The 288,358-nt window shown below is 38.8% G+C and overlaps 1 protein-coding gene across 5 annotated transcripts; it reads right to left on the reverse strand.

Annotated features, from left to right (window-relative positions):
- Window positions 1-22,996: 22,996 nt before the first annotated feature.
- Window positions 22,997-242,120, reverse strand: ARHGAP20 (Rho GTPase activating protein 20). 5 transcript variants are annotated; one of them, XM_070803387.1, is made up of 15 exons: window positions 242,003-242,120; window positions 218,621-218,703; window positions 121,723-121,887; window positions 96,161-96,310; window positions 82,416-82,457; window positions 81,397-81,481; window positions 78,809-78,886; window positions 73,563-73,629; window positions 71,018-71,206; window positions 42,534-42,712; window positions 40,603-40,764; window positions 35,042-35,151; window positions 32,266-32,455; window positions 29,291-29,405; window positions 22,997-28,212 (listed from the first exon to the last, which is right to left on the reverse strand). In XM_070803387.1, exons 2-15 carry the CDS (start codon window positions 218,698-218,700, stop codon window positions 26,375-26,377), a joined length of 3,450 nt encoding a protein of 1,149 aa, XP_070659488.1. In that variant the 5' UTR covers window positions 218,701-218,703; window positions 242,003-242,120; the 3' UTR covers window positions 22,997-26,374. The 5 variants fall into 5 exon arrangements, with proteins under 5 accessions (XP_070659488.1, XP_070659485.1, XP_070659489.1 ...); XM_070803384.1 differs by lacking the exon at window positions 242,003-242,120 and adding an exon at window positions 241,537-241,805; XM_070803388.1 differs by lacking the exon at window positions 242,003-242,120 and adding an exon at window positions 241,120-241,436.
- Window positions 242,121-288,358: the final 46,238 nt, after the last annotated feature.

Raw genomic sequence — 288,358 nt, forward strand, 5'->3', positions numbered from 1 at the left:
TGGCATCTGGTCCCAGCACTTATGGGAAATAGATGGGGAAACAGTGGAAACAGTGACAGACTTTATTTTCGGGGGCTCAAAAATCACTGCAGATGGTGACTGCAGTCATGAAATTAAAAGACACTTACTCCTTGGAAGGAAAATTATGACCAACCTAGACAGCATATTCAAAAGCAGAGACATTACTTTGCCAACAAAGGTCCATCTAGTCGAGGCTATGGTTTTTCCAGTAGTCATGTATGGATGTGAGAGTTGGACTGTGAAGAAAGCTGAGCACTGAAGAATTTATGCTTTTGAACTGTGGTGTTGGAGAAGACCCTTGAGAGTGCCTTGGATTGCAAGAAGGTCAAACCAGTCCATCCTAAAGGAGATCATTCCTGGGTGTTCATTGGAAGGACTGATGTTGAAGCTGAAACTCCAATATTTTGGCCACCTCATGTTAAGGGTTGACTCATTGGAAAAGACTCTGATGCTGGGAGGGATTGAGGGCAGGAGGAGAAGGGGACGACAGAGGATGAGATGGCTGGATGGCATCACCGACTCGATGGACGTGAGTTTCGGTAAACTCTGGGAGTTGGTGATGGACAGGGAGGCATGGCATGCTGCGATTGATGGGGTCGCAAAGAGACAGCCATGACTGAGCGACTGAACTGAAATGAACTGAATGGTTCATGAATCTGGCATAGGAGATAGAAAGAAGCTCCAAGGAACTGTGCAAAATGGAAGGTCCTTGTAGGTAGAAAGGGGTGGAAAAAAGAAGTTTCTAGCAAAGACTGATTGTTTCAGACAAAGGCAACTTGAGTTTTGGGAAAGTGTCTATCTATATGATTCACTAGACTCAGTTATGGGACAGAAATTAAAATGTAATGTTTATTCAGCACACATTACAGATCAGGCACTGTGCTAAACAACTTCAGTTCAGTTCAATTCAGTCGCTCAGTCGTGTCCGACTCTTCGCGACCCCAATAATTGCAGCACGCCAGGCCTCCCTGTCCATCACCAACTCCCGGAGTTCACCCAGACTCACATCCATCGAGTCAGTGATGCCATCCAACCATCTCATCCTCTGTCGTCCCCTTCTCCTCCTGCCCCCAATCCCTCCTAGCATCAGAGTCTTTTCCAATGAGTTAACTCTTCCCATGAGGTGGCCAAAGTACTGGAGTTTCAGCTTTAGCATCATTCCTTCCAAAGAAATCCCAGGGCTGATCTCCTTCAGAATGGATTGGTTGGATCTCCTTGCAGTCCAAGGGACTCTCAAGAGTCTTCTCCAACACCACAGTTCAAAAGCATCAATTCTTCGGTGCTCAGCCTTCTTCACAGTCCAACTCTCACATCCATACATGACCACAGGAAAAACTGTAGCCTTGAGTAGACGGACCTTTGTTGGCAAAGTAACATCTCTGCTTTTCAATATGCTATCTAGGTTGGTCATAACTTTCCTTCCAAGGAGTAAGCGTCTTTTAATTTCGTGGCTGCAGTGATTTTGGAGCCCAAGAAATAAAGTCTGACACTGTTTCCACTGTTTCCCCATCTATTTCCCATGAAGTGATGGGACTGGATGCCATGATCTTTGTTTTCTGAATGTTGAGCTTTAAGCCAACTTTTTCACTCTCCACTTTCACTTTCATCAAGAGGCTTTTTAGTTCCTCTTCACTTTCTGCCATAAGGGTGGTGTCATCTGCATATCTGAGGTTATTTACATACATACTATATAATTCAATTCTCACAGCAAATCTGTAAAATAGGTATTATATTGTTCCCATTTATAGGGATAGGTAGGGACTATCAAGCAGATAACATTACCAGGTGATTCCAGATTGATTTGGCTAAATGTCACATTCCTCAGAAAGGCTAGACCTGAAGTAGGTTAAATATTAAGTCTTGGTGTGCTGATGCAGGACTTAGCACAAGTAACTACATTTTCAGCCCTGCTGTTATTATTTAACACCTAGAGCTGAGAGCTCTCATTTCTGGGTATGTAGCTGAAATAATGTCTCTCATGAGCATATAGACCTATTATACACATTATAAGTATTATAATGTATACTGTAGCAACTACAAATTGGAAGTAACTTAAACATCCATCAATGTAGTATATCCCCAAAATGAAATACTGCTATTAAAATAAGTAGGTAAATTTTATTCAAATAGAAAAATCTCAAGTATATAATGTTGAAAAAGGCAAGTTGTAATATCACATGCCCTGATAGGAAATTATTTGGGTGAGTTAAAGAAAAAAGAAAAGCGACTACAGCTGTTAAAGTACTAGATCCTGCAGGTGGAAGTCCCTGAAGATCAGTTTCCTCGTTTAGTGAATGGGAACAATAACAGTGCCTATTTCACAGACTGGCTGTGTGGATTGAGTCACAGCATATATGGAAACTGTTTAGCACAATGCCTGATCTGTAAAATGTGCTCAATATTGAGACTAGTGGAACATAAATAGAAATGGGTAGCATAGAAGATGGTAGGTGGGGAGGTGGGGAGGAAGCCAAATCAGTGTTGTCTTCACAACTGGTGCTGGGAAAGCATCACGGGAGCGATGGACCCCACGAGTGAGGAAGCGCATACGAGCAGAAGGCAGGGAGTGAAACAGCTGAAAATATTCAGGGAAAAGCAACCCAACACAGCAGGTAACCCAGTCCAGTGGAGTGAGCTGGGAGGCAGGCAAACTGGAGACCAAGAGAAGAAAACACATTTGTGCTCTTGGAAGTAGCTGCAAGTGAAAAATAAATCCTCAGACCAGGACTGAGCAGGCTCGCCCTGCATCCCTGCCTTATCTTCAGGGGCTTCCCAGGCTTTGGGTCTACCTTTTGTAAACAACATCTTCCTTAACCATCTTTAATTTTACTTAGATTTCTATCTGGAAACCCATGGAGTATAATGACTCTTACTTCTCTGGAAATGTTACCAAACCAAACTTGAGGCTGCTCGCCCTAAAGCTACTCTACTGACACTGCGTTGTGGGGCAGGAAAGTGCAGCTTTTCTTTCCAGGGCATCAAGCAAGGAGTCCAAGACAGCTACTGCTCAAAACACCCCAACTCCCTGTTGGGTTTTGTGAAAGCATTTTCAAAGGCAAGGCGAGGGAGGAGAGTCCCAGCGTATTGATCAGATTGTGCACAATCCTCTGGTTGATGATGAGGTAACAGGTCTATGTCACAGGGGTTTACACTATCAATCCTTTAGGATCCAGTAGGCCTGGGAGCTGTATGCTCACAGTCGTTAAGTAGTTAAAGTCTTCCGTTTGGTGGAAGTTTCAGCATCTGTTAAAAAAACTCAGGAAATGTGCCTTCAATACTAAAGCAGAGGATATAAGGAAGGGGTGTGTCCCAGGAAGGTCCCATAGGGTCCTGCTCAGTTACAGAAGCATGTGTCCTACCTGTGCTTGTAATGAATGCATAAAATGTGACGACCTTACAAAATCTTATACTGATAAAAACCATGAAATGATGGTCTGGGGGCTTTCAGAGAGAACTTACTGTTTCAGGTGGAAAACAAATGCTGGTTGAGGTAACAACTCTCATAACCTTTTACCTTGAAAATGGTTTTCTATTCTCCAAAGCACTTTTCTCATCTGCTCTCCCTTCATTAAGCAGTGTGATACACCACATCACCAAATTGAAGAATGAAAACAATATGATCATCTCAGTAGATGAAGAAAAGCTTACGGAATTTAGAAAGATGGTACCGATGAACCTATTTGCAGGGCAGCGATGGGCACGCAGACATAGAGAACAGACCTCTGGACACGGGGATGGGGTAAGAAGGAGAGGGTGGGGCGAATGGAGAGAGTAGCATGGAAACATGTACACTGATGTATGCAAAATAGATAGCCAGTGGGAATTTACTGTATGACTCAGGGAACTCAAACCGGGGCTCTGTGACAACTTAGGAGGGCAGGATGGGGTGGGAGGTGAGAGGGAGGCTCAAGAGGGAAGGGAACTATGTATACCTATGGCTGATCCATGTTGATAAATGGCAGAAACCAACACAATATTATAATTATCTTTCAATTAAAAATAAATTAGAAAAAAAACTTTTGACAAAATTCAGCACCCATTTATGATTAAAAACTCTCCAGAAAGTGGGCATAGAGGGAACATACCTCAACATAATAAAGCCCGTATACAACAAACCTACAGCTAACATCATCCTCAATGGTGAAAAACTGAAAGCATTTCACCTAAGATCAAGAACAAAACAAGGATGGCCACTCTTGCCACTATTATTCAACATGGTTTTGACAACCAGAAAAAAGAGAAATAAAAGATATCCAAATTGGAAAGGATATCTGTAAAACTGTAAAGTAAAACTGTCAGTGTTTGCAGATGACATGATACTATACTAGAAAAATCCTAAAGACACCACTGGAAAACAGCTAGAGCTCATCATTTAATTTAGTAAAGTTGAAAGATACAAAATTAATATACTGAAATCTGTTGCATTTCTATACCCTAACAATGAAATGTCAGAAATAAGAAATTAAGAAATTTCTTAATTAAGAAAATAGTCCCATTTGCATCACATTAAAAAGAATATAATATCTAGGATTAAACCTACATAAGGAAACTATAAGACGATGATGAAAGAAATTGAAGATGACACAAACAGATGAAAAGTTATAAACATGTTCTTGAATTGGAAGAATCAGTATTGTTAAAATGACCACACTACCCAAGGCAGTCTATAGATTTAATGCAATCCCTAGCAAAATACCAAGAGCATTTTTCACAGAACTTGAACAAACAGTTAAAAAAATTTGCATGGAAATACAAAAGAGCTCGTATAGCCATAACAACCTTGAGAAAAACAGCTGGAGGAATCATGCTCCCTGACTTCAAACTATCCTATAACGCTACAGTAATCAGAACATGACACTGGCCCAAAACCAGACTTTGATCAATGGAACAGGAGAGCCTAGGATCAACTAATTAATAAATAATTTATTGGTCAATGATAATTTATTTGGTCAATTAATCCATGACAAAGAAGGCAGGAATACACAATGGAGAAAAGATAGTCTCAGCTGAGAAAAGGTAACTATTGTACACTGTTGGTGGGAATGTATATTAATACAGTCACTGTGGAAAACAGTATGGAGGTTTCCCAAAAAACTAAAAATAGAACTACCATATGATTCTGGTTGATATAACTAAATCAACCAGGATTATATAACTACCAGATGATCCTGGTTGATATAACTAGCTGAACCTGGTTATGTAACAGCAACAACAAAAAACCTTAAAACACTAACTCAAAAAAGACACACGCACTCAATGTTCATAGCACCATTATTTACCATTATTTACAATTTATGGAAGCAACTTAAGTGTCCATCAACAGATGGATAAAGAAGATATGTATACACACAGATATACATATGAAAGGGCGCCACTTGCAGTGATGGATGGATTTGGAGGGCATTATGCTAAGTGAAATAAGTCAGAGAAAGGCACTTATATCATATATAAGTGTATGATATCACTTATATATGGAATCTAAAAAGCAAAAAAAAAACCAGTGAATATAACAAGAAGCAGAGTCTCAGATACAAAGAACAAAGTGGTGGTTAACAGTGGGAGAGGTGGGGTGGCATTAGGGGTGGGGCAGTGGGAATTATAAACTGTTGGGTATAAAATAGGCTGCAAGGAAGTGTTGTATGACAGAATATAGCCAATATTTATAACAACTGTACATGGGTTATAACTTTAAAAAGTTATATACATTTTTCAAGTTCATTTCTTTTCACTGGTGAGTAGTGTTCCACTCACCAGTAGTATGTTTGTTTGACCAGTCAGCGTTCATAGGACATTTGCAGTTTTCAGTGGGTTTTTAACTGAAGGAATAGCATGCTGATATTTGTTATATAAGGAAAGAATTCTAGTGGCAAGAGGAGGAAGAATTGGACTGAAATGGGAGTTAGCATAAAAAAGAGAAAAGGGGACACACAGGAAGTCATTTTAATAATAGAAGAGAGAGATAAGGGCTGGAATTAAGGAAGTGGCAGTGAGAATGGAGAGCAGGTAATGGATTCAAATATTGCTGAGGTGGACTTGACAAGATCGGGGTATATGTGATGTAGAAGGTAAGGGAGAGGAAGATTCATCAACAACTTCAACCATCTGGCTTGAGTGCTTGCATGATCAGCAATACTACAAACTATAACATGGTATTTAGGAGAAAGATTTAGGGGCAAGGACATTGAGTCCTATTTTGGACACCAAGAGTTTGAGAAACTTAGCAATAGATCCAAGTGGATGTGAGCAGTGACTCAGGAGTGTTCTGGGCAGGAGATCAGATGGAGAAGCTACCAGAATTACATCTGGTTATCTGTATTATACAGAATTACATCTGTATCTATGGGATGGATGAGATTGTCCAAGGAGTGACAGAAAATTGAGAAGAAGGCTCAGGGTGTAACCTCAGGAACATTAACCTTTAATACTGCCAAGACCCCAAACACCATGAGAGGGAAACTTACTGTTTGGTAGTTAGGTATTAAATGCGTGATCTTTGCGGAACAGATCAGCAGACAGAAGCTTGGTGATTTAGGTAAGGTAATGAAGGAGAAAAGAAGCAATGGAGGAAAGAAGTATAGCATGAGTCTTTAAGAAGTTTGGCAATAAAGGTTGGGAGAGGGGCAAGATGAAATACCATCTGCAGTGCTCAAGAGCTCCAGGACACCAGGTTCTTCCTGTGACTATGGGCACACGTGTCACCCTTCAGGTGTATCTTTTCTCAGAAAAGATGTCTCAGAATATTTGGGCATTCCCCTTGCCTCTGTGCTCAACAGGTTGCTACCAATCTAAATAGCTCTTGACTAACATCTACTTGCCTTTTGGGGGTTGCCAAGGAATGTTGCCTTAGGACTCTGAGCAGTCAGTGAGTTAAGGACAAGCTAATGAAAGAGAAAAGTGAGGAGCATGAGGTTGGCATAGTTGATGGAGCAAGGACCCTGAGGCGGGGGTTGGAGGAGGGGGGAGGTGGTGATGGTGGCATTAAATGGAGAGTTCAGTGTTGGAGGAGGAATCTTTCTGTCCTCTGAGTCAGAAAGTAATCGGATAAGGATGGGAGAGATGATAGAGGCTGGGATGCGCAGGGAGTGGGGCTGAGTCCACAATTTTCTTAGTGAGGTAGGAGGTCATTGCAGTTGGAAGCAAGAGAAGAGGGCCTGCTTGATTGCTTGAAGAGAGTGATAAAGATCCAGAGCACTCCTCTTTCTCTATAGCAGTGGCCCCAACATTTAGGGCCACATGGACTGTTGGGGGTGGTTTAGGGATGATTCAAGAGCGTCACTTTTACAGTAACTTTATTTCTATTATTATTACATTGTGACATATGTGAAAGTGAAAGTCACCCAGTCATGTCTGACTCTTTGCGACCCCCTGGACTATACAGTCCAAGGAATTCTCCAGGCCAGAATACTGGAGTGGGTTCGCCTTTCCCTTCTCCAGGAGTTGTGACATATAATGAAATAATTAGGCAACTCACTACAATGCAGAATCTGACAGAGGCGGAGTTAAGGCAGCAGGGCAAGTGATGGGGAGTGGCTGTAAATACAGATGAAACTGCACTTGCTCGCCTGCTGTCCACCTCCTGCTGTGAGGCCCAGTTCCTAACAGGCCATGGACCAGTACTGGTCTGTGGCCTGGGAGCTGGAGATCCCTGCTCTATGGTACCAGCCACCAACTGACTTACTAAAATATCTGTCTGCTTTTTCACTCTCTTTCCTCCATGGGCTAGAAACTCCATGCAGACAAGGGCTTGCTCTTATTCACTTGATATCTCCAGAAGTTGGAACAGTGTCTGACATACAGTAGGGTTCAATGACTATTTATTGAATGGATGAAAGAGGAGGAGCAGAATGACTGGTGAGTGTCATGCAGGACCCAGCTGAGGTTGGAAATAACCCCTCCCTCTCCTGAGTGGCCCTCTCACCAGCGCTTGTCTCTGGCTGCCTTGTGTCTGAGTTATTTACAGACATGTTTTGTCTCTGTCCTGCAGTAAACATTCTTCAGGACCAAGTCTGCATCCATCCTGGTGTGTGCACAGCACAGTAGGTGTTCGAATATTATTGGCTGAATGAATGGACATGTGAATGGAATGCTAAACAGCTTTGGCTGTTGCAAAAGTCCTTTTCACAGTGCATTAAAATTCAGCCTCTTGTGACTTCTATATTTTGGTTAGTTTTGCAAGTTGAAATAAATAAAGCCTATTTCTTATTTCTTTGGACAGCACTTCAAGTATTCAAATGATTATGGTGTCTTCCATATTCTTTCCCAGTAAAGACACATGATGATGCTTGTAACTGTCCCTCACATGACTGGTTTCCAAACCCTCTGACACCCTGATCTCCCTAGGATGGGAACTCTTTGGCCCCAGGGGCTGTTTGGACAGCACCAGCTATGGTTCTACAGGAATCCAGGCATCCAAGTATATAGGTATGGCCCGAGGGCCATTATTTTTATCATTCCTTCCCAAAGTTTTAAAGCCAAGCTCTGTGAGGTCCAGTGAATCCTAAAATTAGGAGTGAGTCTGTCATTGGAGCTGACTTCTATGCCAAAAATGAGGCACTTCCCTGCCCAGCATGATGGTGACCCTGGGTCTGTTAAACCAGCTGCACTCTGCAGAGAGTTGTGCTTTATTCCTTTTTGGACAAGAGAGGGAGATGACTGGCAGGCGCCTCTGGTATTCCCCTTCTGCATTTTAACAGATGAAGATAATAAATTTGGGGTCAGTATACTCCAGGGTTTGGGTCAGAGAAGTAGCCTTCTCAGCACCACTATGCAGAATGGTTGACATTGTTTTGCTTAAATTCTCCTTTGTCTTCCCTGATCAGGACCAAGATTCTTGGGGAGTTCATCACACAGATCTCAGATTTCAGTCAGAGGGAAAAGAGACTGGCCTCCAAAAAAGCAAGGCCATAACCCTTGCAGCTAACCCAACTGGATCTATTAAAAAAATTACTGAGATAAAATTAACATACAATAAAATGCATTGGTCTTAGGTATTCAATTAGAAGGGTTTTGCTAGTTTTAGACACCTGTGTAACCACTACTTAAAATAAGACATAGAACATTTCCATCAGCTCCAAAATGTCTCTTGTGCCACTTCCCAATCAACTCTGTCACCTTCCTGCTCACTTTCTGACTTTTATCACCATCAGCTCCTATCTTCTGCTCTTGGACTTCATCCAACTGGAATAAGACTAGGTACGGTTGCGTGTGTCTTCTGTTCAGTGTAATGTGTTTGAAAGTTTACTGTATTTTTTTACACATCAGTATGTTATTCCTTTTTTAGTGCCGAATAATATTCCATTCATGAATAGAGCATAATTTATTTATCCACTCTCTCATTAATGGGTTGTTTAAAGTTTTTGGCTATTGTAAATAAAATTTGCAATGAATATTTGTGTGCAAGATTTTGTATGGACATGTTCTCTTTCACTCCTGTTAGGTAAGTACCTATAGTGAATGTATTTTAACCTTATGAGAGACTGGTAAATGATTTCAATGTGAATGAGCCATTTCCACATGCCCCGTGTTCACTTGTTCCACGGCCTTTAGGGATGCCAGTCATTTAAATCTTAGCCATTCTAATGGGTCTGTAGTATTATCTGACTGTAGTTTTCATTAGCATTTTCTTATGGCTAGTGAGGACGAATGCTTTCTAACATAAAACCTGCCACTTTTATATCTCTTTTGGCAACAGATCTTTTCAGATTTTTGCCCATTTTATGAATTGAATTGCTTGCCTTTTTATTCTTCATTTGTAGATTTCTTTATATATCTACAGATTTGTCAGATATGTGCCTTACATATTTTCCCAGTCTATGGACTATTTATTCATTTCCTTAATAGTGTCTTTTGCTGAGAAGAACTAGTTAATTTTGATGATATCAATTTTTTTGTCAGTGCAGGGTGGTTTAGTTTTCATGTGAGAAGCTGTTTTTAGCCATGAGACAGTGAATATTTAGGAGTCCAAAAAGAGTCTGGGATAATTGTGAGGGGGAGGGAAAGATAGACCCTTCACCTATTAAATGTACAACAGCCTCAGAGCTTGCTGTTTTGAAAAGGTACCATGTTAGTGAATGATAAGGAGATCTGGGTTCAAGCCCTGGCTCAGCCATTTACTAATTGAGTCACCAATTTATCCATCTGCAAAATGGTGGTAATCATGCTCATGACATCATAATGGGCTTTGACTAGCAGGGTTTGAATAAATTCTGAAAGCCACAAGGTTCTCAACAGGTGTTGTATTATAATATTGACTCCACTATTATCAGCCCTCCAGGGGTCCATTACCCTCTGTTGTTATCTTATCCCTTCTCCTAGCTCAGTCCTCACTTGTGAGCACCTCACTGCTCAAGAGCATCTTTCTTAGGGGACAGGCAGAAAGGAAAGATTGCAAAATTCAAAGTCATCTTACCTCTTGTTTGTATTTCCAGGAAAAGTCCTTGAGGTGTGTTAGTCCCATGGGGCTCTGCTGGGCTCTGTGCAGCGGGAGAGCCATGCAAGGGCATGCGAGGCTGACAGATGATAGAGATTTCCATGGAGCAAACCCCAAGTGGCTGCCAAGCTGTCTTGCTTTGTCACCTCTAATGGCTCCTCTCATTGTTTTCTGCCTGCACAAATCAATTTTTAATGTATCTTTTTTGTTCATGTGATTGTAGGTAATTTATTTTGTCAGGAGACAGACTTTATTTCCCCACAAATTATACTAAGTTCATGAATTACAACCAGAAGTAAAGAATGCTGCTGCTGAGGTTGCCATTAGCCTGTGCAGTTTTATAACTGGCTTTTTAAATGTTGAAATTATGTGAGTGTCTCCATTCCTGCCGCAGAGCGGTCCAGGCATTGGCGACCCAACAGGGAGTTCCTGATCATTGCAGTTCATGTGTTTGAGAAAAGATACAATGAGGACATTTTTTTTCCCCTCCACTCCAAGACACAGTTTTCTTTCTAAGAAAGAGCAAAGGAAACAGGCAAGGCATTTCTTTATGAAGTAATCTGTCCGTTTATGATGGGAATGATCCAAGTTTGATCTATTTTCTCATGACACCCCTGCTGAGCTGGTGGCTCAGGGCTCCTTAGACCCAGAAGTGCTGGGCTAGGACATACACCACAGTTCATCACACAGCCACTCACTGGCCGGGGTCCACCAGACTGTGGTAACCCTGGAAGCTTCTCCACAGATGGAAGATGCTGTCTCTTCTGGGTTGGGTGTGATGGCAAAGGGGTCTTTGTTATCTTCCTCCAGAAGATGCTTACAAAGCATAAAGCTGTTTAAGAAAGTCAGCAGTCTTGTTTTTCATCTCTTGAGTTTATGGAGGAATGGAAAACCTCCAGACTAAATATTCAAATCTAGGCACTATCCCTCCCCTGAGATGGGGCCTCCAGGGCTTACCAAGGCATTGACCTGCCTGAATAAGTCACCTTAGACTAAACTGGGAAAGGGAAGCAACGAAGGCAGGATGAATGATCCTCATCTGGCCACAGCATCACGAAACAGTGTGTCCAGCAAACAGAGGGTGTTAAGGGAAGTGGCCTGGTCAAGTTTTCAGACAGGAGCGGTCTCTCTTTTCTGTGCCCATCTGAGAGAGGAGATTTGGGAGGCTGGGCGCGGGGCGGGGTGGGGGGTGGGGGTGGTGACGGTGGTGAGGAGGCAGCAAAGATAAGCCAGCGGCTGGGTGTCACATTACAAAGCTGAAAGGAAGAAATGGAGAAACCAAGAACAGGCAAAAGAAAGATCAGAGAGAGCTATTATTATGTAATATGCCCACTGCAGACAGACAGGCGGCACTGGTCCTTCATCTTCCTTAACCTCAGATTCCATGAAAGCCTCTGTTGTAGCCTGGTCAGTCACACACAAGCACGGGCTGAGGTGAATGTCAAAGTCCAGTGATCCTGCTCTGGACAAGAGGGTAAACTTGGGAAACATTGAGACTTTTTCAGGTTAGGGAACTGACACACTCAGCCCCATCCCAGTGATCAGCTTTCCAAACTTAGCTCCCTTCTGCTGCCCCAACCCCAAACCAAGCACCTCTGGGGCCAGTGGGAACGTGGGGCTGCTGCCAACACCACAACAGCAACGCGTGCAGGGCCCCAACCTGCCCACATTCTTGGCAGGCGCCACCCTGGACTCATGCCAACTCGAGCTGGCTGGAAAGAGAAAAGCCAATCCATCAAAGAGCTGTTTTGTCTATGCGACATCAACATAACCAGTTGTTTACACTGATGCCACAAGCGGCTGAGAGCTGTTTTGACTGAAAGCAGCTCCTCTGACTCCGTGCGTTGCCCATAGCCTGCATCTGACACCACATGGAGGGAAGACTACAGGACCGGGTGTTTCTCTGTCCGCTGCCGCAGCTCTGAGTGTACGTGTGGCCTCAGTAGGTGTCCTTGAATGGAACGCATCGTGGAGGCAAGAGAGGTGAAGGGACAAGGTGCTGTGCTTGCAACGCAAAGGACGGGAACCAGAGCTGACCAGGCCAGATGCTTGGCTGAGAGTCTAGCACTTGAGAAATGTCTTAGGGAAGCGAGTCTCAGTGTCACAACCCGGACTTGGAGTAGCCCATTTGTGGGTTCTAAGCCAAGTCTCAAATGAGCAGCTTCTCAAATGCCAGAGATGAAGGCAGACTGTGGGAGAGACAGAGAAACACCAGCCATTGCCTGCTACAGAACCTCGGCCAGGTGTGGCCTCTCTGGGGGTTATTTGAGTTTGGCCTGTTGATTTCTTAGGTCCCATCAAACGGCTCTGATTTTAGATAATATTCTTAATATTTTTGACTAGTCTAGAGAAAAGTCTAGAGAAAACAAGAAAAGAAGATCACAGCATACTTAAAATACCAGATTAATTTTCCCTTGCCTGCACGCACACGTGGTGCTTTTAAGTTGCCGACAGTTTTCCTAGACGTCACACTGCCAGGAATGCTTCTGCGCTAGATATCCGCAGACGCACTGAGTCCTGCTGATTCACTGTTGTAGGCGGCTAGGACAGCGCCTGGTGCACAGTGAGTGATCAATTCATGTCTGTCGAATGAGTGAGTAACTGCTTTCTGTCCTTTAAGTAGAGCAGATATCTCCATTTTACAATTGAAGACATGGAGGCAGAGTGCCTCCATTCTCCTGATCCCCAGTGTTGTGAAAAAGAAACATTTCTTAGAAATGCTCCCCTCCTCCCCCCGCCCCATTCCCTGATGCTGAAACTGGGCATGTCTGTTCTAATTGGAAGGCTGGGGTTGGCTGGGGTTGACTATTACCTTTCCTCTCTGTTGGTTCAGTTCAGTTCAGTCACTCAGTCATGTCTGACTCTTTGCGACCCCATGAATCGCAGCATGCCAGGCCTCCCTGTCCATCACCAACTCCCAGAGTTCACTCAAACTCATGTGCATCGAGTCAGTGATGCCATCCAGCCATCTCATCCTCTGTTGTCCCCTTCTCCTTCTGCCCCCAATCCCTCCCAGCATCAGGGTCTTTTCCAATGAGTCAAGTCTTCGCATGAGGTGGCCAAAGTATTGGAGTTTCAGCTTTAGCATCAGTCCTTCCAAAGAACACCCAGGCTCTGATAAAACCTTGGTAGATTGGGCCTTGGTAAAGTAGTTTTCCTTGAGGGTGTGTGTAACTTACTGTGTCATTTCAGTCATGTCCAACTCTTTGCAACCCTATGGACTGTAGCCCACCAGGCTCCTCTGTCCATGGGAGTCTCCAGGAAAGAATACTAGAGTGGGTTGCCATGCCCTCCTCCAGGGGATTTTCCTGATCCAGGGATGGAACCTGCATCTCATCTCCTGCATTGGCAGGTGGGTTCTTTACCACTAGCGCCACCTGGGAAGCCCTCCCTGAGGGCAGCCTGGTTAAAAAAAAACCAAACAACAAACAATGCTCTGGGCATATGTCAGAATGGCTACCTTCCTCCTCTCCTTCCTTCCTCTACCTTCCTCTCTCCTCTCCTTGCTGAAAGCTTGAGGAGCTCTCTTCTGATCTTCACCTGGTAGGGCTCCTAGAAGTAAAACTGGCAGAAGTGTGATGTCTCCCAAGTCTGGGCACCCTGGAACTTTTAACTCTCATTTTGCCTGCTCTGAGCTCTCAGCAGTCCATCAACTATAGTTTAAACTTTCCTGTTTCAGATCGACTGCAGCAGAGGCTTCTGCTTTGGTAAGCTGTGATTCTCTGTATCCACCTGTCTGTCCCTCTGATTTTGGGGACAGCTGTTTGCCCTGTAACCATTCTGTTTCACAGAATTTGCCTGTGAAGCATCAATTCCTAGACTTTTGTTTGTTGGGCGTATTTTTTTTTAATTAATTAATTTTTTATTGAAGGATAATTGCTTTAGAGAATTTTGCTGTTTTCTGTTAAACCTCAACATGAATCAGCCATAGGTATACATTAACCACAGTTTCAGTTTTAGTGCTTTTGACTGGTGTGTTCATACTTTCTATTTCCTTATGGTTCAGTCTTGAGAGACTGTACCTTTCTAAGAATTTGTCCATTTCTTCCAGGTTGTCCATGTTATTGGCATACAGCTGCTCATAGTAGTCCCTTACGATCCTTGGTATTTATGTGGAGTCAGTTGTAACTTTTCCTTTCTCATTTCTAATTTTACTGATTTGAGTCCTCTTTTTTTTTTTCTTGATGAGTCTGGCTAAAGGTTTATCAATTTTGTTTATCTTTTCAAAGAACCTAGCTTTCAGTTTCATATATTTTTCTCTCTGTTTTATTCATTTCTGCTCTGACTTTATGATTACTTTCCTTCCACTAACTTTAGGTTTTGTTTGTTCTTCTGTAGTTTTAGGTGTATGGTTAGGTTGTTTGACTTTTTTTTTTTCTTGCGGTGAGATTATATTGCTATAAACTTACCTCTTTGAATGGGTTTTGCTGCATCCCATAGACTTTCTATGGACTTCCCTATAGTTCAAATGGTAAAGAGTCTGCCTGCAATGCAGGAGACTCAGGTTTAATCCCTGGGTCGGGAAGATCCTCTGGAGAAGGGAATGGCAATCCACTCTAGTAGTCTTGCCTGGAGAATCCCATGGACAGAGAAGCCTGGTGGGGTCGCAAAGAGTTGGATACGACTCAGTGTTATGTGACAGATGCCATAGGTTTTCTAACATTGTGCTTTCATTTTTATTTGTCTCTAGGTATTTTCTGATTTCTTCAGTGACCCATTGGTTATTTAGTAACATGCTGTTTAACTGTCATGTATTTGTGTTTTTAAGTTTTTGTTTTCCTTGTACTTTATTTCTAACCTTATAGCATTGTGATCAGAAAGATGCTTGAAATGATTTCAACTTTTTAAAATTTACTGAGGTTTGCCTTATGGTCAAGTCTGAAGAATCTTCCATATGCTCTTGAGAAGAATGTGATGTCTTCTGCTTTTTTATATATATATATATTTTAAATTTTATTTTATTTTTAACTTTACAATATTGTATTGGTTTTGCCATATTATCGAAATGAATCCGCCACAGGTATACATGTGTTTCCCATCCTGAACCCTCCTCCCTTCTCCCTCCCCATACCATCCCTCTGGGTCATCCCAGTGCACCAGCCCCAAGCATCCAGTATCGTGCATTGAACCTGGACTGGCGACTTGTTTCATATATGATATTATACATATTTCAATGCCATTCTCCCAAATCATCCCACCCTCTCCCTCTCCCACAGAGTCCAAAAGACTGTTCTATACATCAGTGTCTCTTTTGCTGTCTCATACACAGGGTTATTGTTACCATCTTTCTAAATTCCATATATATGCGTTAGTACACTGTATTGGTGTTTTTCTTTCTGGCTTACTTCACTCTGTATAATAGGCTCCAGTTTCATCCACCTCATTAGAACTGATTCAAATGTATTCTTTTTAATGGCTGAGTAATACTCCATTGTGTATATGTACCACTGCTTTCTTATCCATTAATCTGCTGATGGACATCTAGGTTGTTTTCATGTCCTGGCTATTATAAACAGTGCTGTGATGAACATTGGGGTACACGTGTCTCTTTCAATTCTGGTTTCCTCAGTGTGTATGCCCAACAGTGGGATTGCTGGATCATAAGGAAGTTCTATTTCCAGTTTTTTAAGGAATCAGTTTGCATTCCCACCAACAGTGTAAGAGGGTTCCCTTTTCTCCACACCCTCTCCAGCATTTATTGCTTGTAGACTTTTGGATAGCAGCCATTCTGACTGGCGTGAAATGGTACCTCTTAGTGGTTTTGATTTGCATTTCTCTGATAATGAGTGATGTTGAGCATCTTTTCATGTGTTTGTTAGCCACCTGTATATCTTGTTTGGAGAAATGTCTATTTAGTTCTTTGGCCCATTTTTTGATTGGGTCATTTTGTCTGCTGCTTTTGGATGAAATATTCTATAATATCAATTAAGTCCATCTTGCCTAATGTGTCATTGAAGGCCTGTGCTTCCTTATTCTTCTGAATGATCTGACCACTGATGAAGGTGGGGTGTTAGAGTCCTCCCACTATTTTGTGTTACTGTCTATTTCTTACTTTATGGTTGTTAGTATCTGTCTTGCATATTGAGTTGCTCCTATGTTGGGTGCATATATATATTTATAATTATTATACATTCCTTTGGATTTATTCTTTGATTATTATGTAGTGTCCTTTGTCCTTGTTTCTCAGTTTTTGTTTTAAAGTCTATTTTGTCTGATAGGAATATTGCTACTCTGGTTTTCTTTTGAATTTCAGTTTGCATGGAATACCTTCTCCCATTCCCTTACTTTCTGTCTATAAGTGTCCCTAGGTCTGAGGTGGGTCTCTTGTAGCACATATATAGATTGTTTTTGTTATCTACCCAGCCAGTTTATGTCTTTTGGTTGGTGCATTTAATTGATTTACATTTAAGGTAATTATTGATATATAGGATACTATCACCATTTTCTGAATTGAGTTTTTTATTTTTGTAAGTCTACTCCTTCTCTTGTGTTTCCTGCCTAGAGAAGTTCCTTTAGCATTTGCTGTTAGACTGGTTTGGTGATGCTGAATTCTCTTAACTTTTGCTTGTCTGTAAAATTTGATTTTTCCATCAAATATGAATGAAAGCCTTGTTGGGAAGAGTATTCTTGGTTGTAGATTCTTCCCTTTAATCACTTCAGATATATTGTACCACTCCCTTCTGGCTTGTAGAGTTTCTGTTGAGAAATGAACTGATAACCTTACAGAAGTTCCCTCCCCTTTTTGATTTTAATAGTTTATCTTTGTCTTTAACTTTTGTCAGTTTGATTACTATGTGTCTTCCTCCTTGGGTTTATCCTGCCTGGAGCTCTCTGTGCTTCCTGGACTTGGTCGATTATTTCCTTTCCCACGTTATGGAAAATTTCAGCCATTTTCTCTTCAAACATTTCCTCAGGTCCTCTCTCTCTTCTCCTTCTGGGACCCCCGTATTGTGAATGTTGGTGCATTTAATGTTGTCCCAGAGGTCTCTTAGGCTGTCTCCATTTCTTTTCATTCTTTTTTTCTATTTTCTGTTTTGCATCAGTGATTTCCACTATCCTGTCTTCCAGGTCACTTATCCATTCTTCTGCCTCAATTCTTCTGTGACTGATTGCTTCTAGCATACTGTTCATCTGTATTTGTTCTTTAGTTCCTCTAGGCCTTTGTTAAACATTTCTTGCATCTTCTCATTTTTTTCTGAGATTCTGGATCATCTTCATTATCATTGTTTTTAATTCTTTTTCTGGAAGCTGGCCTATCTCCACTTCACTTAGTTGTTTTTCTGGGGTTTTAGCTTTTTCCTTCATCTGGGGCATAATCCTCAGCCTTTTCAATTTGTTCAAGTTTTAGTGACTGTGGTTTTCATTCTGGAGGCTGGTACTGTAGTTCTTCTAGCTTTTCCTCTGTCTGCCCTCTGGTGGATGAGGCTAAGAGGCTCATGCAAGCTTCCTGATGGGAGGGACTGGTGGTGGGAAAAACTGGGTTGTGCCCAGGTGGGCAGGGCCATGCTCAGTAAAACTTTAATCCAATTGTCTGCAGATGACTAGGGCTATACTCCTTCTCTGTCAGTTTTTTGGCCAGATGTGACCTAGCCCTGGAATCTACAGTCTCTAAGGTAGGGCTAATGGTGCCCTCTAGGAGGGTTCATGCCATTGGGCACTTCCCACAACTGCTACTGTCAACACTCCCATCCCAAAGGTGAGCCACTTCTCACCCACGCCTTCGCAGAAGACCCTCCAGCACTAGTAGATAGGTCTGGTTCAGTCTCCTCTGTGGTCACTGTCTTTTCCTCTGGGTCCTAGTGAGCACAAGATTTTGTATGTGCCCTCCAAGACTGGAGTCACTGTTTCCCCCAGTCCTGTAGAAGTCCTGCAATCAAATCCCATTGGCCGTCAAAGTCAACTTCCTTGGGGATTCCTAGTCCCTTTTCTGGATCCCCAGGCTGAGAAGCCTGAGAAGGGGCCCATAACCTTTAAAATAGTGGGAGAACTACTTTGGTATTATGTTCTCCAGTTTGTGGGTCCCTCATCTGGCAAGTATAAGACTTGCTTTTACCATGATTGTGCCCCTCCTACCATCTGATTGTGGCTTCTTCTTTGTCTTTGGACCTGGATATCCCTTTCTGGTGGGTTCCAGCATCTTCCTGTTGATGGTTGTTCAACAGTTAGTTGCAATTTCAGTGCTCTCGCAGGAGGAGATTAGAGCACATCCTTCTACTCAGCCATCTTGAACCAATCGGAAGTGAGTTTCTTATACATAAGATATAGTTAGGTAGTTTTTGTTTTGTTTTTTAATCCACAATGTCAATCTTTGTCTTTTCATTGATATATACAGATCACTTATATTTAAGGTAATACATATTGGAGCTTAAGCATGCCATTTTATTTGTTTTCTGTTTTTTCCTCTACTTTTTGTTCCTCTGTCTACTTTGGCTTCCTGTGTCTTAAACATTTTTTTTTTTTTTTTTTTTAGGATTCCATCCAGCTTTACTCACAGTGTTTTGGAAAGAAATGTTCTCCAAAGACATAGTTTCTGTAGTTGGTTAATTATTACAACATATGGTAAAGAAGCTGCCTGCCAGTTCAGGTGACATAAGCAACATGGGTTCAATCCCTGGGTTAGGAAGAACCCATTGAAGAGGAAATGGCAACCCTCTTCAGGTATTGTTGCCTGGAGAATCCCATGGACAAAGGAGCCTGGTGGGCTATGGTCCATAGGGTTGCAGAGTCAGACATGACTGAAGGGACTTAGCATGTAAATATATTTGTAGCATATTACATTCTGCTGGTATCAACATTTTACCCCTTTGAGTGAAGTATGGAAAACTCATTTCTATTCAGTTCAGTTCAGTTCAGTCACTCAGTCACGTCCGACTCTTTGTGACCCCATGGACTGCAGCACAACAGGCCTCCCTGTCCATCACCAACTCCTGGAGTTTACTCAAACTCATGTCCATTGAGTCGGTGATGCCATCCAACCATCTTGTCCTCTGTCGTCCCCTTCTCCTCCTGCCCCAAATCCCTCCCAGCATCAGGGTCTGTTCAAATGTCAGTTCTTCACATCAGGTGGCCAAAGTATTAGAGTTTCAACTTCAGCATCAGTCCTTCCAATGAATATTTAGGACTGATTTCCTTTATGATGGACTAGCTGGATTTCCTTGAAGTCCAAGGGACTCTCAAGAGTCTTCTCCAACACCACAGTCCAAAAGCATCAATTCTTCGGCATTTAGCTTTCTTTATATCCCAACTCTCATATCCATACGTGACTACTGGAAAAACCATAGCTTTGACTAGATGAACCTTTGTTGGCAAAGTATTGTCTCTGCTTTTTTATATGCCGTCAAGATCAGTCGTAACTTTTATTCCAAGGAGCAAGCGTCTTTAAATTTCATGGCTGCAGTCACCACCTACAGTGATTCTGGAGCCCCCCAAAATAAACTCTGTCACTGTTTCCATTGTTTCCCCATCTATTTGCCATGAAGTGATGGGACCGGATGCCATTATCTTAGTTTTCTGAATGTTGAGTTTTAAGTCAACTTTTTCACTATCCTCTTTCACGTTCATCAAGAGGCTCTTTCATTCTTCTTTGCTTTCTGCCATTTCTATTAGGTCTCTTTTATTTTTCCCACTTTTAAATATCATTTTCTTGAGTATCACACAGTGTTATAATTTTAGTTTCAAGTGCCACATAAAACTTAAAACTCATGAAGATAGTCAATCATTATATACTATTATTTCTGCTTTCTATTGTCCTACCTTCCTGATGTTCCAAATTTCCTTCTTCTACCATTTACTTTGTTTTAAAAAATTCCTTTGGCCAGTCTTTAAGAATGTATCTGTTAGTGACAAATTCTTTACCTTTTCCTCCATCTGAGAAGGTCCTTATTTCTCCTTCATTCACAAAGGACAGTTTCACTGGATATGGGATTCTGGGTTGACAGTTTTCTTTTGGCACTTTCAAAATGTGCCATTTTCTTCTGGCCTCTATGGTTTCAGATGATAATTTCTGTCATTTAAATTGGTGTTCCCCTAAAGGTAAGTGTTACTACTTTCAACACTTTTTCCATAGTCAGTCTTCATTTAATTGTGATATGTCTTCCTTCGCATTTATCCAGTTTGGGTGTCACTTAGTTTCCTGAACGTGTGTATTTGTATATTTTATCAAATTTGGGGAGTTTTTAGGTATCATTTCTCTGAATACTGTCTCAGCCCTACCCTGCTTCTGAAACTCTGATGGTACAAATGTTGGATCTTTTGTTACTGTTCCACAGATGTCTAAGCCTCTGATTACTTTTCCCCCCTTAAGTCTATTTTCTTTGTTTGGATTGTGTAATTCTGTCCTCATGTTAACTGATTCTATCCTGTCATCTTCACTCTGTTACTAGATTTACACTGTGAATTTTTAAATGTTATTGTATTTTTTAGATCTACAATTTTCATTTGGCTGTTTTGCACTTCTGTTTCTTTGGTAAGATTTTCTATTTGTTTCCCTTTGTTTCAAGATAATTTGTACTTAGTTGTCCACAGACATTTTTAAGATGCTAGCTTGCTTTTATATTTTCATGTTGGCGTCAACATCTTCTCACTGAACTTGTGATTTTCCTGGTTCTTGGTATGACAGGTGATTTCCAATTGTATGCTGGACACTTCGTCTGTTGTGTTAGGAGACGGCCCTATTTACTTTCATAGCAGTCACCTTGTTTAGCCTTAACACATAGGCCCTTGGCCTACTGGAAATTGTAGGTTCAGTGAGTTTTTCAGTCTTTTTGGTGCTCTTTTGACCTGTTCTCAGTCAGAGAAGCCTATTTGTTCTTTGGCCCTGAGACTCCCCAGGCTGAGTGCTTTCTGGGGTAGAATCCCTCCTGTCCATGGCATCTGATCATAGTGTCTTTGGATGGGTGGGGGAGTCAGGCCTGCTGGAACAGAGATACTTCCCAGGATGAACTGCTTATTGTGACTCTAGTATCTCCAGTGGGGGTGGGAAGTGTCAGTCAGGCCTGGCCGCTCAGTGTGGCTCAATTATCCCTCTTGCTGGTGGTGCTTGGTGTACCCCTGGTGTCAGAAGGATGCCATCTGATTCTGGGGAGCAATGCACGGATCTGTGCTGCCTTCTGTTGCTAGGCTGGAAAAGACCAGATCTGGTTCTTCTTCTGTTGGCCGAGGGGATGTAAGATGCCCCGCTACTGTGTTTCCTTTCAGTCCCAGCACTCTGAACCAGTCCACCCGTCTTTGATTGGTCTCTGTGTTGTTTCCAGGATTTATAGATGTACTTAGAAGCAGCAGGGAGGCAGGTCTACACTGTTTGGACCAACTTTCAGCCCAATTATTTCTACATTTATCATCGGTTTCTGAATTATTTCTGATACTGAGTGATTTTCTTAGAGATATCTAGCTTATAACTTAGCAAAGTTTGGATGGTCCTCAAGTACCTAACTTTGTGTCTGCTTTACTATGGAAGAGGTATTATCATCATCATCATTTTAAGATGAAAGGATGAAAAGAAGAGCCTGGGGTCAGAATGAGGTTCTAGCTGAATGTACCTACCACAAAGGGCTACAGTGAGCACTAAATGAAATAAAACCAACAATGTACTGGTCACCAGTGCACACAGGCAACAGTGAGCGCCCAATGTTATTGTTCCCCTTCTTCTACACAACCCAATTTCCCTTAGTTGTTTGAAGTCCCTGAGGACACAATATTTTTTCACCTTTATCCTAGGGTCTAGAACAGTACCTACAATAAAACTTAGATAGCCTGACTAGCATTTACATCACTTGTTAACCTCTCTGTCTCCTTAGACAAACTCTTTTTCCCTTTTCTTAACTAAGCTCTTGAGCTCTTTGTGATTCAGTGTCTTGAATTACTTTCCTCCTCTCTAATCATTCACTATATCTTCAAGCAGTGTTTCTCTGTGTTCATGTATTTTGATGATTCTCTGCTTCTCAGTCATCTCATTCTTGGGCAAAGATATAAAATGATTCTTTCTTCTGAAAATTTTAGACAGTAACAATTAATTCCTGTGATCTGGCAGAGACTGGGTATTTCTTTAAGCATCCATTTTACTTGCTCAGAGTAATAGGCCTATGCCACAAGTACATGTTTTTAGCTAGTTTATTCACTCCTCGTGGCAGATCAAGAGGCTGTAAGAAGTTCTAAATTTAATTTCAAATTACTGTAATCTAAAAATTAAACCTAGAGAAAAATACTAGCATTTAAATCTTAAATGTCTCCCAAATCAGCATCTTCTATTGTCACATAAAATCAAACTCCAGAGAACATATTTACTTTGCCTTAACAAATTAAATAGGTAGAAAAACACTTTGATCTACAAATGCATGTGCACTCTGACAATGCACAACGAGAAAGCATTCCACAAATTAAGAAACAACATGCATCTTCTACCACCCTGTGCATATTTCTTTGGGACTTGGAAACAAAATTTTCCAAATTACACCCTAGAGCCTTCTGCCAATTCTATCACACACCCAGTACTATGTAGAACTGAAGTTTATGAAATTCCACCCCTCCCTTTTAAAAACAAACAAACAATACAAATGAAGGATTTATATTTACAAGTGGCTTAGGAACAGAGTAGACTCACACTTAGGGTAGAAAGCACAGAATTCAAGAGTACTCTTCCTTTCAGCAGGAAACTTAGCTTATGCGATATCCTTGTAACCAGAATAGATATTAAAGAAATTAACATTTTACCCAGCTTTATTGTTAAATTTTTTTCTTTGTATTGAAATAAACAGTTTGCAGATACTTCCTCTCAAGTCATTAAAACATGACCAGGTAAAAAAGATTAAAAACTACCATAATTTGGATTAAGATACATAATATTTTTAGTTTCAACAGACAAAATATGCCACTGGTTCGAGGATACATGAGATCCTTTCGATTCAATGCCATTCCATGAAAAGCCGAAAAGCCACAAAACTAAGATAATTTATTGAACTCAATGTTTTTAGTAGATTAAGCTGCTTCTTTAGAAGCAAAAATCATCTTTGCATTTCTTTAACATTTAGGTCTTTACTGCTCAGAATGAATCATTTTTTTTCTGGATTAAGGTCAGGTGTATATTTTTAACCTTTCTGAAATGGTGCATAAACTTACATACAGCGAACTTCCATGAACTTTGAGGAGGCAAAGATACTCATGGGAAATGAGAGAAATGAGAATATTTACTGACTTTATATGACTTTATAAGTACTGATGTTTTGTAGTATCTGGATCTAGACATCCTGGGATGTTTGGACATGTCTGGAATCAATTAGATACTCTGGTCAGAAGGGCTCAAATTTAGACAAGAAGATCTCATACATCAATTGAACTGAGTTGATGGTTCTTTGCCATGAGAACACAGACAATATGTATCTGACTCTAGGAGCACAGTGTACATGTAATATCTAAGAAAAACAAAGACTTTATGTCTAAAATGTATTGTTTGGTAAACAGTAAGATCAGAAAAATATAAAAGAAATAAAGCCCTCCTTTTCTAGAGAGACTGACCACACGGCCTATGACTAAAAGCTCAAAGTTCCAATCAACATTAATTACATTTTATGCAATTTCCAATATTAAGCAGAAATTGGGCTCGTTAGCTAAAACAAGTCTACAAAGGGCAATATTGCCCTGGTGGGACTGTTAACTCTGAAGGATGATGTTTTATTTAACAGACAGCATGGACTTCATACATATCCATAATCAGTGCCTTTAAAACCAAACAACTTTAAAAGTTAGCAGCAGTTTCTGCAAGTACAAAAATACACATTTATTACATAACATATGGTAGTAAAATTTGTCAAGATATATTATACAAACTCAAAGCATTTTAGATAAAGCATTGGTCTAATATATTATAGATTGATGGAGTATAATAAAATGACATGTAGTCTGTCTTCAAATCATACAATATAATACTTTACAGCAATATTAATTATTCACATTAAATGTTGCAGGAGTATCTAAGGGAACACAGAGAACAGGAATGGTTATGGAAGAACCTCAGCATCTTCTATGCTTCAAACTGAGTAGATGGTTTCCTAACCACCAATGTGAAAGAAAAAAGGATACAACTATTATTTTGTTAAGCAGAGAAGCAATTTCTTCTGGAAAGACACTCCAAGCCATAAGAGCTTCATTCACATCTTGCGGTTCTGCAGTAGTATGCCCTAAGGGTGAGGGGAATCCCTGTTGCCTTTATATATCATACCACAAAAGATGCATATGGACACTGAGGAGTCTAAATATACGAGTGGTTAGTTAAAAGGTAAAATCTACTTCACATCTGTGACTGAGATGGCCAGTGTCATAAAGGAGCTCTTTTGAGAGAGTTCTAAAAGTTAATTACAATGCTTAGGACAAACAGGGCCATGTCCCCTAGAGGTAGGTAGCACCTATAGCTAATACTGAAAGGACTTCTCTCTTACAGAACACGTTATTTTTTTATATAAGTGAAAAATGCAACCTTTAGAACAACATTGAGAAAATATTTGACATCAAAGTTTCTGGGTGGCTGAGGAAAATAATTTGAAATAAGTATTGTGGGGGGGAGGTCCATCTGATATTGAACTCAATGGGCTCTAAGCAACTTCTTTTAAGTATTTAAAATGAAGGAAGATGCACATCCATTTCTGATTCTTTTGCATCACTCTGGCTGGCAAGGCCTAATAACCCAAGGAAATAATCCAGGAGATGTACTGGTATAATCTTTAAGGCAAGAGGAGAAATGTCCATCAATATGGAATAAATCAATGGGGGTATAAACTGAACTATTGGAACAAAAAAGATGTAAAAACTTCTGGAGGTAAGATAATCCCAAGCCAATGACTGTCAAAAAGAAGGCCTGAGAGCCACTCTGACGGCTCCTCCACTCTGTGACTATTTATAACCTGCCAACCTCAAAACTGTTCTCTCAACTGACAAATGACCATCAGTAAAGAGATGACTTAGGAATTTTTTCTGGCTGACTAAGAGGTAAGGAACAGAAAAACATTTCAGCAAAGAGGAGTCATGCTTTGATCACATGTTTGCAACAGCAACTGGTTAAGAGAAAGGGCTGCTCTGGCAGTCTTTCCCTCCACACTAAGACAGTGGATACAGTGGGAAGGTCGTCTTATAACAGGACAAGGTTCTGAGCTCAGGCACCTTGAAAGGACACAGAGATGAGCAGTCGTCTCCTTCTTCCTCCTCACTGCAGTGTGCAGTGGAGCCTCTGTGGAGCACGAAACACTGATGGAAAAACTCAACCAATACAAAAAACAAAACAAACAAAACCACCTACAATATCATGGTACTCATGGCTTTCAAATCACTTCAGTTTTTTTCCTCTCTGGCTGCCACCAATGGGCTGATACCTGAAATGATGCTGTGAGGGTATGTGACTGAATATAAAATGTCACAGAAATGGCCACTGGTTTGGATTTGGGGAAAAATTTCACATAATTTTCTTTATTATCAGATGTGTTACCTCTTTAGCTTTGACTAGCGGCATTATTTTGGCCTACTTATTAAAAACATTCCATGGAATAATGGTTTCTCTGCAGCCCTCCCTCTCTCTCCACACTTCCTGTTTTTCGCTTCTTATCTCCTGGCTTCCTCAGGAACTAATCTCATCATAAACAGCATGTTTCCTCTACAGAAGATGCTTTCTCTAGCTGTCTGCTCATAGCTCTTAAAATGCACGACAGGATCCATCCATGCTTTAATATGGAAAAGGCTCCCAAACACTGAGGTCACAGAATTTTTCAGTCTAAACTTTTGGCCAAATAGTCTCAAGAAAGAGAATTCGTTTGTTGTCCTAAGTATTAGCAATGATTATCTTTATGCTACCCATCCCAGGTATTTTATACAAAGGGGTCATAGTAATTGTTGTCTCATTATCAGCCTGTTTCTGTTCTTGTAGATGTCAGGTTCTCATGGTGGTTACATGTCTTTGGCCAAATGTCTATCCTCAGCATCACACACCACGGGCGGCCCTGAGTCTGGGCTGGACGCATCATCCACAGTCAAAGAGCCGGGGGAGGATCTTCTCTGGGGCAGCATACCAGGAGAGCACTGCCCGCTATCCTTTCCTTCCTCGGGTGACTTCATATGAAGCCCAAGTCTGTCTTCCACGAGGCTGAACAGAGAGCTACAGTATTTCTCTGAGTCCTGGCTGGGGTAGGAACTATACCAGCGGGCCGTCTGAACAGCTCCCAGTCCTTCAGCTGCCCTTTGGGGCACGTCTTTCTGCCTTTCTTGTAGTATGATGGCTTCCGGAACACCAGAAGCATGTGCAGGAGGATCCGTGGGTCCTTTTAGAGAACCCACTTTATTTTCCTCTGGTCTGGGTGCCCTTGCCTTCTTTTTGAGAGACCAGTTTTTCAAACTGGCTACACCACTCTTCAACCATGTGCTGGGGTGAAGAGTTACAGAATGCATGTGTGAATGCCACTCTACGCTGTCCTTTTTTGTATAGGCCAGGCGGCCGCTGGCCTGCCCTGATGAGGGACCAGGAATTCCAGAAATGAGGCCAGAACTGCTAAAGTCAGAAGAAAGCTCTGCCTGTTTTCTTTGAAAAGTACAATCTATTGGAGAGGATGTTTCAGTGGGTGTAAACACAGAGTGTTCAGAAATCTGAGAAAAAGCACTATCTTGGGAGCTCACTGATGAACCAGATGGGGAAGTGCCTGGGGAGGACAAGCTGGAATAGCTAGTCCTTGAGCAAAGGTTTAAACTTGGGGGTAAAACCTTCTCCACGTTTTGGTTTGTGGCACTACTCTTGCCCACCTCAATCCCCATGACCAAACTCTGATTAATAAGCTTTTGGCCCTCCATTTGTAAAGACTTGTGCCGCTTGAGATAATCTTCCTCTCCATGCAAGAGACTGGCTTCGTAGCTGGCTTTCTGCTGCTTCTTTGGATAAATCCCCCTGAGATAGGTCAGTCTGCAGTGCTGGTCATCAATGCTGGGCTCTGAGCAGCGCCGTTGCCTCCTTGAACTCTTGAGGGTGTCTGCAGTGTGTGGCGGGGAGTATTCGGATGCATCCATGTCAAAGGGCTGGCTCCTGGGATGATCACAGGAGGACATGTGACTGTACGATGCCACGGAAATGGCTACTGGCTTGGATTTAGGAAAAAGTTTTACATGACTTCCTTCATTATCAGACAAACTTTTCTTCTTAACATTTTTACTAGCGGCATTTTTCTTGCTATCAATGCCTGTGACTAAACTCTTTTTAAAACATGTCTTACCCACTTCCTGAAGGGGTTGATTCTGATTCAGATGGCTCTCATCTTTTTTTGAGAGAATGGCATCACAGCTGGACTTGCGTAGCTTTTTCTGATAAAACTCCCTGAGATAGGAAAGCTTTGAATCGAGATAGTCGATGCTGGGCTCCGAGCAGCGGCGGTGTCGCCTCAGGCCTTTTGGAGCATCTGCGGCAGCTGTGGACAGGCGGCTGGGTGTGCTCGCGCCAGAGGCGGCCTGGGCGCGTGGGACCTTGGTGTACACTGCAGTGTCCACTGGCTTGGACTCAAGGGGCTGTCCCATTTGAATGTCTTCATCTTTAGAATGGCCTAAGTCAAAGTCACTCAGGGTTAAAAGGCCTTCCACCTCAGGCTGGTCAAGGTCATAGTCACTGAGGGTTAACACGGAGTCCATGCTTCTGCTACCCTGACCAAGTTTCTTTACCAAGTCACGACATGGGGCGTCAACATCGTCATTCAGCTCATTTTCCAAGCTGTCATAGGAGGAGTCATTCAGCTGGAAGCAAGAGATATCTGTAGAAAAAGCGAACCATGATTAACATTTTTAATGAACACAAATGCATGCTGCCTTAAAAATAAGAAAAAAAACCTAACTATGATGATATTTGGTGTAATTCTGTTTTTAAATATAGATTGTTCAAATTTTCACTCTAAGGAAAGAAAGAATCTTTCATAATCTCCCCAGATGTAAGTGCAAAATTAAAAATAAACTGTTGAGGTATACGAGATTTACCTCAGTTCCTGAAGAAATAGGCTTTCTTTAAGATTTCCTCAATGAGAAGATGGTCATAATACCAAGAAACAGTTAAAAATATAAAGAAATTAATGCCAGATATATCCAGGTTTGGATTAAGATTCTGTCTTTTAAATGGATCTGCTGGTGTATACACATAATTAACTCTAATCTCAAGAGAAACCATTTACCAGCCCTATCAATTTCTCTTTGACAAAGTTCTTTACTATATATTACTTTATCTTTACTACAATCACAACAGTTAGATATGATGGTTATCCATATTTGTAGATGAAAATATTGATGTTCAGTGGCATCGAAGAATTGGCCAAAGACAACATAACTAGTAATTGGTGTTATAAGAATTCATAATTTGGAATATTGAGCGTCTTTACTCCCCACACACCCCAGCCTGCCCCGTGATGTTACTTGTTTTTAATGTGTTTAGCAGTTCGCGAGAATTCTGAGAAGCCTCAGGGACCTCTAAGAGGGAGGCGAGGAGAAAAAACAGGGCTGTCTCTATTGCCTCTGGGCCTTCTCCTCCAGTTTCAACCAGAGCAGTTGTGTTATACATATTGGGGCTCCCTGTAAAGTTTATTTTTAAAAAGGTTAAAAACATCATACTATATAATGCTGCCACTAACAATCTGGGACCTTGTCTTATACACTTCTTAACCCTACCACAGTGTTAACATACCCTGACCTTCTAAGGAAGGAGCAGAATCCTAGACCTATTGACCGAGGTGAGAGGCCTTCTTCACCTGAGCTGCTGTGGGCTCCAGGATAACCACTGTCCCAGCTGATTTTCACAGACGTGTGTCTGTTTCCCACAAAAAACAATCCAGTTATTCACAATACCTGAGGCATTCTCTCTGGTATCACATCTCACTGAAACCTCTCCCAAGAGGGAAGTGATTTCTTCTCCAAATATCCGACAGCAGTTTTCAATAAGAAACTGTATAAGCAGAGAAACCTGTACAAAAAACGGACAAAAATGAGCTGCAAACTTCTCATACAGCCTGTCTGTAAATCACATTTCATATATGAATCCTAATTCTAACAAAAAATGCCAAAGAATCCCGAGAAAAATTCAGGTTTGCTTTACAATACAGTTTCCCCTACAAAACTATGATACTTTCAAGAGTAGTTTGAGTATAGACATTAATTTTAATCAGTAGACTAGTTATTACTTGTGGCCTTGGCTTAATACTAACATTTTTATACCAACTGTCTTGTCTTTAAAATTGGAGTAATTTTCAGTATTCTCTATAGGGCACTTGGGGTGAGGAAACACACTTTCTCATTAAAATTCATGAAGTGTCATTAAATGAAGACTTATAAAATGTATTTCTTATGCAAAAGGCAGGTGTCATGAGTTGGGAAGTTGGTACGTATCTACCTCTGTGGTTCTCTGTGAGGAGGACAGACAGCTGGAGAAAAAACTTGCACTTTGCTGACTAGTCTCTTCCTATGCATTTCTTTCTCTTAGCCCTGCCAACTGGAGGTGCTTCGGGAAGAGGTAAGATTTTACTAGGGAGCTTTGTGTCTCCATGAGATATACAGAAACCTTTACATAGCTTTTTTTTGCCCCAATAGCTGAAGCAAAGCCCCAACTCCTGTACTTATAATCAGGCAATACAGGAGTGTGTGATTTCAAGTAACTATTAGGTTGGGCCAAAAGTAATTGTGGTTTTGCACTGTTGAACTCTGCTGTTTGATGTTGGAATACATTCTTAAATAAATGTGGTTGTGGTATACATCATTTTAATGTGAAATTTTTGCTTTATGTTTTTGGCAAATGACACTACTTTCTGTGTATTTTATATCTATTTTAGACTATGGAAATGAAGTTAGACAAAAAGCAACTTTGAGCAATTTTCTTATTTGAGTTCAAAATGGGTCATAAAGCAGGAGAGACAACTTACAACATCAACAGTGTATTTGGCCCAGAAACTGCTAATAAATAGTGCAGTGCTATTTGTTTTTGCAAAGGAGACAAGAGCCTTGCAGATGAGGGGCTTACTGGCCAGCCACCAGAAGTTGACAGTGACCAACTGAGAGTAAACAGCGAAGCTGATCCCCTTACAACTAAATGAGGAGTTGCCGAAGAACTTATCTGAAGCAAACTGGAAAGGTGAAAAAACTCGCTAAGTGGGTGCCTCATGAACTGACTGAAAATTTAAAAAACTGTCATTTAGAAGTGTCATCTTCTCTTATTCTATGCGACAACAATGAACTATTTCTTGATCGGATTGTGACGTGTGACCAAAAGTGGATTTTATACGACAATTGGTTATGACCAGCTCAGTAGCTGGACCAAGAAGAAGCTCCAAAGCACTTCCCAAAGCCAAACTTGCAGCAAAAAAAGGTCATGGTCACCGTTTGGTGGTCTGCTGCCTGTCTGAATCCCGGTGAAACCATTACATCTGAGACAAACGCTCAGCAAATTGATGAGATGCACCGAAAAGTGCAACGTCTGCAGCTGGCACCGGTCAAAAGAAAGGGCCCATTCTTCTCCACAACAACGCCTGACCACACGTTGCACAAGCAAGGCTTCAGAAGTTGACTGAACTGGGCTGCGAAGTTTTGCCTCATCTACCATATTCACCTGACTTCTTGAAAACCAACTACCTCTTCTTCAAGCATCTTGACAACTTTCTGCAGGAAAAATGCTTCCACAACCAGGAGGAGGCAGAAAATGCTTCCCAAGAGTTTGTCGAATCCCAAAGCATAGATTTTTATGCTACAGGAATCAACAAACTTATTTCTCATTGGCAAAAATGTGTTGATTGTAATGGTTCCTATTTTGATTAATAAAGATTGTGTTTGAGCCTAGTTATAATGATTTAACATTCGCAGTCCAAAACTGCATTTGCACCAACTTAAATAATGTATGAACTGGGTATTAGCAACATCTCCATTCATTAGATGAGGAAACTGTGGATTAATGTAATTTTGCCCAAGATTGTAAATCTAGCAAGTGTTAGGGCTGAAAATTGAACCTTGACCTGTCTAATTCCAAAGCCCTTATTTATTTATTTTTTAATTAGAGGATAAAAACTTTACAATACAGTGATGGTTTTTGCCATACGTCAACATGAATTGGCCATAGGTATACATACGGCCCCTCCCTTTTGAACCCCACTCCCACCTCCCTCCCCATCCCACTCCTCTAGGTTGTCAGAGGGCACTGGCTCTGGCTTCCCTGCGTCATAGAGCAAACCCCCTAAATAGATAGATGGCTATCTATTTCATACACGGTACTGTATATGTTCCAGTGCTACTCTCTCCAACCATCCTACCCTCTCCTTCCCTGGCTGTGTCCAAAAGTCTGTTCTTTACATGCGTCTCCTTTGCTGTCCTGCAAGTAAGATCAGCAGTACTATCTTTCTAGATTCCATATATATGCATTAATATATGACATTTGTCTTTCTCTTTCTGACTTACTTCACTCTGTATAATAGGCTCGAGGTTCATACACCTCATTAGAACTGAAAGTCCTTATTTATTTTTAAAATCACATCCACTGTTTTTGTATCACTCTAAGGTTTAAGTCAGTCATAGTTGTTTTTCCTCCTTAAAGAGAAAAGGGAAGCAATCCAACATCTATCACTCTTTTGCTCAAGAAATTACCTTTTTTGTCGTCTACTAGGATAGGATAAAACACTCAATGAATTCAGATTTACAATGATATGTACTTAGTACATATAGTACTTATTTTCTTAAGTATTTTCACTTAAGAAAATATGTATCTTTCAGAATTCATACCCCGAATTTTAGGTTCAAAATGGGGAATTGGTTCCCCAGAGCAGAAAAAGGAAAAACTTCATTACCTTTTTTGTAAATTCGTTTTCTAGTTCTGGGCTAGAGGAAGTAGGAGGCCAAAGAATGCTTGGGGCGATGCACACTGCTAAATTAAATGCGGTCATCTGGTTGGATGAAGAATGTTGCTCAATGTTGTGTAATAACCCAAAAAGATACCTTAGGAGAAGAACATTGGCTCTCGGAAGCTGGTCTAACAGCCTAAAGACAGAAAATGCACTCTGTAAGCAAACATTTCATAGAAAACCTGCACTGACAGGCAGTCCTCACTTTCACAGTTCAGACGTGCAGGACTGTTAACACGGCACATGCGAAGGGAGGACTGCCTGTGAAGAGGAGAGAGGGAGCACTGGAGATTTATTATTTATTTTGCAATCCAATGAAAATGTAAAAGAATGCAAAAAAGTAATTCATAAAAAGATGCTGTCTGAAATATTTACCTGAAACTGTTACAAAGTATCTTAAGCAAACCCTATAACATTCCAGAATATTCTCAACCAAAACCCCCAAAAAGCTTTCTAATGAAATTAAACAGTTGCATTTAATATGTAACTCCTTTACTTACTAATATGTAGCTCCTTTACTTCCAAGAAGCAACACAGGATTCTGTCTCTTGGTAAAAACCTAAACTTCAGCCATGAGACTCCCAGGTCCATTCTGCTCCGGCAGCTCTCAAGGTCAATTTTGCCCTGCATCTTTCTATCTCACTGACATTACTCGCACATATAATACAAGCTTATAATATTTTTTTCTAATGTTCCTATTTTGTAATTGATAAAGGATTTTAAATGATCATTCACTTGAAATGATTTTTATTGTCAGACAGAAAACAGATACAAATGTTGATAGTCATGGTGGTTGCTTTTTTCCAACAAGAATCTGTAACCTGGGGGAGAAAACTGGGTACTTGGACTCCTGTTGTATAACAATAGAAAGGCGTTTCTTCAGCACTATGGACTGACAATGAGAACAGTTTTGAAGGGACAAATTATGAAAGATATGGAAATGAATCAAAGGATTCCTGGATGTATTCAATGGAAAGTAAGGTACTGTTATCACACTCTGGGGTATCTGGGTCATAGGGGTTGAGTTATTTGACTCTGTAAACTGTAGATTACTGATAGCAGTGCACTTAACACTTGCCTGTAGACTCAAAAATCTTATCTGGTAGAGAGATAAATGGTTTATTTGCACATACAGTGCCCCACTCACCGCGTCCCATGCCCTAGCAGTAAAAGCCAGTTTTGCATCTATTTATAAATTCATTTCAGCATTTCTGATTTAATTATGTAAGTTGTGATAGTTTGAAATCTCTTTTGACTTTGCAGTAATATCTTACTAGTTCTCTAATGTTTTAAATAAAACCTCTCACATGTGCTTATTTTGTATTTGTATGAGAGATATAAGTCTAACCCTCTGTAAAATATCTTTTTTTTTTTTTTTTTTTTACTTTACAATATTGTATTGGTTTTGCCATACATTGACATGAATCTGCCACAGGTGTACATATGTTCCCCATCCTGAACCCCCCTCCCACCGCCCTCCCCATCCCATCCCTCTGGGTCATTCCAGTGCACCAGCCCGGAGCACCCTATATCATGCATAGAACCTGGACTGGCGATTCATTTCACATATAATATACAAAAACATCATCTTTTTAACCATTTGTAGAATATAAAGTTTTAGACAATGAGCAACAAAAAACAGGATCTGACATTCACTGCCCCTGAATGATTTCTGCCAAAACAGACACAATTCTGTTACGTGGCTTTGATTCTGGTGTCTTCAACAGTTATATTATGTTTTTCTATTGATAATAGGTATCTATCAATAGTAGTGTGTAGATAATGACTTGTATTTTAGAGCTGCTCAAGAAAAACTGCACTAAACAAGCATATGCAAATAAATGATTTTAGGATTCATGGGTTTTCACAGGACTGGAAGTATGCTTTTTGTTAACGGACTCTTCTTTCCTATAAGGGATTAGGGTGGCGAGACCTGCCAGCCACTTCTCTTTGCATTGAATACAAACGATGCATTCTTTGTGATTAGACTGAGATTTTGCAACTCCCTTCTTCCTCGACACTTTTCAACAAGTTGACTGTCCCTCTGAAGCATTCCCACATATTCTGCAGGTATCTCACTAGCATCGATTATACTACTTTGTAATTCTTGGTTTTATCTATCTGTTTTACTAGACTGTGAGACCCTTGAGGGGGAAGGAAGTTTCTCTTTATGGATTCAGTTGTTAAATGAAGTACATAAGGAATAGTCTGGTTAAACTAAGATGTAAATTATAGATTGAGTCTACTGTGTTAACTCTTGGTCTAATGGGTTTCAGCTCCTATCAGATTCAGATGTACAGAATGTGTAAAATGGTCAAGTATTCCATGTTAATAGGATTAGGGAAAAGCAATAAGAAAAGTGACAGTAGCTAGCATAAATCTATATTTAAACTGGTCCCCATGGATATGATTTTGATAGTGATTATGGCTCAGTGGGTGAAGAATCCACCTTCAGTGAAAGAGACACAGAAGATGTGGGTTCAATCTCTGGGTTGGGAATATCCCCTGGAGGAGGAAAGGGCAACCCACTCCAGTATTCTTGCTTGAGAAATCCCATGGACAGAGGTTCCTGGCAGGCTACAGCCCAAAGGGTTGCAAAGAATCAGACACAGTTGAGTGACTAAACACAGCAAGCACAAGCATACTACCTTCCTAGACAAGCTTACAAAATATAAGCTTTTTGAAAACCATTTTTGAAAAATGACCAAGTCAGAATAATTACCTTTGAACTGCATTTATTTTCTCTTCATCATTTCCTTGATCCATTACACAGACCCAGTGATCATAGAGATCTGATGAAAAAATACTTCCTGGAATATTTCGTAGAAAATCCTTATATAGAGGGGAAAAATAAATATTTTAAATTGTTATTCTCAGGTTAAATATTTTTAGAGACATTAGAAAGAAGACACTTTATTGAAAAGTACAGTTACGTTCTCTCTTCTTTGGACTACATGGAGCTCAGTGCCAACCCCTCAATGATGTGCACCCATAGAAACATTTGCTTTGATATTTTTCTAACAAAAACCAGAGGGAAACTGGAGTCTGGACTATAGTGGTAAAGATAAAGGACAACCTGCTTAGGCTGAAATCTCCTGTTTGTGCACATTTTAGCAAACTAGTATAACATGGCGGGGTCTGGCAAACCTAAATCCTTTTTATTTCATTAGTTAAAAGAAATGTATGAAGACATTTGTGAGATTCATAATATAGTAATCAGTCATCCAACCACTCAACAAATATTTATGCATATGTGCCAGGTACTGTTTGAGGTGGTAGGGATAGAGTAGCAAATTAAACCAAGTCCCTGTTATATTAGAACTTTATATTCCAGTGGCTTTGGTGAATAATTTCATGTAGAGATGCTTAGAGCTTCTCCTAGTGTTCCCCCTAGAAGGGCTCTCATATATTAGGAGAAGGAAGCATTCCAGCCTATGGCTGGGCTCTGGAAGCATGGGGCAGCACCCCACACGTAATGTACATTAAATAACATGTCTCTGGTACATTATCCTTTCTGGTCTTTGAGACTCTTATACTGAGACACTGGCGGGGCTGGGTGTGATGAAACCAGACTATGACACAAGCAGGATACATCCAACAGTTTCCGGTTTGACATATGTTAATAAAAACTTTAAAAATAAAGAATTCTGGTCCTGGTCCTGTGTTTCCTATTTTGTTCTAGGCCAAAATGGCAACCCACTCCAGTGTTCTTGCCTGGAGAGTCCCAGGGACGGGGGAGCCTGGTGGGCTGCCGCCTATGGGGTCGCACAGAGTCAGACACGACTGAAGCGACTTAGCAGCAGCAATCTCTTTGTTGCTTTTGGCACCGGTTGACTATCTGCTTATAAGTTCCTGCCTACAATGTGGAGACAGGTGAAAATCTGCAACTGAATAATTTTAATTCTTGTTGGAAAATCAAATCAGCAGCTTTACCTTTGTGCCTTAAAAAGGGAATGTACAACTTGTTACTTATATGTCATGTTTATACTGCTAATATGGAAGCTGTGACTCCTAAGTGTTGCAGTTAACTAACTAGGTGAGCATGTTTCCTACTAGCTAATCAGCTTCTTCATGGCAGAATCAGACCCTCACCTTCTACTTCATACACCTTAATGCCAAGCACATTCCCAGACAGGCGTGCGTGCGTGCTCATGCTCAGTCGCTCAGTGATGTCTGACTCTCTGCGACTCCATGGACTACAGCCTGCCAGGCTCCTCTGTCCTTGGGATTTCCCAGGCAAGAATACTGGAGTGGGTTGTCATTTCCTTCTCCAAGGGATCTTTCCAACCCAGAGATTGAACCTGCATCTCCTGCGTTGGCAGACCACTGAGCCACCTGGGAAGCCCCAGTCCCAAACACAGTAGAGGTCATTAGTGAACTGTGGCTATTTGTCATCTGGTCAAATATTAGTGAAGGACAAGGAAAGGTCAATTAACTATATCTACAGTAATTTTGAAAACCTCTTGGTAGTCATGTCACCTATTATCATACTTTTTTTTTTAGAGTAGTTAACAAGTAGGACGATGATTGATACAAAGTCTTTTTTCTGTTCTATTTTCCAGTAGTAATATCCATGGATATATGTGATTCAGATGTGTCATCATAAAAATTACCTCTTTTCTGGGTCAATCTATCAAATTTTCATAATTTCAGACTAATTTTAGTGGCTGCACCTACATTAAAAGTCAGATTCAGAAGAGCAAAAATCTGGTATTTCAAAATGGGGCAGTGACAATACCTCTCTTTTAAAATCTCAGTGGAAAACACAGTTATGATCTGTCTTGAAGAAAAACATCATTAAATCTTAAAACCTACACTTGAAAGATAATAACTTGTAACATCTCAATGAACTCTCCACAGCTGGAATAACAAGTTACGAAATAACAACCACCATTGGATCTGAGAAGGGACGTGAAAGCTGGTTCTGAATTACAATCACCAGCTCTTAGCACTCAACCAAAAGTCTTCTCCCTTCCAAAAACAGAAACCAGGCCATCAGCAGAACTCCCAAATTAATTTGAGATGAGATTCCTACAGGATTAAAAAAGTGCTTTTCCTCAGAGGTCTGATGAATCAAAAATACAGTATCACAGGTAATTTTCTTCCAATTAGAGTTACATTTAAACAAAACCAGTGTAAGTAAAAAATTAAAGGAAAATTTAAGTACTGCTTCCAAATAGTCTTAAAAATAAGAAACAAACAAAAGCTCAAAAACTTTTGGCAAAAAGTATCCCTTTCTTTCAACTGCTTGGAAGAAATGAGAGTAAAACACAGCTACATGATTATCACACTTTAGTTAGAACTCATATAACCAGATTTTTCATTTGGATTAATTTTCGTCTTTTGCCTATTCCTCTATAAGTACTATTTCTTCACTGTGAAATATGTTAAACTGTTCTAGAACCATACTTCTTTGTAGCAGCCTCAACAATTTAGAACAAAATTTTAAGAAGTGTAGTGCTGTGATGAATAGCATACTAAGGAAAAATTTCTAAAACATAGGCTTATTAAAAAATGGGAGAAAGCCTAATTTTATGACAAAAATCAAAGAAAAATTTATCATGCATATACTTGCATGCCTGCTATGTATCTGGCTAAGCACACTATACATATCTTTTTTGTACTCCAGGACTGAAAGGTAATCACAAACCCTGTGTAAAATAAATTAGATGACCCTAGCTCCAATTTTCCAGTTCTTTTTTAAAAAAATTATTGATTTATTTAGGCTGTGCTGGGTCTCCCTTGCTGCACAGGCTCTTCTCTAGTTGTGACAAGTAGGGGCTTCTCATTGCAGTGGCTTCTCTTGCTGTGGAACACAGGCTCTTAGGTACACAGGCTTCAGTGGTCGCAGCTCCCACGCTTTAGAGCACGGGCTCAATAGTTTTGCATGGGCTTAGTTGCTCCTCGGCATATGGGATCCTCCTGGAGCAGGGATCAAACCTGTGTCTCCGGCACTGGCAGGCGGATTCTTTACCACTGAGCGACCAGGGAAGCCCCTCTCCAGTTCTTTAGAGTGACACTTTATTGTGAAACTCTATGGTGGGGTTGTTTAAGAGCAGACGAGGCTCTTTTATCAAGAGGCATCTGATTATTCACTAAGTCATAAAATATGATTGTGTAAGGAACTGACCAGGAGGAGGCACATGCAGGAGTCTTCTTCATCATGCTTTCCTTAATTTGGTTTTTACGCTCCAGGCCTGGGGATGCGGGCTGGGGCACTGTCTCTACCCCTGGCTCTGGGACATTCCAACCCTGTCCAGAGAGGGAGCCTCCAGCTCCCCCAGAATCCCTTCCAACCCTGATTCTGATCTGCAGAAGCTATTGCTCAGGTCAAAAGCTCTGCAAAAAGCTAGTTTTGACTCTAGATTTTCAAACAATGTGAGGTATTTTCATGAATGTGAGGAGGAAAACATTTCATAAGATCAACTCAACTATGGATGTGAGTTAAGTAACCATAGGTGGGGGGGTGGTGTCATGATGGGGGGAAGGGGGAGGATCTGGCTTTTTTGCCATAAGTAAGCTTATTTGCCACAGACATTTTTGCCACAAGCATTTCTCCAGCAAATACTTTAATCAAATAATGAACTGGCTATAAGGCAGTTCTGCCATAAAAGATAAAATAACAAAAAATAAATGAGGGATACTAAGAAGGACATAATAAAACAATTAGAATAACAGAATTAAAGACTTTATTGTGAAATACAAAACACTTGAACACATTTAAAATGTGTGTAACTGCTGTATTTAAAATGGATAACCAACAAGGACCAACTGTATAACACAGGGAACTCTGCTCAATGTTATGTGGCAGCCTGGATGGGAGGGGAGTTTGGGGGAGAATGGACACATGTGTATGAATGGCTGAGTCCCCTTGCTGTTCACCTGAAACTATCACAACATTGCTAGTCTCCCATATTCCAATACAAAATAAAAAGTTAAAAAATAAAATGTGTATAGATTCATGGCAATACTGCACAATTCATATTATTAATTCGATATTTTTTCATGGGTTATACTAAAGCATTTGTCTTCCAAGTCTTTCATTCACAATACACACACACACACGTATATGCGTATATATACAGACTGTTGGTTTGTCTCTTGTTCAGCATTGCACTTTTTGATTTTTTGCTCAGATTTCTTAGGAGAGGCATCAAGCTTCAAATACTAGGTACTAGGATACATATTTGTGCCTGAGTTTCTGTGAAAGCCTTGCACATTATTTTTTGTTCTTGGCATATTGCCATTTGTTCTTGATAAACATTTCAGAGTTCTAAGGGAAATGTGGGTTCATGCTATGTCTTCAAGGCCCTTGGTCTCTTTCAACTCCAATGTAGTATATTTCAAAATGTGAAACCAATTCTTGGGACAAATCACTGTCATCTGTCATGCTTTTTATATTGTATAGGTCAAAACAAACTGTCAACCACTTATTTTATTTTTTTAGCAAAATTACCATAAGGTTAATTATATGGTTATATGTCCAAAATGTCTGTAGCAAAAATGCTTGCAGCAAAGAAGCTTATTGTGAAATATCAGATATACATGGGATCAAGGATACCAAATGTGGTAAGGGGTTCATAAAAGAAGGACTAGATGTTGCAATCATTCTTGCTCCACCTTTACTTTTTAAAAAGCATTGAGGGGGGATACTGTATAACTGAAGAGAATTTTCACTACTCTCAGTGAGCAATATTTTAATTATTAGGCAAATGTTTGTTTATTATGGTAAAACTCTGCTTCGAAGTTTAATAAAAGTTTATTTTTGAAAATTTTGTCTTAGGAAGATAGACTGTGACAAAGTCATCTAATCGGGATGTTTATTTTGGTAAATATACTGTGTGTTATAATTGTTTTTAATTTTCATTTCATCTTTTTTTCTTTTTTGCATGGGGTAGCAGAAGTGAAGATGGGGACAGTGACGTGGGATGAAAAATTTTAAAATGACTATCTGACATGCCACATCATTAGAAGTGGCTTTTAAATGCCAGTGTGATTCTGTGACCACTGGAGGAGGAAATGGCAACCCACTTCAGTATTCTTGCCTGGAGAATCCTGTGGACAAAGAGGAGTCTAGTGGGCTACAGTTCATCAGGTAACAAAGAGTCAGACACAACTGAGCACACACATGACTGTATGAAGTTTTTTTTTGTTTTTAAACACTTTTCAGATTCTATTTTTATCATGGTCTTCTTCAGATGGGAGTAATGTTACAATGAGATAAATCAGTTGTCTTTCTCCAGAGCTATGCTGTGGGGTGGATGAAGGGAGAAACCTTCCTACCTTTAAGACAGATGCTATTACGAAAATAGATTCACAGTCTAGTTGTACTTCAGCTCCGGAATTCAGTTTTTCTTTCAGCTCTCTGCAGGATTTCACATTGGCCGACTGTCTGAAGATGCCTTTTGTGAGAGGTCCTTTCTGATTAAGAAATAAAAGCATATCCTATGGGGAAGCAAAAGAAAAAGAAAATCAAGATGGCACTTCATGCAGAACAAGCAAGGGAACATATATTTGCCCTTTCCAGCTGCTAGAGGCTGGGGTGTACCAGGGGAAAGTCCTGAAGGCCTGGGGCTAGAAGGCCTGCTAGAGGATTAAACTCTACTTGCTTTTTGGCATCTCTAAATTTCTTTCTCCTATTTACGCTTGCTATATTTAACATCTAAAACATTTTAAACACTTGCTTTAATGAGACTTTTTTCAGTGAACCAGCAGTCACTTCAAGGTACCTGTTAACTTGTCTCTCTCCTCCCTAAGTATTCTCCCATTACTCTCCAATATGGATTCTTTTCCCCAAGTATGAAAATGCTCTTCCCAAAGTCATTCTCCACTTGCTTATCTTGTTCTTTCTTTTTTGGGGTGTTTGTTTCTGGCTGTGTTAGGTCTTAGTTGCTGCATGCAGGCTCTTCATTGGGGTACACGGGCTTAGCTGCCCCATAGCATGTGGGATCTTTGGTCGGTTCCCTGCCCAGGGACAGAACCCATGGTACTGAAAGGCAGATTCTTAACTACTGGTCCACCAGGGAAGTCCCCTTGCTTGTGTTTCTTTTCATGTGGCTTTACACTTTACTTCCTTCTTCTTCTTCTTTTTTTTTTTTTTTTTAACAAATATTATGTTTTTGTTGTTTTTTGGTTGTGCTGAGTCTTCATTGTGGTACGCAGGCTTAGCTGCCCTGTGGCATGTGGGATCTTAGTTCCTGACCAGGGATTGAATCCTTGTCCCCTGCATTGAAAGGTGGATTCTTAACCGCTGAACTATCAGGGAAATCACTATTTCCTTCTTTTAAAATCAGCCTCCAAAATCATCTCCTTTAGGAAGCTTTCTCCATTCCATCCATTCAATTCAGTCTTTTATTTCACTTTCTTTATAGTTGTGTGCCCTCTGCTTGCCGTACAGGAAGAGAATGGGTGTTGGAGACAAGCAACCCATGGGATCTGGAACCTAGCTATGACACATATTTATGGCGTGACCTTTGGTAAACTTGGGCGGGGGTTTCCCTTTAATTTGTAGAGTAGGGATGTTGGTAATGATGATGATAACTACCTTCTAAATCTGTTGTGAAGGATAAGCAATAAAGTGGCTAGATTAGTACCTGGAGCTTATAGATAGATGCACAACATAGAATAAAGGGCCAGGCACCTAGCATATTGCTTGGGGATACTGGACACTCAATAAATATTCTTTAACACGACCCATTTACTATATTAACTGGAAAAAATATATACTCAGTGGCTTTCATTTGATCTCTTATACATACAAAAGATAACTAAATACCAGAAGATGTATCTTTATACTTAAAAGACTTGGAATACAAATAAAATACAAATTAAAAAATGTTAAGATTTAGTCTGTGTTGCTAAAGTGATTAAATGAGACTTTCCGAACAATGCAGGGTTCAAGAAAGGCTGTGAGAAAAATGTCAGGGCTAATGTGGATTCTCTGTCTGCAGTGTAGGTTCTAATTTATCTGAGCAGGTTAATGGGGCTCTTGCCTGAAATCAGTAGGCTAGATTATCCCTCCCTATTATGTCTGCCTTATGACTCTGCAGTAGCTTAATCAGATTTTTTTTTCTTTGGAGGAATAATAAAGATTCCCAGCCAAAGCAATGGGTATCTATAAATTTCCCATTTTTTTAGGGAAATATTTACCTCCCAGAGCATTCCTTTCCCAAACTTCCTTTTCTATTAGTGCTATAGGCCAAAATGAGACTTACCAAGACAGCTTTGGGCAGATTGTCATTCTCACAAATGTCTGGCAGAGAAACCCCGAAGAGCTGTCCTGGGATAGGAGACGTTGGTGACACAGGCAAGTTATCCAGGTGAATGCTAGAACCCCGCCAAAAGGCCCAGTTTATGATAGATCTTCTCCTTTTAAATGTCTTCTGACCTGAATCTAAGGAAGAAGTGAGATTATTAGGAAAAATAATTCAATTCACTTCATCTTATTTCTACAGTTTTCCTTTTATAGTATGTCCATTATGGCTCAATATTCTATAAGTTAAGGAAGAATCAAACATTTGGATTATTCTCCCACCTATTCTTGGGAACATCACTGGCCTACTTAGTTGAGTTCTGGCACTAAGTCTTCAAAGGTGAAAGAAGGGATCCCTTACTGAACTGTAACAACTTAAAGTAAAACATTTTCATACCAGCACATATCCCATTTTAAAGCTGAGACAAAGCATACAAAAAGTTGAAGATTAAACTAGGCCACAATTAAATAATGAAAGTAAGAAAGGAAGAAGGAAAAAAGGTGAGAGGAGAGGAGAAGGGGAAGGAGGAGGAGGAAAAGGGAGGCAAAGGGGAAGAAGAACTAGGGGAAGAAGAGTTGTCTCTATTAAAATGTGCTCTAGAAACAATAGAGCATCATTACCTGATGCTCTACTCTACTGAGAACAGAGACAGGAAGCTAATGTTCCACATTTCCCCACATTTTTCCAGCTGCAAAGACTTTCCTGTATCTTTTTAGTCCCGACTTTCAAAAGCATGTTTAAGGCAGCATGGATGGATATAAACATGAGTGAAACTTGCCCTTGCCACAGTAAAATTTACAACCTAATGGGTAGAACAAGACTGGCGATAGGTGGGTGTAGGGAAAGCAAGTATATTAATAAATAAAATGTCATAAGGGGAGAAGGAAGCACAAAAAACATTCAGAAAACCAATAAATCACATCTATCTACCCAGGTGGTGCTAGTGAAAAAGAACCTGCCTGCTAATGCAGGAGACAAAAGAGATGCAGGTTCAATCCCCAGGTCAGGAAGATCCCCTGGAGCAGGAAATGGCAACCCACTGCAGTATTCTTGCCTGGAAAAGTCTATGGACAGAGGAGCCTGGCAGGCTACAGTCTTTAGGGTTGCACAGAGTCAGACATGGACTGAAGCAACTTAGCACGCACACATCTACACATTACGAGCGCAAGACTGATCTTGGAGGCTTCCGCATTTGATGTGAATTTTGAGTGAACATGATCTCAGTAGGTAGAGGATCTAATTTCATGACTTGTATCTGGTAAGTACTCAATAAGTCATTCTTGGACAGTAACTGAACTGAGCAGACATTCAGGTGATAAAAGACAATGTGAACAAAACAGGCAAAAGTAAGAAAGGTCAACACTGAAACACGATTTTGTGAGATCATAGTTCTAAAGCATTGCTGATGTCATCTGTATCTAACTTTAACATGAAAATTGATGGATTTACACAGAATTTGATACTTAAATGGCTCTTTGAGGTTCCTTTAGGATCTTTCTGCTGCATGCACCTCTGGCCCTCAAAACAAACACACAAGTAACAACTATAAAGGAGAAGAGAGACAGAAAGGACCTGAGAAAATATCTGAAGAGATAATAGCTGAAAAAAATTAAAGACAAAGATAAAATATTAAAAGCAACAAGCAAAAAATGGCAAGTAACATAAAGGGAACTCCCTTAAGAAGGAAATCCCAGAAAGGAAAAAACTGAATAGTGGGAGCTCTAAACATCTTGTATTTTCTGCCTAGAGAATTTCCTTTAGCATTTGTTGTAAAACTGGTTTGGTGGTGCTGAGTTCTCTTAACTTTTGATTGCTGGAAAGCTTTTGATTTCTCCATCAAATCTGAAGGACAGTTTCGCTGGGCAGAGTATTCTTGGTTATAGGTTCTTCCTTTCACCACTTTAGACATATCCTGCCATTTCCTCCTGGCTTGTAGACTTTCTGTTGAGAAATCAGCTAACAGCCTGATGGGAGTTCCCTTGTATGTTATTTGTCATTTTTCCCTTGTTGCTTTTAATATTTTATCTTTGTCTTTAATTTTTGTTTGTTTGATTACTATGTGTCTTGGTGTGCTCCTCCTTGGGTTTATCCTGTCTGGGATTTTCTGTGCTTCCTGGACTTGGTTGACTATTTCCTTTCCCATGCTAGGGAAGTTTTTCTGGGGTTCTATCTTGTCCTTTCATCTGGGACATAACTTTCTGCTTTCTCATTGTGATGAACTCTCTGTAATATGGTTTTGTTTTAGCCACTGTGAGACTATGGTTCTTCTTCAAGAACTGTCTGCCCTCTGATGGATGAGGCTAAGAGGCTTGTGTAAGCTTCCTGGTGGGAAGAACTGGCAATGGGAAAAACTGGATCTTGCTCTGGTGGGCAGGGACTTGCTCAGTATAGCTTTAATCCAATTATCTGCTGATGGGTGGGGCTGCACTCCCTCATAGGTAGTTGGTAGCTGTTTGACCTGAGGTGACTCAGCCCTGGGGTCTCCTGGCTCTATGGCCGGGTTAATGGTGAACTCCAAGAGGGTTTACGCCAAGAGGGACCTTCCTGGCTTGCTTCTGCCAGAGCCCCCGTGCCTGTGGTGAGTTTCTGCGGACCCACGTCTCCACAGGAGGCCCTCCACCACTAGTAGGTACTTTTGGTTTACTTCCCTGTGGGCTCACGGCTCCTTTCCTCTGGGTCTCGGTGCACACAAGATTTTGTTTGTACCCTCCAAGACTGGAGTCTGTTTTCCTCAGTCCCGTGGAAGTCCTATAATCAAATCCTGCCGGACTTCAAGGTCAGATTCCCTGGTGATTCCCAGTCCCTTTGTCAGATACCTAGGTTGGGAAGCCTGACGTGGGGTTCAGAACCTTCACAACAGTGGGAGAACTTCTTTGGTATTACTGTTCTCTGGTTTGTGAGTCACCCACCCAGTGGGAACGGGATTTGATTTTATCATGATTGTGCTCCTCCTACCATCTCACTGTGGCTTCTTCTTTGGCTTGGGACATGGGGTATCTTTCTTGGAGTGGGTTTCAGTGTCCTCCTGTTGATGGTTGTCCAATAGCTAGTTGCAATTTTGGTCATCTTGCAGGAGGAGATGAGCACATGTCCTTTTACTCCATCATCTTGAACTGGAAGCCCTTTATTTGTTTATTTTTAATTTCTATTGCCATATAGTTACTTTACAATGTTGTGTTAGTTTCTGGGTTTCCCTGGTGGCTCAGATGGTAAAGAATCTGCCTGAAATGCAGGAGACCTGGGTTTGATCCCGGGGTTAGGAAGATCCCCTGAAGAAGGGAATGGCTACTCACTCCAGTATTCTTGCCTGTCAGATTCTGAGGCTGCTGCTAAGTCGCTTCAGTCGTGTCTGACTCTGTGCGACCCCACAGATGGCATCTCACCAGGCTCCCCCATCCCTGGATTCTCCAGGCAAGAACACTGGAGTGGGTTGCCATTTCCTTCTCCAATGCATGCAAGTGAAAAGTGAAAGTGAAGTCGCTCAGTCATGTCCGACTCTTAGCGACCCCATGGACTGCAGCCTACCAGGCTCCTCTGTCCATGGGATTTTCCAGGCAAGATTACTGGAGTGGGGTGCCATTGCCTTCTCTGTGTCAGTTTCTACCATACAGCAAAGAGAATCAGTCATGCATATACATCCTCTCCCTTCTGGACTTCCTTCCATTTGGGTCACCACAGTGCATTAAGTACAGTTCCCTGTGCGATACAGTATGTTCTCATTAGTTATCTATTTTATACATAATACCAGTAGTTTCCTCTGTGTTTTCTAAATCCTGCTTGAACATCTGGAATTTCATGGTTCACGTACAGTTGAAGCCTGGCTTGGAGAATTTTGAACATTACTTTGCTAGCATGTGAGATGAGTGCAATTGTGTACTAGTTTGAACATTCTTTGGCACTGCCCTTCTTTGGGATTGGAATGAAAAGGCAGAAGAACCAGAGATCAAATTGCCAATATCTGTTGGACCATAGAAAAAGCAAGAGTACTCCAGAAAAACAACTACTTCTGCTTTACTGACTAGGCCAAAGCCTTTGACTGTGGTGGATCACAACAAACTGTGGAAAATTCTTCAAGGGATGGGAATACTAGACAACCTGACCTGCCTCCTGAGAAATCTGTATGCAGGTCAAGAGGCAAAAGTTAGAACTGGATATGGAACAGTGGACTGGTTCCAAATTGGGAAAGGAGTACGTTAAAGCTGTATATTGTCACTCTGCTTATTTAACTTATATGCAGAGTACATCATGCAAAATGCCAGGCAGGATGAAGTACAAGCTGGAATTAAGATTGCCAGGAGAAATATCAAAAACCTCAGATATGCAGATAACACCACCCTTATGGCAGAAAATGAAGAGGAACTAAAGAGCCTCTTGATGAAAGTGAAAGAGGAGAGTGAAAAAGCTGGCTTAAAACTCAGCATTCAAAAAACTAAGATTATGGAATCTGGTCCCATCACTTCATGGCAAACAGATGGGGAAACAATGGAAACAGTGACATACTTTATTTTCTTTGGCTCCAAAATCACTGCAGATGATGAAGGCAGCCATGAAATTAAAAGACGTTTGCTCCTTGGAAGAAAAGCTATGACCAACCTAAACAGCATATTCAAAAGCAGAGACATTAATTTGCTGACAAAGGTCCATCTAGTCAAAGCTATGGTTTTTCCTGTCGTCATGTATGGTCGTGAGTGTTGGCCTATAAAGAAAGTTGAGTGTCAAAGAATTGATGCTTTTGAACTGTGGTGTTGGAGAAACTCTTGAGAGTCCCTTGGACTGCAAGGAGATCAAACCAGTCAATCGGAAAGGAAATCGGTCCTGAATATTCATTGGAAGGACTCATGCTGCAACTGAAGCTCCAGTACTTTGGCTACCTGATGCAAAGAGCCAACTCACTGGAAAAGACCCTGATGCTGGGGAAGACTGAAGGCAGGAGGAGAAGGATGACAGAGAATGAGATGGTTGGAGGCATCACCGACTCGATGGACATGAGTTTGAGCAAACTCTGGGAATTGGTGATGGATAGGGAAGCCTGGTGTGCTGCAGTCCATGGGGTTGCAAAGAGTCGGACATGACTGAGTGACTGAACTGACTGATCAGTAGTTTAGGAAACTGAACCCATTCTTAAATTCAGAAAGGGGTTCCTTTGTGGCAGCAATGTCAATCTGTGCAAATGTTTGTTTAATATGTATGTTTATATATGTTGAGTGGAGAAGGCAATGGCACCCCACTCCAGTACTCTTGCCTGGAAAATTCCATGGATGGAGGAGCTTGGTAGGCTTCAGTCCATGGGGTGCTAAGAGTTGGACACAACTAAGCGACTTAACTTTCACTTTTCACTTTCATGCATTGGAGGAGGAAATGGCAACCCCCTCCAGTGTTCTTGCCTGGAGAATCCCAGGGACAGAGGAGCTTGGTGGGCTGCCGTCTATGGGGTCGCACAAAGTCGGACACGACTGAAGTGACTTAGCAGTAGCAGCAGTTATACTCAGTCTAGTTTCCTCACATTTAATATGGTTTCACTATTTTGAAAACTATTAGATTTATTTTATCTTTTCGGTTTCACACACTTCTTAGGAAGAATGTTCTATCATAAAGTTATAAACTCAGCTATCCAATGAGTATAGACAGAGGACAAAGTAGAAATTGAGTCTTGTACTTTATTATAAATGCTTTCAGCTGCAGTCATGGCTTTTATTATATACCACAGTCAATTTTAGAGTTCATGTTCCCTTTGGGACTGAGCGGAAAAAAATTTCATTAAAGTTTACTTTCTTGCAGAGGTTTTAATGCATAGCTCTTACTTTCTAAATGTCAAAGGCTGATGAAAAAACATGCAATTGTTATAAAAAATATTACGATGATGTAAATATAGAGCAAATAAAATTCATGAACATACAACTTTCCTCAACAATCCCAGCAAGAGTCAAGTTAAGAGTCTTTTCATGCTTAAATGAACAAACTGAATATTAAAAATTGTAATTCTTAAAAGTTTGTGCTTATTGATTATTAAATAATGACCACAACAAAAAACTTTTAATAAGAAATTTTAGCAAGATGAATATGTAGGAAGCTCTTGCACTCACCCTCTCCCATGGATACAGTTTTTCTAAAACTATACATGGAACAACTTCTTCTGAAAATAATCTGCATATTGGTAAAGAGACCCTGTTACATTGGGCAAATGAGAGGGAAACCACATCCTAGTGGGTCGAAAAGGCTGAAACACAATCTCATTACAAACTCCACCCCCAATACAACAACCTCCAGTCTGGAGGGAACTCAAAACCCAGAGCTTCTCCAGAAGGAGTGAAGGGTTCATACCTCACCCTAACTTTTAAGATCCATTGTCTGAGAGATAAACCCCCAAAGCATCTCACTTTGAAGACCAACAAGGCTCATGTCCATGAGACATATGGGGCTTTGTGGAACCAAGGAAGGGTTCTTAAAGGGTTTATGCCTAGGCTCACCAAACCCAGAGCTCAGTGCAGAAGCAGCCATTTGCAAAGCATCCAGATGTCATATGAAAGAGATTCATTTACTAATTTAAAGCACTGGTACCTGCTTGGTTACTCCCTTGGACAGAGGCTGGTGGACAATATCTTCCTATTCTCTCTCTGTCTTGCTAAAGTCAGCAGCACCATCTTCCTTCCCCAACCCCCTGCACTTCTGTTGGGTATCATCTTTTTATTTTTCCTCTCCCCCTATTTTCTCTTTTTCTTTCCCTTCTTTTCCTTTTCCTTTTTTTTTTTCAGTGAATGCCATCTTTTGTACTCCCCATCTGTCCCATGTCAGCCAGTAGCTACCATTTTTGAGCTCTGCTGTACTCCAGAGTGCTTTTATCTTCTGGAGAGGAGGTTCTACACACAACTCTGGTGCTCTGGTTTTTACATTTGGTGACATGGTTCTTACAGCTGCCACCTGGGAAAGACCTGGTCACGGGGGCTTGCATTCCTGGGTCCCACAGGACTGTAACAATTATAGAGACAGTTCTTGGAAGACTACCATTTCCAGGGCATCACACAGTGTGTGAAACACATGCCCACTTTTTTTGTAAAAGAGGCTATCTGCTTGTCTAGGAACTTCAGTCCTGGGGATAAGCAACAGGTCTGGCACACACCTAGATGGTAAGCAGGTGCTCTCAAAGATGCAGCCAGGGGACACCATCTTTGCACTTCCTCCTGTGTGACTACAGTTCACTAGTGACTCCCAAGAAGGAGCTTATAAACCCACCTGGAGATGCAATTTCTGTGACTGCTGCCAGGGGCCACCTCCAGATAGCCTGGCTCTGGGGGCCAGCAGGGCTGGCCTTGCAGTCCTATAGAACTGCATAATTTGCATTCTTGAAAAGCTGCTGCCTGAGGACTTGGTTTCCAATCAGCCTGAATCAAGGTGCTGACTGAGCTCTCCCCTTTGGGACACTGACTGATCTTGGCACTTCCTTAAGTACCGAGAGCTATTAAATGTAAGATAGGCTTCTTGGATAATTACAAACAGTTGAGAGAAAACCAAGAGCCAGGACAGGGTTGAATGAAAAAGGTTCATCTCTTACACAAAGCCAGCAGTTCAAGCGGAAGAGGTGGCTCTGTCACCCAGTGCATAGAAACCAGGACGGAATCAAGCAAAACAAAGAAACAGAAATATGTTCTAAAAGAAAGGACAAGATAAAACATCAGAAAAAAAGTTAATGAACTGGAGATAAATAATGTACCTGGTAAAAGGTTCAATAAATGATCATAAAGATGCTCACTAAACTTCGGAGAAGAATGGATAAACACAGTGAGAACTTAAAGATAGAAAATACAAGAAAGTTCCAAACAGAAGTCACAGAGCTGAAGAATACAATAACTGAACTGAAAAATAACCAGTGGGTGTCAAAAGCAGATTTGATGAAGTAGAAGAAAGGATCAGAGAACTTGAGACATGGCAGAGAAACTCACCCAATCAGAGCAGCAAAAAGAAAAAAAGAATGCAAAATGGTGAAGACAGATTAAAGGACTTATGGGACAACATCAAGTGCATTAACCATCACATTATAGAGGTCTCAGAAAAAAATAAAAAGGGAAAGAAAACTTATTTGAAAAAATAATGGCTGAAAACTGTCCTAAGCTGGGGAAAGAAACAGACATTCAAATCTAGGAAGCCCAGACAGTTCCAAATAAGATGAACCCAGAGATCTATACCAAGACACATTATATTAAAATGTCAAAAGGTAAAGACAAGGAGAGATCTTAAAACTGCAAGAGAAAAACAACTTTTTATGTACAAAGAAATCCTGTAAGACTATCAGTAGATTTTTTAGCAGAAATTTTAAAGATCAGAAGGAAATAGCACAATATATTCCAAGTGCTAAAAGATAAGAATTTCCAACCAAGAATACTTCACCTACCAAAGTTATCATTCAGAATTGAAGGAGATAGAGGTTTCTAGCAAGCAAAAGATAAAAGAGTTCCTCACCACTAAACCTAAACCATTCTCAGAAGAGATGTCGAAGGTATCTTTTTAAGCTGAACAGAAAGGGTGCTACTGCTGCTGCTGCTAAGTCGCTTCAGTCGTGTCCGACTTTGTGCGACCCCATAGATGGCAGCCCACCAGGCTCCGCCATCCCTGGGATTCTCCAGGCAAGAACACTGGAGTGGGTTGCCATTTCTTTCTCCAATGCATGAAAATGAAACGTGAAAGTGAAGTCGCTCAGTCGTGTCCGACTCTTAGCGACCCCATGGACTGCAGCCTACCAGGCTCCAGTAACAAAATATATAAAAGCATAAATCTCACTGGTAAAGGCAAATATATGGTAATGGTGAAAGTGAAAGTGAAGTTGCTCAGTCGTGTCCGACTCTTTGTGACCCCATGGACTGCAGCCTACCAGGCTCCTCCCTCCATGGGATTCTCCAGGCAAGAATACTGGAGTGGGTTGCCATTTCCTTCTCCAGGGGATCTTCCCGACTCAGGGATTGAACCCTGATCTCCTGCATTCCAGGCAGATGCTTTAACCTCTGAGCCACCAGGGAAGCCTGATGGTAATGGTAGTGAATGAATTATTAATGAAAAGGTCAAAAGACAAAAATAGTAAAAATAACTTTAGCTATAATATTTAAGCAAGGGATTCACAAGATAAAAAAAGACACAAAATATGATATCAAAAAACAAAATGTTGGGTGAGTAGAGAATAAATAAGTAGAGCTTTCCTAAGTGTTCAAACACTGGTATCAACATAAACACTGTTATAAATACAAGTTGTTATGTGTAAGCCTTGTGGTAACCAACAAGCAAAAACCTAAAGTAGATACACAAAAGATAATGACAGAGAAAGGAACCTGAAAGTCATCAAACCACAAAGGAAGACAGCAGGAGAAGAAATGAACAGAGGAACCACAAAGCAGCCAGAAACAATAGAAATGGCAATAAGATACCTATTAACAATTACTTTAAAGATAAGTGGACTAAATTCTTCCATCAAAAGACAGAGAGGGATTGATGGAATAAAAAACAAGACCCACCTACATGCCGCCTACAAGAGACTCACTTCAGAGCTAAGAGGAGCAGTAAATGAAATGGAGACTAAAAGACACTAGAAGAGATCAAGGAAAATAAGAGCTGGTTCTTTGAAAAAATAAACAAAGTTGATAAACCTTTAGCCAGACTCAACAAGAGAGAGAGAACTAAAGTAAAAAAAAAAAAAAATCAGAAATGAAAGAGATGCAACTGACATCACAGAAATATACAGGATCATTAAGAGACTATTATGAACAATTACATGCCAACAAATTGGAAAACCTAGGACAAATGGATAAATTCTTAGAAACATGCAAACTTCCAAGGCTGAATATGAACAGAAAATCTGAATACACTGATTATTGGTAGGGATACTGAATAAGTAATTTAATAACTCCCTACAAATAAAAGTCCAGGACCTGACAGCTTCATTGGTGAATTCTATCAAAACTTTAAATAAGAATTAATACCAATACTCTCAAAGTCTTCCAAAAGGTAGGAAATGAGGGAACACTTCTAAACTCATTTGCCAAAGCCATAATTACTCTGATACCGAAACCAGTCAAGGAAACCACAAGCAAAGAAAATTACAGGCCAACATCTCTGATGAACATATAGGTAAAAATTCTCAAAGAAATCATCAAATTCAATTCAAAAATATATTAAAAAAATCAGTGCCATAATCAAGTTGGACTTATTAAAGGTATACAAGGATGATTCATATTCCACTAATCAATCAATGTGATACACCGTATTAACAAAACAGAAGAAAAAAATCATATGATTTTTCTTTGATCATATCAATAGATTTAAAAAAGCACTTGAAAAAATCCATCCATTTATTAATATGATTAAAATCCTCAACAGAGTGGGAATAGAGGAAATGTACCCCAACATAACAAAGGTCATATATTAATATGACAGATATCATACTCAATGGTCAAAAGCCAAAAAGATTTTCCTCTAAGATTAGAAACAAGGATGCCCACTCTCATCATTATTCTTCAACATGATATTGGAAGGCCTAGCCAAACCAAGTAGGCAGGAAAAAAATGAAAGATGTCCAAACTGGAAAAGAAAAAGTAAAAATGCCACTATTTGTAGATTACATAATAATAATATATACAGAAAACTTTAAAGACTCCATCAAAAAACCTTTAGAAATAACAAATGAATTCAGTCAATTTGCAGGATATAAAACCAATATACATCTGCTGTGTTTCTATACACTAATAACAAGCTATCAGAAAGTTAAATTAAGAAAATAATCCCATTTATAACTGCACCAAGAAGAATAAAATACCTAAAAACAAATTTCATCAAGAAAGTGAAAGACCAGTACACTGAAAACTAAAAAAGCACTGATGAAAAAAAAATTGAAGAAGACACAAATAAATGGAAAGATAGTCCATGCTCATGGATTGGCAGAGTTACTATTGCTAAAATCTCCATACTATTCAAAACAGTCTATAGACTCAATGCAGTCCCTATCAAAATTCCAATTGTGGTTTTCACAGTAATAGATCAATTCTAAAATTTGTATAGAATGACAAAAGACCCTAAAATAGACAAATCAATCTTGAGAAGGAACAACAAAGCAGGGGGCTTCATGCTTCCTAATTTCAAACTACATTATCAGTTCAGTTCAGTTCATTCGCTCAGTCATGTCCGACTCTTTGCGATGCCATCAACTGCCACACTCCAGGCCTCCCTGTCTATCACCAACTCCCAGAGTCCACCCAAACCCATGTCCATTGAGTCGGTGATGCCATCCAGCCATCTCATTCTCTGTCATCCCCTTCTCCTCCTGCCCTCAATCTTTCCCAGCATTAGGGGCTTTTCAAATGAGTCAGCTCTTTGCATCAGGTGGCCAAAGTACTGGAGTTTCAGCTTCAGCATCAGTCCTTCCAATGAACACCCAGGACTGATTTCCTTTAGGATGGACTGGTTGGATCTCCTTGCAGTCCAAGGGACTCTCAAGAGTCTTCTCCAACACCACAGTTCAAAAGCATCAATTATTCGGTGCTCAGCTTTCTTCACAGTCCAACTCTCACATCCATACATGACCACTGGAAAAATCATAGTCTTGACTAGATGGACCTTTGCTGACAAAGTAATGTCTGTGCTTTTTAATATGCTGTCTAGGTTGGTCATAACTTTCCTTCCAAGGAGTAAGTGTCTTTTAATTCCATGGCTGCAATCACCATCTGCAGTGATTTTGGAGCCCCCCAAAATAAAGTCAGCCACTGTTTCCACTGTTTCTCCATCTATTTGCCATGAAGTGATGGGACCGAATGCCATGATCTTAGTTTTCTGAATGTTGAGCTTTAAGTCAACTTTTTCACTCTCCTCTTTCACTTTCATCAAGAGACTCTTTCGTTCTTCTTCACTTTCTGCCATAAGGGTGGTGTCATCTGTGTATCTGAGGTTATTGATATTTCTCCCAGAAATCTTGATTCCAGCTTGTGCTTCCTCCAGCCCAGCGTTTCTCATGATGTACTCTGCATATAAGTTAAATAAGCAGGGTGACAATATATAGCCTCGACGTACTCCTTTTCCTATTTGGAACTGGTCTGTTGTTCCATGTCCAGTTCTAACTGTTGCTTCCTGACCTGCATGTAGGTTTCTCAAGAGGCAGGTCAGGTTGTCTGGTATTCCCTTCTCTTTCAGAATTTTCCACAGTTTATTGTGATCCACACTACATTATAGAGCTATAGTAATCAAAATAAAATGATACTGGCATAAAAACAGATATACAGATCAATGGAACAGAATAGACAGTCCAGAAATAGACGTGTATACTTATGCTCAATTAATTTAGGACAAAGGAGCCGAGAACATACAATGAGGAAAGGACAGTTTCTTTAGTAAGTCATGTTGGGAAAACTGGACAGCAACATGCAAAAATGCAACTGGACCATACCATATACAGAAATTAACTCAAAATAGATTAAGACAGCATTTGCTCCAGGAGCTGGCAACTGGCTAGGTCAGTGTTGCATCCTGGGAATGCAGCTTACCTGATACCATCCATCAGCAACGTGGTGTCTTGGAAAGAATATGGTTTCTATAGTCAGAGGTGATTTCAGATTCTGGCGCTGCTACTTAGCTGAATAACCTTGGATAAACTATCTTTCTTGATACCATGACCTAGCTCCACCCAACTGCATACATGCTCCAGTGCTGGACACTTAGTACCAAACAAGCAGCAAGAAAGGAACACAGCCCCACCCATCAGCAGACAGGCTGCCTAAAGTTGTACTAAGCTCACAGAAATCCCCAAACACACCACCCGATGTGACTCTGCCCATCAGAGGGAAAAGACTCAGCACTACCCACCAGAGCACAGGCACCAGTCCCTCCCAGCAGGAAGCCTACACAAACCCTTGGAACAACCAACCTCTCCCACTAGGGAGGACATCAGAAGCAAGAGGAACTATGACCCTGTAGCCTGTAAAAAGGAAATCTCAAACACTGTAAGTTAAACAACGAGAAGACAGAGAAATATGTTACAGAGGAAGGAGCATGGTAAAAACCCACAAGTGAAAAGGAAATAGGCAATCAACCTGAAAAATAATTCAGAGTAATGATAGTAAAGATGATTCAAAATCTGGGAAATAGAATGGAGAAAATACAAGAAATGTTTAACAAGGACCTAGAAACACTAAAGAACAAACAAGCAACGATGAACATCACAATAACTGAAATTAAAAACACACTAGGGGGAATCAATAGCAGAATAACTGAGAGAAGAATGGATAAGTGAGCTAGAAATAAAATGGTGGAAATAACTGCTGTGAAGTAGAATAAAGAAAAAAGAATGAAAAGAATTGAGCACAATATCAGAGACCTCTGGGACAACATTAAACACACCAACATTTGAATTATATGGGTCCCAGAAGAAGAGAAAGAGAAAGGGTCTGAGAAAATATTTGAAGAGATTATAGTAAAAAACTTCCCTAACATGAGAAAGGAAATAGTCAAGTCCAAGAAGCAGAGAGTTCCATATAAGATAAACACAGGGAGAAATAAGCTGAAACACATATTAATCAAACTGAAAAATTTAAATACAAAAAATTATTAAAAGCAGCAAGGCGAGGGTGGAATAATTTGAGAGAATAGCATTGAAACATGTATATGATCACATGTGAAACAGATCGCCAGTCCAGATTCAATGTATGAGACAGGGTGCTCAGGGCCAGTGCACTTGGATGACCCTGAGAGATGAGATGGGAGGGAGGTGGGAGGGGGGTTCAGGATGGGGGACACATGTACACCCACGGCTGATTCATGTCAATGTATGGCAAAAACCACTATAATATTGTAAAGTAATTAGCTTCCAATTAAAATAAATTAATTAAAAAAGCATATAGGGGAATGTCCATAAGATTATCAGCTGATTTTCTAACAGAAACTCTGCCGGCCAGATAGGATATATTTAAAGTGATAGAAGGGAAAACCTATAAGATTACTCTACCCAGGAAGGCTCAGATTTGATGGAGAAATCAAAAGATTTACAGACAAGTAAAAGCTAAGAGAATTCATTGTCACCAGACCAGCTTCGTTATAAATGTTAAAAGAACTTCTCTAGGCAGGAAGCACAGAGAAGGAAAAAACCTACAAAAACAAATTCAAAACAACTAAGAAAGTGGTAATAGGAATATACATATAAATACTTTAAATGTAAATGGATTAAATGCTCTGATGAAAAGATAAAGACAGGCTGAATGGATACAAAACAAGATCCATATATATGCTGCCCACAAGAGACACACTTCAGATATAGGGAGAAATATAGCCTGAAAAGTTAGGGGATAGAAAAAGATATTCCATGCAAATGGAAATCAAAACAAAGGTGAAGTAGCAATACTCATGTCACATAAAATAGACTAAAATAAAGACTGTCACAAGAGACAAGGAAGGGACACTACATAATGATAGGGATTAATCCAAGAAGAAAATATAATAATTATAAATATTTAATGCACCTACCATAGGAGCCCTTCAATACATAAGGCAAATGCTAACATCCATAAAAGAGGGAAATCAACAGTAACACACTAATAGTGGGGGACTTAACACTCCCCAGACACCAATGGATAGATCATTCAGACAGGAAATTATTAAGGAAACACAAGCCTTAAAGGACACATTAGACTAGATAGACTTAAATGATGGTTACAGGACATTCTGGCTAAAAGCAGCAGAATATATTTTGTTCTCAAGTGAACATGAAATATTCTCCAGGACAGATCAATCTTGGGTCACAAATCAAGCCTCAATAAATTAAAAAAAACCAAAGCATATCTGAAATTGTAATTGAAACTTCATAGCATATCCAAGCATGATGCTATAACATTAGAAATCATACACACACAAAAAAACTTCAAAAAACACAAACATGTGGAGGCTAGACAATATGCAACTGAAGAGATCACTGAAGAAATCAAAGAGGAAGTTAAAAAATCAGTTCAGTTCAGTCACTCAGTCGTGTCCAACTCTTTGCGACTCCATGGACTGCAGCATGCCAGGTTTCCCTCTCCTTCTCCATTTCCCAGAGCTTGCTCAAACTCATGTCCATTGAGTTGGTGATACCATCCAACCATCTCGTCTTCTGTCGTCCCCTACTCCTCCTGCCTTCAGTTTTGCCCAAGATCAGGGTCTTTTCCAATGAGTCAGTTCTTCACATCAGGCAGCCAAATATTGGAGTTTCAGCTTCAGCAACAGTCCTTCCAATGAATACTCAGGGTTGATTTCCTTTAGGATTGACTGGCTTGATCTCCTTGCTATCCAAGGGACTCTCAAAGTCTTCTCCAGCACCACAGTTCAGAAGCATCAGTTCTTTGGTGCTCAGCTTTCTTTATAGTCCATCTCTCATATCCATACACGACTACTGGAAAAACCATAGCTTTGACTAGACAGACCTTTGTTGGCAAAGTAATGTCTTTGCTTTTTAATATGCTGTCTAGGTCTGTCATAGCTTTTCATCCAAGGAGCAAGTGTCTTTTAATTTCATGGCTGCAGTCACCATCTGCAGTGATTTTGGAGCCCCCCAAAATAAAGTCTGACACTGTTTCCATTATTTCCCCATATATTTGCCATGAAGTGATGGATGCCACAAACTGGAGAACATTTATACCAAAAAAGTTCTTGTACTATTGCATAAGTTCTAGGGCCCACAACAGACTTCCAAACCTGGGGATCTGGTAAAGGGACTGAGAACCCCAGGGAATTTGACTTTGAAGGCCAGTGGGATTTGATTACAGAACTTCCACAGGACTGGGGAAATAGACCCTTGGAGGGCACAAACAAAACCTTGTACACACCAGGATCCAAGTTGAAAGGAGGAGTGACCCCACAAGAGACTGAGCCAGACATGCTTGTGAGTGTCCAGGAGTCTCTGGCAGAGGTGTGGTTTGACAATGGCCTGCCATGGGTCAGCGGCACTGAATACAACAGTTATGGGAGCGGTGTGCTGGCATAAGCCCTTTTGAAGGAGGTTACCATTACCAACATTACCCCTACCAAACACAGGCCAACAGGGAGGGAACACAGCTCCACCCATCAGCAGGAAATTGGATTAAAGATTTACTGAGCATGGCCTTGCCCATCCAAGTCAGACCCAAATTCCCCCACAGCCAGTCCCTCCCATCAGGAAGCTTCCACAAGTCTCTTATTCTTACCCTTCAGAGGGAAGACAGAATGAAAACCACAATCACAGAAAACTAACCAAACTGACCACATGGATCACAGCCTTGTCTAACCCAATGAAACTATAGCCATGCCATTTAGGGCCACACAAGATGGACGGGTCATGGTGGAGAGTTCTGACAAAACGTGGTCCATTAGAGAAGGGAATGGTAAACCACTCCAGTATTCTTGCCTTGAGAACCTCATGAACAGTATGAAAAGGCAAAAAGATATGACACTGAAAGATGAACTCCCCAGGTGAGTATGTGCCGAATATGCTACTAGAGAAGAGTGGAGAAATAGTTCAGGAAAGAATGAAGAGGCTGAGCCAAAGCGAAAACAACGCCCAGTTGTGGATGTGACTGGTGACGGAAGTGAAGTCCAATGATGAAAGAACAATATTGCATAGGAACCTGGAATGTTAGGTCCACGAATCAAGGTAAATAGGGAAGGGTCAAACAGGAGATGGGGAGAATGAACTTCGGCATTTTTGGAATCAATGAACTAGACTGGACTGGAATGGGCAAATTTAATTCAGATGTCCATTATATCTACTACTGTTGGCAAGAATTCCTTAGCAGAAATACAGCAGCCCTCATAGTCACAAAAGAGTCTGAAATGCAGTGAAAGTGAAACTTGCTCAGTCGTGTCTAACTCTTTGTGATCCTATGGACTATACCGTCGATGGAATTCTCCACCAAAATACTGGAGTGGGTAGCCATTCCATTCTCCAGGGGATCTCCCAACCAAGGGATTGAACCCAGGTTTTCCTCATTGCAGGCAGATTCTTTACCAGCTGAGCCACAAGGGAAACTCAAAAATACTGAAGTGGGTAGCCCATCCCTTCTCCAGGGAATCTTCCCAACCTAGGAATTGAACCAGGGTCTCCTGCATTGTAGTGAATTCTTTACCACCTGAGCTATCAGGGAAGCCCTACGAAATGCAGTACTTGGGTGCAGTCTCAATAATGACAGAATGATCTTTGTTCATTTCCAAGGCAAACAATTCAGTATCACAGTAATCCAAGTCTATGCTCCAACCACTAATGCTGAAGAAGCTGAAGCATTTGAATGGTTCTATGAGGACCTACAAGACCTTCTAGAATGAACACCAAAAAATGATTTACTTTTCATCATAGGTGACTGGAATGCAAAAGTAGGAAGTCAAGAGATACTTATATACTAACAGGCAGGTTTGGCCTTGGAGTACAAAATGAAGCACGGCAAACGCTAACAGAGTTTTGCCAAGAGAATGAACAGGTCATAGCTAACACTCTCTTCCACCAACATAAGAGACAACTCTACACATAGACATCAATGTCAAATGACATTGATGGTCAATGTTAAAATCAGACTGATTATATTCTTTGCAGTTGAAGACAGAGAAGCTCTATACAGTCAGCAAAAATGAGACCAGGAGCTGACTATGCTTCAAATCATGAACTTATTGCCAAATTCTGATTTAAGTTGAAGAAAGTAGGGAAAACCACTAACCATTCAGGTATGACCTAAATCAAATACTTTACAATTATACAGTGGAAGTGACAAATAGATTTAAAGGATTAGATCTGATAGACAGAGTGCCTGAAGAATTATGGACAGAGGTTCATAACATTGTACAGGAGGTGGTGTGATCAAAACCATCCCCAAGAATAAAAAATTACCTACTAACAAATGACAACAAAAACATGATGACCCAACACCTATGGGATTCAGCAAAAGCAGTTCTAAGAAGAAACTTATATATATATATATATTTTTTTTTTTAATTGGAGGGAAATTGCTTTCAAAGTTGTGTTGGTTTCTACTGTACAACAACAGAATTAGCTATAATTATACATTTTCCCCCCTCCCTGTTGAGCCTTCCTCTTCTCCCCCCATCCCACCCCTTTGGCTCATCACAGAGTGCCAGGCTGGGTTCCCTGTGCTATATAGTAACTTACTTTCTAAGAAGGAAGTTTATAGCAATACAATCCTATTGCAAGAAACTAGAAAAATCTCAAATAAACAACCTAACCTTACACCTAAAGCAACTAGAAAAAGAACAACAAAAAAAAAAACAACCCAAAGTTAGAAGGAAAGAAATCATAAAGATCAGAGTAGAAATAAATGACATAAAGAAAACAATAGCACAGATCAATGAAACTAAAAGTTGTTTATTTGAGAAGATACAATACAAAAACCTTTAACCAGACTCATCAAGGGAAAAAGGAAGAGTTCTCAAAAGGCTAATAGAGTTTTGCCAAGAGAACGCACTGGTCATAGCAAACACCCTCTTCCAACAACACAAGAGAAGACTCTACACATGGACAACATCAGATGGTCAACACCGAAATCAGATTGATTATATCCTTTGCAGCCAAAGATGGAGAAGCTCTATACAGTCAGCAAAAACAAGACCAGGAGCTGACTGTGGCTCAGATCATGAACTCCTTATTGCCAAATTCAGACTTAAATTGAAGAAAGTAGGGAAAACCACTAGACCATTCAGGTATGACCTAAATCAAACCCCTTATGATTATACACTGGAAGCGAGAAATAGATTTAAGGGCCTAGATCTGATAGATAGAGTGCCTGATAAACTATGGACGGAGGTTCGTAACACTGTACAGGAGACAGGGATTAAGACCATCCCCAAGGAAAAAAATGCGAAAAAGCAAAATGGCTGTCTGGGGAGGCCTTACAAATAGCTGTGAAAAGAAGAGAAGCAAAAAGCAAAGGAGAAAATGAAAGATATAAGCATCGGGATGCAGAGTTCCAAAGAATAGCAAGAAGAGATAAGAAAGCCTTCTTCAGCGATCAATGCAAAGAAATAGAGGAAAACAACAGAATGGGAAAGACTAGAGATCTCTTCAAGAAAGTCAGAGATACCAAAGGAACATTTCATGCAAAGATGGGCTCAATAAAGGACAGAAATGGTAGGGACCTAACAGAAGCAGAAGATATTAAGAAGAGGTGGCAAGAATACACAGAAGAACTGTACAAAAAAGATCTTCATGACCAAGATAATCACGATGGTGTGATCACTCATCTAGAGCCAGACATCCTGGAATGTGAAGTCAAGTGGGCCTTAGAAAGCATCACTACGAACAAAGCTAGTGGAGGTGATGGAATTCCAGTTGAGCTATTTCAAATCCTGAAAGATGATGCTGTGAAAGTGCTGCACTCAATATGCCGGCAAATTTGGAAAACTCAGCAGTGGCCACAGGAGTGGAAAAGGTCAGTTTTCATTCCAATTCCAAAGAAAGGCAATGCCAAAGAATGTTCAAAGTACCACACAATTGCACTCATCTCACACGCTAGTAAAGTAATGCTCAAAATTCTCCAAGCCAGGCTTCAGCAATACATGAACTGTGAACTTCCAGATGTTCAAGCTGGTTTTAGAAAAGGCAGAGGAACCAGAGATCAAATTGCCAATATCTGCTGGATCATCAAAAAGGCAAGAGAGTTCCAGAAAAACATCTATTTCTGTTTTATTGACTATGCCAAAGCCTTTGACTGTGTGGATCACAATAAACTGTGGAAAATTCTGAAAGAGATGGGAATACCAGACCACCTGACCTGCCTCTTGAGAAATTTGTATGCAGGTCAGGAAGCAGCAGTTAGAACTGGACATGGAACAACAGACTGGTTCCAATAGGAAATTCATGGGGCCACAAAGAGTCAGACACGACTGAGCAACTAAACTGAACTAAGACATGAATAAGGAGACGGTACAACTGACAATGCAAAAATGTAAAGGATCCTGAGACTTCTTCAAGCAACTATATGTCAATGAAAAGCACAAACTGGAAGAAATGGACAAATTCTTAGAAAGGTACAGTCTCCAAACACTGAACCAGGAAGAAACAGAATATATGAACAGACCAATCCAAGTAAAGAAATTGAATCTGTGATTAAAAATCTTCAAACAAATGAAAGTTTAGGATGAGATAGCTTCATGGGCGAATATTCTACCATTTAGAGAAGAGCTAACACGTATTTTTCTCAAACTCTTTTAAAACATTGCAGAGGGTGGAATATTCCCAAACTCATTGGACAAGGTCACCATCACCATAATATTAAAATCATGCAAAGATATCACAGAAAAAGGAAATTATAGAGCAGTATCACTGATGAACACAGATGTAAAATCTTCAACAGAATACTAGTAAATCGAATCCAACAACACATTAAGAGGATCATCAATCATGATCAAGGGTATGATTTATCCCAGGGATATAAGGATTCTTCAATGTATACAAATCAATGTGATACACATCACCATCAACAAATTGAAGAATGAAAACCATATGATCATCTCAACAGATGCAAAAAAAGCTTTTGGGAAAATTCAACACCCATTTATGATAAAAACTCTCCATAAAGTGAAAAGGAACCTATTTCAACATAATAAAGGCCATATATGACAAACCTACAGCAAACATTATTCTCAATGGTGAAAAATTGAAAGCATTTTCTCTAAGATCTGGAACAAGACAAGGATCTCTACTCACCACTATTATTCAACACATTCTTGGAAGACATAGCCATGGCAATCACAGAAGAAAAAGAAAGAGAAGGAATCAAAATTGGAAAAGAAGAAGTAAAACTACCACTGTTTGTAGATGACATGATAAATGACTATAAATGACTATAAATAGAAAATCCTAAAGATAACACCAGAGAACTACGAGAGTGATTAAAGTTACAGGATACAAAACTAATACACAGAAATATCTTGCATTTCTATACACTAGCAACAAAAGATCAGAAAGACAAATTAAGGAAACAATCCCACTTATCACTGCAACCAATGAATAAAATACCTAGGAATAAACCTACCTAAGGAAGCAAAAGTCTTCTATGTAGAAAACTATAAGATACTGATGAAAGATATCAACCATGACACTAACAGATGTAGAGATATACCATGTTCTTGGGTTTGAAGAATCAGTGTTGTGAAAATGACTATATTATGCAAAGGAATATACAAATTCAACGCAATCCCTATCAAATTACCAATGGCATTTTTCACAGAACTAGAACAGAAAATTTTACAGTTTGTATGGAAACATAACCCTCAAAAGCTAAAGCAGTCTTGAGAAAGAAAAATGGAGCTGGAGAAATCAGGCGTGCTGACTTCAGACTATACTACATGGCTGCAGTCATCAAGACAATATGGTACTGGCAGAAAACAGAAATATAGACCAGCGGAACAAGATAGAAAGCCCAGAGATAAACCCACACAGCTACGGTCCCCTAATCTATGACAAAGGAGGATAGAACATACAAGGGATAAAAGACAGCTTCTTCAATAAGTGGTGCTGGGGAAATGGGAGAGTTACATGTACAAGAATGAAATTAGAACACTCCTTAACACCATACACAAAAATAAAATGGATTAAAGACCTGATGTAGGGCCAGACACTATAAAACTCTTAGAGGAAAACAGGCAGAACACCCTTTGACATAAATTACAGCAAAACCTTTTTTGACCCACCTCCTACAGTAATGAAAATAAAAACAAAAATAAACAAATGTGACCTAGGTATACTGAAAAGAGTTTGCACCGCAAAAGGAACCATAAACAAGACAAAAAGACAACCCTTAGAATGGGAGAGAACATTTGCAAATGAAGAAACTGACAAGGGATTAATCTCCAAAATACACAAGCAACTCATTCAGCTCAATATAAAAAAACAAACAACCTAGTCAAAACATGGGTACAAGGTCTAAATAGACATTTCTCCAAAGAAGACATACAGATAGCTAACAAACACATGAAAAGATGCTCAACATCACTAATTATTAGAGAAATGCAAATCAAAACTACAAAGAGTCGTCAACTCACACTGGTTAGAATGGCTATCATCACAAAATCTATAAACAGTACATGCTGGAGAGGGTATGGAGAAAAGGGAAGCCTCCTGCAATGTTGGTGGAAATGTAAATTGACACAGCCACTATGGAGACTAGTATGGAAGTTCCTTAAAACACCAAAAACAGAACTACCATGTGACCTAGCAATTCCACTACTGTGCATATATTTGGAGAAAACCATAATTCAAAAAGACCCATGCACCCCAATGTTCATTGCAGCACTATTTACAATAGCCAGGACATGGAAGAAACCTAAATGTCCACCAAGAGAGGAATGGATAAAGAAGATATGGCACATATGTACAAAGGGATATTGCTTAGTGCTTAGTCGCTCGGTGTCCGACTCTTTGTGACCCCCAAGACTGCAGCCCACCAGGCTCTTCTGTCCATGGAGATTCTCCAGGCAAGAATATTGGAGTGGGTTGCCATGCCCTTCTCCAGGGGACCTTCCCAACCCAGGGATCAAGCCCAGGTCTCCCACAGTGCAGCCGGATTCTTTACTGTCTTGAGTCACCAGGGAAGCCCATGAATACTGGAATGGGTAGCCTATTCCTTTTCCAGGGGATCTTTCCAATCCAGAGATCGAACGGAGGGTCTCCTGCACTGCAGGTGGATTCTTTACCAGCTGAGGTACCAGGGAATGTACTAGCTGAGCTACCAATGGACTCTTTCCAGCTGAGCTACCATTGGAATATTCAGTTCAGTTCAGTTCAGTTCTCAGTCGTGTCTGACTCTTTGTGATCCTATGAATTGCAGCATGCCAGGCCTCCCTGTCCATCACCAACTCCCGGAGTCCACCCAAACCCATGTCCATTGAGTCAGTGATGCCATCCAACCATCTCATCCTCTGTTGTCCCCTTTTCCTCCTGCCCTCAATCCTTCCCAGCATCACGGTCTTTTCAAATGAGTCAGCTCTTTGCATCATGTGGCCAAAGTATTGGAGTTTCAGCTTTAACATCAGTCCTTTCAATGAACACCCAGGACTGATTTCCTTTAGGATGGACTGGTTGGATCTCCTTGCAGTCCAAGGGACTCTCAAGAGTCTTCCTCAACACCACAGTTAAAAAGCATCAATTCTCTGGCACTCAGCTTTCTTTATAGTCCAACTCTCACATCCATACATGACTACTGGAAAAACCATAGCCTTGATTAGATGGACCTTTGTTGACAAAGTAATGTCTGTGCTTTTTAATACGCTGTCTAGGTTGGTCATAACTTTCCTTCCAAGGAGTAAGCATCTTTTAATTTCATGGCTGCAATTACCATCTGCAGTGATTTTGGAGTCCAGAAAACTGTTACTCAGGCATAAAATAGGAACACAACTGGGTCATTTGTAGAGATGTGGATAAATCAGAGACTGTCATACAAGATGAGGTATGTCAGAAAGTGTAAAACAAATATTGTATATTAATACATGTAAGTGAGATCTGAAGAAATTGGTATAGATGATCTTATTTAAGCAGAAATAAAAACATAGATGTAGGGCATAAACATATGGATATCAAAGGGGAAGGTTGGTGTGATGAACTGGGAGATTGGGATTGACATATATAAACTATTGATACTGTGTGTAAAATAGGTAACTAATGAGAATCTATAACTCTACTCAATGCTCTGTGGTGATGTAAATGGGAAAGAAAAAAGAGAGGGGATATATGTATATGTATATTCATATACATACTTTGTTGTACAGTAATATACAATGGATTAAAGACAATCTCTTTAACAAGTGGTGCTGGGAAAACTGGTCAACCACTTGTAAAAGAATGAAACTAGAACACTTCCTAACACCATACACAAAAATAAACTCAAAATGGATTAAGGATCTCAACGTAAGACCAGAAACTATAAAACTCCTAGAGGAGAACATAGGCAAAACACTCTCTGACATACATCACAGCAGGATCCTCTATGACCCACCTCCCAGAATATTGGAAATAAAAGCAAAAATAAACAAATGGGACCTAATTAAACTTAAAAGCTTCTGCACAACAAAGGAAACTATTAGCAAGGTGAAAAGACAGCCTTCAGAATGGGAGAAAATAATAGCAAATGAAGCAACTGACAAAAAACTAATCTCAAAAATATACAAGCAACTCCTACAGCTCAACTCCAGAAAAATAAATGATGCAATCAAAAAATGGGCCAAAGAACTAAATAGACATTTCTCCAAAGAAGACATACAGATGGCTAACAAACACATGAAAAGATGCTCAACATCACTCATTATCAGAGAAATGCAAATCAAAACCACTATGAGGTACCATTTCACACCAGTCAGAATGGCTGAAATCCAAAAGTCTACAAGCAATAAATGCTGGAGAGGGTGTGGAGAAAAGGGAACCCTCTTACACTGTTGGTGGGAATGCAAACTAGTACAGCCACTATGGAGAACAGTGTGGAGATTCCTTAAAAAACTGGAAATAGAACTGCCTTATGATCCAGCAATCCCACTGCTGGGCATACACACTGAGGAAACCAGAAGGGAAAGAGACACGTGTACCCCAATGTTCATCGCAACACTGTTTGTAATAGCCAGGACATGGAAGCAACCTAGATGCCCATCAGCAGATGAATGGATAAGCAAGCTGTGGTACATATACACAATGGAGTATTACTCAGCCATTAAAAAGAATACATTTGAATCAGTTCTAATGAGGTGGATGAAACTGGAGCCTATTATACAGAGTGAAGTAAGCCAGAAGGAAAAACACCAATACAGTATACTAATGCATATATATGGAATTTAGAAAGATGGTAACAATAACCCTGTGTACGAGACAGCAAAAGGGACACTGATGTATAGATCAGTCTTATGGACTCTGTGGGAGAGGGAAGGGTGGGGAGATTTGGGAGAATGGCATTGAAACATGTATAATATCATGTATGAAACGAGTCACCAGTCCAGGTTCTATGCACGATACTGGATGCTTGGGGCTAGTGCACTGGGACGACCCAAAGGGAGGGTATGGGGAGGGAGGAGGGTTCAGGATGGGGAGCACGGGTATACCTGTGGCGGATTCATTTCGATGTTTGGCAAAACTAATACAATATTGTAAAGTTTAAAAATAAAATAAAATTAAAAAAAACAATGCAAAGCAACTATCCTCCAATAAAAATTTAAAAAATTATATATGAAATGAGTTGCCAGTCCAGGTTCGATGCACGATACTGGATGCTTGGGGCTGGTGCACTGGGATGACCCAGAGGGATGGTACAGGGAGGGAAGAGGGAGGAGGGTTCAGGATGGGGAACACATGTATACCTGTGGCGGATTCATGTTGATATGTGGCAAAACCAATACAATATTGTACAGTTAAAATATAAAATAAAAAATAAAATTAAAAAAAATTAAAAAAATAAATTAACAGTGTAATTAAAAAAAAAAATTATATGCTTGTAGAATGATACGTTAGTATTTGGCAATGCAAAGAGCTGACTCATTGGAAAAGACCCTGATGCTGGGAGGGATTGGAGGCAGGAGGAGAAGGGGACGACAGAGGATGAGATGGCTGGATGGCATCACTGACTCGATGGACGTGAGTCTCAGTGAACTCTAGGAGTTGGTGATGGACAGGGAGGCCTGGCGTGCTGCAATTCATGGGGTAGCAAAGAGTCGGACACGACTGAGTGACTGATCTGATCTGATGTGTGTGAAAAGCTATTTTCAAAGATCATTAAATGTATAAAATATCATTACAGATCAGAATATTTTACATTTAATTATGATGTGTGCTGTGCTGTGCTTAGTCACTCAGTCTTGTCTGACTCTTTGTGACCACATGGACTGTAGCCTGCCATGTAAGAATACTGTCTAGACAAGAATACTGGAGTGGGTTGCCATGCCCTTCTCCAGGGGATCTTCCCAACCTGGAATACTAATTTTGAACCCCAATTAAGTGAAATGTTATTTACCCAAAAGAATTATTTTCATTAGTATATCTGTATATTATAAAATTGTACTCAATTATGGGCTTCCTAGGTGGGACAGTGGTAAAGAATGCAGAAAACATGGGTTCAGTTCCTGGGTCGGGAAGATTCCCCTGGAGAAGGAAAATGGCAACCTGCTCCAGTATTCTTGCCTGGAAAATCTCTGGACAGAGGAGAATGGCAGGCTATAGTACATGGGGTTGCAAAGATTGGATATAACTGAGGGAGTGAGCATGCACGTACTCAATTATTACTACATATTGAATATCATCCATAACAATTTTGTGGAAATTTGTTTTCTCTCTTGTTATGTAAGTATCTACATGATATTCTCAGTTTTGTCTGCTGACTTGCAGATCTTAATACCTGGTCCTTTACAGAGAAAGTCTGTTGATCCCTGATCTAAGTTAGTGGTTTCCAAAGTAGTTGTTCTCAAAATCCTCTGTATTAAGAAAACATACAAACTGGTTCACATATTAATTGTTTAACTACACAGGTAGTTGCCACCATTGGTCTACAGTTACTCCATTTATTATGAATCATTTTATAGCTGCAACCATTATTATCTTAACCTTTAACAGGGAGAAACAGAGGATTAATAAGTAAAGGCTGCTTACAATTAATTAATCAAATAGTTGGCAAAAATGAGTAAAACCTTGAGGGTTCTTGACTCCTGATTATTTTGGTCCAATTAGTTAAAATACACTTATTTTATTTTATTAACAAGGTACCCACAGAAACAGTTTTGAAAAACATGGGTAGATAGGAGAGTAAAATAATATTCTCATCTTCGATATAAAGGCAACATTCCTTTTGTAACTTTAATAAGCACTGCTGAAGCTGAAACTACAGTACTTTGGCCACCTCATGCAAAGAGTTGACTCATTGGAAAAGACTCTGATGCTGGGAGAGATTGGGGGCAGGAGGAAAAGGGGATGACAGAGGATGAGATGGCTGGATGGCATCACTGACTCGATGGACGTGAGTCTCAGTGAACTCCGGGAGTTGGTGATGGACAGGGAGTCCTGGCGTGCTGTGATTCATGGGGTCGCGAAGAGTCGGACACGACTGAGAGACTGAACTGAACAACAGACTTATTAATAAATTCATTCAACAAATATTTATTGGACATTTTTTTATGTATGTAGAAACTGTTCCAGGTGCTGGGAATATAGCAATAAACAAAACAGACCAAACTCTCCACCTTCAAGGAGCTCATATTTTAGAGGTTAGGAAACTGTAATATGTCTATAATACCCCTTCAAAATGGCCCAAAGATGTGAGTAAATAGCCTTAGAGTTCAAAACCTCAATTTACCACTGCTGGAGGGAGGAGGACTGGGGCAAATGCAAGATCAGTTTTTATAGCTGCTATCAGCAAGATCAGGGCTTCCCAGGTGGTGCAGTGGTAAACAATCTGCTGCCAGTGCAGGAGACACAGGAGACGCAGGCTGGATCGTTGGGTTGGGAAGATCCCCTGGAGTAGGAAATGGCAACCCACCTCCAATATTCTTACCTAGAAAATTCTATGGACAGAGTAGCCTGGTGGGCTACAGTCCATGGGGTCACAAAGCGATGGACACGACTGAGCCTGCCTGCATGCAATGTCAGCAATATTAAGGAGTTCTGGACCAATGACTTCAATGAAGTATAAAATCTAAGGCTAGGTCATCAACCGAAAGGGACAGGGTTGGACATGCATGTGTTGGGGGATGAGTATAAAACAATGGCCACTGTTCACTGGTTTCTCCAGTTTTTTCAAACTGACAAAAGCAGGTACAAAAGTCAGCACCAATTTTCCACTACCCCACTCAACACTTTTTGGCATGATATGTTTTCTTCTTTTTTTTTTCACAATCTTACTTTCAGATTGAGGTGGAAAGCTCAAACTTGAGTTAGAGTAAACTAATGATGGTCCTCCTATGTGGAATATCATTTTTACCATTCTGGAGTCTTTATTATGGGGTGGATAAGGGATGGCTATGTTCAGAGGGATTAGAAGAATACCAAGAGATTTCTGTGGAAATCATTGTAATCTTTACATACCTATCAGTAGCAGGATCCAGGTCCGGCATTAGAGTCTCCTGACACGCATCACTGACAGCCTCCTTTTTACAATGTGACCATTTGGGGAACACACTGTGCAATGTATTACAGTACAAAGAAAGCATTGAAGCACCTGCAGCATTGCCCGGTGCCTTTGACTCTGCAGTGGACATAAGGTTAAAGGGGAAAGAATAGCGAAGAAAGAAGGAACAGCCTCTACTGCAGTTATTAGCTGCTGATTACAAGTCAGTCAGTCCTACCTCTAATTTCTAAAACTATCTTCTAAAACTCCATCTTTCCTTCAAAACACTTTGCAAATTTAAAAGAAAAAAATATTTCATCTGGCTGAAAGGCAAAGAACTTTTTTTTGCTTTCAGGAATGAAACGTTTTGCTAAAAAAGGCTCTATGAGGGAGGAGAAAACTCACCACTCAGCTGCTGGGTCACAGCCAGGCGGCTGGGCTTCAGGATGAACTGACACTGCATCTCTCGGGGCAGCTGCTCCATGAGGAAGGGCTCTTGGAAGTTGGAAGGTGTGGGGGAGTCCTTTGATCCCTGTGTCAGGAGTGCAGTGTCTCGAAGATGGCTCATTTTAATTCCATAGGGATATTCATGCCCTACACAGAGAAAAAAAAAATCTAAATGTAGACTTTAGGCAGACTAACACTGTGACTGTGTGTGCTACATACTGGAATGTACTGCAATTTGCTCCTGGGACTTTTGGTATAAAGAATCCTTTTGTTGACTTAATGATCACCATGCACACTCTTACAGCTGGAGACCAGTGCATAATGCAGGTGGCCCAACCAGAGTAGTTTATTTTTGGAGTGCAGAGGGAAAAAAGCAAAGAGAAAAAAATGTCTTTAAAGAGTATCTTGTTTGGGAATGCACAGATTAGTCTGTGAGTTGCATAATGTTGACTTCTCCTATGCTCACATCTGTGTACATATTTAAAGGCACTCTAGTTTCTCCTTTGACATTAAGTATATTCTGTAAATCTTCAGTCAGTCCTTGACCTCTCTCAGCCTTAAATCCATGACTTAAAATATTTACCCTATCTATCACATAGCATTATAAGGATCAAATAAGTAAACCTTAGAATTAATATTTTTTAAAATAATAAGGGCAAAAACTACATATTTCAGGCATCACTATTATTACTATTATTCAACACAAGACATCTTTCTGAAAAAGACATTTTATACTTTTTATTAGTTATATAATTAGTCACCCAGTAGCGAAAGGACTGGTTTGTTTGATTTATGTTTCCCTCCCCCTACTGCGCTCTGAGGTTGTTATTCAAAGGCAAGAATTTGAAGAAGACTGCAGGGTATTAGAAACACAGAGACAAGATTCAAAAAGTAATTTTCAAACTAGAAAAACTAAACTCCACGTCGACTCTGCATCTGACTGCAACATGATTTTTTTGTTCTTTAGTACTTTTAAGCAGCTGCATTTTCTTAATTATTCCTCAAGTACCATTGTGCTGTAGATCTTGTTTACTTTTTAAAAAGAGTAAATTCTCTTGCATCCCTTATTTTTCACTGAATGTAATTCAGTGAACTCCTTCTTTTCCATCTGGCACAGGCAGACAATGTCAATGCTCCATTAACATCAAGTACCACAGCAACTTTCAGGGATTAAGGCAAAAAAAAAAGGACTTCTATGATAGCAATAAAGCCAAGTCAATTTATCAAAATAGCCAATGGCTAATATACAATTGAAGTTTGCAAGGCATGTTAAAATATGAAGTGGAGAACTGTTGCTAAGTAACAATCATGTTTCATGTCCCATGGATTTTTTAGTGAGAGTTAGAAATGAAGCTTAAAGCTGTTTTAAGCCTGAGAGTTAGCATCTATACAGTCTTAATTAAATTAATATATTTTATTAAAACAATTATTTAAAGTACTCATTTGGTTTTTAATCCCAGCTTTAATTGTTGCTTACTGACTTTTATAAAAGGTCAACATTAAGAAACTGGAAATGCAAAGAATTTTTTGTCCCCAGCTATGAGCATAACAACTTGTTTTAAGTCTGAGAACATACATTTCATAGAAAAGTTTGATTTTAGATTACTCAGATTGTTTGAAACCTGAATTACACAGTAGTGATCTCCACAGGTAAATGAAAGGAAAACATGAGATAACTCATATGACATGCTTTGCACAATGTCTGGTAGATAGTAAGCATTTAAAAATGATTAACAGAACTCTCATCAACAATGGTTATCATCTCAAGATCTGCTACAGATGCTGTCCCTTAATGTAATTGGTCTTTTTCTGTTAACCACACTGAATGGACTCACTTATCCAGAATATTTTTTTAGTGAAATCAGTTTAAATAAGGTGAGGTGATAAATCATTTATCAATGACTCTTCAAAACAAATGCTGGAAAATTTGACTACAGAAACAGCAAAGTAGTTAGTAAACTAGACTGCTAAGTTAGTCAATGAGGATATTTAGGAATCAAAATGGTTTAATTTCATTGTCTTTATGATGCCTAGGAAAATTCCTGGTGCAGGGCAGATGTTAAATACTGACAGATTGAGGCATGATTGGATCATAGATAGTCTTCCACAGAGGCAAGTAGTAGGTAGGAAAGGGAACAGGAAATTAAAAATCTAATCATGAAAAATAAATATATAGGGAAAAGGAGTAACAACAAAAACATGCTTTTTTTCAGAAAAAAGTTTTAAAAAGTTGACAAGATAGTTCTGTTTGTAAAGAAAAAAAAAGAGGAAAATTCACATTTCTCTTTCCAACTATATCGTTAGCTGCTCGAATAAAGAGATATCATTTGTCTGGCACATAGGAAATACTTGATAGGCATCTATTAAATTAACACATGAATATTATAGAAGATTTAATATTTAATAGTATTTAATTTTAGGACTATATAGTCAATTTGCTGAGACATTTAGAATTATAATTAATTCATAATCAATTCTATCTTAGATCTTCATAGAAACTTACCAATAAGTGGGTATGGTGCCTCTTCTTTGCCAGAATTGACCCATAACTGGTACTCTTTCTCAGAGCCCTTGGAGACAAAAGAATTAACAATAATTCTTCACATTTGGTAAATGAATGAGAATACATTTTCTGGGCATTTTTATGTTTTGCAAAAAAAAGGGGGGGGCAATATAAATGCTTTTAAGCTTCATAGCGGGTGGATATGGCTTTTGAAGATGGTAGTTCTGATTCTATAACCTCTCTAAACCCTAATAGAGGACTCATTTTTACCTAGGGATGACTAGATCCACCGACTGTAACAGAATCAGGCCCTCACTATTATGGATAGCCCACAGAATATGAAATCATATATATGCTCTTTCACAAAGTAAGAAGAAACTTCTTGTTTTTCTGAAAGGTTAACTGATCTTTTTCAGAGTTCTAACTTCTGCTTCTCTGAACTTCTCAAAGAATATTGGATTTAATCTACAACATGCCCCTGCAATGACAACTTTGTTATCCAGAAAGCTACAACCCTGCTATGTCTGTGATGAAAAAGTAAAATCTCAAAGGCTGACTTCTGAGTGGAAGTCAGTTTAGCTGCTTCTGAGTAGAAGGAGAAGAATGACCATGGGGCTTTGAGGAGAGAGACAGGTAGCTGGCACGGTCTACACTGGCTTTACTTTGAGCAAGTCCAGGCCTGGGGACAGAAAGGACAAGAATTCTGTCTAGAGAATAGGCCCAGTTATAGGGAACAATGAAACTGTTCACTAGCAGAATCACAACCCAGCAATATTTAAAATCCCACTTGAAAGAAACAATATTAAATTATACAGACTTTGCTGTATCCTTTAAAAGAGGATAAAGCAAAAATGTTTTAAATGAAACTGCAACAGATGGGCAATATTTAATATTCTTACCTTTATCTTCTAATTAAAAATTATGATCCTGACCTTATAATGGAGGGTCCTGGCTAAGAGATTACATCTCCCACTGCCCTCCCCTACTCCATCATGTCCTTCATTGTTTCCTAGTCAAAAAACTTTATTGCAAACAGGAAGAGCAATTTAGTAAAAATCCTATCTTTTTTTATAGTGTTTGAAAACACTTTAATAATCCCTTACAACCTAAAAACCAAACTGCCTCAATTCCTAATTATACTGAACAGAAATATTTTTGGTATGATGAGACTGATCACTTTATCCAGAAGAACACAAGTGTCATTAATTAATTAATCTCTCTCCTTCCCCTTTAAACTGTTCATTCTCTTCTAATGTATAAGCTTATATAAGAAATCAATGCAGAGGTGTCTGCTTTATCCAGTGCATATATATTTCATTATATCTTAAATATATTATTAAATTTAACCAAAATAAATCTGATTTATTATCCTCATTTTGGTTGCCCTGAATTTTTAAGGACTTACAATTGGAATGTGTAAAAGCAAATTGAAACAGTTAAGACTATGGGATGTCTTTAATACATGTTACATCTTAGTAACACTACATTTTGATACTTATGGAGAATCTCACTCAAGAAATGATGTTGTTCAAGTGTTTCCTTTAGTTCCATCCTTCTGAAAGCCATTCCCTTTAACACAAAAACCCATTATGTGATTTTTATATACTGGTAGGGAGAATACGAGAACTTTCCAACTCTCTTTCCCTACCTCATCTTCAAACATTCCAATCTTCTCTATCAATAAAATTTCAAAAACTCACCATTGCCCCATGAAACAGAAAGAAGCAGAAGCTAAAAGCAAAGCAAGAGAAAATGTGGTGTGCATACTAAAATGCTTTAAAATCCATGATCTAATTCAAAACTTATTTTTAAATTTACCAGTTCATTTGGAGGTAGAACAACCCATCTTCTGGACCTGCAGCCACTGAATATGGTTACTAACTATTATGTTCTTTATGTAAAAATTCTATTGTAGGGTAAATCCTTCAGAATCCATCATTCTAAGACTGATTGAGTCTTGGGATAATAAGTGAATAATCAGGTAAGGAAGAAGAACCAGGAGAGGAGATAGGTAAATAAGAGTTACATAGTAACAAGTGAAAAGAGGGGAAAGAGGTTGAAACTTTCTATTAAGAATTTTATATCAAAAAATCCTAACTGTATATGTATAGCATATAATATTAAAATGCATGTTAACATTCTAACATTGTAGTCTAAACTTATTATGCTTTTCAGTTAACACAAGTTATAAAATGGGAATGGAAGAAGAGTACTCAATATTAAGCTAATATTAAAACTTCACTGTTCCAAGTGAAAGACCTATACACTGAAAACTATGTAATATCAATAGAAGAAACTGAAGATGATATAAATAAATGACAAAATAAATATAATCCCTATCAAAATATGGGCTTCCCAGGTGACACTAGTGGTAAGGAAATCCCCTGCCAATGCAGGAGACATGAGAGATGCAGGTTCGGTCCCTGGGTCGGGAAGATCCCCTGGAGGAGGGCGTGGCAACCCACCCCAGTACCGTTCTGGAGAATCTCATGGACAGAGGAGCCTGGAGGGTTATGGTCCTACACGACTAAAGCGACTTAGCATGCATGCACACGCTATCAAAATATACACATTTTTTCACAGAACTAGAATAAATAATCTTAAAATTTGTATGGAACCACCACAAAAGACCTCGAATAGCCAAAGAAATCTTGGAAAAAAAAAATGCTCCTTGGCTTCAAATAATACTAAAAAGCTATAGTTAATCAAGACTGTTATGATACTGGCACAAAAATACACACAAAGATTAATGCAATAGGATAGTGGACCCAGAAATAAACTCATGTGTACATGGTCAATTAATCTACAACAAAGTATGAAAGAATACACAATGGGGAAAATAAAGTCTCTTCAATAAGTGGTATTGGGAAAATAAGACAGCTACATGTGAAAAATAAAATAAGAATATTTTCCCTAACACATACAAAAATAAATTCAAAATGGATTGAAGGCCTAAAGGTTAAGAACTGAAAAACAAAAACTCCTAGAAGAGAACATAAGCAGAACACTTTTAAAATCATAACAATGTTTTTTTTGGATCTATCTCTTAAGGCAAAATGAATAAGAACAAAAATAAAGAAATATGACCTCATTAAATTAGTAAAAGCTTTTGCATAGCAAAGGAAACCAGTGATAAAACAAAAAGATAACCTACAGGATGGGGGAAGATATTTGGAAATGATATGACCAATAAAGGATTTAAATCCATATTTACACAGCTCATACAAATCAATATCAAAAAACTGATCCAATCCCAAAATGGGCAGAAGACCTGAACAGATATTTTTCCAAAGATGGCTTGCAGGTGGCTAGCTAACAGGCACATGAAAAGATGATCAACATCACTAAGTATCAGAGAAATGCAAATCAAAACAATGAGATATTACCTCACACCTTTAAGAAAGGTTATCATCAGGACTTCCCTGGTGGCCACTGATTAAGAATCTGACTTGCAAATACAGGAGATGTGGGTTTGATCCCTGGTCAGGAAACTAAGATTCCACCTGCCACAAAGAAAGCAGCCTATGCACAGCAACTACTGAAGCCCGCACGCTCTGGAGCCTGTGTAACTCTAGAGAGCCCCGACGCCACAACGAAGACCCAATGCAGCTAAAGAAGTAAATATTAAAAACTGTTATTGGAGTAACTGGACACTCAAATGCAAAAACAAAACAAAAAAAGGCTATCATCAAAACAACCACAAATAACAAAAGTGTTCAAAGATGCAGAGAAAAAAGAATCTTTGTACACTGCCGGTGAAAATGTAAACTGGTGCGGCCCTGGTGGAAAACAGGATGGAGGCTCCTCAAAAAACTACAACTACCATGAGATGCAGTCAGCCTACTCCTGTGTATATATCCAAAGAAAACAAAAACACTAATTTGAAAAGATATATGTACCCCAATGTTCACAGTGGCATTGCTTATGATAGCCAAGATATTGAAGCAATCCAAATGTCAAGCAATAGACAAATGGATGAAGAATATGTGGTATATGTGTGCATAAAAAATGGAATGCTACTCAGCCATAAGTAAGAATGAAAATTTTGTCATTTGCAACACAACATGAATAGACCTGGAAGGTATTGTGCTTACTGAAATAAGTTAAGACAGAGGACAAATACTGCATGCACTCATTCATATGTAAAATCCAAAAAAAAAAAAAAAACCCCAAGTGAACAGATACAGCAAAAGAGGAACATACATAGAAAGAACAAACTACCATTACCAATGAGGAGTAGGTTAGGAGGAAGGGCAAGGTAGGTGAAGGGGATTATGAGGTATAAAACTACTAGGTATAAAATAAATTAAGATACACGGATGCAATGTATAGCATAGGGAATATAGATAATATTTTACAATAATTATATGCTGAAGAATTGATGCTTTTGAACTGTGGTGTTGGAAAAGACTCTTAAGAGTCCCTTGGACTCCAAGGAGATCCAACCAGTCCATCCTAAAGGAGATCAGTCCTGAGTGTTCATTGGAGGGACTGATGTTGAAGCTGAAACTCCAATACTTTGGTCACCTGATGCAAAGAGCTGACTCATTTGAAAAGACCCTGATGCTGGGAAAGATTGAAGGCAGCAGGAGAAGGGGATGACAGAGGATGAGATGGTTCGACGGCATCACTTACTCAATGGACCTGAGTCTGAGTAAACTCTGGGAGCTGGTGAGGGACAGGGAGGCCTGGCGTGCTGCAGTCCATGGGGTCGCAAAGAGTCAGATGTGACTGAGCGACTGAACTGAACTGATATGGAGTATAATCCATAAAAACATCAAATCACTCATGTTGTACACTTGAAACCAATACAATATTATAATTCAACTATAGTTCAGTTCAAAAGAAAACAAAACTCTCAAAAAGAATAAAAACTGTTGTCATTATTTTCCATACTTTTGAGAACAAAATATGACTTTGGTACCTCTAAGAATCAGCTGTCTTATGATGGAAGGGATAGTATTTATAATAATCTAAAGTATCAAATAAAGGGCTTCCCTGGTGGCTCAGATGGTAAAGAATCATCTTCAATGCACGAGACGTGGGTTCAATCCCTGGGTTGGGAAGATCCCTTGGAGGAGGGCATGGCAACCCACTCCAGTATTCTTGCCTGGAGAATCCCCATGGACAGAGGAGCCTGGCAGGCTACAGTCCACGGGGTCACAAAGAGTCGGACATAACTGAGTGGCTAAGCACAAAGCATCAAAGTTTGTTTTTAATTAAGAATATCTAGCAGAGTAACTTACAGTTATCCCTAGCATTGGTAGTGACATGTTGATAACTTCATTTGCTGTATCTGAATTCGTTACTGTTATAGTTTTAGACTGTGGAGAAAAAAAGAAATACAGATATAAATAAAGGATTTTAAACCAGGGGAACAAATAATTACTGTCAAATGATTATCCACAGGCAAATCTTGATTTCAAGTGTTGACAAAGTACCACTTAGGTAGAACACAAATCCTTGATTATAATTTATTTTCATTCAATTTTTATAGTATTCCTTTTAATAAAACATCTCTTCCTCTTAAAATATGACTCAAAATATGAGATCTTCAGCCAGAAAGAAAAAGAATAAATATAGTTCAGAGAGATTACATGGACCACTCTCGAAACCAAACAAAAAGTCAGAGAGGCTGGTCCTCTGCATCATGTCTATGACTATTTCCATAAAGCAACATGTGATAAAAAAGGGAGAACATTAAACTATTTTCCATTTTTTTCTGAGCACTGTTTTCACAGTGTGGGTTTTTATTTCTTTGTATGGTAAAAAATCAGTTTAGACAAAATCAGAATAAGAACTGGTTACAAAATTTAAAGTTTGGAATTAAAAGCACTATTTATTGAGCACTTTCTGTATGTCAGGCACTGTGGCTGCCGAGACTCACTGCTGAAATCTGAAGAGGCCTTAAAACCAAAGAATCTGGCAAATAAACTGAACAGTTTAGAAAACTCAATTCTGTTACCAACTCTGCTACTGAATAGAGTATCTATAATATCCCTGTGTTAAATGCTCAACTACACTGAGAGATTACTGCTTAAAAATAAATAGTTCTCAACAAGAGAAATGGAATTGATGAGATTACCTATAGAGTTCACTGAATTATAAGACATTATTTAAAAATAAGACAATGCTATGCTATCAAAAAAGAAATAAATATTGGGAATTTGGGATTGACACACACACACTGTTATATTTAAAACAGATAACCAACAAGGACCTACTTACTATATAGCACAAGGGACTCTGCTCAATACTCTTTAATAAACCAAGAGGGAGAAGAACTTGAAAAAGTATAGATACATGTGTATGTAAACTGAATCACTTTGCTATACACTTGAAACTAGCACAACATTGTTAAATCAATCAACTATACTCCATTATAAAATAAACATTAAAAAGGAAGGATTTACTATGCACATAGGTAGATTTTACATATTCTAATTATCATATAAATAAGCAATTAGTGCTGTGTCCCTGATAAGGCTTAAATGGCACAAATAAGTAAAATAAATGGAAACAGAATGATCTAAAAATAAAGCTAAGTGAAATCCACTGATAACTCATCACTTATCTATCCTTGCATTTATTCTCTATAAATACAATAACAAATTGCTTCTGAAATTCATTCACTGATTTCAAACTGCATTCCTTATAGTTTCAAGGATTAAGCAAAAGTATCAGAAATGAACAGGGAAAGCTCAGTGTTTGTCTTCCACCAGAAAGACCTATCCTATAACACTAATAACCACTCCCAAAGTACCTGGTTTCTAAAATAATGATTTTTCTTAATATTAGGTATATATGTTCAAAATAGTAATTATAGGATGTGTTTTTTTTTTTTTTCTTGCATGCATCTCTGGTAGAAAAAACAAATGAATTCTTAGCAGATGCATGTTCTTTGGCTAGTAAACAAAAAAAATAGCAATTTAACTAGAGCATGTGGCTATTTTTTCCCACATTAGCAGAATTCACTAACAAGTTGTGCATAACTAAAGGCCAAGGAGAATGAATGCCTCTCATACATGCACTCCTATGTGGGGGAATCACTCTGGAAGCAGGGCTCCCTGTAAGGAGACTCTTGCCATGGAGCAACTTCAGAGAGCAAAAGACCGTGTGTCACATCATCACGAACTGAAGCAGGATATGAGTGATAAAACAGAGCTGCTGAGAAGTGTGACAATCTACAGTATCATAAAAATGCTCATTTCTATTTTGTGCATTATCGACAACATTTTGGACTATATTTCAGTCATAAGATTGCATATAACACTTAGGGCTAAACAAACTTAATTTTTATTTTGACCAAAATGATAAAATCTGTGCTGATTCATTAAAAATGTTATCTCTCTCGGCTCATCCATTTGTTAAGCTGAGGAATTCAATACCTAAAAACTCAAAGAATGAAGAACTTTCCAAAACTTACTCTCAACTTAAGAAGTGACAGGTTGGAAAACTTGCTTAATACTAATAGGAAATATCTCCTTGTGGAAATGTCTTTACTACCAGCCTCTGTGGCTGCTACTGAAAAGATCCAGAGAAGCATTAATGTCAGAGGAAGGACAGAGACATCTGACAGGCAATAATCTTACCAAGTGTAAATGTTAAATACTGAGTTAATATGAATTTCTCTCACTTCATTTTCTCTAGGGTTACTTTTCATATGTACAACACAGATACCCAGGGAAATATACCTTCTCACAATGTATTTTTCTAAATGCCTACCTTCCACAGCACATACCCAGCCTGTCTGCCTGCCTGTCTCTCTTTCTATCCAGGTGTTCTGCCTTAGGCAGGGACTTAGAATTTAATGTTCTGACTTAGAAACACTTACATAGGCACAATTCCCAATGTCCTTGGCGAAGATTTTGAGGGGAATGCTCTTCGGGTAGTCCTTTTCTTTCTCTAGATTGATGTATCTAATCAAACGCAACAACAACCCAAAACAACACTGAGTCAGATGGATTTTGCTAATGGCTTATTTTTAAAGCATTCTATTTTGCTAATATTTTCAATATATTTATGTGCTATTTTTAAAAAGACAGATGGAAAGACTCAGCAAAGTCAGATTACATTATGGGTTGGAAGAGAATTTAAAAAAAAATTTCTCAGGACATTAGGCATAGGCACAAAGAAGAACAGAGGAGATCCATTTTAAAAGAGGTTTGGGAAGCACAGTCCGGTTAAGACATCTTTTGGTGATGCTTTATCCTCAACACTTCCCTACATTTTCTGGACTGTCCACTTAGCACTTATCTTAGTGATAAGTACAGGAGCATATATACTACTTTACTAGACCAAACCAAAACAATGGGCTTTTACTTCTCATTGAGCTATACACCTTGGTTTTCTCCAAGCTTGGGAAGGGAGAGCAGAGAGGAAGGACGGAAGGACTATGGGAATAAGAGATGAGCCTCAATTGATCATTTTAGTCCATATGCTCAAAGGTTGGGATAATAATTGAATTTTGAGGGGCTCAGCAGAAAACCTCCATGAATGGAAACGGAAATAATACATGCTTTGAGGAAACTGTTAGCTCCAAATGGTAGGCTGGGAACACAGAAAGAGATGGGAAAGATTATTGATAAATTTCTGTCTAGAAAGATCTAACCAGACCTCAACATTCTCCTTCCTAGTAAGAAAGAAATACATGTAATCAGAGAACATTACTTACAGTAAGCAGTAGCTAATGTACAGTTTAAACAGCTTATTTTGAGGACAAATGAACAGTTTCTATTAAGGTGAAGGGGGATAGCTTGGGGCACATTCTTGCAGAAAAAACTTTAATTCATTTACTTCATTAAGGTGTAATTATACCTTACAGAATTAGAAAATATATACTAAAAAAAATACCTTTGAAGGAGAGAGAGCCATTTGTCCTTCTGTTCTGGAGAACTGCAATAAGAAAATGGGAGACAAAATTAAACTATGCAAAATACTTATTTTAACTTTTTAAATTCAGATGGAATAACAACAGCCTGTTACTGATATGGGCCCACATGGCTGCAACCTTGGCATAACTGTGTCCTAAAGAACCCTGAAGTGAAGTGGCTATTAGGAAGAACTACACAGTCAAGCATAGTGTTATTAAAACCTCCTGGGTGGATCCAAGACAGACCCACTTCTCTACTTCATGGCTCTTTTACAAGTGGTATACTGATAGTGGAAAAGGTAAATGACTGGGAATTCAAAAATTGCATGTATTCAAAAATGCATGCAATATGTATCATTATGGACATATCACATAACATTGCTAAGCTTCAACACCCACATCTGTAATTATCTCAGAGTGTTTTTGTAGTTTTCAGTGGCATGCAAATAAAAACTATGTTTCTTTTGAGATTAAAGAGATTAAGGAGAAATCTGGCATATTGATGGAAATACCTTGGCTCAGAAACCAGTTTATTGTCAGCAAAAGAAACATTTATTTCTCTATACATATGGTAGGACTAAAATTTAGCCAATGAATTAATACAAAATTTATTTTTAATTACTATAATCATCTAAGATCAATTCATTTAAACAAATAACTATTAATTTTCCTGCTGAAGTCACTGCTGCATTTAATTCTTAAAAATAAAGTTTATTTCTATATGGTCTTGTTACTCATTAGCTCTTAAAATCATATTTCTAACCTTCTCAAAGAAGTTGGAAACACTAGTTATTTTCTTCTTCCAGAAAAATACACTTAACAAATATTTGTAATTTGTTTCTTTGTTGCTTACAATTTTCCCCATAAGTAATCTCCCAGAATTGGTCATTCCAAAGTGCACTGTATCTCTTTTGCCACTGACCAATTTTCATCTTTCATAATGCTTATAATCTTTTACGCCTTCTTTCATAAACAGAAGATTTTCTAGGTTCATTAATGTCAAATATTGCATTTATTTAGCAAAAATTTATGTTGAAAAAAAGGGTGTGTTTTCTTTAGACTTTTAAACTTTTTTCAAAGCAATTAAGAAGATCACCCCTTTAAACACATAGTATTTTTTAAAACTTTTTTTGGCATTTTTTAAAACTTCTAATTGACATGTAAGATACACAAACTGTAGAATGCTTAAAAGTACAGTTTGAAAATTTTTCACAAATTGAACATACCCATGTGACTCACACCCATATTCCACAGAAAACCACCTTTTCAGGTGTCCCTGTGTTCATTTTCAGGCACTAGTTCCCACTATCTTGACTTCTAACAAAACAGAACAGTTTTGTTTGTTTGAGCACTTCTTATAAATGTAACCATATATTATGTGCTATTTTTGTACACGGCTTCTTTCATTTAGCATTATATTTGTGAGACAGCCATATTACTGTATGTGGTTTTAGCTTGTTCATTCTCATTGCTGTACAGCGTTCCATTGTTTGAATATACAGTAATTGTGAGTAATGAGTTAATCAAAAGGAACAAATTTTTAAGTGCATCAGGTCAACTCATTGAAATTGATTTGGTAATTTTGTAGTTCCGCTATCTCTTGCTCTAGGCAAGAATCCAGGACTTCTCTTTCCTTGCTACTGCTGCTGCTAAGTTGCTTCAGTGGTGTCCGACTCTGTGCGACGCCAGAGACGACAGCCCACCAGGCTCCCCCGTCCCTGGGATTCTCCAGGCAAGAACACTGGAGTGGGTTGTCATTTCCTTCTCCAATGCATGAAAGTGAAAAGTGAAAGTGAAGTCGCTCTGTCGTGTCTGACTCCTAGCGACCGTCCATGGGATTTGCCAGGCAAGAGTACTGGAGTGGGTTGCCATTGCCTTCTCCAAGGCACTTTTAAAGAACTAAAAACAGAAGTACTCCAAAATCAAGGCTAGCTCTGAGTTTAATAAGCACCTATGATAGGAGCCAGGAGAGAAGAAAGTGGTATATCTTAGTGAAAGAAAAAGGGTGAGACAGACAGGAAAGACTCCCTTAAACCTGGGAGGAGACAGAATCTGTTACCGTTAAGAGTTGGCTGGGAACCATGCACCACTCAGTTGAGGTGCCTAACGAGACAGAAAGCTCCCTGAGGAAATGATTATAAGGAGTAAGTGGGGAGGCTTGCTCCTAGGAACTAAGGTTTTTATTTTACATCAATAGAGACTTGCAGCCCACAAGTGGCAAGGAATCAGAGCATCTATGGATGCCAAAAACCAACTCTGGGCATAAAAGAGAGAACGTCAGCAGAGATCACAAGAGACTGAAGGTCAGAAGCATTTCATCTGTTTCGAGGACATCACAGAAGTCTCCTGTATTCTGGTTCTACCCTAAGAAAACAGGGGTTCCATTAAAGAAGAAAATTTTATTTCCTAAAAGCCTGGCTAAATAGGGGCTCAAGGTAGATTTTAATTTGATCGATACATAAACAGGCTCTTGTGGCATACCTGAATTTGTAGAATAAGATTCATATTAGGTACCTAAATTAAAATGTTATTCTGATTCCTCTTATAGATAGATCATTGTCAGATTTAAATACTTTCATTATCTTCTGAATAATGTTCCCATTTTATTGCACTGTTCCCACTTTATTATTGTATTTGTCTTAAACCCAAGGAGAAGTTCCTATTTTTCTGACAGAGATAGACCCTAGCGTGAATAGCATCCAAATAGTGAATAAGCATCCACATAGTGATAGAGGTAAGAAATTTCTTTTAGTCTGTTTCAAGATGTGGCATCTACACCACTTCCCAAGGTAAATCATGGAAAATTCACATTTATTGACCACTCTTCCCCCAATTTGACTTAATTGGGAATTTCTTAGAGATTCTGACAGTTGATATCAGCCTTTGATTTCAAAACTATTAGTCTACATTTTTGTTTTCTTATAAATATTAGAGTGACTGGCTATGAAAGACTGCTTCTTGAGCTGCTAGCCCAATAGCATTTTAAAGCAATCATGAACTAGATTTTCTTAATATTTATTTATATAAATGATTTCTGATGTTCTTTACTCTTTGGTAAAGATCGAAGCCACTTTCTTGGATCATTTCACTTCAGGCTGAAAAATTTCTGTCAGCATTTTTGTTTTTGTAGTACAGTTCTGCTGGCAGTAAATTCTTAGAGTTTAAAAAAATTTTATTTCACTTTCATTTTTGAAGGATATTTTTGCTAGATATAATATTCTAGGTTGAAAGGTTTTTCTTTAATTATTTTTTTAATTGAAGTATAGTTGAATTTAAATTGAATTCCATTTAACGTGTTATAGAAAAATCCAAATGAACTTTGTGGCCAACCCAGTATTATATCTGCTTTAGGTGTACAACACAATGATTGAATATTTTTCTACATTATATCCCATTAAAAGCTACTATATTAATTATAATCCCCTGTGCTGTACAATATATCCTTGGTTCTTATCTGTTTTATCCATAGCAGTTTGTATCTCTTAATCCCATAGCTGTAATGTGTGCCTCCCCACCTCTCTCTCCCCATGGTAACCACTACTTTATTTTCTGTTATCTTTGAGTCTATTTCTGCTTTTGTATTTCCATTCATTTTAATTTCTTGATTCCATGTATAAGTGATATTACACAACATTTATCTTTTGCTGACATATATCACTAAGCACAATATTCTGAAGGTTCATTCATGTTGCTGCAGATGGCAGAAGTTCATTCTTTTTTACGTCTGAATAATACTCCATCCTGTGTGTGAGTATATATGCACTGTATCTTTATCCATCCATTCGTCTGTTCATGGATGCTTGGGTTGCTTCCATATCTTGACTCTTATAATGACACTATGAACATTGGGTACATGAATCTTTTTGAATTAGTGTTTTTGCTTTTTTTCTGAATGTATATCCAGGAGTAGAACCGCTGGATCCTATAGCAATTCTAGTTTTAGTTTTCTTTGAAGAGCCTCCATACTGTTTTCCACAATGGCTGTACCAATTTACATTCCCAACAGAGTACAGGGGTTTCCTTTTATCTACATCCTCAAAAACATTTGTTCTTGTCGATGACAGCCATTCTGAAAAGTGTGAGGTGATATCCCATTATTGTTTTGATTTATATTTCTCTGATAATTAGCAAGGTTGAACATCTTTTCATATGCTGTTAGCTAGCCATCTGTAAGTCATATTTAGAAAAGTGTCTATTCAGGTCTTCTGCCAATTTTGGACTGTTTGTTTTTTGATACTGAGTTGTATGAACTGTTTAAATAGTTTAGATATCAATCTTTTGTTGAACTCATTATTTGCAAATATCTTCTTGCATCCTGTAGGTTGTCTTTTTGTTTTGTCAATGGTCTCCTTTGCTATGTAAGAGCTTTTTAGTTTAAGGGCATTTCTTTATTTTTGCTTTTCTTTATTTTGCCTTAGGAGACAGATCCAAAAAAATAGTTACTGTTTATGTCAAAGACTGTTCTGCCTATGTTTTCATCTATGAATTTCATGGTTTCTGGTCTTACATTTAGGCCTTTAATACATTTTGTCTTTATTTTCGTTTACAGTATGAAGGGATGTTCTGACCTCACTGTTTCACACATAGATGTACAGTTTTCCTAGTACCATTTGTTGAAGAGACTTTAATCTCTCCATTGTATATTCTTGCCTCCTTTGTAGTAGATTAATTGACCGAAAGTGTGTGGGTTTATTTCTGGGATCACTATTCTATTTCATTGATCTATGTATCTGTTTTTGGGCTAGGCTCATGCTGTTTTGATTACTGTAGCTTTCTAGTATAATTTGCAGTCTGGGAGGGTAACACCTCTAGCTTTGTTCTTTTTTCTCAAGATTACTTTGGCAATTCAGGGTCTTTTGTACTTCCATATGAATATCAGGATTATTTGTTCAGTTCTGTGAGGCCACTTTAACAATATTAATTCATCTAATCTAAGAGCATGGGAGATCTTTCCATTTCCTTGTATCAGCTTCAGTTTCCTTGAATGTTTTAGTTTTCAGTGTATAGGTCTACATTAAGTTTATTCCTAGGCATTATATTCTTTTTGCTATGATTTTAGATGGGATTTTTTTTCTTGCTTTCTCTTTCTGTTAGTTTAGTACTTGTATATGGAAAAGCAACAGATTTATGTATATTAATCTCATATCCTGCAACTTCTGAATTCTTCTATTAGTTCTAATAATTTTGGGTGGAGACATTAGGGTTTTCTATACATAGTATCTTGTCATCTGCAAATAGTGACAGTTTTACTTCTGCTCTTTCACTTTGGATGCCTTTCATTTCTTTTTCTTGTCTGATTGCTGTGAGTTAGACTTCCAATAGCATGTTAAATAGAAATGGTAAGAGTGGGCATCCCTGTCTTTCTTTTTAATTTAGAGGAAAGGCTTTCAGCTTTTCACCGTTGAGCATGATATTAGGTCTGGGTTTATCAAAATGTTCTTTATTATGCTGAGATATATTCTCTATAATCCAACTTTGATGAGAGTTTTTATCATGAATGGATGTTGAATTCTGCCAAATACACTTTCTGTGTCTCGACACAGAAAGGATTTTTATCCTTCCATTTGTTAATGTGACATATCACACTGATTGATTTGCAAATACTGAACTGTCCTTGTGCCCCTGGAATAAATCCTACTTCATCATGGTGTATGGTTCTTTCTATATACTGTTGGTTCCATTTGCTAATATGTTGCTAAGGGTTTTTGCATGTCTATTCATCAAAGATATTGACCTCTAATTTTTTTGGAGCATCTTTGTCTGGTTTTGGTATCAGGGTAATGGTGCTCTCAGAGAATGAGTTTGGGAGTGTCTCCTTCAATTTTTTTGGAGAGTTTGAGAGGATTGATATTAGCTTTCCTTTATATGTTTGGTAGAATTTTCCTGCGAAGCCAGAATTTCCCTGTGAATTCCTAGACTTTTGTTTGCTAGCAGTTTTTTAAAAAATAACAAATTCAATGACAGTACTAGTGATCAGTATGTTCAAATTGTTTGTTTACTCCTATACAATGTTAGCAGGTTTTGTTGGAAATTTGTCTATTTCTTCTATGTTGTCCAATTTGTTGGCAAACAATTGTTCACAGGATTCACTGATGATTTTTGTATCTCTGTGGCATTGGTTGTTAATTTCTCCTCTTTCATTTATTTTATTTCCTTGGGTCCTCTCCCTTTTCTTCTTGGGGAACCTCATTAAAGGTTTATCAATTCTGTTTATCTTTTCAAAAAACAAGCTCATGGTTTCATTGATCTTTTCTATTTTTTTGGGGGGGGGTGGAGGGACTGTATTTTATTTGTTTCTTTTCTGATCCTTACTATTTCTTTCCTTCTGCTGACTTTGGGGCTTTGTTTGTTCTTCTCTTTCTATTCCTTTAGATGGCAGGTTAGGTTGTATTAGAGATTTTTCTTGTTTCTTGAGGAAGGCCTGTATTGCTAGAAGCTTTCCTCTTAAGAGATGCTTTTGCAACATCCTGCTGTGTTTCCACTGTTATTTTTCTCAAGGTATTTTCTCATTTCTTCTTTCATTTTATCATTGACCCACTGGATTTTCAGTAGCATGTTGTTTAGTCGCCAAGTATTTGTGCTTGTCATGCTTTCCCTGCTGTAACTTGCTGTAATTATTTTCCAGTCACTACTGGAAAAGATGCTTGCTATAATTTCTATCCTGTTAAATTTATGTACACTTGTTTTCTGGTCTAGTATGTAATATATCCTGGAGAATGTTCCATGTACACTTGAAAAGAATGTGTATTCTGCTGGTTTTGGTTGGAGTGTGCTGCAGTTATCTACTAAGTCTACCTGGTTTAGTATGCCATTTAAGGTCATTGTTCCTTTAATAATTTTCTGTCTGGATGATCTGTCTGTTGATGTAAGTGGGGTATTAACATCCCTTACTATTATTGTATTAATAATATTATTGTCAGTTTCTCCACTTATGTCTTTTAATATTTGCTTTACATGTTCAGGTGCTCCTGTACTGAGGGCATATATGTTAATGAGTATAGTATGCTCTACTTGTATTGGTCCTTGTTTTATAAAATAATGCTCTTTTTTGGTCTATCGCTATAGCTTTTTAAAAAATCAATTTTGTCTGTTAAAAATATTGCTACTCCAGCTTTCTTGTCTTTTCCATTCATATGAAATACAAAACATCTTTTCCATGTCATCACTTTCAGTCTGTGTGTCTTTAGTTCTGAAGTGAGTCTCTTACAGGCAGCATATTGGTGTTTGTTTTTTTTTTTTTAAATCCAGTCAGCCATCCCATGTCTGTTGATTGGCACATTTAGTCCAGTGACATTTAAGGTAATTATTGAAAGGTATGTACTCATTGCCATTTTATTATTCTTTTCTGGTTGTTTTTGTAGTTCTTCTCTTGTCATTTCTTCTTTTTCTGTTTCTTACCTTGTGGTTTTATGATTATCTTTAGTAGCATGCTTGTGTTCCTTTGTTTTTACTTTTCAGTTCAGTTCAGTTCGGTCGCTCAGTCGTGTCTGACTCTTTGCGACCCCATGAATCGCAGCACGCCAGGCCTCCCTGTCCATCACCAACTCCCGGAGTTCACTCAAACTCACGTCCATCGAGTCGGTGATGCCATCCAGCCATCTCATCCTCTGTCATCCCCTTTTCCTCCTGTCCCCAATCCCTCCCAGCATCAGAGTCTTTTCCAATGAGTCAACTCTTCGCACGAGGTGGCCAAAATACTGGAGTTTCAGCTTTAGCATCATTCCTTCCAAAGAAATCCCAGGGCTAATCTCCTTCAGAATGGACTGGTTGGATCTCCTTGCAGTCCAAGGGACTCTCAAGAGTCTTCTCCAACACCACAGTTCAAGAGCATCAATTCTTCGGTGCTCAGCTTTCTTCACAGTCCAACTCTAACAGCCATACATGATCACTGGAAAAACCATAGCCTTGACTAGACGGACCTTTGTTGGCAAAGTAATGTCTCTTTTTAAGTACCAATTATAGGTTTTTGATTTGTGGTTATCATGGGGTTCATATACGTTAACCTACAACTACATCTACTTGTTTTAAGCTGTAGTCATTTAAGTGAAACACATTCTAAAAGATTTATATTTTTTATCCCCCTCTGACATTTTCTGCTTTTGATGTTATATTTTACATTTTCATGTTATCCCTTAACTATTTATTTGTAGTTATAATAGCTACTTTTATATTTTTTATTCCCCTCTCTGACATTTTCTGCTTTTGATGTCATATTTTACATTTTCATATTATCCCTTAACTATTTATTTGTAGTTATAACAGCTACTTTTAGATATAACTTTTAATATATAACTTTTTAATATACTTTTAATATAGCTTTTTAGTTATAATATCTACTTTTAGCCCTTTTAGTAATAAAAAGACAATTGTTTGTCTTTTTATTTTCATACTAGCTCACTTAAGTGGTTGATTCTCAGTCCCTACTATTTACTTTCCTAGTCGGATTTTCCCTTTCCTACAGATTCTTATTTTCCACTTAGAGGAAATTCTTTAATTATTTTAGGGCAGGTTTAATATGGATGAACTCTTTCAGTTTTTGCCTTCTGAGAAGTCCTTTACCTCTTCTTTGACTCCAAATGATAATCTTGCTAAGTATCACAGGTTCCCTTTACACTTTGAATCCATCATGTCATGCTTCCTGTCCTATTTAGGATCCTCCTTGCTTCCTGTACCTGCGTATCTGTTACTCTCTACAAGTTTGGCAAGTTTTCCACCATAATTTCATGAAATATTGAGTTTCAATTTCTCCCTCTCTTTGCCTTTTGGGTTACCTATAATGTGAATGTTGGTAAGCTTAATTAATGTTATTCCAGAGCTGTCTTAAACTCTTTTCACTTAAACACTTTTTCTGTTCTGATCAGGAGTTTATTATTCTGTTTTCCAGATCACACAGTGTACTATCCTTTCTAGTGTATGTTTTATTTTAGTTATTGAATTCTTCATTTCTAACTGGGTCCTATTTTCTAGTTTCTTGTTAAAATTTTTCACTGTCTTCATCTATTTTTCCCTAATCAGGTTAATATTTTTACTATAAATGCTTTGAATTCTTTGTCTGATAAACAGTTTATTACATATTTCTCTCGGGTTTTCTCTTACTTCTTCAACTGAAACCAGTTCCTCTGCCTTTTTCATGATGCTTACCATTTTCGGCCTCTGTGTATTTTGGTGAAACACTCACCTATTCCATTCTTGAAATGGTGTACTTAGGTGGGAGCATCCCTATACAGACTGTGTGTGCCCAGTGCCACTGGTGGCAGAGCTGGATCTGATGTAGATGAAAGTCAGACGTTTCCTCAGTGTATGCCAGCAGCAATAGCCTTGGGGGTGGATGTGGCTGGAAATGGATAGGTTAGAGCTGAAGCTATTTGTGAGGCAGGACTTCCTCTCTCTTCAATGGCTCTCAAATTGCTGCAGCAGAAGCCCTGAGATTCAGGCCTCAGCTGGCTCTGTTCCTGTAAGCGTGTGCTTTCATTTCTCTAAGTACTGGAACCTTTGTTGCAGAGTGGGGCCGTGCTGATGCAAGGTGGGGCTCGTGTGGGTTCTTGGTTCATGTCAGCCTCAGACAGACATCTGAGCTGTCTCTGATCTGCTGACTGTGCAAGAATCTGCAATTGTTTCCCTTACTCTGCTCATAGGCAGCTGTGGGTCTGCATCCCCTTTGTCCTTCTCCCTCCTCTGCTGCCTCCACTGTCATGTCCTGTACTGCAGGACAGGCAGGGTTTGTGTGAACTCTCCATATATTGTGGCATGAGCTGTAATGAATCAGGCGTCATCAGAGTTCTGGTCTGCCTCTGATGTACTCCTTAAGTAAGCACCAACGATGGCCACTGCTACCCACCCAAACATCACCTCAGGACCAAGTCACCTTTGGTGGCCCAAGTTCTGTTCCTAGTCATGGCAGCTCTTGGTCCAGTGGGGAGTTGCAACTGGAGGAAGCAGGGCTTGAGCATTTCTCCACCAGGCCCAAATCATGCACCACTGAGGTGCTTAGGGAAAACAAGCAGCCCCTAGAGCAATCCTCTATCAGACTTCTCCACTCTGCCGCAGGGGCAAGCCAGCTTATGAGTGTGTATGTGCGTTTCTGTGTATGAATGAGTGTGTATATGCATGCAAGCAGAGTCCAGGTTTCCCACAGCCTTCTTGTTAGTTCCAGCAGTTCTCCAATGAGCCAAGAGGGCTGGTCTTCCCTGTGTAGGATGCCAGGAGTGGGATGCCCAATCTGTGGTTTGAACTGCTCACTCCCCAGGGCAGGTCTCTGCCCGTGTAATCTCCCTTTTCCTCTGAGGATACTCCTGGTGGCAAGCTCCCAGCCTGATCACTTTTCTTTTCTTCCTGATTACATGTGGGTCTTTCTTACAGCCTTGGTTGTACAGGAGTCTTTCTGCCAGTTTTCAGTGAGAATCATTCCACATGTAGATGTGGAATAATCTACATGGGGGAAGGCAAGTTCTACATCCTCCTACTCTGCCACTTTGATCAATCTTGAGTCTTTAAACACTCTAAAGATGCTATTTCGGTGATCTCTGAAACAGCCATAATTTCTGATGGGAAAACCACAGTGATGCAAACTGTTGTTCCACTGTATGCAATGTGTTGTTTTTTTCTGGCTGCTTTCATGATTTTCTCTTATATTTAGTTTATAGCAGTTTGTCTATAAATAAATAGGTGACGTTTTATTCATACTACTCTCATTTAGGGTTCACAGAGCTCACTGAATCTGTACATATATGTCTTTCACCAAATTTGGGAGATTTTTAAATCACTATTTCTAAAATATTTGTTCTGCCACATTCCCTCTCTCTCTTCTTTCCAGAATTCCCATTACATGTATATTATACATTTTGGTTTTCCTCCAAGTCTGTGATGCATTTTTGATTAAAAAATCTTTTTTCCTCTCTTTCTCAGATTGGATAATCTCTGTTGATATACTTTCAAATTCACTGACTTATTTTTCTTTCATTTCCATTTTGCAACTAAAGCCACAGAGAGAATTTTTTAAAATTTAAGATATTATAATTTTTAGTTCTAGAATTTTCATTTGGCTTTTGAAAAATATTTTCTATGTTTCTGCTAAGATTTCCTATCTTTTCACTCATTTCAATTGGCTTCTTCTTTTACCTACTGAGCATAGTTTTAAGAGTTGCTTGTAAGTTCTTTTATAGAAATTCTAACTAATAGATCATCTCATGATTGGCTTCTATTTATTATCTTTTTCCTTTCTAGATACTTCATAGATTAAAAAACTTCAGATAACACTCTAGACATTATAAATATCTTATTCTGGAGATTCTGAGTTTTGTTATATTTGCAAAATAATGTTGATGTTTTAACAGACAACTCATTTTATTAGATTCAAGCTGAAAATCCCACCTCTCCTGTGTTCAGCAGAAACTCAGTGCAAGTCTTTCAGCCTTAGCTTGAAGCTGCTTTAAGTCTGTTCCATGTATGTGTGGTTCAGCATTCAGCTGGGCAGAGTCTAAACAGAAAATCTGGAGCTTCCTTTCTCTGATACTCTTCTTTCTGAGATTTCCTCCCTCAAGTTCCTGCAGCTGTGGCTGACCCAAACTCTATACTTCGGTGTTTCAGCCCAGAATGCCTGAGGTTTTGTCAGTTTAGATGCCCTGTACCACGATTTGACTGCAGCCTGCCCTCAGGCTGATGCCTTAAAAGCAGGAAACTCATGCAGTGCTGATGCCTTGTTCCGTTTCAATTCTTCTCCCAAATCTGCCAACATTTTGTTCACTTTCCAGAACCTTCAGGAGGTTGTTGTTTGTGTTTTGTTCAGTTTACAGTTGTTATCTGTAGAGTGGTCCGTGTGTTAAGACCTCACTCTGCCATACCAGAGTCTGAACTCTTCCACACTACTTTTTTTTTTTTTTAAGAGTAATCTTTTAATTTCAAGATAGGTTTAGATTTTCAGGAAAGTTGCAAAGATAGTACAGAGAATCCCTGTATACCTCACACCCAGTTTTTGTTTCTTCTAATGTTATCTTCTCACATTATCAAGGCACATCCATCAAACTAGGAAACCAATATTGGTACATTACCATTAACTACACTACTGACTTCAGATTTCACCAGTGTTTCCATTAATGCCCTTTTCCTATTTTCTACTGTAGGATACCACGTAGTAGATTTAGATGTCATGTCTCCTTACTGACCTTTTCTGGGCCTTTTCATGTTTTTTGTTTTTTTTTTTTTGATTGTGACAATTTTGAGGCTTATTGGTCAGGTAACTCTATAGAACATTCCTCAATTTGGGCTTATCTGATATTTTTCTTGTGATTAGACTGGGTCTATGGGTATTGGAGACAAATACCACAGTAGCTTCTCATCACACTATCAAAGCATAGATGATGTCCACATGACATCACCAGGGATGTTAACTTAGTCATTCAGTTAAAGTACTATACTTTTTGAGGAATTATTTTATAAATTATTCTATATTTTCCCTTCTACTTAAAAAAGTTTTATGGAAACTCCTTATTTAAAGACATAATGTAGTCTCACCCTTCACTTGAAATCCCTTCCTTTCAGCTGTAAACACCAGGGAGATTAAACAATATGAAATGACAATATTTAGAGAAGCTTGTCATGAAAAAGAAGACACGTGGAGAATGATACAAATGTATGTTTCTTCTAAATAAATTCTTAAAATCCTGTGGTAGGTCAAGAGTGCATAATAGAATTTAATGGCATGCCTTTCCTTTATTAGAAGATTAACAGCTCCAAAAAAGTACTTATTTGGTTTTAAAATGATGCCTGAGGAGTTGGATGGTAATGAGGAAGTAGAAAGAAAATTGTGTGCTTGAAATAAAAACCAGCTCTTTTAAGTGTAAAACAAATACTGAACATGCAATTGTTCAAAATCATAAGTCTGAGTTTTCATATGCTCATTCTGAACAGAAAAGTGTCAGTTTAGCCTGTTCAGATAAGAGCACAAAGATTCTCTCTTCATACATTCTCCAACTCCATCCCAGCCAAGGAATAAGTCTTAGGAAACTGACTTTCCTTCCTTGAATTCATAAATCTGGTTTTTATTGTCACACCTCTGTAGATACCAAGTTAGAACATGATGTGCAGTTAGGAACCACATTATTTCATGACATTAAATTTATTTCTATAATCATAAACTATTTTTAAAGAAAATCTGGGAGTATAAACCGGTTATTCAAGCTTAATCGGAGTCTTTTATGGAATTTGTTTCAGTAAAACATCTGTTTCAGTGGTTTAAAAAGCTAACTTGAAAACTCAATATATAAAACAGTGCCTAAACATGAGGGAAGGGAATACTGGAGAGGGAGGTCCTAGAACTCTGATTACTCTATTCCTCGTCCATGGTGTTCGAGGTGTTTAAGTAGCCCCTTTAAAAAGTCACAGCTCAAACCAAGGTAAATGCTTTCAAGAGTTCTCAATATTTACCATTACCTTTCATATCTTTTAATAAAACACTCTTTGGGGGAAACATAAAGTATACAGGTGTATTTATTGAAGGTGTGCCAAAAGATGAGTTATTGGCTTTAGAATACAAATGAACTTCTCTACAAAACAGAATAGATCAATCAGAATAAAATATTTTTCTTTAAAAAATTATGGGAACAAAAAAAAATTATGGGAACAAAACTGAATTATCTTTTTTTCCTCTCCATTCTAGAAATTACATAGCTGATTGTATTTCATGGTAGCAATCCCAAGTGAATAATATAAGACAAGCTATGGTTCTCACCTGAAAGTGGCCACGAAGTTCACTGTGGGCCAGCCCAAGACAAAGGATTTCATGGCATTGGTGTTGCCTTCTCCCACTTCATCCACACAGCTTGCTGTCCACATGTCACTTAATTTTATTTTATTTTTTATCTTAAAGTTATTGTTATATCTAGAAAGAGAAAAACCAGATAGGATTTCTTATTAATTTGTTTCTTATTTTTCATAAATTTGTTACTTTGTTTCAAATTTCTCATAAATTTGTTTTATGAGAACTTCTGTACTTGTGATAAGAAGACAGTTTTACTAATCATGGGCAAAGAATGTCTTATTCATTGTTTTACCTTCAGTGAATTGTAACATGTTCGGTTACCTTAGCCTAAAAAGGCCTTTGAAACATTTGACATATTGGTCCTAATGCTTGCATTGATGGCAGCAAATAGCCATAAACTGGCAATTTTATTTTCTATATGTTGAACATTGCATTTGGATCAAAAACCCAAATTTAAACTTATTGCTGTTATAAAAAGTTAATTCATTTATTACTTATAACTTATTTATTTCCAAAAATATATAAATGGCTGGGTAAAAACTGAACATAAACATTCTTTATTAAAATATTTATAAAATTTCCACCTTATATGCACTAAAAATATAACCAGGAATTAGAGAAATTTACAATGCATTTCCAACTGAGTGGTTGTATGACTTTTTAGTCTTTACAAGCAAAGATTATTTTAAATTTCCTTTTTAAAGATTTTTGTCTTACCACTTCCCTTATATTGTGGCTAAAACTGAAAAAAAAACTATAGCCTAAAAATAGACCTTAAACTGGAAAAAAAGAGGCCAGGAAGTATTATACTTAAAGTAGAGTTGATATAATTGATATTTATCTCTGGATACCCAGAAAATGATCTACTTTTAAGTTGGCAATGAAATTGCTTTTTGAATTTCTATCTAATCCTCCTTACAACCCTGGTATTGAAACCATCATTCTCTTGACCTGCTTTACAGGTTTAATGCTTATAATGGACCTGAAACTTAAACAGTTAGAAGGCACTGGTTAAGGATGAAGAGAATGCCTTAGGAAACCTCAGTACTTTCTACCATTCAGAACCAATTATGGAAACACTAAAAGCTAAAATGAAAATCAAAGATACTTCATATTCCTAAAACTCCTCATGGAATATTTAAAGCTAAAATTCTTCAGTAGAATTTATAAACTGAAACAATGTTTTAGGAGCCTTTACATGAATGACAATCTCGATTCAGAGCCTCATCTATACTTCACACATAAGGCAAACAATGTAAATATAATAGAAAAGTGCCTTGTGGCATAATGGCTTCATTCTTTATTTCAATATTTTCCACCCTATTGCTATAAATCATTAGATTTTTTTTAAAGTAAAATCTTACTTTTTCTCTTAAAAATCTTACTTCTTGATGGCAGCTATTTAAGGTAATATAAAATTGAAACTATGAATCTTTTGGGAGGAACAATATGTTTCTGTATCCGCCTTCATACATTTTGAGTTTGTTTGTTTTTTTAAATGCAGGCCTCTCTTTATATTAGAAACGTCAGATACCATGTGGGAACTTGTATATCTATTCATCTGGAAAAACGGCATTCCAATAATGCCTTCCCTAGATCAATAAACTGTCAAGACTGCCTACTCCCTTATATTAATACAAAAAAACAAGGAGCTATCTAAAGTGTAAAAAACACTTTCATTCTAATGGTCAATATGTATTGAGAACTTATCATTTACCAGTAATTGTTAACACGTTACACATATTGGTTTAATCCTGAAACAGTTTTTTTATAGACAAGAAAATGTTGTCACAGGGAGATTAAGTAATTTGCCAAAAGTCCAACAGATTAACTAGCAGAGCTAGAATTTGAACCTGAGCAGGGTTGACTCTTGAGCTTACTTATGCTCATAACCATTATGTATCTATAAAAAGTCCTGTGGACATGGCCATTCTTACAAAGCACCTGGAGGGGTCTGTGTCTCCATGAAGTTTTCTTCAGCTTTATTATCTTAAACCTTCAGGTGAGTTCAGTCACTCAGTCCTGTTTAACTCTGCGACCCCATGGACTGCAGCAAGCCAGGCTTCCCTGTCTATCACCAACTACCGGAGCTTACTCAAACTCATGCCCATTGAGTCAGTGATGCCACCCAACCATTTCATCCTCTCTCATCCCCTTCTCCTCCCACCTTCAATATTTCCCAGCGTGAGGGTCTTTTCCACTGAGTCAGTTCTTCGCATCAGGGGGCCAAAGTATTAGGGTTTCAGCTTCAGCATCAGTGCTTCCAATGAATATTCAGGACTGATTTCCTTTAGAATTGACTGGTTGGATCTCCTTGCTGTCCAAGGGACTCTCAAGAGTCTTCTCCAACACCACAGTTCAAAAGCATCAATTCTTTGGCACTCAGCTTTCTTCAGAGCCCAACTCTCACATCCATACGTGACTACTAGGAAAACCATAGCTTTGACTGGATGGACCTTTGTTGGCAAAGTAACGTCTCTGATTTATAACAGGCTGTCTAGGTTGGTCATAGCTTTTCTTGGAGCAAACGTCTTTTAATTTCATGGCTGCCTTCACCATCTGCAGTGATTTTGGAGCCAAAGAAAATAAATTCTGTCACTGTTTCCATTGTTTCCCCATCTACATGCCATGAAGTGACTGAACCACTGGCCATGATGTTAGTTTTCTGAATGTTGAGCTTTAGGCCAACTTTTTCACTCTCCTCTGTAACTTTTCATCAAGAGGCTATTTAGTTCTTCTTCACTTTCTGCCATAAGGGTGGTGTCATCTGCATATCTGAGGTTACTGATATTTCTCCTGGCGATCTTGATTCCAGCTTGTGATTCATCCAGCCCAGCATTTCTTATGATGTACGCTGCATATAAGTTAAATAAGCACAGTGACAACATGCAGCCTGACATACTCCTTTCCCAATTTTGAACCAGTGTGTTGTTCCATGTCCAGTTCTAACTATTGCTTCTTGACCTGCATACAGATTTCTCAGGAGGCAGGTAAGGTGGTCTGGTATTCCCACGTCTTCAAGAATTTTCCACAGTTTGTTGTGATCAAAGGCTTTGGCGTAGTCAATAAAGCAGAAGTAGATGTAGAGGTTTTTCCGGAACTCTGTCGCTTTTTCAATGATCCAATTGATACTGACAATTTGATCTCTGGCTCCCCTGCCTTTTCTAAATTCAGCTTGAACACCTGGAAGTTCATGGTTCACATACTGTTAAAGCCTGGCTTGGAGAATTTTGAGCATTACTTTGCTAGTGTGTGAGATTAGTGCAATTGTGTGGTACTTTGAACGTTCTTTGGCATTGCCTTTCTTTGGAATTAGAATGAAGATTGACCTTTTCCAATCCTGTGGGCACTGCTGAGTTTTCCAAATTTGATGGCATATTGAGTGCAGCACTTTCACAGCATCATCTTTTAGGATTTGAAATAGCTCAAGTGGAATTTCATCACCTCCACTAACTTTGTTCATAGTGATGCTTCCTAAGGCCCACTTGACTTCTTATTCCAGGATGTCTGGCTCTAGATGCATGATCACACCATCGTGGTTATCTGGGTCATGAAGATCTTTTTTGTATAGTTCTTCTGTGTATTCTGGTCACTCTTCTTAATATCTTTTGCTTCTGTTAGGTCCATACCATTTCTGTCCTTTATTGTTCCCATCTTTAATAAAATGTTCCCTTGGTATCTCTGATTGTCTTGAAGAGATCTCTAGTCTTTCCCATTCTATTGTTTTCCTCTATTTCTTTGCACTGATTACTGAGGAAGGCTTTCTTATCTCTCCTTGCTATTCTTTGGAACTCTGCATTCAAATGGGTATATCTTTCCTTTTCTCCTTTGCCTTTAGCTTCTCTTCTTTTCTCAGCTATTTGTAAGGCCTCCTCAGACAACCGTTTTGCCTTTTGCATTTCTTTTTCTTTGGAATGGTCTTGATCACTGCCTCCTGTACAATGTCATGAACCTCTGTCCATAGTTCTTCAGGAACTCTGTCTATCAAATATAATCCCTTGATTCTATTTGTCACTTACACTGTATAATCGTAAGGAATTGGATTTAGGTCAAATCCCTTGGAAGAAATGGAGTAGGCACATAGTCAACAAAAGAGTCTGAAAAGCAGTACTTGGATGTAATCTCCAAAATGACAGAATGATCTCTGTTCGTTTCCAAGGCAAACCATTCAATATCACAGTAATCCAAGTCTATGTCTTGACCAGTAACGCTGAAGAAGCTGATGTTGAACATTTTTATGAAGATCTACAAGAACTTCTAGAACTAACACCCAAAAAAGATATCCTTTTTGTTATAGGGGACTGGAATGCAAAAGTAGGAAGTCAAGAGATACCTGGAGTAACAGGCAAATTTGGCCTTAGAGTACAAAATGAAGCAGGGCAGAGGCTAACAGAATTTTGCCAAGAGAACGCATTGGTCATAGCAAACAATCTCTTCCAACAACACAAGAGACAACTCTACCCATGGACATCACTAGATGGTCAATACCTATATCAGACTGACTATAGTCTTTGCAGCCAAAGATGGAGAAGCTCTATACAGTTAGCAAAAACAAGACTGGGAGCTGACTGTTGCTCAGATCATGAACTCCTTATTGCCAAATTCAGACTTAAATTGAAGAAAGTAGGGAAAACCACTAGACCATTCAGGTATGACCTAAATTTTAAAACTTACTCTTCTAAATCTCCTTACCTACAAGGCTTTCTGATGGGGACTCTTTTTTTATGGACTTGGGGGACAAATCTCATGAACATTTATGTCCATAAAGCTAGAGGTACTAGTTTAAAAATATTTAAAACTAGCATTTCAATTTATATTCAGATGGAGAACCTTAGGGTCACAGTGTGTTTCTTCAGATTTTTCACTTCAATTTTTAATAGTATTAGATTATTCCAATAGAAATTTAAAAGTATGAATTCTAGATTTCACTCTATTCCAAGATGGAGATGTTCTAGTAAATACATTTTGGGGTAGAGAACATGTTATATTCCATAAGTATCTGATGGTAATCCTATTAGTAATGAATTAATACTTGGAACTTTTTTTCTCCTCATCTTTTTGACCTACAGAGAATTCATCATTACTTCCATATTTCTTTCAGGAAATGGAATATGAGAATAGTGATGGTTTAAGAGAGTATGAAATAACTACTTCCATTTCCTTGTGTATGCTCAGTTGTGCCTGACTTATTGTGACCCCATGGACTGTAACCCATTAGGCTTCTCTGTCCCTGGAATTTCTGCGGCAAGAATACTGGAGCTAGTTGCCATTTCCTTCTGCAGGGGATCTTCCCAACTCAGGGATCAAACACGTGTCTCTTGTGTCTCCTGCATTGGCAGGTGGGTTCTTTACCACTGTGCCACCTGGGAAGCCCTTTTATTTCCTTTTTTGTATATTCCAAATAGGTGCTGTAAGGATATTAACACAGGGGATATATCAGCTTCTTTCTAAATACAGTGATGCTCAAACATTGTTTTAAAAAATGTAAAGACACAATTCTATAGGAAAATAAATTTTAATTTACCTTTCTAATGAATATCAAAAGTGGCCCTTAAGGTTGCATCCAGCTTTAATATTAACAGTTGTTTTAATTCAATATGGAAAAGAATGACAATAAACTCAAAACAATTTTAGGCAAACATTGTCAACATTCTGCATGAAATGGAGTAAATAAAATACCTTATCCAAAGAAAGACTTTTAAATCATCCTGTATTATTGTACTCACTAAAATCCACTTATTTTGACTAAATAAATATGTGGCAGTTGGCCAACTATTTATCCCCCCTGAGTTTATTTCTATAGCATCAACTTAAGGACTGAAAGCACTTTCCAAATGGAGCCTGAAGATAAGCTGAGGCAATACTGAACATAAGGTAGTGGATCTGTTCACTAAGTATATGATTAAGTACTAAATAACTCAGTTATTTATAACTGAGTAATAAATAAATAAATAACCTAGTTTATTCCAAAAAGTAATTGATTCAGGGTTCAACTCAATCCTGCATACAGGGGTGAGAAGTGATAGGGAGGACATAGGTTTAGTGTATCAGGGAACTACTTCTTGGTTGCTATTTCAGAAAGAATAAATTATCTCATATTAAGAAGGATCTGTCAGTATATTAAAATGTTTGATATATATATATATATATATATATATATATATATATATACATGTATAAATCAGCAATTTCCTGAAAAATTGTGGTAAAAGTTTTGCAAGATGGCAGCTTTTATTTGTTGTTCAATCACTAAGTCAAGTCCACCTCTTTGCAACCCCATGGACTGCAGCACACCAGGCTTCTTTATCCTCCTCTGTCTCCTGCAGTTTGCTTAAATTTATGCCCATCAAGTCAGTGATCCTATATTGATGTCAGTATTCAACAGTAATGATTCAGTATTCAACGGTAATGTTATCTCCTCAAATAAACGTTTTCTTTATGTCAAGGAGAAAGAGTTCACGCCCTCACAAAATTAACTTAGACCACTCATACTCTTTAATATCCCCAACAAATGTAGACAGTACTTAAAAATTCAACAATCCAACTTCTGTATATTTATCAAAGAACTGAAATCAGGATCTAGAAGGGATATTAGCACTTTCACGTTCAATGAAGCACTATTTACAATAGACAAGATGTGGAAATGAATTAAATGTCCACCGACACATACATACAGTGGAACAGTATTCAGCTTTAAGAAATCCCATCATACACAACAACATGGATGAAACCAGAGGACACGATGCTAAGTAAAATAAGCCAATCAGAGAAGAACAATGATTCTACTTATATGAGGTATCTAAGGGAGTCAAACTCACAGAACCTAAGTGGAATATAGGTGGCAAAGGGCTGGGGAAAGGTGGAATGTGGGGAGCTGCTGACTAATGAATATACATTTTCATTTATGCAAGATGAATAAATTCTAGAGATGCTGCTGTGCAACACTGTGCCTATGAACAATACTGTACTGTACCCTTAATTTGCTTAGAAGGTAGATCTCAATGTTAAATATTCCCACCACAATAAATTTTTCCTAAGGGAAACACATTCAGAAACAGCTTTGCATTTATTATCTTTGCATATGGTTTTAAAAGATCAACAGTTCATTAAACATTCTATATCATTTCTTAATTAGTTAGATGAGTAATTAGTTAGATCCTTTTACTCATCACAAGAGAAAGACTGATGCAAAAAACAAAACAGAACAAACACTAACTGGTTGAGGAATCTTGTATAACATCCATAAAAAAAAGAGGTAAGTTATAGAGACAGCATGGATGAAATTTTGATCGATTCATATTGATTAAATGCATGGAGTTTGACATATGATAGACCTACATTCAAATGTGGGCTCAACTAATTACTAATTTTGTTATCTTGGGAAAGTCACTTAATTTCTTTAAGAAACAGCTTCTGTAAATGAGAAAAATACTATCTATACAACAGAACAGTTATATGGGTAAAATTTTCTAGAAAAATACTTAACAGGCTTCCAATAAATGTAATATCTCCATTATTATCAATAATGCTCAGATTAAATATAGTGCTTGCAAAAGCAGTATTAATATTTACTCAAGCCCATGCCTTATTCTTTAACTGAACTACAGTTGACTAACAATATTAAACTAGTTTCATGGGTACAGAATAGTGATTCAACATTTTTATAGACTGTACGCATTTTAAATTATTATAAAACATTGACAATATTCTCTGTGCTATATATCCTTGTAGCTTATTTTTTTCTTAAATAATAGTTGGTACCTCTTAAATAATAGTTGGTACCAATGTTGTCATCAGTTCTCTTGTATCTTTGAGTCTGTTTCTGTTTTGTTATACCCATTTTACTTTTTAGATTTCACATGGAAGTGATAACACACAGTATTTGTCCTTATCTAATTTATTTCAGTAAGCACAATACCCTCCAAGTCCATTCATGTTATTGCAAATGAGAAAATGTCATTCTTTTTTATGGCTGAGTAGCATTCCACAGTATATACATACCACATCTTCTTTTTCCATTCATCTGTTAATGAACACTTAGGTAGATCCCATATCATGGCAATTGTAAATAAACCTGCTAATGAATATTGGGGTCAATGTATTACATATTTTCATATGAGTGTTTTCATTTCCCTTGGATATAAACCCAGGTGTGCAATTACTAGATCATATGGAAGTTCAAGTCCTAGTTTCTCTGAGGAATCTTCATACTGTTTCCTTACTGTCAGCACCAGTTTATTCTTACCAACAGTGTACAACGGTTCCCTTTTCTCCATATCCTCTGCAGCATTCGTTATTTGTGTTCTTGCTGATGACAGCTATTCTGACAGATGTGGGCTGCTACCTCATCATGGTTTTAATTTGCATTTCCCTAATAATTAGTGATATTGAGTGCCTATTGGCTATCTATAAGTTTTCTTTGGAAAAATGTCTTTTTTTTGGAATTCTTTTTGAACTATTTTTTTGAATTTTTTTCTTATTTGGTTAATCTTCCAATTTTATAATTGGGTTGTTTGTTTTCCTGATGTTATTTACCTCATCTGGATATTAACCTGTCAGTTACATCACTTGCAAATAATTTCTTCCATTCAGTAGATTATCTTTTTATTATGTCAATGGCTTCCTTTGCTATGCAAAAGCTTTTAAGTTTAATTAGGTCCCACTTGTTTATTTTTTTGCTTTTGTTTCTTTTGCCTGAGGAGAGAGTTCCAAAAAAATACTGCTATGATTTACGTCGAAGGGTGTTCTGTGAATTTTCTTTTTTTATGGTTTTTTTATAGAATTTTTTTTACAGATTTTTATGATTTCCAGTCTTACACTAAGGTCTTTATTCCATTTTGAGTTTGTTTTTATATATGTTGTGAAGGAATATTCTAATTTCATTCTTTTATATCCTGCTCTCAGGTTTTCCTAGTAACACTTTTCCTCACTGTTTATATACAGAGTAACAGAGTAGTCACAATAGTATTGTACTGTTTTGAAGTTTAGTCTGACAGGGAGCATGATACCCCTATCATGTTGTCCTCTCAAGACTGCTTTGGCTATGTTATCTCTTGTCATTCTGTATCAATTTTAGGATTATTTGCTTGGTTCTGTTAAAATTGTCACGTGTATTTTGACGGGGACTACATTAAATCTGTAGACTGTTTTGAGCACTATAGACACTTTCAGTTCAGTCCAGTCGCTCAGTCGTGTCCAACTCTTTGCGACCCCATGAATCACAGCATGCCAGGCCTCCCTGTCCATCACCAACTCCCGGAGTTGACTCAGACTCACATCCATCGAGTCAGTGATGCCATCCAGCCATATCATCCATCTTCAATAGGTTCAAAATGGGCAAGTAAATCATTGCAATACACCACATTAACAAAGTATGGAAATCACATGATCACCTCAGTAGATACAGAAGAAGCATTTGACAAAATTCAGCATCAATGTATGATAAAAAAAAAAAAAAAAACCTCATCAAAGTTTTCCCCATATCTGGAGAGAACATATCTCAACATAATAAATACTATTTATGACAGACCAATACCTAACACCATAAATACTCTGAAAAGCTGAAAACTTTTTCTTTTAAATCAGTAACAAGACAAAGACGCCCACTCTAACCACTTCTATTTAACATAGTACTGGAAGTCCTAGCCACACAATTATAAAAGAAATAACAAGGATCCATGTTGGAAATGAAGAAGTAAAATTATCGCTATTTGCAGATGACCTGACACTATGTATCAGTTCAGTTCTGTTCAGTTGCTCAGTCTGTTTATCTCTTTGCAACCCGAAGGACTGCAGCATCTGCAGTGATTTTGGAGCCCCAAACAGGTTAGGTTGTTTATTTGAGATTTTACTTGTTTCCTGAGGAAGGCCTGTACTGATGTCAACTCCCCATACAACTCTGTGTGTTAGTTACTCAGTCGTGTGTGACTCTTTGCAACCCCACAGACTGTGGCCCGACAGGCTTCTCTGTCCATGGGATTCTCCAGGCAAGAATACTGGAGTGGATTGCCATTCCTTTCTTCAGAGGAACTTCCCAAACCAGGGATCAAACTCTGGACTCCTGCATTGCAGGCAGGTTCTTTACCATTTGAGCTACAGGGAAGTTACATACAACTACTCTGCTGCATATCATAAATTCTGAAGCATTCTGTTTCCATTTTTATTTATCTCAAGACACTTTCTGATTTCTTCATCAGCCCATTGGTTTTCTGTTGCACACTGTTTACTCTCCACATGTCTATGATTTTCCCATTTTTCTTTTTGTAATTGATTTCAAGTTTCATATAGTTGTGATTGGAAGATGACTGATATAACTTCTCTCCTGTTAAATCTGTTGACACTTGTATTTTGGCCTAGAATGTGAACTATCCTGGAGAATGTTTTACGTGTACATCAAAAGGTGTATTCTGCTGGTGTTTTGTTTGGAGGATGCTGTTGTTGTTCAGTCGCTCAGTCCTGTCTGACTCTTTGTGACCCCATGGACTGCAGCACACGAGGCTTCCCTGTCCATCACCATCTCCCGGAACTTGCTCAAACTCCTGTTCATTCAGTTGGTGATGTCATCCAACCATCTCATCCTCTGTTGTCCCATTCTCCTCCTGCCTTCAATCTTTCCCAGCATCAGGGTCTTTTCTAATGAGTTGGCTTTTTGCATTAAGTGGCCAAAGTATTGGCGCTTAGCTTTAGCATCAGCCCTTCCAATGAATATTCAAGACTGATGTCCTTTGGGATTGACTGGTTTGATCTCCTCACAGTCCAAGGGACTCTCAAGAGTCTTCTCCAACACCACAGTTCATAAGAATTAATTCTTTGGCACTCAACCTTCGTTATGGTCCAACTCTCACATCTACACGTGACTACTGGAAAAACCATGACTTTGACTGTATGGACCTTTGTTGGCAAAGGAATGTCTCAATTTTCAATATGCTATCTAGGTTTGTCATAGCTTTTCTTCCAAGGAGCAAGCGTCTTTTAATTTCATGGCTGCAGTCACCATCTGCAGGGATTTTTGAGTGTGTTGTGGCTATCTATTAAGCCCACCTGGTATATTATACCATTTAAACCACTGTTGCCTTAAAAATTTTGTCTGAATGATCTATCCTTTGAGGTAAGTGGAGTGTTAATATCTCCAACTGTTATTGTAGTATTGTCAGTTTCTCCCTTATGTCTTTTAATAGTTGCTTGATATATTTAGGTGCTTCTGTATTGGGTCCATGTATGTCAATCATTATAATATCTTCTTCTTGTATTGATCCCTTTATTATAAAATAATGCCTGTCTTTGTCTTTTGTTAAATAGCTTTGTTTTAAAGGCTACTTGATCTATATGAGTACTGCTACTCCAACTTTCTTTTTTTCCCATTTGCATGAAATATCTCTTTCCATCCCCTCACTTTCAGGCTGTTTGTGTCTTTAGCTCTGAAGTGAGTCTCATGCAGGTTCACATAGATGGATCTTGGATTTTGAATCCCATCAGTCAGTCTACTTTTTTGATGTATTTTTTCCAATCACATTTAAAGTCATTATTGATAACAAAAATGCCTTTTTGTTACTTGTTTTCTGGTTGTTTTGTAGTTCTCTGTTCCTTTTTTTCTTCTCTTTGCTTTTTTTCTGGTGGTGTGATGACTTTCTTCAGTGGAATGTTTGTATTACTTTTTTTGTTTTTAGTGTGTTTTATCTATTGTAGGTGTTTGGTTTGTGATTACCATGGTGCTCATATACTGACTTGTACCTACTTATTTTATTTTTTTAAAAATAAATTTATTTTAATTGGAGGCTAATTACTTTACAATATTGTATTGGTTTTGCCATACATCAACATGAATCCACCACGGGTGTACACGTGTTCCCCATCCTGAACCTCCCTCCCACCTCCCTCCCCATACCATCCCACTGAGTTATTGCAGTGGGCCAGCCCCGAGCATCCTGTATCATGCATCAAACCTGGACTGGCAATTCGTTTCACCTATGATATTATACATGTTTCAATGCCATTCTCCCAAATCATCCCACCTTTGCCCTCTCCCACAGAGTCCAAAAGACTGTGCTATACATCTGTGTCTCTTTTGCTGTCTCGCATACAGGGTTATCGTTACCATCTTTCTAAATTCCATATATATGCGTTAGTATACTGTATTGGTGTTTTTCTTTATGGCTTACTTCACTCTGTATAATAGGCTCCAGTTTCATCCACCTCATTAGAACTGATTCAAATGTATTCTTTTTAATGGCTGAGTAATACACCATTGTGTAGATGTACCACTGCTTTCTTATCCATTCATCTGCTGATGGACATCTAGGTTGCTTCCATGTCCTGGCTAGTATAAACAGTGCTGCGATGAACATTGGGGTACACGTGTCTCTTTCCCTTCTGGTTTCCTCAGTGTGTATGCCCAGCAGTGGGATTGCTGGATCATAAGGCAGTTCTATTTCCAGTTTTTTAAGGAATCTCCACACTGTTCTCCATAGTGGCTGTACTAGTTTGCATTCCCACCAACAGTGTAAGAGGGTTCCCTTTTCTCCACACCCTCTCCAGCATTTATTGCTTGTAGACTTTTTGATAGCAGCCATTCTGACTGGCATGAAATGGTACCTCATTGTGGTTTTGATTTGCTTTTCCCTGATAATGAGTGATGTTGAGCATTTTTTCATGTGTTTGTTAGCCATCTGTATGTTTTCTTTGGAGAAAAGTCTGTTTAGTTCTTTGGCCCATTTTTTGATTGGGTTGTTTATTTTTCTGGAATTGAGATGCAGGAGTTGCTTATATATTTTTGAGATTAGTTCTTTGTCAGTTGCTTCATTTGCTATTATTTTCTCTGGTTCTAAAGGCTGTCTTTTCACCTTGCTTATAGTTTCCTTTGTTGTGCAGAAGATTTTAATTTTAATTAGGTCTCATTTGTTTATTTTTGCTTTTATTTCCAATATTCTGGGAGGTGGGTCATAGAGGATCCTGCTGTGATGTATGTCGGAGAGTGTTTTGCCTATGTTCTCCTCTAGGAGTTTTATAGTTTCTGGTCTTACATGTAGATCTTTAATCCATTTTGAGTTTATTTTTGTGTATGGTGTTAAGAAAGTGTTCTAGTTTCATTCTTTTACAAGTGTGGTTGACCAGTTTTCCCAGCACCAGTTGTTAAAGAGATTGTCTTTTCTCCATTGTATGTTCTTGCCTCCTTTGTTAAAGATAAGGTGTCCACAGGTGTGTGGATTTATCTCTGGGCTTTCTATTTTGTTCCATTGATCAATATTTCTGTCTTTGTGCCAGTACCATACTGTCTTGATGACTGTGGCTTTGTAGTAGAGCCTGAAGTCAGGCAGGTTGATTCCTCCAGTTCCTTTCTTCTTTCTCAAGATTTCTTTGGCTTTTCAAGGTTTTCTGTATTTCCATACAAATTGTGAAATTATTTGTTCTAGCTCTGTGAAAAATACCGTTGGTAGCTTGATAGGGATTGCATTGAATCAATAGATTGCCTTGGGTAGTATACTCATTTTCACTATATTGATTCTTCCAATCCTTGAACACAGTATATTTCTCCATCTATTAGTGTCCTCTTATATTTCTTTCTCCAGTGTTTTATAGTTTTCTATATATATGTCTTTTGTTTCTTTAGGTAGATATATTCCTAAGTATTTTATTCTTTTTATTGCAATGGTGAATGGAATTGTTTCCTTAATTTCTTTCTATTTTCTCACGATTAGTGTATGGGAATGCAAGGGATTTCTGTGTGCTGATTTTATATCCTACAACTTTACTGTATTCATTGATTAGCTCTAGTAATTTTCTGGTAGAGTCTTTAGGGTTTTCTATGTAGAGGATCATGTCATTTGCAAACAGTGAGAGTTTTACTTCTTCTTTTCCAATTTGGATTCCTTTTATTTCTTTTTATGCTCTGATTGCTGTGGCCAAAACTTCCAAAACTATGTTGAATAGTAGTGGTGAAAGTGGGCACCCTTGTCTTGTTCCTGACTTTAGGGGAAATGCTTTCAATTTTTCACCATTGAGGATAATGTTTGCTGTGGGTTTGTCATATATAGCTTGTATTATGTTGAGGTATGTTCCTTCTATTCCTGTTTTCTGGAGAGTTTTTGTCATAAATGGATGTTGAATTTTGTCAAAGGCTTTCTCTGCATCTATTGAGATAATCATATGGCTTTTATTTTTCAATTTGTTAATGTGGTGTATTACACTGATTGATTTGAGGATATTGAAGAATCCTTGCATCCCTGGGATAAAGCCCACTTGGTCATGGTGTATGATCTTTTTAATGTGTTGTTGGATTCTGATTGCTAGAATTTTGTTAAGGATTTTTGCATCTATGCTCATCAGTGATATTGGCCTGTAGTTTTCTTTTTTTGTGGGATCTTTGTCGGGTTTTGGTATTAGGGTGATGGTGGCCTCATAGAATGAGTTTGGAAGTTTACTTTCCTCTGCAATTTTCTGGAAGAGTTTGAGCAGGATAGGTGTTAGCTCTTCTCTAAATTTTTGGTAGAATTCAGCTGTGAAGCCGTCTGGACCTGGGCTTTTGTTTGCTGGAAGATTTTTGATTACAGTTTCAATTTCCGTGCTTGTGATGGGTCTGTTAAGATTTTCTATTTCTTCCTGGTCGAGTTTTGGAAAGTTGTACTTTTCTAAGAATTTGTCCACTTCTTCCACGTTGTCCATTTTCTTGGCATATAATTGTTGATAGTAGTCTCTTATGATCGTTTGTATTTCTGTGTTGTCTGTTGTGATCTCTCCATTTTCATTTCTAATTTTATTGATTTGATTTTTCTTCCTTTGTTTCTTGATGAGTCTGGCTAATGGTCTGTCAATTTTATTTACCCTTTCAAAGAACCAGCTTTTGGCTTTGTTGATTTTGGCTATGGTCTCTTTTGTTTCTTTTGCATTTATTTCTGCCCTAATTTTTAAGATTTCTTTCCTTCTACTAACCCTGGGGTTCTTCATTTCTTCCTTTTCTAGTTGCTTTAGGTGTAGGGTTAGGTTATTTATTTGACTTTTTTCTTGTTTCTTGAGGTATGCCTGTATTGCTATGAACCTTCTCCTTAGCACTGCTTTTACAGTGTCCCACAGGTTGTTGTGTTTTCATTTTTCATTCGTTTCTATGCATATTTTGATTTCTTTTTTGATTTCTTCTGTGATTTGTTGGTTATTCAGCAGCACGTTGTTCAGCCTCCATATGCTGGAATTTTTAATAGTTTTTATCCTGTAATTGAAATCTAACCTTACTGCATTGTGGTCAGAAAAGATGCTTGGAATGATTTCAATTTTTTTGAATTTACCAAGTTTAGAATTTACGGCCCAGGATGTGATCTATCCTGGAGAGGGTTCCTTGTGCACCTGAGAAAAAGGTGAAATTCATTGTTTTCGGGTGAAATGTCCTATAGATATCAATTAGGTCTAACTGGTCTAGTGTATCATTTAAAGTTTGTATTTCCTTGTTAATTTTCTGATTAATTGATCTATCCATAGGTGTGAGTGGGATATTAAAGTCTCCCACTATTATTGTGTTATTGTTAATTTCCCCTTTCATACTTGTTAGCATTTGTCTTATGTGGTGCTCCTATGTTGGGTGCATATATATTTATAATTGTTATATCTTCTTCTTGGATTGATCCTTTGATGATTATGTAGTGTCTTTGTCTCTTTTCACAGCCTTTGTTTTAAAGCCTATTTTATCTGATATTAGTATTGCTACCCCTGCTTTCTTTTGGTCTCTGTTTGCATGGAATATGTTTTTCCAGCCCTTCACTTTAAGTCTGTATGTGTCCCTTGTTTTGAGGTGGGTCTCTTGTAGACAACATATATAGGTAGTGGTCTTGTTTTTGTATCCATTCAGCCAGTCTTTGTCTTATGGTTGGGGCATTCAACCCATTTACGTTTAAGGTAGTTATTGATAAGTATGATTCCGTTGCCATTTATTTTATTGTTTTGGGTTCTAGGTTATACATCCTTTCTGTGTTTCCTGTCTAGAGAAGATCCTTTAGCATTTGTTGGAGAGCTGGTTTGGTGGTGCTGAATTCTCTCAGCTTTTGCTTGTCTGTAAAGCTTTTGATATCTCCTTCATATTTGAATGAGATCCTTGCTGGGTACAGTAATCTGGGCTGTAGGTTATTTTCTTTCATCACTTTAAGTATGTCCTGCCATTCCCTTCTTGCTTGAAGAATTTCGATTGAAAAATCAGCTGTTATCCTTATGGGAATCCCCTTGTGTGTTATTTGTTGTTTTTCCCTTGCTTCTTTGTGCTTGATCTTTGCTAATTTGATTAATATGTGTCTTGGGGTGTTTTGCCTTGGGTTTATCCTGTTTGGGACTCTCTGGGATTCTTGGAATTGGGTGATTATTTCCTTCCCCATTTTAGGGAAGTTTTCAACTATTATCTCCTCAAGTATTTTCTCATGGTCTTTCTTTTTGTGTTCTTCTTCTGGGACTCCTATGATTTGAATGTTGGGGCATTTAATATTGTCCCAGAGGTCTCTGAGATTGTCCTCATTGCTTTTAATTCATTTTTCTTTTTTCCTCTCTGATTCATTTATTTCTACCATTCTATCTTCTACCTCACTAATCCTATCTTCTGCCTCTGTTATTCTACTGTTGGTTCCCTCCAGAGTGTTTTTGATCTCATTTATTGCATTATTCATTATATGTTGACTCTTTTTTATTTCTTCTAGGTCCTTGTTAAACCTTTCTTGCATCTTCTCAACCCTTGTCTCCAGGCTATTTATCTGTGATTCCATTTTGATTTCAAGATTTTGGATCCATTTTCACTATCATTATTCGGAATTCTTTATCAGGTAGGTTCCCAATCTCTTCCTCTTTGGTTTGGTTTGGTGGGCATTTATACTGTTCCTTTACCTGCTGGGTATTCCTCTGTCTCTTCATCTTGTTTATATTGCTGAGTTTGGGGTGGCCTTTCTGTATTCTGGCAGTTTGTGGGGTTCTCTTTATTGTGGAATTTCCTCGCTGTGGGTGGGGTTGTATGGGTGGCTTGTCAAGGTTTCCTGGTTAGGGAAGCTTGTGTAGGTGTTCTGGTGGGTGGAGCTGGATTTCTTCTCTCTGGAGTGCAATTAAGTGTCCAGTAATGAGTTGTGAGATGTCAATGGGTTTGGAGTGACTTTGGGAAGCCTGAATATTGAAGCTCAGGGCTATGTTCCTGTGCTGCTGGAGAATTTGTGTGGTATGTCTTACTTTGGAACTTGTTGGCCCTTGGGTGGTGCTTGGTTTCAGTGTAGGTATGGAGGCGTTTGATGAGCTCCTGTCGATTAATGTTCCCTGGGGTCAGGAGTTCTCTGCTGTTCTCAGGATTTGGACTTAAGCCTCCTGCTTCTGGTTTTCAGTCTTAGTTTTACAGTAGCCTCAAGACTTCTCCATTTATATAGCACCGTTGATAAAACATCTCCTTTCGAAGACAATGGGCTGCTTTTCTGGGTGCCTAATGTCCTCTGCCGGCATTTAGAAGTTGTTCTGTGGAATTTACTCAGCGTTCAAATGTTCTTTTGATGAATTTGTGGGGGAGCAAGTGGTCTCCCTGTCCTATTCCTCCTCCATCTTAGGACCGCCCCCTGTACCTACTTATTTTAATCTATAGTCATTTAAGTGTAAACACAGTCTAAAAAAATCTATATTTTTCTTCTTTCCCCACACTTTGTTTTTTGTCATCTTTTACAAGCTCATCAGTTCAGTTCAGTTGCTCAGTCGTGTCTGACTCCTTGCGACCCCATGAATCGCAGCACGCCAGGCCTCCCTGTCCATCACCAACTCCCAGAGTTCACCCAGACTCACGTGCATTGAGTCAGTGATGCCATCCAGCCATCTCATCCTCTGTCATCCCCTTCTCCTCCTGCCCCCAATCCCTCCCAGCATCAGAGTCTTTTCCAATGAGTCAACTCTTCGCATGAGGTGGCCAAAATACTGGAGTCTCAGCTTTAGCAACATTCCTTCCAAAAAACACCCAGGGCTGATCTCCTTTATAATGGACTGGTTGGATCTCCTTGCAGTCCAAGGGACTCTCAGGAGTCTTCTCCAACATACTTATCCCTTAATTGTTTATTTAAAAAAATTAATTTACTTTGAGGCTAATTATTTTATAATATTGTGGATTTTGCTATACATCGACAGGAACCAGCCACGGATGCACATGTTTCCCCCATCCCTCTGGGTTGTCCCAGAGCACCAGCTTTAAGTGCCCTGTTTCATGCATCGAACTTGCACTGGTCCTCTATTTTACATATGGTGATATACATGTTTCAATGCTATTCTCTCAAATCATCCCACCCTCGCCTTCTCCCACATAGTCCAAAATGTGTTCTTTACATCTGTGTCTCTTTTGCTGTCTTGCATATGAGTTGTCATTAGCATCTTTCTAAATTCCATAATATGTGTCAATATACTGCATTGGTGTTTCTCTTTCTGACTTACTTCACTCTGTATAATAAGCTCCAATTTTGTCTCTCTCATTTGAACTGATTCAAATGTGTGTGTGTGTTTTAATAGCTGAGTAATATTCCATTGTGTATATGTACCACTTCTTTATCCAGTCATCTGTCGATGGACATCTAGGTTGTTTCCATGTCCTAGCTATTGTAAACAGTGCTGCAATGAACATTGGGATACATGTATCTCTTTCAATTCCAGTTTCCTCAGTGTGTATGCCTAGCGGTGGGATTGCTGGGTTATATGGCAGTTCTATTTCCCGTTTTTTCACCTTAACTGTTTATTTCAGTTATACTTGATTTTTATGATTTTTGTCCTTTAAACTTAGTACTATCTAAGTCACTGATCCACAGCCTTTACTGTATATTTTCTTTCACTCATTGTATATTTCCTTTTCCATAATTTGTTACATCTTACTATGGTACTTTCTTTTTTACTAAGAGAAGACTCTTTAACACGTTTCAGAGTCAAGTTAGTATTGGTGAACTCTTAGTTTTTGCTTGCCTGAGTTCTTTGTCTTTTCTTCAATTCTGAATGACCATCTGATGGGTAGTATTCTAGGCTGCAGGTTTTTCCCTCTGAGCACTTTAACTGTATCATGCCACTCTATTCTGGCCTGCAAAATTTCTGTAGAAAAGAATCAGGTGATAGCCTTATGGGGGTCCCCTTGTATGTGACACTTTGTTTTTCTCTTGATGCCTTATTTTTGCCATTTTAATGTAACATGTCTTAGTGTGAGTCTCTTTGGTTTCATCTGATTTGGGACTCTGCTTCCTGAACCTGGTTATTTGTTTCCTCCTTCGGGTTTGGGAAGTGTTCAGCCATAATTTCCACAAATACATTTTTGTCCCCTTTCTGTCTTTTCCTTGGAACCACCATAATGCAAATGTTATTATGCTTGCTGTTTTCCCACAGTTTCTTTTAAATGCCATTATTTTCTAATTTTTTTTCTTTTTGATTGATGATTTTTGTTATTCTATTTTCAAGATCAGTAATGCCTTCTTTTGTATCATAGTCTGCTGTTAATTCCTTCTAGTCTGCTTTTCATTTCAGTTATTGTATTCTTGAACTCTGACCAGTATTGTTTACATTTCCCACTTCCTTGTCAAAATTCTCCCTGTGTTCATCTATCCTCTAGTTGTTTTTTAAAAGTTTTTTCTTGTTCTTTTGTTTGAAACAAATTCTTCTTTCTTTTCATTTTGGTTAACTTTCTGTCTCTATGAAATGTGGTGAATAATTACATATCCCAGTCTTGAAGATGTGTCCTTGTGTGGGAGCATCACTATTCAAGCCTATTCAAGTCTGTGTATTCCCACTGGCTTTGGTGGGAGAGCTGGATCTCAACTAAGCACAGGTTGTATCATCCCCCTGGGTGCTGGCATCTATCACCTTGGTAAAAGGTAGGGGTGGAAACTGAGGGGCTAAAGCCAGAGCCAAGTGTGAATTGGGGCTTTTACTATGTTCAGTGGCCATCACCATCTTACTGGTGGCAGGGTCAGGTCCAAAGTGTTTGGGCAGAAACCCTGAAGGTCAGATATGAGCTTGTTCTGGTCCCTCTAAGTATGTATTCTCCCCTCTCCTAGCCATAGTACCTTCACTGCAGAGGGGAGTAGGAACGCAGAAAGAGGGGTTGGAGCAGGCAGCTGGTGCAACTAGGGCATGCATTGGGATGGCTCCAGCATGCCAGTCAGATCTGCAGACAGCTCCTGATCCACTGCCTTCCGTGAGTGCCAGCAATAAACGTCCCTGCCACATTTAACTGCAGTGCTGGGTCTGAGTTGGCTCTGTCCCTCAAAAGTGCACACTTGCTTTGGCAATATTAGCCTATATCCTAGTTGGTATTTGCACAAGAGCTAGAGGCAATGCCGAGGTGTCCATTACTGTCAGAGCACTAGGTAGTTTTAACCTGCTTCCTTTGCCTTGTTCTGAGAGTAAACAAGAGCGTGTCCATGTTCTTCAAAGATGGGAGTCTTAGTCTCTTACACCCTCCTGTCAGTCAGTGGTTTTCAAACCAGCTAAGGGGACTTATCTTCCCAGTGCTGGCTGGTGTGCCCAGTATGTGGTTCACACTCCTAAACCCCCAGGAAGGATATGCAAGCTCATGATTTACCCCTCCTCTTCTCTGTACATTCTTAGGGATGTGTGTCCTGACCTCATTGTTTCCCTCCCTTCCTTTATGACTCCTGTGGATCCTTCTTCACAGCCTTGGTTGCCAAAGGGTCTTTCTGCTGGTCTCTAGGTACTTTTCAGTGAGAAGTCCTTCACATTAAGATGTACTTTTCATGTGTTGATGGGGGTAGGTGAGCTCAGCATCTTTCAAACCCACAGTCTTGATTACCTCCCCATTCACATCTTATTTATCACATAGCATAACTTAAATGTGAGGGTACAGATAGTAGAAAAAAGCAAACTCTTCTCCAGTGACCAAAGTCTCTTTGATGAGATACTGGATTTGATAAACTACTATTTTATGATATTTCATAAAACAATGAGAAAGGGATTAGAGCAAGGTATAGCTTTCATGTTCAAGGTTGGATGTTAATTGCACTGGCATTTAATGTTGAGTAAAAATGAATTCTTTTGGGTACCTCTTTCTGCTTTATTGACTATGCCAAAGCTTTTGACTGTGTGGATCACAAGAAACTGTGGAAAATTCTGAGCGAGATGGGAATACCAGACCACCTGACCTGCCTCTTGAGAAATTTGTGTGCAGGTCAGGAAGTAACAGTTAGAACTGGACATGGAACAACAGACTAGTTCCAAATAGGAAAAGGAGTACGTCAAGGCTGTATATTGTCACCCTGCTTATTTAACTTATATGCAGAGTACATCATGAGAAGTGCTGGACAGGAAGAAGCACAAGCTGGAATCAAGATTGCCGGGAGAAATATCAATAACCTCAGATATGCATATAACACCACCCTTATGGCAGAAAGTGAATAGGAACTAAAAAGCCCCTTGCTGAAAGTGAAAGTGGAGAGTGAAAAAGTTGGCTTAAAGCTCAACATTCAGAAAATGAAGATCATGGCATCCGGTCCCACCACTTCATGGGAAATAGATGGGGAAACAGTGTCAGACTTTATTTTTTGGGGCTCCAAAATCACTGCAGATGGTGACTGCAGCCATGAAATTAAAAGACACTTACTCCTTGGAAGGAAAGTTATGACCAACCTAGATAGCATATTCAAAAGCAGAGACATCACTTTGCCAACAAAGGTCCGTCTAGTCAAGGCTATGGTTTTTCCTGTGGTCATGTATGGATGTGAGAGTTGGACTGTGAAGAAGGCTGAGCGCTGAAGAATTGATGCTTTTGAACTGTGGTGTTGGAGAAGACTCTTGAGAGTCCCTTGGACTGCAAGGAGATCCAACCAGTCCATTCTGAAGGAGATCAACCCTGGGATTTCTTTGGAAGGAATGATGCTAAAGCTGAAACTCCAGCACTTTGGCCACCTCATGCGAAAAGTTGACTCACTGGAAAAGACTCTGATGCTGGGAGGATTGGGGGCAGGAGGAGAAGGGGACGACAGAGGATGACATGGCTGGATGGCATCACTGACTCGATGCACTTGAGTCTGGGTGAACTCCGGGAGTTGGTGATGGACAGGGAGGCCTGGCGTGCTGCGATTCATGGGGTCGCAAGGAGTTGGACACGACTGAGTGACTGAACTGAACTGAAAGTATATGAGAAGAGAAGCAAAAGGCAAAGGAGAAAAGGAAAAATATGTCCCTCTAGATGCAGAGTTCCAAAGAATAGCTAGGAGAGATAAGAAAGCCTTCTTAAATGATCAATGCAAAGAAATACAGGAAAACAACACAATGGGAAAGACTAGAGTTATCTTCAAAAAAATTAGAGACACTAAGGGAACATTTCCTGCAAAGATGGGCACAATAAAGGACAGAGATTATATGGACCTAACAGAAGAGGAAGATATTAAGAAGAGGTGGCAAGAATACACAGAAGAACTATACAAAAAGATCTTCACGACCCAGATAATCATGATGGTGTGATCACTGACCTAGAGCCAGACATTCTGGATGCAAAGTTAAGTGGGCCTTAGGAAGTATCCTTACAAACAAAGCTAGTGGAGGTGATGGAATTCTAGTTGAGCTATTTCAAATCCTGAATGATGATGCTGTGAAAGTGCTGCACTCAATATGCCAGCAAATTTGGAAAACTCAGCAGTGGCCACAGGACTGGAAAAGGTCAGTTTTCATTCCAATCCCAAAGAAAGGCAATGCCAAAGAATTCTCAGACTACCAGACAATTGTACTCATCTCACATGCTAGCAAAGTAATGCTGAAAATTCTCGAAGCTACGCTTCAACAGTACGTGAATTGAGAACTTCCTGATGTTCAAGCTGGATTTAGAAAAGGCAGAGGAACCAGAGATCAAATTGCCAACATCTGCTGGATCATTGAAAAAGGAAGAGAGTTCCAGAAAAACATCTACTTCTGCTTTATTGACTATGCCAGAGCCTTTGACTGTGTGGATCACAACAAACTGTGGAAAATTCTTCAAGAGATGGGAGTACCAGACCACCTTATCTGCCTCCTGAGAAATCTGTATGCAGGTCAAGAAGCAAATTAGAACTGGACATGGAACAATAGACTGGTTCCAAATTGGGAAAAGGGTACACCAAGGCTATATATTGTCACCTTGCTTATTTAAGTCATATGCAGATTACATCATGCGAAATGCGAGGCTGGATGAAGCACAAGCTGGAATCAAGATTGCTGGGAGAAATATCAATAACCTCAGACATGCTGATCACACTACCCTTATGGAAGAAAGTGAAGAGGAACTAAAGAGCCTCTTAATCAAAGTGAAAGAGGAGAGTGAAATAGTTGACTTAAAACTCAACATTAAAAAAACAAAGATCATGGCATCTGATCCCATCAATCACTTCATGGAAAATAGATGGGGAAACAATGGAAACAGTACAGACTTTATTACTGGGGGCTCCAAAATCACTGCAGATAGTGATGGCAGTCATGAAATTAAAAGACGCTTGCTCCTTGGAAGGAAAGCTGCAGCAAATCTAGACAGCCTATTAGAAAGCAGAGACATTACTTTGCCAACAAAGGTCCGTCTAGTCAAGGTTATGGTTTTTCCAGTAGTCATGTATGGATGTGAGAGTTGGAGTATAAAGAATGCTGAGTGTCAAAGAACTGATACTTTTGAACTGTGCTGTTGGAGAAGACTCTTGGAGAGTCCCTTAGACTGCAAGGGGATCAAACCAGCCCATCCTAAAGGAAATCAATCCTGAGTATTCATTGGAAGGACTGATGTTGACTCTGAAGCTCCAATACTTTGGCCAACTGATGCAAAAAACTGACTCATTAGAAAAGACCCTGATGCTGTGAAAGATTGAAGGCAGGAGGAGAAGGGGACAACAGAGGATGAGATGGTTAGATGGAATCGCCGACTAAATGGACATGAATTTGAGCGAGATCTGGGAGTTGGTGATAGACAGGGAAGCCTGGCATGCTGCAGTCCATGGGTCATAAAGAGTTGGATACAAGTGAGCAACTGAACTGAACTGAAAGTATATTCAAATATGTCTGCATCCTTTTTTTAACTGGCATTTCTTTAGATAAAGCCTCCATTATCTCTCATCAGGACTCCAGTCCAGTCTCCTTGTTTCTACTCCTGTCTACCCTCTAATCCATTATTTACTATAGCCAGAAGAGTATTTAAAAAGTGTTAAAAAAATATGTACCCCTTTATGCTACTCCCCTAATTAAAACCATTGGAATAAAATGTAAACTTCTACCATGGCCTACCAAGATAGCCCCCAAAGATACTGGCTTCCCAGTATTCTGTGTGGCCAATAGCCTACATTAGAAATGATTTTTAAAATTAGGTTATAAAGGACTGCAGCTTCTATTTTAAGCATTCTCTCCCTTCAACAGGGCTTTCTCAATGGCTCAGAATGTAAAAAATCCACCTGCAATGCAGATGTAGGAGACACAGGTTCGATCCTTGGGTTGGGAAGATCCCCTGGAGGAGGGCATGGCAACCCACTTCAATATTTTTGGTGGGAAATCCCATGGACAGAAGTGCCTGGTGGCTATGGTCCTTGGGGTCGCAAAGGACCAAAGGACCCTGAAGCGACTGAACACACACACTCCCTTCAACACTCTCTTCTTCACTCCCTTGGATCTTTCACTTTAAAGGAAACAATTCCATGTTAAGAGCAGCTCTGTGGAGAGACCTCCATGGAAAAGAACTATAGCCTCTGGCCAGGAGCCACTGTGGAACTGAGGATGGCCAGAATCCACATGAGTCATCTAGGAGGTTTGAAGACTATTCATTCAAGCTCTGAGATGACTATAAACCTGGTCAACAGCTCTACTGTAACCTCATTAGGGCCCTTGAGCCAGAAACACCTGGCTAAATGATTCCCAGATTCTTGACTCGGAGAAAATGTGTAAGATGTTTGTAGTCATAAACTGTTAGCTTTTGGGATACTTTGTTAAATGGCAATAGATAATTCATGCAGCCAACAAAGGTCCTGATAACTTGATCCTTGTCTATGTCTCCAATATCAATTTATATTACTCTCTTCCTGCTTATTATGCTCCAGTGACATAGGCCTTCTTTCAACTCCAAAGGGCCAAACTTTCCCCGCCTGCTTTGTACCTGCTATTACTTCTACTTAGAATACCCACCCTCCTAATATCCAAATGGCTAGTCATTTTTCATTCTTTATTGATTTTATTCTTCCTACCTAACATATATCCCATATTTCACTTCACCCTATTTTCTTCATGGCACTAAGCACAATTTGTAATTTCCACCCCCCATCCACATTATAAATGAAAGCATCAGGAAAGCAGGGACCATATCCATCACCTTCTTCACTGTTTCCCCTATATTTATTCAGAGCATGGCACAGAGCGGGACTTAAATGAACACTTGTTAGATGAGTAAACTATTGAAACATTTTTTCAAAAACAAAACAAACATAAAACTCACTTCAGACATTAGTTATGGTAATAGAGGCCACATATTCTTATAGTGATATGGAAAAGAAAGGTTATCTTTGTTAGTGGAAATGCAATTTTATAATGATAAACCAGGAGAGAGTATCCAGTATACTTACTTGATTTTGGCCACAACAAACAGATCATTGAACAGGAAAAGATGCCGCTCCTGCCTCTGCAGGCCTCTCTTGAGTTCTACACGGCCATCAATAAGCAGAGTCCTACTGGAGCACACAAATGATGACAGAAATGCACATGTGTCCAGGCTAGCAGAAGGACTTTCTCTGTAAAAGAGCAAACACCACACATCTTCAGTCAAATGATCAAACATAGGATTGTTTCTACAGAGATTATATTTTAAAATTGGTCAAGAAATACAAAGCTCTCTCTCTATTTTTTAATGCAATGGCATAGTTTCCTAACAGGTCCCTTTCCATAGTAATGAAAACTTACACATACTCCTTTGTGTGAGATATTTTTTTACTCAGTACTTCTTGTTACGTTTAGTCTATCTCGACCTGGTAGGCCTCAATATCTCATTATAAACTTTTTTAAACAAAAAGCAAAAAATTTTTATAATAAACATGTATATATCCCAACCTAGATTCTACTATTAAAATTTTACTATACTTGCTTTATCACATATCTATCCAACTATCTATTAACCCATTTGATTTTTGGTGTTTCAGTACAAACTGATACAGCAGTACATTTCACCCTGAGTATTTTAGCATGCATATCATGTACAATGAAATGTAAAATTCTAGGTATATATTTCATGAGTGTTGACAAATGTATTCACTTGTGTGATTTAAACCCTTATCAAGATGTAGAACATTATCATCACTCCAAAAATTTTTCCTCTTATTCCTTTTCAGTTGTTATATTAGATAAAGATGGCTTCTATGTATTGGCCTGAGTTATTTCTTCATTGAAGGCTGAGATCCATTAGCTCCAACTAAATGTTGTATAAACCAACATTTTTATACACTCAATTATTAAAAAAAAAATGACCCCAAACAAGCAGACTTTTATTTATTTTTAATTTAATTTAATTTTTAAACTTTACATAATTGTATTAGTTTTGCCAAATATCAAAATGAATCCACCACAGGTATACATATGTTCCCCATCCTGAACCCTCCTCCCTCCTCCCTCCCCATACCATCCCTCTGGGTCGTCCCAGTGCACTAGCCCCAAGCATCCAGTATCGTGCATCGAACCTGGACTATAGCTTGCCTGCTTTGTATATTCCACAAAACAACACTGAACATCTTCTAGCCATTGATAAGATAGAGGTTGGGGTTTTAAGACCTGAAGTCACTACTATAGTAGTGACTATCAGAGATAGTAGCAACATCACTTAGACATGTAACTTCCAGAGACAGTCACTGCAGTCTCCTTCACCTCAGGAACTCCTTTGCCCTCCTTCTCTTTTGGCCAGAAGCCTCTAGCTAGTCTCATGCTGTGAGGACTTTTCTTATGCAAACCTGTCCAATGATAATAGCTTTTTCATTCATCAACCCCCAGATCCCTCAAACTCCTTACAACAGTTAATCCTTACTCCATCAGTCCTAAGGCAACCATTATTATGATTTTTTTCCCCCTCTGAAATTTTGCCTATTCTAGCATTTCATATTAATGGAAACTTATATATACTCTTTTGTGTAAGATATTTTTTAACTCAGTATTTTTTGTTACATTTATTAGCAATTCATTCCTTTATATTGATGAATAGTATTCCACTGTATAAATACATGTTTGCTTATGTATTCTATTGATGGACAGCTGGGCTCTTTTCAGTTTTTAGCTATTATGAATAAAACTGCTATTAAACTTCTACTGGTCTTTTTTTATAACCTATGTTTACATTTTTCTTCAATAAAGAACTCACAGTGGGTCACAGCATAGCTGTATGCTATTTTTAGGAAAAAAAAGAAACTACCAGTAAGTATTCCAAAATGGTTATATTAATTTATATTTTCAACAATATTCCAGGATAATTCCAGTTACTTCACAACCATGTCAACATTTGTAAACGTTTTATATTTTGGCCATTCTAATGGATATATAGCATGTCGCATTAAGATTTTATTTTGCACTCCTGATGGCTAATAATGTTGAATACCCATGCTCTTACTGGTTATTTACATATACTAATTTGTGAATTGCTCCAAATCATATTTATTTATTATTGAAATCAGGAATTTTTCATATATCCTGGATCTATCTCCTGGATATACATATACTGCTGCTGCTGCTGCTAAATCACTTCAGTCGTATCTGACTCAGTCTGTGCGACCCCATAGACGGCAGCCTACCAGGCTCCTCTGTCCCTGGGATTCTCCAGGCAAGAATACTGGAGTGGGTTGCCATTTCCTTCTCCAAGGCATGCATGCATGCTAAGTCACTTCAGTCATGTCTGACTCTGTGCAACCCTGTGGAGAGCAGCCCACCAGGCCCCTCTGTCCACAGGATTCTCTAGGCAAGAATATTGGAGTGGGTTGCCATATATGTATATATACACACACATACATATACACATGCATATATGCATATATAAATATATATTTATCTTTTGTCAAATTTTGCAAGTATTTTCTTCTAGTCTGTGATTTGCTTGTATATATATATTTTATTTATTGAAGTATAGTTGATTTACAATGTTGTGCTAACTTCAGCTGTATAGCAAAAAGAATCAGTTACACATATACATATATCCACTCTTTTTTAGATTCTTTCTCATATAAACCATTACAGAGGAGTGAATAGAATTTCCTGGCCTACTCAGAATACTGAGTACTTATCAGTTATCTATTTATATTTAGCAGTGTGTATATGACAAGTCCAATCTCCCAATTTATCCCTCTCCCTGCTTTTTCTTGTTAACTTACATCTGTAACTCTATTTCTGTTTTGTAGATAACTGTTTTTAACATTCCACATATAAGTGATATCACATATTTGTCCTTGATTCATGTCACTCAGTATGACACTCTCTAGGTCCTTCCATGTTGCTGCAAATGGCATTATTTAATTCTTTCTATGGTTGAGTAACGCTCCATTGTACATATGTACCACATCTTCTTTACCCATTCCTCTGTTGATGGACATTTAGTCCGCTTCTGTGTCCTGGCTAATGTAAATAGTGCTTCAGTGAACACTGGGGTGCATGTATCTGTTTGAATCATGGTTTTCTCTGGATAGATGCCCAGGAGTGGGATTGCCGGATCACATGGCAACTCTGCCTTTACTTTTTAAAGAAACCTCCATACTGTTCACCACAGTAGCTTTACTAATTTACATTCCCACCAATGGTTTAGGAGAGTCACGCTTTTCTCCATACCTTTGCCAGCATTTATTGCCTGTAGATTTTTTGAGATGGTCATTCTTATTGGTGTGAGGTAATACCTCATTGTAGCTGTAATTTGCATTTACTTAATGAAAAAGTGATGCTGAGCCATCTTTTGATATGTTTGTTGGCCATCTGTATGTTTTCTTTGGAGAAATGTCTGTTTAGATCTTCTGCCCATTTTCTGATGGGGTTGTTTGCTTTTTATGTTGAGTTCCATAAAGTATTTGTATATTTTGGAGATTAATCTCATCAGTTGTTTCACTTGCAATTATTTCCTCCCATTCTGAGGGTTGTCTTTTCATTTTGTTTATGGTTTCTTTTGCTGTGTAAAAGCTTTCAAGTCCCACTTGTTTATTTTTGTTTTTATTTTCTTTACTCTAGGAGGTGGACTGAAAAAGATCTTGCTGTGATCCATGCCAAAGAGTGTTCTGCCTAAGTTTTCCTTCTAACAGTTTTATAGTGTCTGGCCTATCATTTATGTCTTTAATCTACTGTGAGTTTATTTTTGTGTATGGTGTTAGGGAATGTTCTAATTTCATTCTTTTTACATGTAGCTGTCCAGTTTTCCCAGCACCATATTTTGAAAAAACTGTCTTTTGTCCATTGCATCTTCTTGCCTCCTATGTTATAGACTAAGTGGCCCTAAGTGTGTGGGTTTATTTTACCTCTGGACTTTCTACCCTGTTCCATTGATTCATATTTCTTTTTTTTCTGCCAGTACCATATTGTCTTGATGACTGTAGCTTTGTAATACAGTCTAAAGTCAGAAAGGTTGATTCCCTCAGCTCCATTTTTCTTTCTCAAGACTGTTTTGGTTATTTGCAAAATTTTTTGTTCTAATGTAATGGAAGATGATCTTAGTAATATGATAGGACTTACATTAAATCTGTAGATTGCTTTGGGTACTATAGTCATTTTCACAATATTGATTCTTCCAATCAATAGACATGGTCTATCTCTCCATCTGTTTACATCATCTTCAATTCTTTCAGCAGTATCTTACAGTTTTCTGAGTAGAAGTCTTGCATCATTAGGTAGTTTTATTCCTAGGCATTTTATTCTTTTTAATATGATGGTGAGTGGGGTTGTTTCTCTGATTTTCTGATCTTTCATTGTTAGTGTATAAGAATGCAAGAGATTTCTGTGTGTTAATTTTATATCCTGCAACTTTGTAAATTCATCAATGAGCTCTAGTTGTTTTCTGGTAGCATCTTCAGAATTTTCTATGTATAGTATCATGTTATCTCCAAACAGTGACAGTTTAACTTTTCCAATACGGATTCCTTTCTTTTTCTCCTCTGATTGCTGTCACTATGACTTCCAAAATTATATTGAATAATAGTGGGGAGAGTGGACATCCTTGTCTTGTTCCTAATCTTAAGAATGCTCTCAGTTTTTCACCAGTAAGAATGATGCTTGCTGTGGGTTTGTTGTATATGGCCCTTATTATGTCGAGGTAAGTTACATTTGGCTTTCCTGGTGGCTCAGCAGTAAAGAATCCACCTGCCAATGGAGGAGACAGGAGTCCTATTCACGGGTTGGGAAGATTCCCTGAGAGGGATATGGCAACCCACTCCAGTATGGTTGCCTGGGAAATATGGACAGAGGAGCCTGGGAAGCTACAGTCCATGGGGTCACAAAGAGCTGGACACGATTTAGTGACTATACAGCAACACAAGTTCCCTTTGCACACTTTCTGAAGAGTTTTTCAATCATAAACAGGCATTGAATTTTGTCAATAATTTTCTGTGTCTATTGAAATGATTATATGGTTTTTATCCTTCACTTTATTCATGTGGTGTTTCACAATGATTTGTAGATATTGAAAAAAATCTTTGTATTCTTAAATTCCACTTGACCATGATGTATGATTCTTTTAATGAGTTGCTGGATTCAGTTTAGTACTTTCTTGAGGATTTCTCTGTTTACATTCTTCAGTAATACTGATCTGTAGTTTCCTTTTTGTGTGTGATATCTTTGTCTGGTTTTGGTATCAGGGTGATGGTGGCCTCACAGAATGAGTTCAAAAGTGTTCCTTCCTCTGCAATTTTTAAACTTAATATTGCAGGATAATTCTAGTTACTTCACAACCATATCAACATTTGGCATTGTTAATCTTTTAAATTTTGGTCATTCTAGTGGATATATAGTAGCATCTCAATAAGATTTTAATTTGCATTTCTCTGATGACTAATAATGTTGAACATTCATGTTCTTATTGGTCATTCATATATATTAATTTGTGAATTGTCTCCAAGTCTTTTTAAAGTTTTTTCTTTCTCTGTTTCCCCCAGTCCTGTGGAAGTCCTGTAATCAAATTCTGTTAGCCTTCAAAGTCAGGTTTCCTGGGGATTCCTAGTCTCTTTGCCAGATCCCCAGACTAGAAAGCCTGTGATGGGGGTCAGAACCTTCACAATAGTGGGAGAATTTCTTTGGTATTATTGTTCTCCAGTTTGTGGGCTGCCTACATAGCAGGTATGGGACTTGATTTTATTATGACTGTGTCTCTCCTACCGTCTCACTGTAGCTTCTCCTTTGTCTTTGGATGTGGGGAATCATTTTTTTGGTGGGTTCCAGAGTCTTCCTGTTGATAGCTGCAATTTTGGTGCTCTCACAGGAGGAGATGAGCGCACGTCCTTCTACTCTACCATCTTGAACCACACTCCCTTGTCTTCAAATCTTAAAAATATTGTGTTACATATTCTTTTTATTATTGAGTTGTGGAATTTTTTTATATATCCTGGATGTATGTGCATATGTATCTATTTTCTGAGTATAGATATATACATACATACATACATGCACCTATGCACTATTACACATAAATATATATGTATATCCTCTGTTAAATGTTTGCAAATATTTTCTCTCGTCTATGATTTGCCTGTACATTTTCTTAAAACTTAAAAGAGTTTTAATTTTGATGAAGCCTACTTTATTATTTTTATAATGATTTTTTGTGTCCTTTTAAAGAAATATTTGCCTATTCCCAAGTCATGAAGATACTCTCCTATGTTTTTCACTAAAGTCTGTATGAGTTTAGTTTTTACAACTAAGTTTACAATTTACATTAAATTAATTTTGGTTTATGGTATAAGGTAGGGGCTTAGCTTCATTTTGTTTTTCTATATGATCACCTTTTCCTTTCCTCAGGATTGCTTTGGTACCTTTGTTGAAAAATCACATGACTACAGAGAACAGGTCTATTTTTGGGCTTTCTATTTTTTTTCTTTAAAGTTTATCAACAAACTTCATTATAGAATATAGAATATCTTGAAAATTCTATGTTAGGATGAACTTATACTTTTTTCCTTCCCTTTTTTTTCAATTGGAGGCTAAGTGCTTTACAATGTCGTGGTGGTCTCTGCTACACATCAATGCAAATGGGTCATAATTGTATTTATAACCCTTCCCTCCTGAACCTTCCCCACCATACCCATTCCACTCCTCTAGGTCATCAGAGCATCAGGTTCAGTTCCCTGTGTTACAGAGCAGCCTCCTGCTAGTTATCTATTTTATACATGATAAGAGTGTATATGTCAATGCTACTTTCTCAAGTTGTCCTACCCTCTCCTCTTTCCCCTGCTCTGTCCACCAGACCCATTTTCTATGTCTCCATCTACACTTCTTCTCTGTAAATAGGTTCAACAGATTCACTGATCATTTTAAAGATTAATCTATGTCAGAATCACATTGCCTTATTATTCTATCTTTACAGAGCAAATCACAAAATTAGGCAGTATAAGTCTACGAACTTTTTCTTGTTTTAAAACTGCTTTGGATAATCTGGGCTTCCCCAGTGGCTCAGTGGTAAAGAATCTGCCTTCAAAGCAGGAGCTGCAGGAGACTCGGGTTTGATCCCTGGGTCAGGAAGATACCCTGGAGAAAGGCATGACAATCCACTGCAGTATTCTTGCCTAGAGAATCCCATGGACAGAGGGGCCTGGTGGGCTACAGTCCATGGGATCCCAAAGAGTTGGACACGACTGAAGTGACTTAGCAGCAGCAGCAGCAGCTTTGGGTAATCTGCTATTATTCAAATCCTCTGTAATTATTTTAATTACACTGTATTAAATAATACATTGCATTAACACATATAATCCTCTGTATTAATTTATACATTTTTGAGATTAAAAAACATGAAGAACACAGGAAAGAAAACCTATTGTGGTGAAGGAAGAGGCAATGAACACAGCTTCAGTTATACTGAGTGTAAAATTAGCAGTGAACTAAATGATATGCGAATACAAGGAAGGCAGCTACCACTTAAAAGAGATGTCATATTTGTAATCATACAAAGACAGCTACACAAATAATACTATGGGAATGACTAGAACTGCCCATAGATACGAGTGAATACTTATTAAAAGCAACAAGGGAAAAGCAATAACATATCTACAAAGGAACTCTCTTAAGGCAATCAGCTTGACTTTTCAGCAGAGAGTCTGCAAACCAGAAGGGAGTGACATGATATATTTTCAATGATGAAAGAGAAAAACCTACAACCACGGAATTACCCAGCAAAGCTTCCCTTCAGATTTGGAAGACAGATCAAAAAGTTTACAGAGAAGTAAAAGCTGAAAGAGTTCAGCATCACAAACCAACTTTATAAGCAATGTTAAAGGGATTTCTCTAAGTAGACAAGGCCATAACTAGAAATATGAAAATTATGAAAGGAAAAATTTCACTGGTAAAGGCAAATATTCAGTAAGGGTAGTAGGCCAATCACATTTAAAGACAGTAGGAAGGTTAAAGAAAAAAGTAGCAAAATCATCTATACACACGGTAAGTAGTTAAGGTGCACACAAAAGGTTGTAAAATATAATGTCCCAACATGTGTGCTCAGTCCCAACATGTGTGCTCAGTCGCTTCAGTCGTGTCTGACTCTTTGAAACCTCATGACCATAGCCAGGCAGGCTCCTCTGTCCATGGGATTTTCCCAGACAGAATACTGGAGTGGGTTGCCATGCCCTCTTCTAGTGGATCTTCCCCTTCCCAACCCAGAGACTGAACCCATGTCTCCTGTGTCTCCTGCAATGCAAGCAGATTCCTCACCACTGGGCCCCTGGGGAAGCCGATCATAAACATGGGGCACAGGTAAAAATGCAGCATTGTTAAATTGTTTTCAAACTTAAGAGATCAGTAACTTCTGCTGTTGTTCAGTCATCCAGTTGTGTCTGACTGTTTGCAACCCCATGGAGTGCCGCATGCCAGGCCTCCCTGTCCTTTACCATTTCCTGAAATTTGCCCAAGTTCATGTCCACCGCATCGGTGATGCCACCCAGCTATCTTATCCTCTGACACCCTTTCCTCCTTCTGCCTTCAATCCTTCCCAGCACTAGGGGCTTTTCCAAAGAGTCAGCTGTTTACATCAGATGACTGAAATACTGGAGTTTCAGCTTCAGTATCAGTCCTTTCAACAAGCAGTCAGGGTTGATTTCCCTTAAGAATGATTGGTTTGATCTCCTTGCTCTCCAAGGAACTCTCAGGAATCTTTTCCAGCACCACAGTTTGAAGGCACTCCACCTTCTTTACAGTCCAGCCCTCACAACTGTACATGACCACTGGGAAGAACATAGCCTAGACTGTATGGACCGTTGTTGGCAGAGTAATGTCTCTGCTTTTCAAAACACTTCTAGGTTTGTCAAAGCTTTCCTGCCAAGAAGTAAATGTCTTCTGGTTTCACAGCTGCAGTTACCATCCACACTGATTTTACAGCCCAAGAAGAGGAAACCTGTTACTACTTCCATCTTTTTCTCCTCTATTTGCCAAAGTAATGGGGTGCGATGCCCTGATCTTAGTCTTTTAATATTTAGTTTTATGCAAGCTCTTTCACTCTCCTCCTTCACCCTCATTAAGAGCCTCTTTAGTTCCTCTTCGCTTTCTGCCATTAGAGTGGTATTATCTGCATATCTGAGGTGGTTGATGCTTCTCCTGTGTATCTTGATTGTAGCTTGTAACCCATCCAGCCTGGTATTTCTCATGATGTGCTCAGTGTACAGATTAGACAAACAGGGTGACAGAAGACAGCCTTGTTATACTCTTTTCTCAATCTTGAACCAATCAGTTACTTTAAATAATCAAATATATATATAGCTATATAAAAACCACATGGTAACCATAAACCAACAATCTGTAATAGACATATACCCTAAGAAGAAAAAGGAATCCTAACATAACATAATAATTAAAGAGTCATCAAGTCACAAGAGAAGAGAATAAAAGAAGACCTAGACTAACAGCTCCAAAACAACTAACAAAATGGCAGTAAGAAAATATATATCAATATTTACCTTAAATGTAAATGGACTAAACTCTCCAATCAAAAGACAGAGTGGCTGAATAAATACAAAATCCAGACCTAAATATATGCTGCTGACAAGAGATTCACTTCATATCTGAAGACACACACAGAGTGAATGTGAGCATATGAAAAAAAAAAGTCCAAGGAAATGGAAATCAAAAGAAACCCATGGTCACAGGTCTTAGTGAAGTGGAAGTCGCTCAGTTGTATCCAACTCTTTGCAACCCCATAGACTGTCCATGGAGTTCTCCAGGCCAGAATACTGGAGTGGGTAGCCTATCCCTTCTCCAGGGGATCTTCCCAACCCAGGAATTGAACTGGGGTCTCCTGCATTGCAGGCGGATTCTTTACCAACTGAGCTATCAGGGAAGTCCCAGCATGTTTTATATCAGATAAAATAGACTATATGGTAAAGACCACTGAAGATGGATACTACATAATAATCAAAGTATCAATCCAGGAAAAATATAGAACAAATGTAAATATATATGCACCCAACATTGGAGCACCTAAGTACATAAAACAAATACTAACTGGCATAAATGGAGAAATTGACAGTCACACAATAATAATAGGGGACTCTAACACACCACTTCTATCAATGTACAGATCATCCAGAAAGAAAATCAATAAGGAAACACTGGGCTTAAATGAAATATTAGAACAGAAGAACTTAAGTGGTATATGTAAAGCATTCTATCTGAAGACAGCAGAATACATGTTCTTTACAAGTGCACATAGAACATTCGCTGGGATAAATCACATGTGAGGCTAAAAATAAGCCTTGTAAATTTAAGAAAACAGAAATCAGATCAAGCATCTTTTTTGACCACAACACTATGAGACTGAAAGCAGCTACAAGAAAAAAATGAAAAAAAAAAAAAAAAACCCACAAACATGTGCAGACCAGACAATATACTACTAGACAATCAAAGAATCACTGAAGAAATCGAAGAAAAATTAAAAAAAAAATTCTATAGACAAATGAAAACAAAAGAACAAAGATCCAAAAACCAATGGAAAGCAACAAAAACAATTCTAAGTGGGAATTTTATAGCAATACAAGCTCACCTCAGCAAACAAGAAAACTTTCAAATAAACAACCTAACCTTACACCTAGAAGTAGAGGAACAAAAAACATCCCAAAGTTAGTAAAAGGGAAGAAATTATAAACATCAGAACTGAAATAAGTAATAGAAAAAACAATAATAGAAAAGCTCAAAGACACTAAAAGCTGGTTCTTAGTAAAGATAAACAAAATTGATAAACATTTAGCCAGACACTTAAGAAAAAAGGGAGAGGGTCCAAATCAATAAAATCAGAAATGAAAAAGGAGAAGTTAAAACTGACACCACAGAAATTCAGAGAATCATAAGACACAACTACTACAAACAACTATATGCTGAAAATGGACAACCTAGATGATATGGACAGATTCCTAGAAAAGCAAATCTCCTAAGACTGAACAAAGAAGAAATACAAAATTCGAACAGACCAATTACCAGTACTCATCTCACATGCTAGCAAGTAATGCTCAAAATTCTCCAAGCAAGGCTTCAACAGTACATGAACTGAGAACTTCCAGATGTACAAGCTAGATTTAGAAAAGGCATAGGAACCAGAGATCAAACTGCCAACATCCACTGGATCATAGAAAAAGCAAGAGAATTCCAGGAAAACCTCTACTTCTGCTTTATTGACTACACCAAAACCTTTGACTGTGTGGTTCATAACAAACTGTGGAAAATTTTTTAAGAGATGGGAATACCAGACCACCTTGCTTATCTCCTGAGAAATCTATATGCAGGTCAAGAAGCAACAGTTAGAACTGGACTGGAACAATGGACCAGTTCAAAACTGGGAAAGGAGTATGTCAAGGCTGTATATTGTAACCTTGCTTATTTAACTTATATGCAGAGTACACCATGTGAAATGCCAGGCTGGATGAAGCACAAGCTGGAATCAAGATTGCCAGGAGAAATATCAGTAACCTCAGATATGCAGATGACACCACCCTTATGGCAGAAAGCAAAGAAGCACTAAAGAGACTCTTGCTGAAAGTGAAAGAGGAGAGTGAAAAAGCTGGCTTAAAACTAAACATTTGTAAAATTAAGATCACGGCATCCAGTCCCATCACTTCATGGCAAATAGATGCAAAAACAATGGAAACAGTGAGAGACTTTATCTTCTTGGGGTCCAAAATCACTGCAGATGGTGACTATAGCCATGAAATTAAAAAAGACGCTGGCTCCTTGAGAAAACAGCTATGACAAACCTAGACAGCATGTTAAAAAGCAGAGACATTACTTTGTTGACAAAGGTCAGTCTAATCAAATCTATGGCTTTTCCAGTAGTCATGTATGGATGTGAGAGTTGGACCATAAAGAAAGCTGAGCATGCCATAAAAAGGAAAGCATTTGAGTCAGTTCTAATGAGGTGGATGAACCTAGAGCCTATTATACAGAGCTTACAGTGAAGTCAGTCAGAAAGTGAAAGAGAAATATCATATACTAACACATATATATGGAATCTAGAAAGATGGTACCAAAGAATTTACTTGCAGGGCAGCAATGGAGAAACAGGCATAGAGAACAGACTTATGGACACGGGGAGAGGGAAGGAGAGGGTGAAATATATGGAGAAAGTAACATGGAAACTTACATTACCATATGTAAAATAGATAACCAATGGGAATTTGCTATATGTCTCAGGGAACCCAAACAGGGGCTCTGTATCAACCTAGAGGTGTGGGATGGGAAGGGAGATGGGAGGGAGGTTCAAGAGGGACGGGTCATATGTATACCTATGGCTGATTCATGTTGAGGTTTTACAGAAAACAACAGAATTCTATAAAGCAATTATCCTTCAATTAAATAATAAATTAAATTTAAAAAAGAAAGTTGAGTGCTGAGGAAGTGGTGCTTTGAACCGTGGTGTTTGAGAAGACTCTTGAGAGTCCCTCGGACAGCAAGGAGATCAAACCAGTCAATCCTAGAGGAAATCAGTCCTGAATATTCATTGGAAGGACTGATACTGAAGCTGAAGCTGAAGCACCAATACTTTGGCCACCTGATGTGAAGAACTGACTCACTGGAAAAGACCCTGATGCTGGGAAAGATTGAAAGCAGGAGGAGAAGGGAATGACAGAGAATGAGATGGTGGATGGCATCATTGACTCGATGGACATGAGTCTGAGCAAGCTCCAGGAGTTGGTGATGGAAAGGAAAAGTCTGGCGTCCTATAGTCCAGGGGGTGGCAAAGAGTCAGACACAACAGAGTGACTGAACTGAACTGAATTACCAGTAATTAAATTAAATCAGCAATTTTTCTAAATTGCCTAATTTTTTAAATGACTATATCAGCATATACATACTCAAAATTTACACAGCTTATACCCATGAGAAACCAGTATATCACATGCAGAACAGCTTAGCAGTCTGCACAAAATGTTAAAAATGATCCCCAATAAAACTCTTTTTAAAAGGACATGGTTCTATTATGCATAATCTGTACTGAAGTCATAAGCAACATCTTCCTCTTCAACCATTTTAAAACTCCCAACAAACAAAAGTCCAGGACTAGATGGCTTCATAGGTGAATTCTACCAAACATTTAGAGAATAATCCTTCTCAAAATATTCCAAAATACTGCAGAGCAAGGAATACTCTTGAGACCATTCTATGAGGTTTGCTGCTACTGCTAAGTCACTTCAGTCGTGTCCGACTCTGTGCGATCCCATAGACAGCAGCCCACCAGGTTCCCCCGTCCCCGGGATTCTCCAGGCAAGAACACTGGAGTGGGTTGCCATTTCCTTCTCCAATGCATGAAGGTAAAAAGTGAAAGTGAAGTTGCTCAGTCATATCTGACCCTCAGTGACCCCATGGACTGCAGCCTACCAGGGTCCTCCATCCATGGGATTTTCCAGGCAAGAGTACTGCAGTGGGTTGCCACTGCCTTCTCCGTCTGTGAGGTTTGCATCACCCTAATACCAAAACCAGACAAAAACATCACACACAAAAAGAAAATTATCAACCACTATCACTGGGGCTTTCCTTGGCTCAGATGGTAAGGAATCTGCTTGTAGAGAGGGAGACCTGGGTTCGATCCCTGTGTCAGGAAGATACTCCGGAGAAGGGAATGGTTACCCACTTCAGTATTCTTGCCTGGAGAATTCCATGAACAGAGGAGCCTGGTGGGCTACAGTCCATGGGGACACAAAGAGTCAGACACGACTGAGTGATTAACATTTTCACTTCACATCACTGATGAATACAGACACAAAAATCCTCAGCAAAATATTAGCAAAATGAATCCTACAAAACATTAAAATAATCATACACCAGGATCAAATGGGACTTATTCCAGAGATGAGGAGAATTTTTATTATCTGTAAACCAATAAATGTTAGATACCACATTAACAAACTGAGAATGAAAAACTGATACAGGATCCTTGGGGCTGGTGCACTGGGATGACCCGGAGGGATGGTACGCGGAGGGAGGTGGGAGGGGGGTTCAGGATGGGGAACACGTGTACGCCCATGACGGATTCATGTTGATGTGTGGCAGAACCAATACAATATTGTAAAGTAATTAGCCTCCAATTAAAATAAATAAATTTAAATTAAAAAAAGAAAAGAAAAACTATATGGTTAATAACCATATAGTTATTTCAATAGATGCAGAAAAAGCTTTTGAAAAATTCAGCATCTATTTATGATAAAAATTAAAAAAAGAAAAGAAAAACTATATGGTTAATAACCATATAGTTATTTCAATAGATGCAGAAAAAGCTTTTGAAAAATTCAGCATCTATTTATGATAAAAACTCTCCACAAAGTGTGCATAGAGAGAATAAATCTCAGCATAATAAAAACCCTATATGACAAACCACAGCTAACCCCATGCTGGAATGTGAAAAGCTAAAAGCATTTCCTCTAAGATCAGGAATGAGACAGAGATGCCCACTTTTGACATTTTTATTCAACACAGTATTTGAAATTCTGGCCACAGCCATCAGAGAAGAAGAAATAAAAGATATCCATCTTGGAAGGGAAGAAGTAAGACTGTCACAGATTGCAGGTGACATAACAACACACATAGAAAATCCTAAAGGTGCAAGAGAAAACTACTAGAGATCAATGAATCTGGTAAAGTTGTAGGATACAAAATTAACACACAGAAATCCACTGCATTTCTGTACACCAACAATGGAGTATCAGAGAGAAATTAAGACAAATTTTACCATTTCATCAAAAAGAATACAATACTTAGGAATAAATATACCTAATGAGGCAAAAGACATATACTCTGAAAACTGTAAGACACTGATGAAAGAAATAGAAGATGAGACAAACAGGTGGAAAGATAGACCATGTTCATGGATTGGAAGAATCAGTATTATCAAAATGATCTATACTACCCAAGGCAATCAACAGATTCAATGCAATACTTATCATTACCAATGGCATTTTTCACAGAACTAGAATGAAAAATTTAAAAATTTGTGTGCAAAGACAAAAGACTTCATGTAAACAAAGGAATCTTGAGAAAGAAGAACAGAGTTGGAGGAATCAGGCTCCCTGACTTCAGATTATACTACAAAGTTGCAGTAATTAAAACAGTATGGTAAAGTCATTAAAAGGGAAACACAGGTGAACAGAACTGGAGAGCCCAGAAATAATTACTTAATAATTAATTCATAATTTATTAGTCAATGATAATTTGGTCAATTAGTCCATGACAAAGGAGGCAAGAATACACAATGGGCAAAAGATAGTCTCTTTCATAAGTGGAGTTGAGAAAACTTGATAGGTACATACAAAAGAATGAACTTAGAATTCTATCTAACATTCATGTACAAAAATAAATTTAAAATGAATTAAAGACCTAGATGTAAGACTGGAAATCATAAAACCCCTAGAAGAAAATCTTTTGTACAGCAAAGGAAATCACTGACAAAATGAAAAGACAACCTACTGAATGGGAGAAAATGTTTGAAAATTATATGACTAATAAGGGGTTTAATATCCAAGTGAAGAAGAAGAGAACTCACTCAGTTGTGTCTGACTCTTTGCGACTCCATGGACTGTAGCCCACCAGGCTCCTTGGTCCACAGCTCATACATCAAAAAACAAGTAACCTAATTTTTAAAATGAGCAGAAGACTTGAACAGACATTTCTCCAAAAAGGACATACAAACACACGAAAAGATGCTCAACATAGCTCATTATCGGGTAAATGCAAATCAGAACCACAATGAGATATCACCTCACACCTATCAGAATGGCTGTCATCAACAAGAACACAGATAACAAATGTTGGCAATGATGTGGAGAAAAGGAAGCCCTCATATACTGTTGGCGGGAATGTAAATTGGTACAGTCACTGTGGAGAACAGTATGGATTCTTGTCAAAAAGCTAAAAAATAGAACTACTATTTGATCAACCAATTATACTCCTGAGTATATGTCCAAAAAAACAAAAAAAACACCACACTAATTTGAAAGATACATGCACCCCAATATTCATAGCAGCATTATTTACAATAGCTAAGATATGGTAGCGACTTAAGTGTTCGTCACTAGATGAATGGATAAAGAAGATGGAACCTAAAAAATACAAAAAACTAGTGAATATAATAAGGAAGTATATTCACAGATATAGAGAACAAACTAGTGGTTACCAGTGGGGAGAAGAAAGGTGAGAGGGGCAACACAGGCACAGGAAATTAAGAGGCACATGGTATTATGTATGAAATACGATAGAAGGATATACTACAAAATAAAGGAATATAGTCTTTTATAATAACTTTAAATTGATTATAACCTGTAAAAATTATGAATCACTGTATTTTACACCTGCAACTTATATTAGTATCATACATCAACCATGCCTCAATTAAAAATGAAAAAAGAAATAGTAAGATTACTGATAAGAGGGAAATAGATAATGTATGCAGTTAGCTACCTCTGTGAAAGCAACCCTATCCTAAAGTATAGTTTATAAATGTGAGGATAAGCATTAATGAAAGTCTCCTAAAGGAAACAAGCCATAGTTGAAATAAAATCCAAGCAACATTAATAACAGTAACAACAAAAACAAAGAGATACTTATTAGTCTACTTTTTAAAGGAGCTCAAAGAGCAAGAACTTGCATTGTCAGGGTGTCCATCAAAATAATATAGGATATAAGAGACCATGCTCTATCATTCCAAGTATCTGGTTCACATAGTAGCTGCAATAAATGGAGATTCTGGCTTATCTATGTTTCTTGGATTTGAACAGTATGGGTCACAGTGTCAGATCTCTTCTAAGTATACAACAGGGCTGAGTTATTGCTGTGTTGTTCAGTTGTTAAGTCATGACCAACTATTTGTGACCCCATAGACTGCAGCACGCCAGGCTTCCCTGTCTTTCACTATCTCCCTGAGTTTGCTCACACTCATGTTCATAGAGTTGATGATGCTATCTAACCATCTCATTCTCTGCCACCCTCTTCTTCTTTTGCCTTCAGTCCTTTCCAGTATCAGGGTCTTTTCCAGTGAGTTGGCTCTTTGCATCAGGTGGCCAAAGTACTGGAGCTTCAGCTTCAGCATCAGTCCTACCAATGAATATCCATGGTGGATTTCCTTTTAGGATTGACTGGTTTGATTTCCTTGCAGTCCAAGGGACTCTCAAGAGTTTTCTCCAGCACCACAATTCAAAGGTATCAGTTCTTCAGTGCTCAGCCTTCTTTATGATCCAAGCCTAACATTTATACAGGCCTACTGGCTGAGAACACACACTATCCTGATAACTCTCTGAGGTAATGTCTGAGTGGTCAGCCATTCCTTCCTTATTACAGTTCTTAAAGTGTGGTTTCCCCAGGAGCAGCATCAGCATCAAATGGGAACTTCTTAAAAATGTAAATTCTCAGGCCCACCTCAGACTTATTGAATCAGAAACTCTAGAGAGTTGGTTCCAAATTTTGTATTTTAACAAGCTATTCAGATGATTCTAATGCACATTGAAGTTTGAAAACTACTGTTCTCTGCTGACTCTCTCAACATACATCCTAACATTCTAAAATTCTACAACTATCTTTTTAAAGTAAGTATTAGTAGCATATATTTCTACTTAAGATAAAGTGAACTTTCAGGATTTGTTTTATCATTTTATGGAATTTTTGAACTATAGTTCCCATCCCTAATAAGTGAATTCTGTTACATTCACCAATTACTAATTACGTATGGTTCAGACGGTAGAGTCTGCCTACAAGGCGGGAGACCTGGGTTCAATCCCTGGATTAGGAAGATCTCCTGGAGAAGGAAATGGCAACCCACTCCAGTATTCTTGCCTGGAAAATCCCATGGACGGAGGAGCCTGGTGGGCTACAGTGCATGGGGTCGCAGAGTCAGACACGACTGAGTGACTTCATGTCAGATGTGTAATTTGCAGATATGTAGTAGTGAATGACAAGGCAAATAAATCAGCTGAAGTATTTATAAACAGAAGGGAAATGGATTATGTTAATTAATAATTATGTTTAGCATAATTATATTAAATACAATTAATATCATGCTTAATATTATAAATTGGAATTAGACAGAAAAGACCCAGATTCATCATCACAGAGAAGAATCCTTTCTATTTCAAAATCTTCTTGGGTGGGGGAATAGGAGGAGGCATAAGAGCACCTGGTATTAAGTAGTGACTTTCAAATTTATAGAAAACAAGAATGAAATTTCACTTGATCTTATGAAAACTGAGCAATGAATGACAAGACTAGTAAGCAAGCAATGAAAAAAGAAATGACTAATAGCATTTTACATCTATTTTCTTAACTGTCAGGAAAATTTTGCAAGGGGAAAAAATCACCTTTGCATTTTGGCTTTAGATATTCAATAAATAAAAATTTCTGATTACAATGATAAACCATTGGATAGCAGTATTATTTAAACTAGGGATCTTCAAACTATTACTCAGAGGGTCTGATAATAAATTGTCTAGGCTTTGTGGGCCATTCATATGGTGATCTTCATTGTCAAATATCCAACTAGCCATTGTGTGGAAAAATCAGCCATAAATAATACTTAATGGAACAGATGTGGCTGTGATCCAATAAAACTTTTTTTTTTTAATTTTTAAACTTTACAGTATGTATTAATTTTGCCAAATATCGAAATGAATCTGCCACAGGTATACCCGCGTTCCCCATCCTGAACCCTCCACCCTCCTCCCTTCCCTCCCCTCCCTCTGGGTCGTCCCAGTGCACCAGCCCCAAGCATCCAGTACTGTGCATCGAACCTGGACTGGCGACTCGTTTCATACATGATATTATACATGTTTCAATGCTATTCTCCCAAATCTCCCCACCCTCTCCCTCTCCAACAGAGTCCATAAGACTGTTCTATACATCGGTGTCTCTTTTGCTGTCTCGTACACAGGGTTATTGTTACCATCTTTCTAAATTCCATATATATGCGTTAGTATACTGTATTGGTGTTTTTCTTTCTGGCTTACTTCACTCTGTATAATAGGTTCCAGTTTCATCTATCTCATTAGAACTGATTCAAATGTATTCTTTTTAATGGCTGAGTAATACTCTGTTGTGTATATGTACCACTGCTTTCTTATCCATTCATCTGCTGATGGGCATCTAGGTTGCTTCCATGTCCTGGCTATTACAAACAGTGCTGCGATGAACATTGGGGTACACGTGTCTCTTTCCCTTCTGGTTTCCTCAGTGTGTATGCCCAGCAGTGGGATTGCTGGATCATAAGGCAGTTCTATTTCCAGTTTTTTAAGGAATCTCCACACTGTTGTCCATAGTGGCTGTACTAGTTTGCATTCCCACCAACAGTGTAAGAGAGTTCCCTTTTCTCCACACCCTCTCCAGCATTTATTGCTTGTAGACTTGTGGATCGCAGCCATTCTGACTGGCGTGAAATGGTACCTCATAGTGGTTTTGATTTGCATTTCTCTGATAATGAGTGATGTTGAGCATCTTTTCATGTGTTTGTTAGCCATCTGTATGTCTTCTTTGGAGAAATGTCTATTTAGTTCTTTGGCCCATTTTTTGATTGGGTCATTTATTTTTCTGGAGTTGAGCTGTAGGAGTTGCTTGTATATTTTTGAGATTAGTTGTTTGTCAGTTGCTTCATTTGCTATTATTTTCTCCCATTATGAAGGCTGCCTTTTCACCTTGCTAATAGTTTCCTTTGTTGTGCAGAAGCTTTTAAGTTTTATTAGGTCCCATTTGTTTATTTTTGGTTTTATTTCCAATATTCTGGGAGGTGGGTCATAGAGGATCCTGCTGTGATGTACGTTGGAGAGTGTTTTGCCTATGTTCTCCTCTAGGAGTTTTATAGTTTCTGGTCTTATGTTGAGATCTTTAATCCATTTTGAGTTTATTTTTGTGTATGGTGTTAGAAAGTGTTCTAGTTTCATTCTTTTACAAGTGGTTGACCAGTTTTCCCAGCACCACTTGTTAAAGAGATTGTCTTTAATCCATTGTATATTCTTGCCTCCTTTGTCAAAGATAAGGTGTCCATATGTGTGTGGATTTATCTCTGGGCTTTCTATTTTGTTCCATTGATCAATATTTCTGTCTTTGTGCCAGTACCATACTGTCTTGATAACTGTGGCTTTGTAATAGAGCCTAGGGGTCCCAGAAGAAGAAGACAAAAAGAAAGACCATGAGAAAATACTTGAGAAGATAATAGTTGAAAACTTCCCTAAAATGGGGAAGGAAATAATCACCCAAGTCCAAGAAACCCAGAGAGTCCCAAACAGGATAAACCCAAGGCGAAACACCCCAAGACACATATTAATCAAATTAACAAAGATCAAACACAAAGAACAAATATTAAAAGCAGCAAGGGAAAAACAACAAATAACACACAAGGGAATTCCCATTAGGATAACAGCTGATCTTTCAATAGAAACTCTTCAAGCCAGGAGGGAATGGCAAGACATACTTAAAGTGATGAAAGAAAATAACCTACAGCCCAGATTATTGTACCCAGCAAGAGTCTCATTCAAATATGAAGGAGAAATCAAAAGCTTCTCAGACAAGCAAAAGCTGAGAGAATTCAGCACCACCAAACCAGCTCTCCAACAAATACTAAAGGATATTCTCTAGACAGGAAATACAAAAACAGTGTATAAACTCGAACCCAAAACAATAAAGTAAATGGCAACGGGATCATACTTATCAGTAATTACCTTAAATGTAAATGGGTTGAATGCCCCAACCAAAAGACAAAGACTGGCTGAATGGATACAAAAACAAGACCCCTACCTATGTTGTCTACAAGAGACCCACCTCAAAACAGGGGACACATACGGACTGAAAGTGAAGGGCTGGAAAAAGATTTTTCATGCAAATAGGGACCAAAAGAAAGCAGGAGTAGCAATACTTATATCAGATAAAATAGACTTTAAAACAAAGGCTATGAGAAGAGACAAAGATGGTCACTACATAATGATCAAAGGATCAATCCAAGAAGAAGATATAACAATTATAAATATATATGCACCCAACACGGGAGCGCCACAATATGTAAGACAAATGCTAAGAAGTATGAAAGGAGAAATTAACAATAACACAATAATAGTGGGAGACTTTAATACCCCACTCACACCTATGGATAGATCAACTAAACAGAAAATTAACAAGGAAACACAAATGTTAAACGATACAATAGACCAGTTAGACCTAATTGATATCTATAGGACATTTCATCCCAAAACAATGAATTTCACCTTTTTCTCAAGTGCACATGGAACCTTCTCCAGGATAGATCACATCCTGGGCCATAAATCTAGCCTTGGTAAATTCAAAAAAATAGAAATCATTCCAAGCATCTTTTCTGACCACAATGCAGTAAGATTAGATCTCAATTACAGGATAAAAACTATTAAAAATTCCAACATATGGAGGATGAACAACACCCTGCTGAATAACCAACAAATCACAGAAGAAATCAAAAAAGAAATCAAAATTTGCATAGAAACTAATGAAAATGAAAACACAACAACTCAAAACCTGTGGGACACTTTAAAAGCAGTCCTAAGGGGAAAGTTCATAGCAATACAGGCATACCTCAAGAAACAAGAAAAAAGTCAAATAAATAACCTAACCCTACACCTAAAGCAACTAGAAAAGGAAGAAATGAAGAACCCCAGGGTTAGTAGAAGGAAAGAAATCTTAAAAATTAGGGCAGAAATAAATGCAAAAGAAACAAAAGAGACCATAGCAAAAATCAACAAAGTCAAAAGCTGGTTCTTTGAAAGGATAAATAAAATTGACAAACCATTAGCCAGACTCATCAAGAAACAAAGGGAGAAAAATCAAATCAATAAAATTAGAAATGAAAATGGAGAGATCACAACAGACAACACAGAAATACAAAGGATCATAAGAGACTACTATCAACAATTATATGCCAATAAAATGGACAACGTGGAAGAAATGGACAAATTCTTAGAAAAGTACAACTTTCCAAAACTCGACCAGGAAGAAATAGAAAATCTTAACAGACCCATCACAAGCATGGAAATTGAAACTGTAATCAAAAATCTTCCAGCAAACAAAAACCCAGGTCCAGACGGCTTCACAGCTGAATTCTACCAAAAATTTAGAGAAGAGCTAACACCTATCCTGCTCAAACTCTTCCAGAAAATTGCAGAGGAAGGTAAACTTCCAAACTCATTCTATGAGGCCACCATCACCCTAATACCAAAACCCGACAAAGATCCCACAAAAAAAGATAATTACAGGCCAATATCACTGATGAGCATAGATGCAAAAATCCTTAACAAAATTCTAGCAATCAGAATCCAACAACACATTAAAAAGATCATACACCATGACCAAGTGGGCTTTATCCCAGGGATGCAAGGATTCTTCAATATCCGCAAATCAATCAATGTTATACACCACATTAACAAATTGAAAAACAAAAACCATATGATTATCTCAATAAATGCAGAGAAAGCCTTTGACAAAATTCAACATCCATTTATGATAAGAACTCTCCAGAAAGCAGGAATAGAAGGAACATACCTCAGCATAATAAAAGCTATATATGACAAACCCACAGCAAACATTATCCTCAATGGTGAAAACTTTTTTTTTTTATAAAAAACAGGCTGCCTATCTGGGCCAGAGTTTGCTGTCCCCTAGTTGAAATAATACTACTTATAAAACATTAATATGCATATAAATAAAGGCTAAACTGAAGTAATCAGAAAATTAAAAAGAATTTTTTTTTTTTTGCTTGGAGCTAATTGGGTTCTTTCAAAAATGGTTTGTGTTTTAAAACAATACCAAAGGATTTTAGTACATAATAATTCATTTTCCATCTCACAGTAATACTTTCAAATAAGTAGATTTGATGGTGGTGGGGGTGATAATTCATAATAAAGTTAAAAATCTTTTTTTTTTTCAGTGTAGATTTATCAATGTACATGTGTATAGTCTTTCATTTTAAAGATTTACATATAAAGCTTTACATTATGGCAAGAGATGCCTTGTGATTTTAGCAAGCTAAGCACTGTTTTGTTTTTTTTTTTAAACCCAAACATTCAGACAACACTCTACAGTAAAAATAAACATCTCAGCACTCACATAACTTAAGAAGAAAAATTCTTTTGTATAAGGAAATAAAAACACAAGTAGCTTTTGTGTTTTTTAAAACTACAATCTTAATCAGTGTTCCCTACTTAAAAATGTATTTGTCAGTAATTACTCTGAACTGTTTATTTTTATTCTGAGTGTAATGTAGATGTGTTTATTTTAGTCTCAGAGTATGGAAATGGGAAGAAGAGTAAGATGATAACCTTCCATTTAGCCTCTTAATGTAGCCTGATTAGGATTTACAAGTTATAATTAACAAAGCTCTAAAATGATTTAATACAAGCAGAGTCTCAGAATTAACCTGTTGCCTGTATCTTATGTATTAACATTCCATTTTCAAATTAAGTTTATGAAGCCACTTCTGAAAGGCAAAAAAAGGAGTTTTAGGACCTTAGTCATTTTTCTCTAAAACCAGATAATAGCTTTCATGAAACTGGGCCACAGTGATACCCCTTAATATTACTATGGTTCAATGTAAAAGTGAGTCCACTTTTATGTAAAATTTTAAAGGTAGTGTTAATTCATCTTAAATTACAAAAGAAAATGAACTAAAATTCAGAACGCTTCTTGGAAATGTCTATGTTTATAAGTGGTAATCCATCAGTGATTATGGTGACAAGTACTAGACAGGACCTTGATAATCTCAAAGCCTAGCACATGATCACTGCTTATTCCAAATACCATCTCTTCTATGAAAATTTCCTCTCAATTGAATCCTTGATTGGCAGGTATCTCATATATCTAACACTTATATCCTGCCTTGTACCTCTTAAATATCCTCTATTAACATATACTGAGTATATGATCACCATATAATAAATTAGTTATTTGTAGTAGCGATAAGGGTTGCCTTTGTTGGGTGGCTGCCTTGTGCAAGGAACTAGAGACAGATGTGGTCTTTAGTTTCAAGGAGCTAGCAATGGGATACTAAACACAATAATAAACTAGTGAGGTTAAGTGCAATAAAAGAAATATAATGTATTGAAGGCACAAGGAGGGACAAAAATAGGAGGTGCTATCTGAGACTGAATTGGCTAGGAAAGTTTCCTGGAGGAACCAAAGTCTTAAAGGATGAACAGAAAAATGAAGGCTGAAAGGCATTCTCTTCAGAAAGAAGAGCACACCAAACGTAACATGCATGGTGTGCTTCAGGAACTGTGTGAAGTTCAGCAAGGCTGGAGTGAGAAGGCCTGAAGAAGAGCCACAGCAGATGAGGAAGGGGCCATATTACAGATGTCTTCCTAGCACATTTAGACTTCAGCCGAGAGCACCAAAAGATTTAAAGTAGGACACTCTTTTGCAAAATGCTAAAGAGACTAGAGGCAGGCAAGCTTAGAGGAAGGGAGGTCTTAAGGAATTGATTGCAGTAACCTAAGGCAAGAAATGTCATGGACCTGAGTTGGCAGTGAGAAAACGATAGTAAATATAGGGAAAAACATATTCATGAGATATGACAAGTGAAAGTGTTAGTCGCTCAGTCGTGTCCAACTCTTTGAAACCCCATGGACTGTAGCCCACCAGCCTCCTCTATCCATGGAATTCTCGAGGCAAAAATACTGTGGTGAGTAGCCATTCCCTTATCCAGAGGATCTTCCCAAGCCAGGGATCGAACCCGGGTCTCCTGCACTGCAGGCAGATTCTTTATTGTCTGAGGCACCAGAGAAACACTGGTATTTGAAAACACATATTCAATAAAAATGTTTGAAAATATGTATTCAATATAAATATGTTTGAAAACACATATTCAATATGAGTGTCTGAAAACATGTATGCAATATGAAGATGTATGAAAATACATATTCAAGAGATATTACAAATATTGATTGTTAAAATCTGCAATTTGATTAGCTGTGGCAGGGGCAGATAGAGATAGAATTGACTAAGAAAAGGAATACAGAGGTACTGCCCAAACTTTATTTACTTATTTTTAATTTATTTTTCATCCAACAAATTCCTGGTGAGCATCTACATGTGTTGGCATTGCATCACATTAAATGGTGAATTTATGGGATAAACAATTCAGATTTCTCCTCTTCCCTAATCTTTAAGGAATCATGAGTCTAGTTCTACTGTCAGCTATTTGCTTGATATAACCCATCATTGTTGCTCAGTTCAATCTGTAACAGAGGTTGAAAAACCATAACCCACAATCGTGTTTTATGTGGCCTGATCAGAGGTTCCAAAAATGTGATTTTGATTGTTCAGTTCACCACATTCCCTCTCTTGAACTTCTTTGCCCCGTTTCCTGAACTTCCCAGGGACCTGAAAGCATTTAAGCCAGTGATTCTTGCTTTCAGTTCAGTTCAGTTCAGTCGCTCAGTCGTGTCCAACTCTTTGCCACCCCATGAATCGCAGCACGCCAGGCCTCCCTGTCCATCACCAACTCCCGGGGTTCACTCAGACTCACGTCCATCGAGTCAGTGATACCATCCAGTCATCTCATCCTCTGTCACCCCCTTCTCCTCCTGCCCCCAATCCCTCCCAGCATCAGAGTCTTTTCCAATGAGTCAACTCTTCGTATGAGGTGGCCAAAGTACTGGAGTTTCAGCTTTAGCATCATTCCTTCCAATGAGCGCCCAGGGCTGATCTCCTTCAGAATGGACTGGTTGGATCTCCTTGCAGTCCAAGGGACTCTCAAGAGTCTTCTCCAACACCACAGTTCAAAAGCATCAATTCTTTGGTGCTCAGCTTTCTTCACAGTCCAACTCTCACATCCATACATGACCACTGGAAAAATCATAGTCTTGATTAGACGGACCTTTGTTGGCAAAGTAATGTCTCTGCTTTTGAATATGCTATCTAGGTTGGTCATAACTTTCCTTCCAAGGAGTAAGTGTCTTTTAATTTCATGGCTGCAGTCACCACCTGCAGTGATTTTGGAGCCCCCCAAAAATAAAGTCTGACACTGTTTCCACTGTTTCCCCATCTATTTCCCATGAAGTGATGGGACCGGATGCCATGATCTTCATTTTCTGAATGTTGAGCTTTAAGCCAACTTTTTCACTCTCCTCTTTCACTTTCAGCAAGAGGCTTTTTAGTTCCTCTTCACTTTCTGCCGTAAGAGTGGTGTCATCTGCATATCTGAGGTTATCGATATTTCTCCCGGCAATCTTGATTCTAGCCTGTGCTTCTTCCAGCCCAGCGTTTCTCATGATGTACTCTGCATAGAAGTTAAATAAGCAGGGTGACAATATACAGCCTTGACGTACTCCTTTTCCTATTTGGAACCAGTCTGTTGTTCCATGTCCAGTTCTAACTGTTGCTTCCTGATCTGCAATATAGGTTTCTCAAGAGGCAGGTCAGGTGGTCTTTAGTATTATTTAAAAAAAAAAAAACTAGCTTAATTTTAAGTTATTTTTAAAAATTATGGTAAAATACATATAACATTTTATCATTTTAACCATTTAAAAATGTGTAATTCAGTTGCATGTGGTATATTTACAATGTTGTATAACTATCACGACTACCTAGTTCCTGAATATTTTCATCATCCCTAAAGAAAAACCTGTACCTATTAAACAATCACTCCCCTACTCCATCCTGTCTCTGGCAACTACTAGCTGCATTGTCTTTCTATAGATGTTCCTTTTCTGGACATTTCACACCAGATAGTATGTGGACTTTTATGTCTGGTTTCTTTCACTTAACAACGTTTTCAAGGTTCATCCATATTGTAGTGTGAAATTAGTACTTCATTCCTTTTTATTGATGAATAATATCCCATTGTATGAATATACCATATTTGCTTATCCATTAGCTGATGGATATGTGGACAGTTTCCAGCTTATGGCTATAGTGAACAGTGCTATTAAAGAATTCATGTGCATATTTTTGTTTGAATATTTTTATTTTTTTGAGTATATACCCAGGAGTGGAATTGCTGGATCATATGGTAATTCTATGTTTGAGTTACTGCTGCTGCTAAGTCGCTTCAGTCATGTCTGACTCTGTGCAATCCCACAGACGGCAGCTCACCAGGCTCCCCTGTCCCTGGGATTCTCCAGGCAAGAACACTGGAGTGGGTTGCCATTTCCTTCTCCAATGCATGAAAGTGAAAAGGGAAAGTGAAGTCACTCAGTAGTGTCCGACTCTTAGCAACCCCATGGACTGCAGCCTACCAGGCTCCTCCAAATATGGGATTTTCCAGGCAAGAGTACTGGAGTAGGGTTTGAGTTATTGAGAAACCATCAAACATATTTTCACAGTGATTGCACTATTTTATAGTCCCACTAGCAATGTATAAGGGTCCTATTGAGAGTAAGTACAACTCATTAACCTAGCATTGAAGAGGTGGCTCAGTGGTAAACACAGGAGTTTCAGGAGATACTGGTTCAATCCCTGGGTTGGGAAGATCCCTTGGAAGAAGAAATGGCAACTCACTCCAGTATTCTTGCCAGGATAATCCCATGGACAGAGGAGCCTGCAGGCTACAGTCTATGGGATCATAAAGAATTGGAGATAACTGAGCATCTATTTATCCTACCTGGTTATAACGATGTGTCAGGGTAGAATTCTCTATACTGCCTGTACAAATGTAACCCTGGTGAGTATTAGAGAATATATTAGTCCAGAAGAACATAAAGAGATAACTACTGGAATAAAGCTACAAAAAACCACTACCAGGGGAATTTCCTGGTAGTTCAGTGATAAGGCCTTTGAGCTTCCAATGTAGGGGCCCAGGTTCAAACCATGGTCTAGGAACTAAGATTTTGCAAGCTGTGCAGCCAAAAAAAAACTATTAATACCAAATTTCTATCTTATTCAACAATATATGTCTGTTCATCAGATAGTCATGACTATCTCAAATGTCTCAGATATTAAAACATTTTTAGGAAATGTTTTACATTTTCTCACATTTTCAGGAAATCTAGTCTAAAGCAATTATCTGTCTTACTGATGAGATAAAACACGAAAAAGTACTATTACATTTCAATAGTCATCATTGAAGTAAAATCACATTCAAACTACCAAAGAAAATTATATACAGAGATTATAACACGATGTGACTATATACAATATGTGCTATTATTTCCATTTCCAAATTAACAACAAAATGACACATCATGTAGCTCATATTACACAGCTGGAATTCTGATGATATTAGAATAGAATCTAGTCATAGTGATAATGCCAAGATAAAAATTAAACTAAGCTAGGATAAGGGCTTTTAGGATACATCAAACAAGTTTATGGTTGGATAAACTGAGTGAAGCTAAGTGAAGTGAGTGAAGTCACTCAGTCGTGTCCAACTCTTTGCAACCCCATGGACTGTAGCCTACCAGGCTCATCTGTCCATGGGATTTTCCAGGCAATAGTCCTGGAGTGGATTGCTATTTCCTTCTCCAGGGGATCTTCCCAATACAAAGGAGAACTTTTAACTTATCATAAAAATGCTGATTAAAACAGACAGTGAAATGATATAACGAGGATAACAACTTTATATCAATGATGCTAATATTTGAAGAGCAAGGAAAACATAAACACTAAGCAAAGACAGAACAGTAATATGGAAGGAGAGAGTGAAGGACAGTTCAGTTCAGTTCAGTTGCTCAGCTGTGTCCGACTCTTCACGACCCCATGGACTGCAGCACACCAGGCCTCCCTGTCCATCACCAAGTCCCGGAGCCTACTCAAACTCATGTCCATCATCGGTGATGTCATCACCATCTCATCCTCTGTTGTCCCCATCTTCTCCCACCTGCAATCTTTCCCAGCATCAGGGTCTTTTCCAATGAGTTGGTTCTTTGCATCAGGTGGCCAAAGTATTGGAGTTTCAGCTTTAGCATCAGTCCTTCCAATGAATATTCAGGACTGATTTCCTTTAGGATTGACTGGTTGGATCTTCTTGGAGTCCAAGGGACTCTCAAAAGTCTTCTCCAACACCATAGTTCAAAAGCATCAATTCTTCAGCTCTCATCTTTCTTTATAGTCCAACTCTCATCCATACATGACTACTGGAAAAACCATAGCTTTGACTAGAAGGACCTTTGTTGGTAAAGTAATGTCTCTGCTTCTTAATATGCTGTCAGAGAAGGACACTAATGAACAGTTACACTAACAAACCAAGATCCATACACAAAGGGATATTAACTCCAAAGAAGGGAGTAAAGTACGTAACTTCTTCAGAGCCCTGACACAGAAGTTGCTCAGCAACATTTATTATTAATTTACTTAGTACAAAACACCTGTCAAGACATCATAAGAAGAAAGAAGAGAATAGGATCTTAGGAGCATTGTTTCTGAGAACTTAAAAAAATATGTACAAATTATATTAAACAATGTAATCCACTTAGACAAAAACCTGAGTTTTAGAACTTCAAACACTCCAGTGAAAATGACACCTCTTCATGAAGAACAGGTCTACTTCATTCTGAAAGAATGAGTAGGAAAAGACAGACTGCATATAAGCATCTGAGAAGCCTCCAAACCAATGCAGTCACTTGTGTGGTTTGCTGTCTTAAAAATACTGTTTACCTTGCTGCTGCTGCTAAGTCGCTTCAGTCATGTCCGACTCTGTGCGACCCCATAGACGGCAGCCCACCAGGCTCCACTGTCCCTGGGATTCTCCAGGCAAGAACACTGGAGTGGGTTGCCATTTCCTTCTCCAATGCATGAAAGTGAAAACTGAAAGGGAAGTCACTCAGTCGTGTCCAACTCTTCGTGATCCCATGGACTGCAGCCCACCAGGCTCCACCATCCATGGGATTTTCCAGGCAAGAGTGCTGGAGTGGGGTGCCAAACTTGTTTGGGTCATCTTCTTGAATTAGATAAGAACATCAAATATATTTGTTACTCAAGGAGATTTATGTATAGTGATAACAGTGTAATATGGTAATATGTATATTTACTGATTCTCCAGGCAAGAACACTGGAGAAGGCAATGGCACCCCACTCCAGTACTCTTGCCTAGAAAATCCCATGTTTGGAGGAGCCTGGTAGGCTGCAGTCCATGGGGTGGTGAAGAGTTGGACACAACTGAGCGACTTCACTTTCCCTTTTCACTTTTATGCATTGGAGAAGGAAATGGCAACCCACTCCAGTGTTCTTGCCTGGAGAATCCCAGGGACGGGGGAGCCTGGTGGGCTGCCGTCTATGGGGTCGCACAGAGTCGGACATGACTGAAGTGACTTAGCAGCAGCAGGCAAGAACACAGGAGTCCCTGGGATTCTCCAGGCAAGAACACAGTAGTGGGCTGCCATTTCCTTCTCCAGTGAATGAAAGTGAAAAGTGAAAGGGAAGTCGCTCAGTCGTGTCCAACTCTTGGCGACCCCATGGACTGCAGCCTATGAGGCTCCTCCGTTCATGGGATTTTTCATGTAAGAGTACTAGAATGAGGTGCCATTGCCTTCTCCAATATTTACTGATTCAACAGTGAATCAAATCACCAGTATGCCACCCTGGCACTCCTGTAGTTTGAATAGTTTGATTCAGGTAATAATTATGTAATGATAGTAGACTGGAAACAACAAAAGGATCCTATCTGATTCAAGGTAGCTCTATCTACAATTTCTTATGAAAAGTCATTGACCTTAAGCCCCTTGCCTTGTTCAAGGGTCTACTGTACAATTTTAACAAACTATCTACATAAGATATTTCAGAGCAAGGAAAAAGAACATAATACTTGCTTGGAACTATTTTTAAAAGAAAATCATAGCAATGAGTTGTTGAAGGCTCTTAAAAAACTCATTAGAGGCTTTGAAATATATTTTAAAGCACATTCTTCGTTTTGACAAATTTATTTCAGTGTATATAATTTGGGAAATAAAAAATAAATTTTTTAGTGAATGCTGAATATGAAGTTGAATATTAAAGGGATATTTTAATTCAATGTTTTGGTTTTCTGTATTGAGACAGATAAACTATGTGAGACACAAAAGAGACACAGATGTATAAAACAGTCTTTTGGACTCTGTGGGAGAGGGAAGGGGGGATGATTTGGGAGAATGGCATTAAAATATGTATAATATCATATAAGAAACGAATCACCAGTCCAGGTTTGATGTAGGAAGCTTGGGGCTGGTGCACTGGGATGACCCACAGGGATGGTATGGGGAGGGAGGTGGGAGGGGGGTTCAAGATGGGGAACACGTGTACGCCCATGGCGGATGCATGTTGATGTATGGCAAAAGCAATACAATATTGTAAAGTAAAAAAAAAATAATAATAAAAAAATAAATAAAAATAAATTAAAAAAAAGAAGTTTAACTTTTATTTTTTAAATCCTAATCATACTGCAGAAACAGTGGCTGACTATTTTTCTGGGCTCCAAAATCACTGCAGATGGCAATTGCAGCAATGGAATTAAAAGATGCTTACTCCTTGGAAGGAAAGTTATGAGCAACCTAGACAGCATATTAAAAAGCAGAGACATTACTTTGCCAACAAAGGTCTGTCTAGTCAAGGCTATGGTTTTTCCAGTGGTCATATATGGATGTGAGAGTTGAACTATACAGAAAGCTGAGCACCGAAGAATTGATGCTTTTGAACTGTGGTGTTGGAGAAGACTCTTGAGAGTCCCTTGGACTGTAAGGAGATCCAACCAGTCCATCCTAAAGGAGATCAGTCCTGGGTGTTCATTGGAAAGACTGTTGTTGAGGCTGAAACGCCAATACTTTGGCCACCTGATGAGAAGAGCTGATTCATTGGAAAAGACCCTCATGCTGGGAAAGATTGAGGGCAGGAGGGGAAGGGGACAAGAGAGGATGAGATGGTTGGATGGCATCATCAACTCGATGGACATGGGTTTGGGTGGACTCTGGGAGTTGGTGCTGGACAGGGAGGCCCGGCGTTCTGTGTTTCATGGGGTCGCAAAGAGTGGGACACGACTGAACGACTGAACTGAACTGAACTGAATCATACTGCAGATTTACAAACAACTTGCTCAGTCACTTAAGCATTAAGCACTATTCAAGGCACTAGGGATACAGCAGTTTATGAAGTAGCTAGGGGCCATGCAAAGAATTTCACCTTTTTTATTTTGAATAAGATAAGAAGGAGGGGTGGTTTGGACAGAGAAGTGACAGATACGACACACAGAAGACAGAAGTGACACACAGATATGGTGACTAGAATGTAAGGAAGCAAAGGTTAAACCATGTAAAAAATACTTGCTTAAGGAAAATTTAAAGGAGAATCACAGTACGGAGTTGGCTGAAATTTCTTAAGCAAAAACGTTTTGAAATACAGTAACTTAGAGGAGAGAAATAATCGTGGTTTGGGAGCTGCGGAGGTGGTAAGAAATAGTTCTATTCTGGGTATATTTCAGGGTAGAATTGAATAGAATCTGATGATAGACTGATTTCTGGCATGGGAAACTGGGGTAGGGGTGAGGATAAGAAATTCATTTTTAGACATATAAATTTGAAAAACAATTAGACATAAAATGGAGATGCTAAAGCTATGAATTAGATCAGCTCATGTAGCACGTCAGTATAGATGGGGAACAGGTTCAAGCACTGTGCAAAGTTGGAAAAGGAGGAGAAACCTGGCTGTCAGTACACAGACTTGGCATTACGGCAGTCACCAGTAACCCTGTCAAGAAAAATTCTGGTGGGTATTCATGAAGAAATGATCCCAACTTGGTTAACATCAAATTTTAGGTACTGTATATGGTTTCTCTAAAACCATGTATAATTTTTGGAAGAAAATGTTTAAAAGATACCAAATATAATTGGAAACATACAAAAGAAGACTCTAAATCCAAGGAGGTGCTAATAAAAGGGTCTTGGCCATCGTTTGCTAGATATCTTACAAAGTTCTAACAGTATTCTCTCACTAAAACAGGTAAAAACCAACCTGAATAGAACATAAAAGTTATCATGATTAGAGCAGATATTTTCATATACTCCAGAAAATTCTCCCCACAGTGCTAAGAAAGTACCTTTGCTCTGAGGATGCAAAGCATATTTTCTTACACTCAGCAGCAGTAATTCTTATCAAGTGTTGGCAGCTTTTCATAAAATCGATGCTGAAGTCAAGAATCAGTTAATACGTTACAGGGAACAGATGTCAGAACATTTCTTTGACAGACAGTCTATTTCAGTCATACACTGTAGGTGAAAGCATTGAATAAACTACCAAAAGCCCAGGATGCTCTTTGATCCAACCTTTGAGACTGAACAACCATCTTGTCTACCAAACTCAGTACCACAGATAGACATATACAAGTAAATCCATGATGATAGGATCCAGCAGTTGCTACAGACACCAGTAATCATGATTCCAAAGAAATAGGCTCTTAAGCCCCATACCACAACACAAAATGCTTCTTAAACAAGTAAATCTATGCTGTTAGTCTGCAATATTCTCATTTATCTCTTTTTTTTTATAAAATTGGCCCAAATTCATGTGACTGAGCTTTCCAGATAAACTGGCTGCTTGTTTTACTATGCTAATATTCACTTATTGTAGGCAGAATAAAAACAATAACATAGTAAAAAGATGTTAGGCTGACAATATATCTCAAGTGTTTCAAGCAAGCCTATGCTGAGAAATCTAATCCTGACGTTAACTTGTGAAAACGTGAAAATCTAATATACTTTTCAATTTCAAACTAAACCCGAGCCCTAATATAAAAACTTTACATGGAACATATACAATATACACTGTCAACAAATGTAATAAAGATTTCTAAGAGACACAATTTTCATATTTACTAATACATAAGAAACTGATTTCCAATTATTTATCCTTTTCACTTGGGGCTATCACCACTGATGCAAATATCTGAATGAACTATCACATGGCACTTATCAGGTCTGGCATTTTAAATAACTCTCTTCACCTTGTGAAACCTTGGCATCTGTCACTAAAGCAAAAAACAAACATAAAATTATTTAAGTTCATAGGAATCATTAAGCCATTCAGATGCATTGAAGGTAGTGAAATAGATGTAAATAGTAGATCTAATAGATGTAAATAATAGATGTAAATAAATAGATAGATGTAATAATGATGCAATATAAGGAAGGCGCTGGGTGGTAAGTACCACAGAAAAGAGGTGTAACTCAGATGTTAAGGGAATTTAGGAGTCAGAAAGTGTTCTCCAAACAAGTATGTGGTCAAATGGGAAGAAGAAGGTGGGCAAAGATAGAAGATCAGAAAAAACTTCACAGAAGAGTCAGCATTTGATCTTTCAGAGTTAGGTTTTGGACAAAAGAGAAAAACTTTAGCATAAAAAAAATCAGGTGATGTGCCAAAGGTCACGAAATTACTTACTGAAAGTCAGGCCTGGAACAATGGTTTACTGATGTCTAAAAGCAAGTAGGGCTTGGATTAGGCATTGAATTTGGCACAGAAGTGGCTGTTTTGGCTGTTCTTTTCATCTAGTTTTTCCTCACACTACATGATCTTTGTCTATTTTTTCATTTCTCTGGTTGAAACTGGTCACAATGAAAACACTATCTGCTAAAAAGACACTGAGAACAGGAAAAACTTCACAGTTTATATTTAAAGTACCTATATTACTTGACAGAAACTATACAAAACAAACAAACAAAAATCTGTATCTTGGTATACCAGCAGTATCTGACTTATGACAGGTGTTATTATTTTTTGACTAAATGTATTACAAATGTGCTCCTTAGCACTTCCTTACTTATTATTCTTCATGTTCTCTACTTATTTTGTATCTGTATGCCATGTTTCCCCAACTGGATGGAGCTCCAGTGAGCACTTTACATTGTGCAGCAAGTTAGGATCTGTGTCTTGTTTCTGATTCTCTATTTCTAGAACCATGCCTGGTACACATGGTTGAATGTCTGCAGAATGAAGAGTTAAACAAACAAAACAGTGTCTTTAGTTTCTTTTCCACCCACAAAAATAAAGTAGAGAAATCACTGTATTTATTTGGATCATTCAGAAACCAAAATCAAACTCCAAAGTCACTTTTCTCTGAGTCTACGTTGGTAATAATACTTTCTAGCTGGAGTCGGGGAGGAGTGGGAAACAGGTTCTCCTCTCCTGTGGCTGATTATTACCACAGTTCTAGTAACACAGTGGAGCACTGCAGAAGGTAACTAACCTTCCCCAGGGAAGGCAGACCTATTTGCTTGTTTGTTCTTATTCCCCACCTACTTTATGACTGAAGTCTCGCTTTTACATCCATGTCACTCTATTTCTGGAATTCTTTTCCATCAATGTTCCTAAATAAAAATAAAAGAAGAAGGGAGAAGAATTCCAGAAGGATGAGTATTTGACTTCACACAATTTCATTCACAGTGGCTTCAAGCGATGAAAGCATTCTAAAAAGTGAGAAAATGCTAAAAGATATTAGGGAAAACACCTCAACCAACTGTTTCTCTTGCCACAAATTAGCAGACTCTAACTCATAATTGAAAACCCTGGCTATGTGTACATTTACAAAAGCATGTGCTAAGATGCCTAGCGTGGTTTTGGAACTCGAACCCCTCATGCAAGGGTGAAACTTTAAATTTTGTTCCTTACAAAATACAAAGTCTAGCATATGCTCAACAAATGTTTATGAATTTAAGTCCAAATTGAACTAATGAAAAACAAGAAACATTAAAGTACTCACCAACTGGACACTAGTCATGAAGAACAATCATTAAAATCATATTAAAAATCTTTCGTCATTCTCAAATTTTTTTGTCATATTCAAATCATGAAGAGACTAATCACAATGATCATAAATTAATGCTAAACAACAAATGTCTTAATCTCTATTTTATTCAAAGCCTTTAAAATGTTAGTAATAAATGTAATACTTACAAATAATTGCTGGTGTACATTCAAGTGTGAAACCCATGTATTAAAAGCCAGACAAAATAAAAATTGACAGCTCAACTAAAACCAAACCACATTTTAAAGTCATTTTTCACATAGCTAAAATGACATCATTGCCTTAACAAAGCAGAAAGCACGCACTGCATCTGTGTTGGTGGAGTTGAGCAAATACACATGTGGCCTGATTTATTTCCAGACTGTGAAAATTTTAGTGCACTGCTAAAGATGCTTTCTCTGACCATTTAGCACAAGTGCTAAAGCAATATTCCCTGTCAAAGGGGCCTCAATGAAAGAGAGGTTACCGGGCAAGTGTTCTACTGTTTCTACCATTCCCAATAAAATTATATGGGAAATAAATTCCAGAGGTTTCTGTCTATAGGGGTTCAGAGAAGGTTTAAGAATAAAGCTTTAACCAGAACACAAATTCCAATGGAAGTTTCATTTTTCTCATTCTTCAAAAAAGGCTTCTCCATTGACCTCAACTCTGGATATCCATAGGGAGTGTCAGTATTCCATAAAAACAGAGTTGAATTAATTACATTTGAGCTGTCTATACTCTGTTCTCCTTTTTATAACCAAGAGGCTAAGTAGACAGACTTTGGAAAGAGAAGAAAACAAAAGGAGAGATGAGGAAGGGAACAAGCCTCCTTCTCTTCTATTTGGGGCTTAAAGTGCTCCAAATATTAAGAACAAAATCAGGGTCCCTGCCCTCCATGAGAGCTCTGGGTTTTGTTTTATTCACTGCTGTGTTCCTAGCAGTGTCTGGCCATCAGAAACTCAATGAATATTTGCTGAATGAATTATGATGGTGAATATCTATTTTGTTATTGTCTTATAAAGCTCCTTATGGACAGTCATGGGTCTTCCCTGAAGGTGGCGGATACTGTCAGGGCTAGTGACATGGGAAGGCACAGGTCTCTAAAGTGGATGAGAATTCCTGACTCTGAATTCTCATTCTTTGATCTTGTGCCTTGTAAAAACGTGGAGCTCTTTGGGATTGGCACTGAGATGACCAGGAGAAAGGGAGGAAAGAAAAAGGTCTTATTCAGGAATGATATTTTCTAATGCTACGTTATTTCCCTTAGAGTCCAGCATCCATGGGATGTTAACAGGTGTTCAGCTCAGGGAGGTCTACCCTGCGACCCTACCTAGTCACTATAACTGCCCTTTTTTTCCCCATACAAGGTACTACTTTCTACACTCTAATTTATTTGTATGTTTTGCTATCCACATTTCCTTACTAGAATATAAATTCCATGAAAGTAAGGATCATACAACTATATAACCAAAGGCCTAGAAAACATAATAGCTGTCACTTAAATATTAGCTGAATAAATTAATAGTTGCCAAGCATCATTCTAAAAGGTGAATGAGACCAAAACATATCCCTATTTCTTCTAGAGTTTACATTCTATGAAGACCAGAAAAAAGGAACACGAGGGAAATATGAGATTGAAGAGCTTTCTTCACTTATTTTCCAGAGTACTGACTAAGTACATGTACAGTGAAAACTGATGAAAAGCCTTTCTTCTCCTCAAACTGAAACATGTGACAGCAGCAATGTTTGCCATTTACATTGAACAGACTGAGAAACACACTCCTGTGTCCTGCTTAGGTAATGCCATTGAGTCTGCCCTTGCTGTGATGCTGGCAGTAAAAGAGGACTTCCAAATGTACACATAGTTCAGTTCAGTTCACTTCAGTCGCTCAGTCGTGTCCAACTCTTTGCGACCCCATGAAACACAGCACGCCAGGCCTCCCTGTCCATCACCAGCTCCTGGAGTCCACCCAAACCAGTACTTGGATGCAATCTCAAAAATGACAGAATGATCTCTGTCTGTTTCCAAGGCAAATCATTCAATATCACGGTAATCCAAGTCTATGCCCTGACCAGTAACGCTGAAGAAGCTTAAGTTGAACAGTTCTATGAAGACCTACAAGACCTTCTAGAACTAACACCCGAAAGAGATGTCCTTTTCATTATAGAGGACTGGAATGCAAAAGTAGGAAGTCAAGAAACACCTGGAGTAACAGGCAAATTTGGCCTTGGAGTACAGAATGAAGCAGGGCAAAGGCTAATAGAGTTCTGTCAAGAGAATGCACTGGTCATAGCAAACACCCTCTTCCAACAACACAAGAGAAGACTCTACACATGGACATCAGCAGATGGTCAACACCGAAATCAAACTGATTATATTCTTTGCAGCCAAAGATGGAGAAGCTCTATACAGGCAGCAAAAACAAGACCAGGAGCTGACTGTGGCTCAGATCATGAACTCCTTATTGCCAAATTCAGACTTAAATTGAAGAAAGTGGAGAAAACCACTAGACCATTCAGGTACGACCTAAATCAAATCCCGTACGACTATACAGTGGAAATGAGAAATAGATTTAAGGGACTAGATCTGACAGAGTGCCTGATGAACTATGGATGGAGGTTCATGACATTGTACAGGAGACAGGAATTAAGTACATCCCCATGAAAAAGAAATGCAAAAAAGCAAAATGGCTGTCTGAGGAGGCCTTACAAATAGCTGTGAAAAGAAGGGAAGTGAAAAGCAAAGGAGAAAAGGAAAGATATACCCATTTGAATGCAGAGTTCCAAACAATAGCAAGGAGAGATAAGAAAGCCTTCCTCAGTGATGAATTCAAAGAAATAGAGAAAAACAAGAGAATAGGAAAGACTAGAGATCTCTTCAAGAAAATCAGAGATACCAAGGGAACATTTCATGCAAAGATGGGCTCAATAAAGGACAGAAATGGTAGGGACCTAACAGAAGCAGAAGATATTAAGAAGAGATGGCAAGAATGCACAGAAGAACTGTACAAAAAAGATCTTCATGACCCAGATAATCACGATGGTGTGATCACTGACCTAGAGCCAGACATCCTGGAATGTGAAGTCAAGTGGGCCTTAGAAAGCATCACTACGAACAAAGCTAGTGGAGGTGATGGAATTCCAGTTGAGCTATTTCAAATCCTGAAAGATGATGCTGTGAAAATGCTGCACTCAATATGCCAGCAAATTTGGAAAATTCAGCAGTGGCTACAGGACTGGAAAAGGTCAGTTTTCATTCCAATCCCAAAGAAAGGCAATGCCAAAGAATGCTCAAACTACCGCACAACTGCAATCACCTCACACGCTAGTAAAGTATTTCTCAAAATTCTCCAAGCCAGGCTTCAGCAATACGTACACATAGTTAAGAGTGTTAAACTGCCAGTGTGAAGATAGCAGTGATAACTAGAAAGAGATCCTCACTGGTTTATGGAGATAAAGGGATAAGACACTAAATTGAGAATTCCAGCCATCCCTCCCTGACTGGATAGTCTCCCTTAACTACCAGTGTAGAAGGATTTGAGTTTATTTATTCAGCTTCAGAGTTTCTGAGATTCTTTAATTTGTAAAATTCTTGGCCATTTGAATCTTCAAATTTACTTCTGCCCTATTTCCTCTCTCTTCAGGGACCAACTACATGGGTATTATGCTGTGATATTATCCCACAGCTCCTGGATGCTTTATATTTTTTCTTTGGGTTTAACTTTTGAAAATTTTTATTAATCCACTTTCAGGTTTACTGATTCTTTCTTTAACCATGTCAAGTGTGTGGATAAACCTTGATATCACGTGGGTGGTGGTAGTGGTAAAGAACCTGCCTGCCAATGCAAGAGATGTAAAGAGACACAGGTTCGATCCCTGGGTCAGGAGGATCCCCTGGAGGAGGGCATGGCAACCCACTCCAGTATCTTTGCCTGGAGAATCTCATGGACAGAGGAGCCTGGCCAGCTATAGTCCATAGGGTTGCAAAGAGTCGGACATGACTGAAGCAACTTAGCACACATGTATGTTTATCTTTTAAGATTGCCACTTGATTCTTTTTCAGTTTCCATTTCTCTGCTAAAATTTCATGAACACTGTCCACCTTTTCCACTAGATCCTATACATATCAATCATTTTAAACATCCCTATATGATGGTTCCAACATCTGGTTCATCTTTAAGTCTGGTTGACTGCTTTATCTTTCAATAGGTCTTTTTTTTTTTTTTTTTTAAATTCTTGCTACTTAATGTGTTGTTACATTTTTGACTGAATATTCGACACTGTGACAGAACAACAGAGACTGAGGAAACCAGTATTTTGTCATGGAAATGGGAGGTTGGATCAACTGAGTCAGTCATGAGCTAGATTTGCATTCTGTTGTTGCTATCCTAAACCTCAATGAACCACAGGCTTCAGACTCCTCCAGTGAAGGACTACTCCTGTCTTGCACTTAGTGTGAGGCCTGGAACTCTGGGGTGTCATCATCTTTCAGCAGTCCCTGATGCCTGCAGTGCTTAGGTGGGCTGGGTTCTTGCCAGCTCTTGCTCTTGTCTGAGCAGTAGACTCCTACTGCTGCTGTTACTCAGCATCAGGCTCTTGGTCGGATTCTTAGCCCTCCTGATCTGTCTCAGTTTTGCTTAGTCGCTCAGTCATGTCTGACTCTCTGTGACCCCATGGACTGCAACCTGCCTTTTCAAGGCAAGAATACTGGAGTGGGTTGCCATGCCCTTCTCCAGGGGATCTTCATAACCCAGGTCTCCTGCACTGCAGGTGGATTCTTTACCATCTGAGCCACCAAGGAAGCCCAAGTCTCAGTTTTAGGCAGAAGTCTATGCACCTGAGCCTCTGAGGTAGGCTCTTCTCATATTCCTGTCCCTCTTCAATCCCCATGGCTGCCAAATTCTACCTTGAATCTGTGATAGCTTTTGAACAAGTTTCCAGTTTCTCTCTCATTGGTAGCAGACTTCTGGTTTGTACTGGTGCAGAATCCTGGAATCAAGAGGTTTTTCTGCCTTTTTCATAGGGGTGGATGATTGAGAAACAGTGGATATTTGCCTAAGTCATGTGGGATTCCTTGATAGTTCAGGTGGCAAAGAATCAGCCTGCAATGCAGGAGACCCAAGTTTGATTCCTGGGTCAGGAAGATCTGCTGGAGAAGGGATAGGCTACCCACTCCAGTGTTCTTGAATTTCCCTTGTGATTCAGCTGGTAAAGAATCTGCCTGCAATGCGGGAGACCAGGGTTGGGAAGATTTCCCGGAGAAGGGAAAGGCTACCCACTCCAGTATTCTGGCCTGGAGAACTCCATGGATGGTACAGTCCATGGGGTCACAAAGAGTCGGACATGACTGAGTGACTTTCACTTCACTTTCACTATAGGTGAAGGAAAAGTTCAATTCTGAGAGGCCGATGGGTTTTGCTTATACCTCTCCCCAGGAAGCAATGGAATTTCATCTGGGCCCTGAGGGTGAGAGGATTTTCTGTCTTTCCCTTAGTGCTTTAAGGCTTCTGCTTAATATAAAAAGAAATTCCAAGGAAGAAAGCAGTATTTCATGCCTGACCCCTAGAGGAAACCAATGAACTTTTGTATACCTATGTTAATAAGGTGGGCTCTTTTCTATCTTCTGACCTACCTCTAATGGCCAGGTAGTCACTGCTCACTGAGTGGAGGTCCATTAAAAAGAGCCTACAAGTGAATGTTAATGTCCTCTGTGTTCTGGGGCTCCCAATAACTTTAAACTGATACTTTATCCCACACTTGGCATTTAAGAAATGCATTAAACTTTTAGTAGATTTTTTCTTTCCCAGGTCAGCATCTTTATGTTATGTTCTTTTAAAAGTGAAACACTTTGTGAGTTCTCTTTTCACAGTTCACTTGGTTTTCCTTAGAAACTCAGTTAACTAACGAGTTCAAGAAAAGTTATAACTTTGAATATGATATGGATTTTATATGTTGTTATAATGGGAATGATAATCTTTTGAGGATTTATTTTATGAGGCAAAGCATGAGTTATCAGCCATGTAATATTTTTTCAACCTTTTGTCCTCAAAAAGGGCTTCCCTGGTGGCTTAGAGGGTAAAGCATCCGCCTGCAAGGCGGGAGACCTCGGTTCAATCCCTGGGTCGGGAAGATCCCCTGGAGAAGGAAATGGCAACCCACTCCAGTACTCTTGCCTGGAGAATCCCGTGGATGGAGGAGTCTGGTGGGCTATAGCCCAGGGGGTCGAAAAGAGTCGGACATGACTGAGCGATTTCACTTTCACTTTTGTCCTCAAAGATGTGAGTTAAATTGCTTTTTGTTGGGTTTTTTTTTTGGTCTGTTTCTAAGTTTGTCACAGTTCTAAGTTTCTAAGATTTTGAGAATATCATAGAAGGGAAATATGTGCAGGCTGGAGCTATGGAGAAAAATAATAGGAAATTAAATTTGTCTGTGAGGTAGTCACTGGCCATTGAGACAGACAGATAAAATATGATTATATTACAATGGGTGGTGAGAGAGGTATAACATAGCTTAAATGAAAAATCATGATGGGAATTTAGTGTGAGGAGTTGGGGGAGCTTGGAGAAGGAAGATAAGAAAATCTTGCCAGGAAAATTATCAAAAAGCACAAGTTCAACTTAGCCCTGAAGCAGCTTTCTAAGTGGAGAAGCAGGTGAGTATATTTAAGGCAAAGAGAGGTAAATAAACCATAGAAGTGTTTAGGGCTGAGGATGCAGGGAGCGGTGCCAAGAGACAAGGATTAAGGGCATAAATTCTGGAGTCAGACAGATCTGAATTTAAACCCGGTATGCTGCTTCAACACCAGGTGGCTTTGACCAGTTGGTTAAGCTCATTAAGCTGCATTTTGTACTCAGTCGCTCAGTCATATCCAACTCTCTGTGACCCCGTGGACTATAGCTTAACCGCCAGGCTCCACTGTCTATGGAATTTTCCAGGCAAGAATACTGGAATGGGTTGCCATTTCCTACTCCAGGGGATCCTCCCTAACCCAGGGATTGAATCCATGTCTCCTGTATTTCTTGCACAGACAGATTCTTCACCACTCTGCCATCTAGGAAGGTGACAAGAATACACAGAAGAACTATACAAAAAAGGTTTAATGACTTGGATAACCATGAAGGTGTGGTCATTCATCTAGAATCGGACATCCTGGAGGTGGAAGTCAAGTGGGCCTTAGGAAGCATTACTACAAACAAAGTTAGTGGAGGTGACGGAATTCCAGACAAACTTTTTAAAATCCTAAAGGATGATGTTGTTAAAGTGCTGTACTCATTATGTTAGTAAATTTGGAAAACTCAACAGTGGCCACAGGACTGGAAAAGCTCAGTCTTCATTTCAATCCTAAATGAGGGCAATACCAAAGAATATTCAAACTACCCCACAATTGCACTTATTTCACATGCTAGCAAGATTATGCTCAAAATTCTTTAAGCTAGGCTTCAGCAGTATGTGAACCAAGAACTTGCAGAAGTACAAGCTCAGCTTAGAAAAGGCATAGGAATCAGAGATCAAATCGCCAACATTTGCTAGATGATAGAGAAAGCAAAGGAATCCCAGAAAATCTCTGACTTCTGGTTCATTGACTAGGCCAAGCCTTTGACTCTGTGGATCACAACAAACTGTGGGAAATTCTTAAAGAGATGGGACTCCCAGACCACCTTTTGGAGCCCAAGAAAAGTCTTCTACCTCTTGAGAAAACTGTATGCGATTAGAGAAGCAACAGTTAGAACTGGACATGGAAAAACTGACTGCCTCAAAATTGGGAAAAGAGTATTACAAGGCTGTATATTGTCACCCTGTTTATTTAATTTCTATGCAGAGTACATCATGTGAAATACCAGGCTGGATGAACCACAAGCTGGAATCAAGACTGCTGGGAGAAATATCAATTACTCCAGATTTGCATATGATTTCACTCAAATGGAAGAAAATGAAAAGGAAGTAAAAAGCCTCTTGATGAGGGTAAAAGAAGGTGAAAAAGCTGGCTTAAAACTCAACATTCAAAAAACTAAAATCACGGCATCTGGTCCCACCATTTCACAGCAAATAGAATGGGATAAAGTGGAAGCAGTGACAGATGTTATTTTCTTGGGCTCCAAAATCACTGCAGACAGTGACTAAAGCTATGAAATTAAAAGACACTTTTTCCTTGGAAGAAAAGCTATGGTAAATCTAAACAGCATATTAAAAGGCAGAGACATCACTGGGCCAATAAAGGCCCATGTATTCGAAGCTATGGTTTTTCCAGTAGTCATGTATGGATGTGAGAGTTGGACTATAACGATGGCAGAGTGCTGGAGAATTGATGCTTTCGAAGAAGCATCTCTGAGGGAAGGTCTGCTGGAGAAGACTCTTGAGAGTCCCTTGGACAACAAGGAGATCAAACCAGTCAATCCTAAAGGAAATCAACCCTGAATATTCATTGGAAGTACTGACGCTGAAGTTCCAATACTTTGGCCACCTGATGCGGTGTCAACTCATTAGAAAAGATCCTGATGCTGGGAAGGATTGAAGGCACAAGGAGAAGTGGGTGGCAGAGGATGAGATGTTTAGATAGCATCACAGACTCAATGGACATGAATCTGAGCAACTCTGGGAGATAGTGAAGACCAGGGAAGTCTGATATTCTGCAGACCATAGGGTCTCAAAGAGTTAGATAAGACTTAGCCACTGAGCAACAACAACACCTGGGAAGCTGAAACTGCATTTCACCAGTTCACCAGTTTGTTAAATAGAAGTATTTATACTTACCTCTCAGGTTTGTTGTTAAGATTAAATTAGACAATCCGCCTTAAGTACTAAGCTAAGCACAATTGGAATCAGATCAGATCAGATCAGTCGCTCAGTCGTGTCCGACTCTTTGCGACCCCATGAACCGCAGCACGCCAGGCCTCCCTGTCCATCACCAACTCCCGGAGTTCACCCAGACTCACGTCCATCGAGTCAGTGATGCCATCCAGCCATCTCATCCTCTGTCATCCCCTTCTCCTCCTGCCCCCAATCCCTCCCAGCATCAGAGTCTTTTCCGATGAGTCAACTCTTCGCATGAGGTAGCCAAAGTACTGGAGTTTCAGCTTTAGCATCATTCCTTCCAAAGAAATCCCAGGGCCGATCTCCTTCAGAATGGACTGGTCCAAGGGACTCTAAAGAGTCTTTTCCAACACCACAGTTCAAAAGCATCAATTCTTTGGCACTCAGCCTTCTTCACAGTCCAACTCTCACATCCATACATGACCACAGGAAAAACCATAGCCTTGACTAGATGAACCTTTGTTGGCAAAGTAATGTCTCTGCTTTTGAATGTGCTATCTAGGTTGGTCATAACTTTCCTTCCAAGGAGTAAGCGTCTTTTAATTTCATGGCTGCAGTCACCATCTGCAGTGACATGCTCAATACAATAATGTCTCTTACTACTGTTAGTAATGGTTCTCCAACACAGTGCTGAGGCACCAAGATCCTCTGTAACAATACTCTTTTGGGACTTCTCTAGAAATCTCAAGAAGTCTAAATGGTCACTTGCTTTAGGAAAATAATTGTCTCCTTGTAGCCTTTGTATAATCATCTTCTTCCTTAAGATACTTAAGTTCCTATCTTCTCCTTGGCACAAAAACTAGAAAACATTTAAAAGTAGCTCAAGGAGAAAGTCCCTTCTACTGGAAATAGCAAGTAACAACTTATGCCTCGCAAGTAAGAAGAGTTACTAATTTCCTCTGTTTTACTGTGCCTATGTGTGAGGAAAAGCAGATTGGAAAAAAAAAAAAAAAGTATGTGCTGAAAAAAAAATTCTTATTTACAAGGCAGAGTTAAACTCCAGTTCATGTAATGCAAATATAGTGAAACATGGATTATATGTTCAGTAGTGGCTCCACTTCTGTTGGAGGACTCAGGTTTGGCCCATGTTTACAACATCATAGACTCAGGATGTTGTCATTTATTGTTTGCTTTTGCTTTCGCTATCAGAGACTGAAGCATGTCTATCCAGACATTCAGTAATCCTGAAGAGGTCTGGAAATTGACCTCCTAGTACTGCTGAAGGATTAACTCGTTGCTGTTGTTCAGTCGCACAGTCCAGTCCGACTCTTTGTGATCCCATTGAGTGCAGCACACCAAGCTTCCATGTCCTTCACCATCTCCTGGAGTTTGCACAAACTCATGTCCATTGAGCCTGTGATGCCTCCAACCATCTCATTCTCTTTCATCCTTCTCCTCCTGGCCTTCAATACTTCCCAACATCAGGGTCTTTTCCTGTGAGTCGGCTTTCACATAAGGTGGCCAAAAAAATTGGAGCTTCAGTTTCAGCATTACTCCTTCCAATGAATCAGTTCAGCTCAGTCGCTCAGCTGTGTCTGACTCTTTGTGACCCCATGGACTGCAGCACGTCAGGCTTCCCTTTCCATTACCAACTCTTGGAGCTTACTCAAACTCATGTCCATCAAGGCAGTGATGCCATCCAACCATCTCATCCTCTGTCATCCCCTTCTCCTCCTGCCTTCAGTTTTTCCCAGTATCAGGGTTTTTCCAGTGAGTCAGCTCTTTGCATCAGGTGGCAAAAGTATTGGAGTTTCAGCTTCAGCATCAGTCCTTCCAATGAACACTCAGGACTGATCTCCTTTAGGATGGACTGGTTGGATCTCCTTGAAGTCCAAGGGACTCTCAAGAGTCCTCTCCAACACCACAGTTCAAAAGCATCAAATTTTTGGCACACATCTTTATTTATAGTCCAACTCTCATATCCATACATGACTACTGAACTTGATGGACTAGATGGACCTTTGTTGGCAAAGTAATGTCTCTGCTTTTTAATATGCTATCTAGGTTGGTCATAGCTTTTCTTCCAAGGAGCAATCGTCTTTTAATTTCGTGGCTGTAGTCACCATCTGCAGTGATTTTGGAGCCCAAGAAAATAAAGTCTCTCACTGTTTCCATTATATGCCCATCTATTTCCCATGAAATGATGGGACCAGATGCCATGATCTTAGTTTTCTGAATGTTGACTTTTAAGCCAACGTTTTCATTCTCCTCTTTCACTTTCATCAAGAAGTTCTTTAGTTCTTCTTCGCTTTCTGCCATAAGGGTGGTGTCATTTGCATATCTGAGGTTATTGATATTTCTCCCAGCAATCTTGATTCCATCTTGTGCTTCATCCAGCCCAGCATTCTGCACATAATTTAAATAGGCAGTGTGACAATATACAGAATTGACGTACTCCTTTCCTGATTTGGAACCAGTCGTTTCATGTTTTGTGCTAACTGTTGCTGCTTGACCTGCATACAGATTTCTCAGGAGGCATGTAAGGTGGTCTGGTATTCCTGTCTCTTGAAGAATTTTCCAGTTTATTGTGATCCACACAGTCAAAGGCTTTGGCATAGTCAATAAAGCAGAAATAGATGTTTTTCTGGAACTCTCCTACTTTTTCAATGATCCAACAGATGTTGGCAATTTGATCTCTGGTTCTTCTGCCTTCAATCCAGCTTGAACATCTGGAATTTCATGGTTCACATATTTTGAAGCCTGGCTTGGAGAATTTTGAGCATTACTTTGCTAACGTGTGAGATGAGTACAATTGTGCAGGAGTTTGAACATTCTTTGGCATTGCCTTTCTTTAGGATTGGAATGAAAACTGATCTTTTCCAGTCCTGGGGCCATGCTGAGTTTTCCAAATTTGCTGGCATATTGAGTGTAGCACTTTCACAGCATTATCTTTTAGTATTTGAAATAGATCAACTGGAATTCTATCACCTCCACTAGTTGAAGAAAGTAGGGAAAACAACTAGACCATCCAGGTATGACCTAAATCAGATCCCTTTGAATTATACAGTGGAAATGACAAATAGATTCAAGGGATTAGATCTGATAGATGGAACCATGCCCGAAGGACTATGGACAGAGGTTTGTGACACTGTACAGGAGGTAGTCATCAAGACCATCCCCAAGAAAAAGTAATGTAAAAAGGCAAAATGGTTGTCTGAGGAGGCCTTATAAATATCTGAGAAAAGAAGAGAAGGTAAAGGCAAAGGAGAAAAGGAAAGACATACCTATTTGAATGCAGAGTTCCAAAGAATAGCAAGGAGAGATAAGAAAGACTTCCTCAGTGATCAATGCAAAGAAACAGAGGAAAACAATATAGTGGGAAAGACTAGAGATCTCTTCAAGAAAATTAGAGATACCATGGGAACATTTCATGCAAAGATGGGCACAATAAAGGACAGAAATGGTACAGACCTAACAGAAGTAAAAGATATTAAGAAGAGGTGGCAAGAATACACAGAAAAACTGTACAAAAAGGTCTTCATGATCCAGATAACCACAATGGTGTGATCATGCACCTAGAGCCAGACATCCTGGAATGAGAATTCAAGTGGGCCTTAGGAAGTATCACTATGAATAAAGCAAGTAGAAGTGATGGAATTCCAGTTGGGCTATTTGGAACCATGCCCAGTTCTAACTGTTGCTTCTTGACCTGTACACAGGTTTCCTAGGAGGCAGGTAAGGTGGTCAGGCATTCTGATCTCTTTCCTAAGAATTTTCTACAGTTTGCTGTGATCCACAAAGTCAGAAGTTTGCACAATTCCAAACCAAATATATCAGAGGACCACTGTTAAACCAGTATGCACGCATATGGAGTCACTCAGTCTTGTCCGACTCTTTGTGATCCCACGGACTATAGTCCACCAGGCTCCTCTGTCAATGGAATTTTCCAGGCAAGAATACTGGAGTGGTTTACCATTTCCTACTCTGGGGTATCTTCCAGACCCAAGGGTTAAACTCACATCTCCCACTTTGGCGGAGGAGGATTAGTTACCACTGCACCACAAGGGAAGTCCTGTGAAACCATTAGTTCAACTAAAAATTTATCCTATTCATCCAATGTTTGTGGATTGTTAAAAAAAAGTTGATACTGATTCCTTTGTCTGCTTTTCCTGCATTCATCTTATTTTCTTCTTCATAAAAAGCAGTCAATTACTAAGTTCAAGAGGAAAAAGTTCATTTCAGTATCCAGGTGCACAAACATAACCATAAGCTCATTTTTATGTAATAAATAAACGTGTTTGTTTATACAGAACATGGGAGGAAAAACACATTGGGGATAAAAACAACAGCAGGAGGATAAAGAATTCACATCCAGAAGTTAACTGAAAAAGCTCCTTTAAAACCAATGTGTTAATGTGAGAGTTTAGCAAAATTACACTTCAAATGGCATAAATGAAATAATAATTTAGCATTTATTTTTATGCAAAGAACATTTTATATTTATACATTGTACTGATGAGATTTTGGTTTTTGTCATGCATTTCTGATGATGTTTTCAGAACAGTGTACGGCTTTTAAAGTTTAGTTTACATTTATTTAGTATAGCATATAATTTAAAATACAAGTTTTACTTCACACCAGTAGAAATTTAAATTGAAAGTACCCTGATATATCATATCAACATAATTTTGTAGTGAGGCTGTGGCAGAGACCAGAACTCCTCTACATGAGTGGTGAGAATGGAAATGGCACAAATATAAAGTGAAAATGTATCAATATCTAGCAAAATTATATACAGCCATCCCATTTCTGAAAAGTACAAGTTTATCACTGGAGTATCATTTATAGCAAAAGACTGAGAACAAAGTAATCATACATTTGTCAGTAAGGGACTGTCTGAATAAACTATGGAACATGTAAGCAATGGATTACCAGGAAGATTAAAAAGGGAAGAAAAATCTCTCTATATACTAGTATGAGGCAACCACACAGATGCAGTGTTACATAAAAAAGTAGGGTGGGAAGTATATTTTATTTTTTAAGAAAGAGGATATATAGATACACATATTCATACTTGCTTATATAAAAAGTTGAACATTTTAAAAGTTACCAATGGCAAAGGGAAGAGAAAAACCAATGTTGAGAGACAGAAACTAAGCTTCTTTGAATGTATCTTCTTTTAAAGAGACTCCACTTATACTATGTAAATATTTACATAGATATAATAAATTTATTTAAAAAATTCACAAAAGTATAAACTATAAAATTATAAATTATAAACAATAAAACTTTTGTAAATTTTTTAATACTATAAAACTAAAAAAGTAAGATTAAAAAAATGAGCCAAAATGACCACTTAGAGAAAAACTACTGTAAGTGACTTTAAAAAACAGTAGTATTACTGTATGTCACTACTGGGATATGCCATAAAGGTAAAGATAATTGACCTAAAAATACAACTGTTTCCAGTAATCATATTGCTGGTAGTAGTGTTGATAATGTTATTCTGAGACAGTTGTATATATAAGGTGATATGATTGTATGATATTCCAATTCATACATTCCCAGAGTCACTGCAAGTGGTATTCTCAGCATGAAAGGAAATCTAGATATCAACAAAGACTAGCTTAAGTAAAAAACCTGTAGTCCTAAATCTGAGTTGAAAATAAATTTGTATTCAGTTATGACTCTACTTTTGTCATATTTTATCTCTAAAGAAGATATATTCTCCTTATGTTATCCAATAGAAAAGACCTAGAAAAGATGCTTAACATAGTAGCAGGCCCTTAGTGCCTAGATTATGGTCTTGGGATAATACCTGATTCCAGGTCTGAGGAAGGAAGTATATAAGTTAAACCAAGAACATCATGTCACACTAAAAATTATATATTTAAGCCACCCATATATCAAAGAATAAATCAAAAGGTAAATTTCAAAGTATTTTTAGATTAAAAACAAAACACTACCAACCAGAGTATCATACGTGCCTTCTGAGAAACCTGTATACAGGTCAAGAAGCAACTGTTAGAACCAGACATGGAAGAGCAAACTATTCCAATGGGGAAAAGAATATGTAAAGGATGTATACTGTCACCCTGCTTATTTAACTTATATGCAGAGTACATCATGCAAAATGCCAGGCTGGATAAAGCTCAAACTGGAACAAAGATTGCCTGGAGAAATATCAATAACCTCAGATATGCAGATGACACCACCCTAATGGCAAAAGCAAAGAGGAACTAAAGAGCCTCTTGATGAAGGTGAAAGAGGAGACTGAAGCAGCTGGCTTAAAACTCAGCATTCAGCAAACTAAGATCATGGCATCCAGTTCCATCACTTCCTGGCAAATAGATGGGGAAAAAATGGAAACAGTGACAGACTATATTTTTCTGGGCTCCAAAATCACTGGTGATAGTGACTGCAGCCATAAAATTAAAAGACGCATGCTCCTTGGGAAAAAAGCTATGACAAACCTAGAGAGCATATCAAAAAGCAGACATATCACTTTACTGAAATATGGCAAAACCAATACAATTCTGTAAAGTTTAAAAAAAAAGTCCACATAGTCAAAGCCACAGCTTTTCCAGTAGTCATGTATAGATGTGAGAGCTGGATCACAAAGAAGACTGAGCACCGAAGAACTGATTTCAAACTGTAGTGCTAAAAAAAACAACAAACAAACAAAAAACAAAAACAAAAACTGTAGTGCTGGAGAAGACTCTTGAGAGTTCCCTGGACTGCAAGAAGAACAAACCAGCCATCAATCCTAAAGGAAATGAACCCTGAATATTCAGTCGAAGGACTGATACTGAAGCTGAAGCTCCAATACTTTGGCCACCTGATGTGAAGGGCCAACTTATTGGAAAAGACCCTGATTCTGGAAAGATTGAAGGCAGGAGGAGAAGGGGATGACAGAGGATGAGATGGCTGGATGGCATCACCAATTCAATGGACATTATTTTAAGCAAACTCCAGGCAATGGTGAAGGACAGGGAAGCCTGGTGTGCTGCAGTCCATGGGGTCGCAAAGAGTCAGACACAACTAAGTAACTGAACAACAATAACCTAAGAGAATTCATGGGATATGCCACTAAAATAGAACTTAAGAGATTTATGGTATTTAACGCTTATACTAGAAAAAGAAGAAAGACCTTAAAATAGCAAATTAAACTCAAAATAAGCAGGAGAAAGTCATACTCAAGACCAAAGTATTTAGGTCTCATTGAAACAGAAAACAGAAAAGCCATAGGAGAAATTAATGAAACCAAAAATTGATTTTTTGAGAATATTGATAAAAATTATTAAACTTTCTATGAAGACTAAGAATAAAGGAGAAAAGACATTAATATGCCTATTATATACTGCACTAATATTGGGATTACTAGTATCAGGAATTCTAGAGGAAATATTTATTACTACAGACTACAGATGTTAACAGGATAATAAAGGAATGCTATGAAAAATAGTATGGCTATACATTTGACAACTTAATTGAATTGGGAAAAAAAAATCCCTGGACTACATAATCGACCACAATTTACTAAAAAAGAAATAAATAACTGGGATTAGTCCTATTAAAGAAATTGAGTATGTAGTTAAAGCCCTCCCATAAAATGAAACAAAACTCCAGGCCTAGACAGAGGTAAATTCCACCAAAATTTTAGAGAGAAAGAATACTAATACCACATAAACTCTTCCAGAAAACTGAAGGGGAAAATCTTCCAAACTCATTCATGGAGACTAGCATTGCTCTAATGCCAGTCACTACCTCAGGTAGAAAGATGGGAGGGTCCATGCATGTGCTCCCAGGTAAGGAAGCTGAGCCTCAGAAAGCTCAGAAAAGTGAAGGGATTTACATATAGTGGTGGACCTGATGGGACAATTCCTGCAGAACATCTTCTGAATCCTCACAGAGGACCCAGACTTCCAGAAAAGCAAACCAATCTCCTTGGAATGAGGGGTTTTGTCATTGGTGCTGTGTGGCCTGATAAAATTTGATGCTACTGAAAGGGGTCAGGCCTGAAGCCCAGAAGAAGGAGATTTAACCCCAGGACTTTGGACCATCAGAGAACTCCTGACCCCATGGAACATTAATAGATGAGAGGCCGTCAAAAGGCCTCCATCTCAGCAGTGAGACCAAGCTCCACATAAGAGCTAGCAAGCTCCAGTGCAGGACGCTCCATATCAAACCTTCAGCAGAACAGGAGCACAACTCTCCACATTAACAGGCAGGCTAATCAAAGCCATACTGAACACACGGACACTCCCAAAACAGTACAGGACATGGCACTGCCCTCCAGAGAGACAAGATTCAGCTCCATCCATGAGAACATAGGCACAAGTCCCCTCAATCAGGAAACCTTTCCAAGACACTGTCCAACCCCACCCAATGGAGACAGACTGCACAATTAAGAGGAACTATGACCTCTAGTCTGCAGAAAGGAGACCCCAGACACAGCAAATTAAACAAAATGAAAAGACAGAGAAATATACAGCAGATAAAGGAACATGGTAAAAACCCAGAAGACTAAAGAAGAGAGGAGGAAATATGTAGTCTACCTGAAAGAGAAATCAGAATAATGACAGTAAAGATGATCCAAAATCTTGAAAACAAAATGGATTCACAGATAAATAGACTGGAGGCATGGATCAAGAAGATGAAAGAAATGTTTGACAAGGTCATAGACCTAGAATCAATGATTCTGAATTGTGGTGCTGGACAAGACTCTTGAAAGTCCCTTGGACAGCACAAGATCAAACCAGTCAATCCTAAAGGAAATCAATCCTGAATATTCATTGGAAGGACTAATGTTGAAGCTCCAATACTTTGGTCATCCGATATGAAGAGCTGACTCATTGGAAAAGACCCTGATGCTGGGAAAAGGTTGAGGGCAACAGGAGAAGGGGACAACAGGGGATGAGATGGTTGGATGGCATCACTGACTTGATGGACATGAGTTTGAGCAAACTCTGGGAGACAGTAAGGGACAGGGAAGCCTGGCATGCTGCAGGTCATGGGGTGACAGAATCAAACATGACTTAGTGACTGAACAACAACAACAAAGAAGAATTAAAGGATGAAAATCAACAATGGATAACATAATAACTAAGATTAAAAACACACTGGAGGAAACCAACAGTAGAGTAATTGAGGAAGATGCACAGATAAGTGAGCTGGAAGATGAGACAGTGGAAATAACTGAAGCAGAGCAGAATAAAGAATAAAAAGAAATGAAGACAGCCTCAGAGACCTCTGGGACAACATTAAGTGCCCCAACATTTGATTCATAGGCATGCCAGAAGAAGAAGACAAAAGGAAAGGGCATGAGAAAATATTTGAAGAGATTATAGTTGAAAACGTCTCTAAAATGGGAAAGGAAATAACCATCCAAGTCCAGGAAGCCCAGAGAGTCCCATATAGGACAAAGCCAAGAAGAAACATGCCAAGACACATGTTAATCAAACTAACAAAAATTAAACACAAAGAAAAATATTAAAAGCAGCAAGGGAAAAGCAACTAGGAGAAATCCATAAGACTAGTATCTTGTCTTTCAACAAAAGCTCTGTAGGCCAGAAAAGAATGGCAGAATATAGTCAAAGTGATGAAAGGGAAAAAACCTGCAACCAGGATTACTCTATACAGCAAGGATCACACTCAGATTCAAAGGAGAAATCAAAAGCTTTACAGACAAACAAATGTTAAAAAGAATACAGCACCACCAAATCAGCTCTTCAACAAATGCTAAAAGAACTTCTCTAGACAGGAAACACAAAAACAAATGGTCTATAAGAACAAACCAAAGACAATAAAGTAAATGGTAACAGGGTATACTTACCAATAATTACCTTAAATGTAAATGGGCTAAATGCTCCAACCAAAAGACATACTGGCTGAATGGATACAAAAAGAAGACCCTTATATAAGATATATACAAGACACCCATCTGAGACCCAGGGACACAGACAGACTGAAAGTGAGGAGCTGGAAAAAGATATCCCATGCAAATGGAAATCAAAAGATAAAATAAGACTTTAAAGACCGTTAAAAAGGCAAAAAAAAAAAAAAAAAAAAAAAAAGATACTTCATAATGATGAATCCAAGAAGAAGATGTAACAATTATATATATATACCCAACATAGGAGCACCCCAACACATAAGGTGAATGCTGACAAATATTAAAGGGGAAACTGACCAGACCACAATAATGGGGGACTTTAATACACTCAAAGCAATGGACAGATCATCCAGACAGAAAATTAATAGGGAAACACAAGATTTAAATAATCCTTTGGAACAGTTGGACCTAGTTGATACCAACAGCATTTCATCCAAACACAACAGATTTCACTTTTTTCTTAAGTGCACATGGAACATTTTCTAGGACAGATCTTGGGCCATAAGTCAAATCGTGGTAAAATTTTAAAAACTGAAATTATTTCAAGCATCCTTTATGATCACAATGCTATAAGATTATATATCAACCTCAGGAAAAAAAAAAGAAAACTATAAAAAACACAAACATATGGAGCCTACACAACACGCTTCTGAATAACCAAAAGATCACTTCAGAAACCAAAAAGGAAATAAAAATATGCCTAGAAACAAGTGACAATGAAAAACCTATGGGATGCAGTAAAAGCAATGCTAAGAGGGAAATTTATAGCAATACAAGCCTACTTTGAGAAGCAAGAGAGACACTGAGAAAACAACATAACCTTCCATACCTAAAGCAACAAGAAAAAGAAGAACAAAAAAATCTCAAAGTTAGTAGACAGAAAGAAATCATAAAGATCAGAGCAGAAAATTAGTTGAAAAAGAATGAAAAAGACTATAGCAAATATCAATAAAACTAAAAGGTGGTTCTTTGAGAAGATAATCAAAATTGACAAACCATTAGCCAGAAATTCATCAAGAAAAAAATGGAAGACTCAAATCAATAAAATTAGAAATGAAAAAGGAGGCAAAAACCATTACAATATTGTAATTATCCTCCATTTAAAATAAATAATAAATTTTAGAAAAGAAAAAGAAGTTACAACAGACAACACAGAAAAATAAAGGATCTTAAGAGACTACTATGAGCAACTAAATGCCAAAAACATGGACAACCTGGGAGAAATGGAAAAATTCTTAGAGAAATATAACCTTCCAAGACTGAACCAGGAAGAAACAGAAGATATGAACAGACCAATCACATACACAAAAATTGAAACTGTAACCAAAAATCTTCAAACAAACAAAAGCCCAGGGCCCGGATGGCTTCACAGGTGAATTCTACCAAAAGTTTAGAGAACTAATACTTATCCTTCTCAACCTCTTTCAAAATATTGCAGAGGAAGGAAAATGCCCAAACTCATTGTAGGAGATTAGCATCACCCTAATACCAAAACCAGACAAAGATCCCACAAAAATAGAAAACTACAGGTCAATATCACTGATGAACATACAAAAATCCTCAACAAGTTTCTAGCCAACAACATATTAAAAAGATCGTGTATCATGATCAAGTGGGCTTTATCCCAGAGATGCAAGGATTCTTCAATATACTCAAATCAATCAATGTGATACACAATATTAACAAATTGAAAGATAAAAATCATATGACCATCTCAATAGATGCAGAGAAAGCTTCTGACAAAATTTAGCACCCATTTATGATAAAAACTCTCCAGAAATTAGGCACAGAAGGAACATATCTCAATTTAATAAAGGCCATATATGACAAATGTACAGCAAGTATTACTCTCACAGGTGAAAAACTGAAAGCATTTCCTCTAAAATCAGGAACAAGACAAGGGGGCCCACTCTCACCCACTATTATTCAACATAGTTTTGGAGGTCCTAGTCATATTAGTCAGAGAAGAAAAATAAATAAAAGAAATCAAGATTGGAAAAGAAGAAGTAAAACTCTCACTGTCTGCAGATGACATCATTCTTTACACAGAAAACACTCAAGATGCCACCAGAAAATTATTAGTGCTAATCAGTGAATATCGTAAAGTTGCAGGATATAAAATTACTACACAGAAATCCCTTGCATTCCTATACACAAACTATGAAAAATCAGAGCAATTAAGGAAAGAATCCCGTTCACCACTGCAACAAAAAGAATAAAATACTCAGGAATAAGTTTACCTTAAGAGACAAAATACCTATATGCAGAAAATTAAAAGACACTGATAAAAGAAATTAAAGATGACACAAAAGATAGATAGATATACCAGGTTTTTGGACTGGAAGAATCAATACTGTGAAAATGACTGTACTACCCAAAGCAATCTACAGATGCAATGCAATCCCTATCTACCTACCAATGGTAATTTTCACAGAACTAGAACAAGTAATTTCACAATTTGTATGGAAACATAAAAGATCCCAAATAGCCAAAGCCAATCTTGAGAAAGAAGAAGAGAACTGGAGGAATCAACTTTTCTGACTTCAGACTAAATTACAAAGCTACAATCATCAAGACAGTATGGTACTGACACAAAAAAAGAAATATAGATGGGACAAGACAGAAAGCTCGGAGATCTACGCACCTATGGACACCTTATCTTTGACAAAGGAGGCAAAAATATACAATGGAGAAAAAACAGTCTCTTCAAATAACTGGTGCCGGGGAAACTGGGCAGCTACGTGTAAAAGAATGCCCAAGTGTAAAGAATAAATCCGGGAAGGCGCCAAGATGGCGGAGGAGTAGGACGGGGAAAACACTTTCTCCCCCACAAATTCATCAAAAGAGCATTTAAACATCGAGTAAATTCCACAAAACAACTTCTGAATGCCGGCAGAGGACATCAGGCACCCAGAAAAGCAACCCAACTCCTTGAAAGGAGGTAGGAAAAAATATTAAAGACAATAAAAGAGACAAAAGAGGGAGGGACGGAGTTCCATCCCGGGAAGGGAGTCTTAAAAAGAGAGAAGTTTCCAAACACCAGGAAACCTTCTCACTGCCGAATCCGTGCCGAGCTTTGGAAGCACAGAGGGCAACCTAACAGGGAGAAAAAATAAATAAACAATTAAAACTCGCAGATTGCGAGCCCTACGGTAACTCCCCCAGCGGAGAAGCAGCGCAGATGCCTGCATCCGCCATTAGCAAGCGGGGGCTGGGCAGGGAGGCGCGGCGCGGGCTGCATCGCTGAGAGTAAGAATTTGGCCTGAATACCCTGAGCACTATCTGAGCGAAATAATTTGGGCTAGCAAACCAGACTGTGGGATATCTACCATGCGAAAAGCCAGCCCTAACCTAAGACACCGCCAGCCCTCGCACGGAACAAAGGACTAAACAGAGATAGCCGGCTGCAGACCTTCCCCCTCCGGTGACAGGCAGCCAGAGCCGGAAGGGGGCAATCGCAGCCCCAGAGAGACATTATCTATAAAACTGGCTTCTTTGCTAACTAAAACTTATTGGGGGTCTGGACGGTCAACATCTGCCTGAGAAGGTGCGCCGGTTTTACACCCAGATAACCGAGTGGCGGGGAGGCGATAAGTCGCAGCATTGGAGCTCGCCAAACACCTCATCACCTGAGCTGCTCGGACCTGGGAAGAGCACAAAACGCAGGCCCAACTGAGTCTCCGCCTCTGAGGACTACCTGAGTGCCTGAACCTGAGCGGCTTGGACCTGGGAGGTGCATGCAACCCAGGGCCAGCCTCGGATTGTTCCCAGCGGAACAACCTAGAGCCCGAGCAGTGTGGGCAGGGAGGCTACACGCGCCGTGAGCGGGGGCAGACCCAGTGTGGCTGAGGCACTGCGAGCGCACGCCAGTGTCATTTGTTTGCAGCATCCCTCCCTCCCTCCCCACAGCGCGACTGAACAAAGAGAAGAAATACAGCTCCACCCACCAGAACACCGACACAAGCTTCCCTAACCAGGAAACCTTGACAAGCCACCTCTACATACCCACACACAGCGAGGAAACGCCACAATAAAGAGAACTCCACAAACTGCCAGAATACAGAAAGGACTCCCAAACTCAGCAATTTAAACAAGATGAAGAGACAGAGGAATACCCAGCAGATAAAGAAACAGGATAAATGCCCACCAAACCAAACAAAAGAGGAAGAGATAGGGAATCTACCTGATAAAGAATTCCAAATAATGATAGTGAAATTGATCCAAAATCTTGAAATTAAAATGGAATCACAGATAAATAGCCTGGAGACAAGGATTGAGAAGATGCAAGAAAGGTTTAACAAGGACCTAGAAGAAATAAAAAAGAGTCAATATATAATGAATAATGCAATAAATGAAATTAAAAACACTCTGGAGGCAACAAATAGAATAACAGAGGCAGAAGATAGGATTAGTGAATTAGAAGATAGAATGGTAGAAATAAATGAATCAGAGAGGATAAAAGAAAAACGAATTAAAAGAAATGAGGACAATCTCAGAGACCTCCAGGACAATATTAAACGCTACGACATTCGAATCATAGGGGTTCCAGAAGAAGAAGACAAAAAGAAAGACCATGAGAAAATACTTGAGGAGATAATAGTGGAAAACTTCCCTAAACTGGGGAAGGAAATAATCACCCAAGTCCAAGAAACCCAGAGAGTCCCAAACAGGATAAACCCAAGGAGAAACACCCCAAGACACATATTAATCAAATTAACAAAGATCAAACACAAAGAACAAATATTAAAAGCAGCAAGGGAAAAACAACAAATAACACACAAGGGAATTCCCATAAGGATAACAGCTGATCTTTCAATAGAAACTCTTCAAGCCAGGAGGGAATGGCAAGACATACTTAAAATGATGAAAGAAAATAACCTACAGCCCAGATTATTGTACCCAGCAAGGATCTCATTCAAGTATGAAGGAGAAATCAAAAGCTTTTCAGACAAGCAAAAGCTGAGAGAATTCTGCACCACCAAACCAGCTCTCCAACAAATACTAAAGGATATTCTCTAGACAGGAAACACAAAAATGGTGTATAAACTCGAACCCAAAACAATAAAGTAAATGGCAATGGGATCATACTTATCAGTAATTACCTTAAACATAAATGGGTTGAATGCCCCAACCAAAAGACAAAGACTGGCTGAATGGATACAAAAACAAGACCCCTACATATGTTGTCTACAAGAGACCCACCTCAAAACAGGGGACACATACGGACTGAAAGTGAAGGGCTGGAAAAAGATTTTTCATGCAAATAGGGACCAAAAGAAAGCAGGAGTCACAATACTCGTATCAGATAAATTAGACTTTAAAACAAAGGCTGTGAAAAGAGACAAAGAAGGTCACTACATAATGATCAAAGGATCAATCCAAGAAGAAGATATAACAATTATAAATATATATCCACCCAACATGGGAGCACCGCAGTATGTAAGACAAATGCTAACAAGTATGAAAGGAGAAATTAACAAAAAAAAAAAAAAGAATAAATCCTCGTGTGCCCCTGCTTTCTATTTCCAAAACCTTGATTTGAGCAGAGAATCGTGGGTGGGGCATGGCAGCCCTACAACATGCTGGGACCTGAAAGATGTATTGCTATTACGATGCTGTTCAGTTACTTCTCCTTTCGTGTGACATCACTCATGTGGCCCGGCTCTCAGGTGGTCCCAATTTACTCCTAGAGGCATCTTACTTGTGACTTCAACCACTGAGTTGTCCTTCGTTTTCTGGTCCCCTAAACATGGCTGTTATGTGATTATTCAGCACCCTGCTCTCCACTAGGTGACAGTGAGCTAATTTGGTTACTGAGAGGGTATGGCCTAAATATCTACCAATGACTCCTTACCTCCAGTTAACATGCTAGAAGACTTTCCATTTTGAATCCTTCCCAATAAACTCTCTTTGATAATGACTCAATGACACATTGGAAAGAAACCAACATTTCCTCCTAATATCAGCCTCAAAATGGGTAGCTTTTACCACGAACATCTGTAGTTCCCTAGTTACTGCATATGGGTCAACAACATATAAAGAAGAATAGTAAATTCTGTGTCTCCCCCCTCCCTCTGATGACAAAGCCTTAAACTAAAGGAATTCGTGGACAATTTCTTGTTTCCAGTTCAGCATGCAAGAAGCTTGAAAGTTGCCACTTGGCCCTAATAAATAAAAGGCTAAACAAACTGAAAAAAAAAAAAAAAAACATTTCCTAACACTATACAGAACTTACAAACATATGAAAATATGCACAGCCACACTCATTATTAGAGAAATGCAAATAAAAACTACAATGAGGTATCACCTTGCACCAGTCAGAATAGTTACCATCAAAAAAATCTACAAATAATAAATGCTGGAGAGGGTATGGAGAAGTGAGAATGCTGGTGGGAATGTAAGTTGATACAACTACTATGGAGAACAGTATGGAGATTCCTTAAAAAATATGAATAAAACTTTCATATACCCTGCAATCCCACTACAGGGCATACACCCACAGGAAACCACAACTGAAAAACACACATGCACACCAATGTTCATCACAACACTATTTTATGTGCTTCTCTCGTAGCTCAGTCAGTAAAGAATCTGCCTGCAATGCAAGAGACCTGGATTCGATTCCTGGGTCAGGAGGATTCCCTGGAGAAGGAAATGGTAGCCCACTGCAGTATTCTTGCCTGGAGAATCTCATGGACAGAGGAGCCTGGCAGGCTAGTACACGGGGTTGCAAGAATCTGACACGACTTAGTGACTAAACCAAACCAACCAGGACATGGAAACAATCTAGATGTCCATCAAGAGATGAATGGATAAAGAAACTGTAGTACCTATACAGAATGGAATATTACTCAGCTATTAAAAGGAATGCATTTGAATGAGTTTCTATCAGGGAGATGAACCTAGAACCTATTATACAGAGTGAAGTAAGTCAGAAAGAGAAAGACAAATACCATTTATAGATGCATATATATGGAATCTAGAAAGATGGTACTGATGATCTTATATGCAAGGCAGCAAAGGAGATGCAGACGTAAAGAACAGATTTCATTCAGGTCACAGTCGGGGAAGGGAGAAGTTGGGATGACTTGAGAGAGTAGTATTGAAACATATACATTACCATATGTAAAATAGATAGTCAGTGGGAATTTGCTGTATGATGCAGCAAGCCCAAAGAAAGTGCTCTATGACAGCCTAGAGGGGTAGAATGGGGAGGGAGGTAAAAGAGAAGGGACATATGCATACCTATGGTTGATTCATGTTGATGTATGCCAGAACCATCACAATATTTAAACAATATTTAAAGTAATTATACTCCAATTAAAAATAAAATAAAATTTAAAAAAGACATTACAAGTAAAGGAAACTACAGACCAGTATTTCTCATGAACACAGACATAAAACTTCTAAAAATACTCTTCAGCAAATTTGAATTCAGCAATACATACAAAGGATACTATATCGTGACAAAGTGGGGTTTATCCTGAGAATGCAGAGTTGCTTTAACATTTTGAAATCAATCAATACAACTTCACATATTAAGAAACTAAAATCAAGAAATCATATGACCATCACAATAGATGATGAAAAGGCATCTGACAAAATTCAACACTCACAATAAAAAGTCAGCAATCTTGGAAAAGAGGATAATTTCCTTTCTCCTCCTATTATCAGAAATAAGACAAAGATGTCCACCATCACTACTTCTCTTCAACACTGTACTGCAAGTTTGGGCCAGAAAAATAATCCAAGTAAGAAACGAGTTGCCAGTCCAGGTTTGATGCGCGATACTGGATGCTTGGGGCTGGTGCACTGGGACGACCCAGAGGGATGGTGTGGGGAGGGAGGAGGGAGGAGGGTTCAGGATGGGGAACACATGTATGCCTGTGGCGGATTCATTTTGATATTTAGCAAAACTAATACAATTATGTAAAGTTAAAAAAAAAAAAGACATCTAGACTGGAAGGAAGAAGTACAACTATCTTGTTCACAGACAACATGACAGTCTATGTGGAAAGTTCAAAAGAATCAATAAAAATCTACTAAAACTGATAAGGAGTTTAGCAAGGCTGCAGAGTAGACAATGCACAATCTATAAAGATCAGTTGTATTTCTACACACAGGCAACAAACACTTGACAAAAGGAATTAAAAATACTCTTTACAAATAGCATTAAAATACAAAATATTTAAGGACAAACATGACAAAATACTTCATTGTCAAGGCTGTATATTGTCACCCTGCTTACTTAAATGCAGAGTATATCATGTGAAATGCTGGACTGGATCAAGCACAAGCTGGAATCAAGATTGCTAGGAGATATATCAATAACCTCAGATATGCAGATGACACCACCACCCTTATGGCAGACAGTGAATAGCAACTAAACAGCCTCTTGATGAAAGTGAAAGAGGAGAGTGAAAAAGCTGGCTTAAAACTCAACATTCAAAAAACTAAGATCATGGCATCTGGTCCCATCACTTCCTGGCAAACAGATGGGGAAAAATGGAGAGTGACAGACTTTATTTCCTTGGGCTCCAAAATCACTGCACATGACTACACATGACTACAGCCACAAAATTAAGAGATGCTTGCTCCTTGGAAGAAAAGCTATGACAAGCTTAGCCAGTGTATTAAAAAGCAGAGACATTACTTTGGCAACAAAGGTCTGTCTAGTCAAAGCTATGATTTTTCCAGTAGTCATGTATGGACGTGAAAGCTGAACCATAAAGAAAGCTGAGTACCGAAGAACTGATGCTTTTGAACTATGGTATTAGAGAAGACTCTTGAGAGTCCCTTGGACTGCAAGGAGATCAAACCAGTCACTCCTAAAGGAAATTGGTTCTGAATATTCATTGGAAGGACTGATGCTGAAGCTGAAGCTCCATTACTTTGGCCACCTGATGCAAAAGGCTGACTCATTTGAAAGGACCCTGATGCTGGGAAAGATTGAAGGCAGGAGGAGAAGGGGATGACAGAGGATGAGATGGTTGGATGGCATCACCTCCTCAATAGACATGAGTTTGAGTAAGCTCCAAGCACTGGTGATGGACAGGGGAAGCCTGATGTGCTACATCCATGGGGTTGCAAAGAGTCAGACATGTCTGAGCAACTGAACTGAACTGAACTGATGGCAAAATATGTAAAATATTAGCACACTGAAAACTATAAAACACTGCTGATAGATTTACAGAAGATATAAATAAATGGATCACTATATCTTGTTCATGTGTTGTAAGACACAATATTGTTAAGATATAAATTCCATCCTGATTGATCTATAGATCCTGTGCAATACCATTTAAAATTCTAATAGATAATTTGTAGAAATCATTAAAAGTATATTTTCTAATTACAACAGAATTAAATCAGGATCAATAACAGAAAGACATCAGGAAAGTCCCAGAATATTTGGAAATTAACACAAAAAATAACCATGAGTATAAGAAGAAATCACAGGGAAGTCAGAAAACCATTTTGAACTAAATGAGAATGAAAACACAACATGTCCAAATTTGAGGAACACAGCTAATCCAGTACTTAGAAAGAATTTCTCATTTTAGAAAAGATGAAACATTTAAAATTAATTATCTGAGCTTCCATTTTAAGAAATTAGGAAAAGAATAAATAAAATCCAAAATAAGTGAAAGAAAATAATAAAGATAAAAGCAAAAGTCATTAAAACAGAGATCTCTGATCTCAATCATAATTTAAATTAAAACTATAGAAGAAGAAAAGAGAAGGGAAGAGAAGATCAGAGAAGAGTAAAGATAAAGAAAAAAAGCAATCAACTATTTCAGACACTGGAAAACAGGAACACAAAACAGAGATTCCCTAAAATAAGGGAAACAAATGAGGTGAGCCCTGAGATTGTCCCAGACTGCAGCTAAGAGATTCCACTCTAAATGCAAAAAGAAAGCCAAATGGCGCCCCGCTTGAGGAGAAAGAGTTGAGAATTCAAAGAGGCCAGAGTGGTTAGAATTCAGAGTACCATGAAGAAAAAGAGCTTAAGAGATCTGCAAAGGGTTTCATCTGAGAATGATTGATGGATAGGTGTGAGGAAATTACCCAGCTGGGCAAAGTCACCAGGAAAAATCAGATAGAGCAATATCTTGATGTCACAGAGGAGCAAACAGTTCATGTTTCCAACAGCCAAACTGGAGAAACCTCATTAACATAAAGGGCACTGAATGAAAGATGATATGATTATTTATGCAGGAAATTCTAATGAAGCTACCAAAAAAAAAAAATACTACTAGCACTAATAGACAGTTTAATAAGGTTGCTAGATATAATCTCTCTCATTATATATATGTATATATTGGAATGGCCAGAAAGTTCAGGTTTTCCCACAACAGTATACCAAAAAACTTGAATGAACTTTTTGGCCAACCCAATATATATATACCTACATATACACTCACACATATGATTTTTTTTCTATATATTAGCAATATATAGAAAATTAGGAGTTGAAATTCAAAAACTGTTCCACTCACCATACCATCAACCAATATAAAATACCTTGGCATAAACTTGACAAAATATGTGCAAGATACTGAAAATTGTAAAATATTGTTGAGGGAAATAAATACAGATTGAAATATATGAAGAGACACCATGTTCATGGATGGGAAGACTCAACATTTCTAAAATGTCTATCTTCTCCCCACTGATATCAATGAAATGCAATTATCAGGAAGTTTCCAGCAGTGTTCTGGTAGAAATTGTTAAACTGATTAAAAAATTCATATGGAAGCTTACAAGACCTAGTGCCCAAATAATTTTGAAAACCAAGGAAAATATTGAAGGATTTGCAAAGCTTGACTTAAAAACATATTTAAAACTACAATAATCAAGACAGTGTTATACTATCATGAAGAACAGAACAGAATCCAGAAGTAGACACACATTTACATAACCAAATGATTATTTGATACAATTGCAAAGACGATAAATGGGGAAAAGATAATCTTTTCAAAATGGTGCTGAAACAACTGGAGGCCATATGCAATAAAAATGAATATCAACCCTGATTTCATATGATATACAAAAATTAACTCCAAGTGGATCACAGCCTTAAATGTAAAATCTGGAACTACAAAAATTCTAAAGTAATACATAGGATAAAATCTTGACCTCTGATCTAAAGAGAAAACATTTTAATAAAACATAAAACGCACAAATGTATAAAAGGAAAAGAATGATAGACTTCATCCAAATTTAAAATTTGCTCTTTGCAAGACACTGTTATTACAATGAAAAGCCATGCTACATATTTAGGAGAAGATATTCACAAAACATGCTCAAAAAAGAACTTACATATAGAACTACACTGCAAAGAGATATTTCTGACATTATGAAATTATTTTATATCTGCATTGTCCACTAGGTAACAATTATTCATATGCTATTAAATGAGCCCTTGAAATTGGCTAGTTTGACTACGGAATCAAATTTATTTTATTATTTAATTATTTTGTTTAACATAAATAAAAATAAACTAAGTATTTAATTGTAATTAATTTAAACTTAAATTTCCAGTGGTTACTGACTACCATACTGAGCAGCACAGATCTTGAATTTATAAAAAAATACTTTAAACACAACAGTGAGAATAACAACCCAATACAAAACAAATAAGAGATCTGAACTGACACTTTACCAAACATCACACATGGATGCCAAATAAGCCCACGAACTCTGGGCTTCTCTGATTATTATGATAAGGGAAATACAAATTAAAACTACAAAGAGATATGACACACATACAAAAGTAGATGTAAATTTTAAAAATGACCATACTAAATATTGGTGAAGATATAGAACAATGATAACTTTCATAACAATGGTACAACCACTTTGGAAAATAACTCAGCAGTTCCTTAAAACACTTACAATCAAGTTATTCTACTTCTTGGTACTTACCAAGAAATTTTAAAAAATTGAAATAGGAGTATACATAAATACTTGTAACATGGATTATAAAGCACATTGGCATTTCATTACAAAACTGGAGAAAACCCTACCAGCACATAAAAGGGATATATAAATTGTGGTATGCCCACATAGTGCAATATTGCTGCTGCTAAGTCACTTCAGTAGTGTCCAACTCTGTGCGACCCTATAGACGGCAGCCCACCAGGCTCCCCCGTCACTGGGATTCTCCAGGCAAGAACACTGGAGTGGGCTGCCATTTCCTTCTCCAATGCATGAAAGTGAAAAGTGAAAGTGAAGTCGCTCAGTTGTGTCCGACTTTTAGCGACCCCATGGACTGCAGCCTACCAGGCTCCATGGGATTTTCTAGGCAAGAGTACTGGAGTGGGGTGCCATTGCCTTCTTCGAGTGCAATACTAGTCAGCAAATAAAAAACAATATAGCATTTAATAAAATTCTCAGAAATACAAACTAACCTAATAGTGACACAAAGTAGATCACTGATTGACTGAGGATAGGTTGGTAGGGTAGCAGGAAATAAATTAAATACAAAGGCACACAAGGAAACTTTTGGAGGGTATGGAAATGTCCGCTATCTTGATTGTAGTGATGGGTTAATGGGTACATGCTATGTCAGAATTCATCAAATTGCACTGTAAATATAGGTACATTATTATACATACCTATACTCCAATAAACCTTTAAAAGTAAGAACAAAGTTAGTGAAATAAAAGTGGACATACAATACAGAAAAACAATAAACCAAAAGCTGCATTTTTGAAAAGACAGATAAAATTGATTGCTTCTAGTTAGATTAATCTAGGAGAAAAAAAGTCAAAAAATTACAAATACCAAGAAAGAAAGAAAGAATATCATTACAGTACTCAGAGACATTAAAAACATAAAAGACTATTATATCTAACTTTGTTGTGATGTTGAAAACTGGGACGAAATGGACATATTCCTTGAATGAAACAAATTATGAAAACTGACTCAAGGAGAAATAATATAACCAAACAGTTCTATATCTATTTAAAAATTAAAATCATAATTTCAAACTTGGAAAGAAAACAAATATTAGATTAACTTTACTGGTAAATTCTACTCCAAGCATGCTAGGAAGAAACAATGACATTCTTTTACATGTTCTTTCAAAGGAGGAGGTAATATTTCTCAATTCAGTTTATGAGGTCATCATTATCTTGGTGCTAAAACCAGACATAGTAAGTACAGAAAAAATGCAGACCCTATCCCTCATGCACACAAACAAAATATTTTACAAACCCATAATCTTTCTAATCATAAAAAAAATCAGACAAACCCAAACTAAAGAACATTCTACCAAATATCTCAAAACTGTCTACCAATACTCCTCAAAATTGTCATCAAAACCAAAAAAAGTATTAGAAAGTGTCACAGTCTAGAGTGGCCTAAGGAAGATATAATAACTAAATCTAATGTGGTGTCTGGGATGAAATCCTGGAATAGGAAAAGGACATTAGGTAAAACTAAGTAAATCTGATTAAGTATGGCTGTTAGTTAATAATTAATAGAGGCATGAATTGCAGCTCATTAGTTGTGACAAATGCACTGCAGTACTGTAAAATGTTAACAATAGGGTATACTGGTTGAGGGATATGCAGAAATCCTATAATGTTTTTATAACTTTTCAGTAAATCTAAATGTATTCTAAAATTTAAAATTTGTTTAAAAAATCAATGTAGTTCACCATATTAAGACTAAACAAAAATCATAACATATGATCATTTCAAAGTAGCAAGAAAAGCATTTGACAAAATTCAACACTCACTCATGAAATACACCCGGAAATGAAAAAACTAGGAATCTTCCTCCATTTAATAAAGGACATCTACAAAAAGACCCTGTAGCTAGCTAATATCATAGTTAATGATGAAAGACTTAGTATTTTCCTTGCTTAGGAGAGGAACAACAAAAAAAAAAAAGTCTGTTCTTACTACCTCTGTCCAGCAATATACCAGAGGTTTTAGCCAGTACATTGGGGCAAGAAAAGGAAGTTTTTCTTTTTTTTTTTTTTAATCAAAAAGACTGTAATAAAAGAAGTAAAAATGTCTTTGCAGAAAATCCTGAGAAATCTACATTAAAGTTAATAGAATTTTTTTTAAAAAGCTAATAGACCTAATAAGTAAATTTAGTAGTATCAAAGGATCAAAAGTCAATTAAAAAATCAACTGTATTTCTATATATTATCAGTGACCAAATGGAACATGTAATAAAATGTATTAAAATATCAATAAAAAACCATAAAAGACCTGTTAGAAAGCTCAGGAATCAAGATACTATAATACTGGTAAGGACATAAATATAGATCAACAGAACAAAATTGAGTCTAGAAGTAGACCTAGACATATATGGGTAATTTATTTTTGACAAAGGTTCCAGAATGAAAACAGGTGTCCTTTCTCTCAATCTAATTGTCAAAAGAAACTCTTCAATCATGGTACTTCAACAACTGGATATCCATTAGGAAAAATAATAAACCTCTACCCTTACTTTATACAATATACAGAAATTAAATCAAACTTGATCACAGGTCTCATGGAAGAAAATATAGGATACTATCTTTGAGACTTCCAAGTATTCAAAAATATTTTTTAGATAAGACACACAATGTATAAACTATAGAAGAAGTTGATAAAATTAGACTTCATCATAACAAAAAACTTGTTCCTCAAAAAGCAATGTTAAGAAAATGAAAAGCCAGATTCAGAGGAAATATTTTCACTACATATATCTGACAAAACACTTACCCAGAATGTATAAAGAACTCTTGCAACTTCCTAGGTTTATAAATAAAGAAATGAGCAAATGGTTTAAACAGATCAGTTTACAAATAAAAATATGTGAATGGACAATGATTCCATGGAATGATGCACAATATTAATCTTCAGGAAATGCAAATGACAACCACAATGAGATACCAAAAACACACCCACTAGAAAGACTAAAGATATTTTTAACTGTCATTTAATAAGTTTTGGCAAAGATGTGGAGCAACTCAAACTCCCATACATTACTGACAGGTATATAAAATGGTACAACCACTATAGAAAACCATCTGGCAATTTATTTATTTATTTATTTATTTTTTGAATTTAGATATTTTATTTTATTATTTTTTTAATTTATTTATTTTAATTGGAAGCTAATTACTTTACAATATTGTATTGGTTTTGCCACACATCAACATGAATCCAGCATGGGTATACACGTGTTCCCCATCCTGAACCCTCCTCCCTCCTCCCTCCCCATACCATCCCTCTGGATCATCCCAGTGCACCAGCCCCAAGCATCCTGTATCCTGCATCGAACCTGGACTGGAGATTCATTTCTTATATGATATTATACATGTTTCAATGCCATTCTCCCAAATCATCCCACCCTCTCCCTCTCCCACAGAGTCCAAAAGACTGTTCTATACATCTGTGTCTTTTTTGCTGTCTTGCATACAGGGTTATCTTTACCATCTTTCTAAATTCCATATATATGCGTTAGTATACTGTATTGGTGTTTTTTTTTCTGGCTTACTTCACTCTGTATAATCGGCTCCAGTTTCATCCACCTTATTAGAACTGATTCAAATGTATTCTTTTTAATGGCTGAGTAATATGGCAATTTATTTTAAAGTTAAACACGGTATGATTCAGTAATCATTTCTTAGGTATTTACCCACAGAATAAAAACATATGCCCATATAAAGATCTACACATACAAATGTTCATAGAAGCTTTCTCCATAATGGCTTCAAACTACAAACAACTCAAATGTTTATTAACACATGAATAAATAAGCTAACTATGGCATATCCATACAATGGAATGCTACTTGAAAATGGAACAAACTTCTGATAAATGCAACAAAAATGAATCTCAAAATCATTTCACTTAGTGAAAGGGTACAGATATAAAAGAAAAAGAGAAGAAAACATGTATTTCCATTTGATAAAAGGTATAATACCAAAAAGATATTAACTGTCCTGAGCTTTACGGAACTCACAATATAGGCTCCAAATATATAAAGCAAGAAACTAATAGAATAACAAGAAGAAATCTGTAAGTTCACAACTGAAGTAGAAAACATTTCACAGCTCTTTTAGCAAGTGACAGAAGCATACTTTTCAACATGCATCTAACACTTCTAAAAATCTATGTGTCAAATCATAAAGAAAACTTAAAAATCGGATACAACCATATTCTTTGACACTGGACATAAAAAAGCTAACATTAAAAATTAGACTCGAAAACAAAAACAAGTAATACACATTAAAATATGTAGTATTTCAACTTCCTGATTTACAATAGAAAATATCCAATATTAAGTACAAAAAAAAGAATAACATTATGCAATGCAACTTTATTACTTTGAAATAAAAGCAATAAAAAAGAATTTTGTCAGTTTGGATAAAATTCAATATGGATAAAATTCAATAAGTGGCAGAATAATTTCAGAACCATTCTATCAGTTTCAGTTAAAATGATTATCTCTGATCTGCCCACTTGGTGCCACAACAGACAGAATCTAATAGTTGTAATGAGATTATAATAGTTACAATGAAGTTTATAAACTTAGCTTCTAGAAATATTCTTTATATATCTTAAGATACACAAAATTCTCAAAATTGAATTGATTTTATTGAGGCAGTATACTATGTTGGGTAAGGTCATGAATTTAAAGTCAGAGAGAAGTAGATTTAAATTTAAACTCCATTACTTAGCAGTTGTGAGATCTAAGGTAAGTTATTTAAAATTTCTAAGATTAAATATCCTTATTTGTAAAGGGAAAAAATTATCCAAAAATATATACACAAAATACTGAACTAAGAACCTGGTACATGGTAAGCAGTTAGTTTAAATTATAGCTTTTATTAATATTGCTAGTACTAAACTTTGTCATACACCTCAAAATTTACCGTGTTTGAAACCTGCTCATGTTCTCAATTAGCAGTCTTTTAATGTCATCACCATCTATCCAGTATTCAAAAGCTAGAAAGTTCATTTTTGATTCCTTTCATTTCCTTACACCCAAATCTTATTCTTACTCTTAAATGTCTCTAAAAATTTCCCCTTCACCGTATAAGTTCTTCATTATCATTTACCTCACTTTCAATTGTCTCTTAAATGTTTTACCTGCTTTGCCAAGACATATCTCTCTTCCAATCAATTATTTAATAGAACTTTCTTTCAAAAACACAAGTTAAATCACATCACAAACTTTGACTTTTTTTTTTTTTAGATTATTTCCTTTAGCGTTCGGTTCAGTTGCTCAGTCATATCTGACTCTTTGCGACCCGATGAACTGCAGCACGCCAGGCTTCCCTGTCCATCACCAACTCCCAGAGCTTGTTCAAACTCATGTCCATCGAGTAGGTGATGTCATCCAATCATCTCATCCTCTGTCGTCCCCTTCTTCTCCTGCCTTCAATCTTTCCCAGGATCAGGGTATTTTCACACCAGGTGGCCAAAGTATTTGATTTTCAGCTTCAGCATCAGTCCTTCCAATGAATATTCAGGACTGATGTTCTTTAGTATTGACTGGTTTGATCTCCTTGTAGTCCAAGGGATTCTTAAGAGTCTTCTCCAACACCACAGTTCAAAAGCATCAATTTTTTGGCGCTCAGCTTTCTTTATAGTTCAACTCTCACATCTATACATGAGTACTGGAAAAACCATAGCTTTGACTAGATGGACCTTTGTCAGCAAAGCCATGCCTCTGCTTTTTAATATGCTGTCTAGGTTTGTCATAGCTTTTCTTCCAAGGAGCAAGCATCTTTTAATTTCATGGTTGCAGTCACCAACTGCAGTGATTTTGGAGCCCAAGAAAATAAAGTATGTCACTGTTTCCATTGTTTCCCCATCTATTTGCCATAAAGTGATGGGAATGGATGCCATAATCTTTGATTTCTGAATGTTTAATTTTAATCCTTACTATCCAGATATCTAAAGTCTTTAGCATGACAAAGGCTGCCCTCTGTCTGGTCCTTACTTACTGTACTAGCCTCATCTCTACTCCTTTATACAAACTTTTAACTCTAACTTAGAGTTTACTACTAGGACATTATGTCACTGTTTCCTATGCTAAAGAACTCCTACTTATCCACTAAAACGTAGCATATACTGTATCACTTCTTTGAAGCATTCGCTCATGCCTTAAGACAGTTGTTTTGTTCTCCTATTTTTACTTTAATAATAGACCTTATAATATTAATTCATCATGTATTTTTCTCCTCTATAAAGTTATGAGCTCCTTGAAGGTGAGTACAGAAAAGTAGGCCTTATTTAATCAGTGTCTACTTCATTCAAATAAAAGACATTTTTGTAAGGAAAGACATGAAGTACATGTTAGAAGTTGAAGCAAATCCACAGAATTTTATTTTCAATTTTTACATATATAATACAAATACAGTAAATATGGAATGTTTCTGCCATATACAGCATTATACATGGTCATGTTGATGATTCAGTCATAAAATACATACAATTGAAGCAAATGAGAGAAAACTTTATTTGTACCTCCCCGCATTTTCCAAGTTTTCTAACATGTACCTATAATAACTTTTTAAATTATAAAAAGTGTTTTAGAAAATAAACAAAAAGGTATTCTAGAAAATCATAATTATTAAATAAGGATTATTAAAGCTCCTAACTTAGAGATAATTTAGAGAGTGTGCATCATAGAACCTGTCCACACGATCATTTTGGATTCATTTTGTAGAAATTATTTTTTCCCCCAAACTGAAGGGTTAATCTCAATGGAAAAGAAAGACCAAACCAAAGTTATATAAATACTACTAAGTTAATTAGACAACTGAAGCCTGGTTGATCTTCATTATCAAGCTGCTTCACGCTTACATGCTTTGGGAGCCTTGGAAACTTCAAAGTAGTCCTGTGCTGTGCATATACACATGTAATATTAAGAATATTGTTTGGCAACATATAAAGAGCTCTTTCAACTCATTAATAAAGAGATAAGTAACTCAACTAAAAATGTTCTAATTTTTAAATAGAAAATTCTATTCTGCCCCCCAGAAGATATACAAATGGCAAATAAACACATGAAAGATGCTCGTCATAATAAGGGAAATATAAATGAAAACCACAAGTGATATCTCATCACACTCACCAAGATGACTATAGTTGAAAAGATGGAAAATAACAAGGATTGGTAAAGATGTGGAGAAGTCAGACTCATCATGTATTATTGGTAGGAATGTAGTATGTGCAGCTTTCTTGGATAATATTTGGTTTCTCCAAAGCTAGACATAGAGTATCACATGATACAACAACTCCACTCCTGGATATATACAAGAGAAATGAAACATACATCCACATAAAATCTTGTACATGAGTGTTCACAGTAGTGTTATTCACAATGGCCAACAGGTGAAGATAACTCAAATGTCCATTAACTCATGACCAAATAAATGAAACTGGTTTATCTATATAATGAAATATTATCAACAAAAAAAAGTAATGAAGTATTGACACAAGCTACAACATGGATGAACCCTGAAAATATCATGCTAACTCAAAGAAGCCTGTTCCAAAGACCACATAGGACATGATCCAGCTGCATGAAATGTCCAGAGGAGGCAAAGCTATAGAAACAGAAAGGAAATGAGTGGCTGCTTACAGACAGAGATAAGGGAAGAAGGGACAAGGGAGAGAACAAAGAATAACAACTAATGGCTATGGGTTTTCTTTCAGGCAGGATGAAAATGGTTTAAGATTTTTATCTGTTTAGTATAGTCACAGACTAAAATACTAAACAGAGTTGCTGTACAACTCTGAGAATACACTAAAAGCCATTGAAGTGCACATTTTAAATGGGTGAACTAAATGGTATGAACTGTATCTCAATGCTGCTAAGTCACTTCAGTCGTGTCCGACTCTGTGTGATCCCACAGACGGCAGCCACCAGGCTCCCCCGTCCCTGGGACTCTCCAGGCAAGAACACTGGAGTGGGTTGCCATTTCCTTCTCCAATGCATGAAAGTGAAAAGTGAAAGTGAAGTTGCTCAGTCGTGTCTGACTCTTAGCAACCCCATGGACTGCAGCCTACCAGGCTCCTCCATCCATGGGATTTTCCAGGCAAAGTACTGGAGTGGGGTGCCACTGCCTTCTCCAGTATCTCAATAGAGCCGTTTAAAGAAAGAACGTCATCTGGCTCCTTTTCTAACAAATTACATGATTTGGGGAATGAGAGTTTTAATTTATAAATGGGAACAGGATCTGTATCCATCCTTCCACTTCTAGCTGTAAGAATATATAAAAGGGAAATATAAGAAACACTCTAGAAAGCTACTTTCATGACTTGAAGATAATTGTATTGGTTATCAGTTGCTACATAACAAATTACTACAAACCACAGTCACTTAAAACAACAAACATTACCTCACACAGTTTAAGTGTCAGGAACCAGGAAGTAATTTAGCTGGGTGAGTCTGGCTCAGGTTTCTTATGAGGCTGCAGTCAAGCTAGGGCTGCAATCTCTAAAAGACTTGACTGGGGTTTGAAAATCCACTTACAAGGTCACTCACGTAGCTATGGGGTGGAGGCTTCAGCTCCTTCCATTGAGGCCTCTTTGCAGGGCTGCTTAGGAGACTGCTTCCCCCAGAGCAAATGATTACAGAGATGGAGAAAGCATGAGAGCAACTGAGACAGAAGTTTGGTATCTAATAACCAAATCTCAGAAGTGATCAATCATCACTTTAACAATATCCAATTGGTTACAGAGATCAATTCTGATACATTGTATGGGGGGAATTGCACAAATGTGTGAATTCCAGGAGGTAGAAATCATTGGGGCTATTGTGGAGACTGGCTACCAAAATGACATAATGACAGTAAAAAGACCAAAGATCCCACATGAGCAAATGCTTGACCTCTGCACTGAAAGTGGATAAGGAGGATACTCATTTCTCAGTAGTGTGACATACACATGCTTAGAGATGTTTTAAGAGCTGGGATAAAAAGGATTTGTAAGAAGCGTTCATACCATTTTCCATTCTCCTTGTGACTGAGTTATGGTTATCATAAAGAAACACAAAATGGTACAGCTGGGGGCTGGTGAAGGAAGTATGTAAAGGATTTAGTCAACTTCACTCTCCCCCTGCTCCATGCCTGACAGGTAAGAAAAGAGTTCTGGTTGAAAAAAAAGCTACGTGACTCTACCAGGGTCATTAATGATCGAGCAGAAACTAGAACTCACTCCCATCTTCTCATTACTCCAGAAACTATGCATCAGAAATCAACACAGACTCATAACACAGCTGATGCATTAAACATGTGAGCAGTAAATCAACAAACATTAGACTGCTGGTCATTCCGTAACTGGCAATTCTTTGTGTGGCTTTTTGGCAATGACTGTATCATGTTCTCAGACAGCAGTGGACTCTCAGATCCTTTTTCTACTCCAGTTGAGGGTTGACCTACTTAGCTGGGGGAAGAAAGGAATCACTAATTTAGCTCAGCTAATATTTATAGAGTATCTTTTCTATACCTATCACTAAACACAGAGAAGGCGATGGCACCCCACTCTAGTACTCTTGCCTGGAAAATCCCATGGACAGAGGAGCCTGGTAGGCTGCTGTCTGCGGGGTTGCAAAGAGTCGGACACAACTAAGCGACTTCACTTTCACTTTTCACTTTCATGAATTGGAGGAGGAAATGGCAACCCACTTCAGTGTTCTTGCTTGGAGACTCCTAGGGATGGGGGAGCCTGGTGGGCTGCCACCTATAGGGTCACACAGAGTCAGATACGACTGATGTGACTTAGTAGCAGCACTAAACATGTAGATTTTAAGCACAGAAAACATGGTCCCTACACTTGAAATAGAAATAGATGGGGAAACAGTGGAAACAGTGTCAGACTATTTTTTTGGGCTCCAAAATCACCGCAGATGGTAACTGCAGCCATGAAACTGAAAGACGCTTACTCCTTGGAAGGAAAGTTATGACCAACCTAGACAGCATATTCAAAAGCAGAGACATTACTTTGCCAACAAAGGTCCGTCTAGTTAAGGCTATGGTTTTTCCAGTGGTCATGTATGGATGTGAGAGTTGGACTGTGAAGAAGGCTGAGCACCAAAGAATTGATGCTTTTGAACTGTGGTGTTGGAGAAGACTCTTGAGAGTCCCTTGGACTGCAAGGAGATCCAACCAGTCCATTCTGAAGGAGATCAGCCCTGGGTGTTCATTGGAAGGAATGATGCTAAAGCTGAAACTCCAGTACTTTGGCCACCTCATACGAAGAGTTGACTCATTGGAAAAGACTGATGCTGGGAGGGATTGGGGGCAGGAGGAGAAGGGGATGACAGAGGATGAGATGGCTGGATGGCATCACCGACTCGATGGACGTGAGTTTGAGTAAACTCCGGGAGTTGGTGATGGACAGGGAGGCCTGGCGTGCTGCAATTCATGGGGTCACAGTCGGACACGACTGAGCGACTGAACTGAACTGAACTGACACTCGAAATGCAGATAGGCTGAAAAAAACCTACACCTGGAACACTAAGAAGATTAGACATTATGTGACATGGCAGCACAAGGATTTATGTATTTTTAATTATTTTAACAGAAAACATATCTAATACTTAAAATGTGCCAGATACAATTTTAACTCTTTTAATCCCCTAGGAGATTGTCCTCATGCTACGGATGAGAAAAGTGAGGCCTGAAGAGGTTATGAATCTTGTCAAAGTTCTCACATCTGACAAGAAGCAGGGCCAGATCCAAACCCAGGAAGGATGGCTCCACAGTCCATACTTTCTAAACCATAATAGTATGAAGGTTTTCAATTATTCTTCTGCTTTGTAAAGGGTTTTGAAGGAAGCCGATCATGAGATTCCAAAGTACCTCTGAGAAATCTTTCAAGCTGTACAGGGTAAGGCAGTATTTAGCCCTACACAGTAAGGATGTCTTAGGATAGCCTGATAACTCATAGAGAGAGGTGAGGAAAGGTGAATAAACATTCACTAATGAGACAGTGTTTTCCTGGTGCCAAAATTAAATATAAAATTGAATTTTAACTGCAATTAGGAAATTAGTTTATAGTTGGAATGAGGAAATTAAATGGATGTACTGTTTTGCAAGTGCAAAAATAAATTAATTTGACCCTGTCAAGCTCACCAGCATGTGAAGAGATTTACATCTTCTATAGATTTCCTCCCAGAATCATACCATAGGGAAACAGCATACTCCATCAGGAACAGATGTATTTGATCATTTTTAAAGAATATGAAAAGTAGTTTGAAGAGAATAAAGTGATATGTGGATCTGCGAAGTCTTTGGCTTAAGAAAGCAATGAATTTCATTTTGGCAAAAATCCAACAACTTTGCCACTTTATAAAGCAACTGCTCTCTCTTTCCTTTACATCTGAGTTTTACTACTTTGGAAAACGTTCCTTGCAAAGGAAAGTAGGTATCTTGTAGAGTGCTAGTGATAGTGATCTTCACGTATTAAATTTCTACTTTGTGTTCTTCTCATCACATACCTTGAACAATCTATGCAGTTTAAAACTTTACAACACATTATTCAAAACTGTAGGAATAGGCCTTATTTAGAGCCAACTGGAATATAATATGGGCTTCCCTAGTGGCTCAGAGGGTAAAGAATCCGCCTGCAATGCAGAAGACCTGGGTTCTATCCCTGAGTTGTGAAGATCCCCTGGAGGAGGGTGGTAACCCATTCCAGTATTCCTGCCTGGAGAATCCCCATGGAGAGAGGAGCCTGGTGGGCTATAGTCCATGGGGTCACAAAGAGTCGGACATGACTGAGCAACTAAGCACAGGGCATGTAATACAAGGCAGCATGATGAAAAGCATTTTTTGTTTTGTTTTGTTTCTATAAGAAAAGGAAAGAATACAGATTTTTTGTAAGATAGCATATCAGTATAGTTTATTAAAATTTTGAAAAGGTCTTAAAAGATTTTTTTAAATTCTTAAAAAAATTATTTTATAATTCTTCAAAATTTTATTTTATTTTAAAGTCTTGTTATCAAGAAATTGCATCTAGGTACAGAAGGTTTATAGAATTTCTTCCAAAAGAAAGTCTAGTAACTTTCCTTTTAAATTGACTTTTCCTTTAAATTCTATCAGACAGTTACCATAACTAACCTAGAGTCTCAGTGTGAGAGAGGCCTTCACGAGTTCATTCAGTTCATTTCAACAACATATTTGTCAAGTTTATACTTATCACAGGTAGAAGCAGTTTTTCATTCTCTTATGAGAGGAGATTTGACCACAATTCTCAGTAAACTATTCCAGATAGTATAAATGTTCTGCTTGCCTTAGAAAGTATGGTAAGTTATCATCCACTTTAGACTAGTTAGATGTTAGATGCCAACATGACAGAGAAAAAGGAAATGAAATGATGAGGAATTTGCAGAACACAATGTGGGAACTTCTGAGTAAAAGAAGATTAGCATGTTTGTGAGCACACATTTGTGTACAGCCACGCACAACAGGAATGAACTGACCAAAAGGAAGAGGAGAGTCAGCAGAGAGCTGCTTTCCTGGTCTCCACTGCCTTTTGCTTTGGGTCTCTTACCCTCTCATCCTTACCCCAAACCAGCCAATTGTGTATGTGTTTAATCTTGATTCACAGCTCTGCTACATATGAAGCTCTTGGAGCCCCTTCATCTCAAGTGGCTGAGCAAACCAGGTCAATCCTCCATGTGGCAACCAGGTCAATCCATCATGTGGCAAGCTCTTGTTTCCAAGAATCATTCTAGGTATACTTTAAGCTTCTGTCTAGGGATACCTCAAGAATTTTCAGGGTCCACCAGAAATGAATTCCAAACAGTCAACGCTGATCTTGTTTCAGGCCAGACCTGGAAATACAACTGTTTTTGCTAAAACGAATTTAACATTATAGTCTAGCTGGCTTCCAGACTGCATTTCATCTTTTAAAAATTCTCACCTACTATTGTCCTCAGAGAGTCTCTGAACCAGGATAATGTGTCCTTCCATTTCTGTTATTGCTGCTGCTGCCACCACCACCACTACTACTTACTACTACATAGTCCTCAAACATAAAAGCACTGACTATGTGCTAGATACTACATTAAGGGCTTGACATATACTCATTTAGTTTCTCTTACAGCCTTTTGTTGTTGTTCAGTCACTCAGTCACGTCCGACTCTTTATGACTCCATGGACTGCAGCACGTCAGGCTTCCCTGTCCATCACCATCTCCTGGATCTTGCCCAAACTCACGTCCATCAAGTCAGTGATGACATCTCATCCTCTGTTGTTCCCTTCCCCTCCTGCCTTCAATCTTTCCCAGCATCAGCATGTTTTCCAATGAGTCAGTTCTTTGCATCAGGTGGCCAAAGTATTGGAAGTAGTGACAGATTTTATTTTCTTAGGCTCCAAAATCATCGTGGACAGTGACTGCAGCCATGAAAGTAAAAGATGCCTGCTTCTTGGCAGAAAAGCTACAAGAAACCTAAACAGTGTACTCAAAAGCAGAGACGTCACTTTGCCAACAAAGGTCCACATAGTCAAAGCTATGGTTTTTCCAATAGTCATGTATGGATGTGAGAGTTGGACCATAGGCTGAGCACCAAAGAATTGGTGCTTTCAAAATGTGGTGATGGAGAAGACTCTCGAGAGCCCCTTGGACTGCAAGGAGATCAAAACAGTCAATCTTAAAGGAAATCAACTCTGAATATTCATTGGAAGGACTGTTGCTAAAGCTCCAATACTTTGGTTACCTGATGCAAAGAGCTGACTTATTGGAAAAGACCCTGATGCTGGGAAAGACTGAAGGCAAAAGGAGAAGGTGGCAGCAGAGGATGAGATGGTTAGCATCACTAGTTCAATGGACAGGAAACTGAGCAAACTCTGGGAGATAGTGGAGGATGGAGAAGCCTGGGATCCCACTCCATGGGATCAAAGAGCTGGATACAACTTAACTGAACAGCAACAACAACAAAATCTTATTAACAAACTTGACTTTATTGGATATTTCAAGAGGTTTAAAACTTGAAAATGAAATATATATAAGGGAAAGAAAGAGGCAACTAATAATAACGAAGTCAATCTAAACATTTCCCTTATTTTCTCATTTCATATTCTAAGCATTAGATTCATATTTTACAGAGGAAGACATTGAAACTCAGAGATTAGGTAATTTATTTAAGGTCACACAGACAATCAGGATGGAAAGTCAGCATTTGAATGTAGCAAAGCCCAAGCACTTTCTGCTGCACCGTAACATTTCCTTGGCATTACCTTTCTCTCCAATCAGCAGCAGTAAGCACAGATTCAAAAGGTAATACATGTATGCCTGTGGCGGATTCATTTTGATATTTGGCAAAACTAATACAATTATGTAAAGTTTAAAAATAAAATAAAATAAAAAAAAAAACACAAAAAAAAACCCAAAAGGTAATACATGTAAAGTACCCAGTACCAAGTCTCGAAAACAGGACACACACAATGAATTGATTTGGAGGTAAGAAGCATTCTACATGCTTAGTTGCTCAGTCGTGTCCAACTCTTTGCAACCCTTTGGACTGTAGTCTACCAGGGTCCTTTCTCCATGGGAGTTTTCAGGCAAGAAAAAATTTTCATGCAAGAATACTGCATGAAAAAAAATTTTCATGCAAAAAATTTTTCATGCTATTTCCTTTTCCAGGGATTCTTTCCAATTCAGGGATCAAACCTAAGTCTCCTGCATTGTAGGCAGATTCTTTACCTGCTGAGCCATCAGGAAGCTGGAGGTAAGGATAGATATAGGTGAATACTAACTTGAAGGTACTAACAGACTGTAACTTAAAAGAAAAGTGGGTATATTTTCATGCAATTTCTATAAGGAGGGCTGAATACCATCTCAAAACAAATGAATTTCTGAAAGAAAAGTTTGTATGACATGAATTTATGCCTAAGTAAATAGAGTATCTCACAGAGTACTAGCTGAGAGCTGACAAGAGTCCCTGACCACAGGAAAACCCAGTAGGATGAAGGAAGGGAGGGAAAAAGAGGAGGAAAGTAAATGGTACAGAAGAGCAGGGGAGAGATCCCCGCATCAGAGCAATAGTTCAGGACAGAGGGGAGGTATTTGATGCTGCTGGAGGTGGCAGCTGATCTATGGCAGTCTGAAGGGAGTGAGAACCACACAGACTATCTGCACCATAGCCCAAAGCAGCATGGAGAGGGACACAGATCCTCCAGTACATGTGGTGGCAGGGAGCTGGAGCACAGTGGTTGAGGAGCACTCTCAGAGCAAGAACTGCTGTTGACTGCAGGGAGAAGGCCTGCAGGAACATGAGGGAGAAGACTGTGGCAGGGAGTGCCTTTCAAGGAAAGCTGGACAGCCAAGGAGGCACGGTGGTACTGCTGAGTTGTGCACAGGGCCTAAGGCCATCACTGTAACCTCTCGCTCTCTCCCCACTCACACACTGGGCAGCTGATCAATAGAGAAAAACCCCACAGAAAGTGGTCCTTTGAGTGCCTGACGTGCCGAGCAATAAAGACCCTGGCCAGAAGGGCCCTTTGAGTGCCTGCTGCACTGAGCAATAGAGAAGGACCCCAGCCAGTAGGGTCTTTGAGCACCTGCTGTGCCAAGCGCCAGAAAAGGACCAACCAGGGAAACCCTTTGAACGCTAGCTGCCAGAGGCTAGAAGAAGTCTCTAAGTGCCTTATCTCCTGTGCCTGTGGCTGCTGGCTTCCCCGAACATCTGGCACCACCAGGTATCCTGTGATCCAAGCAGCTGCACCACCTCCATGCCTAGTCCTCACTAGGGGAGAGTTTCCAGAGGCTAAAAAGCTCCTAATAGTGCCATATTGCCTGTGTCTGTGGCCGCTGGCTCCCCCATGTATCTGGTGCTACCAGGATCCCTGTGATCCAAGCAGCTGCACTACCTCCATGCCTGATCCTCATTAGGGCAGAATTGAGTCCTCCCAGGCAGCCCAAGGAGCAAACTCCTGTGAATGACCACATGCAGAGATGAGGATAAAACCACGACTGAGCTCCACGGCAGAGAGGCTAAAGAAGAGGATCTAAAACCTTTCCACCAGCTGCACAAGCTGCGGAGTAAATCCACAAAACCAACTAAGTAGACTCTGTGTCTATGGAATATATAAAAGGACAATGAGTGTCCACACAAAAGAGAAAGCCCTCGCTCTGGCAACTGAGGACAATGGATGAGGCAAGTACACACATGAGTAGGGTCAGATCAGAGTCTGAGCTGTTCCCATGGCAGGTCCAGAGAGCAGCTCAATACTAGAGAGCCTCCTGGGAGGTGGAGGTGGAACTACAACTCTGCATACATTTTTCTCTATTTTTTCTTTCATTTTCCCCCCTTTTTTCTTCCTTCTTTTCTTTTTCATATTGTTCTCATGTAATTTCTTTATTATTCCTTTAATTTTTATTTTTTTATAACTTACTTTTTCCACTTTAAAAACATCTTATTTTTAAATAAGTTCATTTTATTTTTTCCTAATTTTACAGTCTTCATTGCTTTCTTCTCTTTGACTCTTGTTTTTATTCTTTTTTTCTTTCCTCTCTCTACTTTTCCCTTTGTAAGTGTGTGAATTTCTTTGGGTGCTCTTAAGTGTTGCTCTCACTATCAGTCTTGGGGTTTTGTCTTCTGTGCTGTGAGGCCCGTGAGGTTTTGGTGCTGCAGGCAGGACAGGGTCTAACCGGCACTCAGCCTAGAAGTTCAGAATCACTCCAACCTAGGCTTGGACGAGTAGTGAATGACCTTTTGCTTTTCATGGGCCTTCCCTACCCCTGATGTAGGAGACCTGAGTCCAGGACTTTGGACCACCAGAGAATTTCCAATCCCATGGAACATTAGTCAACAAAAGCTCTCCCAAAGGTCTCCCACAACACTAACAGCAAAGCCCACCCAAAGGCCAGCAAGCTCCAGTGCTGGAGGCCTCATGCCAAAACATTAGCAAGACAGAAACACAACACTGTCCATTAGTAGAAAGGCTGCCAAAAGCCATACGAAGCCCAAAGATACCCCAAAACATACTATCGGACATGGCATTCCACTTCAGAGACAAGGCATGAGACCATAGGCACAAAGTCCTCCCAACCATGACACTGGTCCAACCCCACCCACAGGGGATAGACTCCAGAATTAAGAGGAACTACAACCCTCCAGGCTGCAGAAAGGAGATTTCAAACACAGTAAATTAAACAAAATGAAAAGACAGAGAAACATGCAGTGGACGAAAAACATGGTAAAACCCCAGAAGACCAAACAAATGAAGAGGAAATAAGCACTCTACCTGACAAAGAAATAAGAGTAACTATAGTAAAGATGAACCAAAATCTTGGAAATAAAATGGAGGCACAGATAAATAGACTGGAAGCACAAGCCAAAAAGTTACAACAAATGTTTAACAAGGGACTAGAAGAATTAAAGAACAGACCATCAACAATGAACAACACAATAACTGAGATTAACAAGTACACCAGAGGGAACCAATGGGCAGAGAGAACCAATAGGAATCTATCTGAGGCAGAAGAATGGTAAGTGTAAGAAATAACTGGAGCAGAGCAGAATAAAGAAAAGAGAATAAAAAGAAATGAGGGCAGTCTCTGGGAACTCTGGGACAACATTAAACATAACAACATTTGAATCATAGGGGCCCCAGAAGAAGAAGACAAAATGAAAGGGCATAAAAAAATATTTGAGGAGATTATAGAAGCAAACTTCTCTAAAATGGGAAAGCTAACAGACAACTAAGTCCAGGGAGCACAAAGAGTCCCACTCAGGATAGACCAAAGAGAAACACACCAAGACACATGTTAATCAAACTAACAAAAATTAAGCACAAGCAACAAATATTAAAAGCAGCGAGGGAAAAGCAACAAATAACATATAAGGGGATTACCATGAGGCCAACAGCTGATCTTTCAACAGAAACTGTGCAGGCTGGAAGGAAGTGGCAGGATATGCTTAAAGCGATGAAAAAAAACTTACAGCCAAGATTACTCGAACACAGCAAGGATCTGCTTCAGATTTGAAGGAGAAATCAAAAGCTTTATAGACAAGCAAAAGCCAAGAGAATTCAGCATCACCAAACTAGTTTTATAACAAAGGTTAAAGGAACTCCTTTAGACAGGGGAACACAACAGAAAGAAAAGGCCTACAAAAAACAAACCCAAAACAATAAAGTAAATGGCAATAGCATCATAACATATCAATATTTACCTTAAATGTAATTGGACTAAATGCTCCATCCAAAAGACACAGGTTGGCTGAATGGATACAAAAACAAGACCCCTATATATTCTGTCTACAAGAGACCCACCTCAGACCTAGGGACACACACAGACTGAAAGTGAGGGACTAGAAAAATGTAACCATGCAAATGGAAATAAAAAAAGTGGGAGTAGCAAGACTCAGATAAAATAGATTTTAAATAAAGACTGTTACAAGAGACAAGGAAGGACTCAGAAGATGATATAACAATTATAAATATATTTGCACCTAACATAGGAGCACCTCAATACTAAGACAAATGCTAACAACTCTGAAAGGGGAAATGGACAATAACATGATAATAGTGGGGACTTTAACACCCCACTGACACTAATGGACAGTCTTCCAGACAGAAAATTAATAAGGAAACACAAGCTTTAAAGGACATACTGGACCAGTTGGACCTAACTGATATCTACAGGGTATTTCATCCCAAAACAAAAGATTTTTCACTTTTTTCTCAAGTGCACATGGAACTTTCACTAGGATATATCACATCTTAGCTCATAAATAAAGCCTTATGAAATTAAACAAACAAACAAACAAACCTGAAATCATTTCAAGCATCTTTTCTGACCACAACACTAAGAGACTAGATATCAACTACAGAAAAAAAAGCAGGGAATAAAAACACATGGAGGTTAAGCAATTCAATTCTGAATACCAACAGATCACTAAAGAATTCAAAAAAGAAATCAAAATATACTTTGAAACAAGTGACAATGAAAGCACAACTCAAAACCTATCAGACGCATTAAATGCAGTGCTAAGACGGAAGTTTATAGCAATACAAGCCTAGCTCAAGAAACAAGAAAAACATTGAACAATCTAACCTTACACCAAAAGCAACTAGATAAGGAAGAATAAAACCCCCAAAGTTAGTAGAAGGAAAGAAATCATAAAGATCAGAGCAAAAATAAACAAAAAAGAAATCAAAGACACAACAGCAAAGATCAATAAAACTAAAAGGTGGTTCTTTGAGAAGATGAACAAAATGGACAAACCGTTAGCCAGATTCATCAAGGAAATAAAGGCAGAAGACTCAAATCAATAAAATTAGAAATGAAAAAAGAAAAGTTACATCAAACACAGAAATACAAAGGATCATAAGAGACTACTATGAGCAACCATGTGCCAATAAAATGGATCACCTGGAAGAAATGGACAAATGCTTAGAAAAGCATAACCCTCTAAAATTGAAACAGAAGAAACAAAATATGAACAAACCAATCACAGACACAGAAATTGAAAGTGTTAAAACAAAACAAAACAAAAAACAACCTTCCAACGAATAAAAGCCCAGGATTAGATGGCTTCCCAGGTGAATTCTACCAAAAGTTGAGAGAAGAGCTAATACCTATCCCACCCAAACTCTTTCAGAAAACTGCAGTGAAAGGAAAGTTCCCAAACTCATTCTATGTGGTCACCATCACTCTGATATTAAAACCAGACAAAAATGACACAAAAAGGAAAATTACAGGTCAATATCACTGATGAGCACAGATGCAAAAAATCCTCAACAAGCTTCTAGCAAACAGAATCCAACAACACGTTAAAAACATCATATATCATCTTCAAGCAGGCTTTATCCCAGGGATGCAAGGATTATTCAATTTACAAAGATTAATAACTATGATATACCATATTAACAAATTAAAGATAAAAATCATATGATCATCTCAACAGATGCAGAGAAAGCATTTGACAAAATTCAACACTCATTTATGACAAAAATTCTCCGGAAAGTAGGCATAGAAGGAACATACTTCAACATAATAAAGGCCATATATGACAAACCCATAGCAAATATTATTCTCAATAGTGAAAAACGGAAAGTATTTCCTCTAAAATCAGAAACAAGACAAGGGTGCCTACGCTCACCACTATTATTCAACATAGATTTGGAAGTCCTAGCCACAGCAACTGAGAAGAAAAAGAAACAAAAGGAATTTAGATTGGAAAAGAAATAAAAGTCTCACTGTTTCAGATGACATCATTCTTTACACAGAAAACGCTCAAGATGCCACTAGAAAATTACTAGCACTAATCATTATTAGTGCTAGTATATTGAATATATTAAAGTTTCAGGGTACAAAATTAATATACAGAAATCCCTTGCACTCCTATACACTGACAATGAAAAATAAGAGAAATTAAGGAAAGAATCCCATTCACCATTGCAACAACAATAATAAAATACTTAGGAATAAGTTTTCTAAACTGTGGAAAATTCTGAGAGGTGGGAATATATGACCACCTGATCTGCCTCTTGAGAAACCTGTATGCAGGTCAGGAAGCAACAGTTAGAACTGGACATGGAACAACAGACTGGTTCCAAATAGAAAAGGTGTACATCAAGGCTGTATATTGTCACCCTGCTTATTTAACTTATATACAGAGTACATAATGAGAAACGTTGGACTGGAAGAAGCACAAGCTGGAATCAAGATTGCCAGGAGAAATATCAATAACCTCAGATATACAGATGACAACCACCCTTATGGCAGAAAGTGAAGAGGAACTAAAGAGCCTCTTGATGAAAGTGAAAGAGGAGGGTGAAAAAGTTGGCTTAAAGCTCAACATTCAGAAAACTAGGATCATGGCATCTGGTCCCATCACTTTATGGCAAATAGATGGGGAAACAGTGGAAACAGTGGCTAACTTTATTTTTCTGGGCTCCAAAATCACTGCAGATGGTGATTGCAGCCATGAAATTAAAAGACGCTTACTCCTTGGAAGGAAAGCTATGATCAACCTAGATAGCATATTAAAAAGCAGAGACATTACTTTGTCAACGAAGGTCCATCTAGTCAAGGCTATGGTTTTTCTATTGGTCATGTATGGATGTGAGAGTTGGACCATAAGAAAAGCTGAGCGCCGAAGAATTGATGCTTTGGAACTGTGGTGTTGGAGAAGATTGTTGAGAGTCCCTTGGACTTCAAGGAGATTCACCAGTCCATTCTAAAGGAGATCAGCCCTGGGTTCATGGGAAGGACTGATGTTGAAGCTGAAACTCCAATCCTTTGGTCACCTGATGCGAAAAGCTGACTCATTGGAAAAGACCCTGATGCTGGGAAAGACTGAGGGCAGGAGGAGAAGGGGACAACAGAGGATGAGGTGGTTGGATGGCATCACTGACTCAATGGACATGGGTTTGGGTGGACTCTGGGAGTTGGTGATGGACAGGGAGGCCTGGCGTGCTGCGGTTCATCGGGTTGCAGAGTTGGACACGGCTGAGCGACTGAACTGAACTGAAACTTAAAAGCTTTTGCACAATGAAGGAAATTATAAGCAAAGTAAATAACAACTCTCAGAATGGGAGGAAATAATAGCAAATGAAACAACTGACAAAGGATTAATGTCAAAAATATACAAGCAGCTCATGAAGCTCGATACCAGAAAAACAAACAGCAACATCAAGAAGTGGGCAGAAGACCTAAAAAGATATTTCTCCAAAGAAGACATAAAGATGACTAACAAACACATGAAGATTCTCAACACCACTAGTAGAGAAATACATATCAAAACCACAATGAGGTATCATCTCACACTGGTCAGAAGAGCCATCATCAAAAAGTTTACAAACATAAATGCTGGAGAGGGTGTGGAGAATAGGGAACCCTCTTGCACTGTTGGTAGGAATGCAAATCGATACAGCCACTATAGAGAACAGTATGCTGCTAAGTCACTTCAGTTGTGTCCAACTCTGTGCAACCCCACAGACAGCAACCCACCAAGCTCCCCCGTCCCTGGGATCCTCCAGGCAAGAATAGTGGAGTGGGTTGCCATTTCCTTCTCCAAATAGAGAAGAGAACAGTATAGACAATCCTTAAAAAAAAAAGATATATGAATAAAAAAACATCCTATGACCCAGCAATCCCACTGCTAGGAAACCATAATTGAAAAGACACATGCACCCCAATGTTCATCGCAGCACTATTTACAATAGCCAGGACATGGAAACAACCTAGATGTCCATCAGCAGATGAGTGGACAAAGAATTTGTGGTACATATACACAATGGAACATTACTCAGCCATAAGAAGGAATGCACTTGACTCAGTTCTAATGAGGTGGATGAACCTAGAGCCTATTATACAGAGTGAAATAACTCAAAAGAGAAGGACAAATATTGTATATTATTGGAATCATATATTATTGGAATGCACACACATATACATATACGGAATCTAGAAAGATGGTACTGATGTACCTATCCCAGGGCAGCGATGGTGATGCAGACATTGAGAACAGACTTTGGACACAAGGGGAAAGGAGAGGGTGGAGTGAACTGAGAGAGTAGCACTGAAACATATACCATGCTGCTAAGTCGCTTCAGTCATGTCCGACCCTGTGCGACCTCATAGACAGCAGCCCACTAGGCTCCCCCGTCCCTGGGATTCTCCAGGCAAGAACACTGGAGTGGGTTGCCATTTCCTTCTCCAATGCATGGAAGTGAAAAGTGAAAGTGAAGTCGCTTAGTCCTGTCCAACTCTTCGCGACTTCATGGACTGCAGCCTACCAGGCTCCTCCGTCCATGGGATTTTCCAGGCAAGAGTACTGGAGTGGGGTGCCTTTGCCTTCTCCAAACATACACCATACCATATGTAAAATTAAGATAGTCAGTGGAAATTTACTGTATGACATAGGGAGCTCAAATCTGGTGCTCTGTGATAATCCAGAGGGGTAGGATGGGGTAAGAGGTGGGAGGGAGGTTCAAGAGGGAGGCAACACGCATATACCTATGGCTGATTCATGCTGATATACAGCATAAACCAATACAATATTGTAAAGCGATCATCCTCCAATTAAAAACAAGTAAGTTAAAAAATTAAGGTGCAACAGCTGTTAAGTGAAATAATTCCAATAAATCCTCTGTGAGTTATTGCTTAACTCTGGATAAAAACTTTATCACCTATAAGTCATTAATTATTAAAATAACACCATAATTAGAAGAAAACAGTAGAAACAGTAATGTTATACTGGAAAAGCAAAATCAAATATAGGTTTAAAGAAATATGAAGTGCTATGATGGATCTATCTATTTCAAGAAATATACAATGCTAATAAATAAAACACTCAATATGTTTGCTATCTATCCCCACAATGTATACCAGTATTTTATAGATTAATTCCCATGATGTTACATGCAAAGAGATTGTAAAGATTCTTTTTAGGTAGTAGAATTTCATTGCATAAAATTTTACTTGAAGTAGGTGTGTGCTCAGAATAGACTTTAGAAATTTTCCTTGTTTCCTGGGTATAAATCATGGAAAAGCAAAATTCCAGTCATGAAAATTTGAGTTATTCTTAACAACTGTGAAAAGAGAAGTGATCTATTTTATAAAGCAATTCACTATAAAGTTTCTTTAAAATAGAAAATTCATCAATAATTAGTAAAATCTGATTGATAAAACTTTTCAAGAGTGTACATTATATAAAGGACAAATTCTAAGGCTTTCTTGAATGGTTACTATAATAGGATTTGATCTTTTAAAAAGAATGCAAGACTTGAAAAATGCAAAAAACTAATTTATCTATATTAAAGTGAGAATTTAAACATTATAGAAAGTAAATACAAATTTTAATTACACTTGCATAGACAAATGTTTAGAAGTACATACAAATGATTAATTTGGGCTTCCTGTTTTCTATAAGCACTGCTTTACAATGCTTGACTTTAAAGTGAAAGCCACTCAGTCGTGTCTGACTCCTTGCGGCCCCCATGGACTATACAGTCCATGGAATTCTCCTGGTCAGATTACTGGAGTGGGTAACCTTTCCCTTCTCCAAGGGATCTTCCCAATCCAGGGATCAAGCCCAGGTCTCCCGCATTGCAGGCGGATTCTTTACCAGCTGAACCACAAGGGAAGCCCAAGAATACTGGAGTGGGTAGCCTATCCCTTCTCCAGTGGATCTTCCAGACCCAGGAATTGAACCAGGGTCTCCTGCATTACAAGTGGATTCTTTACCTACTGAGATATTCCTGAGGGTAAACACAATTAATCATTTGTATGCACTTCTAAACCTTTGCCCTGGGAATAGGTACATTGCTACCCAAGGCAGCAATGGTGGCGTAGACACTGAGAACAGACTTTGGACACATAGGGGAAAGGAGAGGGTGGAGTGAATTGAGAGAGTCACATGCATACTGTTGTATATTCTCACCCTGGGTTAGAGGGGAGGTGTGCCACTATTTGACCCCTGATTTAGAGCTAAACCTTCTCTGACATAAATAAGGGCTATTTTTTAATTGAAAAGCCTAGCACACGTCCATTGCAGGAACTTCCAACAAAAATTTTACCTGAAACTGTTTATTTTTTAAAAAGTGGTTAAATAAAGCTAGATTCAATGCAATCCCTATCAAGCTACCAATGGTATTTTTCACAGAGCTAGAACAAATAATTTCACAATTTATATGGAAATACAAAAATCTCGAATAGCCAAAGCAATGTTGAGAAAGAAGAATGGAACTGGAGGAATCAGCCTACCTGACTTCAGGCTCTACTACAAAGCCACCATCAAGACAGTATGGTACTGGCACGAAGACAAAATATAGATCAATGGAACAAAATAGAAAGCCCAGAGATAAATCCACGCACCTATGGACACCTTATTTTTGACAAAGGAGGCAAGAATGTACAATGGTGAAAAGACAATCTCTTTAACAAGTGGTGCTGGGAAAACTGGTCAACCACACTTGTAAAAGAATGCAACTAGAACATTTTCTAACACCATACACAAAAATAAACTCAAAATGGATTAAAGATCTACACATAAGACCAGAAACTATAAAACTCCTAGAGGAGAACACAGGCAAAACACTCTCTGACATAAATCAGAGCAGGATCCTCTATGACCCACCTCCCAGAATATTGGAAATAAAACCAAAAATAAACAAATGGGACCTAATTAAAATTAAAAGCTTTTGCACAACAAAGGAAACTCTAAGCAAGGTGAAAAGACAGCCTTCAGAATGGGAGAAAATAATAGCAAATGAAGCAACTGACAAACACCTAATCTCAAAAATATACAAGCAACTCCTATAGCTCAATTCCAGAAAAATAAACGACCCAATCAAAAAATGGGCCAAAGAACTAAATAGACATTTCTCCAAAGAAGACATACAGATGGCTAACAAACACATGAAAAGATGCTCAACATCACTCATTATCAGAGAAATGCAAATCAAAACCACAATGAGGTACCATTTCACGCCAATCAGAATGGCTGCTATCAAAAAGTCTACAAGCAATAAATGCTGGAGAGGGTGTAGAGAAAACCCTCTTATACTGCTGGTGGGAATGCAAACTAGTACAGCCACTATGGAGAACAGTGTGGAGATTCCTTCAAAAACTGGAAATAGAACTGCCATATGACCCAGCAATCCCACTGCTGGGCATACACATCGAGGAAACCAGAATTGAAAGAGACACGTGTACCCCAATGTTCATTGCAGTGCTGTTTATAATAGCCAGGACATGGAAGCAACCTAGATGTCCATCAGCAGATGAATGGATAAGAAAGCAGTGGTACATCTACACAATGGAGTATTACTCAGCCATTAAAAAGAATACATTTGAATCAGTTCTAATGAGGTGGATGAAACTGGAGCCTATTATACAGAGTGAAGTCAGCCAGAAAGAAAAACACCAATATAGTATACTATCGCATATATACAGAATTTAGAAAGATGGTAAAGATAACCCTGTATGCAAGACAGCAAAAGAGACACAGATGTATAGAACAGTCTTTTGGACTCTGTGGGAGAGGGAGAGTGTGGGATGATTGGGGGGAATGCCATGGAAACATGTATAATATCATATAAGAAACGAATCACCAGTCCAGTTTCAATACAGGATCCTTGGGGCTGGTGCACTGGGGCGACCCAGAGAGATGGTATGGGGAGGGACGTGGGAGGGGGGTTCAGGATGAGGAACATGTGTATGCCCGTGGCAGATTCATGTTGATGTGTGGCAGAACCAATATAATATTGTAAAGTATTTAGCCTCCAATTAAAATAAATAAATTTAAATTAAAAAAATATAGCAGAATTAAAGACAATTTCTGCCTTCTCTCTCTACTTCCCCTAAAAAATAATTTCCCTTGAATTTTATAGATAATCAAGGTCAAACTGTGAAAACACAACCATTCTTTATTTAAGCCACCACTAATGCAAAGATGAAAGTGAAAAGTCTCTCAGTCCTGTCTGACTCTTTGTGACCCCATGGACTATACAGTCCATGGAATTCTCCAGGTCAGAATACTGGAGTGGGCAGCCTTTCCCTTCCCCATGGGATCTTCCCAACCCAAGGATCGAACCCACATCTCCCGCATTGCAGGTGGATTCTTTAGCAGCTGAGCCACAAGAGAAGCCCAAGAATACTAGAGTGGGTAGCCTATCCCTTTTCCAGGGGATCTTCCTGACCCAGGAATCCAACTGGGGTCTCCTGCATTGCAGGCAGATTCTTTACCAACTGAGCTATCAGAGAAGCCCCAATCCAAAGATATAACATTGCAAACAATCCAAAAGCCATTTTCATATGGCACAAAAGTGTATTTCTATACTATTCATTGGCAGAATATTTTCATAAGTAAATTTTGATTAGGCATCTATTGAAAGTAATTTACATTTTCTGATCAACCCAATGACTAAAGAGTGTGTCATCTGGGGGCAGCCAGGGATGCTGCTTGAGTCTGACAACTTGCTGAGTACAAATAGGAGACTGGGGCTTCCCTGGTAGCTCACACAGTAAAGGACCTGTCTGCAATGTGGGAGACCTGGGTTTGATCCCTAGGTCAGAAAGATTGCCTGGAGAAGGGAATGGCTACCCACTCCAGTATTCTTGCCTGGAGAATTCCATGGACAGAGGAGACTGGTGGGTTACAGTCCAGGGGTTGGAAAGAGTCAGACAGGATTGAGCGACTAATTAAAAAAAAAAAAAAGAGGAGACTGAGCTAAGTATTTTGAAAGTTTCACTTGTTGGGATTTGGCTATATAATTTATTTTAGACCATCAAAAAATGCCATGCAATTCTTCAACATAGGCAAATCAAACAATCTGATACACCATATTAACAAATTGAAAGATAAAAACCATATGATAATCTCAATAGATGCAGAAAAAGCCTTCGACAAAATTCAGCACTCATTTCTGATTAAAACTCCTCAAAAAATGGGCACAGAAGGAACCTACTTCAACATAGTAAAGGCCATATACGATAAGCCCAGAGCAAACATTCTTCTCAATGGTGAAAAATTGAAAGCATTCCCCCTAAGACCAGGAAAAACACAAGGGGGTCCACTCTCACCAGTATTATTCAACATAATTTTGGCAGTCCTAGCTACAGAAATCAGAGAAGAAAAATAAATGAAGAAATCCAGATCAGAAAAGAAAAGGTAAAGCTCTGTTTACAGATGACATGATACAATACGTAGAAAACCCTACAGATACTATCAGAAAATTACTAGAGCTAATCAGTGAATTTAGCAAAGTCACAGGATATAAAATCAATACACAGAAATCACTTGCATTCCTATATACTAACAATGAAAAATCAGAAAGATAAATTAAGGAATCAATCCCATTCACCATTTAAACAAAAGGAATAAAATATCTAGGAATAAACCTACCTAAGGGACAAAAGAACTATATACAGAAAATTATAAGACACTGATGAAAGAAATCAAAGATGACATAAACAAATGGAGAGATATTCCATGTTCCTGGGTAGGAAGAATCACTATTGTGAAAATGACTATACTACCAAATGCAATCTAGAGATTCAATGTGATCCCTACCAAATTACCAATGGCATTTTTCACAGAACTAGAACAAAAAATTGCACAATTCATATGGAAACACAAAAGACCCCAAATAGCCAAAGCAGTCTTGAGAAAGAATGGAGCTGGAGCAATCAACCTTCCTGACTTCAGGTTATATTACAAAGCTACAGTCTTTAAGACAGTATGACACTGGCACAAAACAGAAATATAGACCAAAGGAACAAGATAGAAAGCCCAGAAATAAATCCATAAACCTATGGGTACCTTGTATTTGACAAAGGAGGCAAAAATACAGAATGGGGCAAAGACAGCCTCTTCAATAAGTGGTGCTGGGGAAACTGTAGTTATATAAAAAAGAACGAAATTAGAACACCTCCTAAGACCATTCACAAAGATAAACTCAAAATGGAAGACCAAATGGTCAAATGTAAGACCAGAAACTTTAAAACTCTTAGAGGAAAGTATAGGCAGAACACTGGATGACATAAATCAAAGCAAGATCCTTTATGATCCACCTCCTAGAGTAACAGAAAAAAAAAGCAAAAGTAAACAAGTGGGGCCTAATTAAACTTAAAAGCTTTTGCACAGGAAAGAAAACTATAAACAAGGTGAAAAGACAACCCTCAGAATGGGAGAAAATAATAGCAAATGAAACAACTGACAAAGGACGAATTTCCAAAATATACAAGCAGCTCATATAACTCAATACCAGGAAAACAAACGACCCAATCAAAAAGTGTGACAAAGACCTCAACAGACATTTCTCCAAAGAAGACATACAGATGGCTAACAAACACATTGAAAAGATGCTCAACATCACTCATTACTACAGAAATGCAAATCAAAACTACAATGATATATCACCTCACACCGGTAGGAATGACCATCATCAAAAAGTCTACAAACAATAAATGCTGGAGAGAGTGTGGAGAAAAGGGAACACTCTTGCACTGTTGGTGGGAATGTAAATTGATACAGCCACTCTGGAAGACGGTATGGAGATTCCTTAAAAAACTAGGAATAAAACCACCCTATTATCCAAAGAAATCCCACTCTTAGGTATATACCCTGAGGAAAGCAAAACTGAAACAGACACATGTAACCCAATGTTCATTTAAGCACTATTTACAATAGCTAGAACATGGAAGCAACCTAGATGTCCATCAACAGATGAATGTATAAAGAGTGTAAGTGGTACATACACACAAAGGAATATTACTCAGCCATAAAAAGGAACACACGAGTCAGTTCAAGTGAGGTGGATGAACCTAGAGCCTATAATACAGAGTGAAGTAAGTCAGAAAGAGAAATATAAATATCGTATACTAACAAATATATATGGAATCTAGAAAGATAGTACTGATGAATTTATTTGCAAGGCAGCAATGGAGAAAACAGACCTAGAGAACAGACTTATGGACATGGAGAGAGGGGAGGAGATGGTGAGATGTGTGCAGAGAGTAACAAGGAAACTTACATCATCATATGTAAAATATATAGCCAATGGGAATTTGCTGTATGTTTCAGGGAACCCAAATAGGGGCTCTGTATCAAGTAGAGGGGTGGGATGGGGAGGGAGATGGAGGGAGGTTCAAGAGGGAGGGGACATATGTATACCTATGGCTGATTCATGTTGATGTTTGACAGAAAACAACAAAATTCTGTAAAGCAATTATCCTTCAATTAAAAATAAATAAATTTAAAAAATGAAAAAAATGCAATCCCTACATAGATTTCATGTTAAATCAGTACACCATTCATAGAACTATCAGATATATCCTCACCTTTAAAAATGTGGTAAAGACCACACCTTACATAAAAGGATTCACGTATTAGTGGAAAAGCATTGCTGCATTCCTTTGAACATAAAAAGGCTCTGAATTAAAATGCCATTAAAAATTATTGAATAAATTAGTGACTGAAAAGCCATCCAATTTTGACATATTACGAAAAACTCTTACGATGCCATAGAAATAGTATTTAGCTTCAGTAGGCAAAATGGTCATTTCAATAGATATTTAGCCTGTTTTTCCACTTCAAATTTCACTAATTAATCACTAATTACTCTAACCTATAATGTCTAAAAGCAATCAGAACTCAATCTTTTATTAATCTTTATCTTTATTCATATCTAAAGTCGCTAAAAATCTGCCTTTTACCTTTGCACGGGGATCACTTTATGATAAAAAGTAAGCAAAAGTTTATGCATAACCAAACATGTACAGTGGTTAAAATAACTCATCTTTAGTATTCTGATTTCTAATTGTTTCAAAAAATAAAACTTTTACAATATGTGGAACATGCATGTTTGTGTACCACTGGATGTAAGATTCACTTTTGAATCAATTTTAAAGCAACAGATCACCAGCTCTCAAAAGGCTTTACGTTTCTCATAAAGAATAGGTCTTATCAAATAAACTCAGAACAGAAGTCATGCTTTCTATTATTTAACAGAGAATTCTGGTCCTGATAAAAAGCAAATAAACGATACACATAGAAGAAATCCAGCAGGTCCCAAATGAGTAGTACAAAGCTTCCCACTTACTTGGTACTGGGCCGCTTTTGCAGGGCTTTATCCAGGATAAGAGATGGAGCACTCCTCCTCCTTTCTGCTAATGTTTTCATTTTCTGTTGAGGGGGAAAAGACACACAATGAAGATCACATGGCTTGTAAAGCCAGTAAATAACAACTTTCAATCCAACTCAGCAAGTTTTGTATGCCTATGCCTGCCTATCAAGAAGTGTGCAATCTTATTATGGAAATAAAATGGTAACATCTAAACCAAGATAGTTAAGTGTTAAAAAGTGGTATAGGCAGTTAAGCATTTCTTATGGTCAGAGAATAAGGAGATAAAATATTGACTAGAGTATTTGAGAAAACAGCATCACAACCATTATCATCAATTGCAGTTTTATTGCTTATTACATGCCAGGCCCCATGCCAAAGACAGGACTGGATTAATTTATACTCCAAAATAGCATCAGAGTAGCTGATAGCTCTATCTCATTTGCAGGGTCGGCCCCAAAACTGGGCTTTAGGGAAAGATAGAATTTGAAAAGACCAAGTAAAGGGAGAAGGTAAGTTGCCAAAGCACAAGATGGAGACTATTTACACAATAGACATTTAAAGTTAAATATTTACACATTTAGGAATCTGTTCTTCAAAACAGTTTTTTTGTTTATTGTAACTTAGAAAAAAGATTTTTTTTTTTCTTTTCTAAGTGGTATGTAAATATAGGATTAATTGGATAATTCGGTACTGTGTTCTACAGGACCTAAACTTTGTGGTGAGGTTATATTCAATTTGATTTATCCAGATAATTACTCTCTAAATTTTCAGTCTTATAGATTTAACACCTCAAGAAAGAGTCCAAGGGTGAGCCACTGGATATAAATGTGTAAAATTTACCATCTAGTCACAGACAGCCATGAATGAAGTTCAGGCTGCATTACCAAAGCATCCCTCCTGCTCTGCCCTCTCACCCTTTCTTGGCCAGGAGTCTCACCCACTACCTGAGTAGACCTAGGCCAGCCATGTTTGGGGCTGGGTACTACTCTAAGAAAAAACACATAAAACCAAGTAGCTCAGCGTCTCATTACATGATTCACAAAGGAACAGCTTCTTAATTAATAAAATGTAGACCATCCCAAGGAAGAGAAAAGAAATCATCCCATGACAAGGGGACACTAGACTTCTTTGGCACAATTCTTTCCCCCTCAATTCACCATGCCCCCACAGATCTCTCCCAAATCACTGCTGTCAGCAGGGTCATGGCCTCAGTGTTGCTGTTCCCTCCATTAATCCTTTGGCTCACATGTGAAGACAAAATGCCCTAATCTCCTTGGTATAGCTCAGACAACTGAAACAATCGTATAAAACATTAATAAAGAACAGGAAACAAACGGGTAAGAAATACAGAATACCTTACTTATCAATCAGGAGACTGAATCAGTCTCAGGGCAGGTTAAACTGCATAAAGTTTTTAACATGATATATATGTGGTGCCCTCCTTCTGAAGAGAAAGCCCACAGTTTTCATCAGATTCCCAGAAGAATCCATAATCCCTCTGAACCCCAGTGATTTCGATAAACTATTTTATATGTTATAGCTTGTAAGCTGTATCTTAACTGTTTCCACTGGTCACATCTCCTGGGGACACAACTCTCAGGAATCTAGCACTCTGAGGCCAGTGTAAATGTAGAGGTTGCAGGGTGAAGGGAAGTCTGGGAGACAAGTATTACCAGTGGGCTGTTCCCATATGAAGAGTCTCAATTCTGGAAGATTGGGTTGACTTTACTTAGAAAGGTGATGGTTCCTTACTATGTAGATTTTCTGCAGGATTCTGTTTCACCTTCAGGTCTAGATTTGATTCCTATTTCATTTCTGGAATTTGAATCCTTTTATTCAGGATCTAGGTACTATGCTTTGAACTCTGAAATACGCCCAATCCTTTAAGCTTGACCTGGGCCCCTTACCCTTGGTCTGTTTTGACCTTGAGTTTCTGCCTAGCCTTTCTGAGTGAGGGGCTGGGGGGTGTGTGGAGGGGTGACATTCCTGCACCTATCTCAGCAGTCTTCCTTCTGCTGCTCCTAATCCTCTGACACCACTTTCAGCAGATCCAAGTGCCTAAACAAGATCTTCATTAACATATGATTTCTAATTCTGAGCTCCTTGGCTTTCAAGCTTACAAAGAATTTGGAAAGGATTCAAAAGACAGCCATAAAAATGATTTAAAATGTGGAAAAAAGAAAGAAATTTAAGTTAAAATGATCTGACAAGTTAAAATGATTCTTCATTTGGAAACAGTAAGTCTCCAAGGTAATGCAGAGTTATTATACAGAGGATACCAAGTGTCTTCCAAAGAAGATAAGGTGAAAAGAAATGTGGCTATACTGTAGACTGAGAATCCAGGTTGATCCTGGGCAGTGGGTTTATCAAGAAATTTATAAAAGCTGTGAAAGAAATCATGCACTAACTTCAAGGGGTTCAGAAACCCCCTAATATGGATTCTTTAGGGATCCATGGACTCCAGATTCGAAACTTTTTGATATAAAGAAATATTTCTGAGTGATGGCTATTAAACACGAGCATGGATAATTAAAGAAGAGTGACAATTTTCTTTGCAAAGATGCTTTTAAAATAGTTTTTCATAGAGGTCTAATATAGCAGACTATTTGTACCTATTTGTATGCAGTAATTAGACTGTTTTCTTAGTTATGGGCTTCCCTGGTGGCTCAGCTGGTGAAGAATCCGCCTGCAATGCAGGAGACCTGGGTTCGATCCCTGGGTTGGGAAGAACCTGGAGAAGGGAATGGCTACACTCCAGTATTGTGGTCTGGAGGATTCCATGGACTGCACAGTCCATGGGGTCGCAAGGAGTCGGACTCAACTGAGCGACTTTCACTTTTCTTAGTTATAAATTGGTAGACGTGTGACAAATCAAATGTGGGGTGAATCTACCTCATTTGGTGGACTCATATTCAGATATTGCAGTCAAACTACAGGCAAAATAATATTTGAAGTCCTATTGTTTGTACTGAGACTCACTTCACTACTAATCAGATACGCAGCCTAAGGTAATTCACACACTCCTCTGGGTCTCCATTTCCTTATACAGAAAGTGAGAAAATTTGGACTACATAGTCTCTTAGGTGACTTCTATTTCTGATATTCTCATGGTAAATGTCTACCAAAGATTCACCCTGGATATGCAAGAAAATAAACGTTATATACACAATGAGTTTAGAATTCATAGGATTCACTTCTCTAAGTAACAAAAAGTCTTAAGAGTTGTCAATATAATGGGAATCTAGGTATTAATTAATTCAAAGTACACTTTTTTTTTTTTTTGCTCAAAAGTGTAGCAAAATAAAGAACCAATGGTGACTTCAAAAAAAATTCACTCATCTGGCAAAGAATCTGTTCTCAGGCAATAAAGACTTAGATTTTTTTGGTTTATTGACAACTGTGAAATAAAAGACACAAAAATAGAAGGAGACTACTGATTCCTTTCTAAATCTATAATAATACAAACTTGTCAGGACAGGTTGAAGCTATGGTCATATCAGCACCAACAAATTTCCCAGTTGCTCAGTGACAGAGAAAACTACGATACTTTGCCTCACAGGAAATGAGCAGATAGGTTTAAAACAGTGTATGTTTTCTTTGTGAGGTTAAAATCACAATCCACCGTGTGGCTTTTCAGAATGCCCAAATGCTTGATATCTATATTGAGATTACCTCACAAATATTAGATGCCATTCTGAAACTGAGTAGTTTTTAAAAGATAATCTTGTAAATCGATAAACATTAGGCAAAAAATCAACTGCATTAATCTTTTAGAAGTGATTTTCTTGACTTTGTACCAATTAATTAAGCCAAGGCTTAAGAAACCCCCAAAAACTAAACAAGACTTTTATATAAGCTGAAAAACAAATTATAAAGTAGGATTTATTTACTCCTCTGCTAGCAAATGGGAACAATGAGGAGAGGCTTGGACAGAGTTGTAAAAGGGAATTGTGATTAAATTTTAAAAACTGACATCTTTAAAAACTGCTGCTGCTGCTGCTAAGTTGCTTCAGTCATGTCCGACTCTGTGCGACCCCATAGACAGCAGCCCACCAGGCTCCCTGTCCCTGGGATTCTCCAGGCAAGAACACTGGAGTGGGTTGCCATTTCCTCCTCCAATGCATGAAAGTGAAAAGTGAAAGTGAAGTCGCTCAGTCGTGTCTGACTCTTAGCGACCCCATGGACCGCAGCCCACCAGGCTTCTCCATCCATGGGATTTTCCAGGCAAGAGTACTGGAGTGGGGTGCCATTGCCTTCTCCGATCTTTATACTAGTAGCCATTTATTAGGAAAGTATAACATGAACACTGCTGTTGCTGCTGCTAAGTCGCCTCAGTTGTGTCCGACTCTGTACGACCCCAGAGATGGCAGCTCACTAGGCCCCGCTGTCCTTGGGATTCTCCAGGCAAGAACACTGGAGTGGGTTGCCATTTCCTCCTCCAATGCATGAAAGTGAAAAGTGAAAGTGAAGTCGCTCAGTCGTGTCCGACTCTTAGCGATCCCATGGACTGCAGCCTACCAGGCTCCTCCGTCCATGGGATTTTCCAGGCAAGAGTACTGGAGTGGGGTGCCATTGCCTTCTCTAACATGAACACTAGACAGAAATTAAATCTTTGGTTTCCTAAGCTGCCCCCTCTGCAGCTATATTCAGTATTAGAGGCAAAAAACCTATTCTGCAAAAGAATAAATGAATAGAGGTAAATGAAGATAAAAACCAAATGCCTATAATTATTCTTTTATGTTTCAATAATAATACAAAACTATAGCAACATTACCAGCTAATCTGGAAGGTGCTTTCCACTTCAATTCTTTTTTTAATTGGTTACATGAACTAAATGTTGAATTCCTGTGTTCCTAACTAACTTTATAGTTATGCCTCAGTTAAAGCATTTCACATTATAATTATCTATCTCTTTCTTGAGAGCAAGGGCTATGTCCAAACGTTCTCCCATCTTTTCAAACTTTATCCTATCTTTCAACAATTACTGAAATTCTCCTCTGTGGCAGGCCTATCCTTGTATTACTAGAGCCTAGTATAATACCTGGTACAAACTATATACTTAATAAATGAAGGTTTTCAGTGAATTTTAAAATGTACTCATTCTCCACATCTATGCTACTGTTTCCAACACGCACACACAGAAAGGCAAACAGACTTACTTAAAGGGTTCTGTTGGAACACTGTCACTAAGGAAATGTAAGCATCTGCTATGGAACCGGATGGTGAGAGTCATCCTTATACATTGCAAACTACAGCTTTTGACACAGTGTTGACATTTACATTGAGCTTCCCTGATAGCTCAGTTGGTAAAGAATCCGCCTGCAAAGCAGGAGATTCCGGTTCAATTCCTGATTGGGAAGTTCCCCGGGAGAAGGGTTAGGCTACCCCCTCCAGTATTCTTGGGCTTCCTTGGTGGCTCAGCTGGTAAAGAATCCGCCCACAATGCGGGAGACCTGGGTTCGATCCCTGGGTTGGGAAGATCCCCTGGAGAAGGGAAAGGCTACCCACTCCAATATTCTGGCCTGGAGAATTCCATGGACTGTATAGTCTATGGCGTCACAAAGAATGGATATGAATGAGCAACTTTCACTGACATTTACATTATCATGGAGTTTCATGGTAAACATCTGTTGTATTATAAAAGTTAATCATTTGCCAACAAATGGTGCTGGGACAACTGGATATACATGCAAAAGAATGAAGTTGGATTCATATCTTATACCATATACAAAGATTAACTCAAAATGGATCAACAATCTAAAAGAGCTGAAGCTATAAAAAAATGCTAGAAGAAAACATAGGAATAAATAGCTGTGACCATGGACTAGGTAATGGTTTCTTAGATATGACCCCAAAAGCACAAACAACAACAAAAATTAAATTGAACACCATCAAGGTTAAAATTTCTGTGCTTCAAAGGACATTATTAAGAAACTGAAAAGAAAGCCCACAGAATCGGAGGACATTTTTGCAAATCATATATCTGATAAGGGGCTTGTATCCAGAATATTTAAAGAATTGTTACAATTCAATAAAGTAGGCTAATTTAAAAATGGATCTGAATAGGAAGTTCTTTTAAGAAGATATAAACGGCCAAAAAGCACAAGAAAAGATGCTCAACATTGTCAGCCACCAGGAAAGCACAAATTAAAACTATGAAATTCCACTTTATACTCATCAAGATGAGTTAATATCTTATTATCAAGATAATCAATTACTATCAAGATAATAAAAAGACAACAAGTGTAAGGATGTGGAGAAATTAAACTTATTCACGGCTGGTAGGAATGTAAAATGGTGATGCCACTTCGGAAGTTCTGCAAATGGTGAAACACTGAGTTACCATACAATCTTGCAATTCCTCTTGGGTATGTAACCAAGAGAAATGAGAACATATGTTCACACAAAAACATGTGCATGAATGTTCATAGCAACATTATTCATAATAGTCAAAAAGTAGAAAAAATACCAATGTCCATCAACTGAAGACTGCATAAACAAAATATGATACATTCATAAAACAGAATATTCAGTTCAGTTAGGTTCAGTTCAGTCGCTCAGTCGTGTTCGACTCTTTGCGACCCCATGAATTGCAGCACGCCAGGCCTCCCTGTCCATCACCAACTCCTGGAGTTCACTCAGACTCACGTCCATCGAGTCAGTGATGCCATCCAGTCATCTCATCCTTTGTCATCGCCTTCTTCTCCTGCCCCCAATCCCTCCCAGCATCAGAGTCTTTTCCAAGGAGTCAACTCTGCATGAGGTGGCCAAAGTACTGGAGTTTCAGCTTTAGCATTGTTCCTTCCAAAGAAATCCCAGGGCTGATCTCCTTCAGAATGGACTGGGTGGATCTCCTTGCACTCCAAGGGACTCTCAGGAGTCTTCTCCAACACCACAGTTCAAAAGCATCAATTCTTTGGCGCTCAGCCTTCTTCACAGTCCAACTCTCACATCCATACATGACCACAGGAAAAACCATAGCCTTGACTAGACGGACCTTTGTTGGCAAAGTAATGTCTCTGCTTTTGAATATGCTATCTAGGTTGGTCATAACTTTCCTTCCAAGAGTAAGCATCTTTTAATTTCATGGCTGCAGTCACCATCTGCAGTGATTTTGGAGCCCAGAAAATAAAGTCTGACACTGTTTCCACTGTTTCTCCATTTCCCATGAAGCGATGGGACCAGATGCCATGATCTTAATTTTCAGAATGTTGAGCTTTAAGCCAACTTTTTCACTCTCCTCTTTCACTTTCATCAAGAGGCTTTTTAGTTCCTCTTCACTTTCTGCCATAAGGGTGGTGTTATATGCATATCTGAGGTTATTGACATTTCTCCTGGCAATCTTGATTCCAGCTTGTGTTTCTTCCAGTCCAGCGTTTCTCATGATGTACTCTGCATATAAGTTAAATAAGCAGGGTGACAATATACAGCCTTGACATACTCCTTTTCCTATTTGGAACCAGTCTGTTGTTCCATGTCCAGTTCTAACTGTTACTTCCTGGCCTGCATACAGATTTCTCAAGAGGCAGGCCAGGTGGTCTGGTATTCCCATCTCTTTCAGAATTTTCCACAGTTTATTGTGATCCACACAGTCAAAGGCAAAAAATAATAGAATATTACTTTCCAATAAAAGAAGCAATGAAAGTGCAACAACATAGATGAATCTTGAAAACATTATGATAATTAAATAATTCCGTCCCAAAGGATCACATACTATATGACTCCATTTAAGTGAAATATTCAGAATAAACAAATCCATAGGAACTAAAAGTAGATTAGTGCTTGCCTGGGGTTTGGGGGGATGAGAAAATTGGGGTGTAATGGCTAAGGGGTGCAGTATTTCTTTTTGTGGTAATGAAAATGTTCTAAAATTGTGATGGATGCACTGAATATACACTTTTAACTGACTGAACTGTATGCTATATAAACTATATCTCACCAAAGCTCTTAAAATGAGTAAAACAAAAACTAACCACCAAACTACTAAACTACTGAGCTCTAGCTCAGCAAACTGGTTCACAGCCAGAAGCTATATTTTTCCTTGTTCATACAACAACCATCTCAAGTATAATACATGAAAATGAAAATTACTTATTTTTTTTTATCCAATACATTTTTGTACAAAATGTCTGAGTGGCCCTTCATTTGAACTCATGAGAGATCTGAGGAATATGCCGACCTGCATACTGTGGTTTGCCACGGTTCTTCCCCTACTTCTCCAGTATTTTCCTAGTAAATTCTCACCTTTATCTGAGAGTTTAAGGTGGTAAAGCAAGTATGCCTGCATAGGAATCTAAAGTTGTAAGCAGGTTATGGAAGAAAAAAGTTTTGTTCTTTTACTTTCAACAAGGCATAAAACAGTGTTTATATAAAAACCTATATGTAGTCTCTCAGTGGAATTTTAACTTTGTATCAACCAGGAGACAAAGAACTATTTTTGAAACCTTGAAGTATCATGCAGGAGACAAAAAACTATTTTTGGAATGGCGAAATCACTCTGAATCTGGTCATTCTTAGTTCTCAAAGAGATGTAAAGGGGAAAAAGCCTATCAAAAGAAAGGACCAGGATGAAAGAGTCAAGTCAGGTGAACTGCAATTTTTCATACTTTGTTTTGTTCCAGCTACTTTATGAAGGAAAAAATTCAAGCAGTTCAGTTGAATTTAAGTCAAATTTGCTGCTGCTGCTGCTAAGTCGCTTCAGTCGTGTCCGACTCTGTGCGACCCCATAGATGGGCTCACCAGGCTCTGCCGTCCCTGGGATTCTCCAGTCAAATATTTAAAATTAGCACAGTATTAAATTAAGGGCTTTGAGGAAAGCTTTTAAGACTCTAAAATTTCAAAGACAGAAAAAAATGCTTAATCAAATTTACAACTTAGTTTACTCAAATTCGACTCAATCCTTTGTGGGTCATCTGAACAATTCAGTGAGCAATGAACTATTTCTTGTCTTCCCTACACACCTGAACCACTAACTTGTGGAGACATACCCCAAAGACAGTGGCCCTGCAAGGCAAAAAGGAAATTATTTCTACCCCTGCCCCTTGCATCTACATCCTATTATCACAAGGTTTCAACCACTGGACGAGCTAAAGCTTCCCACTATCGTCGCTTTGGCCAGTGATGAGTATGATCTTCTATTTACTCATAATAATCCCAGCCAGAATCAGTTTGGGCATTTATTTAAAGCAAATGTCATCACAGAACAGACTACTATAAAGGGATATAATTTCTTTCTGAGATTAAGAAACGTTTTACTTTTGGCCATATTTCCTGTTTCTGTGAGATAAGCACTTGGAAATAAAATAAATAGGAGATCTATGTAATGGAGAAGAATGGGCACTTGGCATTGAACCTAAACTCTGGATGCTGGTTCTGTCACTTCTCAGAGTCTTCTCTGCAAAATGACAAAAACTGTTTGACCTACCACAAAGAATAAGATTTTACATGTGAAAGCCCTTTGACAGGGAACGCACCATGACAGTATAACATACAGAGGAAAGCTTTAGAGCGTGTAAGTACCGTATGTAATAAATATGAGGATAGTAGAACTCCCCTTCTACATTTTTATTTGTTCCTCTCATATAGATATCTGAAGTACCACTATGGGCCTTCAAATTGACTGGACTTTCTTCTTTGATGAAGCCACCAGTTTCAAACTCGAGTCATGATTCCCTTTCAGCATCACCCTGGAGTATGCAAGTTCAATCACTGATGCTCTCTCCCTAGTAATCCTGTTATAGGGCAGGGCTTCACTAAAATATCACATCAAAGTCCACAGGAAGTGCTGCTATTTGTACACCCATGCCACACTCTAACAGAGGGGCTCTCTGGTTGCTCCAGCGCCCATCCACCTGCATGAAGGCTCAGGGGCTGAATGTATCAGATGCTGTTGGAAAACTCTTCCTTGCAGCAACCTCTCACTTTCCTCTTGCAGAAGGGAAGAGTACAGTGATCAAATCCAACATCATAATGGTAAAACAAACAAACAAACAACAACAACAAAAAAACACAGCGTATCAAATAAGAATAAAAACCAGGCCAAGGTCTGACCAGATTTAGATATACTTAACATATTAAAGTCTACTATGGAAGCTGAGGTTCAAGACATTGACTGTAGGCATAGAAGAGGAAATACAGAAACTCTCCTAGGTATAAATTAGGACCCAGGTAAACGGGAAAAGCAAAAGGCCACAGAGCAGCTGAGCTGTCCAGACCCTTGAAACATGAGCTGATGTGGGCACGCACAGATTTCATTTTCAGAGTCCACACACACGTGACCAGACACCCAGAAACAGGTTTTACCTTTCAGTTGTTCCATGTGACAGCTGTCTGTCAAAACTAGGTCAAGGCTGCTCAGCCCAGCACGGACATACTGATAGGGCTTTTCTGCTGTCAGCTGGATATTTCTAACCTAAACCTGTCCTGGAGAAAGAAAATCAAACTGATACAAAATTATAACACACACTGGGCCGTGATACCTACAAGACCCATTCTTGGTGGCTGACAAAAGGGATTTTCCTCTAACTCTTTCCAATCTCCCACATTGTGGCCAAGTCTTCAGTAACTAAACAAAAGCGAAGCATCACCCCACCCCAGGCTGCTTCAGTGTCTACCACCAAACTAAGCATTCACCTCGAAGGCTTTCTGTACACAATAGGACCTTAGAGTTCCTAGAATACTTAGGCACGAGTGATCTAGAACACTTGAGATAGCAACAGAATGGGAAAGCAAACTCACTTCGATGAAAGTACATTTTAAAGATATTCAGTAAGTTCAAGCTACTTAATATAACAAAATAACACAGATTGGGTGATTTACATGGCACACACTTATTTTTCATAGTGCTAGAGGTTAAGAAGTCCAAGGTCAAGGGGGTCAGCAGATTTAGTTCTTGGTGATAGCTCTCTTCCCAGTTTGCAGACAGCTGCCTTTCTGTTGGAGCCTCACACGGGGGACACAGAGAAGAAGCTTTCTGGTCTTTTGTATGGGCGGTAATCCCAACATGGGGATTCTGCCCTCATGATCTCATCTAAGCTAACTATTTTCCAAAGGCCCCTATCTCCAAATACAGTTGACCCTTGAGGGACATAGATCTGAACTGCACAGGTCCATTTCCACACGAATTTATTTCAATAAATATGTACTACAGTACTATACCATATGAGGTTGGCTGAATATGTAGATGTAGAACCATGGATAGAGAATGTCCAATGTCAAGTTCTAAGTGGATTTTTTGACTGCATGGAGGGTGACAATGTCTAACCTCCACATTGTTTAAGGGTCAACTGTATTATCATACTGGGGGTTATGACCTCAACCTTTGAGTTTCAGGAGACACGAACATTCAGTCTGTAACAGAGGTTTTTGTCAAATACTCAGGAGACTGAGGGATATGAGTCACGAAACTCCAAACTCCATCAAATCACACTAATAAAATGTACATATATATCTTCAAAGCACTGTGTATATGACTCTATGTACATATAAGTATGCATAACCCCCTTTGCGGAGAAGGCAATGGCAACCCACTCCAGTACTCTTTCCTGGAGAATCCCAGGTATGGTGGAGCCTGGTGGGCTGCCGTCTATGGGGTCGTAGAGAGTCGGACAGGACTGAAGTGACTTAGCAGCAGCAGCAGCAGCCCCCTTTGCAACAATGTCTCTTTGGGCTTCCCTGGTGGCTCAGATAGTAAAGAATCCTCTTGCAATATGGGGAAGACCGGGGTTCTATCCTGGGTTGGGAAGATCCCTGGAGAGAGAATGGCTACCCACTCCAGTATCCCTTGCCTGGAGAATGCCATGGACAGAGGAGCCGGGTGGGCTGCAGTCCATGGGGTCGCTGAGGGTTGGACGCAACCGAGCGACTTCACTTTCACTTTCACACATTGGAGAAGGAAATGGCAACCCACTCCAGTGTTCTTGCCTGGAGAATCCCAGGGACGGGGGAGCCTGGTGGCCTGCCGTGTATGGAGTTGCACAGAGTTGGACACGAATGAAGTGACTTAGTAGCAGCAGTATGTTCATTAAGTGGTATGTGGCCCTATAAGGCACAAGACCACTTTATGTCGAAAGGAACAGCCATCAAGTCCTGGATGGCAGCATGAGGAGAGGGAAAGGATTCAGAACCCAGATTATCCAAGTTCAAGGTTTCCTTTTCTGAAGGTGCCATCAGCTGTCTCACTTCTCCCAGGCTACTAAACATATTCCACCTCTTGCCCTGCAGACCTTCCACCAAATCCTAAAATTAGAACAGTGAAGGGACAGAGAGTGATAAAGTGCTTCATAACAACCTTCACTTCAGAACCAAAAAGCAACAACTGCACTGCTTAGGAATCTGTGACTTGTGAATTTCTAGTCAATAAGCTACAACTCTCTGTGAGGACTCAATCTTCAAAGCTGACAAGTATTTTTTACATACATGTATAGAAATAAAATATAATTTTCGTTTTATAAAAAACAATGTATTCTCTTCTAATACATGAATGTTAGAGTCACAAAAGAATAAGTTTTCTTTTGCTATGTTAAAATGCACTATTGTGTTCACATCGTAAGTGAAAATTTACTATGGAAGCAAGCTTTTTCTTACACTCAAGAGTTATCGTATTAAAATGTTTACTGAATTGAGAGTTTCAGCTACATTTCCCACACCCAATTTTCCATGGTGGAAACATCTAAGACACAGGATTCAGTGCACCCACACATAACTTGAAATATAGTTCTTTGAGTTTGGAGAACATGCCAAAATTTCCAACAGCAAGCAGGACTGAGATATCAGCATGGAAAGAAGGTCTCCTGAAGAGCTCCTGAAATATGCTGCTGCTGCTGCTGCTAAGTCACTTCAGTCGTATCCGACTCTGTGTGACCCCATAGACGGCAGGCCACCAGGCTCCCCCGTCCCTGGGATTCTCCAGGCAAGAACACTGGAGTGGGTTGCCATTTCCTTCTCCAATGCGTGAAAGTGAAAAGTCAAAGTGAAGTCGCTCAGTCGTGTCTGACTCTTAGCAACCCCATGGACTGCAGCCCACCAGGCTCCTCCGTCCGTGGATTTTCCAGGCAAGAGTACTGGAGTGGGGTGCCATTGCCTTCTCTGCCTGAAATATGAGCACCTTATATAAAATACCTGAAAATGACAGATAGCAAAGCAAAATGACCACAAATTTCCAAAGAGATTATCAATGATTGTGTCCCTGATTGTCATTATTAGTCCATATTTACTATGAAGGTTAATGTTGTGTCAACTTATTATTATTATTATTGACATGTGTCAACATGTCCACAGCATGCCCAGGTTACGTATTATCTCTGGGTGTGTCTGTGAGGGTATTTTCAAGATGACATTAGCATTTGAATAAGCAGTCAGTAAAGCAGGTTTCCTCCCCATCATTCAATCATTCATCATTCGCCTTTACAGAACAAGAAGTGGAGGAAAGAGGAATTTGCCCCATTTTCTGCCCTCACTGTCCAGCTAGAGCATCTCATTTCCTCTGGTTCTCAGGAAAGACTACACCACCTTCCTCCCTGTGGATGGCAGTCAAGGGACTCCTACCCCTGTCTGTTTCTCTGAAGAACCCTGACTGGTACCTTTATCTAATGGCGGTACTGGACGTAATATTCAGTGGTACACAGAGAAGGTAGAGACTCTGCTCTCCGCAGGGGAAAATTACCTCTCAGGAGAAAAACTTCTCAGATCTGCTTTGCTCCACTGGTTATGTAAAATTCAAATCTACTCTCTCCTACATCTTATGTTGCAATTAATAGAAAATGCATCTGTAGTCTAGCTGGAAAGAGAAACAGAGTTGGAAAATCTGGGTTCAAATTTTCAGCTCTGCTGCTTGCCACACACAGCCCTGGAGGGCTCCCTGCCTTTCCTCTAAGAGTGCATTATTAACAACACCTACCATGCAGCTTACGTATGTTATGTATAGTGAGGCATTTACTCAAAGAAGTTTATAAAACTTTTCCTTTCCTCTTCCATATATTACAAACAGTAAACTCTTACCTTTTTTCCTCAAGCTTCTACCTTAGAATATTTGATATTTATGACCTTCAAGGGTGACTGCTTTGATGATGCATGTTATGGATCTAATTATTATACTTGTGCCCCCTAAATCCATATGATGAAGTGCTGACCCCCAATGGAACGTTACTACGAGGCAGGGGTCTCTGGGAAGTAATTAGGTTTAGATGAAGTCTTGAGAGTGGGGCTGCTCTGACAAGGTTAGTGCCTTTGTAAGAAGAAACCAAAGATATCCAACTCCATCTCCATCTCTCCCTCCCCGTCTTTCCCTCATCTCCCTCATTGCTTTTCTTCTCACTCAATCTCCCATGTGAGGACACGACAATAATTGGAAGCCAAGAAGAAGACTCTCACCAGCAACTGAACTGGCTGGCACCCAGATCATGGGAATTCACAACCTCCACAACTGCAGGGAATAACTGTCTGTTGTTTAAGCCTCCAGTTGACTGTATTTTGTTACAGCAACCTGAGCTGAATAAGACAAATAGCATTCACTCATTTGCATGTAAATGTTCTTGTATTAAATCCAAGGAAATAAAACTCTTTTTATTGCTTTATTGGTACTTTCACCTGGTACTTGTGAAAAATTCCTGATGGCTTCTGCATTTTTTCGAAAGTGTTTTTATATATTTTCTCCTTTGACCCATAAAAAACAACCTTGTGAGATATACAGGATATGGATTATTATCCCCATTTTACAAACAAAGAAACAAAAACAAAACACAGGAGTTCAGAGGTCACACCAGTTTAACAGAGGATATTTCTGATTAGAAACAAAATCTATTTCAGTTTTTGGTATTTCCAGACTGCTCTTAGCCAAACAATCTCTCAGGTACCTGATTTTATGCCACTCACTTTGTGAATAACATCACAAAGTGTTCAGTAGGATACAGGCTTAACTATGGGCATAATATTTTTCTCAGTTCCAAAGAATTAGAAGTCTTACTCACCAAGATGTTTCATTCAAACCCCAGGGCAAGACACACACATGGTTTAAAATTGGCTCTCAGGGGTGTTCTACCATGAGTTGCTATAAACACATTTGGACACAGAGAATGTAGAAATAAAAGCCAGAATGAAGTGTATAATGGTAGTACTCTTGCCTGCAAAATCCCATGGATGGAGGAGCCTGGTAGGCTGCAGTCCATGGGGTCACTAGGAGTCGGACACGACTGAGTGACTTCACTTTCACTTTTCACTTTCATGCATTGGAGAAGTAAATGGCAACCCACTCCAGTATTCTTGCCTGGAGAATCCCAGGGACGGGGGAGCCTGGTGGGCTGCCGTCTCTGGGGTCGCACAGAATCAGACACAACTGAAGCGACTTAGCAGCAGCAGCAGCAGTTATACTTTTTAATGTTGGAGCTATTTTTAAATCCTTTTGCTTTGATTTTCTGTGCCTACAAGTCTCTCTTCCCTCCTCAAAACCTATCTTATTTAAAGACTTTTCAATTAGTGTGTGAAACCAACGGGTCTGGGGGCTTGAAAATTATAAAAATCAGCATCCCTAACTAAAATCATTCTAATAAGTGCTGCCATTTCGTTTCACAAAAACTGTTCTATTCAAACAGGGATGCGCTCAAGGATATGTTATCCAGGATTCTATCCATAATGCATTATCTATTGCTGATATTAATATTGTACTCTAGAATCACACTTTTAGAAAATACCATACAAATCTACTGTCTATTCTTTTCAAGAGCCTCAATTACGGAAAACTTTCTATTTTTGGAAACAGTCAAATCATCCCACTAACAAAGAAAGGTGGATGAACCAGCTAAGTGATCCCCCTTGAGGTTAAAATAATAAATGTAGCTATTAAGTGACTGACTTCTTTTACAGCATTTACAAACTAGGTCTTCAAACATATTATGTGCTTTGCTACCTCAGGACCTTTGAACAACTGCTCCCATTTCCTGGAATCTTTTTATTGCATGATCTTTTTCATCAGTAAAAGAGTTAGTTCAGTTCAGTTCACTTGCTCAGTTGTGTCCGACTCTTTGCGACCCCATGAATCGCAGCACGCCAGGCCTCCCTGTCCATCACCAACTCCTGGAGTTCACCCAAACTCATGTCCATTGAGTCGGTGATGCCATCCAGCCATCTCATCATCTGTCGTCCCCTTCTCCTCCTGCCCCCAATCCCTCCCAGCATCAGGGTGTTTTCCAATGAGTCAACTCTTCACATGAGGTGGCCAAAGTATTGGAGTTTCAGTCTCAGCATCAGTCCTTCCAATGAACACCCAGGACTGATCTCCTTTAGAATAGACTGGTTGGATCTCCTTGCAGTCCAAGGGACTCTCAAGAGTCTTCTCCAACACCACAGCTCAAAAGCATCAATTCTTCGGCACTCAGCTTTCTTCACAGTCCAACTCTCACATCCATACATGACCATTGGAAAAACCATAGCCTTGACTAGACAGATCTTTGTTGACAAAGTAATGTCTCTGCTTTTTAATACGCTGTCTAGGTTGGTCATAACTTTCCTTCCAAGGAGTAAGTGTCTTTTAATTTCATGGCTGCAATCACCATCTGCAGTGATTTTGGAGCCCCCCAAAATAAAATCAGCCACTGTTTCCACTGTTTCCCCATCTATTTCCCATGAAGTGATGGGAACAGATGCCTCTAGGGAAATGCAAATCAAATCCAAAATGAAATACAACTTTCTACCCTCTGTTGTTATTTAGTCACTAAGTTGGGTCTGACCCCTTTGCAACCCCATGGACTGCTGTCTACCAGGCTCCTCTGTCCATTGCATTTCCCAGGCAGGGATACTAGAGTAGGTTGCCATTTTCTTCTCCAGGGGATCTTCCTAACTCAGGGATCGAAACAGCATCTCTGGTATCTCTGCATTGGCAGATGGATTTTTTACCACTGAGCCACCAGGGAAGACCTTCTATCCTCTAGGATGATCAAAATAAAAAAGACAGATAATAAGTGTTGGTGAAGATGTAGAGAAATTGGACTTTTACGCACTGTTAATGGGAATGTAAAACCACTTTGGAAAATAATTTGACAGTTTATTAAAACGTTAAACATACACTTAAATTATGACCCAGGCTCAACATTTAAGTATTTTTCCAAAAGAAGTGAAAGCACAAGTCCATACAAAGACTTGTACATGAATGTTCAGAGCAGCTTTGTTCATAGTATCCCAAACCAGGAAAAAAACAAAATAGCCATAAATAGGTGAATGGATAAACAAACTGTGCTTTATCCACATGATAGAATACTACTGAGTACTGATCTGCACACAAATAAAATGGGTGAATCTCAAAATAATTAAACTGAATTAAAGAAGACAGACAAAAAGAATACATAGTATGATTCCATTTACATAAAATTCTTTAAAATGCAAATTAACCAACAGTGACAGAAAGCAGACCAGTGGTTGCCTAGAAATTGGGAGGGGACAAAGGGATTAGAAAGGGACATGAGGAGACTTTAAGGAACGATAAATATGTTCATCATCTTGGCTGTGGTCATGGTATCAGAGTTGTATAATGTGCCAAAATCTATTGATTTATGTACTTTAAACATGTACAGCTTATTGTATGCCAAGTATACCTCAAAAATCTGTTAAAATTTTTTAATTGCTCAGTTGTACCAGCCACACATCAAGAGCTCAATAGCTACGTAACAGCTGCTGCTGCTGCTGCTGCTGCCAGGTCACTTCAGTCATGTCCGACTCTGTGCGACCCCATAGACGGCAGCCCACCAGGCTCCCCCATCCCTGGGATTCTCCAGGCAAGAACACTGGAGTGGGTTGCCATTTCCTTCTCCAATGCATGAAAGTGAAAAGTGAAAGGGAAGTCACTCAGTCCTGTCCGACTCTTTGCAACCCCATGGACGGCAGCCTACCAGGCTCCTCCATCCATGGGATTCTCCAGGCAGGGGTAATGGAGTGGGGTGCCATCGCCTTCTCCAACGTAACAGCTAGTGTCCATTAAATTGGACATTGTAAATAAAGACTGGTTTTGCCATTGTCGAAAGTTCCAGTTAACAGTCATGCTCCAGGCGTCAGCAAACTACACAACAGATTTACCTCTTATTTTTCTAAATAAAGTTTTATTGGAATATAGTTATGCCCACTTATTTATACATTGTCTATGGATGCTTTAGCATGACAGTGGCATAGTAGGTAGCTGCAACAGAGACCTTATGGTCTACAAACCTAAATTATTCACTATCTGGCTCTCTGAAAAGATTTGCTGATCTTGCTATAAATCATAAACCCTGAACAAGAGGGTCATATCTATTCCTGCTGACTGCTGTACATAACCCAGCTTATATTTAACAAGTACCTAATATATAGCTTCCCTGGTGGCTTAGATGGTAGAGTTTGCCTGCAATGTGGGAGACCTGGGTTCGATCCCTGGGTTGGGAAGATCTCCTGGAGAAGGAAATAGCAACTTATTCTTGCCTGGAAAATCCCATGGACAGAGGAGCCTGGAGGGATACAGTCTGTGGGGTCACAAAGAGTTGGACACGACTGAGCGACTGACACACACATAATATGGAGCACTGTCCTAGGAACTGAGGCAGCAGCCTTGAACAACACAGAAAACGTCCCTAGTCTCATGGTGTTCACAATCTGGTGAGCGGTTCAGGTAACACAACCAAGAAGGAAATAAGAATATACAAGGCAAGACTGAATACTGAGATAAGAACAAAACAAAAGGCACAGGGCATGACTGAGGGGCAACTTCCACTTGGGTAATCAGAACAGGCCTCTGGGAGAACCTAAGATGGGAACGACATGAAAGAATCAACACTGCAAAGATCTGTGGCAAAAAAAAGACAATAGCAACACCAAAGCCTCAGAACAGAATGGATTTGATGAAGCGATGTGTGAAAAAGAAGGCCCATGTGGCTGGAGAATACACAAACAAGGCAGGAAAGGCAGATGAGGTGAGAGGAGTAGGGAGGGCTAAAAAGAGGAGTTTCAGTTTTATTCTAAATATGACAGAAAGCCACAAGACGATTTTACACAGTTAGAAACATGATCAATTTACATTTTTGAAGATCACTCTGGAGCTTCTAAATGGTGACTGGGTCAGGTAAAAACCAAAAAGGTGTTAGACAAGTTAGCGGATTTCTGCAAAGGTTTAAGTGAGAGATGATAGTGGTTTGGCTTGGACTACAATGACAGCAGTGGAGATGAAGTGAAGAAATTCAAGGTATGTTTTGAAGTGACAGTGGACGAGCATTTCCGATGGTTGTTGTAGACTGAGGACATAAATACCAGATTTTTGGCTTAAACAACTGGGACAAAGTAGTGTGAATTACAAACACGGTGGGAAGTACAAACATAAGCGCTAACATATGCTAATATTCACTCCATTTCACATTAAATTTTTCTATCTTGAGAGTTACATACTATTGTTATTTTCATTTTACAAATAGGAAACTGGAAAGGTTAAGTAACTGACCTAGATTTGAAGGCTAGTAAAAACACAATGTAGACTTGAACCAGGTCAGTTCAGTTCAGTTGCTCAGTCATGTCCGCCTCTTTGCGACCCTGTGAACCATAGCATGCCAGGCCTCCCTGTCCATCACCAACTCCTGGAGTCCACCTAAACCCATGTCCATCGAGTCGGTGATGCCGTCCAACCATCTCATCCTCTGCCGTCCCCTTCTCCTCCTGCCCTCAATCTTTCCCAGTATCAGGGTCTTTTCCAATGAGTCAGCTCTTCGCATCAGGTGGCCAAAGTATCGGAGTTTCAGCTTCAGCATCAGTCCTTCCAATGAACACCCAGGACTGATCTCCTTTAGGATGGACTGGTTGGATCTCCTTGCAGTCCAAGGGACTCTCAAGAGTCTTCTCCAACACCACAGTTCAAAAGCATCAATTCTCTGGCACTCAGCTTTCTTTATAGTCCAACTCTCACATCCATACATGACTACTGGAAAAACCATAGCTTTGACTACACAGATCTTTGTTGACAAAGTAATGTCTCTGCTTTTTAATATGCTGTCTAGGTTGGTCATAATTTTCCTTCCAAGGGGTAAGCGTCTTTTAATTTCATGGCTGCAATCACCATCTGCAGTGATTTTGGAGCCCCCAAAAATAAAGTCTGACACTGTTTCCACTGTTTCCCCATCTATTTACCAGGTCATCAAACTCCAAATTTCACCACACTGTGCAAAACTGCCTTTTCAATAGTAGTTCCTAGGAATATGAACCATATTCTACACAACGGCAGTACCACTGGATTTTAATTTTCAGGATGACTAGTTTGAAAGATGCTACAGTTTTGCTTGTCCTTCAGGGACTATTAATTAAGATCAACTTGTTTTCATAAAGTAAAAGATGTAATAGTCTGCTATATACACTTTTCAAAGCACTTTCACCACTATCTTCTCTTTGATACTCCTTTTACGAATGAGGAAACTAAAGCAAGTGATTTCCTCAACATCACTCAGATAGTAACAGAGACAGGACTAAAAGCCAAGTGAACCCATTCCATACAGTAGTCTGGCCAATAACATTGTCTTTAAAAAATGCTGAATATTCAGTAAGAAACACATTTTTCTCCACAACCCCAAATGCACATACATATACATAAATAAAACAGAGCAAAAAGTCATACAAAGCAATCTTTACCCCTACTACTGTGCCAATACTTTCTGTTCTATTTCATTTTTTAAAATGCTGACTGCAACTGACAATTTCAACAACACTGATCCAAGTCTCAGTAATTAACAGCAGTAGTACAACAGCATAGTAGACATTTTAAGAAATAAGTCTCATGATTCACTAGGACTACCAAGCACTAAAAAGGTAAGAGGAAACATAAAAAAGATCAATCTGCTGAGTATTTGGGATACAAGAAGATTGTGGTCCATGAGAGTGTAAATGGCAATGATTCTGAGTTACAATTTGGAAATTTTATTATAATTAATTACTATTGCTATGGAGGTCTCAAATCAAACAGATACACCTACTCACATTTAAAACAGGCAGAGATGCACATTTCTGGAAAAATATTAAAAGAAAATATATAATATATGTTAAAATATTAAAAGTAAAAATATAAAAAGCAGTTCTTCAATAAACACAAGTCTTCAATTTTGCTTTTGCCCTAAAGGGAGTAAAAAGCTGTAGAAAGACCAAGCAGGCAAAACCTATTTCCTTTTTTAAAAAAGAAAAAGAAAAAGACTGGATTGATAGTGTGACAAATCATTACGTTTTATAATGCAGGACAAAAATGGCTTAAGATGCACAACAATCTTTCATTTATTGAAGAAATACTTCTTGATTGGTCAAGCTACTCTCATGCTTTCTTGCTTAATTACCATTAGCCAAAAAAAAAAAAGATGAGATGTGTTCTGGCATACAAATGCTTTATTTTCCCCTATTTCTTAAGTTTACAAGAATAAAATTTGCTTTTAAACTATGTTGATTACTGAATAGTCATACAATGCCAACCTAGCAAATTCTCTCTCTCTCTCTCTCTCTCTCTGCATATCTGAAGGGGAAAAGCGACAAGGACAAACCGCAGCCTCCATATATCAAAGACAGAGCCAGCACTACAGCAGATACATCATCAAGTTCACTGACACTCCTAGATGGCTCTGCAACAGGGTCAAGGTCCCTGGGTGCTCACAGAAACTTCTACACTCCGCACCAACCTCACTTCTTTTCTACTGACCTCCAGCCAACCCAGGATTCTGCTGGGCAAAATCATGAAAGGCAGTAAGATCCGGACAACGAGGGAGCCTGCGTAGCCCCTTAAGGTTCCAATGATACAAACGTATTGAAGCATTCCTCAAGATGTTTTTTAAGGATGACTTAGATTATCCCGCTAGTCCCATTTTTCTTTTGTTTTCCCCCAACAGAAGCTGGAAGGTCACCACCAGGACACAGAGCAAAAACGGCCAAATATCAGAAGGGGGAGGGGAGGAGCGAGAGCAGAAAAGGCTAGAAACACCCAAATCAATTCCTCCGAGAGCCAAGCCGCAGAGGCCGGCAGCTCGCGACCGCTTGCACTTGCTGAGGGAACCATTCCAAAGAAACCTGACCCGATTGGAGTCAGCACGCCGCTCGGCGGCCGCGTTTATCCTAAAGGAACGCTACAAGTTGTTGCCCGCATCCTTGCTCCCGGCTCTGACAGGGGCCGCGCGCACCTCCCGCAACCCGGCCCCGCGGAGCCCCGGGGGCCAGCGGACGAGCGCAGGTTGCGGGCCCCACCGCCGCCGCCCACCTGCCCCTCCAGTCCGGTTCCCAGCCGAACTGGCCCTCCGCGTCCCCGGGCGTCAACCGTTAGCATCCCCAGCACAGCTGCAAAGGCTGACCACAGCCTTGCAGTGACCCGGGGTCATTCCGGGTCTCGTTCCCCCGCCTGCAAGCACCCCACCCGGTCGCCCTTCGCCCTGCAAAACCCCGCGGAGCGGCCGCGGGGCCGCGTCCAGGTGAGGGGCTGAGAGCCCCACAGGCGCTGCTCTCCGGCCGCCTACCTTCCCAACGCGCGGTCGCCGCGCCAGGGCGGATCGCCTCGGCCCTGGCGATCTCGGAGCTGACCCCGTCAGGTGCCGATGAGCGCCTGAGGGACCTCGGGGAACCCCGGGGCCGGGCACCCGGCGGGGCTGGGGAGGGCGATGGCGCAAAAGCGGCCCGCGAGCCCCGCCTGAGGGAGGAGGGCGGCGGATGAGGACGGAGAGGGCGGCCGCCCGGCTCACTAGGAGAGCGACACTGACTCTAGACACGACGAGCCCGGGGGTGCCGGGGTGACCTGGGGAGACGGGAAGGCAGGCATGGCCTCGTACAGACGCGGCGGGTCTCGAGCCTCGAGCGTTAAATACCCGCGGCGTCCGACCCGCGCAGCGGCGAAGGGCGCGCGCGGGCGGCGGCGGGGCCCCGCTCGGCGTCCTCACCTTCTTCGTGCCGGGGCCGCCTGCGATCCGAGACACTCCTGTCAGGGAAGAGGAGCGCCCCGGCTGTCCCCCTAGAGTCTCCTGCTGGGGGGACATCGCTTCCATGAAGAGCGCTTGAGAGCAAATCCCAGCCCAGGAGGAGGTTAGGCTGGCATGTCCGCGGGACGGCGGCCGGACAGGCGAGGGCGCGCGGGACCGAGACGGGCGGCCGCGCTCAAGCGGCGAGCCGGGCTCCGGGGGCGAGCCGCGCGCCTCCCGTCGGGGCCATGTACCGCCGCCGCAGGGTTTGCCGCGGGGACGGCCCGTCAGCTCCGCGGCCGCCCCGCCTCGGGCCCGCCCCTCGGCGCCTGGCGCCCAGCGCCGGGCCCGCCCCCGGCCGCGGCCCACACAGCGCCGACCCTTACCGCGGCGCGCCACGGCGCGCGCCTTCCTAGATATTATATTAGGGAACGGGCGACCGACTGACCTCGGTCCGCGCCTCCGAGTGCGGTCAGCTCACCCAGCGGTATCACGAACGCGGGCCTCTAGCGCGGACGCGCGCCTCTGCAGGCGCTCGAGCCACTTGCACCCGGCTCCATCCCTTCCCGCCCCGCGGCACCGCGTGCGGCGGCGCGGCTGTGGCCACCTCAGCCTGAACGGAGGAGTGGCGGCTATTCCCGCCTCGCTCTCGGCCGACAGCGGCGGGGTCCCCCGCCCCTCCCCCGGCGGGGAGGCCGGGGATGGAGGCGCACGTCGCTGAGGGCCGCACAGTGGAAGCCCGCGGTCCCGCACGCTAGCCTGCTCCCGGACCGGCGCGGGCTCTGCAGCCCACGCACGATTTGCACCCCGGCGGCAGCCCCCGCACGATTTGCACCGGCGGTTTCCGCTGTCTGCAGGCTGCAGAAACCCGGGCATTCCAAGCGTGTAAGCTCAATTAAGGAAAATGCGGCAGAGAGAGGGCTCTGAAATTTGGCTTAGCTGTTGAGAAGCCTACAATATGTGGAAGTGTTTATCAGATATCTGCGCTGAGAGCATAACTTCCTGTCAGCCCAAATAGTGGCAAATTTTTTAAAGGCCAGAGAATAATCAGAGGGAAGGGATTTGGAGCTTACTCGGGCTGAGTTGAGCACCGCCGTACTTTGCAGGACTGGCTGACTAGGGAGGCTGGTTCGGTAGGTGGCATTCTTCCCTTGGAGTCAGGACTCCATAAAGGATGGTTTGGTGATGAAGGACGCAGCTCGAGGATACTAGCTTGTGGAAGAGGTTTGTTTTTGTGGTAAGAAAAAACAGCGGTTCCTGCCGGATTGGGCTGTTATCGAGTCAGATTATAGAAGAATAGGGTTCTGGCCAGCACTGTTCCAAAGCAAAAGTTGCTGTCCAAAACACACCCACACACTACCATCACCACTAACCCCACAATTGTTATTGTGGAAATAAGGGGAGAAAATAGTCCAGTCCATTTTATGCCTTGCACATATCACATTGTTTAAAGTAGGCTTGTTACATCGGCTTTGTAAATCACACACACACACACACACAGAGATATATATATATATATATATATATGTAAATTATATACACCCACACAGACACAGATTTTCAGGGTGACTCTGCTGCTTAGAGCCATGTCCAGACAGGGCTTTGCATTCACCCTTGAGGTTTTTTGGAATTTTACACTTTACACTGCAGAGGGTTTTGCAGCTCTTTTCATTCCTTGTTGAAACCATGCTATTATGATTCCTATCTTGCATGGGTGATTTCAGTTTTTCTTACTGTTTCGTTTTTTAATTTCAAGAATTAAAAAATATTTAATGTAATTTACATGTTATGTTTAAGGCTTATTGTCTTCTAGAGACGAGAACTCTTTGTTGTTATTGTTCATCCCAAGTGCCTATAGCCGTGTCTGGCACATTAAATGTTGATTCAATAAATGAATGAGACACAAAAGGGATATAAAATAGATCCAGAAGAGCCAGGCTAGACTTGATTATTTCACTGAGTGTGTGCTCATTGGCTAAGTCATATCTGACTCTTTGCAACCCCAGGGACTGTAGCCCGCCAGGCTCCTCTGTCCATGGAATTTTCCCAGGCAAGAATACTAGAGTGGGTTGCTATATCCTTGAAACGATCTTTCCGACCCAGGGATCTAACCCATGTCTCCTGCTTGGCAGTCAGACTCTTTACTACTGAGCCAGGAGGGAAGCCTCATTGCATTGAGAGCCTTGTGTATTATCAGGTGTTTATTTTGAGATATATACCTCATGCTCCAAATCAAAGTAGTATTTATATTGCATATAAGTAAGTAAGTAAGTTAAATCGTTCAGTCGTGTCTGACTCTTTGCGACTCTATAGACTGTAGCCTACCAGGCTACTCTGTCCATGGGATTTTCCAGGCAAGAGTACTGGAGTGGGTTGTCATATCCTTCTACAGGGGATCTTCCCAACCCAGGGATAGAACCCAGATCTCCCGCATTGTAGGCAGACGCTTTACCGTCTGAGCCACGAGGGAAGTCCTTATAGTGCATATATGGGAAACCTACTTTTACTTCTTACTTTCTGAGTGCTTTTATTTCAAAATCCATTGGTTTTGATTTGCATAGAAAACCATCCTACCCCTCTCCTGTAAGGAGTTTGGAGGGAGGTCTCACTTCCTAAATAAAATTGAGTTTGCTCAGATTAATATGATCACCAGTGTATTGACTGAAGAACACAAATCAGATAATATCACTTCTCTGCTAAAACTTTCTTTGGCCTGCTGTGTCTATGGAATGAATTTCAAAAGTTGTACTACAGATGTCAGTACAGTTTGAAACCCTTGTCCTCAGTAGTTTCTTTTCTCATTTCTTACGCCTTTTCACCTCTCACCCTTTTCTCCCTCTCACTGAACTTATCTTGACCTCTCACATCTTCATGACTTTGAACAGGCTGTTCCCATTGCCTGGGAAATTTTATTTCCATATTTTCCAACCTCTTGCTTTAAACTTACTTATCTAGTGCAGGGTGCATAGTAAATAACCAATGAATATTTGTTACAGAAATAAATCTTCAACACTTAGGTTAATAATTAAATCAGGGAAATCTTCCTGACTTTAGTCCTCTTTAACCTCCACACACCAATCACCACACACACAGGGTTAAGCACACATTCTGCAGTAGTAACAGATAATGTTTATTGAGCACTTACTTTATACCACACTGTGCTAAGCATTCTACACATACTAAGTTACATAAATCTTCATAAAAATCCTACAGGGTAGATTCCTCACACCTTACTTTGCAAATGGAGAAACCAAGCCACAGAGACCTTAAATAACTTGTTAAACAGATGGTAAGTAGTGAAGCCAAACTTGGAAAAGCTGGGGAATTTGCTTCAGAACCACTTAACCATTTCCCTTAACCACTTGGCTATACTGCCTCTCCTGTGTATGGTTTCTTCTCTTTCTAGCACACAATACACTTTTCTCTTATCATCTATTTTACTTGCCTGTAAGCTCTGTGAAATTGAAGGTTAGATTTATTTGCCTTTTCTTCTCTGTGCCAGGCACACAATTATACTTTCAATGACTTTTTTGATGATTTACCTTTGAATGAATGAAGAATTGGAAACAACCATCCTACAAGGAAGATGCTCTGGTGGGGAGGAAACAATCCTAGGCTAGTCCTGTCATTCCTTAGACAGTAAAAACCATTTCCCCTGTCCTGGGAATGTTATGTTGTAGAAAAGGGTGATGCCAAAAAACAAAAGTGATGACAGGGCAGTTGAAGGAGTGTGATGACAATGCCTTGACACAAGCAGGATGTATCCAGAATATTTTGAAACCAACCATAAAGCAAAGTACTAAAAATAGCAACATGTAACAGCTGGAAAATACCAATAGCAGACCTTTAACAGGAACCAATCTAAGAATGAAAGCAAAAGGTTTTGCCAACTATTAGATTGACTAACAGTGAGTAAGTTTAGCTATAAAGGGAGACATCCGTGCAACTTGTTCATTCAATGTGTATTTATTATGTGCCTGCTATGTGCCAGACACTGTGCCAGGTACATAGAATATGGTCAAAATGAGTTCACAGGTGTAGTCCTTGTAAGCCTCAACATGCACACAAGAATCATAAGCAGTGTTATCTAAATATCCTAGAGCTGGGTTGTAAACGATGGCCCACAGAGTGAATTCAGGCATTTTTCAACATAAACACCTTTTTTTTTTTTTTTAAACTTGTTGGCAACCTTACAAATCAAGATAATTTACATAAAAATCTAGGTGCTCTTGAAAAAATTCAGAAAATATTAGCAACACTCAGCTCATGTTCTGCAAGGCAAAAATCAGCTAAAACTGAGTTCTGTTAATTACATTTCATGTTCACAACAACCCTGTGATTGTCATGGGCTTCCCACGTGGCGCTAGTAGTAAAGAACCTGCCTGCCAATGCAATGCAGGAGACATAAGAGTCGCAGGTTTGATGCCTGGGTTGGGACGACTCCCTGGAGAAGGGCACAGCAACCCACTCCAGTATTCTTGCCTGGAGCATGCCATGGACAGAGGAGTCTGGCAGGCTGTGGTCCACAGGGTCGCAAAGAGTCGGACATGACTGAAGCGACTTAGCACGTGCGCACCCATGATTGTCAAGTCATCACTGTCCCTGTGTTGGGGAACCACTAAAAGGTAAGACAATGGAAGAGGAAAAACTGGCAAGAGAGGGAGAGAACAGGGAAGAAAAGAATGAGAAACACCCTGTGTATGTGTGTGTGTGTTTAAAGCCAAAGTAATAAGACTTTTTCAACAAGGGAGGTTGACAGTGTCTAGTGTTGCAAGAGATCAAGCCCTCTCCAAGGTGACTAGGAATCTTGATAGAAGAGAGCTTTTGACTTTAATTATCAAGATCAGATGTGGCGCTTTCTTTATCATCCTCGGTTAGAATCTCAAATGGGGCTGTTTCTTTACAGAACAAATCCCGGTTCTAAGAGTGGAAGCTTATGAAGTGGGAGGCATAGGAGTTAGAGAGAGGAGGAAGGAAAAGAGAAAAAGCTCAGACTAGGAAAAGAGCTAGGGGCCAGACCACGAAGGGCCTTGGACTGCATGATAAAAATTTGGTTATTTTCCAGGGAAAGTGGTAAAAAGGGAACCAGCATTATTTCATTTAACCTTGACCATCACAAAGATGTGGCAATTATTATGGTGGTGTGGTGGTTTAGTCGCTAAGTTATGTCCGACTGTGTTGCAACCCCAAGGTCTGTAGCCCACCACGCTCCTCTTTCAGGGGATTTCCCAGGCAAGAATATTTGAGTGGGTTGTCATTCCTTCTTCAGGGGATCTTCCTGACCCAAGGGTCGAACTTGTGTCTCCTGTTTGGCAGGCGGATTCTTTACTGAGCCACCTAGGAAGCCCCAGATATTGTTATAGTTACTTTAAATATGAAGATGAGACTCAGGATATTGTTAAGCAACTTTCTGAGATCACATAACCAAAAAGTGATGGAGCCAGAATTTAAACCTAGATCTGATTGAATCCAAAGACCATACACTTTGGATGGGAACAATATTATAATATTATTAGCAATAGATACCATTCACTGAAAATTAGCTTTGTATAAATATGGACTAGGTGAACAAGCACTATGCTAAGTGTTTTATGCACTATCAAAATATTCAAAAGAAAATTAAGAGCTTGTATTTTTTACACCCATCATAGAAATGATGAGCCTGATACTCAGAGATATCAAGCTACTTGTCAAAGATTATATGACTACTGAGTTCAAGAGCCAGAATCAAACACAGGATCTCCAAACCTATGGTGCTAAATGCTTCTCTAAATAGTATTGTCTTAGTTTTGTTCCTTATGAATGAAGAGCATCCTATTGTGTTACATCCTTTTCATGTGAGATAAAACAGATATGACCCTAAACCCTTCTGCTTAGTTCATGGTAAGCTTACTTGCTGATCAGAGGCTTAAGTTAATCATTTAAAAAATGTACTTTACAAAGCAACTTGATATTTTACTAAGAAGCAGCAAAAAGGAGAAATGTCGGTTTCCATAGAAGTTTAGGTTGCTCTATGAGCCAGACCAAGTTAATTAACTAATTATCATTTGTTGTCTTCTACACGCCTTGTGCTCCTGCCCACCCTCAAGGATAAGCACAATCTGTGACACCTCTCTCCCCAACAAATCACTTTGGGCTTAAAATTTTTTTTCTCTTTGTTGTTCCTAGGCATTTCAATTGACTGCATGCTTTTTAGCTCATTCTACATGTTTATGTTATAATCCTCCAGTGATTTGTGGAGACTAGCTCTTTTAATTATACTGCTATTTCTCTGCTGGATCTGCTACACAGTTGATTATTGTCTCACTGATGAGGTAGAGTAAGGGAGCTCAACAGATTCAGTAAGCTGTGCAAGATTGTTTGGCTAATATGTGGTGGAACAGCATTCTAGTCCAGTTGTTACTCTCAGAACTATAAGGCTTAAATTCTTTCCCTTAAATCCTATTTAAATTATAAATTAAAATCACCTGTTGCATATTTGCAGTATAAACAGAAAGTGGTAATTAAACAAAAATATGGCTTATCTTTTAATAGAGCTTATGTCAAATAAAAAGAACTTAGACATGAACATTCTCAAAGAATTTTTACTTTAAAGCATATTTTCCAAAGCACCTTATGGGCAACACTAGTCCCTTAAGATGTTCTTAGGTAAAAAAGGGTTCCATAATGAAGGGTTTCATTGGAAATACTGCTAATGTGTATTAGCACTTATTACTGTCCCTTAACCAACCCCCCACCCCCCCAAACTTTCTTTTTTTCTTCATTGCTAACTTTTGGAGAATGGAATCCATGTAAACTGCCTCCACTTTTTCATTGCCTTCCCATGTAAATATGAGATGCCTTCCGCGTTTCCCCAGTGATCAAATGAAAATAGATTTTACAATCAATTCAAGAACGACTCTTGGTGGCATATGAGCAGCCACTCTTCTCTTGGCAATCATGAAATAGTACTTCTTTTTCATCCATCCATCCAACCATTCATTCATTTCACAAATCTATATAAATTACTCAGTTGTGCTTGCCACCATTTTAAGCACTGAAGGTACAAAATGAACCATTTAGACACACTTTCTACTCTTCTGAAGCTTACATTACAATTGCCCTCCTATTTCTCTGAATTCTCTAAGTAGCCTTCACTGGATTCTCTTTTCCTGCTTGGTAAAGAACCTGCCTGCCAATGCAGGGGACATAAGAGATGCAGGTTTGATCCCTGGGTCAGGAAGATCCCCTGGAGGAGGAAATCACAACCCACTCCAGTATTCTTGCCTGGAGAATCCCAAGGACAGAGGAGTCTGGCAGGCTACAGTCAAAGGGTCACAAAAAGTCAGACATAACGGAAGCGACTTAGCACGCACATACTAATATGTTTATGCATCTCCCAAGCCCCCTATTATTTCCTTTTCTAACACACTTATATGTGTAGTCTCCTTCCCTCCTCCTGTTGAGGAGAATCATGACTTTTGATCCCACAAATGACTTTTGACCCTTTCGAATGTTTGTTGAATAAGTGAATTTATGATTTTCCTCAGAGAAGGCAATGGCACCCCACTCCAGTACTCTTGCTTGGAAAATCCCATTGACAGAGGAGCCTGTTAGGCTGCAATCCATGGGGTCGATAAGAGTCGGACACAACTGAGCGACTTCACTTTCACTTTTCACTTTCATGCATTGGAGAAGGAAATGGCAACCCACTCCAGTGTTCTTGCCTGGAGAATCCCAGGGATGGGGGAGCCTGGTGGGCTGCCGTCTATGGGGTCGCACAGAGTCGGACACGACTGAAGTGACTTAGCATAGCATGATTTTCCTAATCCTGAATCTAACTGCAGCACTTATACTGTTATTTTTATTCAAAGTTAACATTGTTATATGACCCACAAATGGAATATGGGGGGTTATCCCCCATAATAAATAGTCCTGTATTGAGTGAGGGAAAGGCAGAAATGGATTTTGCAGGACTATATCATACATATGAAAAAACATGTAAGCAAAAATTAGTTATTGCGAGCTTTCAATTTCCTGTTAAGAAGTTATTATGAAGATGGCTAAAATATTACCATAGAATTTCTGCCCCAAAGCATATCACAAAATAAGCAAAAAGGGTTGTTGTTTTTTGTTTTTTTTTTTAAATCACCTACTGTCACTGAAGAAGGAAAGAAGCATAACCTAAGCCTGTGGTTCTTAAGCTTGGATCTCAAGCAATGAAAACAATTTGGGAGTTTTTTAAAATTATACTTGGATTTTGTTTCCAACGATTTTAATTTAACTGTTCTGTGATGCAGTCTGAATGTCAGGATTTTTAAACCTTCATAGCTACATCCATGGTTAGAAAACATTGACTTAATTAAAACATTTCAAACCTGGTTATTGAGGGGGGTGAAAAAGATTCTGGAGAGTAGTAAAAAAGGAGTAATATTTCTTACTTCACTCCAAATCCTAGAGGATGAACTTCCAAACTGGCCAAATGGAACTCTCCCTAACCTCTCTAAATCTAGGAAGAAGCAACATGGGTGAAGTCGCCTTATTTTTTTCTTCCTTCCTCTGATCATTGATTAACAGGCACTACTGCTGGAAAGAAACAGGTGATAATGCCTTTTCCTTATGGAAAGAGGGCTGCAGAACCACAAATCAAAAAATGATCTAAAGATTGAAGATCTTCCCCCAGTGGGAGGGTGTCCTACCTTCCACCCTAACTAGAAGCAGAGAATCCTAGTATAGAATATATAACAAAATGTTAAAAGAGGTAAGGGAATGAACAAGATGAAACAAGCAAATGACACGAAATACTGCAGCACAACATGGAATTATGCATTAGATGCAAAAGAGTCCAACCTAAATGAAAATACAAAATAAAAGACAGATAATTCATAAATGTTGCATTCTATTGAACAACTTAATAAGAACCAGTGTTCAATGAACAAGAGGCCAAAGATGAAGTGAAAACAGAGGGTGTGTGCTTAAGAAAATAAAATGAGGACTCAAACCAATGTCATTACAGAAAAGTTAAATAGACACAAAAATTTAATTTTAATATCAAAAGAACATATTGTGCTCTTGGCAAATTTAAAATCCTTAACACCAAGATATATTCTTATTATTAAGCTATTAAACTTATAAGATTCCACTATCATACAAATTCCATGAAAGCATGAGTTTGTTTTGTTCATTGTTATAATACCAATGCTTAGAACGAGTCTGGGAAGTTGTAAGTGAAAGTGCTAGTTGCTCAGTCCTGTCTTTGTGACCCCCATGGAAGGGAAGCCATTCCTTTCTCCAGGGGATCATCCTGAATCAGGGACCGAATCCTGGAAAGCCTTGCAGGCAGATTGGTGTAGGTGCCCGACAAATATTTGTCAAATGAATGAAAGGATAAAGAAAAATTTTGTCACTTATTTAGGAATAAAAAGAAAATTATTGAATTTCTGGTTCTGCTTAGGAGTCACCTGGAGAAGGAAATGGCAACCCACTCCAGTATTCTTGCCTGGAGAACCCCATGGACAGAGGAACCTGGAGGGCTACAGTCTGTGGGGTCGCAAAGAGTCGGACACAACTGAGCGACTAACACTAGGAGTCACCACTAGCTGTTAACAAGTAAAAAGCTGAATGGACTTAAAAATCAACCAACCTTCTTGGATCCATAATAAGGGAGGACACAAGGCAAATGCCTCCCCCCAAGACTGAAAGACAGGATGGCAAACACAAGGAGCTACAGCTTTCTGCAGCAAAGACTCACCAGCAGAAGCTGCCACTGGAACCACTGCCAGGGTAGGAGGACCTGAACTGTAACTGATAATTTTCTGGAGGCTCCATGTGGATAAGTCTGGAAATTAAAAACTTTAGGGATCTCAAACATGGAGGGGGGGGTCCCACATATTGTGATATTTGCTCCCAGGAGCTCAACCAGGTTCCCATACTTAGTATAGGAGTAAAATCCCTGAGGGTTTTCATCAGGGACAAGTGTAAAGGGATCATTTTGAAATATGCCATAACATTCTGTTCTTAATAGGCCTGCCCTCAGGGGAAACTTGTTAACCAGAGCCTTGCCTGGTGGGGTGTTATTGTGGCCTAAGTGACCAGGGAAAGTAAACACATAATTTCAGCCAGTTCTAATCTTCCTATTACATGTAAGTGGAGAGAAAAAAAATCCCGAGGAATGCTTGTGAAGTTCACTGTCCAGAAGTGTGGACTAAGATACTGAGATCTAATCATAAGATTACAGAACAACCCTCCTCTCCACATACCTCATCACCACATTTTGTTTATTGTTTAGTTGCTAAGTCATGTCCAACTCTTTTGCAACCCCATGGACTGTAGCCAGCCAGGTTCCTCTGTCCATGGGATTTCCCAGGCAAGAATACTGGAGTGGGTTGCCATTTCCTTATCCACGGGAATCTTCTGGACTCAGGGACTGAACCTATATCTCCTGTATTGGCAGGCAGTTTCTTTACCACTGAGCTACCAGGGAAGCCCAGCATGGTCTTACTACAATTTAAAATACCATTTAACAAAGTTAGTAGGCAATGTATTGAAAACCTGAACTAGTGAGTCGTAGTGAGTTGTCTGGGTTGAAGTTGGTTCCATAATTTACTATCTGTGACTACTGAAGCCTATTTACAGCAGTTCCTTTTACCCAGAGCAGCATGTCTGGCTATCAAGATAAAGTTATGAGGCATAACAAAAGTCAAAAAATCCAATTGGAAGAGGCAGATCAAGCATCAGATCCAGACAATGCAGGATGTTGGAATTAATCAGACCAGGAACTTGAAACTACTCTGACTAAGATACTAAGGTCTCTAACGATAAAGTAGCATGCAAGGACAGATGGGCAGTGTAAGCAGAGAGGTAGGTAATCCCAAGAAAGAACCAAAAAGAAATGCTACAGATTAAAAAAAAAAGCACCACCATAACAGAAATGATATCTTTGATGGGCCCAATAGATTAGACGTTGCTGGGGAAGGAATCTCTGCACTAGATGATGTATCAACAGAATCCTTAAAACTGAAAAGGAAAGAAAATAAAGTCTGGAAAAAAAAAAAAAGAAACCCAGAAGATCCAAGGACTGTAGGACAACTACAAAAGGTGTAATGTACACATAATGGAAGAAAGAAAGGAATAGAAAAAATATTTGAAACAATTGTGCCTGAGAATTTCCCCAAATTAATGTCAAACACCAAACCACCAACCCAGGAAGCTTGAGAAGACCAAGCAGAATAAATGCCAACAAATGATACCTATGCATATTATTTTCAAATTATAGAAAATCAATGATGAAGAAAAAGAATCCCAAAAGAAGTCAGAGGGAAAAAACTTAGCTATAGTGGAACAAAGATAACAATTACATCTGACTTGTCAGAAACCATGGTAACAAGAAGAGGGTGGAGGGAAATATTTATAGTATTGAGAGGGAAAAAACACACAACACCAACCTAGAATGCTGTACCCTGTAAAATATCATCATTGAAAAGTGAAGGATGAATAAAAACTTTCTCAGAGAAGCAAAAATTGAGAGAATATGTTGCCAGTGAAACTTCACTGTATGAAATATTAAAAGAAGTTCTTGAGAGGCAGGGAAAATAGTATAGATCAGAAATTCAGTTCTAAAATTTTTAAAAATGAAGACCATCAAAGAAGGAATAAGTGAAGATAAAATAAAACATTTTTTATTATTCTTTTTTTATAAAAAAATTATTGGAGTATAGTTGATATATAATGTTGTGTTAGTTTCAGGTGTACAGAAAAATGAATCAGTTATATCCACATATGTCCATCATAAATCTGTAAATTTTTAGATTTTTTTTCCATATAGGCCATTAAAGAGTATTGAGTAGACTTCCCCGTGCAGGTTCTTACTAGTTATCTATTTTATATATAGTGATGTTGATCTAACAGATAGCAGTTTATTAAAAATAATAATAGCAGCAATGTATTTGGTTATATATTCTCATGTGTATATCCCTATACTTTACATATTCTCATGTGTATGTCCCTATACTTATGTATACAAGTGAAATAAATGATAGGAGAAAGGAATTAGGATTATTTTGTTACTTTAAGGTACTCACATTACCAATGAAGTGGTTTGGTGTTGTTTGAATGTAGTTATCAATGTATACTGCAAATTCTAGGACACCCACTAAAAATAGCTTTTAAAAAATATAAATTATGTGCTAAGAGAAAAAAGTAAATTTGAACATAAAGAGTGGTCAGGTAAAACTACAAAAAGCAGAAAAAAGTGGAAGACAAAGGTAGGAACAAAGAACAAAGGCAAATACAATACAGTAACAATGATGGTAGACATTAAGCCAGCTGTCAACAATCGCTTTGTATGGCAATGGTCTAAATGCACCAATTAAAAGAAAAAGATTTTCATATTGTATTATATCCCTTAAAGGAGGGATCTAAAAATAAATTATATAAATGAACTTATTTACAAACAGAAACAGAGTCACAGACTTAGAGAATGAGCTTATGGTTGCCAGAGGGGAAAGATGGAGGGAAGGAATAGTTAGGGAGTTTGGAATCGACATATACACATTGCTATATTCAAAATAGATAACCAACCAGATCCTACTGTATAGCACAGAGAACTCTGCTCATTGCTCTGTAGCAGCCTGGATGGGAGGGGAATTTGGGGGAGAATGGATACATGTATATATGGTGGAGACCCTTCATTGTCCACCCGAAACTATCACAACATCGCTAATTAGCTATGTGTGTGTGCATGCTAAATCGCCTCATTCGTGTCTGACTCTGCAACCCTATGGACTGTAGCCTGCCAGGCTCGTCTGTCCATGGGTTTCTCCAGGCAAGAATAATAAAGTGGGTTGCCATTTCCTACTTCAGGGGATCTTCCCCACACAGGGATTGAACCCAGGTCTCCCACATTGCAGACAGATTCTTTACCGTCTGAGCCAGCAGGGAAGAAATAATAAGGAACATTTCATAATGATTGAAGGTTCAGCTCATCAAGAAGATATAATAATAATGATAATAAAAAATCTATGTGCTCAATAACACATTCAAAATAATATATAGAGAAAAATGACATAATTAAAGGATGAAATAAATAATTCCACAGTCACAAAAAAAGCAAAATGATGCAGAAAATTATACATGCTGACACTAATCAAAGTAAAGTAGGAGTAGCTATAATAATTTCAGATACAGCAGACTTCAAAGTAAGGACAGTTATTATGGCTAAAGAAGGGCATTACATATAAAAGATCCAGTCCTCAAGAAGCCTTTATAATTATTAATGTGCATGTGCCTAACAGCAGAATGTCAAACTATCTGAGGCAAAAATGATAGAACTTCGAGGAGAAATAGATTAATTCATTATCATGTTAGCGACTTCAGCACTCGGACAAATCCAGCATGCACAGAAAATCAGTGACATAGTTGATCTTAGCAACATCATCAATCAATGGGATAAAATTTTCTTCTATAGGCTACTTTATCCAACAACAGAAGAATGTATATTTTCCTCAAGCTCACATGGAAAAATCACCAAGATAGACCACATTCTTGGCTATAAAACACACCTTAACAAACTAGGAATAGAGAGGAACTTGCTTCACTTGATAAAGTCTGTGAAAAACCTACAGCTAACTTCTCTAATGGCAGAATGTGAAGAAGAAATAAAGAGCCTCTTGATGAGGGTGAAAGAGGAAAGTGAAAAAGCTGGCTTAAAACTCAACATTCAAAAAACTAAGATCATGACATCTGGTCCCGTCACTTCATGGCAAATAGCAAGGGAAAAAGTGGAAGCAGTGACAGATCTTATTTTCTTGGATTTTGAAACCACTGTGGATGGTGACTGCGGCCATGAAATTCAAAAACGCTTGCTCCTTGGAAGGAAAGCTGTGACAAACCTGGACAGCGTATTAAAAAGCAAATACACCACTTTGCCTACAAATGTCCGTATAGTCAAAGCTATGAATTTTTCCAGTAGTCATGTATGGATGTGAGAGTTGGACCATAAAGAAGGCTGAGTGCCAAAGAATTGATACTTTCGAACTGTGGTGCTGGTGAAGACGCTTGAGAGTCCCTTGGACAGCAAGATCAACACCAGTCCAGGTTCGATGCACGATGCTGGATGCTTGGAGCTGGTGCACTGGGATGACCCAGAGGGATGGTATGGGGAGGGAAGAGGGAGGAGGGTTCAGGATGGGGAACACATGTATACCCGTGGCGGATTCATTTTGATATATGGCAAAACCAATACAATATTGTAAAGTTAAAAAAAAAAAAGCAGTACATCCTAAAGAAAATCAACCCTGAGTATTCATTGGAAAGACCGATGCTGAAGCTGAAGCTCCAATACTTTGGCCATCTGATGTGAAGAGCCAACTCACTGGAAAAGATCCTGATGCTGGAAAAGATTGAATGCAAAAGGAAAAGGAGGTGGCAGAGTATGAAATGGTTAGATAATATCACTGACTCAGTGAACATGTATTTGAGCAAACTCCGAGAGATAGTGAAGGGCAAAAGAGCCTGGCGTGCAGTAGTCCATGGGGTTGCAAAGAGTTGGACATGACTTCACAACTGTAAAACAACAACTTCATTGTAAGTAGTGAGAAACCCAAAGCTTTTCCACTAGGACAGCTTTAAAACACTTAGTGTCCCTTCTCACCCACTCCTTTTCAACATCATACTGGAATTTCTTGCTAATTCAATAAGGCAAGAAAAGGATATAAAAATGTATACATATTGGGAAGAAAGATTGAAAACTGTGTCTTTTTTTGTTTTTGCAGATGACCTGACCATCTGTGTAAAATATCAAAAGAATCAGTAAAGTAACTCCTTGACTTAATAGGTGACATAGCAAGTTTGCAGAATACAAGGTTAATGTTCCAAAGTCAATTGCTTTCCTATGTACTGATAATGAACAAGTGGAATTTGAAATTAAAAACACAATAATATTTACATTAGCATCCCCAAAATGAAACACTTAGGCATAAATCTAACAAAACATATGTAAGATTTGTATAAGGAAAACTGTAAAACTGTGATGAATGATATTTAAAAAGAATTGAATAAGTGGAGGTATTTCCATGATCATGGATAGGAAGACAATATTAGGATATCAGTTATCTCCCAACATGCTCTATGGATTCAGTGTAATCCCAATCAAAATCCCAGCAGGTGATTTTATAGATTTCATTAAATTTATTACACAGTTTATATGGAGAGGCAAAAGACTCAGAATAGCCAATACAATATTTGAAGAAGGACAAAGTTGGAGAACTGATGCTATACAACTTCAAGACGGACCATAATGATATAATAATTAAGACAGTGTAGTATTGGTGAAGTGCTAGTGTTAGTCGCTCAGTCATGCCTGACTCTTTGCGACCCCATGGACTGCAGCCCACCAGGCTCCTCTGTTCACGAGATTTTCCAGGTAAGGATACTGGAGTGGGTTGCCATTTCCTTCTCCAAGTATTGGTGAACAAATAGGTAAATAGATCAATGAAACAGAACAGAGGGCCAAGAAATAGACCCCCATACATATAGCTAATGGATCTTTGAAAAAGGGGCAAAGGCAATATGATGGAGCAAATGTAGTATCTTCAACAAATGGTACTGGAGCACTCCTTATACCCTTCACAAAAATTAACTCTTAAGTGGATTATAGACCTAAATGTAAAATGCAAAACTATAGGAGAAAATCTAGATGTTGATGTGTTTTTAGATAATGCACCAAAGACATAACTGATAAAAGAAACAATAAATTATAAACATCTGCACTTCAAAAAACAGTATCACGAGAATTGTGTTCTGACAAGCCACAGATGGGTAGAGTAGAAAACATTCATAAAAGATATATTTGATACCTGTCAACCAAAATACGAAATTGCCTCAAAACCCAACAGTAAGAAAACAGGCAGCCTTTGGGAGAATGGCATTGAAACATGTATAATATCAGATAAGAAACAAATCGCCAGTCCAGGTTTGATGCAGGATACAGGATGCTTGGGACTGGTGCACAGGGATGACCCAGAGGGATGGTATGGGGAGGGAGGTGGGAGGGGGATTCAGAATTGGGAACACGTGTACACCCGTGGCAGATTCATGTTTCTGTATGGCAAAACTAATACAATATTGTAAAGTAATTAGCCTCTAATTAAAATAAATTTAAATTAAAAAAAAAAAAGAAACAGGCAGCCTGATTGAAAATTGAGCCAAAGATCTTAACAGACATCTCACCAAAGAAGATGTACAGAGGGCGTATAAACATACGAAAGGCATAAGAAAAGATGCTCCACAAGATGTGTCATCAATACAATATAAATTAAAAGAACAACCATGAGATACCACTACATATCTATTAGAATGGCCAAAATCCATAACAGTGACAGCACCAAATGCTGGTGAGGCTATACAACAACCATTCTCATTCGTCGCTGGTGGTACAGTCACTTTGGAAGACATTTTAGCCATTTCTTACAAAACTAAATATACTCTTACCACATCATCCAGTATGTCCTCTTGAGTATTTACCCAAAGGAGCTGAAAATTTATGTCCACACAAAAACCTGCACATTGATGTTTACAGCAACTTTATTCATAATAACTGAAACTTGGAAGCAACCAGGATGTCCTTCAGTAGATGAATGGATAACTGAACTGTTGTATATCAGACAATGGAATAGTATTCAATATTAAAAAGAGATATCAAGACATGGAAAGACATAGAGGAATTTAAATGCAAATTACTAAGTGAAAGAAGCCAGCCTGAGAAGGCTACATACTGTATGATTCCAAATATAGACCTTCTGGAAAATACAAAACTATGGAGACAAGGGAAAAATAAGTGGTTGCCAGTGGTGGGGGAGGAGAGGAGTTGAATCAGCAGAACACAGAGGACTTTCAGAGCAGTGAAAATAAGTTGTGATATTATAAAGAAGTGCTGTGCTTAGTCGCTCAGTCGTATCCGACTCTTTGTCACCTCATGGGCTGTAGCCCACGAGACTGCTGCTCTGTCCATGGGAATTCTGCAGACTAGAATACTGGAGTGGGTTGCATGCCTTCCTCATTATAAAGATAGATGTATGTCATAATCGGAGAAGGCAATGGCAACCCACTCCAGTACTCTTGCCTGGAAAATCCCATGGACGGAGGAGTCTGGTAGCCTGCGTTCCATGGGGTCGCTAAGAGTTGGACATGACTAAGTGACTTCACTTTCCCTTTTCACTTTCATTCTTTGGAGAAGGAAATGGCAACCCACTCCAGTGTTCTTGCCAGGAGAATCCCAGGGACAGGGGAGCCTGGTGGGCTTCCGTCTATGGGGTCGCACAGAGTCAGACACGACTGAAGCGACTTAGCAGCAGCATATGTCATAATACATCTGTCCAAATCTTTTCAATGTACAACACCAAGCGGGAACCTTTAGGTAACTATGGACTACATGTGATTACACTTGTCAATGTAGGTTCATCCTTGGTAAAAAAATGCACCATTCTGATGAGTGATGTTCATAAAGGGGGAGATTATGCATGTGCTGGGGCAGAGGGTATATGGGAAATCTCTGTACCCTCCTCTCAGTTTTAAGGAAACCTAAAACTGTTTCATTGCAGAAGGAAATGGCAACCCACTCCAGTGTTCTTGCCTGGAGAATCCCAGGGACAGGGGAGCCTGGTGGGCTGCTGTCTATGGGGTTGCACAGAGTCGGACATGACTGAAGTGACTTAGCATTAGCAAAACTGTTCCAAAACTTGTCTTAAAATGCAAATTACTTACAAGGGGAAAAGAGTTGATTGAGGCTGGCTTCATACTTATTCACAGTGAGTCAAGAAATGTATCTAGTCAAAATGGCGTTATGATATAAAGGCAGCAAATAGGCATTCTCCAACAATTGGAGAGCCCAGCATTACTGACAGAATATTTTGACATTAATCTAGCCATTTAAGAAATGAATCAAAAAGAATTCAGGAATATAGAAATCATAGTAAAAGACTGGTGGGTGAGCACTGGGTCAGTTTAAGTATTGATATAAAACCAGTATGAATTAATTATGGGATATGGTAACAGGGGGCTTCCTAGGTGGTGCTGCTGGTGAAGAACCCGCCTGCCAATGCAGGAGATATAAGAAACACAGGTTTGATCACTGGGTCGGAAAGATCTCCTGGAGGAAGGCATGGCAAACCACTCCAGTATCCTTGCTTGGAGAATCCCATGGACAGAGAAGCTTGGTGGTCTACAGTCCATAGGGTTGCAAAGAGTCAGACAAAACTGAAGTGATTTAGCACAGCACAGCACATGGTAACAGGACAAGAAATGAGCATGGTTAAATACTGACAATACAGAGATAAAAAAATAAATAAAAATTTTTAAGAGATCAAAGGAAGAGACTAGGAAAAAAGATCACTACTGTCTTTTAAATTTGGCATCAATGGGTATTATTGACTAAAATTGATAATCTTAGATTTCTTAAAATGACAAGTCTATTAATACTTTATAGTCTCTTTGTCTCCCTCAGTCCATCCCTACATTACTTCAGTTTATTTAAATTTTCTATAAAATTCAAGGGAAATAAAATGTAATTATTTTTCTATTCACCATTCCCATAAACACATACGTGAATTCATCTATCATGTTGTGCAGGAAATAACTTGAATTATTTTCCTCTAATATTAATAACTAATTTATGGGTAGTGTGGTTAAAGTAATTTTAAACTTTGTTTTCTGGATTGCTGGATCCTTTTTAATTAGCATGTGTTATTTTTACAAAAGCAATAGAGCAGTTTTTCTATAAAACAAACAAAAAAGCTAATTTGCTAAGATGTTAACAGTAATTGATTCTGGGTGCAGATATCCTTCCATTTTCTTTTGTTTCTAAAAAGCATAAGCAAAAGAGTTCTAAAATAAAACATCTTTAGAAGTTTCTTTAATCAACAGAATATTTGCAAACAGGCACATTTACTAAGTGCCATTTTGAGATGAAATTTAAGATGAATCTTTCCCTAGATTCCTAAATTTTAATAGTGAAGAGTTTGATAGAAGATAAGTTGTTAAAATGCTTAATAAAAATAATTACAAGGAAGAAAGTTACATTTGAGAACTAATGGGAAGGGGAAAAGAGAATGACCATTTCATGAATATGTAATGTGTGCTTTGTACTGGGTTAAGTCTTTTATATATTATCTCATTCAGTCTTTACAATAAACCTATGAGAAATGTTATTATTCCTGCTTTCAAAAATGAGGAGTCTGAAGTCATACAGCATAAGTTTCTTGCCAGGACTGTGTGAGCCAAGAATCTAACCCAGGTGTATAACTTCAAAACCCTTTATATTCATTCTTTCATTTAATGACAATCATTCTGTGGATGATTTTTTCCCCTCATATAGGAAAACTGAAGTATTAAAAGGTGAAATAAATTTTCCCAACATATGATAGGCCTATATGATTTAATCAATCATAGACTTTCTGGTGGAACAACATTTAATATTGTGTGTGTGTGCTTAGTAATAATTTGATTTGACTTTCATCCATTCTCCTCCCCTATTCACCTTTTCTTGGAAAACATGTTATTCAGAGAACGATAGCATGATTGATTCCTATGTCTTTAACTTAACAAACCAATTTTTTGATCTAGTAAACATGCCCTAGGCAATTTTCATTCAAGATCAGAACTGAACTTCGTGGCAAGAGAGATTTGGTTCTTGATGTGTGTCAGAAACCAGAGAAATTGGAGAAGGGCAGAGAGTGGTGAGATTCTCACAATATAACTAAACACTGCTGTTCTATTTTAATCCCTTAGCAATTTTTCCTGTGGAAAGCAAAACAAACCTAATAATCTCTGGTTTCTCTGCCTGTTCAGAGGTGTCTTAACTGGTCCTTTCTTTTGTTTTTGAGAAAAAAATAAGTATATTTTAATATTTAAAATAAAAGACTTCTAGTTACTGTACAGTGCCAAGTCAGGAGGTATTTTACTGTATGAAGCAGTAGCTAAATCCTTGTGTTCGTGAATTAGAAAACTGAAAATCTTGGAGGAGTGACTGTGTTGGGATGAGTTATATGCACAGAAGTATGTAATACATACAGTTAAATTGCCTCAGGGATGAGCAAATCAACAAATACAGGTTTTACTTTTGTGTAAGAGACCAACATATCAGTTGCTAATACTACATCCTCTGATTGTATTTTAGTATTATGAACCCACTTTCTAAGGTAATGGGCCATAGAAAGAGATTCTCACCATGCTTTGAAATGAGTCATTAGTTTCTTGAGGGCATAATATGCTCTGTAAGAATTATAGAGTCACTGATGATAAAAAGCTTAGATGATCTTCTGACATTTTAAAAACAAAAGACATTTTTAAAAAAGTTCTTCAAGCAAAATAGTAAATGTTAGATTATCCAGTATTGGATCCAAAGTGTAGATAGTCCCAAACCACAATAAGCCAAAAAATGTGCTCAATTTGCTTGGAAATTCTTATAGTTTTTGATTGTATTTGTTAATTGTACCATATTTACATTAATATTAAAATTGATTTCCTAGAATAGTAAATGTTGAGTAGTCATTTCAGGGAGACAACTGCTCTGGGGTTATAACCTTGCAAAAAAATCTGTCTCTGATAAGGAACACTTAAATAGCAATTAACCTTGAATCTGTTCACTTCATTCTTTTTATACCTGGGTTGGGATAACAAAACCATTTTATGAAATGGTCATTTGCAGGGAGATTTTACAGTTGATTTAAAGTATGAATCCTAAAACTGTTTTACTCCAAACAATCAAGAAGATGACCTGCAATGTTTATTCCAAGGAAGAAGTAGCTAGTACAAGTAGTTTTAAATCTCCACAGCATATTTACATTAGTTTTTTTTTGGCAGTCATTGTATATTCCTGGCATTCTCATGTACCATGTTAATATCCAATAACTTGAACACTTAGTGTTTTATTTAAATTGAAAACCTATTTATCCGTAAAAAAATTAAAAATTTTAAAAAACACCTAAGATGGATAAAAGGCATCAAAAGTACAAACTTCTAGTTATAAAAGAAATAAGTCCTGGGGAGGTAATGTACAGCGTGGTGACTGTGGTCAGTAGTACGGTAATGTATATTTGAAAGTTGCTAAGAGGTTAGATCTTAACGGGCTTCCCTGGTAGCTCACATGGTAAAGCATCTGCCTGCAATGTGAGAGAGCTGGGTTTGATCCCTGGGTTGAGAGGATCCTGTGGAGAAGGAAATGGCAACCCACTCCAGTACTCTTTCCTGGAAAATTCCATGGGTGGAGGAGCCTGGTAGGCTACAGTCCGTGGGGTTGCAAAGAGTCGGACAGGACTGAGCAACTTCACTGGTTCACTGGTAGATCTTAAAGGATCTCATCATGAGAAAAAAAATTGTAGGTGGTGATGGATGTAAACTGGATTTACTGTGGTGATCATTTTGCAATAAATCCATATACTGAGTCATTGTGTTGTACACCTGAAACTAATATAATATTATATATCAATTATATCTCAACCACCACAAAGTTTATGGATTTGCTGCTGATACTTTCCTTTAAGAATCATTAACACAAATGTGATGTAGAATTAAGCAGAGAAAGTCCACTTGGAATCAGGGATCTAAGTTTGCTTCCTGGGTGCACTTCCCAGGAACAAACACAGGCAAATCGCTTAACTTCTCTGAACTTCAGTTCAGATAGATTTAACACTTACCTCAATGGTTTTCTGGCTTGACATATATGAGATGTAGGTAAAAGCATGTTGAATAATGTAAAGCACAACACAAATGGTATTTACTGTTATCTTCACTTTAATACAGACAAGAATTTCCCTGAACCGTAGCTCTAGGGTGGGAGAATCAAGTTAATTTTGCAGTTTCTTGTAATAAGCTCTGGTTATAGTCTGGGAGGAGATGGTGAGGTGGGAAGGAAAGAACTGATCCTCCTTTCAGCTTTCCTATGCGTGGGTGCTTAGTCACTCAGTCGCGTCTGACTCTTTGCAGCCCTTGGACTGTAGCCAGCCAGGCTCCCTTGTTCCTGGGATTTTTCAGACAAGAATATTGGAGTGGGTAGCCATTTCCTCCTCAAGGGGATCTTCCTGACGCAGGGCTCAACTCGTGTTTCTCCTGCATTGCAGGCCGATTCTTTACCCACTGAGCCATCAAAACCAGAGAGTATGCAATTAAGAGGGAAACAATGGGAATTCACTCTCCTGTAAATTAAACTTAAGAAGACTTCTCTCTTATGTGAGCTAACCATTAAGGCACTTAAAACTCTCTCCACATTTCCAGTGATAAAATACTTCAATGTTAAATTACTGAATGACACCATAACTCAAAGAACAGAGCAGGAAGAGGAGAGCAATGAGAAAAGAAAATGCTTATGTTGACAAATAGAAATGCTTTAGTAATCAGCAAAGAATGGAAGGAAACAAAGTATACATGAATGTTTAATGAGGTTTTTAGCAAATTAAATTTTGCAGAAATGTGCTTAAGCATGTGGCATTGCTTAAGGGCTAGTCCCATCAGGTCAGGCGATCAGACAGTCATTTGTTTTCATACCGTGTGTGGTAGGGAAGGCAGAGAAATATACATTCATTTTCCTAGGAACATTTGATGTTTAAGTAAGAGCAGTAATACATCTTAGTCTTTTGGTTAGGAGGAAACATTAGGCACCATCTACATTGAATCAGAGGATGAGGTAAGAAAATGATGCTTTCTAGAAAGAAAACACCAAGTGAAGATATCTTCATTGTATCACAGACTGTGTTGCTAAAGGCATACTGTTGCTCTGTAGGGGGATATTAGGAGGGGAAAAGATAAAGTTACAGCTGATAATGCACTTCTATGTTATCTTGACAAGAACAGCAGCAGGACTTAGCTTAACCAAACATTAACACTCGTCCCAAACGTTAATGTAATACAAATAGAGAAATTAGGGGGTTTCCCAATTTAAGTATTTTTATTGGCTGGTGCTTTGCACATTTATCATGTGTCTTGTTTACATAGGCATCAACTCAGAACTGGACACATGTGTTTGTCCCCCACCTGTAGAATCACATTCCATAAACTGTCATAGTCAACTTGCTGACCTTCAGGTATAAAGGTGGAAAGGAAATAAAAAAGAAAAGAGCTAGTATGCAAACAAGAATTAGTTTGCCAAAGCTCTAAGAGGTATGTGAAGGACTGACCTATGATTGGAAGGAAGAAAAAGATTAGGCCTAACTGCATTCATTAGAGAAGAAGGCAATGGCCACCCACTCCAGTACTCTTGCCTGGAAAATCCCATGGATGGAGAAGCCTGGTAGGCTGTAGTCCATGGGGTCGCTAGGAGTCGGACACAACTGAGCGACTTCACTTTCACTTTCATGCATTGGAGAAGGAAATGGCAACCTACTCCAGTATTCTTGCCTGGAGAATCCCAGGGATGGGGGAGCCTGGTGGGCTGCTGTCTATGGGGTCACACAGAGTCGGACACGACTGAAGCGACTTAGCAGCAGCAGCAGCAGCAGCATTCATTAGAAATAGCCTAAGGTGGAGAAGAAGCACACCCAAGCACTTACATCCTCCTCCGCAATACACTGTGCAAATTGATTAGAGTATCCTTTGTCACTACTGTGGCTGCCTTTCCTAAGGAAGGAAATATATTTCAGATGAATAGTTTAGTGACTTAAAAGATAATATGAGAGAGGGGCTCTACATAATTAAATTAAAAAAAAAAGACACTGATGAAAGAAATCAAAGATGACATAAACAGATGGAGAGATATCCCATGTTCTTGGGCAGGAAGAATCAATATTGTGAAAATGACTATACTACCAAAAACAATCTGCAGATTCAGTGCAATCCCTATCAAATTACCAATGGCATTTTTCAAAGAACTAGAACAAAAAATTGCATAATTCGTATGGAAACACAAAAGACCCCAAATAGCCAAAGCAGTATTGAGAAAGAAGAATAGAGCTGGAGGAATCAACCTTCCTGACTTCAGATTATACTACAAAGAAACAGTCATCAAGACAGTATGGTCCTGGCTCAAAAACAAAAATATAGACCAAAGGAACAAGATAGATAGCCCAGAAATAAACCCATGCACCTATGGGTAACTTGTTTTTGACAAAGGAGGCAAAAATATAGAATGGGGCAGACAGCCTCTTCAATAAGTGGTACTGGGAAAACTGGACAGTTACATGTAAAAGAATGATATTAAAACACTTCCTAACACCATACACAAAGATAAACTCAAAATGGATTAAAAACCTAAATGTAAGACTAAAAACTATAAAACTCTTAGAGGAAAACATAAGCAGAATACTCAATGACATAAATCAAAGCAAGATCCTCTATTACCCACCTCCTAGAGTAATGGAAATTAAAACAAAGTAAACAAGTGGGACCTGATTAAACTTAAAAGCTTTTGCACAGCAGAGGAAACTATAAACAAGGTGAAAAGACAACCCACAGAATGGGAGAAAATAATAGCAAATGAAACAACTGACAAAGGATTAATTTTCAAAATATACAAGCAGCTCATACAACTCAATACCAGAAAAACAAACAACTCAGTCAAAAGGTGGGAAACAGACTTAAACAGACATTTCTCCAGAGAAGACATACAGATAGCTAACAGGCACGTGAAAAGATGCTCAACATCACTCATTATTAGAGAGATACAAATAAAAACTATAATGAGATATCACCTTACACTGGTCAGAATGGCCATCATTACAAAGTCTACAAACAATAAATGCTAGAGAAAAGGGAACCCTCTTGCACTGTTGGTGGGAATGTAAATTGATACAGCCACTATGGAAGATGGTATGGAGATTCCTTAAAAAAACTAGGAATGAAACCATCATATGACCCAGCAATCCCAGTCCTAGGCATATATCCTGAGGAAATCAGGGTTGGAAAAGACACACGTATCCTTTTGTTCACTGCAGCACTATTTACAATAGCTAGAAGATGGAAGCAACCTAGATGTCCATTGACAGATGATTGGATAAAGAAGTTGTGGTGCATATACACAATGGAATATTACTCAGCCATAAAATGGAACACATTTGAGTCAGTTCTGATGAGGTAGATGAACCTAGAACCCATTATACAGAGTGAAGGGAGTGAGAAAGAGAAAGATAAATATCATATTCTAACGCACAATACAGAATCTAGGAAAATGGTTCTGAAGAATTTATTTACAGGGCAGCAATGGAATCGATGCTTTTGAACTGTGGTGTTGGAGAATACTCCTGAGAGTCCCTTGGACTGCAAGGAGATCTAACCAGTCCATCCTAAAGGACATCAGTCCTGGGTGTTCTTTGGAAGGAATGATGCTAAAGCTGAAACTCCAGTACTTTGGCCACCTCATGCGAAGAGTTGACTCATTGGAAAAGACTCTGATGCTGGGAGGGATTGGGGGCAGGAGGAGAAGGGGACGACAGAGGATGAGATGGCTGGATGGCATCACTGACTCGATGGACGTGAGTTTTTTGTTTGTTTGTTTGTTTTTAAGTCTTGATTCTTTTATTCTTTTCCTTTTTTTATATATATTTTATTTATTTATTTTTTTACTTTACAATATTGTATTGGACGTGAGTTTGAGCGAACTCTGGGAGTTGGTGATGGACAGGGAAGCCTGGCGTGCTGCAATTCATGGGGTCACAAAGAGTCGGACACAACTGAGTGACTGAACTAACTAACTAACTAATGGAGAAACAGACATAGAGAATAGACTTATGGACATTGGGAGAGCGAAGGGGAGGGTGAGATGTATGGAAAGTGTAACATGGAAACATATGTAAAATAAATAGTCAACAGAAATTTGCTGTATGGCTCAGGAAACTCAAACAGGAGCTCTGAATCAACCTAGAGGGGTGGAATGGGGAGGGAGATGGGAGGGAGTTTTAAAAGGGAGGGGATATATGTATATCTATGGCTAATTCATGTTGAGGTTTGACAGAAAGCAGCAAAATTCTGTAAAGCAATTATCCTTCAATAAAAAAATAAAATAATAAAATTAAAAAAAAAAAAACAGTGTTTTCCCAAACCGTGCATGGATCCAGGAAAGTAATATATAACAGGATAGGCTGACATGATTAAGAGTCTTTTGCATTTAGACTGATACAGTTTGTATGCTCCTGACAGTTCTCAACAAAATATAAAGACATTCTACTTTGACTTCAAGAGAAATATTTTTAGGTATCTCTCAATTGAAGATATGGTGTGGTATGTCAAAGATTTTCCTATTTATTTTACAAATCTCTTCACCTGATAGATTATACGGTTATGTTCTAGCCCATTTGATTTTTGAAAGAAAATAATTTTATAAAGAGCAATGGTCTCTTAAAGCATTCCTGCTGGCAGACCTCAAGTCTGGAGGTGGGAGCAATAAAAAGAGGAACCTCTAGCATTGGGTTGTCCTTTCAGTTTTAGTCTAGTGAAGCTCACCCTTATGAGCTGTTAAAAGACAAATTAGAACTGAGTATATTTGAGGATCCAGTTGGGTTTATTCAACTATTCATGAACCAGGCAGCATCCCATCTAGCAACTAGCAGGTACTCTGAGGAAGGAGCTACAAAAGGGGAGGTTTTTATAGAGGGGAGGCTGGGCCAAGGATGTCTTAGGGAAAGAGAGGAAAGGGCTACTTTAGGCCAGGTCATCTTCTTTTGGTGGGAAGAAGAAAGGGAGCAAGGCTTTTATCCTGCAGTTTACCTAGCGTGGATCGGGAAATTTCAGATTAATTGTTTTAAAGGTCACATTTCTAGGAGGGTTGAAACTGCAATCGAATCTTGATTTGCTCTTGGAGGGGCAATGACTTCATTTTGGGCTTTAATTTATTTTTAATTAGTTCTTGTATAGGAAAAAGTCTATTCACAAGGATAGCTGAAGAGAAAACTGCTAATTCAATGGTTTCCATTACATGTATTAAAGTTACGGCATTTCCTTCAGGTGTACACTTAAATGCAACACATCTAGGTGGATGCTTCTTCATCACCATTACACTGGTTTCTCTTCTTTTCTCTCAATTTTATTACCTTTCTGTCAATTCCCAAAGGTAAAAATTTAACTCGTACTTTCCCCTCATTCTCCATGTTTAATCAGTATGGAATAGTCAAACATGCATCTTCTTCCAACCTCAACACACACACACACACACACACACACACACACACACACACACACATACACACACACTCTTCTTCCTCATTCAAGCCTTTATTACCTGGTGCTTGGATGCTTACAAGCTGGTCTTCATACCTCCATTGTCTTCATGTTCAACCATCCCACAAATGATTTAAAATCACATTATTGCTGCAGGTTCCCATTCCAAGGAAGTAAACTCTCAAATACTCCAATTCATCTGTAGGAGGGTTATCAGAAAGTGTTCACAGAAACATCTGTGTGGGAGCAGATGAAGCAGGATTGTGCAGATGGAATGTAAAACATAGTTGCAACAGAGGCTCAACCAACTTCACAGGGAACTCTGCAGAGCTGGACCTTCAGAGATATCCACAGTCGAGGCAAGGTGGCCGGGCCCTTGTCATCCTACAGAGATCTGTCATTAGCTGTGGGCTGCCTATGGAGAAGCAGGCATAGTCTTGGGAAAGGTGACTCTATTTAGCCACCATACTCTCCTCTGGGTATGGCTCTAGCACTCATCCATTTATCATCAAAATTATGCATTAAGAGTACCAAGAAATGCCCCGGTTGGTCATCTGGGGCCCTAAATAGAGTGCATACCAGTCTAGAGAATGACACTTAATCCTTGTAGGGTGCTGTCTCTGAAAGTCCTCAGTTGATGATACTGGCTAAGGCCTTGTGGGCAGGAAAGGCAAATCCTACTTGGAATGTGTGGCAATTCTAGTTGAGATAAATCTTCCTTTCCACTGTGGAAGAAATCCACTATAATAAACATGCTAAGAGGCTAATTGGTCTCTTCAAGAGATTGTGCTGTAACAGGGACTCAGCGTGGGTTTCTGTTACAGGCAGGGGGAGAGTAGTAGTAATTGAATCAACCCTGTGATCAACAGCCTACAAATTGAGCCCATAAATATATTTGATAATTTTATTTAAATCAATTGTACTAGTGCTTATTTTTCCAGTGGCAAGGGTAGGCTGACATCAAACAGCTAGGCCATTCTGTCCACCTGGGGGTTAAGTGCCTCTTCTGTGGTGTATACCATCTAGTGGGCAATAACATGTGACTTAGAGATCTACACCCTTTGCACTCTTTCCCATTTGTCTGTCCACATACCTCCTTCCCAGACTTGTAAACAATCCTCCAATCTTATCCCTTCAGGCCCCTGGTCAACCAGTCAAATCAATCACCACTGCCGTAAGTTTATATTCTTTCCCTGGCCTACCTCTCTCCTCATACAAAATACAAAACCAGTACACCACCCAAAGATTCCCCATTACTAACTTGCTTATGTTCTCTGGTTCTTCTTATGCTCAACTGCAGATGTACCCTTTGCATATAAGATGGATTGATGCTGGGAAAGCCCAATCAATCTTGGTGGGTCTGACAGAATGATGGACTGTTTTGATCTCCTAGTCACCTGATGTTTCATAGTTCAATCTACAGCTCTACTAGGGCCCTCTAGTGCATGGGGAACTGTTTGTTGAATGGTGTGTACTTTTGTGCTATAGATGGCATGACCTTAGGATCTACCTGTGATTCTCCTATGGCTGCTTTCCATAAGCTCTACATCAGATGTACAGAAGGATCTGTTGGGTTGTATGAGTCATATGGACCTAGTGGCAAGGCTGTTACACCACAGCCTGGACCTGTGCAAGTCTCACTTAGCTGGCAGCCTTATGCGTCAGTCAGTAAATGGTCAGAGTGGTATTCCCAGTTGGGGAATGTGCTGCCTCCAGAATTCAATAAAGAAGATTTGTGTTTCTTTTTTCATGGTCAGAGAGACAAGATGTAATAATTTGTACTTTACTTTGATAAGCAATCTTAGGTCCCTCCACTAGTTTCCTGAACATTTCACTGATTTGGCAAGTGTTTGAATATTAATAGGGCATCTTTAGAGTTCACATGTCTTACCAAGGCTTCCAAAGTACTTACCAAGGTTCTTGTGTATTTTGTTCAATTAGTGTGAGCTCTTCTGCCCACTGAAATAATTCTGCGGTGTCTAGATGGTCTTGTTTCCTTTGGATAATATTAAGACAGAGAATAGGATAACTGACATCACTGGGGCATGACTATAACTTTATACTGATGTTTGTCCCACATGAATGTGAATTGCTTCTAGCTCTCCTTCCAGGTAGGGTAAAAAAAACTTATCCCTCAGATTAGTTGCATTATATTAGGTACCCAAGGCCATGATATTCAGTTTTAGCTACATCTTGCATAGCAGCTGCAAATGGGTCCTCTACTTGGTTGATTTTGCATTGTTCCACTTTCATTCTGCAGGATCCATCTAGTTTTTGTAGGACCCAGACTAGTGAATTAATGGAGACTTAATGTGGAGCATCATTTCTGTATCCTTTAGATTTTTAAGGTTGTCAATAGTCCCTTCCACTTTGGGGAAGCAATTTTATTTTCTTGACTGATATTAGGGGAAATTTCAGAGGTTTCCACTTGGCCTTCTCTAGTGTCATCATTCTTGCTTCGTAGGCCAAGAGACCAACGTTGAAGAAATGACTAGATAAGTCCAAGGACCAAGTAGATGCACTCTGAGTCAAATCTGTTTATTATCTGGCTGCCATAAGCCTCACTCTAAAAAGTAAGTCTGGGATGGATAATCAGCCTGTTAGCCTCCTGATTTTCCATTCATGAGTTCTTTTGATTAAAAAAAATTAATAATATCCTTATTGGCTATCCATTTATTTTACCCATAGGGGTGCCATGTTCTACTAACCTAGTGATTATCAAGGTGTAATTTCATTAGTATTACCATGTATCAAGGTGTAATTGCATTAGTATCACCAGAGAGCTTATTTACAATGCAGTTTATCAAATTCCACCACCCTACTGAATCAGAAATTTGGAGGGTGGTGAGGTCCAGAAAGTTTTGTTTTAGAAACTTTCCAGATGATTTTGGTGCAGGCTCAAGTTTGAGAATAATTACATTAACCATTACCCTCATTTCTTTGGGTCAAGTCTCTCTGGTATCTACTGTCAACTTGTGAGTTGTAGGAGTTATTTTTATATTTTGGATATTCACCCCTTATTGATACATCATTTATAAATATCTTCTCTCATGCAGTGGGAAGCCATTTTGTTTCATTAATAATTTCCTTTGCTGTGGACAAGCTTTTTAGTTTGATGTAGTTCCATTTCTCTATTTTTTATCTTGCCTAAGGAGACATACCCAAAAAATTTCTACTAACATCCATGTCAAAGAGCTTACTGCCATGGTTTCTTCTCGAAATTTTCTCGTTTCAGGTCTTACATTTAAGTCTGTAATCCACTTTGAGTTTATTTTTGTATATGGTATGAGAAAGTATTCCAGTTTGATTCTTAAAAGCGTGTAGCTGTCTGGTTTTCCCAAGACTTCTTATTGAAGAAGTCGTCTTTTCCCCATTGTATACTCTTGCCTCCTTTGTCGTAGATTGCATGTGTGTGTGCTAAGTCACTTCAGTCATGTCTGACTCTGTGCAACTCTGTGAACTGCAGCCAGTCAGACTCCTCTGTTTACGTGATTCTCCAAGCAAGAATACTGGAATGAGTTGCTGTGACCTCCTCCAGGGTATCTTCCCAACTCAGGAATTGAACCCAACTCTCTTATGTCTACCTGCGTTTGCAGGCAGGTTCTTTACCACTGCTGCTGCTGCTGCTGCTGCTAAGTCGCTTCAGTCCTGTCCAACTCTGCGACCCCACAGACGGCAGCCCACCAGGGTCCGCAGTCCCTGGGATTCTCCAGGCAAGAACACTCGAGTGGGTTGCCATTTCCTTCTCCAATGCATGAAACTGAAAAGTGAAAGTGAAGTCGTGTCCGACTCTTAGTGACCCCCTGGACTGCAGCCTACCAGGCTCCTCCGTCCATGGGATTTTCAAGGCAAAGTACTGCTAGTGCTTCCTAGTTGACCACAAAATGTGGGTTTATCTGGGGGCTCTCTACTCTGTTTCATTGATCTATATGTCTGTTTGGGGACCAGTACTATAGCTGTTTTGATTACGGTAGATTTGTAGTGCAGGTTGAAATCAGCAAGTGCGATACTTCCAGCTTTGTTCTATTTTCTCAAGATTGCTTTGGCTATTTGGGGTCGTCTGTGATTCCATATTTTAATATATTTGTTCTAGTTCTGTAGAAAATGTCATCAGTATTTAGATAGGGATTACAATGAATCTGTAGAGTGGCTTGAGTGGTATGGTCAGGTTTTACATTATTCAGTTCAGTTCAGTTCAGTCGCTCAGTCCTGTCTGACTCTTTGCAACCCCATGAATCACAACACGCCAGGCTTCCCTGTCCATCAACAACTCCTGGAGTTCACTCAAACTCATGTCCATTGAGTTGGTGATGCCATGTAGCCATCTCATCCTCTGTTTTCCTTTTCTCCTCCTGCCCCCAATCCCTCCCAGCATCAGAGTCTTTTCCAATGAGTAACTCTTCACATGAGGTGACCAAAGAATTTGTTTCAGCCTCAGCATCAGTCCTTCCAATGAACACCCAAAACTAATCTCCTTTAGGATGGACTGGTTGGATCTCCTTGCAGTCCAAGGGACTCTCAAGACTCTTCTCCAACACCACAGCTCAAAAGCATCAATTCTTCAGCACTCAACCTTCTTCACATTCCAACTCTCACATCCATACATGATCACTGGAAAAACCATAACCTTAACTAGAAGGATCTTTGCTGGCAAAGTAACGTCTCTGCTTTTGCTTTTGAACATGCTATCTAGGTTGGTCATAACTTTCCTTCCAAGGAGTAAGCGTCTTTTAATTTCATGGCTGCAATCACCATCTGCAGTGATTTTGGAGCCCCCCAAATAAAGTCTGTCATTGTTTCCACTGTTTCCCCATCTATTTGCCATGAACTGATGGGAACAGATGCCATGATCTTAATTTTCAGAATGTTGAGCTTTAAGCCAACTTTTTCACTCTCCTCGTTCACTTTCATCAAGAGGATTTTTAGTTCCTCTTCACTTTCTGCCATAAAGGTGGTGTCATCTGCATATCTGAGGTTATTGATATTTCTCCCGGCAATCTTGATTCCAGCTTGTGCTTCTTCCAGCCCAGCATTTCTCATAATGTACTCTGCATAGAAGTTAAATAAGCAGGGTGACAATATACAGCCTTGACGGACTCCTTTTCCTATTTGGAACCAGTCTGTTGTTCCATGTCCAGTTCTAACTGTTGCTTCCTGACCTGCATATAGGTTTCTCAAGAGGCAGGTCAGGTGGTCTTGTATTCCCATCTCTTTCAGAATTTCCCACAGTTTATTGTGATCCACACAGTCAAAGGCTTTGGCAGAGTCAACAAAGCAGAAATAGATGTCTTTCTGGAACTCTCTTACTTTTTTGATGATCCAGCAGATGTTGGCAATTTAATCTCTGGTTACTCTGCCTTTTCTATATCCATCTTGAAGTTCTCTATATCCATCTGGAAGTTCACGGTTCATGTATTGCTGAAGCCTGGCTTGGAGAATTTTGAGCTTTACTTTACTAGCGTGTGAGATGAGTGCAATTGCAGTAATTTGAGCATTCTTTGGCATTGCCTTTCTTTGGGATTGGAATGAAAACTGACCTTTTCCAGTCCTGTGGCCACTGCTGAGTTTTCCAAATTTGCTAGCATATTGAGTGCAGCACTTTCACAGCATCATCTTTCAGGATTTGAAAGAGCTCAACTGGAATTCCATCACCTCCTCTAGCTTTGTTCGTAGTGATGCTTTCTAAGGCCCGCTTGACTTCACATTCCAGGATGTCTGGCTCTAGGTGAGTGATCACACCATCATGATTATCTTGGTCATGAAGATCTTTTTTGAAGAGTTCCTCTGTGTATTCTTGCCACCTCTTCTTAGTATCTTCTGCTTCTGTTAGGTCCGTACCATCTCTGTCTTTTATCGAGCCCATCTTTGCATGAAATGTTCCCTTGGTATCTCTGATTTTCTTGAAGAGATCTCTAGTCTTTCCCATTCTGTTGTTTTCCTCTATTTCTTTGCATTGATTGCTGAGGAAGGCTTTCTTATCTCTTCTTGCTATTCTTTGGAACTCTGCATTCAGGTGCTTATATCTTTCATTTTCTCCTTTGCTTTTCACTTCTCTTCTTTTCACAGCTGTTTGTAAGGCCTCCCCAGACACCATTTTGCTTTTTTGCATTTCTTTTCCATGGGGATGGTCTTGATCCCTGTCTCCTGTACAATGTCACGAACCTTCATCCATAGTTTATCAGGCACTCTGTCTATCAGATCTAGGCCCTTAAATCTATTTCTCACTTCCACTGTATAGTCATAAGGGATTTGATTTAGGTCATACCTGAATGCTCTAGTGGTTTTCCCTACTTTCTTCAATTTATGTCTGAATTTAGCAATAAGGAGTTCATGGTCTGAGCCACAGTCAGCTCCTGGTCTTGTTTTTGTTGACTGTATAGAGCTTCTCCATCTTTGGCTGCAAAGAATATAATCAATCTGATTTTGGTGTTGACCATCTGGTGGTGTCCATGTGTAGAGTCTTCTCTTGTGTTGTTGGAAAAGGGTGTTTGCTATGACCAGTACGTTCTCTTGACAGAACTCTATTAGCCTTTGCCCTGCTTCATTCTGTACTCCAAGGCCAAATCTGCCTGTTACTCCAGGTGTTTCTTGACTTCCTACTTCTGCATTCCAGTCCCCTATGATGAAAAGGACATCTATTTTGGGTGTTAGTTCTAAAAGGTCTTGTAGGTCTTCATAGAAGCATTCAACTTCAGCTTCTTCAGCGTTACTGGTTGGGGCATAGGCTTGGGTTACTGTGATATTGGATGGTTTGCCTTGGAAACAAACAGATCCATCTGTCGTTTTTGAGATTGCATCCAAGTACTGCATTTCAGACTCTTTTGTTGACCATGATGGCTACTCCTTTTCTCCTAAGGGATTCCTGCCCACAGTAGTAGATATAATGGTCATCTGAGTTAAATTCAGCCATTCCAGTCCATTTTAGTTTGTTGATTCCTAGAATGTTGACGTTCACTCTTGCCATCTCCTGTTTGACCACTTCCAATTTGCCTTGATTCATGGACCTAACATTCCAGGTTCATATGCAATACTGCTCTTTACAGCATCAGACCTTGCTTCTATCACCAGCCACATCCACAACTGGGTATTGTTTTTGCTTTGGCTCCATCCCTTCATTCTTTCTGGAGTTATTTCTCCACTGATCTCCAGTAGCATTTTGGGCATTTACTGACCTGGGGAGTTCCTCTTCCAGTGTCCTATCATTTTGCCTTTTCATACTGTTCATGGGGTTCTCAAGGCAAGAATACTGAAGTGGTTTGCCATTCCCTTCTCCAGTGGACCACATTCTATCAGTGGTATGGTCAATTTTAACAATATTAGTTCTTTCAATTCATGAGCTTGGTATATCTTTCCATCTATTTGTGTCATTTCCAATTTCTTTCATCAGTGTCATATTTTTCTGAGTACCTCCTTGGTTAGATTACTCCTAGCTATTTTATTATTTTTTATGCAATTGTAATGATGTTGTTTTTTTAAAAAAAATTCTCTTTCTGATAGTTTGTTGTTAGTGTATTTATACAAAAACAGATTTCTGCATATTAATTTTGTGTCCTGCAACTTCACTAAACTCATTGATGAGTTCTAATTGTCTTTAGGATTTCCTATATATGGTATCATGTCATCTACAAACAGTGATGCTTTTACTTTTTCCTTTCCAATTTAGGTTCCTTTTATGTTTTTCTCTTGTTTGATTGCTGTGGCTAGGACTCCCAATACTGTGATAAATAAAAGTAGTGAGAGTTAGCATCTTTGTCTTGTTCCAGATTTTAGAAGAAATGCTTTCAGCTTTTCACCATCAAGTATCATGTTGGCTGTAGTTTGTCATATTTAGCCTTTATTACATTGAGAATTTATATATCTGTACCCAATCATTAGGAATTTTTTTATTAATATAAATATTGAATGTTATCAAAACTTTTTTCTGCATCTATTGAAATGATTATATGATTTTTATTTTTCAATTGATAATGTGGTGTATCACATTGATTGATTTGTGAATGATGAAATATTCTTGCATCCCTAGGATGCAAGTGACCATAATATATGATCCTTTTAATGTATTTCTGAACTTATTTGCTAATACTTTGTTGGGAATTTTTGCATCAGTGTTCATCAGTCATATTGGCCTGTAATTATTATTATTTTCTTTGTGTGTTGTCTGATATTGGTATCAGAGTGATGCTGGCTTGGTAGAATTAATTTGGAATCATTATTTCCACTTCAACTTTTTGGTGTAATTAAAGAAGGATAAGCATTAACTCCTCTTTAAGTGTTTGGTAGAATTTGACTATGAAGCAATCTCATTTTGGACATTTTTAAAGGATTATTGCTGATTCAATTTAATTGTTGGTAATCCATCTTTTTATATTTTCTGTTTCTTCCTGATTCTGTCTTGGAAGAGTGTACATTTCTAAGAATTTATCTCCTTCTGTCCTTTGTTGGCACACATTTTTTTGCAGTAATATCTTATGATCTTTTGTGTTTCTGTAGTGTTTGTTCAAATATCTCCTCTGATTTTATTTATTTGGGCTCTCTCTCTTATGAGTCTGGCTAAAAGTTTATCAATTTTGAGTATCTTTTCAAAGAACCAGCTCTAGAACCAGTTTCAGTGATCTTTTCTATTGTTTATTTTTTAGTTTGTTTCATTTATTTCTGCTCCAATCTTTGTTATTTTTTCCTTTTACTAACATTGGTTTTTCTTTTTCTTCTTTTTCTAATTCCATTGGTTGTAAAGTTAGACTATTTATTTGAGATGTTTCTTATTTTTCTGTGGCAGACTGGTATCACTACAATCATTCCTCCTAGAGCAACTTTTACTGGATTCCATAGATTTTGAATCACTGTGTTTTATTGTCTTTTGTCTCCAAGTATGCTTTAAAAATTTTTTTAATTGAAGGGTAATTGCTGTATAATGTTGTGTTTATTTCTGCTGTACAACAATACAAGTCACTAATAACTATATATATCCTTTCCCTCTTGAGTCTCCCTCCCACCCCCCATCCCATTCCCCACCCTACCTATTTAGGTCGTCACAGACCAACAGGCTGGGCTCCCTGTGTTATATGGCAGCTTCCCACTAGCTATTTATTTTACACACGGTAGTGCATATATGCCAATGTTACTTTCTCAGTTCATTCCACCCTCTCCACTTGTGTCCACAAGTCCATTCTCTCTACATCTGAGTCTCCATCCCTTCCCTGCAGATAGGGTCATCCGAATATTTTTTTATTTCCTCTGATTTTTTTCAGTGATTCATTATTTGTTTAGTAGCTTACAGCTTAGCCTCTACATATTCTCGTGTGTGTGTGTTTTGTAGTTTTTTTCTTTTTTCTTGTCCTTGATGTAGTCTCATACAGTGGTGGTTGGAAAAGATGCTTGATATGATTTCAGTCTTTTAAAATTTATTGTGACTTATTTTGTGGTCTAGCATGTGATATATCCCAGAGAATGTTGCATGTGCACATGAAAGGAATGTGCATTCTGCTATTTTTGGATGGAACGTCCTGTAGATACCTACCAAATCCACTTGTGTTATTTAAGACCACATTGCCTTATTGATTTTCTGTCTGAATGGTCTGTCCATAATGTAAATAGAATGTTAAAATCTTCTACTATTATTCTATTATTGTCAATCTCTCCCTTTATGTCTGTTAACATAACAGACAAGCAAAAGCTGAGAGAATTCTGCACCACCAAACCAGCTCTCCAACAAATACTAAAGGATATTCTCTAGACAGGAAACACAAAAACAGTGTATAAAACCTTTATGTCTGTTAACATTTGCTCTATATATTTAAGTGCTCCTGTATTGGGTGCATATATGTTAATTCATGTACTGTCCTTTTATTTTATTGATCTCTTTATCATTATATAATACACTTTGTTTTTGTTGTACACTTTGTTTTAAAGTCTACTTTGTCTAATATGAATGTTACTACTCCAGATTTCTTGTCTTTTCCATTTGCATGAAATATCTTTTTCTATCCCCTCACTTTCAGTCTCTGTGTGTCTTTAGCTCTGAAGTGAGTCTTTCACAGGCAACAAACAATAGTCTTGATTTTTTAAATCCATTTAAGTACTCTTTGTCTTTGGGTTGAAGTATTTAGTTCATTTAAGTTAAAAAAATTATTAATACTTATGTATTTATTGCCATTTTGTTAATTTTGGGGGGGCTGTTTTATAGTTCCTTTTTCTGTCTTTTTTTGTTCTCTTCCCTTGTGCTTTGATGACTATCTTTAGTGTTATGTTTGATCTTCTTTGTTTGATTTGTATCTATTATACATTTTTGGTTTTTAGTTACAAATCTATGATTTTTTAAGTTGATACTCTCTTAAATGCATGCCAAGAAACTTGCACTTTTACTTGCTCTGCTACATTTAATATTTCTGATATCACATTTTATGTTTTTGTTTTGTGCATCCCTTAACTACTTATTGTTGATATAGATGAGTTTACTACTTTTTTGAAAACCTTTCTAAGTGTTTGATCTAATACCTTTATTGTATGTTTGTTTTTACCACTTAGATTTTTTTTTTTTTAGAATTTTTATATTTATAGTTGTGCCCTTTTCTTGCTGCTTAAGAGTAATCCCTTTAAGATTTCATGGAAAGTCAGTTTAGTGCTACTAAATTCTTTTAGCTTTTGCTTGTCTCTAAAACTCATTATCTTTTCTTCAAATCTGAATGATAGCATTGCTAAGTAGAACATTCTTGATTGTAGGTTTTCCCCTTCCTCATTTTAAATACCACTCACTTCTGGCCTGCCAAGTTCCTGAAGGAAAGTCGGTTGATAATCTTACGGGAGTTCCCTGTTTTTACCTAGTTGTTTTTCTCTTGATGGTTTTAAGATGCTCTCTTTATTCTTTTAAATTTGTTGACATTTTAATTGTGATGTGTCAATGTGGACCTCTTTGGTTTCCTATTGTTTGGGATTCTCTGTGCTTCCTGCACCTGGAATTCTCTTTCTTCTCCCAGATTGGGAAGTTTTTAGCATTCTGTTTTCAAATAAGTTCTCTGTTCCTTTCTATCCATGTTCTTCTTCTGGGACCTCTATAATGGGGATGTTAGCATGCCTGATGTTGTCCCAAAGGTATCTTAAATTATCATAATTGTATCTTAAATTACCATCCTTTTAAAAAATTCTTTTTTTTCTTCAGCTTAGGTGATTTCCACTACTTTGTTTTCCAGTTTTCCATTTTTTTTTTCTGTATCATCTAATCTATTCTTGATTCTTTATAGTGTATTTTAATTTTAGATATTGTACTCTTTAATTCTTAAACGTTCTTCATTATATTTTCTAACTATGTTAAATTTCTCACTGTATTCCTCCATTCTTCTCATGAGTTCATTGAGTATCTTTTTAATCATTTCCTTGAGCTCTTAATCAGATAGAATTCTTGTCCCCATTGATACCCCACGTCCAAGGTAAGAGAAACCCAAGTAAGATGGTAGGTGTTGCAAGAGACCATTAGAGGGCAGACACACTGAAACCATAATCACAGAAAACTAGTCAATCTAATCACACTAGGACCACAGCCTTGTCTAACTCAATGAAACTAAGCCATGCCCTGTGGGGCCACCTAAGATGGAGGGGTCATGGTGGAGAGGTCTGACAGAATGTGGTCCATTGGAGAAGGGAATAGCAAACCACTTCAGTATTCTTGCCTTGAGAACCCCATGAACAGTATGAAAGGCAAAATGATAGGATACTGGAAGAGGAACTCCCTAGGTCAGTAGGTGTCCAATATGCTACTGGAGATCAGTGGAGAAATAACTCCAGAAAGAATGAAGGGATGGAGCCAAAGAAAAAAGAATACCGAGTCGTGGATGTGACTGGTGATAGAAGCAAGGTCTGATGCTGTAAAGAGCAATATTGCATATGAACCTGGAATGTTAGGTCCATGAATCAAGGCAAATTGGAAGTGGTCAAACAAGAGATGGCAAGAGTGAACATCAATATTCTAGGAATCAGTGAACTAAAATGGACTGGAATGGGTGAATTTAACTCAGATGACCATTATATCTACTACTGCAGGCAGGAATCCCTCAGAAGAAATGGAGTAGCCATCATGGTCAACAAAGGAGTCTGAAATGCAGTACTTGGATGCAATCTCAAAAACAACAGAATGATCTCTGTTCATTTCCAAGGCAAACCATTCAATATCATGGTAACCCAAGCCTATGCCCCAAGCAGAAATGCTAAAGAAGCTGAAGTTGAATGGTTCTATGAAGATCTACAAGACCTTTTAGAAATAACACCCAAAAAGATGCCCTTTTCATTATAGGGGACTGGAGTGCAAAAGTAGGAAGTCAAGAAACACCTGGAGTAACAGGCAAATTTGGCCTTGGAATACGGAATGAAGCATGGCAAAGGCTAATAGAGTTTTGCCAAGAGAATGCACTACTCATAGCAAACACCCTCTTCCAACAACACAAGAGAAGACTCTACATATGGACATCACCAGATGGTCAACACTGAAATCAGATTGATTATATTCTTTGCAGCCAAAGATGGAAAAGCTCTATATAGTCAGCGAAAACAAGACCAGGAGCTGACTGTGGCTCAGATCATGAACTCCTTATTGCCAAATTCAGACATAAATTGAAGAAAGTAGGGAAAACCACTAGAGCATTCAGGTATGACCTAAATCAAATCCCTTATGATTATACAGTGAGAAATAGATTTGAGGGCCTACATCTGATAGATAGAGTGCCTGATGAATTATGGACTGAGGTTCGTGAATTGTACAGGAGACAGGGATCAAGACCATCCCCAAGAAAAAGAAATGCAAAAAAGCAAAATGGGTGTCTGGGGAGGCCTTACAAACAGCTGTGAAAAGAAGAGAAGTGAAAAGCAAAGGAGAAAATGAAAGATATAAGCATCTGAATGCAGAGTTCCAAAGAATAGCAAGGAGAGATAAGAAAGCCTTCCTGAGTGATCAATGCAAAGAAATAGAGGAAAACAACAGAATGGGAAAAACTAGAGATCTCTTCAAGAAAATTAGAGATACCAAGGGAACATTTCATGCAAAGATGGGCTCGATAAAGGACAGAGATGGTATGGACCTAACAGAAGTAGAAGATATTAAGAAGAGGTGGCAAAAATACACAGAAGAAATATACAAAAAAGATCTTCATGACCAAGATAATCATGATGGTGTGATCACTCACCTAGAGCCAGACATCCTGGAATGTGAAGTCAAGTGGGCTTCAGAAAGCATCACTACGAACAAAGCTAGTGGAGGTGATGGAATTCCAGTTGAGCTATTTCAAATCCTGAAAGATGATGCTGTGAAAGTGCTGCACTCAATATGCCAGCAAATTTGGAAAACTCAGCAGTGGCCACAGGACTGGAAAAGGTCAGTTTTCATTCCAATCCCAAAGAAAGGCAATGCCAAAGAATGCTCAAACTACCGCACAATTGCACTCATCTCACACGCTAGTAAAGTAAAGCTCAAAATTCTCCAAGCCAGGCTTCAGCAATATGTGAACCATGAACTTCCAGTTGTTCAAGCTGGTTTTAGGAAAGGCAGAGGAACTAGAGATCAAATTGCCAACATCCGCTGGATCATAGAAAAAGCAAGAGAATTCCAGAAAACATCTATTTCTGCTTTATTGACTCTGCCAAAGCCTTTGACTGTGTGGATGACAATAAACTGTGGAAAATTCTGAAAGAGATGGGAATACCAGACCACCTGACCTGCCTCTTGAGAAATTTGTATGCAGGTCAGGAAGCAACAGTTAGAACTGGACATGGAACAACAGACTGGTTCCAAATAGGAAAAGGAGTCCGTCAAGGCTGTATATTGTCACCCTGTTTATTTAACTTCTATGCAGAGTACATTATGAGAAATGCTGGGCTGGAAGAAGCACAAGCTGGAATCAAGATTGTCGGGAGAAATATCAATAACCTCAGATATGCAGATGACACCACCTTTATGGCAGAAAGTGAAGAGGAACTAAAAAGCCAATTGATGAAAGTGAAAGAGGAGAGTGAAAAAGTTGGCTTAAAGCTCAACATTCAGAAAACTAAGATCATGGCATGTGGTCCCATCAGTTCATGGCAAATAGATGGGGAAACAGTGGAAACAGTGTCAGACTTTATTTTTTTGGGCTCTAAAATCACTGCAGATGGTGACTGCAGCCATGAAATTAAAAGACACTTACTCCTTGGAAGGAAAGTTATGACCAACCTAGATAACATATTCAAAAGCAGAGACATTACTTTGCCAACAAAGGTCCATCAAGTCATGCTATGGTTTTTCCAGTAGTCATGTACGAATGTGAGAGTTGGATTGTGAAGAAAGCTGAGCACTGAAGAATTGATGCTTTTGAACTGTGGTGTTGGAGAAGACTCTTGAGAGTCCCTTGGACTGCAAGGAGATCCAACCAGTCCATTCTAAAGGACATTAGTCCTGGGTGTTCTTTGGAAGGAATGATGCTAAAACTGAAACTCCAGTACTTTGGCCACCTCATGTGAAGAGTTGACTCATGGAAAAGACTCTGATGCTGGGAGGGATTGGGGGCAGGAGGAGAAGGGGACAACAGAGGATGAGATGGCTGGATGGCATCACCGACTCGATGGACATGAGTTTGAGTGAACTCCAGGAGTTGGTGATGGACAGGGAGGCCTGGTGTGCTGCAATTCATGGGGTCTCAAAGATTCGGATATGCCTGAGCAACTGAACTTAACTGAACTCTCTCTCTCCATATTTAGTCTAATCTTCTGTATTTATAGCTATGTATTATGTAGGTCAGTTACATTTCCCAATCTTGGGTAAATGGCCTTACGTAGAAGATATTCTATAGAACCCAGAAGCATACTCATTTGTGGCCACCAGACCTATATGCTTTAAGGGTGTCCCATCTGGGTTTCATGGGCCCTTGCTTTTGTGAAGATAATCACTATGGGCCTACTGGTGGGTAGAGTGGCCCCTGGTCTTGTTAGTTGCTAGGCCTTGCCTTCTTTAGTGTCTGATGCTCTGTTGGTAGGTGGGCCTGTGTCTCTGTGGGGATGACTGGTTCCAGCCTGCTAGCAGACAAGGCTGGGTCATTTTATGACTGCCTACCCTGCCTAGATGTGTCCCAGGACTGGAGCCTGTTCACTCGTAGGTGGGTAAGTTCCTGGTGCTAATAGTCTGGAGAAAGAACTCCAAAATGGTGCTGGATAGCACTAGATTCCTGGTGGTAGAACAAGGTCTCCAAATTGGCTGCCACCAGTATATCTGTCCCCAAGGGGTGTTCCAGTTGCCTCTTGCCTCTCCAAGAGACTATCCAAGATCTGCAAGAGGGCTGACCATGGTTCCTTTCAAATGAGCACCTCTGCACTGGGTTGGAACATGAGATTTTGCAAATACCCTTCAAGTGCAAAGTCTCTGTTTCCTACAGTCCTCTGACTCTCCCATACACAGGACCCACTGGCTTTCAAAACCAGACTTTATGGGGGTTTATATTCCCAGTGTAGGACCTCTAAGCTGGGGAGGCTAATGTGAATCTCAGACTCCTTGCTCCTTGGGGAGAAACTTTGCAAATGTTGTAAATTATTCTTCCTTTTGTGGGTTAGCTATTTGAGAGTGTGGGTCTTGACTATTCTGCATCTCTGCTCCTCCTATTGATTTCACTATAGCTCCTTCTTTATTTCTTTAATTGTGGAAAATATTTTCTGCAAGTCTTCAGTTCATTATCATAGATAGTTGCTCTGTGAACAGTTGGAATTTTTGTGTGGATCTGATGAGAAGAGTTGAGTCATTGGAAAGACCGTTGCTGGGAAAGATTGAGGGCAGGAGGGAAACGGGACGACAGAGGATGAGATGGTTGGATGGTATCACTGACTCAATGGACATGGGTTTGGGTGGACTCCAGGAGTTGGTGATGGACAGGGAGGCCTGGCATGCTGTGGTTCATGGGGTCTCAAAGAGTCGGACATGACTGAGTGACTGAACTGAACTGATGGGAGAAGGTGAGCTCAGGGTCTTCCTATTCTGCCATCTTGCCCATGCCCCTCTAGCAAAGGTGATAAATTTTCATGAATTTTGTGGTGGTTAGTGCTTTTGCATTTTGTCTAAGAACTCTATCTATATAAAGGTTGCAAAGATAATCTCCTGTGTTTTTGTTTAGAAGCTTTGTAGTTTGTAAATTGATCCATCTCAAATTAATTTGGGTATGATGTTAGGCAGAGAAGTAGAGGTTCCAGGTATGTGTTTAAAAAAAACAATATGATTATCCAATTGTGTCAAAGACCTTCCACATTTATTTATTTTTTTTCCTTCCACATTTAAATTGCATTGATAAATTTGTTAAAAATCCTTTGATCATATATATATATATGAATGTGTATACATATATACATATGTATATATATGTATTATTTTACTTAATTTTGGATTCTGTAATTTGTTACATTGGTCTATTTGCCTATCTTTATGCCAGTTGGACTAAAGTTTTGAAATCCTATAGAGAAACCTTCTAAAGTTTTTCATTTTCAAGGCTGTTTTGGCTCTTCTAAGTCTTTTATATTTAGATAAAATTTTAATATTAGTGTCTCATTTTCTAAAAATATAAAACATTTAAAGGAAGCCCTGCTTGAATTTTAATTCAAATGGCCTCGAACCTATAAGTCAATTAAGGCTGCTGCTGCTGCTGCTGCTAAGTCGCTTCAGTTGTGTCCGACTCTGTGCGACTCCATAGATGGCAGCCCACCAGGCTCCCCCGTCCCTAGGATTCTCCAGGCAAGAACAATGGAGTGGGTTGCCATTTCCTTCTCCAATGCATGAAAGTGAAAAGTGAAAGTGAAGTCTCTCAGTCGTGTCTGACTCTTAGTGACCCCATGGACTGCAGCCTACCAGGCTCCCCTGTCCATGGGATTTTCCAGGCAAGAATACTGGAGTCGGTTGCCAATGCCTTCTCCATAGTCAATTAAGGAGACTAGAATTAATCTTTTAATTATCTCAATTCTTTCAATTCATGAACATGATGTTGCTTTACCTTTATTTAGGTCTTATTTAACTTCCTCAGAACATTTTAATTTTTTTATTCTATAAATCTTGTACATATTTTGTTAAATTTATCCTTAAATATTTAATATTTTGTGCTATTTTAAATGGTATAATTCTTAAATTTTTTAAAAGAGTTGTTGCATTCAGTATATAGAAATGCAATTAATTTTTGTGTGTTTTTACTTTGTGTACTATGACCTCACTAAACATACTTATCAGTTTTGGTAGATATTTTATAGATTTCTTTGAATTTTCTATATACATCAATCATTTGTTAATTAAAACAACGATAGTCCTTCATTTCTGACATTTATTTCTGCCTTTTATTTATTTTTATTCACTATTTCACTTGCTAGGATCTCCAAAATAACATTGAGTAAAAGTGATGCCAGCAAACACTCTTTTCTCTACTCTGGTCAGGAAACTGTTCAGTATTTCACCATTTTGTATATTTTCAGATTGAGAAAATTTCCTTCTATTCTTAGTTTGATGTTGTGCAGCTAGAGTAATGTGGGATCAAGGGAGTCCAGTTTACTCTTTTTTTTTTTTTAATAGGACACATTAATTAAGACATGTTTGTCTGTCAGTGACAATGATCCATTAGAAAGGGGGAAATTTATCTACAAGGGCAAAGGATGAAGGTGTAAGGAGATTGGCAGAAGGATCATTAGGTAATGAGGTGGTTCTTTTTCTACTGGATTTATATTTTTCTATTAAAATCCTTAATTTTTTTAGAAAAAAGATCCTAAATTTTTCTATGAGGTGAAATCCTTAGGTATACAGAGGAAGAGGAGGAGAAATTAGAGACTTGAAGAGAGAAGAGAAGAGAATATTTGAAAATAGATGCCTGGAGGAATAGAAAGTTGTATTTCCTAGGGAAATATAACAGGATAGATTTCACAATAAGTGATATATTTAACCATTTGTTCTGACACTTGCTAAATAACTCTTAATAAGTATTAGGACTGTCTTCAGCCACTCTTGTCAAGATAAATGTTATAAATTTGTTTTATAGGCAAAACACAGTCCTGGAATGCTTTCTAGGTTTTCCCACGTTGGGGATTGTGTGACTGTTTAGGGGAAAGCACAGGGGCAAACTGTACCACAGCTGATGATAAATAGCCCTCTTCTAATCCTACAAAGTCCGAATCTGTAGGCAAGAGCTTTGTCATCCAGATTATTTAAAGGTACTAGAAAGTTTCAAATGCTTAACACAAGTCTGGTTTCATATCTCTAAACCAAATTCCATCATGCCCTGTTTGCACCACTTACCCATATGTTGGTTACTTAATCCTTTGGCAGAAGTTTCCATTTATACCTGGCTATTTAACACCAGCCAATTTCAGTGTGTGGATCATCACTCCCATGTAATGGACTGAAATGTCATGAACACTGACTTTTGACAGTTCTAAAACAACAAGAAGATGAAAGGAACTTCTGATTACTGAGCCAATTTTTAGAAAAAATGTATCTTGCTTGTTGGAAGTTAGGCAAAAGGAAATTACTAGAAAAGCACATGATGACTTAATTATGTTTTAGGAAAAGAAGTCAGTCTGTCTGTGGTAGCAGTACTTCCAGGGAAGGGCTGATTAGGCTTTGGTTGGCCCTACCTAAATTTTTGGAGAAGGAAATGGCAACCCACTCCAGTATTCTTGCCTGGAGAATACCATGGACGGAAGAGCTTGGTGGGCTACAGTCCACGGGTCGCAAAGAGTCGGACACGACTGAGCGACTTCACTTTCACTTTCACCTAAATTTTACTTTTGGAAAACAAAACTAACTGAACAGCTTATTGCAGTCAGCGGGAGCATTTACTTTATCAACGTGCCTGTTATCTCAGGCCCCCATGTACTCCCATCCCTAGGTCATCATTGAAATGCAATCTTCTGGTAAGGAGTGGGCTTGGGTTTAACGTCATGAGTGAGTTTCCAAAAAAATCTATCACAGGCCTGAAATCTTTATCTAAGGGCTAACCTAAGATTACTAGAAGTTGGTGATATGAGTTTGGGGAGTCATTTCTCAGTTTTCTAAAGTGGGCCTATATGTGTGGTTAGATGCTTTATCTATAGGATGCAGTTTAAGTATCACAGTCAGAATATTAGGGTTGAAATACCTCAGTTTTCATCTATTTCTGGGCTTTTGGTCTCACTGATTAGTAAAATTTTTTTAAATGTTTGAGAGGTGGAGAACAGAAAAAGTTGGCAATTATTTTATTTATTTATTTTTCTTTTTTCCCTTATTTTTATTTATTTATTTATTTATTTATTTTTACTTTACAATATTGTATTGGTTTTGCCATACATCAACATGAATCCACCACAGGTGTACACATGTTCCCAATCCTGAACCCCCCTCCCACCTCCCTCCATACATCCCTCTGGGTCATCCCAGTGCACCAGCCTCAAGCATCCTGTATCCTGCATCAAACCTGGACTGGCGATTTGTTTCTTATATGATAGTATACATGTTTCAATGCCATTCTCCCAAATCATCCCCGTTTTATTTTATTTTGCTAATTAAAAGTAGTAAATTAAACAAGTAATCCCCACAATATTCATCTACTATCAACCTCTTTTCACTTTTTAAAAGAAAATAATTTAACGCAAAAGAGCCTAATAATGTAGTCTCAAGATAGTAGTAGTAGTAGTAGTAGACAATAATAGTAGTCTAGAAATGTAGTCTCCAGAAAGAATGGAA

The sequence above is a fragment of the Bos indicus genome, chromosome 15 (assembly GCF_029378745.1).
Source record: "Bos indicus isolate NIAB-ARS_2022 breed Sahiwal x Tharparkar chromosome 15, NIAB-ARS_B.indTharparkar_mat_pri_1.0, whole genome shotgun sequence".
In the NCBI taxonomy this organism is placed as follows: domain Eukaryota; kingdom Metazoa; phylum Chordata; class Mammalia; order Artiodactyla; family Bovidae; genus Bos; species Bos indicus.

Excerpts from the sequence above, each read along its gene's own strand:
- ARHGAP20 (XM_070803384.1), bottom strand. The coding sequence starts at position 241,641 with ATGGAAGCGATGTCCCCCCAGCAGGAGACTCTAGGGGGACAGCCGGGG. Across the intron at positions 121,888-218,620 it reads CAAAAGCGGCCCAGTACCAA|AGAAAGTCCTTCTGCTAGCC; the intron begins GTAAGTGGGAAG and ends GCTCTTTTACAG. Across the intron at positions 42,713-71,017 it reads TGTGACCCAGCAGCTGAGTG|ATTCAGGTCAGAAGACATTT; the intron begins GTGAGTTTTCTC and ends CTTCTTCCTTAG.